The sequence below is a fragment of the Amphiura filiformis genome, chromosome 19 (assembly GCF_039555335.1).
Source record: "Amphiura filiformis chromosome 19, Afil_fr2py, whole genome shotgun sequence".
NCBI lineage: Eukaryota > Metazoa > Echinodermata > Ophiuroidea > Amphilepidida > Amphiuridae > Amphiura > Amphiura filiformis.
This window is the reverse complement of record NC_092646.1, coordinates 17,083,681-17,323,943: the sequence shown is the minus strand read 5'-3', so window position 1 is coordinate 17,323,943 and position 240,263 is coordinate 17,083,681. Positions and strand designations below refer to the sequence as shown.

At 36.8% G+C, this 240,263-nt stretch overlaps 4 protein-coding genes and 2 long non-coding RNA genes across 6 annotated transcripts; 3 read left to right on the top strand and 3 right to left on the bottom strand.

Annotated features, from left to right (window-relative positions):
* Positions 1 to 47,610: 47,610 nt before the first annotated feature.
* LOC140141006 (uncharacterized) lies at positions 47,611 to 163,973 on the bottom strand. The gene is made up of 3 exons (XR_011857339.1): positions 163,694 to 163,973; positions 107,213 to 107,257; positions 47,611 to 49,157 (listed from the first exon to the last, which is right to left on the bottom strand). It is a non-coding gene; the product is annotated as an uncharacterized lncRNA (long non-coding RNA).
* Positions 125,971 to 131,709, top strand: LOC140141005 (uncharacterized). Its single transcript, XM_072162780.1, has 2 exons — positions 125,971 to 126,095; positions 130,692 to 131,709. The coding sequence occupies exon 2, from the start codon at positions 130,696 to 130,698 to the stop codon at positions 131,608 to 131,610; it is 915 nt and encodes a 304-aa protein (XP_072018881.1). The 5' UTR covers positions 125,971 to 126,095; positions 130,692 to 130,695; the 3' UTR covers positions 131,611 to 131,709.
* Positions 163,974 to 183,597: 19,624 nt separating the features above from the next.
* Positions 183,598 to 184,662, top strand: LOC140140415 (uncharacterized). The gene has a single exon (XM_072162175.1). The coding sequence runs from the start codon at positions 183,598 to 183,600 to the stop codon at positions 184,660 to 184,662; it is 1,065 nt and encodes a 354-aa protein (XP_072018276.1).
* A 2,515-nt stretch (positions 184,663 to 187,177) lies between these two features.
* LOC140140414 (protein rolling stone-like) lies at positions 187,178 to 193,926 on the top strand. Its single transcript, XM_072162174.1, has 3 exons — positions 187,178 to 187,261; positions 189,273 to 189,522; positions 193,230 to 193,926. Exons 1-3 carry the CDS (start codon positions 187,178 to 187,180, stop codon positions 193,775 to 193,777), a joined length of 882 nt encoding a protein of 293 aa, XP_072018275.1. The 3' UTR covers positions 193,778 to 193,926.
* A 21,369-nt stretch (positions 193,927 to 215,295) lies between these two features.
* LOC140140276 (uncharacterized) lies at positions 215,296 to 219,581 on the bottom strand. The gene is made up of 3 exons (XR_011857234.1): positions 219,297 to 219,581; positions 216,946 to 217,045; positions 215,296 to 215,864 (listed from the first exon to the last, which is right to left on the bottom strand). It is a non-coding gene; the product is annotated as an uncharacterized lncRNA (long non-coding RNA).
* Positions 219,582 to 223,357: 3,776 nt separating this feature from the next.
* Positions 223,358 to 225,681, bottom strand: LOC140140413 (craniofacial development protein 2-like). Its single transcript, XM_072162173.1, has 2 exons — positions 225,640 to 225,681; positions 223,358 to 224,932 (listed from the first exon to the last, which is right to left on the bottom strand). Exons 1-2 carry the CDS (start codon positions 225,679 to 225,681, stop codon positions 223,358 to 223,360), a joined length of 1,617 nt encoding a protein of 538 aa, XP_072018274.1.
* Between the last annotated feature and the right edge of the window lie 14,582 nt (positions 225,682 to 240,263).

Below are 240,263 nucleotides of genomic sequence, written 5' to 3'. Positions count from 1 at the left end.
CTGGAGTGAAATAACAATACTCTCAAGTTTAAATAAAAATTGTCAAAAAGAACCCAACTTGTGGCTAAATGAAGAGTTTGGCAACACACTAAAGGAAAACATGCTGGCTGGTGAGTCACATGTCGTATGTTTGCTTTCTGGAAAAAGGCCTAGTTCATGGGCAGCCTGCTTTTGCGCGAAATGATAGCTTTATGACCTTTAAAATTGTTATAATGCTTGGTATTTGGAAGTACGCCATCTCGGCGGTGTATTTATAGTTTCTTCTGGCAAAATAGTGGCCGCATTGAATTAGTTGGTAGAAAGCTATTCTAGAAATTTCATTTATTAAGTTATGTATCGTGTGTGACGAGCAATCACTGCCATAAATAGAGAAATTGACATAATTTTTATTATTCAAAAAGCTGTGTTGAATTTAATAATTTTGATTGGTGGCCGAACATTGTCTTTCACCTGATTGATTTAAATGTTAAAAATCGACATTTGTCAATTTTCTTCAGAGATATGGACATATGTCGGTTTCATAAAAATCAGCTTACTTATGCCGATTACAAGCTCAGCAATTGGATAAAGTTTAACATAATGTCGATTTCGGTGTAAGAAACTGTATGGCAGTGACCGCATGTTATAACCATGTGTACAACCATCATCATGCATAATACTATTTATCTGGCAGAAAGTGCAGATCACTGAATTATCAGCTGAATTATGAGCTGACATGGTTAACAATTTGGAATTTGGAAAATTGGAATAATATACTTGGAATAGAAGAATTACGCATCGCGCACACTCGCACAATTAAAAGTGGATTTACAAATGGAAACATGACATGCTTACTTACTTGCTTATTTCGAGTGGTGTCCTCGAACTGTGATGACCCTCCATATCTTCCTGTCTTGCATTGCTGTTGTCATGTCAGTAGTTTCACTGAGTCCGGTGTCTTCGCAAATAAGTTCATCAGGATTGTCAATGAAATGTTAAGTTCAAAATTCTTAGAGCAAATCCAAGTTTGATGTTACATACCTCGATCAATGACAGTTTCGTGCTTACACTTAGCACTTTCTCAAATTTGCTGGGATACGATGTCGACTCCACCCAGCCTTCGCTTGAAATGCCCGATTAACACCAACAAGGCTTGCGATATTGTGTGCAAGGCTCAAAAGGAACCGTTACGTGAACGTTTGAGAGTTATTAACAACAAAATGAGCACTTTAGAATCGGATATTTCATCGCGAAATACAGTCAAGTTTCCCTGACAACGTTAGACGCAATGTCGACGACCATATCGCGAAATCTTGCGAGAGTGAATATACAAAAACAAAATGTCGCCAAACCCGAAAGATAGAATTTTCCCTCTGTGGATGGTATCGGAAGCCTTTCGAAAGTCAAGGAAGGTACATTATTGCTGGAAGGTTGTTAGCTTTGATCCCTTCGATGAGTCTCCGTAAGGCAAGAATATGGCCGACTGTGGTCTTACCAACTCTTAATCCATTTTGGTTGTTTCTCAGATGTATATCCAGTTCTAGTCTGATCCTGTTGAGGATCATCCTGTTGAAGGTTTTTGCCACTATCGAACTGAAGCTGATCTCCAGACTTGGGTATGGGTACTATGGTTAGGATAGACCACTGGTCTGGCATTTCCCCATCCTCAATGCACGGTTACAGAATCTAGGATGATATCGTCACATATCTTAAGAACTTTTGGTGGTATGCCATCTTCGCCAGTGCTTTTACCTTCCACCAACGCCATTATTGCCTTTTCGTACGCCTCTTGTTTAAAATGTCCTGTTTTGATGTTGAGTTCTGCCAAGACTACTGGAATATCTTCATCTTCGTCATCAATGTCAGGGGGAGGAGCTTCCTAGTAGGTTTTTAGTACCAGTTGGCAACTCTAACCTGTGTTGCTTTCCAATTGTCCCTTCCTGGATGTCAATCTGCCTCTGATGTCATTTATGAGTCTCCAACTCCGGCCATGCTTACTGATGCTGATGGTTCTTATATTGATGGTTGAACTACCTTAACTATTTGAATTATAACTGGGGCAAAGGTTGGAGTGTAACCAGGGCGTGAGCCTGCGTATCACACGTTTGGGGCCTTTTGCTGCTCCCAGATCCCCTGCATGTCTGCCTGGTATCGCAAGATACCAGTTACCGGTAGTGACCAGGGAGGAGGTCGTGCAGGAGTCTTGAGTAAGGAGAGGCTGTGTACTGGCAGGAGAAGACTTACGTACTTTGCTTCTTTATTCGCCTTACGGAAGCCAGTGGAAGGTTGAACTGATCTGCAGCATAGGGGTGTTTCAAGGAAGCAAGCAAGCAAGCAAGAAGCGAAGTTATGAGACGCAAGAGAGTAGAAAGTGTAGGAATGAAGGATAGGGACACAGCAGATACAACTACATCTACAACTACAACTGCATGCACAAGACGCATCGCTTAATCCTGTGACATCTTTGTCACCCACCATGACATGCATAGGCAGATAAATCAGAGTAAAAAAATACTTGCCTGTACGCAGTACCGTTAATTCGTCTTGAAACGTGTGGGTGTGTGTGTGTGGGGGGGGGGGGTGTGTGAGGGAGGGCAATCGACCGGAATTGTCAAAAATGTGTTTAAAGGGGGGGGGACACGTCCCCCTGTCACCCGGGATTGACGCCCATGCCTGTGTGGGGACTTGAACCTCAGACCTCTCGCTTGCGGGGCGAGCGCTCTAATCACTGATCTACAGACACGTACTGTCCCTGGATAAACAGGACTCAAGTCTGGTATTTATGGATATGAGCAGACAGGGTAAAAAGTACCATTGTACGAGATAAGTTAATATAACCATTTCAAAATAAAGAAAACTTTTGCCATTTTAAATGATTTGAGACATTGTTTAACCTTTTTGCTAATAACTCATGAACCGTACATCATAGGTACACTACACTATTTTTTTCTGAATCTTTCTGACCAGAGGAATACTTTGGTTGGGGGGTTGGGGTTACAACAAGATTCAGCCAGTTTTAAACTTCCACCCCATACAAGCTTTCACCCCATTCTGCGACCCGTCTTGAAGACTGCTTTAGTTGCCCGGCATATTGCCCAAGACCTATACAAAACACTTTTATAACGCGCAATGTCACTTCGAAGGGGCTCTCTAGGCAGTAACAAGGTATTTAGAAAGGTTTACAGCTAGTGATTTCATGTAAACATCTCGAAAAAAGTATTTACCCCCTTTAAATATTGGCCATTATTCAAACATGGGCTATTGTATTACAAATCTGTAAAATGCGTTGGAAGCAGAATTTATTTCTGCGCATTTTGAATAATGGCCAATATTTAAGGGGGGGGTGAGTAATTACTTTTTTTGAGATGTTTATTATTTCAACCAACTATAACTAGACATCCCAAAAAAAGGAACTAACCCCCTCTTAAATAATGACCATTATTCAAAAACGCGTGATTATATTACAAATCTGTAAAATGCGTTGGAAGCAGAATTTATTTCTGCACATTTTGACATCTCATTTGTAGCAATTGATAATAATAATAATAATAATGCATTTATAATGCGCCATCTATCTAGACAACCTATTCCGAGGCGCAAACATTGAACAATTAAAAATTAACACACAATTATAAAAACAGTCACATATAGAAGTCAATTGTCATAAGCAATCTTAAACAGATGAGTTTTTAAAGTCTTTTTGAAAATATCAAGTGAATCACAAATACGCAGATTTAAAGGAAGCAAGTTCCAAAGTGCAGGTGCACAAGCATAGAAGGCCCGGTCGCCAAATGATGAGGAAGTCCGTGGAACTGAAAGAAGATGTTTATACGATGATCTAAGGTTACGTGATGGAATATAAAAATTGATAAGTTCACTGATATAAGAAGGTGCCATGTCATGGAGCGCTTTCCAGGTGAGAAGAAGGAGTTTGAAATGAATGCGATACCGAATTGGTAACCAATGCAGACGTTGTATAAGACGGGTGAAATATAGTCAAATTTCCTAGTCCTTGTGAGCATGCGTGCAGCAGCATTTTGAGCCTGTTGAAGTTTATTGAGTTGTCGTTCAGTGATTCCATATAATAAAGCATTTCCATTGTCAAGGCGTGATGTGACTAAAGCGTGGACAAGTGTTGCAGCAGTATCATAATCGAGCACTTTGCGAATTTCATTAATGTTTCTAATCTGAAAATAAGTTGATTTGCACACATTTTTGATGTGGTCGTCCATTGAGAGAATGTTGTCAAATATAATTCCTAGATTGCGAGTATTAGTAGAAGCTTGAATGTTGGCAGAATCAATTTGAAGAGAGTTGGAGCGAAGTTTTGATTGATTATATTTGGAGGTGATAATAAGAAGTTCAGTTTTGTCATCATTTAATTTCAATTTATTTACAGTCATCCATGATTTAATGTCCTTGATACATAATTCAATTTGCGAACGTGAAGAAAATTCATCTGATGCACTATCTAAATCAAAAGATAAATAAAGCTGTGTATCGTCGGCGTACATGTGAACTTGTAATCCATGCTTGCGGGCGATGTTAGCTATTGGAGACGAGTAAATGGTGAAAAATTGAGGTCCTAAAACAGATCCTTGGGGGACACCGAAAAGGAGTGGAATGAATGATGACAAACAACCATTGATGTTGACAGCCTGCAATCTGTCGGTCAAATAAGAACGGGTCCATTCCAGTGCACTACCTCTAATACCAAAAGAGGAGAGACGCGACAGAAGGACACCATGGTCTATGGTGTCAAAGGTAGCAGATAGATCAAGTAATACCAAAAATACACCACGTTTTTTATCCAAATTACATAATATGTCATTTTGAACACGAAGTAATGCTGTTTCAGTTCCATGATGTTTTCTATACGCTGATTGGAATCGCTCATATAGGTTGTTCACAGTAAGATGATCAGCTATACGAGATGAAACAACTTTTTCAATTATTTTTGAGATGAAAGCCAAGTTTGATACCAATTGACTAAATATTGACGTCACAGCGTACATTTAAATCAATGTAACCCAAGATTTGAAAGTTGCGGTAAATTGTATTGATTTTGTATTCAGTGTAATGGAAGGAAATCTGTGTAATGATATCTGAGTGTTTTGTATTGTTAAAATTTGTATATAAGTGCAACTTTCAAATCTGGACCTCACTACATTAAATTGGCCGGTGTTTTATTGTTTTCTGGGCTATTGTATCAAATGAGGTGTCAAAATGCGCAGAAATAAATTCTGCTTCCAACGCATTTTACATATTTGTAATACAATAGCCTCTTTTTGAATAATGGCCATTATTTAAGGTGGGTTAGTTACTTTTTTTGAGATGGTTGTTATCAATGACTATCACAATAGCATAGTGTATACATCGTTCGTTAGTGAAGTATCATAGCACTATACCACAAAGTTGTAAACATGAGTATCTAAATGTCAGTAGTGTATATACATTGTTCTTTAATTGCTTCTTCATCGACATATAAATGATTATCGCAATATCAGTATAAAAATTATGCATTATTTAAATGAAATATAATCACATTATAAACATTTTTCTTATCGAATTGCATTCTGAATACGAGGAATGACCTTCTGATATCAAATGATTTAGATTTTTTTGAAATTCGTGATATAATACACATTTTATGGCAAATGATTAAAATTTTGATATTTAACAGTTCTCGAAGTAAACTTAACAAATCTGATGATATATACTTAAAGTGTATGAAGGTGGGATAAAAATCCGACGATCAATTGAAAATTTTGACCTTTCGTATTGAAGATATGGATGATTTTTCCCAAAACACCAAAAAAATTAGGTCTTTTTGGGAAAAAAAATCCATATCTTCAATATGGAAGGTCAACATTTTCAATTGATCGTCGGCTTTTCCTCTCAGCCACATAAACTTACAGAATATATCATTAGATTTATAAAATTTACTTCGAGGACTGTTATATAATTATCAAAAATGTGAAAAATATCAAATTTTAATAATTTGTCATAAAGTTTGTATTATATCGTGAATTTCAAAAAATGATAATTATTTGATATCAGAAAGACATTCTTCGTATTCATAATGCAATTCGATGTCTGATGTGCTCTCATGTCCCACAAAAATACTGTCGAAACGCTCAAAACGCTCATTCCAGATCCCTAAATACATTCCTGCTAATCTTTTCTTCAATTTAATTTTTATTAAGATTACTTTAGTTGCCCTCCCAGAACTTATTACCCATGACCGTATGACGCATGCAAAACACTATTATGCCAACCTTTTATAACGCGCAATGACACTTCAAAGGGTTTGCCTCCCTAAAGTAGTAACAATGTATTTGGAAAAGTGTTTTCAACTATTATTTGAATCAATATCAATGACTATCACAATATCATAGTGTATGCATCGTTCTTTAACAGTATCTTCAACACTATACCTCAAAGTTTTAAATAATAAGTATTCACATTATTAGTGTATATAATATATGCATTGTTCCTTACTTGCTTCTTCATCAAAATATCAATGAGTTTCGTTTACTTTGTAAACCTGTTTATAAGCTAAACATTACGTACACTCAAATAACAATGTGTACCCAATGATCAAATTATTGCCATTTAAACATGTTGGTAAACATTAGCCTACATATCAAATACCTACACATCATTGACTAAATGGCAAAACATTATCCATTATAAAAGTTACACGTTTTCATATTTACAGAGGTAGTTATGATGATTTTATCTAATATTAATAAACAACAAAAACTTACTGACTAACTAAACTACAATCCCAATTTGCAAACCTAAAATGGTCTAGATACACATTTTGTGCGGAGCGAGCAGGAAAATTTGCCTATTTAAGCGTTTTTAAGGCTTAAACTCAGGAGCTTCAGGGGCGCTGGACCACTCAAGCGGGCTCCTGCACCAGACATCGTTCGACGCTCCTTTCACTCCATTCTATAGGTCAGTTATTTCCAACCCTTCTCTTGCAGTTATGGGTTTGCCTCTGTTTACACGGTTGTTTGGTAAGATCATTTAATAATTTTTTTAACAAAACATTATTATATTGTTCAATTCTAGACCTGAATAAATACCAACAGCTATCACACTAATAAACTGTATATATATACACATATATTTTGTAGCAATTTCTAACTTAGATTTTCGTTTTTATATCACATTATTCATCTTTTTCTGCTTTCTGGTGGCAATTTTATTTCTATAAACTGTACATTTGTGTGCAAATTGATGGCGCTATTTACATAATATATTTTTTAATTTAAATTAGCTAAATAATATGAGTTATACCTTACATTTCATGATGAAATTTTTTTTTAAATTCCCTTGTCATTTGTTAGTGTGTTTGCTGATGTTCTAATGTCTACCCCTTGTAAAGATGCCAACAAAATTTTAGATAAATAGCGCCACCATTGTTCAACTTTTTTATTAAAAATGACGCAGCTTTACATGACATCAAACAAACGTTTATAGCATAGTCCTTTTTAAAATGTAGTGTAACTATAATGACATCTGTAGGAAATATGAGAATGATAAAGTTGCAGTTTCAATGCAATTTCAGATTTTCAGTGCAGTTTAATAATTGCACAAATTGCTATATAAAACAGGATTGATGAAGACACAAACAGAATGGCTGGGGGGGATGGGTCATGGTGTTCATCATGGAAGAAGGGGAATCATACTGTTTTCCCTCTGCTCCCGGCTCCCCTCCGGTAGAAATAATGAACGGTCCCTTAGCTTCGCCAAAGAGGCACCTAAAATACTCTTTATTGTTCTTGGGTTTGAAGTGTGCATCGAGTTTTGTTTTAGCACTGTCATGTTCATCACCTATTTCCGGTAACGTGTCAAAATATGTTATTCACTTTTTCTCCAATATAATGTAATAATAAAGGGTCTCTTACGCTTATTATCCTCTATTCTAGCAGCAAAGCCAATGAACATGCATCTAAACGTGTTAGAAATTTTCCCACCTGGTTCCCGCTTTGGCAGGGGAATCTAGCAAATTGAACTTGGGAACGGTGGTATGTACAGTCTGCTTCGGAAATTTGACTCACAAAACTTACACAGACGTAATTAAAAGCAAGATGTAAACTCATTCGGGGTCTTCAGACTCTAGTCTATCTTTGACCAACTCATCACGCCCTCTACGGTGCTTCCTGTTACCCATAAAAGGAAACAGTCAGATGTGATGAGTTGCCAGTCTGATGAAGCCACTAAGTGTAGTGGTGAAACGTCACTAAAACGCGAGTTAATCACCTTCGTTTTTTGTAGGAATTGTTCAAAATGAACACAATTTACAACTATATGTTTTAACCTATTGCTATAGTAATTAATCCTGTTACGTCACTGCTAAAGGCGAATAATAGCTGGTCAGACGGTCTTATTCTATCAAGCATCTAATACCTCAACAATCACCGTCATATTCCATCGATTTACTACAGAATATTACATGTTCAACTTGTAAACTAAAACTGTAAAGTACCAAAGTATTACGGCACGTAAATAACACCATGTTGGAAACAAAATGGCCGCTAATGCCGTCTATTGTCTACACATAGGATACAAATTCTTAACTCGTGACGTAATTCCAGTCGCCCTTCCCATAATTAAAAGTTTTCTGCTTGTACGCTAAATAACGGATAACGCCACGATATGTGACAAAAGTGTTACCAATTACTATAATTAAAGAAATAGATAAAAAGAATTTATCGCGTCTGACGTCATCTGTCAATCAAATTCGAGCACGGTTTGTTTACAAGTGTCGTGATGATGACTTGCTGAACGCGGATTTATAACCGGGCGCCTTATTGTTAATTTTGCACCTTTCGACATGCAAACCATCTCAAAAGTTAGGTCTTTATAGTAGGAAACTTTCTTTGGCGAAGGCACCATGTCCACAATGCCTAGAAAAGCTGCTTTTTGCCTTGTAATTTTTTCGCCATTTGCTGCTATTCCTTTTCTCCTATCAGCACCAGATAGATTGGTCTTCCTTTTACGCGCTGATTAACCTGTGTAAACCAATCAAGGATCGTAATTGACAGTGACATCAGACGCGATAAATTCTTTTTATCTCTGTCTTTAATTATAGTACTTTAAATTTTCTAAGAAGTCTCAGCGGGGAACTTAAAACTTGTGGACGCTTTATCATTGAATCAGATTGCCCCAAAGTCAGCCTCTCAGCCACGCGCAATTGGGAAATGGTGTTCACTTTGTGTTTCAAGTCGATTCTAGACCAAAATTTTCCGAGGAACACGATCCCGGTGGGCCTTTTTTGAAAAAATGTGCCCAAAGTGCCCTTTTCCGGGGGTGCTCCCATTTTAGGGGTCCAAATTTGTTTTTAAGTATTCTCTGGCCAAATATGGTATATTAGGTGTCTATTTATATGTTTTCGAGCATGGAAAATCTATTCTGATAGTTTTTAAAATCAAAAATAGCTGCTTTCTGCTCGAAAATCCAAAATGGCGCCCAAAATGCCTTTTTCCGGGAGTGCTCTCATTTTGGGGGTCAAAATTTGTTTTAAGCATACTCTGGTCAAATATGGTATATTCGGTGTCTATTTATATGTTTTCAAGCATGGAAAATCTATTCTGATAGTTTTTAAAATAGCTGCCTTATGCCCAAAAATCCAAAATGGCGCCCAAAATGCCTTTTTTCCCGGGGGTGCTCCCATTTGGGGGGGGGGGGGGTTAAAATTTGTTTTTAAGCATTCTCTGGCCAAATATGGTACATTTGGTGTCTCTTTATATGTTTTCGAGCATGACAAATCTGTTCTGATAGTTTTTAAAATCAAAAATAGCTGCCTTATGCTCAAAAATCCATAATGGCGCCTAAAATGCAATATTTTTCCAAATCGAAATATTTCCCTATGTAGGAACATTTCTAAAATGATTTTAGTACCTATTTGCATTGTGTGGGGTACAAAGATCACAATCAATCTATTTTCAAAATTCAAAATGGCTGCTGCATACCCAAAACTCAAATTGGCGGCCAAAACGATGTTAATGTAGTAATGTGGCCAAAAGAAAACAATGTTCCACAACTTAAGTGTCGAAAATTAAGTGTTAGTCCAAATATAGTCATGTAGAAATGTGTTGGCAGCAGTTTATGAAAGCTCAAAATGGTTGCTATTGGTTTGAAATCATACTAGTAATGTCCGTCACATAGCTCATAATGACTGTTTGTACTAGTATGTGATAATGTTCTTAGGTTCAATTTGCATTTTCTCCTCTTCCACCATCTGTCTCACCTCGTTTTCATTTGGAAGTGCCGAACCACGGTACCAAACGGGCTTAAGAACATCATCATCATCAAGTTCCCAGCCGTAGTATAGAGGATTCTGTTGTTTGAACATACCAACCAGGCAATTAACCATACAGTTTACTACCGAGTTTGCACGTTGGGTGTGGCATTTCATTGATTTACCGTCAGGGGGAAGCCTCTGAGACGGAGTTACCTTCCGCTTCTTTCCACTTCCACAAATTCTCATTGCATAGCGACTATCCCCTGCGGTCTCTTCCTCCTTGGCCTGTTGTAAACTATGTGAAGTATGAAGTCTGTAACTTCATTAACATTGGCTGCAGTTCCTTCAAGGCTAGATAGAAGTTCTAGGCTTTCTGGTTTCTGTTGCATCCTGGTAAAGGCTCTCATTTTAGACCGGCCATAGAAAGGTTGCGTGAAGTCACTGCCTGTTACTACATGAAAAGCAGGTAGGCAAATATCTCTTCCAATGTGATTTGCAAGAGACCTAATATCGTGCTACGTTATGCCTGCCCTTGACAGCCTGGTCCCTTGTCTGAAATACAGGTTCTTAGTAGCATTTTCTGCTACAAATAGCAACAGAATAAATACATCTGTGTCATCAGCTACCACACAAGTATTATGTGTTGCAGTAGAATACACTGCGTGGAAAGCCAGGAGAGGGTCAGCTTCTCTTTGATAGGAGAACAGCTCTGGGATTTCTCGTATTACTGACTCTGGTTCTGACGGAAGGCAAAAATACGCATGACCCTTTGTGACAAAAACATCTCTTCCTAGAGTAGATTCATCGGATAAGATGAAATCAGCTAGAAGTTGCGTTAGCTGCAGTTTGTTGTATTCCTTTGTAAGGATGTCATTCCATTCACCAAGCTCTGGTAACTGTTGGTCAATGTGAGTTAATCTTCTTTCTCTTCCTTTGTCTGGACGACCCTTGGACAGATACAGTGTTGAATTATCGGGTCGACGATTGTCGTCGAGCGCTATATGAAGAATTCTACCTGGAAGCAACCTGAGGTGGTCGATGACTCTTTTCACCCACGATCTAAAGGTAAATGGCTTGAGACCATTAATTGTCATCATACTGACGATACGCATGGTATCGACGACACAACACTCGATGTCAATTGGTGCTGAGCAATTCGGCGCTGCAGGTGACAGGAGTAGTAAGCTATTTCTGAACAATGACTTTGGATTTGATCTACTTTTCACCTGTCTTTACGGGCTCCTGGTAAGACTATAGTCTTATTTTTGCCCACCCACACTTATCACAAAAACCACACTGCATGGTCCTTAAAAATTTGCCGAGGCCCTATGGCCTTTTAAGATCACAAACACTCTTGGTGCCAAACTTCACTTCACTACAAAGTATCCCTTTCACTGTCAGATTGATGAAAGTATACTATTTTGTTGGTTGACTACCAACACTCACATCACCGCTATGCATGTATGTCGTCGACCCGATGATTCAACATTGTACCTGTCTAAGGGTCGTCCAGAAAAAGGAAGAGAAAGAAGATTAACTCACCTTGACCAACAGTTACCACAGCTTGGTGAATGGAATGACTTCAAATGAATCCAACAAACGCAACATCTAACGCAACTTCTAGCTGATTTCATCTTATCTGATGAATCCACTCTAGGAAGAGATGTTTTTGTCACAAAGGGTCATGTGTGTTTTTGCCTTCCGTCAGAACCAGAGTCAGTAATACGAGAAATCCCAGAGCTGTTTTCCTATCAAAGAGAAGCTGACCCTCGCCTGGCTTTCCACGTAGTGTATTTTACTGCAACACATAATACTTGTGTGGAAGCTGATGACACAGATGTATTTATTCTGCTGCTATTTGTAGCAGAAAATGCTGCTAAGAACCTGTATTTCAGACAAGGGACCAGGCTGCCAAGAGCAGGCATAACGTACCATGATATCAAGTCTCTTGCAAATCACATTGGAAGAGATATTTGCAAGAGCCTACCTGCTTTTCATGTAGTAACAGGCAGCGACTTCATGCAACCTTTCTATGGCCGGTCTAAAATGAGAGCCTTTACCAAGATACAACATAATCCAGAAAGCCTAGAACTTCTATCTAACCTTGAAGGAACTGCAGCCAATGTTAATGAAGTTAGAGTCTTCATACTTCACATAGTTTACAACAGGCCAAGGAGGGACGAGACGGCAGGGGATAGTCGCTATGCAATGAGAATGTGTGGAAATGGAAAGAAGCGGAAGGTAACCCCGTCTCAGAGGCTTCCCCCTGACGGTAAATAAATGAAATGCCACATCCAACCTGCAAACTTTGTAGTAAACTGTATGATTAATTGCCTGGTTGGTATGTTCAAACAACAGAATCCTCTATACTACGGCCGGGAACTTGATGACGATGATGTTCTTAAGCCCGTTTGGTACCGTGGTTCGGCACTTCCAAATGAAGATGAGGTGACGTGAGATAGATGGTGGAAGAGGAGGAAGGGGATGAACCTCCAGAGGCAGTCACGCCGACTTCAGAAATCCCAACAGAACTAAGGGGATATGATCTGATCAGCGACTCTGAAGATTAAGAGGACGAAGAAGTCTCGTTGAGTGAAGAGAGTTCTGAAGAGGACTCGTAAAAATGACAATTAATAACTATATGAAATAGGAAAATACGAAATAAACTTTATCGGCCATCTTGAATGTAACGGTAATTAAGGTAATTGGTGTTCAAAATGGCGATCAAAATGACCTGCGAACAGCAAGTCACTATTAGGTGGTGTTTTAGTTCTTGCAGCTATTTTGGATTTTGAAGGGAGCTGTAATATAAGTTTAAATCAAGAAAATGCAAATTGAACCAAAGATCATTATCACATACTAGTACAAACAGTCATTATGAGCTATGTGACGGACATTACTAGTATTATTTCAAACCAATAGCAACCATTTTGAGCTTTCATAAACTGCTACCAACACATTACTACATAATTATATTTAAACTAATACTTAATTTTCAACACTAAAGTTGTGGAACATTGTTTTCTTTTGGCCACATTACTACATCGTTTTGGAGGCCATTTTGAGTTTTGGGTATGCAGCAGCCATTTTGAATTTTGAAAATAGATTGATTGTGATCTTTGTACCCCACACAATGCAAATAGGTACTAAAATCATTTTAAAAATGTTCATACATGGGGAAATATTTCAATTTGGACAAATATTGCATTTTAGGCGCCATTTTGGATTTTGAGCATAAGGCAGCTATTTTTGATTTTAAAAACGATCAGAATAGATGTATCATGCTCGAAAAAATATAAAGAGACACCAAATATACCATTTTTGGCCAGAGAATGCTTAAAAACAAATTTTGACCCACAAAATGGGAGCACCCCCGGAAAAAGGCATTTTGGGCGCCATTTTGGATTTTTGAGCATAAGGCAGCTATTTTTAAAACTATCAGAATAGATTTTCCATGCTTGAAAACATATATATAGACACCAAATATACCATATTTGGCCAGAGTATGCTTAAAAACAAATTTTGACCCCCAAAATGGGAGCACTCCTGGAAAAAGGCATTTTGGGCGCCATTTTGGATTTTTGAGCAGAAGGCAGCTATTTTTGATTTTAAAAACTATCAGAATGATTTTCCATGCTCGAAAACATATAAAAAGACACCAAATATACCATATTTGGCCAGAAAATACTTAATAAACAAATTTGGACCCCTAAAATGGGAGCACCCCCGGAAAAGGGCACTTTGGGCACATTTTTTCAAAAAAGGCCCACCGGGATCGTGTTCCTCGGAAAATTTTGGTCTAGAATCGACTTCAAATACAAAGTGAACACCATTTCCCAATTGCGCGTGGCTGAGAGGCTAATGCAGCACATCAGACTATTCCATTTGAAATCGGTAACTTTAATTATAACTGGAATAGCCCATTTGCAAACACTTGTTTTTATTTGACTATTTCTTACATTGTTCACGTTGTCCTGCAGGAGCCTGCTGGCTAACTGGTTGATATCCAGACGGTGCATTGTAACCATCAACAGATACCAGTTGACAAGTTCCAGTTTCAGATGAGTGTTGAACCTTTGAAGATATAAAATAATATTAAAAATGGTACAATGGTAAAGCGTGTTATTATTAAACTGGAATTCTAGGTGCCAATATTACTGGAAAAAGCTTGGAAATGCAATTAAATGAATGAAAAATTACGGAATTGCACAGTACTTGTAGAGGGAATAGTACTTCCAATAGTACCCCATTCCCTCATCAATCGACTTTTTGATTGCTTTGCAAAATAGTTAAAAACTATTTTTGGTCACATGATACTCGTTTAACCAATTAATGAACGAGAATATATTAATGAAGGATATAATACATGGTCTTGCTTTTTACTTCACATGAATTTTGCTTTTTTTAGGTTGGACAAAAAACCATGTTTCATGGAGTTCAAAATCATTCTATGCCTACTATTAACCCCCGTACCCCTGGTTCTTATAAAACCAAGACCATGCACTAGATCTCCTGGGGGTGGCACTCAACTTTTGAAGTGACGGTATGCGCCTGTCAATAGGCCCCCTTTTTTGAAGTCGAATATTCCCAATGACCCCCCCCCCCCATTTGTTTTAAGTCATGCCCAATGACCCCTTTTTTCAAAAATTGTATCATCAAAATGCCACAAAATAATGCAGAAGCTTTCCAATTCTGTTATTTCAGCAAATTTGTACTGTAAATGTGGGAAATTTGGGAAAGGAAATATAATTTTGCCCCATTTTTTTTTAAATTGTCTACCCGACGACCCATTCTGTGACATTGTATTTGTATACCCAATGACCCCTTTTTCCATTATATTTTACCAAATGACCCCCTTTTATTTTGTTTGTACTCAATGACCCCCCCCCTTGTACCGATAGGCACCTACTTCGGAACGCTGGTAGGCACAAACACGTCACTTCTAAAATTGAGTCCCCCCCGGGACTAGATCTTTTCAAAAGCTTAAATTTGACACCGTATTCAACTTCATACGACATTTTATTGTTGAGATCCTTTTTTTTTCAAAGATTGACTACTTTACGCTAATTAAATATGCTAATTAGCTAATTAATATTCATACATGTTATTATTTGTCATTTTTTGTGTATGGTAAGACATACTGGATATAGATACCAAATATGGATTTACTGTGATATTTTCCCAAGGGAATACGAGAATATATTAATATTAATATTAATAACCCCCGTACCCCTGGTTCTTATAAAACCAAGACCATATACTAGATCTCCTGGGGGTGGCACTCAACTTTTGAAGTGACGGTATGCGCCTGTCAATAGGCCCCCTTTTTTGAAGTCGAATATTCCCAATGACCCCCCCCCCCCATTTGTTTTAAGTCATGCCTAATGACCCCTTTTTTCTAAAATTGTATTATCAAAATGCCACAAAATAATGCAGAAGCTTTCCAATTCTGTTATTTCAGCAAATTTGTACTGTAAATGTGGGAAATTTGGGAAAGGAAATATAATTTTGGCCCATTTAAAAAAAAAAATTGTTTACCCGACGACCCATTCTGTGACATTGTATTTGTATACCCAATGACCCATTTTCCCGTTATATTTTACCAAATGACCCCCTTTTTATTTTGTTTGTACTCAATGCCCCCCCCCCCCTCCCCCCTTGTACCGTTAGGCACCTACTTCGGAACGCTGGTAGGCACAAACACGTCACTTCTAAAATTGAGTCCCCCCCGGGACTAGATCTTTTCAAAAGCTTAAATTTGACACCGTATTCAACTTCATACGACATTTTATTGTTGAGATTCCTTTTTTTCAAAGATTGGCTACTTTACGCTAATTAAATATGCTAATTAGCTAATTGATATTCATAAATGTTATTATTTGTCATTTTTTGTGTATGGTAAGACATACTGGATATAGATACCAAATATGGATTTACTGTGATATTAAATAAGAAAAAAATTCCACCTTTTAAGTCTTACCAATGTAATAGGACTTATAGAGTTAAGATGACTAATTAATGAGTATTTCAATCCCACAGTCTTGAGTTATGGCCATCCACAGGATTCTTGTGTGGCACAGATGTTCTCGTATTATAATCACCCAATTACAGATATCATATTGTGTCATCCTGGCGTCAAATTCCACTTCTATATGAACGACACTCAGTTATTATGTCTGCAGATCCCAACGTTCCTGGTGAAACTAACCATGCAATCACAACATTATCAAATTATATATCTTATATCAAGACTTGTATATCTGAAAACATGCCTTTCTTAAATGACGACAAAACTGCGTTTTTCGTAACTACAAGCCCTAGAACACTGCATAAATAATCTAACATCTCCATAACCATCGGTAGCACAAAAATAAACATGATCAAACCATCCTCTAGTGTGTGAAGAATATGGATGTTTGATAGTGCAATGGCAATGTCTCATCAAGCGTCTGCCATTTGCAAAACTACTAAATTTCCATCTTTGGAAGCTTCCTCGCATCAACTTGTCACCATGCCGTTTTTCAGGTATTTTCTCAAAATATCCAAAGCTATCTTAAGAACCACTGAACCAATGGTAGGCTTGTTTGTACTCATTTTAATGCATTTTTCATGCCGATTCCAAATATGGTCATGAAAATTCACCTTTCTAAAATTTTGGACTTTAAAAAAAAAAATTTAAACTTGTCGTCTGTAGTCGACACCCGCGTGAAGAGAGTTAAGTTACTTCACCTTTGGACTATGTAAACGCTCTCCTACAACTTCTACAAGGGTCTTTTGTCAACGAAATCAACCGCCTTCAACAAATCCAAAACAAGGCTGCAAAATTAATTTTATGGTAAAGAAATCTGATTACGCCTCTCCTTTGTGTCGTCAACTGCACTGGCTTCCTGTTCGTCAACGAAAGTTTGAAACTCTCACCTTTGTTTTCAAATGTCTTTCTGATAGTGCACTTCCATATCTCACCGAACTTCTTATGCCATATGAACCTCTCCGCAGTGGTCAATGTTCCAGTTCAAAATGTGGCACACAAAAAAAGATTTCATTTGTCCCGTTCTCACAGTTACTGTCAAAAGCCATAAAGTCACATTTCGACATTTGCAGGAACGAGTCACATTTCTAAATATGTGATGCGATCAAGCAAAATCAGTCCGAACTCGGAAATATTGACTTTGAGATATAGCCAAACAAAGGAAATATTTCCTTTTGTTTCCTCTTGTTTTGGAAACTCTTTAATTGCTTATATCTTTGGAACTGGATGTTCAATTTCAATGGGATTTTCTGCAAAATCCAGATTTGTAAATGCTTTTTACTATCGTATAAGAAACTGAAAATTTAATATTTCTGAGTTCCGACTGATTTTGCTTGATCGCATCACGTGTACATAATAATTATTAAACCACTTACCACAGCTGGCGGTGGTTCGGGGCGACAGCATCTGTAACAACACATACATGTCCCATAGCATGTGAATCCCAAAGATATGATGGTAAGAACTAGGTGCGCAAAGGCTAACAGTACTATCATGATATCCACTGCTATTCGTCCACTCTGAAATCATAGACAGTAAAAGCCAGTAATAAGATAACAGTTAAAGCCATAACAAGTTATTGGCTCCACAGCGACCCCCTACATTTTTCTCGAATTTTATTTTCTGCACGATAATGATTGTATATGCCCAATTGGGGTACTGAGTGTACACCAGTAAATACAAGTCTCCTACACCCTGGGATGAAAAATTCAGTGTTTCAAACGAGGAAACGTACAATACGACTAAATTAAATACATTAGAAAAGGCTTAAAACCCAACTATTAGGCCCTGATTCATATTTAATCTCATTTAGGCCTGGGACATAGATTGTCTGTGAAAAATTAGCAGGATCTGACTTTTTATGACAATTTGGCTAAACTTTCAAAATGTGTTAAATTTCAGAAACACCAAGCTATTCGTTAGGTGGCGTAAGCTGTGTGGGCTATAGGGTGATCTAGTCGGCATTTTTCTGCGAAAAAATGCTGGACTCCGTATATAATTTCTACAATGGATGTCTTCGTCTGACCTTCGACTTGCAGAAAGGGTGAGTTTTGAAGAACTGAGTCGCTCTGGAGTCAAGAAAATGACGTTTTCTCAGACCCTGTTTGTACACAAAGTCAATGGGGGCTATTTACTGGTGTGCACCCTACTAAGATATCGTGTGAAAGACTAAAGTAGGAGCTACACACATTGGCGATAATTATAGGCCCTGGCATGAATTAGCGATTTTCTTTGTTTTATCTCATTGTTCGGTTCGAATAAAAATAGGCCTAATATGCGATAGTGAAAACTAACATTTTTTTCTTGGAAAACACAATAACAGTATTCTTTATAGAAATCGCACATTATTGCTTTAATATGCTACTTAAAGGGCAGGTCTTTGCAAAAACAACATCATATCATTGGCAAGTTAATATTATGAGGACAATGAAAATGACTCTTTTTTGCACAGAATGTAGCCTATACTGTTGTTCACAGAAAAAAACTCTAAATTAAGTATTACAAATTTAATGGTTTTTAAACATATGGATAAAATCAGCCGCTTCTTGTTTATATATTAGTAAATCGTGATATTACAATTCATAATGTATATCAATATCATGAGAAATATTAGGACTAAAAAATAAAAAAAATATTTGAGCTTAGAATTTCATCGTGATCAATCTGAGACTAGCATATAAACCGTGTTAAGTCCACTAACTCATGTATCTGATTTCAGTTTCAGTTGGATGAAATATTACAAAGCAAACGCATAGTAACAATACTGTGTGAGCTTTGTTTCCGAAATGAGAACAATAGTCTGCATATTGTTATGCAGCATTGTTATGATAAAAAATAGTACAGCTCATTGTTGCTAGTGTCAAACTTGTCACATAAGTAAATGAGAGCATGATATAGTGTCCGCTCCATTTACTTACGTCATAGCCCGCTGCCTTGAAAATTAATTTCGCTTCAAACGGGGGAAGAACACGTACGAGCCCGAAATTTACCCACACAATTTCTCTTTTGTCAGGAGAAATACGCATAAAAAAACCGAATGTCAACTTGTAATGTAATAATTATGCTCTTCGAATAGAGATAAACTTGTTTTTGCAATAGATCTGACCTTTAAATATTTGGGAAATTGTCTGGTTTATGAAAATGCGATTTAAAAAAGCAACATACCGGACTGTATTTGCACTCATCCAGGTTTAACGCATGATTTGGATCGTAGTCAATCCCAGGCCATGGGAAACACCTCATCGGATAGTAGTAGTAACTATACTGCTCACGGGTAGCGTTAAAAATTGCATAGAACACCAATTGTCCGCACACGACACACGTGACGATGCTTAGTACCATGTACGTCACATTCTGAGAATAAGGATCCACGTACGGAGAAAGAAGGAGAATTTTGTTTTATCATCAATGCAATTTAAACTGAGTATTCGGAGAGATATGCTACAACAATGAACTGCAAAACTCGACGATAATTTACTCAGTAATTCCTTTTTGCAGTGTCTATTGGTCTTGGGACAATTTGACCTTAAGTTTGATCAACTCGTAATCGGCGGGCCTTATCATGACATCGCGTATTAATATCAATATATTTTATTTGGGGAGTTGTTTTGTAATATCTCACCAAAAGTATGGCAAATTATTACTTGAAGTCCTATACTTTGTCTACTTTCTTTAAGATGCATAATATAGACCAGGCAGGTCAACTATATCACTCTTAACGTGGGTCTACTTTTCGGCGTAGTGGTAACAAATGATAGGGGCACTTGCATAAGGGAGAGGTGTATGGCGCCGATTCGAACAGGCGGTCTTAGGAACGGAAGAACGGACAGGCTCAAGCACTCTGAAATGGGGGGGGTCTACAGATCGGACACGGGCTCTTTAATGGGATTAGAGAATGATTAGAGATTTCAAGTTACCGTGGCATTTGCAAATCAAGAAACCTATGCGTGACGCGACTGAAAATCACAAATTATGACAAAGATCAATATAATCGCACGCGAACATGAATTAGCATGTCGGTCGAGATAACGCAGGGATGCACATTGCACAAACTTATACTTAATTGTGATTATATTGACGTGCATGCACTATAAGGCAAGATAAATTTAAAGTCCTTAAAAACCGAGATGTTTCCACCTTTAAAAACTCTGTATAATGCGAGTGTCCTGTTCAGTAAAGACAAGTGAGGAATGCGTTCGGAGTGCTGCGATTTTAGACGTACATTATCCCTTGAGCACTACCTGCCGATCTAACATTGCTTCTGATTGGTCAGTTACATTCATGGTTACATGATATTTTCACTTTAATTGCCAATCAGAATGGAGCTCTGCAAATAATTCACCCCATTTTTTGTGTGGTGAAATTATTCAAACAATGTTGTTGATTGGGCCAATTGATAATGAAAACTTCTTTTTGGCCAATCGGCAGGTAGTTCTCATGGGGTTTATAAGCACTTTAGGGACCAAAGCGATATTATAATCTAAAGCACGGAAATGCGTCTGACGTCAGGGCAAAGGCGCGACGTGATTGGCTGCTGACCTGCGCCGTACAGCATTTTTGGTCTGGTTGACGTGATGTCATACGCAAACTAGTCTTTTTTAATTCGGTTTTCCATTATAGCCCGTACGAAAAGAGTTAATGTTAGGGTTTAGGCATTTTAGGTTAGGATTAGGGTCAGGGATAAGGTTAGGGTTAGCATTATTTAGGGGTGGTGTTAGAGATAGGGTTAGGCTAGTGTTATGATCAGAGTTAGATTTAGAGACAGATTCAGGGTTATGTTTAGGGTTAGAACTAGAGCTTAGATTATAGGTTAGGTGAAGTTTAGGGATAACATTGTTAAGGATTGGGTTTTCAGACAAGGGCTATCGACCAGCCCGGGGGGGTCACTCACTACTTGACTTGCTACACACCCGTGTCCAAGAAAAGCGTCTAAAAGGGTATGTTTTTCACCACACAGCGGCGTCGACGTCTTTTTGAAAAAGGGGTACTTTTTTAGAAGGCATCGCCATTTAGGGGTACTTTTTCAGGCAAATCCTTAGACGTTTAGGGTTAGTAATATTATTGTTTGAGTGAGTTTGCACTAATTTGATCAAAATCACCACTTTTTAATTGATTCTTGTTACTTTTGTGCATGTTTGCTTCAGTATCTATATGTCTGCAACATCAAAAAGACACCTTGGGTATCAAATTAGCTCATTTCCCTGTTTACGCCACTTAGGGTATCAATATAGATATTTTCAAGTTGACGCCATTTAGGGTATGGGTTTTGCATGTGCTACGCCATTTAGGGTAGGATTTTGCATGTGTTTCGCCATTAAGGGGTGCAATTTGGTTATGTGAAAATTCGCCATTAAGGGTGCATTTCAGAGGTGTTCGGACGCGGGTGGGAGGCACTTTTGTGTGAGAGTGACCCCCCGGGTCGACCAGGAACCATATGAACAATGGTACTATAATTTGCATGCATTTTGATTTCATAACATCAAGGCAATAAATCTTTGCTCTGCCAACCCAGAACCGTAAACACTCCATGTTGTGGAATTCGATCACTACCGGGTATTAAAATACAAAGATTATACGAACAGAGAGGCATATATGGCCGAAACTTACCAAGCAAACGCTGTTTTGTTTCCGGTATGTAGCTAAGCCCAGAATCCCCGTTGGTAATACAAACTGAAACAACAGAAAACGGGACAATTGGCTTAAGTATTATATTTGATTGTGATCAATAACAGTGATGACCCCCTCCTACAACCACCACTACCACAAAAATCAACATGTCACAATATGCCAAAAATTCATGGAATGCGCAACTTAAGGTTATATACCACTAATCATGCTAATAGGCCTACCTGAGTGATGCATGGAAACTTGTCGATGAACTATTTGGTTGTGTGGCATTTATAAAGACTGCTTTAAAATCACTGAAATTGAACAAGTTATACAGCCAAAAACAGTACATTTTGGGTTCTAATGCTTCGAAATGGTATATTTTCAAGCAATTCCTAAAATAATCGCAGGTCCTACTTACGATGGACCCGGGTTTGAGGGTTTTTAGGCATGGGCAGTGATGGGCTTACTCAATTACATGCAATTTAACTTTTTCTCTTCTCTTTTTCCTCCCTTTTCGCTTCTCTTTTTCTCCCTTTCTCCTGTCTCCTTTCCCCGTAGAGGGGGGGTTGATGTCGTGTCCCCTTGTCCCTTTAGACAAGCAAAATACAGACAGACACACCTACCAATAACCCACTCCAAATCGGAACACCGACGTAAGAATCATTTGCTTCTATTACAATGGCGACCATCCCCAAGATGCACCATAAAAACGCGATCGCAATAGTCGCAATGGAGAAAAATTTCACAGCCGGAATGGGCCGAACTTCGGGTTTTGTGTTCTGGGGTACATTTTGTACTTGTTGTCCAGTTGCCATGTTGAATTGTTAGGTTGCTTCCAAATAAAGAGATAATCTGAAAGGTAATCATGGTAATGATGTCAAATTTTAGATAAGCAAAGTACATGCATCTGTAGCTATCTGTGTAGTGTATTTGTTAAACCACATTGTCAAAAGCAATAAGAACAGTATAAGATCTAACCCAAAGCTAAAAGTGCAGATTCATATTCATGACGTACGGTCAATGCAAATACTTCCCGCAATCGGAGGTCCCGGGTCCAACCATCTCTAAATGCCACCAACTGATTGCTCTTTCAAAATTCTTTTACTTCCATTACGTCTTTACCAATGAAGGCAAATCAGTCTTCATTTATTGTACCAAGAAATATCGACTTTTTACTGTTTAAGTTGGTCATGTTGGTAGTTAGACTAAAATTGTATTAAATTTACCTTCATATTTCCGAGGAAATGAAGTGAAAGCACATCCTTTGATGTGTGTATCGTCCCGCACGCCGTGTTCGTACTGTGGTATGAACATCGCATACGTGTGTTCCACAAAAATTTCAATCGTAATAATAAACCGTCTTAATAAGTAGTTATTTGACAGTGTTAGCTAATATTTTATGGAAAAGAAATACTAATCTATGTTTTTAAAGAAATGTTACAACATGGCTTTAATCAAAACCGCAGCGGTAAATCTGATGTACACAATACATATTTGAAAAGGAGAATAAACAGGCTTTCAAATAAGCTAAATTTTAAGACAATTGGACTCGTAATTGTTTTGTAGCTTTTTGTAGCAGCTTGCTAAACCGAAAAACATAATATAGACGAATCTAAATTCACGCATTCCTACACCTGACTAGCAGCCTTTAGTTGGGTAGCCGTCGGCTACAATGCACTCAAAATGTGAAATGAATCGGCCTTGGCGGAAATTTTAAACTGCATTCCATCACCCGTTTTACACCTTAATACATAATAATCGGATTAACTACACGCGGTATCTATGCTATGATGTACTTCTCGTCCTTGCATCTTCTCTAGGTGTTAGGCGGCTTTTATTTGCACAATTGGACGCTCAAAACACTAGGTTGGTGCTAGCGGCTACCCAAAGATGTCCGACCAAATCCTGACCATGACTTGGCTCGTTGGATTCGTCTATACACGACACATGACCTAATATTATTTCAGCATTTTAGGTAAATATAACAATTTTTTTCTTATTGGGCTATTGCAGTTGAAATCCATATTCTCCTACCATAGATGGAGGACATGACCTTAATCTTCCACTATGAATTTCAAATGGGCGACTCCATTTGAAAGCTACACCGCCAGTGTGGGATATTGAGGTTACATGTCTTCCATAGGCTAGGAGTATGTCATGGATTTTAACTGGAATAGCCCATTGTTTTGTTGCTACGGATTTAAGTACTAAAATTTAACTTTTTTTTTTTAAATCAAAGGTTGAATAATATTATACTTTTGGGGTAGAATTAAAATATGAGAGTTAGAATTGTTCCGTGCAGGGACAGTTCATGCATAATTTGCATAATCAACACGTACGTAAACCTTAGGGGACTTCTCGAAGCTTGGCTAGTGGTCAGGCTTCCTAAAGCCAGCAGACTAGCCCTATCAGAGTGTTTTTGTTATGATGTACCAAAAAATAATTGCCATTTTTTTCATAATTGTTGTTTTTACACCAAATCTGCATGTATTTATATTTAGATTCATTGATGTCTTGGCTTTATAAAAATGTATACTTTTATTATGCCTTGCGTGAATAATTACAAAAGTTATGGCACTTTTACTACATTCATGTCTGAGAGCTGATATTATGTCTACCTAGTATACTTCTAGTACTGTTTTGTCAAAAATGTCAATTTTTAATAATTTGCCATATTTTTCTTTTATTTTATCGCGAATTAAAACTATCTAAATGATTTGATATCAGAAGGTCATTCTTCGTATTCATGTCCCAATAAAAATACTGTGCAAAGGTGGGAGACCGAGCACTTAATCCTTCACTTTTGAAATGACGGCATAAAAGTTTGCTAATGTTTGCATGACGATGAAATGTCTTAATGTAGTCTTAGTTGAACCTGCCACTTTTGTCCAATTTGTGGGGTTAAAATTCACTTTTTACATCATGATATTCGTCGTTATACTGTATTGAAATAAAGATACTAAAAATAAATACAAAAAGAGAAGATATCGACACTATCATTTAGGCCTATATCATAGAGAGAGGCACGGGTCAGATGGAGATACAGCATATAAAGGTCGAGGTGAGCAGCATGCAGCAAGAGAGATATCACTATCAAATAGTGGCACTTCCCTGATTTTGAAGAAAGAGATATAGCCATTATGTACGATTTCCGTTAAATTTGCATTTTGTTATTCTTTACTCAAAATGCCGAAACAATATTAGTAATACCTGCCGGGAAGGGTTGCTGTCAATAAGCCGAAATAATAAGGTAAATTGAAAGAAGTTCTCCCAGCAAACACAAAAAGGTATAAACATAAAAAACACATAGGCCTAAAGCTATAAAATGTTTTAATAACATTCAGAAAACATTTCTAAAAACTTGCTATAAAACAGTGACATAATTATTAGGTGATGACAAAATATTGCCCCAAAACATGCAAAATGTTTGGCAAATATTTTACAATAACATCGTTGATCAACACGAAAACACGTAAATGGGACTTAATATATGACATTATGTCAAAATTGCTCTGTTGACCTAAATAACACAACAAATTTGACTGCAAGTTAATTGGGACATATGTGTAAACATAATGCCAAAAAATCAGGTTGAACCAATTTCTTATTACAAGATCATACATTATGCAATAGTAAATATTGTATAAACGATAATTTTACATAATATTATTCCATCAAATTTCTTTATACCGTTGCTTACCTAATTAATACGCTGTCCTCTTTACACAGTACGTACTTGCATATGGCCTGGGTCAGTTGTACACATCTAGGTCAATTCAGTATTTCCCGCGCTCCGTTGTTTATGTACATTTACAATAATGTCAACTATTTCTAATCCCGTGCTAAATCGGTAACTGAATTTAGCTGCGCCACTGAATCTACGCTTCTCTGGTATAATTATTATTTTCGATATTTACATGTATAAGACAACATCTTACTCTTTTCTTCACGGATACCTCATACAATCGAACCTGATGCTGGAAAGAACACGGGGTTACCAAAATATTTGTCCCAATTACACCTATTTCGAACAAGCCATCCAAAATGTTACCTTTTTATTTTATCATTATATTTGGCATATATTTTAATTAAATCTCATGAGGACCACACCATTAATTTCAGCAAACATAGTTATACACCTTTTCGCTTTTTATCCCAAGCTTAAATCTCAATTCTCAATAAGAACCCAATTTGTTGGAAATAGAGAGTGGCAACACGCTAAGGAAAACACAATTGCCAGTGAGTCATATTTCGCTTTCTGAATTAAGAATAAGGTCAAGTTTAAATGCTTAAGGCGACGAAAAAACACCTATTATACGGGCGATGGACTTATCAAGCAGGGTAGGTCGGTCAAGATTTTTTTCTCTGAAGACTAAAGATTTTTTTCTCTGAAGACTAAAATGACCCTAAAATATCGTCTTAAAGTTCACTTTCACAGAGACGATGAGGAGAACACTAACACCACTCCTACGACTGATGAAAGTCTTCTTAATCATCCACTCTTGAAGCGGGAAAGTCTTTTCACACCCAATGCTGGTCAAGATCCATTTCTTGATGCTTATATCACCGAGGTTAAGGCAGACATTATCCAAGGGATAAAGCCTAAAACATATCGGAACATCTCTCGTGATGAGAACAAGGCTCTGCATGATATCAAAAACAATCGTAGTATTGTTATCAAGGAGGCTGATAAAGGTTCTGCAGTTGTCATTCAAGACAGGGAAAGTTATGTTCACGAGTGTTTAAGACAACTCAACAACTCTGATCACTACCAACAACTTGACCATGATCCTACCCTGAATTTGAAAAGCGTGTGTAAAGGTCTTAACAAAGCCTTGGAGGTGGACCTTATAGATCATGATCACAAGGTTGCACTCACACCCAAACGTCCCAAACCAGGTAGATTTTATACTCTACCTAAGATCCACAAACATTTTGACACTATACCAGTTGGTCGTCCAATAGTTAGTGCCAATGGCAGCGTCACAGAGAAGGTTTCTCTTTCATTGACCACCATCTCAAACCACATGTCTCTACTTTGCCATCGTATGTTCAGGATGACATGGATTTCCTTCGCAAGCTAAAGGCTGTTAACGCACATGGGCCCCTTGCGCCTAACACCATACTTTGCACTATGGATGTTTCAGCCCTATACACTAATATCCCGGCAAACGAGGGTATAGATGCATGTCGTTCTTTTCTTGAACCCACTTACTCTCCTGACCAACTTGATGCTTTCTGTGACCTCATGGAAATTGTTCTTACTTGCAATAATTTCACATTTGACAGCACTAACTACAAGCAAATATTTGGGACCAGTATGGGAACGAAAATGGCGCCCTCTATGGCCTGTCTTTTCATGGGCTGTCTTGAAGAACGTCTGCTCTCTTCAATCTCCAAGAAACCCCTCATGTGGATGAGATATATCGATGATATTTTCTTTCTGTGGACACATGGACCTGATGAACTTCAGCACTTTGTCAACTTCTGCAATTCATTCCATCCAACTATCAAGTTTACCTCTGAATCCTCAACCAAGGAAATACCCTTCCTAGATGTACTGGTATCCATCAGAGATGATACTCTCCACACGGACCTGTACTCTAAACCCACTGATTCACATCAGTTTCTTCACTGGACTTCCTGTCATCCCAAGCATACCAAGTCAAGTCTCCCGTACAGCTTGGCTTTCCGGTTGAACCGCATCTGCTCCCCCCTGAGACACTTCAGAAGAGAAAAGTTGAACTTGAATGCTTTCTAAAGGCCAGAGGCTATCCTGGTTCTGTTATCAACAGACAAATCAACAAAGCTCTAGAGATTCCTAGATCTGATGCTCTCGAGCCTAAGACGCCAGACTCTGATAATCCAGAACGCATTCCACTGGTCATCACTTACCATCCTTCGCTTCCCAAACTTTCTCAGATACTTCACAAACACTTGCGTATCTTGCATTCTTCAGATAGATGTAAGAAGGCTATTCCCAACCTACCCATGGTAGCTTATCGGAGAAGTGCTAACATCAAGGACATGATTGTACGTTCATCCCTACCTCCAGCCCAACCTCCTCCCAGAGGCTCGATTGCATGTGGCTCATGTACTTTATGTAATCATGAGATCCACTCTAAACCTAAATGGGGTGGTGGCTCACCAGTCGCACACACCAAGAAAGGGTCGTCTTTCACTAGTTCTTCCACAGGTGAAAGTCATGTCATCCACAAACACCTCAGTTGTCAGAGTGAGAATGTGGTCTACCTTATCACATGTGCTAATTGTCAAGTGCAGTATGTGGGAGAGACTGGTCGTAGCCTGGAAACCAGACTGACTGAGCATTGTGCCGATGCTCGTCTTAACAGAAATACACCAGTAGCTAAACATTTCAACCTCCCAGGACATTCTGCAAATCACATTACTGTCATGTGTATTGACAAACCCCAAAGACTGACACTTTCATGCGAAAGAAACTTGAGAAAGACTGGATCTCTAAACTTCAGACAACCCAACCACTTGGCTTAAATGTTAAAGATTAACATGCCAGTGTATCTTTAGGCCTATGGATCTTGTTAGCATTTATTACTGGACCTACATGTAGGCCTATATGTTTGATGTGTCAATTCACATTTGGCTTTCTTATTGTAGGCCCTCGTTGCTTGCTAATATTTTTCCAGCTTTTAGCAGTCCCTGTATCACTACCTATATTTTGGCATATTTCATGTCAATTTGCAACGGTATTTCACTGTGCTTTGGTTTTAGTGATTTTTGGCTTTATCACTTTCATCCGCAGGCCTATATCTGTACATGCACTGAAATTAAATTTTATCATGCATGGACCACATGCTTTCTTACTTTCTCTGTTTTTCTACCTCCCCTTCTTTTCAGTATGCATATTACACTTTAATATTTGAGACCTTCATTAACTTGTGTTTTATCCAGCAATTTTGGCTTATTTTTCACTATACATGTTTTGTGTAGGTCTATAAACATTATTTGTTCTTTATTTAATATGCATTACTTTTCTCATAATATTGCAGTTTGAGTGACATTAGTCCACTTATCCTATCTATTCATTCTCTACAACCTCTATTGATTGCGACCCCACTTGACATTCACTTCCTGTCAATTAGGACAATACCCTATTGTCCTGTGGTGGTGCTTATTTACATATGTGTTTCCCAGTCTAACTTTGTAGTGAATTTGCTCTCAATGAGAGAAGACACAACTTATTTTGCTCTGAGTTTGCTGTCTTTTTTGCTACTTATTTCAATTTGAACTTGCCTTCAATTTTTGACTTGAATTTGTTTTTAAACTACAGCATGTAGTTTTTGTTGTTTGCTTTATATTTTGTTGTCTGTCCCTGAAGAAGAGCAGTTTATCTGCTCGAAACGTCGGTTGTTTTTTGTCTGTTCTGTGTTTGACTGCTATGTACACAGTGATTTTCATCACTTCCAGTGTACTGTTTTCCTGACACTTTTGTGGGCTCTGGAATTGGCAATTTTGGCCATCGAACTTTGCCTGTTTTGTGCCTACTCTGGATGTTTGGTTAAGCGTGTCTGTTTATATGCACAGTGATTTTCATCACTTGTTCTAGTGCAGTTTTGTATTACCATTGATCCTTGTTGTTTTTGCAGGTTCAGCACTTACTTCTGTGGGCCTTGGAACTGGTAAAATTTGGCTATCGAACTTTGCCTACTTCTTCTGCCTACATTTGCTGTTTTTTGTCCCCCTGCATACTGTCTAGTCTGCATTTTACTTGTTTCCCCACATCAAGTTGGTGTACCTTGCTTTTTTCTTTCCTAAAATATCATCAAAAGCTTGAATATTTGGCAAAAATTAAATGATGATATTTTTGCAAACATATTTTGAATATGTTCTGATTTTTGTTTTAAAAGAATGTTCAGTCAAAATCAATAATGTTTCTACATGAATTGAGCAAAAAGTACAAAATGAAGAAAGTATTCTCCCAAAACGGAAAATCTGTGTCGGTCGGGCCCGTAAGGGTGTTTTTTTGTCGTGACCTTAGCGCGTATAATAATAGCTTCATGACCTTTTAAATTGGTATAACGCTTGGTATTTGGAAGTACGCCATCTCGGTGGTGTATTATAGCTTATTATTTACTTCTGGTCAAATTGAGAGGTCCAGTACCGATAAACAGCTATTCTAAAAATTGCATTTGTGATGCAATCAAGCTATATAGATGAGTCTGATGTCGAATTGTCGATCAAAATTCAGTTTTCAATTTCAGTACATGAGACATTCTCAGAGCAATTGGTATATGTTGATTATTTAAGAGCAAATTTTGTCTACATTGACAAACTCTTGGACACGTCATCTCTTGGATTTTGCTCCAAGTCTGGGAGATAGAAGCTATTGGGCCCCAATGCAAAAAAAAGATATATTAAAATTCAGCATCCCTTTGTTGCCATGGTAACAGGCCTACCTTGTTTTTGTTGATTTTAGGTTAAAAAACACCATAATTTCTCTGATTTCACTCGTGAAAAAGTACGAACTTTGCAAAAACCGCACATAGAGGTGGTAGATTTTTTGCCCAAACGGACTTCACAGTTGAGTAACCCTAGCAATTGTCTTACAATTACCCACTTTTAATGAGTCAGTGTTGCCAGATTGATACCCTGTTGCCACGTTGAAATTTCACATTTTCATAAGTTGAAAAAACAAGTTCTTACACACGCCCTCGAGGTGAATTATTTTTCTTCATTCTTGGTAAATATAACAATGACATTATGCCCTTTCAGGAGATAGAAGAAAAACTTTGGGCATATACAGAATTTGGGCGTCACGTGACGTATAAATAATGCGATCCGATTCAATGGAAAAAACATAAGGTCACAGCTGAGGGCGCTTTTCAAAATGGCCGCCAAAATTTTATGAAAAGCAAATGTATGCACATGTATGGTCACTTATGATATATAATTTACCAGATTTTGATGAGTATTGCTGGCCATTTTGAAAAAAGCACCCTCACATTAAAAATCTCAGGTTACAGACTCTTTACCTCATACTTGTTCCCCATACAAAGTTGGTCCAGAAAAACCATATGAGAATCTCTCTTTTTCTTAGTGGGGTTTCCCTCATTTTTAACCGGTCTAATGCAACACCGTTAACATTTTCAGCGAAGTAGTGTAAGATGGGGAGTTTTTATGACCAGGAGTATATACCTTAAAGTCCTCCATTTTGTTTTGATAAACATGGGTGGGTTTTAAAAGTATCTCAGATGTAATTTGGGCAACAAAACTCTGCAATCAAACTCCAGCATTACTGCGATTGGATCAGGGAGATGTATTTAGCATGTTTTTTCTACTGAATCAGATCGCCTTATTTACACGTCACGTGATGCCGTAATTCTGTATATGCCCAAAGTTTTTCTTCTATCTCCTGAAAGGGCATAATATCATTGTTATATTTACCAATAATGAAGAAAAATAATTCACCTCGAGGGCGTGTGTAAGAACTTAAAGTTGACCATGAAAATTCTTGTTTTTTCAACTTATGAAAATGTGAAATTTCAACGTGGCAACAGGGTATCAATATGGCAACACTGACTCATTAAAATTGGGTAATTGTAAGACAATTGCTAGGGTTACCCAACTGTGAAATCTGTCTGGGCCAAAAATCTACCACCTTTATGTACGGTTTTTGCAAAATTTGTACTTTTTCACGAGTAAAATCAGAGAAATTATGGTGTTTTTTAACCTAAAATCAACAAAAACAAGGTAGGCCTGTTACCATGGCAACAAAGGGATGCTGAATTTTTAATATATCTTTTTTTGCATTGGGGCCCAATAGCTTCTACCTCCCAGACTTGGAGCAAAATCCAAGAGATGACGTGTCCAAGAGTTTGTCAATGTAGAAAAAATTTGCTCTTAAAAAGGTTTGTCTCATAGCTCCCTCGCGCATTAGTTTATTCATCCGCATTAGTAAAAAAAAAAAATTCTTCCTTTTTTTTTCAGAAAAAGTGTAAAAAATACAATCGAAATGCCGTTTAACAATTTCAGACCCCTGCTCTTAGATTACTTCACTTCAATACAATAGCAGCATCACTTTATTGTTCAATACAACACTTCATAGAGTAGAATAGGACTTTGAGGTTTTTTCACATTTGAAAACATCTTTGGGAAAAAAATAAAATAAAAACGCATTCCTATATAGGCAAGCAACTTTTTTAATCACAACATCAAAAAAAAACAAAAAAAAACAATCTGCTCAGCTGTTGTTCTTTGCCTTTTTGACTATTCATTTTCATTCTTCTGACTTTCAAAATCTTGGCATTTCAAATATACATAACAGAGCTGAGCAGCTTCGTTTAAATCATGTTTTTAATATCTTTTATAATACTTGTCCTGACTACATGAATGAGAATTTTACCAGACTCTCAAGGGTACATCAGTATAACCATGATAATACTAGGGAGCGGGACTACAATTTTCAAGTTTCCAGGATCAAGTCTTTTTAGTTCAAAAAACTGGAATTAGCTTGCCGGAAAATATTAAATCCGTTTCACTAAAACACAAGTTTAAAAAAGATGTCAAAGCTCACATTTTAAATCAAATGAATGTCTAGTTTGTTGTTTTCGTCTTAATGCTTTGTTTTTGCATATTCTATTTTGGTATTTTTACCAGTCTTAACTTTTCATTTTTATTTCTGTACTATAAGGACCCTTTGGAAATATATTTTTAAGCTTAAAGGGCTATCCATGGCATGGTGTTATGGATTATGTAATGTAAAAATTGTGTTTGTAATGTATATCCATTTTTAACATGGTGAATCAAATCAAATCAAATCAAATCAATCAAATCATTTCGCATTAGTTTTTCAGAGTTGGAGAATTTTGAGACAAACCGGTTTTTTTAAATTTGACCTAAGCTGTGTTGAATTTATGCATTTTGATTGGTGACTGAACATAGTCTTTCACCTGATTGGTTGAAATTCCATTCAATTCAGTTTTTACAGAAATAAATTGACACTAATTTATTAAATAAACATAATTATGTTGATTTCTAAATTAAGGGAATTTTAACCAATCCAATGAAAAACAATGTTTAGCTACCAATCAAAACTCTTAAATGCGACATACTAAATTTTATGGGCCCCCCCCCCCCCCATTTTTCTTTCCAAAATGTATGCCCCCACCTTCCGAAGAAAATGCCCGCCCCCCTAAGAGGTTAATGAAGTATCTAATCAGCTAATTAGCATTGATTACAGTTTTTGAATAAATAATTAGATTAAATAAAAAAATTAGCAAACTTCTCACCCTATATATTTTCTGGGTGTTCAAGCTCTGTTCAATTTTGTGGTCTCATATTTAAAATAATACACCTAAAAGAAATAAGCAATCTAAAACTAAACAACCTTCGTATACAAACTTAGGTGTTTCATCCTGTATTTTCTGGCATACTCTGAATGTTAAATTGTTGTGATTTGTACATGAAAAGATGCAGCCAATTTTAATTATCTGAAAACTGATATTTTCACCTATGAAAACAACATGTCACGAAAAGGAGTCCCAACTAAGTAATTTCCCCAACCGGGGTTGTTGACACTCCTATTAAGACATGGGTCATTATGGAAACGATTCTCTTATAGAGGCCTTGCATGTGACGTATCATCCCGTAAATATGGCGGACTACTCAAATGCATTCAACAAAAGCATGATTGCAATCTACCGTGACAGTTCACTCACACACATAACCCTGCACTACCATGACTACGATCAAATAGGTTGATGACAACATTTGATTGAATGGACTGCACTCCGCCATAACTACGGTGAAGGACACCGGCTCAAATCCTTTGTTTGGAGCCAATCGATAATTTCATGCAGGGCCTCTATAAACCATCTACGCACATTTTCCACCTCGATACACCTGAGCACAAATTGTCGTCCAAGAGCTCTCAAGCAAGCAGTCTCCACGCAGTCTTTGATTACACTACACGGTTGAGTGCATAGCATCGTAAGAGCTGTGGATATTCTAGCTGGAAATGGGTCCTCTGAGATTGGTGTTTGTCGAAACTTCAAAATGTTCCCTTCATCCAATCAAAATTTTTCTTATATCAAACGAAAGCTAACACTTCCCCTAAAAACTCTTTTCGTCATTAGGCCAACAGATAACGCAATTCAATGTTATGGCAAGGAGAATGTGGTAAATCTGTTGAAAACTACCTATCCAAGCACATTTTTTGACCAAAATGTAGGCTTTAAAAGTCAAAACCTCAAGTATTCCTTACAATATTTTTCAAATTTTATAATCATTAAATTAAAAAGCACACTTATATTGTCCATATACTAGCGTCATTAAAATGAGCAATGGCCAATTCTCTTTAAATTGCAAATCTTGTTCAAAAAGTTACTATTTTCGCCTGTTTTGTCATACGGTTGTAAATTCAATGAACTATGACTTTGCTAAAGAGCGCTTACAAATTGATATGATTATTTTTGAAGAGAAAGAAGTAAAGAACGTATTAAAGTTATTTTCCCACCGGGGGTGGCACTCTTCATATTAATACTCGGGTCAATATTACAATTTTGGGCCCTTTCATATCTGGAAATCCCAAGAAGGTATACCCCAGCCCTATACTGCCGAAGCCTCATGGTGCGATAATCGCTCTAGTTCATATGAGGAGATCTCCGGTTTTATTCCGGGTTCACTGATCAAGTGATGGCTGACACGTCTCGTGAATGTGTATCAATGGATCAGTGACGTATAAACTGTGTGTATATCGCTATTCGTCTTTCGTCTTATTTAAGCGTCCCAACTGCGTGAAGCTCTATAACGATCGGCGAGCTAATACATGCTTTGATGATAATTATAGACGCTGTGATGAAATAGCAATTTTCTTTGTTTTACCTTATTTGCTGGCTCGAAATTAAAGGGGGCATAATTTTTTATGGAAAAAATCTACTCTTTGTTAAAATCGTACATTATTGCTCTAATAATTTACAGCGCCCCATCATTTCTGGTTGTTGATAATCCGAACGTTATGTTTGACGATATTTTTGTCAAAGAACCGAATCTGCAAGAAATTAAGCCTCTTGTTGTAAGATGTATTATGAAGGGATGAGAGTTGTTGTTGCAACACCCTACTTCAGTGGCGTAGCGTAAGTCATCATGGGGGGGCGCCCCATGATTGTGGGGCACCGGGCTTGAGGGGGGCACAAATTGTCACACATGTGCCCCCTCCACGTAGGCTTACGACGCTATACCACTCTTCTACTTTTCTATCATATATGTCATTATACCAGTGATAAAAAATATTAAGCTGAGGGAGGTGAAGGGGGTGTATTAATAGGGATGGGTGGGTTGGCGTGAGTTTAAGTACATGCGGATGTGATGTGTTCATGCATAAATGTGCGCAGACAAGTTAATAATAAGATATAAATGAGAACGAGTATCAGTTATAATCAAAATTTATTACAAATTACTAGTGGGGAACGAAATAGTCCACATTTACAAAATATAGTATCGAAATATTTTTGCCACGTTAATTAAATGTTTTGATAATAATCATCATGGCACTAACAATACATGAAACAAATAAAACTATGCAAGAGTGAACGTCTTTTTCCTATTATTACTAGTAATAATAGGTTACTAATTAAAGTTACTAATTAAGTTAGTAATTAAAATTACTAATTTAATGATTATTAGAAACTACGATTTCTGCACACATGCAATAATACCATTATTTAAAAGGCCTCCTGTACAAGGTGTCCCATAAAAAGGTTACATGTAGAAAATGAACCGCATTTTGTGATGGCACAACAAAACAGGGTAATTTTTTCAGATATTATTTATTCATCCTTTTTGTAATTGTCTCAACTCCGTATCTTAAAACCATCTTAACTTATGAGCCCAAGATGCCAGGGATGTCACGAGTGGATAATAATCAAATCATCACTCAACGAAACTTGAATATAAGCACTCCTTTGTTTCCATATTATATTTTCTTCATTACTTTTTATTTTTCTCTTATTGTTTTCCTGAACTAATTAAATTAAATATTGTACACTGAAAATAAAGAGCTTCTTGACTCTTGGTGGTAATAAAAAAAACCGCATTTTTGGTGAAGGCGTTTCTGCACGATGTATCAGCTTGTATCTCCTGTCATCAACATCGTGAAATTAATAACAATCTTTACATTTAGGTTTTGTTTGGAGTTTTGTTAAGTTGAAATCGCTCCTGTGTTGTGTTATATACTGTAAGGTTATTATACATTTCTGACTGAACTCTTGAAAAGGCTTAATAAGTTTTTTTCTTTGTTCATCAGAATAAAATACTGCACCTGCCATGCTATGGCTGGGTCTACTCAAATGCTCCGCCGAATGCGTGGTAACTGTGACGGTGTTAATGAGCCCCGTGTTGCATTATGTCACGTAAACAGCTTGCTCAGGAATGCGTGGGTTGCGCGGGCTATGTACGCACGTTGTAAACCTGACATTCACAGGAGTACTAGTAGAGGGTACATTATGTCATGAAAAGGACATTTATGTTTGTTAACATTTATAACTTAGATTATTTAAATAAAATCTACACGTAACCTTATTTTTGGGACACCCGCTACGTTCGCGTCTTGTATATAATTAACATTGCAAAATTCAAAATGTCTTCACGTCATAAGGCACAACACAACGCTAAGGCATTGATTTGTTAATCATTAACATATAATACAACACTAACTATTAAACCTTTACTATTTTCGAGCATGAAACAAAATAAAAGTTACATGTGAAAATAAATCAAAATGTATTCTGAAGGGAAAATAATACAATGGCATTGTAATACGTTAAAAATATTGATTCCACATTTTCATTAATTACTTTCAGTAATTATTTAAACATTAGGGACCGTTCATAAACACTTGTTATAGGGGGCCTGATGTAAAAGAAAAAATCACATATTTTTCAGCCCCCCCCACTCTTCGGACCTAAAATTCGGGGTCACCCCTTTTGGCCATACGTCAGGGATAACAAATTATTTTTATAGCCCCATTTTTCATCAGTCCCCTGTTACAAGTATTTGTGAACGGACCCTTACAACTATCATGACTATAATTATATATACATATGTTCTGCATGAAAGTTCAAATTGCACCTTTTGATCAATTGCACCCTGTAAACGTGGAGAATAGCACATAATAAATATTCAATAAAATTGACATATTCAGAATAATATGGTAAAATTAAATAAACTTTCTCTTTTAACACTATTCAAAATATTCATGATCAACGGCCACATTATGATCATATGCTAAGCAAACCTTTATGAGAAACAAACAGGAAATTTTGAGGGAATTTCATTTGGAAAAATAATCCCCATCATTACTCGGTGGTCACTCGATAGTTGGCCCAACAATAACTTGGAAAATATTCTTGATTCTTCACACAGCTCAAAGAGTTTGCCATGATTTGCCATGGATAAGTTCTGTAGATTTAGTCCATTGACTAAGGTCAGTGACCATTGTTGAGGAGAAGGCCCATGGAGTACATTGTATAATCAATATTTTTGACAAATGGAGTTGTTCTTGTCTATTTACATAGCTTCTCCAAATCATTGTGTATACATGCATCCCAAAATATGATTGCTATTTACATTATATGGGTGAATGGTCAACAAAAAATAAAAGTCTTTATTGGGCGAATTATCGTGTGTCTACCAGTAATGATATTAGGCACATTTCTCATTAACTCTCCCAATTTCGTTCAGTATTAAAATTTCAGCAGTATTTGTTTTAAAAAGAAAATACCCCAAATTTAAAAGCTGCACTTACAGCGAACAATGGGTATTAAACGCAGGCATTATTCAGTGCCTATAATTATAAGGGAAATGTTATTAAACACAATTTGTGACATGTAAAACCAGCCATTATCTTCGCGCTCAATTTAAAATCAATACAATTTACTACAACTTTTAAATTCGGATTTTTTTTCTTTAAAATAAACCTGTGTTGATAACATTGAACAGACGCATTTGTAACGGATGAGTTACTATTTGTGACGTCTTTACATTGACTGATTTCGCTGAAAGTCGATTTCATATAAATATCTTTATACATATTTACATTTTCTGCAGCAATTGCATGGATGCACAACTCTCATAATATAGTTAACGATTGTTTTAACTTACGCTTAAAATACAACAAATTAACGTTTTGATATGGTTCTCAGATAATATACACACACTTGACATGCAAACTTATCATCCTTAGAAAGTCACTAACGACCCGCGATTGACCGCTGACCAATGGTGTGGATCGTTACTTCTTGCGCCAAATAAACGATCAACATGATTTGTTAAAAAATGATGGTGAACTATAAACTATAAACTCAAGATAATATCATAACATTTCATTACAAACTTAAGGTGGTACTACACCCCCTAATATATTTTGTGACTAATTTTGCATTTTTCTCAAAAGTTATGTATATTATAGGGGCAAGGAATCCAATTACTTCACTGAATTTGTCTTTGTGGTTCATTATAATGTAATGAATGTACCTCATTTCTTAACATAATGTTAAGAAATGAGGTACATTCTAGCGGTACCTCTTTTCTTATCATAAATAATGTACCTCTTAATGTCTTGAGTCACTGATATTCAAGTGTAGTAACTGGATTCCTTGCCCCTAATATACATAACTTTTGTTACCAGTGTGTTATTATTTTTTTGAGAAAAATGCAAAAATAGTCACAAATTTATCAAGGGGTGTAGTACCACCTTAAAGATACTAAATATAAAGTCATTTTAGTTCCCACAAAACCAGAAATAACATAGTTCATTGTTTTTGACAGGTCAATAGCTGCTAAGATAAGCAAATTAATGTCAGAATGACATCAAAATGGGTTTTGTACCATTTATACTTTCGAAGATGATGCGATTTGCACGGTTGTTGTGTATTGGTGAAAATGCAATATTCTAAGATAAGATTAAGGGATTAACACATGTCAAGAGGCAATAATTGATTAAATAATCCTCTTTTTCTTATGCTTTAATTAAAGGATACTATCACTGTGCCGCCCAGTGACTCTAAAGGTCAATGTCAGAAATTGTACAATTTTATATGGTGTGTATCTTTTAAAGGTCTTAATTTCAACATGGGCTATTACAGAAAATAGATGCACACCCCCTGTAGAGGAATTCGGATTTCCGAACTTTTTGTCCAGTCGTGACTGTTGAAAATCCAGACTTTTAAATTGTCCAAAGGCAAAAAAATCCGGTTCAAAATCAGAAATTCTAAAGTTGAGAATTCATTTTGGACATTTTCGTGATTTGTCCTTCATTTAATTCGATTTCCAAGCTTTTTCAAGTAACGTTGGCAACTCATTTTCAGGAAGCAGACTTGGAAATCCGGATATTTCTTTGATTGAAAAAATACTCCTCTATAGGGGGTGTGCACTTATTTTCTGGAAGAGCCCAATTGGTAAAAACGGTTCACCTTATATAAAGAGAAAAGTTTGACTTAATTACTTCAGCATCTTCACTTCACTACATTTATATAAGTTAAAAAATGCTTTGTCATTAAATACTTTCGTCGTTAATATATATTATGCAATAATGATGAATAACAGTAATCGAGTGTTTTCTATAGAAAATATTGTATTTTTTAACCATTACCCTGATATCACACACTGATAACGTATATTTACCAATACGTAAAAGTATTTGTTATCCATATACGGAGACCTGTGTTTATCAAATAACATGTATGTAGATTTGACTTAAAACACTAATCAAAATATTCATTTTACAAATTTCAGCTAGTATAAAACAACATCTTTGTGATGCGATCAAGCAAAATCAGTCGGAACTCGGAAATATTAAATTTTCAGTTTCTTATAGGATAGTAAAAAGCGTTTACAAAGCTGGATTTTGCAAAAAAAACCATTGAAATTAAACAACCAAAGATATCATAGAGCAATTAAAGAGTTTCAAAAACAACAGGAAAAAAAAGGAAACATTTCCTTTGTTTGGCTATATCTCAAAATCAGTATTTCCGAGTTCCGACTGACTTTGCTTGATCGCATCACATTTGTCTGTGCTTTCAGGAATATCCGTCATTTCAATGAGCATGATGAGAAGGCTATTTGCACACCTGTTTGTTAAAACATATTTTGGTATGAGTAGAGTTGAAACAGTTTGGGAAGTTCTAGGAAGATGCAAGAAGTGTGCGCAGAAGACATTCACAGTTTTAATTACCTATTACTTTCATTAATATTTGTATCAATATCTATATTTGTTGATAGCAATAGCCAGAGTTATGGACCATTTGAAGAAATGATTAAACCGAAGCACTCCCTGAAACAAGTAGAACTCAAAAGCTATTAAAAGCTGCTGACAGCAAAATAATTAAGGTACCAGATATTTTTACCCACCTCTGTTTACCCCCCCATAAAAAAAGACAGGTATGTCATCATTGGAACCAGCAGCCAATAGCTGCACCGTTTAGCTCGGATTTAAGCCATTTATTCGTTGTAATCGGTTGAAATCGGAAACGAAATAAGGACACGGGGATCCAAAATCCAAAGGATGCGTGATGCAAATCAAAAGTTGCAGCTTGTTTTAATTTTGACATAATTATTTAGGATATACTAAAAGTATACTATATAGTTACAGGGGTGAACATATCTGGTGCCTTAATTCTTTTGCTATCGATACACTCCACTTCACATGCTTAAAGTAATTAAAAAATGCTTCTGATTTTTACTAGATATTTATCAAATATATCGTCCAAAGTAAATATGCAGTCAAAAAATTAAAACAAATATCCAACCCGTAGTACAACTTTTGCCGATAGAAATTCAGTCGACCTCATGATACATCCGGGATAGCATGTGAAATAGTGCCACTCGTAAAGAGCAAGTTAAGTGAATCAGATTATATTATCAAATTCATACCCAGCAGTAGGTGAGGTCTTTCACCGGGCAGGCTATGTAATGCTACTGTATCCAACCATGGAAGTACGTTACCAACAAATAAAATTCAGCTGATAAGAAAAACAACATACCTTTTCTGTGCTTTCTGGAAGATCAGTAATTTTCATGGAAAGGCTATTTGCATATTCGTTCGTAAAATACATTTTATAATAGAGTCGTAACAATTTGGGAATCGAAATCTAGAAAGTGAAAATGATGGAATTCTTAGGTGACATTAACAAATTAACTGTTACACAAAACATCCCGTACAAAATTTACTTTATCTTCAATCAAAACCTCAGCATATTAACCACCAAGTTAACACCCAAAATCCCACCCACTCCCCGAAACAAGACTAGTCCCAAGAAGTGTGTTAAGTTCAACAATGTTCAACAAAACATTTCAGCTAAGAAGAAAGACAACATGTTTGTCTGTGCTTTTAGGAAGATCATTGATTTTCATGAGAAGACTATTTGTATACCCGTTTGAAAATACATTTTATATGGATAGAGTTGATGGCTGTAGATCTAGGAAGTGGCAAGAAGAAGTTACATTCGGCATTGCCCACAATTTTATGTGCAATAGTATGAGATGCAATAATTCCTTGTTATTATACTTTTGTCAGTTGTAGTTTGATCCAACAAAACAAATCTGAGTCGCTGATTTGTTCCCAACAAACAGTAGTATAGGAAAAGAGTATGTTCTTCAAGAATTGGTATAAACCAATTTTCTTAGCAATAATTCAAGTTACGGATCATATCTACAGGATAAATAAATAATTTGCCACTTCACCTCCAATCAAAGTTATCATTAGCCAAAATGTGAACACCAAAGTCGAGTCAATGCCCGAAACATACAACCCAAAGCACAATATCCCTGGACAATATTATTTCAACAGCTCTTGAAAACTGCGGATATAAACTATAAAAATCAACAAAAACACAATCCACTTGCTTTCATTTATGCAATTAGCTGCATTAACTGCCTCTGCTTCTTCTACCAGATTTTTCTCAAGCGATTTATCAAAGTAAAAACACTCCCCACTCTTTCGTGGTTTTACTTGGTACCTACGACCTTCACAAAATTCAGTTCCAGATTTGTAAATATTCTTAATCATAGAGCCTTTCAAAGTAGCGTTCCCACAGCTGTCAAGAAAAGCGTCACAAAATTCTTCGCATACAGAAAGTCGTCTCCAGATGTAGAAAGTAAATTGGTACGGATCACACACATAGCACATGAGATAATTCATGTATTTTTGACAAAGTCGTGAGGCCCCTACAAATGATTTCATCTGCGAAAAAGCGGCGTTTATTTCCTGTTGAGTACAGCAAGAGTTTTCTTTATACCATGTACAATTTCTCAAACTCGGTTGCGGATTTGGCGCGCGGTTATTAAAAAATGTACAAAATAGTTCCGTTGTGTTATCAGTTTCTGCGAGTACTGAGTTTATAACATCGTCTGTTAGATCTGCCTTAGTGGAAGTGGAAGCTGAGAGATAAAGACAGATGAACACCAGTGATGCAGATGTGTGTAGTGTATAGAGTAGTGCAGAGAGATGCCGTAGTTTGATGCCAGCAGCCATGTTGACTAGTCTGGATGTAAGATGAGGATGATATACTACGTGATGATATACGCTTGGTCAGTACGTTGATTGCATTAGTAACGGTCACAGCGCACACTCACTCATAGTCAAGTTCAACGCTCATCGGTTACAGCACCAGCAAAGATTTGATCATTAATATAATTTTGCAATCTGCATCATATATGTTCACGCCGTTCACGCGAACTAATACTTTTAAGAATTTCCTTTCTCTGTTTTGCTGTTTTCTTTTTTATTAGTCATGAATTAAATCGTTATGTTTTCAGATGTTTATCAAACTTGCAGTCTACCACTTTTGAAGTCAGCTTTATTTATCAATTTAAATTTCAACAACAAGACTATGTGCAATCCTATGAAACTAAAAAGGTGCAAATTCAAACATGTAATCATTACATTGTGGAAGTGAACTTTATTTTCGTCCATGCAGAGATTATGATAGGAAATGTGAGATAAATGGATTGATATGAACAATTCGTAAGAATCTAGAATTTGACATGGAAACTCAGCAAATACAAAATCTTATTAAAAAATTCGTAAAAGGTTTGAAACGGTTGCCAGGAAAGGTTTAGATATCGGGTTATATAAAGGATATTTTAATGGTATAAATTGTTTCATTCTTAAATAATTGTATTTATGTGTTGACAAAATATCTTGCAAAAATATTTTAAAGAGATATTTTACAACATTATTACAATGTTGTTTTAGTGCTTTTGCATACAAAACGTTTAGCATAAAAACAGAAGTGTATTGAGTTATATGTTCTATATATATGCAAGAATCGAACATTATTGACAACACTTGAAACAGTGTTGATAAGTAAACTGTTACATATCTAATTAAAGCCTTAATGTACGATCTTTTTAAATTTTTAGATTTTTCTTTTTTTCTTCTAAAATGATAATATGCAATCATTATGAAAGTTCCCAATACATTTGGACGCGAAAAACATTGGGAATTTGCAAAGAAACAACATCATAAACTTCACCTCTATCCGACTCGAAACATCTCGCACTATTTGGATTAGGACAGCGAGTACGGCCTCAGAGTTAGTCTCCTACGCGGCCAGTTTGGTTACGCTCCCTCCACATGTGGAGGGAGCGTAACCAAGCTAGTTTTGTAGGAGACTACGGTTTGCGATCGTGGCCGACATAAATTCATAATCTAAAAAATTATGACTTTATGTCGGACCAACAGAAAATCGTCCCGTTTTACTACAAATAGGACGAATTTGACAGTTTGCTCATAGATTTAAGTTAGAACATGTGTAAGTATTACAAATATGCCAAAAAATCGGTTTTGAAAAAAATAAAGGTAAATTCTGAAAAAAGATCGTACATTATGACTTTAAGTATAAGGAAAATTTGTGAAACGTTGAAGTTTTGGTCCACTAAAATTACTAAATTTATACATGACTTTTTAAGAATATGAAAATAAAATACTCATCGTGATTGCCTTTGCATATAATGCCACAAATATTTAAGAGTTTGACGAGTTTACGACGCGACAGTTTACAACTTAAGGAACTTTGGGTATATTTTTGATCAGCGTCAAATATAAAGTTTAACACAGGGTGTCCCAGAATGATTTACACCGGGAAAGTTGTATTTTTTTTAGCTATGAAGGGCAGTATTTTTTTAGATATGAAGGGCATTACTATTGGTAGTATTATTTTAAATTCCAGATTTTACATAATACTTAGCTTTCTTAGGAATTTTAGATTTTAGATATTGGACGTTTCTAATAGAAGTTACGGGATATTGCGTAAAAATGGCGAATTCCAAGTTTTGCCAAAACTACCTATTTTGAAAACCTGTAAAATCATTACTAACCGTAACTAAATTTTTTTTGGGGATTTCATTGGCGCACCGAGTTAACAGAGGTCAAAGGTCAAAATTTCCTATTTTCGCACATACTTGCATGCCTGTATTATTGCGCGCCAACGTCACCTGACTCTCCGAATAGCATTTCATCAAAGAAGAGGTAATTCTCTGCAAGAACTGAAAAAATTAGCTTGGGATCTCTTGATCTTCATATTTTTTTTTTTTTTTGAAAATGGACTTAGCCTCATTTTGGAGGTCAATTTGACCTCTTTTTCCCACTCGCTGCACAATGTGGGCTTTTTACTGCATCACAAAAAGATGCGCCAACAAGATCCCAATTTTATTTTTCATCGTCTAGCTTCTTTGGCGACCAGTAGACAAAAAAAAGCAACAGCTAATTGGGATCATGTGGGCGCGCTAATATAGAAGAGGTCAAAGGTCAAGCTTTGTGCCAAAGTGATGCATATTTGCCTATGTGCAGCACGAAAGTGGAACTTTGACCCGCAATAAAAATGTGGGCCAACAAGATCCCATCTTACTTTTTGGATGATTGGATAAAGGGGCTTATGTATAACTAATAACAAGTAAAAAAAGTGGGATCATGTGGGTGCACTAATTCAATAGAGGTCAAAGTTCATACTTTGTGCCGAATTGGCATTATTTTGCCTATGTGCAGCACAAAAGTGGAACTTTGACCCGCAATAAAAATGTGCGCAAACAAGATCCCATCTTACTTTTTGGATGATTGGATAAAGGGGCTTATGTATAACTAATAACAAGTAAAAAAAAAAGTGGGATCATGTGGGCGCACTAATTCAATAGAGGTCAAAGTTCATACTTTTTGGCGCATCTTTTTGTGGTGCAGTAAAAAGCCCACATTGTGCAGCGAGTGGGAAAAAGAGGTCAAATTGACCTCCAAAATGAGGCTAAGTCCATTTTCAAAAATCAGAAAATATGAAGATCAAGAGATCCCAAGCTAATTTTTTTCAGTTCTTGCAGAGAATTAACTCTTCTTTGATGAAATGCTATTTGGAGAGTCAGGTGACGTTGGCGCGCAATAATACAGGCGTGCAAATATGTGCGAAATTTTGACCTTTGACCTCTGTTAACTCGGTGCGCCAATGAAATCCCAAAAAATTTTGCTGAAAAATGAAACTTGCCATGGAGGTCTTTAATTTCAAACTTGTTCGGACTTGGGATCTTGATGGCGCAGCCCGTTATGATGCTTTGAAGTTTGCACGAGGGCGCTTTTCATCAAATCATTGGATTTGCTGATTTTGTGCGCCATCAAGATCCCAATTTTTTTCTTGGTTTTTGTAATGTAACCATTTGGTACTTTAAAAAAATGCAAAATGCAGGTTGGGATGATGATGGCGCACGATGTTATGCACCTCCAAAGTTTACCATTTGCAAGTAAGGCTCAGAGAGGCCGAAATTTCAAGAATTTTTCAAGCTGAACGAGGGCGCTGTGCACGCTCATATTTTACATGTGAGTTGTTGGTGCTAATATGTACCAAAATTATTTTTTAGAGACAATTCTATTTTTTTTGGTATCGCAAATCCGTACATAATAAGGGAGACTGCCTCTTAAGCAACATCTGTTTTATTTCGGTAATAAAGTTCGCGCAACCCTTATTTTAATCGAAAATTAATTAAAGAGTACAATAAAATGGTGAACGACATCGACAAGGTTTTGCGTGGTGGCTGTCGAGCAATGATTTCAAAAATTTGCCGAATATCTACTTCGATTTCCATCTACATTACACGTGTAGCCAGGAAGCCCAGGATAATTATAATGAATTACCATGACAGGCAATTATAGAGAGGTTTTGGAAGTTTTACAGATCAAACTTGATTGGAATCTGTCAGCTCCGTGCAGTGTAAATTCATTCACGATACACGGCATTAGATACGCTATTGATGCACCATGTATAGTGAATGTGTTGTAAAGGCATGTGCAACGAATACAGAGATATTTCCATGCACCGATAGACGTGGATACATGGGACGGTTTTTGTCTGTTTTTTGACTAATTTCGACTAATGTAGCATGCCGTTGGCGTTCCCTTATCACATTTCACGTAAATTTCGCAATCTCTCTAATAACTTAAGTTAGGTTGCCTGAAAAATTCATGAAATTTGGTAGCTGTATATGCCAAGTCGTGTTTCGAACATGTTGAAATATTGGCTTTCAGAGTACTATTGTCACTCACGCGATGTATTGTACGGCTGATTGTTTTCCCTATAAACAAACTTTCGTTGTAAATTGCCTGTTGTTGGTCATCTGCCTTGACTGCTGTCCTCAGTGTAAACCACTGGTTGAGGTAGTCTAAAGCAGATGACGTACCAGGCTCACTGATATCTACAGAGGTTAGTGACCAGGCTATTGTCAATAGCCTTAGTCGAAAGTCCCTCGGCCCATAGTCTCAAAAATATTAAACAGGTTGATACAAAATTGGCATGCGTGGCTGTTGAAATTGAGAACTAGTGGATTTAACCTATCATCATAGGGATTTCTGCCATGAAGATATCGGGGCAATGACATTGTGTATGGCAGAAGCAGTTTTCCTCCACATCATAATTATGTGCACAGGAGGATATGCCTGTTGACATTTAACGCCATAATGTGCAAGTTCTAATAAAATGTTTTTAATATTTGCCAAAAATTACCAATTAATGTCCACCTATCTCACCCTCACGCCCCCAACCCTCACCCCCTGTTTGACTCAAGTAATTATATTAAAAATGGAATTTTCATTTTGTTCGAAATCAGAGCTTGATCGCATCAGTATAGACTGAAGTCCACGTTAATGAGGATCTTGTCTCCTTTATTGAGTCGCCCTGTGAAATCAAAACAGTCTTTACCAAGTCAGGCCTTGTTCAGTGCACATACTAAACTAAAGTTACAGCAATCTGTGTTTTTTTTCGTTGTTTATATTCTGTTTTAAACAAATCGGGGTCTTAGGGCATTTACAGAGGATGATTTAAGGAAGCCCCATCATGCACTGCAAAAGTGTTATCACTAGAGTTTCAACTGCCACTTTACTTTTCAAATCCCATTGAACTCTGTGCAAAAGATGTTGTTTTAGAATTGCCCGTGTGTCATTATTACTTGGTCGATTTCAGATCTAAAGTGATGCATGCATGAAGGATAATTCACACCTTCTGTAGATAACATAAAATGTGAAATCGACAAACTTTTTGACGGTGTTTTTATTGTAAATATATCTGTCCAAATTCAAATTTAACCATGCACGTGTGTATGCAGTGGGCGGGCAGTGGTGTCATGTTCACTCACACAGCTGTGCTAACCGCAAGACTTGCTGGGAAGTGCTTAAATCATCCTCTGGGGCATTTAATAATACAAATGAAAAAATGATATTCAAACACAATTTGACCGCGCTTGACTTTGATGTTTTATTTTGTAGCTATTATCTACAGTAAATTCAAGAAAAATATACTATTAACCCAAAACGTGTAAGCCTTTACCCCATGCATTATTCTATGTCATGATTTTTAGATGTGTTTGTTGTATATGCCTTATTATTGAAATGCAGTACTGCAATCCGGCGGATTATAATCAGAGATAATGATTAATTGTAATAAATAACAATGATTTTAGGTTCTGACATGAAACTTATGGTAGTTTGTTTGATAATCTTTACGAAGGTTGAAAAAGTGACCCATTTTTCTTGGCTGATGAAAGCGGACCCCAGAGGAAGTACAAAATGTGCACGACAGAGTGGGTGGTAGTAATAATTACGAAGTTCGTCGTTAACTAAAGGTCGTTATTAAAGACTTTGCGAAATGAAGTTAGAAAATTTACTTTAACTGGAACGGCAACTTCAGAAATATCGATTTGATTTCTTGCACAAATTTACTCCAACGCGAACGTATGGTTGGTTACTGCAACAACAGCGTATTGTCGCTTAAACTCGGGACATGTGTATAATTGTGCGTTCAAAAGAAGGGCATGTGTAAGCGCTTGTAACCGACTACATCAAAATATCTCTCTTTTTTTTTAGTCAAGTGGTTATAGAGGCCTTGCATGTGACGTATCATCCCGTAAATATGGCGGACTACTCAAATGCATTCAACAAAAGCATGATTGCAATCTACCGTGACAGTTCGTCTCACACACATAACCCTGCACTACTAGACGTTAAAGTTTGTGGTTTCTAATTCTAACTTCATTTCGCAAAGTCTCTATTGTTTATTTTATGTATCATGTGTATAGGGCCTAGATGATGTGACGCCTGTTTATATTTCGAGCCCTCTCCAATGTTTTTGTAGTAAATTTGGCTCCCGGATTCGGCTAACAATACACGAATATACAGGATATTGCAGCAACATTTAACTTACCCTGTTGTTTGCCCTATAGACGAAAAGCTTTTAAAGTTTGAACTTTCTTTAAGGTAATCTTCATTTATCAAAAAAGGTTATTTTTGTACTAAAGATCGATGTTACTCCTTGCCTGTCCAGGACAAACATTATTATGACGCTATTGATTTGCAGCCTCGTTCAATTTGGCAGCAATCAATGTCGGCCGGATACGTATTTTAACCGTTGGTCACTCAAAAAATCCAATGTATTTAGACTAGTAAAATATTGCTTGATCCCATACTGCATTTTGGGAATTATTTGTAACATTTTCGTGTTACACCAATGACGACATCATTATTCAACTTCACCGCCCGCGTCACCTGCAAATGACATCATTATAAGAGTACATGAATGTCCTGTCAAAAATCGTTGTTGTTAAATGCCGGTGTTGAATGAAACGAAAAATTAACCGTTTGGTTGTATTTGTCTATCGTCTAAGAATGTCAAGAACGATACAGTAGAGATTTTCAACTATAAGTTTTAATACCAAGACATGTAAAACGTCCGTCCATGACTATCTACATTCGCTGTTTATAAGTCTAGTCGTCAATGTGATCTGCAACAACAAAAAATGAAAACAGCAACATGTTATTTTATTTGGAAGAATAAAATTCACCATTAAAAGTCATTATTCTGAATATGCATGTGTTACATCACGAATCAGGAATGAGGATATCAGAAAGATGGTGGGCACCACACCAATCACAGAATATGTTGCAAAACAACAAGTTAGATGGTTCGGTCACCTTATGCGAATGGCCCCTAGCCAACCTGCAGCAAGAACATATAACAGCAAAACAACAGGAACTAGGGCTAGATGAAGATCAAGGAAGAGGTGGGCAGATGGAGTAAAGGAAGTACTCTCAAGTCATGGGATTACCATGAGTGAGGCTACCCGACTTGCCCAGGAATGAAAGTTACATTTCCCCACGACGCTATGAAAGGCAAAAGTGGTGGATTAAAGTAAGTAAGTAAAGTAAGTACATCAAGATGCACATACATGTAGTGCACATAACATAATGCATATAGTACTACTAAAATATCTGTTTCAATATAATATTCGTTGAAGGAAAATGCAATTTTTTTGAAATTCCTGTTCAGCCAATTTCAAAACCCGGAAACACAATAGGTCCACAATGACTGATATGAACGTGTGACATGTACATGGGATTGAAAAGTTGCTAGTCTTTACAGCTGTTTAAAGTGATCTTATTTTAAAAAATGTCAGTAGAACATCCTTTACCATACATGCGTAACCGTACGATTAAAGTTATGCTAGTCATTTCTTTAAAATATCGCTAGCATTTTTTATGTCAGTTCCTGCAGAACTGACACCTTCTACTACAGATTTGACGATCACGTGACAATTCGAATCATATCGAAAGATCACATGATCTGTAAATATATCAATACCGATATCAATACTATTTGCAGCAACGAAACGGACCACAGCTGATCATGTACTAGACTGTCTATTTGAATACAAGTATCGGGAGCATAGCCGTGCGCGCGCAGAATCTAGTCTCAATTCTAATGTAAATCGGGACAAACCGTATCGTCAATTTAGTCCCAAACCAATTCGCCCACATGCCATTTCGAACCCTGTATAATTGATGTACAAAAAAAGTTGGCAAAATTTAACTTTTTCGTGATTTTCTCCATAACCGTTGTTTTTATACCAAATTTGTATTATTTAGATGCCTTGATGTCTTGCATTCGGTCACAAACCAATTCGTTGTACTTTGTGCACTTAACCCTCTATCTTTTTAACCAAATGTCCTAGAGAGTCGTGCCATATGTCGAACTTTTCCTGTGGTCATAAGGAACAAAAAAGTCAGTGGTCGCATACCTGTAGGATCATTGGTTAATGAGATATAGTCACTTTTTTAAAATTTTGTGCACTTAACCTCTATTTTTAACCAAATGTCCTAGAGAGTCGTGCCATATGTCGAACTTTTTCTCTCGTCATAAGGAACAAAAAAGTCAGTGGTCGCATATCTATAGGATCATTGGTTAATAAGATATAGTCACTTTTTTAATTTTGTGCACTTAACCTCTATCTTTTTAACCAAATGTCCTAGAGAGTCGTGCCATATATCGAACTTTTCCTCTGGTCATAAGGAACAAAAAAAGTCAGTGGTCGCATATCTGTAGGATCATTGGTTAATAAGATATAGTCACTTTTTTAATGTTGTGCACTTAAACCCTATATCTTTTTAACCAAATATCCCACAGAGTCGTGCCATATGTTACACTTTTCATCTGGACATAAGGAACAAAAAAAGTCAGTGGTCGCATATCTGTAGGATCATTGGTTAATGAGATATAGTCACTTTTTTATTTTGTGCACTTAACCCTCTATCTTTTTAACTAAATATCCTAGAGAGTCGTGCCATATGTCGAACTTTTCATCTGGTCATTAGGAACAAAAAGTCAGTGGTCGCATATCTGTAGGATCATTGGTTAATAAGATATAGTCACTTTTTAATTTTGTGCACTTAACCCTCTATCTTTTTAACCAAATATCCCACAGAGTCTAACAATTGGTTTCATGTACATGCTACTAAATCTTGGATCATGAAGGTAATCATAATATTTTTTGTCGGAATCTTGAATGCTGGATGCAAGTTCCGGGTCTACATTTACAAAAAAAATTATTAAATTGATTTGATATATCGTCAGAGTTTGTACATATGTTCCCATTACCATCCTCAAATTTATTCTGGGAAGATGTCTGCTTTCCTCGACCAAGAATATTATTTATTCCATGTTTGCTTCATATTATTCTTGCTATGTTCAAATTTCAAGAAATAATATTTTCTTATACTATAAGCATGTTTAATACCTTTTTAAATTTTTGAAGTCCATTTTGGCTTGGGGAGTGAAGATATTGTTTGTATAATTTATTTTTCTTATTGATACTTTTTAGTAGGCCTTTTGTGATCCAGGGAGACATTGGTTCCTTCTTTCTATTATTAGTGCATTTCTTAAGTGGTACGCATTCGTTATATAACTTATCAAAAGTTTTTAGGAACATATTGTAATCGTCATCTGCATTGTTGTTATCAAGAACTTCCTGCCACTTAACTTCTGATTACCTCTTTTTAAATTTTGCAATATTATCATCAGTGTGATTCCTTTTGTAAGAAAGTCTTTTAGGACTATTACGAGTTGTTAGCACAGTTGGTAAATGATTAGACTTCTCCGTAGTCCATTTGCCAATTGTGCTTCTAGCTATTACATTTAAGCTTAAAACTCTGATTCAATTATTTGTGCACAATTGATAGATTTTCACATCTGATCTTTTCAGTCACCGTACTCCCTCTGTTTGTTAGCTTCCCATGTGGACTACTGACTTTGGATTGCGGATAACATTTTTAACACGGGACTCTATGGAGGGTTAGGCCAATTTCTGGCCTAACTAAAATTGGTCATGATGTAATGCATCTTTAAATGAATCTGGCTTGTGATTGGTCCCCCAGATATCGTTATTGTTTAAATCCTCCCGACGCGTACCATTACCATTAACTATACATGGTACACAATTATCTATGGAATGCGGCGCTTTTGTGTTGGCGCGAAAGTTGGTGGATGAACATACGCATCTAGCGCGTATTGTACCACCATGCTTAGCGTCTTGTGGTTAGATTTGATAGATAAACAAGTATGATTGACAGTGTGTTTTAGAGAACGAAGTTCCGGGGTAAAGTTCTGCTTAAAAGTGAAAGTCCATAGTCGATTTTTAACTCAGATAATAAACTGGCAGATTCTAAAATTAGAATTGTTCAGTATTGAAGTGCCATTGTAGTTATGTCATTATGATATGTTGTATTCAATAATATAAGCCTACGTATACTTTACTTTTACTGTCACAAATATAATTATAAACTTTTTCATAACCATTTATACTAGTATTTTGATGTAATAAATATCAGTATAATTTCGAGTTCAACTGAATGCGTTCATCATGATTAATAACATAGTTTTATTTATCAAAAATCGACTATGGCATAGTCTAGTAAATGATCAGTTGTATCGGTAACTATTATGGAAGATTTAATAATATATTCATCATTGGTTAAAATATTGTCAATTATTGTTGCAGTAGTTTCAGTAATTCTTGTTGGTTTGTATATCGTAGGTAATAATGAATAGGAATAAATGAGTTCAAGATAATCATGAGTAGGTCTATGGGCATCTACTTTGAAAAGGTCAATGTTAAAATCTCCCATGATATAAATTGATTTTTTTCTCTGAATTCAGTTTCTTAAGGGAAGGGTATGAACGTTTGGACAGTATTTATTGTGGGACATTAGAGCACATCAGACATATCGAATTGCATTCTGAATACGAATAATGTCATTCTGATATCAAATAATTTTGATTTTTGAAATTCGCAATGTAATACACATTTTATGGCAAATCATTAAAATTGATATTTTGATATTTAACAGTACTCGAAGTAAACTTTATAAATCTGATGATTTATACTTAACGTGTATGTAGGTGGGATGAAAAGCCGACGATCAATTGAAATTTTGACCTTTCGTATTGAAGGTATGCATTTTTTTCCCAAAACACCTAAAAAAATTAGGTCTTTTGGGGGAAAAAATCCATATCTTTAATATGAAAGGTCAAAATTTTCAATTGGTCGTCGGCTTTTCCTCCCAGCTGCATACACTTTAAGAATATATCATTAGATTTATAAAATTTACTTCGAGGACTGTTAGATATCAAAAATTTGAAAAATATCAAATTTTTATAATTTGTCATAAAATTAGTATTATATCGTGATTTTCAAAAAATGAAAATTATTTGATATCAGAAAGACATGCTTCGTATTCAGAATGCAATTCGATACGTCTGAGTGCTCTCATGTTCCATAAAAAATACTGTCGAAACGCTCAAAACGCTCATTCCAGATCCCAGATTGTTTCAAATATCTCCGAAATGAGAGAAATTTGCCATGTTTGCTGTGAATATCAATGACCAAACTCTCTAGTTTTATATTTGAGCCTGATCACTTGTGTAAGGTCTTAGGAAATTATGTAAATAGGCGTGTATATTTGATGTTACATTATTGCTCACGCACTTTCTAGTGGCAACGAAGATTTCATGAATTTGCTTTGCGTCGATTTCGCCAGAAGTTCGCCTTAATATGTTGGACTCTCTATATAAATAATTACGGTACTTACTTTCAACTTGAGGGTAAGGCATGTGCCTTAATTGGTATCGTTTGTGCACACAATTCATGGTGATTTTGCACGCTTGGAAACGCCGATTTCTTATTGCAATTTTGTCCATCAAAATTTAAAAAATGTCCCACTTTTTTAACGAAAAAGACTTCTACACCCATTCCGTTAGCGAAGAAACCCAAATGTGTGTGTATTTAGTACATGCATCCTATTCAAAACGTCCACTTTAGTGGTGAGTTTTGCCTTTATATGTCATATCTACAGAATTGATGTTATGGAATTTTTTAGCATAAATTCATTGATTTTACTATTTTTTACTCACCGCCTTGCCTCGAAATTTCACACATAAGAAGGCCAAACACAAGCGTTGCACAGTGGTTACTATGTTTCTTCCGATTGGTGTCTTGAATTAGTATAAATCCACATTTTCCTGGTAAAAGTCCATTGCAATACTTCATAACTAAAACATGTGTCACTCTGAGCAGCTCTGGATTCAGTGTCGATATATTTATCATCATTTCAAGGGGTCTCAATGTAGGTTGTCAATATACGCTTAATGTATAAAACCGAACTTAGTCTCTGGCCGCGATACTGCCAAGATCATTTTTCTACTGCCAAAATATGCTCTAAAAGCCTTCTAAACATTGATCGCTTCGGCTAAAGACTAAAATTTACAGGGACCGGCTTATTCTATACACTGTTCAATAGCCTTATTGTGATCTGGAGCTAGCGTTTTTTCATAAATATCGCTTTCAGCATCTATTGGACTATAAACCATTCGATAAATTATGCTGGGCATAGATCGGAAAAAATGACAACCAATATTCTATATTCCAACATGTATAATCATTTTTAGAGTAATTTAGTGATGAGTTATTAGTAGAATTTAGTGTCGAGTTATTAGTAGAATTAGAGTTAGATCAGAATGGGGTATTTGGGTAGCCCGGGGGTAGGGGTGTGTTTGAAGTCGATGGAGTGTGGATTTATTGATGTGGGTGCTGTAGGGGGTGTGTGGGATGTACGTGTGTGAGTATTAAGTGTTGTGAGGTGGAATGTGTGCATACACTGTAGGTGAGGAGTTGGAAGTCAGAATTAGGATTCAGAGAGTCAGGGATTAGATAAGGTTTGGGGCTAGGTTTAGGTTTAGGATTAAAACTTAGGTTACAGGTTAAGGCGACGTTTAGGATTATGGTTGGGGTTAGGTTTAGGATATATTGTGTCTTATCATTAATTGTGAACAAAAAGAAAGAAAGAAAAACAATAAAAAGATACATTTCAGCATATACCTTCATATTACATAAATGTTTCATTCAGTCAAACAGTTTACCTCAATCACCCTAAGAAAATAATACCACAAGGCAAGGGCAAAAATTAGGAAAATGTACATTTTTCGGCAGGCATAATTGATGACGTTTTAACGTGAAATGTGTACAATATTTCAAAACCAAATTGTTTTTTGTATAGGACAACGGATCAATTTTAATATGCCACAAATGGCCATATTAAAAGATAAGCGCACCCTAAAACAAGCAACCCGCCCTACACACCATCACATGTTACGCCACACTATAGGCCTACATGCTACCACACAGAGAATGCTGCAGTAATTTAAAACGTAGTTTAAAAACTCTGCAAAGTAAATCACAACTCGCCAATACTATATTCCACAAAATGGACATTAATGTATTCGGATCACTGAGGTGTGTCCAATTTAGACATTGGAACTGATTTCTATAAAGCTTAACAATATCAATTGTTATACCTTTACGGTTAAGCTCGGTTGGTTTATTCAGGGATGATACATGGGACAGCTTTAAGGTGATAGAGGCACAGGTGTGTAGTTCGATTCCAAAACCACATTCATACCTATCACCTGTTTTTATCTGTATTATCATTCGAATTGCCCGTGGTACCTTATAGTCTTTTGACATGGTTAGAACAGTAAAATTAATTTTCAGAGAAAATTCATGTAGGCTGTATTATAGGCCTATGCCTAAATTACTAAGTTATAAGAGGTGTGCGACATATTATCATTATCATTATCAAGATATCATAGGCCTATTATTTTGTATTTAACATAGGCCCTACTTTACAGTTAACATGGTACTTTGTGAAGTAGTGTCAATGAATCATCAAAAATTCAAAATTAAATTCATGTAGGCCTATATACCAAAATTATTAGCTTCAAAATCTTCCAAACAAGACATAAAAGATATAATTTACAAGGACACTATTTTGGTGCCACACTCTACATGCATGTAATCTAAGACCAATTGTAGAATATTGAGTTTGGATCTATGATTTAGTCAGTTTCTTGTGAGTAACAATTGTTGGTCCTACATGTATGTAATCTAACAGTATGGAAAATGGTGCCAGGTGCAATGCTAGCCATTTACATGTAAACATTAAAGAAACCACCATGAGTTAATGTTAATATCAGCACATTTATATTTATTGCAAGCTGGATTTGACCAGGGATATGAGACAACACAACGGGGGGGGGGCATATAAAGCAATTGTTGAATAGGCCTATAATACAATTTGTATGCTTTCCCATATGTGACTAATTATAGAACCAAAGCCTTGGGCCAAGGCTACTATAATTGCTTTAAGCAATGCATTATGTAAAGCCACAAAATTTATTATTCAAGGTCTGACCGTCTGTTAATGACCTGGCAACAGACACGCCCACGGTACAAATAGTTGTAGCTTGTACCCAGCAAACACAAAACGTTTACAAAACGTTTTTAATAGGTTCTGGTTAGGTCTTTTACGTCTTCGTCTTCCCAAAACGTTTTTAAAACGTTTTTAAAACATCGTGATTTGGTTATAATGTTGAAGCTTTAATTTCGTATTATTAGGACGTGCACAGGACGTTTTATGAACTTAATAAATTATTCATGACGTTTATAAAACATTCGCCTGCAACGTTCTCCAAACATTTTGCGCCGACGTCTGTTAAACGTTTCTTAAGTTTTATCGATAGAATATTGGAAATGTACAATAATTTCATTGAATGTAGGCCTTAAAGAAGAATTTTAACTTCTACAAGTAGAAACTTGATTTTAATTTATTCATAAACGTGTACATGAAGATGCCGGGTTTATTTGCATTTTGCATAGGCCTATGGAGTCAATATAAATTATAAATAATAATTATTGCGATTCAGTTAGTTTTAATAGTCATATATTTATATACTCTTGCATAAAAAGTTCTATGCCTATATATGCCAAACATTTCAAATAGTGAAAGGGAAGTTAGCCTCGATCAAAGATTTAAAATGGTCCCAGGAAAAAGATGATGCCTATACGCACACACTTAAACTTAAATTGTTGATGTTGATAAGACTAAATAAATATGAAATGAAATGAAATGAAAACCTCAAGACTAATAGCGCCCACGCATTGGAATGGAATGTCACAGGTTGAACTTGACCTTAACCGTTACTCACCAAAGCACAGTACTGTGTACAGTACAACGTGTAGGCCTACATGTATGTATCATATAAACTGTGCTATTGTGTATGCTGGACTCTCACGGTGACACATGGCTCCGGGAATAATTCCTCTATGTATGCTATATTATCAAAACATCAACATTTTCCAAGGAGTGACATTTTCAGGTAGGCCTATAGTGAAGTTTTTTCCTTGATTTGTGTTACCGACTAACCACTCAATTCCCTGTGAAAACGGAAAGCGTGGTGTAGTCTTTGTGATGCGAGTGTCTTATTGGTACATGTATTGGCGGTAGATACATGTAATATCAAGGTACCAACATAATATTAATTATCCCAAACAGGTATAGGCATACAATGGTGTGTTTCTACTTATCGTGTATATTTTACCCGGGATCATGCGGATATTCCTGCCGGCAAAATACAGAAGCTGCTGCTGCTGCTGTCGAACATGGAACTGTTGAGGTCATACGTATTACCTTGGTGTGAAACATTACTATAATCATGGTAGACGTATCACTACACACGGTTCTCGTGTTTATATACTACAGAGTTTTCGTCCGGAGTTTTCGTCAATTGGTCACTGTAAAACTGCCATGGACCGCGTGTTTTTTTCCAGAAGCCGAACCTATTGTTTTGTATTATGTATAATATTTTTGGTACTTTTGTAAAGTGTACTAGTAAAAGTTGTCTATACGTCATTGAAATGTTCTAAAAATGTTGTAGAAACGTAACATACGTTTTCTGATGGTGACAAGTGCGTCCTGCAATAAAAAAAACAAAATATGCAATATGTTTTTACGTTCCTATAACGTTTTCAGGACGTTTTGGACGTTTCTACAACGTTTGTAGTACGTCCGTTGCGTACTACAACGTCCGATACGTTTTCTATGCGTCAAAGCGTTGTAGATTGCGTCAAAATGCGTAAATTGCGTCGTAAATTGCGTCGAATGCGCAACGAAATGCGTAACGCAAAAGGGAGGTAAGAGGTTTAAAATGTGGGTAATAATGAGTAAAAGAGCCGATTGTATTTTGTTTCTCTACTTTATTATCTGAGTATTAGCGGGTTAATCATCGCCGCCTTCGTCCGTGGCAGACTCCTCAACGTTATCATCTTTATTTACGCATTTTGACGCAATCTACAACGCTTTGACGCATTTCGTTGCGTAATCGACGCAATTAGTTACGCTTTGACGCAATTTACGACGCAATTTACGCATTTTGTGACGCGATTCGTTACGCTTTGACGCAATTTACGACGCAATGACGCATTTTTGACGCGATTCGTTACGCTTTGACGCATTTCACGACGCATTGACGCATTTTTGACGCGATTCGTTACGCTTTGACGCATTTTGTTACGCAATTGACGCATTTTGCCACATTTGTGCATTTTGTTGTATATTTGGTGGTGATGGGAGGGGAGAGGAGAACCGGTTCTAACCGGTTCTATATATAGTATTACCCCGCTTATTTCACAGCTCGTTGGCTCATTTCCTGATCATTTACTCATTTACACGCTAGTTTACTCAATGACATGCTCATCGACGCATTTCACTCCTCATTGACTCATTTCACCGCTCATTTACACGCTCATTTGCTCATTTCACCGCTCATTTACTCGTTTCACTGCTCATTGATTCATTTCACCGCTCATTTGCTCATTTTATTGCTCATTTGCTCATTTCCCCGCTCATTTGCTCATTTCACTGCTCATTTGCTCATTGTACTGCTCATTTCACTGCTCATTTACTCATTTCACCGAAATTGACGCGTTTGATGCAATTGGCGCATTTGAGGAGAGGTCATGTAGGGGTCAAAGATCGTGTAGGGGCACTCAGGGTCGACCGTGACTTCCGGGTCAAAGGTCACTTGTGCTTTGCATGGTCACACCTCTAAGTTTTACTTCGATACGGGGTATAAAACGAAAAATATGATATTTCCCTACACAAAATTATATTTTAAGCGCATCGACCTTTTGACCTCTCGACCCCCGCAGGTAGTTTGCAAATCGACCCTTAACGGGTATACCAAATTTGACGCCGATACATTCCGTAAAATGGTCGATACGACGTTTTAAATTAGGGAAAAAAGTCTTTTATTTTAAAAAAATTCGGTGTTTCTAGAAAAAACACCCCCTGAGGATCATTTTTGAAAATTGGTTTCATATTTTTTTTCAAAAATTTTTTTTTTTTTTTTTTTTGAAATTTTTTTTTTTGAAATGTTTTTTTCGAAAAAATTTTTGAAATTTTTTTTTTTTTGAAATTTTTTTTTTGAAATTTTTTTTTTTTTGGAATTTTTTTTTTTTTTTTTTTTTTTTTAATTTTCAAAATGGCGGTATTTTCGGTTGACCTTTCAAAATGGCGGCATTTCCGGTTGACCTTTTCAAAATGGCGGCCCTTCCGGTTGACCTTTTCAAAATGGCGGTATTTCCGGTTGACCTTTGACACCCGTTGACCTTTGACCTCGTGACCCGGAAGCGAACGTCTCTACATGCGATATTACTACTCATGTTCAAATGTGTGTGTGTGTGTGGGGGGGTATACCCCTCTCGCATGTTGGTGCTCGCAATTGCTGAGGACGGCTTTTTACCCCTAAAGAAGACATGGGAAAACTCAAACTTATTGGGAATCCCATGTCTTCTTTAGGGTAGGTGCCGTTAATTTCTGGAATAGCCCACGGTCTGCCCCCCCCCCCCCCACTTCATAATCAGAAGCTTTTCCCACCACGCTAGTAGATGCCATTGTTAAGTAGTGCTTGAGTTGGTGCGGGAGGAGATATAATTACAGATAGTCGATAACCGATCAATGATCAATCAGTTATAAACGTTCAGTTAAACCCAAACACGCAAATGATGATCAAGGAATCGCTAAGGATGATTTCCTTCTGGGTAGGGGGGTGGGTGAGGCGGAATCGATAGTCGATAATTGATTATCGGTGATTAATTATCCATAATCAATCATTAGTTTATCCATATTCATTGTTGAAAAATGTATAGGCCTCCGCAACCGATAAAACTAGGAATCGCTAAGGATGATCTCCTTCTGGGTAGGGGGGGGGGGGGGGGGATTGATAATCGATAATTGATTATTGATTATCAATGATCGATAATCAATTATCATTTATCGATAATCAATCATTATTTATCCATATTCAATGTTGAAAAATGTATAGACCTGCGCAACCAACTAAACTAGGAATCGCTAAGGATGATCTCCTTCTGGCTATTGGGGGGTGGGTGAGGGAATTGATAATCGATAATTGATTATTGATTATCAATGATCGATAATCAATTATCATTTATCGATAATCAATCATTATTTATCCATATTCAATGTTGAAAAATGTATAGGCCTGCGCAACCAACTAAACTAGGAATCGCTAAGGATGATCTCCTTCTGGCTATGGGGGGGTTGAGGGGATTGATAATCGATAACTGATTATTGATTATCGATTATCGATAATCAATTATCGATTATTGATAATCAATCATTAGTTTATCCATATTCAATGTTTGAAAATGTATAGGCCTACACAACCGCCAAAACGGGAAATCTGCATTAATTTGAAAAAATGATTTTCTCCAAAGTGCTAGAAAAGCACACTCTTTGATCATTTCTATGCACATCGTATCTCTTGCAACCCGAAGGAACGAAATTTGTTTCCGTTTTGAATTTCAACAGCTTAAAAATGATATTTTTCGTAAAATGAGGCTCAAATATATTGTTCTGAATTGGAAAATCTCTCTTGGTATAAAATGAAAAATATTACGGATTTTGATGGTAAATTTCAAACTTTTTTATATCAATCATCACATCCGTGGGCACGTGGTACGGATATTAACAGCAAAAATAGTTTTAACATTGTCATCTATGGAAGAAAAATCACAAAACTGTCTTTTTCTCAAGAAAAAAAATTAGGACTCGAAAATAAATTTTCTTCAAAATCGTTTTTTAAGATCTTTATATATGCTTAATAAAAAAAGGAAACAAATTCTAAGCTGATACTCCATGTAAATGATTTCCCCGAACCCAAACCCTAACCCTAATGCTACTCATAACCCTAATCCTAACCCTGACCCTAATTTCGTATACAAGTAGGGCTACCCATAGCAAAAGAAAAAGTTTCCCGGTGACCACCCGATGACCATTCGGTGGTTATCAGAAACCTTTCGGGTACCTTTTCCAGAGTTATCCGAAAGTGCCCGCTAGCGGATACCTTGCGGATACCTAATTAAGTTATCCAAAAGTTTTCGGGTAGACATCCGGAAGTCTCCCAAAAACTCAAATATTTCAAATGAGTTACCCAGAAGGTTCCCAGAAACTTGCAGGAGTTACCCGGTGGTTATCCGCTTTTAATTTGACCTTGAAAATAGCATTAAGCATCTTAAGAATGCGTGGGTGGGTATATGGTCAAATTAAGGTCACTGTATGAATTCAAAATGGAGTAGCTAGCTGTTGGCAGTTGGAATATATTTGTGCAGAATATTCAAGTTATTTGTGGTCCAAAATGTATGGATTTACATGTAGGACATTACAAGATGTTTACTAATTAATCTGGAACATGCTGTAGGAATTATAAAGCATTGAATGCTTGATTTCATATGACAATGCAGGTAGGAAAATTTGTATGAAATGATTTGTATTACTGCCGTTTTTTATACACAATGTACCTAATATATGACACATTTGAATGTTTAGTTTATATCTTTTCTAGTAAATCATACATGATTTTGACAGTCAATTAAATTACTAATCATCAGCTAATGTGTCAATTAACTGATATAAGCTTTATGTTAAACTATTTGTTGTAAATAAATTATAATATTTGATATAGAAATTATAGGCTGTGTCAGTGATGTGATCACACTTAGGTACTGTATATATGCTGATATCAATTTGGTTGTAAATTAATTTAAATTTAAATCAGAAGAATATTTTTGTACAATAACTACAATATTACACTGTACACTTTCAAGTTTCTTATAGCAAGATAGCACAAGCTCAACTGCCATGACTGCAAAGTTGTATTTCTCCAAAAACTATACAATTCAAATAATAAGCTAAATTGCCTAATAAATTTGTGCATACTCATGAATTTGTATTTCTGCATTCCCCAAAAGGTCAACAGGAAGTCTCCAAAGAGGTCACCAGGTATATCGTCACCAAAAGTTATCCGCTAGGTCCCCGAAAAGTTATCGGGTAGTTATCCGCTGGTTCCCCAAAAAGTCATCGGGTGGTTACCCGCTAGTTTCCCAAAACAGTCATCGGGTAGTCATCCGGTACCTATTACCTGAAAGGTATCCACTATTGTTTCCCAAAATTTATCGGGTAGTCACCCGGTACCTATCTAATTTGCATGTGAAATTTGCCGGTGTCTACCCGGTGACTATCGGGAAGTTATCCGAAAAGGTCTCATTTTTTGATATGGGTACATGATAAAGAAATAAACAAACTATATTGGAATATTGGAAACTTAGACAATAATAGCCTCATACACCTAACTCCGCCTGCTGCTTTCACTTCACTCTTTAATCCCTGTTATGGAACTGTGACAGAAGATTGATATGCAGCCTCTCGGAGCGTCCGAACTTTTGTGTCACGTGACCCTGCCTTATATGGGCGCATCCAGATATTTTTGGCTCTCCCCCTAAAGGAGACATGGGAAAATCTTAATCTTTTTTAAGATCTGACCTCGTAAATCATAAGACAAATGAAATAAGAAAAAACATAGGAAAGATCATAGCCAGCAGCAGTAGTACATAGAGTATCATGCATACGGATTTCATCACAGTCTTACCTTAGCACGCTGGTAAGCTGCGTTTGAGATGGTGTTAATCGATAGACGATAATCAATGATCAATCAGCTATGAATATTTAATTGGATTCTAAAAATAATGATGTCTTCTTTAGGGTAGGTGCCGTTAATTTCTGGAATAGCCCAATAAAGCGGACTTAGTCACCGGTCAGTTCTACAGAATAGATCCCCATGGCTAACTATGGCTAACTATGGAAACATGTTAAAGGACATCAAGAAAATTTTCCAAGTTATCTCTTTCGAGTATCGACGAGTAATGGATATACTAGATTTAGATTTTGTCTGTGACTGCTGATGTGAGGCAGTCGTAGGTCGTGTGGGGTTCTGTCCTGGCAAGAAGAAGTTTATGTTCGTTAAGTCATCCGACCCCGGGGCCCCCTCCCAGGGGTCATTTGAGGTCAAATGACTAAAAACTGTCATATGGGCATGAAACTAGGTCGTACGGGGCTCAAACTCGGTGGGTGGGTGTAGTTCTGTCCTGGCAAGAAGATGTTTATGTTCGTTAAGTCATCCGACCCCGGGGACCCCTCCCAGGGGTCATTTGAGGTCAAATGACTAAAAACTGTCATATGGGCATGAAACTAGGTCGTACGAGGCTCAAACTCGGTGGGTGGGTGTAGTTCTGTCCTGGCAAGAAGAAGTTTATGTTCGTTAAGTCATCTGACCCGGGGTCCCCTCCCAGGGGTCATCTGAGGTCAAATGAATAAAAAGTGTCGTATGGGCATGAAACTTGGTAGGTACAGTCAACATTTAAAGCAACATTTTTGAAGGTCATTTTGGGGTCATCCAAGGTCACCACGGGTCATCTGAGGTCAAATTAGTAAAACTCATATATGTGCATGAAACTTGGTGGGTACAGTCAACATTTAGAGTTATAAGTTTAGGTCATTTTAGGGTCATCCAAGCTTACCCAGGGTCATCTGAGGTCAAATTACTAAAAACTGTCGTGTGGGCATGAAACTTAGTGGGTACAGTCAACATTTAGAGCCAAATTTTTGGAAGGTCATTTTGGGGTCGCCAGGGGTCATCTGAGGTCAAATTAGTAAAAACTGTCATATGGGCATGTCACCATCAGCCTGGTAATCGCGCCCTGCCGAGAACCGCCAAATATGGTAACCGCCTAGTCTATTTTAAAATTGATGCATCAATGACTATGTTCATCATGTTATATTGTATCATTCTCACATACATTAGGAAATGAATTTGGAGAATACCTTCTGTTAATAAAATACTATGCTGACCTCACGCTCCAGTAATTTGGAAATGATTGAGCTCAGTAATACATCAAAGAATGACTTCCAATTCATGAAAACAAAATCAGCATATCGGATGAAAAGCTTGAGGTATTTCAATTGCAAGGCCTATTACTTATACACCAACAACAACATAGGCCTACAAGTGTATATCAGGGACCGTGTATAAAGGGACTGGAAACGGGATTATTGATAGCTATTGTCAAGCTATTGTTATCAGGTTATCTTTCACGACCTTCGATTGTATGCGAGTTGCGCCGAGGGGCGATGTTTGAATTTTATTATTTACTCATGTTGCTCTACAAAATATCAAAAACACATCAAAGTATTCCAATATCTTTTTAAGTTATGACAAATTGTGTAAAATGTCTACACTTTGTCGAAAATAATTTCTGTGTAGCATCGAGAATCATTTACATAGGATTTTGGAGACAAAATGTGATAATTTTGTGGAGATACAGAATGCTAGAACAAACAAAATTATTTTCTGGAATGTGTACACCGTACGCTTGGTATTCCTACTGATTTCGATACTGAAATAATTCTTAAGATGATGTTCTTTGTAGATTTATGTTGGCATTTCTAGAGTGTCATTATACTAGCAACATGGAAGAAAGAGATAAGAAGGTCCACTCCTTTACCGACCTTTACCGACATTTAATTGACATTGTTATTCATGAGGATTTACTTTGAGCAATACCCCGCGTTAAATAGGTGATTGGTATTGTACTGCATGTATTTGCATGTCTTCTGGAGCGTGTCTGAAGGATGATTTGAACTAATGACCTTCCGTGCAAGCACCCTATAGGATTTTCTCTGGTGACGTGATCATCGGTCATTGATGGCCTACATCTTTTTCTTCCATTTTGCCCAATTTTCCCGAACTTTGATGACTTTTTTCTCAGAGTTGGCAGTCTTTGGCACTGAAACGAGTTAGCTAGTTACGATTATACACATATAAACTATTAAATTAAACAGGTTTTATGTACCGGACTCAACCGGAACATTGTGCATTATTTAAGAACATTTTACATCTATTTTTCATCAAAAAAGTCACCAAAATCTTACCTTATTTGCTAAAGCTGAAACTCAGCAAAAAAAATTCCGATTTTGACGACCTTTTCGATGAGGACATTTTCTACACAATACGATCAAGAAAACAGTTTGACTGTAGATCCCAAAACAAAGCTACTATACATGTTCAGAGCATCAGTGAAATTCCAGAATCTTACTTCCGGGTAGCGTTTGTTTGTTCGTGGATGGGTTTGTTATAGTTTTTTCCAGTAATGATTTCGCCAAGCATCGATCGCGGTAAATGGATCATACATGAAAGGAGCTACCATTGATAGCTTTTCTTTTCATGCGTCAATAGATAAGCGGATTAAAACTTGGCCGATCGAAGTCGTTGTGGTTCCTTCTCATCTCTTTCTTCCATGCTAGCAATGTACAAGACAAATCAAGCGCAGTGTTGTAACTGTGCTTGGATTCGTACCAGGGTCTATTGATCAACGTATTATTCATGCTTGCTCAACTGAGGATAATTTGTAAACCAGCAACTCGCATGGTGCAATGGATGGAAGGCGTTTCCAGTCCCTCCATAAAAGGTCCCTGATATAATGTAGCATGTGCACACATTATCATGTTGTGGATGATGAATGCAGTGACCAGCCGGTGTTCACTTATGATGGACGTACTGATCAATATCATGGAATAATTGGTAGGAAAAGGCACTATCTCATTAGGTTAAAGACCACTAATAGGCCTGGGCGGTACATTGAAATACGACGAGGAACTATTTGATTTCATGGCATTCGAAAAGACTGCATTAAAATCGCTGAAATTGATCAAGTTATATAGCCAAAAAAGTACTTTTTAGAGTTTGATGCTTCATAATGGTACATTTTCTCTCATTATATGACATTTTTGATGTAATAGTACCAAAATTCATACGCACGGCTTCGGTTTTTAGTAAATAGTCGCCCTATCATATCGTCGGGTGCATCACATACTGGTCTATCTTGAATTTTTGACTTTTTGAGAAAATTGGTATATAGTTCATTTTACGGAGCTCTTCCAATACAACAAATTACAGACCTCAATTTTTCCTAGATAATTAGTTATAAAATGTTTATTTAAACTATCTATGATTTTTTCAAAATACGTATTTTCACATACTGATCTATCTCGAAAAAAAACACGCATTTCTAGAAAATCGAAATTGAAAATCTTCGTATTAAGTTGACCTTTCTACAATTTAATTAGACTATGGATTTTCATGAAAGTGGTTTTAGATTAAAGCATATACTTAGCAGATTTATCTAAGTGGAATCTTTAATTACATTTACGTATGTAATATTGCTTAAAATTACACTTAAGTTGTAGTTCTGTATGTGAAATCATTAATTTCCCGATATCGTATTGAAAGTGCATTACATACTGGTCTATCTCGAGATAGACCAGTATGTGATGCGTCTAAAGTCATATCATTGTTCGCGAAATCGAGATAGCCCCCAAGATAGACCAGTATGAAACGCACTTTAAATACGATATCGGGAAATAAACTATTTCACATACAGAACTACAACTTTAGTGTAGTTTTAAGCAATACTGCATACATAAATATAATTCAAGATTCCACTTAAATAAATTTGTTAAGTATATGCTTTAATTTAAAACCACTTTCATTAAAATCCATAGTCTAATTAAATTATAGAAAGGTTAACTTAATACGAAGATTTTCAATTGCGATTTTCTCGAAATGCGTGTTTTTCGAGATAGACCAGTATGTGATGCTTCCGACGATATTGTAACTTTCAGCTTCGAGGGCGCACTGTCATTTTAAGGTGTTTACGGTTTAGTGCGTTAAAACAAGAAAAGTCTCAGGTCAACCTATGTTGAATTTTTGATCATTTGGCATTTAAATCATATAGTTTCACCTGATATTGGTGACATTGAACTGTGAGAGTTCTGAATATGAGAAAAGTCCACCCGAAATTAGGCATTTTCCCATTGAAACACGTGTAATACATAATTAGTGGTATTTAACCTATATAGAAACACTGAATTCTATGGATCTGATATTCGTCATGGAGACTTTTCTAGCTTTTTTTTTTTTCTTACATTTCTCAATATTTAACTGTACTTGCCCTGGCAAGAAAACGTGCATCTTCTTCGACTACTAAGGTATGTTTTTAGAACCCGTTGAGGTAGTAACGGGTTAAGGGGGGGGGGGGACTTGTGGCATTAGTATTGGGTTTACGGCTGGTTTCTGTGATTTCAGGGCTTCTAAATTCAACAACCTTCGCTTGCCTGCGTATACATATAGAAAGCTTAATGATGATGAAAAATCAATGTTGATGATCATATAGATATGCCACTTTGTTAATTAGAACCACATGCACATTTTGTTGGTGATTTCCTTGCCCTAAATATTGTACATAGGCCTATACGTGTAAATACAGTATAGGCCTAGGCTAGGCATTTTGCTTAAGCTTTAAGGCGCATGTAAGGCCTATAGTCGCGTGTAAAATAAAACCTAGTATTTGTGTACACGTTGTCTATGGGCCTCTACAGCATCATGTATGGCCTCACTCTATCCTAACTCAAGCCGAAACCCTAACTTGATCTATAACTCTATTTTAAACCCATATCTAAGCCTCGGACCTTGCCGTATCTCTATCCCTATCCACGAGCCTAGCCCTATAAAACACCCTATTCCTAATGCGAATCTGACCCTAATCAACAGTTCTAACACTAATCAGCAAGCCTAAATCGGAACACTAACCCTAAATCAATCTTAATCTGATCTGATCGTGCTAGGACATGCTGCAGATACGAATCTCCAGATATAGTCCTAGGTTGAAGCAAAAACAGCGAAACAGTCATCATGCAGGGTGTCCGAAAACCATTGATATTTTACTCGTCATGCTGTTTTCCAGAAATTTTCTTGTTAAAACATGTATTGCAAATGTCAATGTTTACATTCATGGCATTTTATCCGAGATTGGAGCACTTTTGTGCTTATATAGGTTAAAGACCACTAATAGGCCTGGGCGGTACATTGAAATACGACGAGGAACTATTTGATTTCATGGCATTCGAAAAGACTGCATTAAAATCGCTGAAATTGATCAAGTTATATAGCCAAAAAAGTACTTTTTAGAGTTTGATGCTTCAAAATGGTGCATTTTCTCTCATTATATGACATTTTTGATGTAATAGTACCAAAATTCATACGCACGGCTTCGGTTTTTAGTAAATAGTCGCCCTATCATATTGTAACTTTCAGCTTCGAGGGCGCACTGTCATTTAAGGTGTTTACGGTTCAGTGCGTTAAAACAAGAAAAGTCTCAGGTCAACCTATGTTGAATTTTTGATCATTTGGCATTTAAATCATATAGTTTCACCTGATATTGGTGACATTGAACTGTGAGAGTTCTGAATATGAGAAAAGTCCACCCGAAATTAGGCATTTTCCCATTGAAACACGTGTAATACATAATTAGTGGTATTTAACCATTAGCATGAGCTGCACTGTTATTTAAATAGCGTATTGTTATTTAAATTTGGCCTCAGCTCGTATAGATGGCGCTAGTCATGGCATGCAGACGGCGCCTGTTCGAACCAGTGGAAGTGTACAGGCATGTTTAATTAATGCATAAATCACCGTTCGGTATATAGGTATAAGCTGGTATATTTTGTATACGATTTCTTTATACAACAATGGGGGTGATATTAAATGTATTAAGTTTATAAAATGTGACATTTACGTGCCTTTTTATTGTCTGTAGTACAAAGCTCCGCCGACTGAAGCAGCTTGAAGCTATAGATGGTGCCAGCGTGGCCGTCCATGGCTGCATGTAGAATTCAATTCTAATAATATTGAATTATATCATATTCATTTCAAGCAAACACCATTGGTCTGCTTTTGAAAAGAAATGTTAATTCCCAAAGATATATAATCGAGTATCACAATGTCATTATATTATGTCAAAACAGCCGTAGATCTTAAAATGTTCAAGGACATTGGTTACGTAATTTCCACAACGGCGTTTGGTGATAGACCTATGAATAAGGGATGAAGTGGTCTTCATTTCTGATCGGTCAGATGTGGTGTAAAAGATTTTGACTTGAAATACTACTTGTATTTCATACCTTCTCGAATTTCCATCGCATTATTGACAGCAAGTCCTAATTTCGACATTGCTATTGTAAAAAGTCATTCTCTCTCAAATTAGCAGACTTTCAATAAAAAACATATCTCTGGTTCCTAATGGAAATACCAGTCCGCCATTACGGGTGCAGAGGTCAGTGGTCTCAGCTCTCATAGCGGGCGCACTTTCAAGCTTGGTACTCGCAATGAACAGACAAAGTTCGCATACTGAATGGCGGCTTTATTTGTCAACCGTAATTAACATGATCAAGGGGTCGAACATGAATATTCATAACCGATCAATAACTGGACTCATTTTCTACCAAGCAAACCAGCGGGATTTGTCATTGCTTTGCGTGTTTAATAGAACAACCGTGAGTTTAGTGTCACCCCCTTGTCAATATGTATGATGCAAACTCATAGGTATTGTGCGTTTGGCAATTTGGGGGGGGGGGGTTCAAAATGACCCCATAGGATTATACGGGGGTCAAAATTTCAAATTGCTCAAATACCCCTTTCAAATATATCAAATTATTTACATAAATAAATAAATAAATAAATAAATAAATAAATAAATAAATAAATAAATAAATAAATAAACGAAAAAAAAATGAACAAATTGTAGCGTAGCATTAAAATCATAATAACCATTGCTGGCAGGCGGATTCGAACCAACGATATTGACAAAACCAGTCTGATGCTCTACCACTAAGCTATGACAGCATCTAGTGATGAGGGTCGAGTTTTTAGCGTATACAGTGTTTGTCTGTGATAATGCCGCCTCGTGAAATAAATAAATATAAAATCTCAATTTTTAATTTAAATTTATTTGATAATTTTCTAACCTATATTTTCTTTAGAGCAGGGACACATATTTTCCCTTTTATCCAATTTGACCGCTAAATAAGAATCAACTTCTTTTATTACTGATTTAATTCCGCGATTTGTTCCATTATAAAGCAATATCAAAGATTAATGTCACACATCTCATAACAGATATTTAGTTGGCTTAGTGGTCTTGCACAGTGCTTTTTAACCGGGAGGTACCGAGATCGATTCCCACCTCTGCCTGCAATTTTTTTTCAAGACTGGGAAATAATAACCTGACATTCGCCGCTTACATTCGTACTGCAGTTATAACTTGTTAAACTTTGCTCATTCCGTAAAAGGGTACATTATTTTGGCACTACATTATTTCTTTTTTTCCACATTGCTGGTATTAAATATCAAATGGTCATAATTGGCGGTCACTTCAAATCATCCCCAACTGAACGAGGTTCAGGAATGTCCTCTCATTGTTAATTGTTGGTTAACCCACCACTTGAACAGGATTTAGCAAAAGCAAACAAAGACTTAAGCTTTTTACTAATGCTATACATAAGTATAAGCTTATTATCCTCTTCAACAATAGGATTAATCAATTTTGACAAAAGGAGTTTGGACTTCGGATGCAGTTCGTAATACAACTACCGCCAAGAGCACGTGGCCGAAGATCAAAATAGATTTCATGTATTGTGTATGTATCATAGGACGCTCGTATTAATTGTCTCTATGCGCTTGAAAATTCAACAATATAAATAATGGTAGCTCTATTATAATACACATTAATGTTTTAAGCAGATAAAATTCCAAAATATAATACGTTTTCTGCCTTTGCTTGTCACGTGGTAAGCCTATGTTGAAGTTGCGATTATATTTTTAAATAAGTTTCAAATGAATAACAACAAGACAAGTGGCCGAGTGGTCTAAGGCGCTAGGCTCATAGAGTACTAAGCGGTGCGCCGTGAGTTCGAACCCCGCCTCTGCCAAACTTTAAAAGAAGTACATTAAAATTTTACTTTTTTTAAATTTCATATTTGGGAAATGTGACTGGGAGAATTTATGTATGGTGTGGAGTGGTGTGATAGGGCATGTACTTTAACTGGCCGTTTTATCGTAGGTCACCGAGTAATGTTTTAACGGGTTACTGGAGCTTATTCCACTATCGATTTTGCTTCACGAAGTTGTAGATCACTTTTATAGAAACAAGTGCAAAGCTTGTCAACAAATTATTAACGAATCGAACATGTATCGATATATAATCAACTTTACAATTACATTTGTGAGACATATTTAGTATACAGTTCTACATGCATGATGCTTGTATTGCTTTTCAAAGATGAAAACAAAATGGCGTGCTTGCCAGCTTACCAATCTGAAAATAATATGATGTACAGAGTTCATTGAAAAATGAAAATGAACTATGTGCAAATTTTCTACAACGATAATAAGTCACTGTCTCATTATAACTACATTAACATATCAGTTCGGGGGCACTGCTAATTCAAAGACGTCTCTGATATCAAAGACGGGTCAGTGATTTCACATACGGGGGTCTGTGATATCACATACGTGTTGCTTTTTTTACAGTTCGGCGCTAGATGCAGCACATCGGAACGAAGGTGACTGTATCGGAATATGCTTTACTATGTTTAGCAAATATCTGCCTGTGCAAACATCATATCTATCTGTGCAAATTCTAACAAATGGTCCCAGAAAACACTTAGATTGCAAAATCGAGCCATTTATGGCCCAAATCCAACGTTTTGAAGTAACAAAAAATCCCAAGTCATGAGGGGAGTGAATATTTTGGCAAGGCAAAAAAGGAGGGAACAATGAATTTTGGCCAGTCAACGAGGGGGAGGGGAGCGATTTTTGGCATGCATTGTGGCGTGCATGGGATGAATTCGGAGAAATATGGACACTTGTATTTTGTTGATAGGGGTAGGGTTATGTTATGATTAGGTGGCTCAAAATAGATCAACAAATTACGGTAAACCAGGCGCGTGCCCACTGCCCAGGGAGTGGGGCTTTGGGCCTGCAGCCCGGGTCTTAAAAAAATGAGGGAGAGAGAGAGAGAGAGAAGAGAGAAGGGAGAGGAAGGGAGTGACAGAGCAGTGGCATAGTCACGCCCATTTGGGGGGTGCTGATTTTGAAAAAGTGGTTCTTTTTTTTTTTTTTTTTTTTTTTTTTCTAGGTTGCGATTTTGTAAAAAGTGGACCTTCTTTACAAACTTTGGACCTTGTGTGACTAAAAAAGCATAAAAAACATATTTGTTTGCTCGGTACGGTTGCATAATAGGATTTTTTGGGGGGACTTTTGCCCCAACGCACGGCCCCACTCTGCGTACGGGCCTGGGCATAGACAGGCAGTATAATAGTGCCCCCTAAATAATTGAAGGGCGGAAAAGGGAGGGAAAAGGAAAAGGTCTACTTTTTCGGTCTGATTTCCAAAAAATTTAAAGAAATATCCCGATATATAAACATATATAAAATAACTGTCAATACCGGGACGAAAATGTTACAAAAACCAGGACAAAATATTAGCAAAACTGGGTTGAAAATTTTGTTTTGCCACAGCCACCCAGGCTCATTTCAATATCCGGGGATTTTAGGCAAACGAAAGGGGAAAAGTGGAAAGAAAACAAGGAAGAAAAACAAGAAGAAACGAGGAAGAGTACGTTCTGAGTCATTGCGCATCATAATTATGTTCATGCTTGAAATTTGTGACACGGAAGTCGCATCCACTGGAAATCCGTTCTAAAATACATATTATGCATTATCATGACATGGTTATATGGCCTATATATAGGCTATGCTTATAAGTCAATCTCATAACAAATTGGTTGTTCCAAGGTGGAAATTATCTTCTGGGCAGAGAACATTTCATTATAGAGCTGCCACTTCATGGAATAGACTTCCTTTTAATCTCTGTGCCAATTTGGATTCACTAAGCTTGAATGAGTTCAAGAATATCTTATAATTTTGTTTGTGTTTAAGACATCAAGTAACTTATTATAGCCTTCCTCATTAATTTGTTAATTTGAACCTGTTCTTTATTTCTATGTTTGTATATTAATTATTCATATTCTTATATAGTGTTATTTGTATATGAATGTTATGTATGTTATCAGGGCTTCCAGGGAGACCAGTACTTTTGTATTGATGGAATTTTCCTGAATAAATAACGAATAAATAAATAAATAAATAAATAAATATGCTTAATCATGATGGTCGGAAAAATAAGTTAATAATAGGGGCCTAATGCAAAATGATGCACCAATTGGCTTTTAGTTTGAGGATAATATCCCCCTCACAAGTCGGGTCCGTTGAAATCTGTTATGCCCAAAATAATACAAATAATAAGTGTAAACTTTTACACCAAATGACTTTATTGTGCCTTTCATAACTTTTTAAAATAATTCTCCAACTTCTGAGGGAGCACATCCCCTTCAGGCACCCTTCTCCGTCAAAAAAGAAAAGGCTAACTTGCAAGTATCCATATAGGCCTAATTGAGCACATCCCCCTCAAGCACCCCTTGCGTCAAAACAGAAAAGCCTAAACTGAGGCTGAATTGGAGGAATTATTGAGCACGAGTGTTCATATAGGCCTAAAACTAAATTTCGCGGCTCAGTTGGAAATCTGTAAAAAATATATACTCGAAAATAACCAATAAACATTCGGAGGGGAGGGCATATCGCCCTCAGACACCTAGCAGGGCTGCCGCGCCGATGTTCATCCTTTTGAAATTTTGTGTAGCTCAGCCCCCCAACGGTCCCGAATTCTGGAAACGCCTAGTAATTCTAGTAATAACGATGATAATAATTTTAAGAAATAAAAATGTTTTAATGAAACAGTGACAAAAAATGTTTCTAGTTTCTTCTTGGTATTGGTTGAAATTATTTCCATGAGTCGGGCCTGAACAATTAATTTTCTACTCCCCCTATAATGTTGTAGTTTAAGTATGAGTACTCTATGAAATATTATTGTAAAAGTTGGTGCATTCATCACCACGTGTTGAGTTTTGATGTGTCCGGAGAATTGAAAGTCTGCAAAATGTCGTCGAGGGAGCATTTAAGCTCAAAGTTATGAAAAAGAGCAACAATTTTTTTTAGCATTCTCCGATTTCTCACGTTCACTAGAAAGAGTGTATCCCGAGCCCGCGATTTAATTCATAAATTGGATAGTAAAATTTATAGCAGGAGCTAGCAGGCACTTGGGCTAGCTACAACCCTGATCATGCTGATTAGGCCTACTCGCAAAATTATTCCCGTTGCGCCAGTTCACGTTCAAAATAACGTTTGCGGCTGGGTTTTGAGACTAGGGAGTATGTGATTTATGAGACGTCTTTGAATTATGATACTGTCAGGTGACTCGGCACTGAAGAGTCTTTGATATCAGAGACGTCTTTGAATTAGCAGTGCCCCCGAACTGATATTAAAGCATAGTTTAAGTTTTTACTAGTCTACTGTAGTAGACCAGTTTCCCGGTGACCACCCGATGACCATTCGGTGGTTATCAGAAACCTTTCGGGTACCTTTTCCAGAGTTATCCGAAAGTGCCCGCTAGCGGATACCTTGCGGATACCTAATTAAGTTATCCAAAAGTTTTCGGGTAGACATCCGGAAGTCTCCCAAAAACTCAAATATTTCAAATGAGTTACCCAGAAGGTTCCCAGAAACTTGCAGGAGTTACCCGGTGGTTATCCGCTTTTAATTTGACCTTGAAAATAGCATTAAGCATCTTAAGAATGCGTGGGTGGGTATATGGTCAAATTAAGGTCACTGTATGAATTCAAAATGGAGTAGCTAGCTGTTGGCAGTTGGAATATATTTGTGCAGAATATTCAAGTTATTTGTGGTCCAAAATGTATGGATTTACATGTAGGACATTACAAGATGTTTACTAATTAATCTGGAACATGCTGTAGGAATTATAAAGCATTGAATGCTTGATTTCATATGACAATGCAGGTAGGAAAATTTGTATGAAATGATTTGTATTGATGCCGTTTTTTATACACAATGTACCTAATATATGACACATTTGAATGTTTAGTTTATATCTTTTCTAGTAAATCATACATGATTTTGACAGTCAATTAAATTACTAATCATCAGCTAATGTGTCAATTAACTGATATAAGCTTTATGTTAAACTATTTGTTGTAAATAAATTATAATATTTGATATAGAAATTATAGGCTGTGTCAGTGATGTGATCACACTTAGGTACTGTATATATGCTGATATCAATTTGGTTGTAAATTAATTTAAATTTAAATCAGAAGAATATTTTTGTACAATAACTACAATATTACACTGTACACTTTCAAGTTTCTTATAGCAAGATAGCACAAGCTCAACTGCCATGACTGCAAAGTTGTATTTCTCTAAAAACTATACAATTCAAATAATAAGCTAAATTGCCTAATAAATTTGTGCATACTCATGAATTTGTATTTCTGCATTCCCCAAAAGGTCAACAGGAAGTCTCCAAAGAGGTCACCAGGTATATCGTCACCAAAAGTTATCCGCTAGGTCCCCGAAAAGTTATCGGGTAGTTATCCGCTGGTTCCCCAAAAAAGTCATCGGGTGGTTACCCGCTAGTTTCCCAAAACAGTCATCGGGTAGTCATCCGGTACCTATTACCTGAAAGGTATCCACTATTGTTTCCCAAAAATTTATCGGGTAGTCACCCGGTACCTATCTAATTTGCATGTGAAATTTGCCGGTGTCTACCCGGTGACTATCGGGAAGTTATCCGAAAAGGTCTCATTTTTTGATATGGGTACATGATAAAGAAATAAACAAACTATATTGGAATATTGGAAACTTAGACAATAATAGCCTCATACACCTAACTCCGCCTGCTGCTTTCACTTCACTCTTTAATCCCTGTTATGGAACTGTGACAGAAGATTGATATGCAGCCTCTCGGAGCGTCCGAACTTTTGTGTCACGTGACCCTGCCTTATATGGGCGCATCCAGATATGTTTGGCTCTCCCCCTAAAGGAGACATGGGAAAATCTTAATCTTTTTTAAGATCTGACCTCGTAAATCATAAGACAAATGAAATAAGAAAAAACATAGGAAAGATCATAGCCAGCAGCAGTAGTACATAGAGTATCATGCATACGGATTTCATCACAGTCTTACCTTAGCACGCTGGTAAGCAGCGTTTGAGATGGTGTTAATCGATAGACGATAATCAATGATCAATCAGCTATGAATATTTAATTGGATTCTAAAAATAATGATGTCTTCTTTAGGGTAGGTGCCGTTAATTTCTGGAATAGCCCAATAAAGCGGACTTAGTCACCGGTCAGTTCTACAGAATAGATCCCCATGGCTAACTATGGCTAACTATGGAAACATGTTAAAGGACATCAAGAAAATTTTCCAAGTTATCTCTTTCGAGTATCGACGAGTAATGGATATACTAGATTTAGATTTTGTCTGTGACTGCTGATGTGAGGCAGTCGTAGGTCGTGTGGGGTTCTGTCCTGGCAAGAAGAAGTTTATGTTCGTTAAGTCATCCGACCCCGGGGCCCCCTCCCAGGGGTCATTTGAGGTCAAATGACTAAAAACTGTCATATGGGCATGAAACTAGGTCGTACGGGGCTCAAACTCGGTGGGTGGGTGTAGTTCTGTCCTGGCAAGAAGATGTTTATGTTCGTTAAGTCATCCGACCCCCGGCCCCGCATCCCAGGGGTCATTTGAGGTCAAATGACTAAAAACTGTCATATGGGCATGAAACTAGGTCGTACGAGGCTCAAACTCGGTGGGTGGGTGTAGTTCTGTCCTGGCAAGAAGATGTTTATGTTCGTTAAGTCATCTGACCCCGGGGTCCCCTCCCAGGGGTCATCTGAGGTCAAATGAATAAAAAGTGTCGTATGGGCATGAAACTTGGTAGGTACAGTCAACATTTAAAGCAACATTTTTTGAAGGTCATTTTGGGGTCATCCAAGGTCACCACGGGTCATCTGAGGTCAAATTAGTAAAAACTCATATATGTGCATGAAACTTGGTGGGTACAGTCAACATTTAGAGTTATAAGTTTAGGTCATTTTAGGGTCATCCAAGGTTACCCAGGGTCATCTGAGGTCAAATTACTAAAAACTGTCGTGTGGGCATGAAACTTAGTGGGTACAGTCAACATTTAGAGCCAAATTTTTGGAAGGTCATTTTGGGGTCGCCAGGGGTCATCTGAGGTCAAATTAGTAAAAACTGTCATATGGGCATGTCACCATCAGCCTGGTAATCGCGCCCTGCCGAGAACCGCCAAATATGGTAACCGCCTAGTCTATTTTAAAATTGATGCATCAATGACTATGTTCATCATGTTATATTGTATCATTCTCACATACATTAGGAAATGAATTTGGAGAATACCTTCTGTTAATAAAATACTATGCTGACCTCACGCTCCAGTAATTTGGAAATGATTGAGCTCAGTAATACATCAAAGAATGACTTCCAATTCATGAAAACAAAATCAGCATATCGGATGAAAAGCTTGAGGTATTTCAATTGCAAGGCCCATTACTTATACACCACCAACAACATAGGCCTACAAGTGTATATCAGGGACCGTGTATAAAGGGACTGGAAACGGGATTATTGATAGCTATTGTCAAGCTATTGTTATCAGGTTATCTTTCACGACCTTCGATTGTATGCGAGTTGCGCCGAGGGGCGATGTTTGAATTTTATTATTTACTCATGTTGCTCTACAAAATATCAAAAACACATCAAAGTATTCCAATATCTTTTTGGGTGGGTGCGGCGTGCCGCACCCACCCTGTATTCTCTGGTTATTGACCTACTTTTTCACATGCCGCAGTGTTGAGAAAATATTCGTGCCGGTTATATCCCAAACACCCACAGAGGTGATAGTTTACGGCGAGTTTTGTAATTATTACTTGATTTTGATATGTAAGTAATACGATAAAGTCGTCATAGGCAGTAATGTGTTTGTATTAAAAGAAATAACAAAAATAATTATTTAAGTAATAGAAATACTATTTGGAAATTGCAGCAAGATTTGCAGATGTTTTTATTTGAACAGTACCAGTTCACCAGTTTTGCTAGTTTTCCTAATCTTTGGGCTAAATTAATAGCATCGTGAAAACCAAACAGTCAATTAATTTATGTCAACATTTCCTTGTTTGACATCGCATGCAAACATTATCTTATTTACATAATGGTTTTGACCTCGAGTCATGAGTGGTGATTCATTGTTTAGGCCAAGTAAAATAAATAACGTGTATATCGTCCCCGCCCTCTCCGATTTTTGGAGATTTTCAAATATTTTAGTTATTTTTCCTATTTGCTTCCTTACTTTGTTTATAAAATTGTTGTGATGAAATGACATGTTTAGAAGTTCTTGGTTATCATTTATAAACACATTGCAAACACTTTCTTCAAGCTAGGGGTAGGGCTTTGGGGAAATAACAAAAATATTAGGGCCTCCCCGATTTTATGATGTGTTGACAAACATTTGCCATTGCAATTTTACACAGAAATGAATGGTAAAACAATAACACGATAACAAATATATAAGGACCTCCCTCACCAATTTTTGAAAAAGTCCGGACATATACATTTTTTTTTACTTGGCCTTAATTGGCATACTCCTCTAAATATTTTACCGTACAGTCCTATGGTGTGGGTTTTTATTTTTTTATTTTGTTGTCCTAATTCGATTGCTCTTAGTTCGTTATTTATATAACTTCAAACACAAACCTTCTGTGGGATGCACCATTAGATTCTCAGGGTGGGGTAGGAAGTTTTCAAAAAAAAAAAAAACTTCACCCACTTCATGAGCAAAAAAAAAAACTTTCCCCACCAACTATAAAAATAAAAAACTTTCCCCGACCCCAACTTCCTACCCCCTCTCAGTATCAAATGGTGCGTCCCTTAGTTTAATTCTTTCAATCAAAATTTCACTCCTCTGCCAATGATGACAAGTGATAATCGAAGTAATACTGCATTAGGCCAAATACAAAAATAAACATGTTTCACGTCCCCTCCCTCCTTTTTGGAGGTTTCTTCAATTATATTTTTATATTTTGCAATTCAGTTATAACTTTAAAAAAATTATGTCTAGGGAGTTGAGATGCTTTCTATAGCCTTCTCAATATACAAGAAACAATTTGGAAGGTTTCGAGATCATTAGAGGGGGCCTACCCCTCAGAACAACAAATAAAAAGAGGCCTCCTCCTTTTTGCAGGCATTATCGTGCACGCTAAAATAGCTCATATGGGTATTTACATCGATTCTGCGATACAAAATAAAAAGGCCCCTCCTACTCCTTTTTTTCAAAAACCTGGACGTGAAACATGTTTTTTATTTTACTTGGACTTATCAATATGGAACTAGCAACTACACCTTTATCTTGACAATTCATTTGCTCGCCCTATTCCTTTTAAAGGAATTTTTATTTATTGTGAACTTGACTTACTCATACTTTCATTTCTCTTGACAATTTTTCATTTGCCCACCCTATTCCTTTTAAAGGAATTTTTATTAAGTTATGACAAATTGTGTAAAATGTCTACACTTTGTCGAAAATAATTTCTGTGTAGCATCGAGAATCATTTACATTGGATTTTGGAGACAAAATGTGATAATTTTGTGGAGATACAGAATGCTAGAACAAACAAAATTATTTTCTGGAATGTGTACACCGTACGCTTGGTATTCCTACTGATTTCGATACTGAAATAATTCTTAAGATGATGTTCTTTGTAGATTTATGTTGGCATTTCTAGAGTGTCATTATACTAGCAACATGGAAGAAAGAGATAAGAAGGTCCACTCCCTTTACCGACCTTTACCGACATTTAATTGACATTGTTATTCATGAGGATTTACTTTGAGCAATACCCCGCGTTAAATAGGTGATTGGTATTGTACTGCATGTATTTGCATGTCTTCTGGAGCGTGTCTGAAGGATGATTTGAACTAATGACCTTCCGTGCAAGCACCCTATAGGATTTTCTCTGGTGACGTGATCATCGGTCATTGATGGCCTACATCTTTTTCTTCCATTTTGCCCAATTTTCCCGAACTTTGATGACTTTTTTCTCAGAGTTGGCAGTCTTTGGCACTGAAACGAGTTAGCTAGTTACGATTATACACATATAAACTATTAAATTAAACAGGTTTTATGTACCGGACTCAACCGGAACATTGTGCATTATTTAAGAACATTTTACATCTATTTTTCATCGAAAAAGTCACCAAAATCTTACCTTATTTGCTAAAGCTGAAACTCAGCAAAAAAAATTCCGATTTTGACGACCTTTTCGATGAGGACATTTTCTACACAATACGATCAAGAAAACAGTTTGACTGTAGATCCCAAAACAAAGCTACTATACATGTTCAGAGCATCAGTGAAATTCCAGAATCTTACTTCCGGGTAGCGTTTGTTTGTTCGTGGATGGGTTTGTTATAGTTTTTTTTCCTGTAATGATTTCGCCAAGCATCGATCGCGGTAAATGGATCATACATGAAAGGAGCTACCATTGATAGCTTTTCTTTTCATGCGTCAATAGATAAGCGGATTAAAACTTGGCCGATCGAAGTCGTTGTGGTTCCTTCTCATCTCTTTCTTCCATGCTAGCAATGTACAAGACAAATCAAGCGCAGTGTTGTAACTGTGCTTGGATTCGTACCAGGGTCTATTGATCAACGTATTATTCATGCTTGCTCAACTGAGGATAATTTGTAAACCAGCAACTCGCATGGTGCAATGGATGGAAGGCGTTTCCAGTCCCTCCATAAAAGGTCCCTGATATAATGTAGCATGTGCACACATTATCATGTTGTGGATGATGAATGCAGTGACCAGCCGGTGTTCACTTATGATGGACGTACTGATCAATATCATGGAATAATTGGTAGGAAAAGGCACTATCTCATTAGGTTAAAGACCACTAATAGGCCTGGGCGGTACATTGAAATACGACGAGGAACTATTTGATTTCATGGCATTCGAAAAGACTGCATTAAAATCGCTGAAATTGATCAAATATAAAGAAAAAAAAGTACTTTTTAGAGTTTGATGCTTCATAATGGTACATTTTCTCTCATTATATGACATTTTTGATGTAATAGTACCAAAATTCATACGCACGGCTTCGGTTTTTAGTAAATAGTCGCCCTATCATAATTGTAACTTTCAGCTTCGAGGGCGCACTGTCATTTTAAGGTGTTTACGGTTTAGTGCGTTAAAACAAGAAAAGTCTCAGGTCAACCTATGTTGAATTTTTGATCATTTGGCATTTAAATCATATAGTTTCACCTGATATTGGTGACATTGAACTGTGAGAGTTCTGAATATGAGAAAAGTCCACCCGAAATTAGGCATTTTCCCATTGAAACACGTGTAATACATAATTAGTGGTATTTAACCTATATAGAAACACTGAATTCTATGGATCTGATATTCGTCATGGAGACTTTTCTAGCTTTTTTTTTCTTACATTTCTCAATATTTAACTGTACTTGCCCTGGCAAGAAAACGTGCATCTTCTTCGACTACTAAGGTATGTTTTTAGAACCCGTTGAGGTAGTAACGGGTTAAGGGGGGGACTTGTGGCATTAGTATTGGGTTTACGGCTGGTTTCTGTGATTTCAGGGCTTCTAAATTCAACAACCTTCGCTTGCCTGCGTATACATATAGAAAGCTTAATGATGATGAAAAATCAATGTTGATGATCATATAGATATGCCACTTTGTTAATTAGAACCACATGCACATTTTGTTGGTGATTTCCTTGCCCTAAATATTGTACATAGGCCTATACGTGTAAATACAGTATAGGCCTAGGCTAGGCATTTTGCTTAAGCTTTAAGGCGCATGTAAGGCCTATAGTCGCGTGTAAAATAAAACCTAGTATTTGTGTACACGTTGTCTATGGGCCTCTACAGCATCATGTATGGCCTCACTCTATCCTAACTCAAGCCGAAACCCTAACTTGATCTATAACTCTATTTTAAACCCATATCTAAGCCTCGGACCTTGCCGTATCTCTATCCCTATCCACGAGCCTAGCCCTATAAAACACCCTATTCCTAATGCGAATCTGACCCTAATCAACAGTTCTAACACTAATCAGCAAGCCTAAATCGGAACACTAACCCTAAATCAATTTTAATCTGATCTGATCGTGCTAGGACATGCTGCAGATACGAATCTCCAGATATAGTCCTAGGTTGAAGCAAAAACAGCGAAACAGTCATCATGCAGGGTGTCCGAAAACCATTGATATTTTACTCGTCATGCTGTTTTCCAGAAATTTTCTTGTTAAAACATGTATTGCAAATGTCAATGTTTACATTCATGGCATTTTATCCGAGATTGGAGCACTTTTGTGCTTATATAGGTTAAAGACCACTAATAGGCCTGGGCGGTACATTGAAATACGACGAGGAACTATTTGATTTCATGGCATTCGAAAAGACTGCATTAAAATCGCTGAAATTGATCAAGTTATATAGCCAAAAAGTACTTTTTAGAGTTTGATGCTTCAAAATGGTACATTTTCTCTCATTATATGACATTTTGATGTAATAGTACCAAAATTCATACGCACGGCTTCGGTTTTTAGTAAATAGTCGCCCTATCATATTGTAACTTTCAGCTTCGAGGGCGCGCTGTCATTTTAAGGTGTTTACGGTTCAGTGCGTTAAAACAAGAAAAGTCTCAGGTCAACCTATGTTGAATTTTTGATCATTTGGCATTTAAATCATATAGTTTCACCTGATATTGGTGACATTGAACTGTGAGAGTTCTGAATATGAGAAAAGTCCACCCGAAATTAGGCATTTTCCCATTGAAACACGTGTAATACATAATTAGTGGTATTTAACCATTAGCATGAGCTGCACTGTTATTTAAATAGCGTATTGTTATTTAAATTTGGCCTCAGCTCGTATAGATGGCGCTAGTCATGGCATGCAGACGGCGCCTGTTCGAACCAGTGGAAGTGTACAGGCATGTTTAATTAATGCATAAATCACCGTTCGGTATATAGGTATAAGCTGGTATATTTTGTATACGATTTCTTTATACAACAATGGGGGTGATATTAAATGTATTAAGTTTATAAAATGTGACATTTACGTGCCTTTTTATTGTCTGTAGTACAAAGCTCCGCCGACTGAAGCAGCTTGAAGCTATAGATGGTGCCAGCGTGGCCGTCCATGGCTGCATGTAGAATTCAATTCTAATAATATTGAATTATATCATATTCATTTCAAGCAAACACCATTGGTCTGCTTTTGAAAAGAAATGTTAATTCCCAAAGATATATAATCGAGTATCACAATGTCATTATATTATGTCAAAACAGCCGTAGATCTTAAAATGTTCAAGGACATTGGTTACGTAATTTCCACAACGGCGTTTGGTGATAGACCTATGAATAAGGGATGAAGTGGTCTTCATTTCTGATCGGTCAGATGTGGTGTAAAGATTTTGACTTGAAATACTACTTGTATTTCATACCTTCTCAATTTCCATCGCATTATTGACAGCAAGTCCTAATTTCGACATTGCTATTGTAAAAAGTCATTCTCTCTCAAATTAGCAGACTTTCAATAAAAAACATATCTCTGGTTCCTAATGGAAATACCAGTCCGCCATTACGGGTGCAGAGGTCAGTGGTCTCAGCTCTCATAGCGGGCGCACTTTCAAGCTTGGTACTCGCAATGAACAGACAAAGTTCGCATACTGAATGGCGGCTTTATTTGTCAACCGTAATTAACATGATCAAGGGGTCGAACATGAATATTCATAACCGATCAATAACTGGACTCATTTTCTACCAAGCAAACCAGCGGGATTTGTCATTGCTTTGCGTGTTTAATAGAACAACCGTGAGTTTAGTGTCACCCCCTTGTCAATATGTATGATGCAAACTCATAGGTGTTGTGCGTTTGGCAATTTGGGGGGGGGTTCAAAATGACCCCATAGGATTATACGGGGGTCAAAATTTCAAATTGCTCAAATACCCCTTTCAAATATATCAAATTATTTACATAAATAAATAAATAAATAAATAAATAAATAAATAAATAAATAAACGAAAAAAAATGAACAAATTGTAGCGTAGCATTAAAATCATAATAACCATTGCTGGCAGGCGGATTCGAACCAACGATATTGACAAAACCAGTCTGATGCTCTACCACTAAGCTATGACAGCATCTAGTGATGAGGGTCGAGTTTTTAGCGTATACAGTGTTTGTCTGTGATAATGCCGCCTCGTGAAATAAATAAATATAAAATCTCAATTTTTAATTTAAATTTATTTGATAATTTTCTAACCTATATTTTCTTTAGAGCAGGGACACATATTTTCCCTTTTATCCAATTTGACCGCTAAATAAGAATCAACTTCTTTTATTACTGATTTAATTCCGCGATTTGTTCCATTATAAAGCAATATCAAAGATTAATGTCACACATCTCATAACAGATATTTAGTTGGCTTAGTGGTCTTGCACAGTCCTTTTTAAACGGGAGGTACCGAGATCGATTCCCACCTCTGCCTGCAATTTTTTTTTTCAAGACTGGGAAATAATAACCTGACATTCGCCGCTTACATTCGTACTGCAGTTATAACTTGTTAAACTTTGCTCATTCCGTAAAAGGGTACATTATTTTGGCACTACATTATTTCTTTTTTTCCACATTGCTGGTATTAAATATCAAATGGTCATAATTGGCGGTCACTTCAAATCATCCCCAACTGAACGAGGTTCAGGAATGTCCTCTCATTGTTAATTGTTGGTTAACCCACCACTTGAACAGGATTTAGCAAAAGCAAACAAAGACTTAAGCTTTTTACTAATGCTATACATAAGTATAAGCTTATTATCCTCTTCAACAATAGGATTAATCAATTTTGACAAAAGGAGTTTGGACTTCGGATGCAGTTCGTAATACAACTACCGCCAAGAGCACGTGGCCGAAGATCAAAATAGATTTCATGTATTGTGTATGTATCATAGGACGCTCGTATTAATTGTCTCTATGCGCTTGAAAATTCAACAATATAAATAATGGTAGCTCTATTATAATACACATTAATGTTTTAAGCAGATAAAATTCCAAAATATAATACGTTTTCTGCCTTTGCTTGTCACGTGGTAAGCCTATGTTGAAGTTGCGATTATATTTTTAAATAAGTTTCAAATGAATAACAACAAGACAAGTGGCCGAGTGGTCTAAGGCGCTAGGCTCATAGAGTACTAAGCGGTGCGCCGTGAGTTCGAACCCCGCCTCTGCCAAACTTTAAAAGAAGTACATTAAAATTTTACTTTTTTTAAATTTCATATTTGGGAAATGTGACTGGGAGAATTTATGTATGGTGTGGAGTGGTGTGATAGGGCATGTACTTTAACTGGCCGTTTTATCGTAGGTCACCGAGTAATGTTTTAACGGGTTACTTCCACTATCGATTTTGCTTCACGAAGTTGTAGATCACTTTTATAGAAACAAGTGCAAAGCTTGTCAACAAATTATTAACGAATCGAACATGTATCGATATATAATCAACTTTACAATTACATTTGTGAGACATATTTAGTATACAGTTCTACATGCATGATGCTTGTATTGCTTTTCAAAGATGAAAACAAAATGGCGTGCTTGCCAGCTTACCAATCTGAAAATAATATGATGTACAGAGTTCATTGAAAAAATGAAAATGAACTATGTGCAAATTTTCTACAACGATAATAAGTCACTGTCTCATTATAACTACATTAACATATCAGTTCGGGGGCACTGCTAATTCAAAGACGTCTCTGATATCAAAGACGGGTCAGTGATTTCACATACGGGGGTCTGTGATATCACATACGTGTTGCTTGTTTTACAGTTCGGCGCTAGATGCAGCACATCGGAACGAAGGTGACTGTATCGGAATATGCTTTACTATGTTTAGCAAATATCTGCCTGTGCAAACATCATATCTATCTGTGCAAATTCTAACAAATGGTCCCAGAAAACACTTAGATTGCAAAATCGAGCCATTTATGGCCCAAATCCAACGTTTTGAAGTAACAAAAAATCCCAAGTCATGAGGGGAGTGAATATTTTGGCAAGGCAAAAAAAGGAGGGAACAATGAATTTTTGGCCAGTCAACGAGGGGGAGGGGAGCGATTTTTGGCATGCATTGTGGCGTGCATGGGATGAATTCGGAGAAATATGGACACTTGTATTTTGTTGATAGGGGTAGGGTTATGTTATGATTAGGTGGCTCAAAATAGATCAACAAATTACGGTAAACCAGGCGCGTGCCCACTGCCCAGGGAGTGGGGCTTTGGGGCCTGCAGCCCGGGTCTTAAAAAAAATGAGGGAGAGAGAGAGAGAGAGAGAAAGAGAGAAGGGAGAGGAAGGGGAGTGACAGAGCAGTGGCATAGCCAGGCCCGGTTTTTTTTGGGGGGGGGGGGGGTGCTGATTTTGAAAAAGTGGTTTTTTTTTTTTTTTTCCAGGGGGCGATTTTGTAAAAAGTGGACCTTCTTTACAAACTTTGGACCTTTTTTGACTAAAAAAGCATAAAAAACATATTTTTTTGCTCGGTACGGTTGCATATTAGGATTTTTTTGGGGGACTTTTGCCCCAACGCACGGCCCCACTCTGCGTACGGGACTGGGCATAGACAGGCAGTATAATAGTGCCCCCTAAATAATTGAAGGGCGGAAAAGGGAGGGAAAAGGAAAAGGTCTACTTTTTCGGTCTGATTTCCAAAAATTTAAAGAAATATCCCGATATATAAACATATATAAAATAACTGTCAATACCGGGACGAAAATGTTACAAAAACCAGGACAAAATATTAGCAAAACTGGGTTGAAAATTTTGTTTTGCCACAGCCACCCAGGCTCATTTCAATATCCGGGGATTTTTAGGCAAACGAAAGGGGGAAAAGTGGAAAGAAAACAAGGAAGAAAACAAGAAGAAACGAGGAAGAGTACGTTCTGAGTCATTGCGCATCATAATTATGTTCATGCTTGAAATTTGTGACACGGAAGTCGCATCCACTGGAAATCCGTTCTAAAATACATATTATGCATTATCATGACATGGTTATATGGCCTATATATAGGCTATGCTTATAAGTCAATCTCATAACAAATTGGTTGTTCCAAGGTGGAAATTATCTTCTGGGCAGAGAACATTTCATTATAGAGCTGCCACTTCATGGAATAGACTTCCTTTTAATCTCTGTGCCAATTTGGATTCACTAAGCTTGAATGAGTTCAAGAATGTCTTATAATTTTGTTTGTGTTTAAGACATCAAGTAACTTATTATAGCCTTCCTCATTAATTTGTTAATTTGAACCTGTTCTTTATTTCTATGTTTGTATATTAATTATTCATATTCTTATATAGTGTTATTTGTATATGAATGTTATGTATGTTATCATCAGGGTACTTTTGTATTGATGGAATTTTCCTGAATAAATAACGAATAAATAAATAAATAAATAAATAAATATGCTTAATCATGATGGTCGGAAAAATAAGTTAATAATAGGGGCCTAATGCAAAATGATGCACCAATTGGCTTTTAGTTTGAGGATAATATCCCCCTCACAAGTCGGGTCCGTTGAAATCTGTTATGCCCAAAATAATACAAATAATAAGTGTAAACTTTTACACCAAATGACTTTATTGTGCCTTTCATAACTTTTTAAAATAATTCTCCAACTTCTGAGGGAGCACATCCCCTTCAGGCACCCTTCTACGAAAAAAAAGAAAAGGCTAACTTGCAAGTATCCATATAGGCCTAATTGAGCACATCCCCCTCAAGCACCCCTTGCGTCAAAACAGAAAAGCCTAAACTGAGGCTGAATTGGAGGAATTATTGAGCACGAGTGTTCATATAGGCCTAAAACTAAATTTCGCGGCTCAGTTGGAAATCTGTAAAAAAATATATACTCCGAAAATAACCAATAAACATTCGGAGGGGGAGGGGCATATCGCCCCTCAGACACCCCTAGCGGGGCTGCCGCGCCGATGTTCATCCTTTTGAAATTTTGTGTAGCTCAGCCCCCCAACGGTCCCGAATTCTGGAAACGCCTAGTAATTCTAGTAATAACGATGATAATAATTTTAAGAAATAAAAATGTTTTAATGAAACAGTGACAAAAAATGTTTCTAGTTTCTTCTTGGTATTGGTTGAAATTATTTCCATGAGTCGGGCCTGAACAATTAATTTTCTACTCCCCCTATAATGTTGTAGTTTAAGTATGAGTACTCTATGAAATATTATTGTAAAAGTTGGTGCATTCATCACCACGTGTTGAGTTTTGATGTGTCCGGAGAATTGAAAGTCTGCAAAATGTCGTCGAGGGAGCATTTAAGCTCAAAGTTATGAAAAAGAGCAACAATTTTTTTTAGCATTCTCCGATTTCTCACGTTCACTAGAAAGAGTGTATCCCGAGCCCGCGATTTAATTCATAAATTGGATAGTAAAATTTATAGCAGGAGCTAGCAGGCACTTGGGCTAGCTACAACCCTGATCATGCTGATTAGGCCTACTCGCAAAATTATTCCCGTTGCGCCAGTTCACGTTCAAAAAAACGTTTGCGGCTGGGTTTTGAGACTAGGGAGTATGTGATTTATGAGACGTCTTTGAATTATGATACTGTCAGGTGACTCGGCACTGAAGAGTCTTTGATATCAGAGACGTCTTTGAATTAGCAGTGCCCCGAACTGATATTAAAGCATAGTTTAAGTTTTTACTAGTCTACTGTAGTAGACCAGTTTAATTTATCATTCCCTAAATTAATCTCTCTAACCTGACCATGGACAACTCATCATTCCTGTTCTGATTCAACAGCTCAGATATGCATGACTTTTTTCTCTGGGCAGGGCAGTCACTGGAGATGTGATGTGTTTCGTCATAGATTTTAAATGGTTTCATGCATGGAAACGTACGAATTGTTTATCAAAAAAAAACCCTCTGTATACGTATACTATGAGTCAATTAAGACCTCATAAATCACTATCACACCTCTCTTCGCCATACATACATTCTCCCAGCCACATTTCCCTAACATAATATGAAATTAGAAAAAAAATTTTTTTGCAGAGGCGCCGGCGGTGTTCGAACCCACGCTGCACTGAGCAGTACTATACAGTATTGACATAACACCAGCGCCGTAAAGGCTTGATGGTGTCATGATGAAAATTTAAAAATATAATCGCAACTTCATTACTTCAACATACCACGTGACAAGCAAAGACAGAAAACGTATCATATTTTGGAATTTTATTTGTTTAAAAACATTAATGTGTATTAATAGCGCTCAATTGTTGATAACTGTGTGTTCTATATACAATAAATGAGCCTACGCGCAATAGTTTTTTCATACATTATATCGACTCGCACGTGCTCGCCGCCGTATACTAAAAGTATGTCGGTGTGGCGTGGCCCACCATTTTTCTTGTAGCTTCTTGTATACACGTCGATGTTTTAATAATTTATACAATAAATCCACATTCGACCCCTAATTTTATTTCAGGAAATAAAAGATTAGATCACCATAAAAACGAAACAGTATATTGCTGGGGTCTAATGTCATGTTTACATGGAATTGAGTCAAGATTTTTTCTATCGCCATTCTCGCTCAAATATTTTGGCGTGTATAAAATTGAAATAAAATTCTCTGCCTCATAAACGACATCAAATGTGCCACAATTGGGTATCACGAATCGTTATATATGATGTGCAGTTAATATTCATATTTTCTTTTATACAGAGGATGCTTTCATTTCATTTCATTTCATATTTATTCAAAATAACATCGTGGCAAGTAGCCAAATTGCGTTACTTTTTACAATATTAAAACATCAAAAATTATTTACTATTATTACACATAAAAGTTATTAAAATACAATATTACAAGAAATAAGCATAAGAAAAACATATATTATATTGCACATAATTATAAAAGCTTATCTCCACACTCACCCCATCACGCCACACTCTCACACACCCACTCAACTCCTAAGCACACCTCTTACTCCCAAACACCCCGACCCCAAATAATATGCGCCACACACCAAATCATATAAGCATCAAATAAGCATAAGAGAAACACAAATATTATATTGCACATAATTATGAAAGCAAACCCCTTAACTAATCTTATCTCCACACTTATCCTCACATACACACACCCCTCACTCGCTCTTGAGCACACCTCTTACTTCCAAACACAGTCACCCTAAATAGTATGCATACACACTAAATCACTCAATACACTCATATTCACACTCATACACGTACCATAAAAATTTCACATCAAAATAATTAAATTAAATTGCATCAAATTGTTAAACTGCATCATTGGGTGAAACAAAACATCAATTTTTAAGCATTAAGTAAGTTGATGAAGTGTGGAATTGGACTCTTTCTGAACCGCTCAGTTCTACAAGGTAAACGAGTGATGGAATTTGAATTGGGCAATTCTCTGCCATGCATAGAACGCCTTGTAGGGGGAATGAGATTGCTCGTACGATCACATTTTGGCAGAGACTGAGCAAATGTCACACTGTGATTTTTTCAACGGTCAGAAAGAGACTGAATTCCACATTCTTCAATTGCATCAGTATATGAGTTGTATTTCTTGCCAAGTATTATTTTGCAAGCCCTTTTTTGCACTTTTTCAAGAGAATTAACCTGTTCACATGTTACAGATGAATCCCATACAACATCACCATATTCTAACAATGGCCGTACATAGCATTTGTAAATAACTGCAAGTTCATCAGATGTAAAACCAAATCTTTTAAGAGTACGGAGCATATACATGCGGCTATTGGTTTTTTTAGCATTTCATTAATTTGTTTGTCCCACTTCAAATCATTCTGTATCCAAATGCCAAGAATTTTAGCAAATTTAACAAACTGAAGAGGCACATCGTCAATAGACACGGTAGGTGCAGGTGGGTCATTCATAAAACAAACCTGAAGCCCTTGACACTTGGATGGATTTAGTGTCAAATTATTATTTTTTGACCAATTAACAAAACTGTCCAGATCTTTTTGCAGCGTACTCTTAGTAGGATAAGATACATTTGATGCCAAAGATAGGTCATCTAATGAGTTGTTTCAATTGATTGCCAAACAATAATCTGTCAACACGTGGTTTATTAAAGTCTCCAGCAATTACGAATCCAATGTCAGGATAGGATGTACGTAGACTATCAGTAGCTCAAGTAGATGGTCAACGAGTAAATTCTGTAGTGCAACTGGTGCATCTGGAGGAATATACACGGCACAGACTGCAATTCAAAAATGAGTCACTTGTCGGTAAATCATGTATCGTATCCTTAAAGTTTCATTTCTAATTCAGACATAATTATAAGTGTCAGCAATCTTCTTGATCTCCTCGACAGTTGATACTTTGTATTTGATGATCTTGCCCCCGTCTTCCACCAGAATTGTGCATACCCCATTCCATGTCCACACTGATTTAGCCTTTTCAACGTGTTTTGCCATGTCTCTGGCCTCATTGTATATTGATTGGTTTGTTTTTGTGAGGATTTCATGTATTCCAATTCCTGTGCCCTTCAGTGATTTCCGTGATGAGATAACCTTTTGCCTTACGATATGTCTTGTGAACTTGACCTCAATTGGTCTCGGGGCTGCTGTATTTTGCTGTTGTTTAGGTTTTTGCAATCTCCTGGCATATTCTATATCTTCTTCGCTTATTTCTACTCCAGTTTTTTGGGCTATGTTTTTGACTACTGCCACCACGTCCTCTGGTATGATCTTGTCTGTCTATGGGTCTTTCTTGACAGGTGACTCGGGTACGCCCGTTATCCGAAGGGAATTAAGAAAGGACTGTTGTTCTAAATAATTCATACCTTGGTGGTTGAGTAGAGTGTTGTTTATAGATGTACTACAGTTCTTGTTGGAATTCTCTCGCAGTCCTTCATGTGATTTTGCAAGCTTCTCATGTTCTACACGCGCATCATGAAATTCTCCTTTCAACTCCTCAATCTTCTCATTGTAGTCTGCTTTCATCTCTTCCATCTTTTCATTGGTTTCAGCCTTTATTACATCCATTTTGTCACTTAAGATTTTGAGTTTTTCGTCTAAGGATTCTGATAACAGTGACTTCAACATTGTTCGAAATTGATCGCTTTTAACAAGTGCATCGACAACACTCTTGGCAAGTTCGTTATTAGTTTCCATTTTACTTCAAATTAGTAAGTACAGAGTACAATAATTGTTAATATAACTAGTCAAACGCAGTAGTACAGTAGTCGTAGTATGCAATGTTAATGATAAACAGCCGCAGTGGTAAGCCCCATCAGCTCATCGATTTGCTATTATCCGCTACATGTTTTGCAGAGTCGTGAAAACACGTCTTCTCTCATTGAAATCTACTACAATCTATGAAAAGTTCATTCTACAAATTATATACTTTGAAATTTGAAAGCTTGCTTGATTTATTGTTGTTAATGAGTTATGTACGTTTTACAAAAGTGTTGTTGCTTCTGCCCTCTTTATAACATAACTTAAGAACCACAGGACCTACAAAAGTATTTTGTGATATTTGAATTCTTCTACACATTCGCAAAGTTGCCAAAGCTCACTACCATTCGAAAGATGCTGTAAACTACCAAATCGCAACAGTTTAAAATAGTTGCTAACCTTAAGGCGAGTGGGATGACGGGAGCAATGATATTTTTCTCAGTTTTAGCCATTTAATTAAGAAACTTGCAGTTCTTGAGATAAGGTTAATAGTTACAGGCATTTCCCCCTCCCAAGATAAATGTTTCCTCTTGTACTATTAGGATCACAGGTAGACTAATTCCAATCAGCTGTATACACTGCACATGTACTGTGTTGCTTCGTGGTGACGACTGAATAACTTACAGTCCATATCGTGACGGTCTTCTGAAAATATTCAATGCGACTTTTGGTAGCTTTTGGTTTTGCGCCATAGCGCGACTGACTAGCGGCGCCCGTGTACCGCGTCGCTGTCGCGCCGTTGTGACAATATCGCGCTCTGAAGTTCTAAAAAACAACAAACTCGGTCAAAAGGTCAATTTGGACACAACTGCACAGGCTCAGTAGTTTTCTAGACTAATTCCAATCAGACATCTACACTTCGCATGTACTGTGTATGCTTCGTAGTGACGACTGATTATCTTACAGTCCATATCATGACGGACTTCTGAAAACTATTCAATGCGACTTTGGTTGTGCGCCGTAGCGCGACTGACTAGCGGCGCCCGTGTACCGCGTCGCTGTACCGCGCCGCTGTGACAAGATCGCACTCTGAACTTGCAGTAGTTGTAGTCCTTATCCCCTATAATATACATATCTTAGGATATCTTAGGAAAAGGATTTCATGATTTTTTTCTGGTAGTCAAACCGTATAGTAGTCATATCTTGGATCCTTGAAACCATTAAGAAAGACGCATAGTTTTCACCGAGACTTTCTTGCCATGTTTAATAGACAAAAACACACTTAGTGTTCCCTTTAAGCAATATGGCTAAGGAATAGTAGGCTAATAGGCCTATATAGCAATCATGCATACCCTTAGTTGTGGTGCAATTCAACATAGGCCTACATCACCCTAGCCATAATCATGTGAAAGACAGATGAATCATATTGCATGAAACTCATCTTATCTTCTCTGTAACGAATTTTCTCTTTTTGGCACCTATTCTTAATTGACCCAATTATGTTATACACAGCATGACTCGAATGTCGAAGCTACTGAACAGGCGTTTGCTCGAGGAAACAATCACATCATGATACAGACCACTCAACAGCACCCTTAAGTAATTAATAACAATGACTAAAGGGTGTCGCAAAAATGTTGTCACAGAGATTATATCAGTCGGTTTATGTCGTGCTGTTTCTAATAGTAGAGAGATTGCGAAGAGGCGTTCACTGGAAACGCCATACGGGTTACCTGTTACGGCATTGTGAGGGGCGGACCTCATAATGCCATTCGCCTCGAAACTTAACTACAATAAATTTATGGTGGCGCTATGCTGAAACAAATATATCTATATAGATGCCCTGCATGCTTTTATCGATTGGCTCCAAACAAAGGATTTTAACCGGTGTCCTTCACCGTAATCATGGCGCAGTCCAATCCATTCAATCAAATGTTGTCATCAACCTATATGATCGTAGTGCATTTGCTTTGTGTGTGAGACTAAATGTCGCGGTAGATTGGATCATGCTTTTGTTGAATGCATTTGAGTAGTCCGTCATATTCACGGTATGATACGATATGCACAACCTCAATAAAGAGATATGAATCACCATTTCACCCTTGGGTGTATCGAACCCACATTTGTATTGGTATGAAATACGATTGGCTGCATTCAGTCCAGTTTAGATCATAGCATCGATGTTTTGCGGGCTTTTTTATAAACGACTATTTTTTAACAGGTGTATGTCATTAGTTGTCTAAATAACCAAAACAAGAGTTTGGTGTCGGATGGCGAAGGGAGTATGATCAGTAAAAAACAGAGTTTATACAGTTTGTACGAATTTGTGCCAATTTAAATCCACTGGCTTTGTGTTGTGTTCGTTTTGATCGTGGTTCCGTGAGTAAACCAGTTAACTTGGCATCGATCGATTCTGACATCACACTACGACGGCAAACAGTTATACAATCTTATTTCATTCATGGTTTTATTTATAGATAAATAGTTATACAATCTTATTTCATTCATGGTTTTATTTATAGACCACTTGACATCGCCTCATTTCAAATATATAGTTTTAGTTTTGGTTTTGGTTTTGGTCACGTGGTTTCCTATTGTCCTGCCTAACCACTTGAATCATAAGATATCGAACTCATTGTTTCTACCTTTTGTTTAAAACCGAACATTTGTGTCAGTCAGTTTCGGTTTTGGTTTCAGTTTCTTATAAGTGGTGTGGATCGTAAAATTATTTGATTTGAAGTTACCTACTCTAACTATACAAAAGAAATGTTTAAATTTCGCAGTGCAATATTCACGAGCAGAGAAGTCGAACAAAGCAATCTACATTTGAAAGCATTGATTTAGTTTGAAAGCATTGACTTGAGACTACGAATTAGCCTAAGCTGATTTCACTGTGAAAATATATAGACCATCGAAATATTTCCACAGACATTACAATAGCCACTTGACAGATTATGACTTCATTGATATAAACACTATTATGCACAACTCTATTTATGTGCATGTCGCATGACGGAAGATCAATATCATAGAAAGCTGGTTTAAACTAACTTTTATTCAATTTATTTATTGGAGAATAGAGAGAGAGAGATAGAAGAGATCGCCAGGGAAAGAGGGTATGTGTGTGTGTGTGTGTGAGGGGGAGGAGGTAAAGGAAAAAGAAAAAGAGAAACAGAGGGGAGAGAGCATTGGAAGTGGGAAGGGAAGGAGGGGGGAGAGGGGGCTCAAGAGTGGAGTGGAATAATAGGGAAGAGTCGATATCGAGTGTGGGGGGGGGGAGGGAGGAGGTTATATATAGGTGGCGGAGGGAACATAGGTAAGAGGTATGGGTTGTGCTTTCCGGGGAATAATCTAATTCATAATCAAATCATCTACATCATCATGCATCGTTTATATTTCAGACAAATAAACAAAACACCCCCCCACCCCTCAATATATGCACATGGTTTCTACATGTAGGCCTAGGTCTCGTATATATCCATACTTTATGTCTCAACGATGTCTATGCATAACTTATCAAACGAATCTCGGAACTCGGGTGTAATTTTATGGTGTCATGGAAGTGTGCCACCTACGGCAAAAGTCGCCCGCGTTGATAGATATCGATAATGAAAATGTTAGCACAATAGGCTATTATATACGTATGGTTATAGGCCATTATACTTTTGATTATATATACCCTCTTGTGTCCTCCCAGCACAATAGTGTTATGATTGCATACCAGTTCATCTCCACATTTTAATCCCTTGATTTTTGGTTTCTGAACAATAGAGAAACCAAAACTATATATTTGAAATGAGGGATCGTCTATCGATATGCATGAACGAGCCGCTACACTGTTCAATGGCTTTCTTGTATATGAAATTGCGGTAGGCGATTTAAAATGCACGTGCCCTGAGCAAACTACGATGCGTACGCTGTAGGGCAAAGAACAATGTAAATGGCACCCCTTTTTGCTTGGTCTAACTGCCCTTTTCACCTGCTAGCTGTACCATCCATTCACTGATTTTTTTCAGAGCAAACTCTCTGTTTGTGAGACCATCTTCTTTATACCATGCTGATTATTACACTACTTATCCATGGATCAATTAATTTATTTGCACTTTGTTCAATTATATTTCTCTTCTATCTATAAATATCCTCCATTAAATACTTTTATTACTTTAATTTAATTTATTTATACTTCATATTTATTATTGATTTACTACTATTATTATTCTTATCATTTTCAACTCTAGACATGATATATTGCGTGCTCCAGTTCTATTTGTTCATGATTGAGTGAACGGTTGAATCTTTTTCTTCTGTTCATCATTGCTATTTTTCATGCTCGCTTACTGCTTCGTGCATCATGCATCGATTATGAGTTTATGACTCGTCGTCACAACGAATTCCCCCGGAACACTGATCTAAAAGAAAGACATAGAGATAGATATGTTGCGGTCTTGTAAGACCGCGAAGTCCAGTCGTGACCTTGAAATGACCTCTGATGACCTTGAAATGGCTTTGGTCAAAATTGTCTTAAAATAAAAAAATATAGGCACTAAGTTTAATGACAATCTAATAAAAACAATTTGATCTTGACTTGACCTCTGATGACCTTAAAATGACCTCCATCGTGTTTTGAATCATATCAACATCACATAATACTAATTTCATTCAAATTGGATACACCTTAAGAATTTCCCCCAAAACAGACCCCTCCCCATGTTTAAGCCAACTGTAATTATAACACTATGCACATGATGCCATTGTTCTGATGATCACAGCACTTAATATGCAGCAAAAGGGAATTTCAAAGTTGTTTTCAGTAATAAACTATGTTTGACCCCTACATGATCTTGAACTCAAAATCTGTTACAATATAGACACCAGCTAATGTCAATGCTTATGTGTCAGTCGCACCTCTGTATACCACGTAATCTGCAGGAAAAGAAGCATTTTGAAGCTCTTTGTTATGTACTGGAATTATACCCTTAATGACCTTTGACCTCAAATATGTGCTTACCCTATAGGCCCCGGCTATAGCCAAATCTCAATCCCAAAAATAAGCAAAACACTTTGACAGCTGTTTAACATGTTTAAAACAATGAAAAAGCAAGGCGGAAAATGGCGTTGCATGAACTTCTGTCCCCCGTCCATAAACAAAATTCAACGGCAAATTTGCCGTAACACGACTCGATCTTGCCTAAAACGCCTCTTCGCAAGATGATTTGTGGACGGCATTTTCCACACACAAATGAATAGGTAATCTTCCCGTTCGAATTCGCGTCGAAAAAAATCGAAATTTATTCACTTCTTCTGGTCTATACTAGGTCAAATTGTAACCCCCAAAATGGATTTTATTACATGTCGGACTCTACTTGCTCTATTAGGATACTTTGATTCGCTTCATAAAGACTTCATAACAAGACAAACATAACATTTTTCTGCATTTTATAATGCGTCTTTTTGTCATTTTGGAACGTCATTTTTTGCTACCAACCGCAACGTAATCGCCTTACGGTAATTCCACGATTGACCAATTCACAATAGATTTCACCCTCTAGAGGGCACACTAACCTATTTTTGACTAATGCAGTTTGCCGTTGGCGTTCCCGTATCACGTTTCACGTCAATTTCGCAATCTCTCTACTGGCAAATACAGAGCGGTTGATGAGACTACACTGCATTTTCGGTTCATTTTAAGCTCATTTATCGCGTGTTTGTTCAATGGTGTATCAAAAAAAGTCACGGAGAACCACCATTCATCTGTAGGTTGTTTTGGTGAAATTAAATAGGTAGCGCGCCTGGGGGCGCTGCTCCAATAAGCTGTTAAAGGCGTAGACCACCAAATAACGTCACGTCTCCATTGAAAAGCACGTAAAAATCAACTTTTTTAAGCGGCGTTTTCTACCAGGCGTGACAAGATTGTTCTCTTTTTAACGTCCATAGGGCCTGCACTTTGGCTCGACATTTGAAAGGGGCGTGAATTCATTTTTGGATACGCCCCTATTATAATTAGGTAATACTCGACATTCCCTATTATGTATATACATGTACCACATGTAGTAAATCTGTCTGCTTTATCTGTATTGTGCCGTTCTTAAGCAAACAGTTAAACACGATTTCATCAAACATTATAACAATAGCTCTTTTACAGTGTGCAATCATCCCGGGCAATAATTTGGCAATAATAGAGGATGTGCGTGAAATTATTGATTGGCTCCATACAAATGATTTGAACCGGTGTCCTTCACCGTAATCATGGCGCAATGCAGTGCATTCAATCAAACGTTGTCGTCAACCTATAGAGGGTATTCATTACTACGTCATTGATGTGATTGCTCATGCATAAAATTCCTCCACATAGGTTGTTTAGCTTAATCGGGAGAGTGACCTCTTGTAATGATGATCACAGTTATCTTTGAGTTATTACAGTGAGGCCCACGTACAATATTCAACACAAAGTGAACAATGCTATAACTTGGAGGACAAACAAACCAACACCGCCAAATTCGACTGACATGTGTACAACGTGGGAAGCTATGGGGAAATTGAACACTTGTTGTCTGATCATGCATGTGTTTATGGTTCGGGTAGCGGTTACTTAGCAACTCTCGTTCCGCTTGGGTTTATTGCATACACTCTATTTGATCGTATAGTGCATTTGTTATGTGTGTGAGACGAGCTGTCGCGGTAGATTGCAATAGCTTGTAATCATGCTTTTGTTGAATGAATTTGAGTACTCCGCCATATTTACGGTATGCTACGTCATAATCTAGGTGATTATTTGCATTGGATGTCTTGAATACGCTGGCGAAGTTGTGTAATAATCGGACTAATGCTATAACAGTAGGTGAATACAAGTATTGAATATAGGCCTATCGCGTTGCAAAGCCCAATTCAGTGATCCCAGCGAAAGTGAAAAAAAAAATCAAATTGTTACTTTTATAAAATATTTTAATGAAAAAAATTGGCAAAAAACCCAAGAAAACGGCAGTATCGACGAAGTTGAAGCCCCATTCAAATAGGCCTACATGTAGCTAATTTATATATTGTCTGTAATTACAGATTCACGTAAATGCATTATTTTTTGTCTTAAATAGGCCTACACGGCTTTTGGCTGAACCACTAGCAGAAGACACCAAATTGATGTTTTATGACCTTTGACATTCTTTTGTGGCGAGTGACATGGTCAGTTCAATTCACGCCGCGTGTCCTTGACAGGTTTGACTCTGCTTCAGTGGTCATGAAAGAATTCAAAAGATAACCTCTGCCCCAACAATCCCAAGCAATTGTCTGAAACTGCTTTTCGGATGATGTATCATAAGAACTCAGTCGTCAAATGATGATAGTCATATAATGACCAAAAGATTATTACTGACTACTATATCATTGAAGACTGAGTTCCGCAGGACAAAATCTGAATTTTGATGATTTTTACGATCGTCCGGATGAAAAAATCACTGAATGGGCCGTTAGTTCCCTCCTCTCCTTACCTTGGCAATATGAATCAAAGAAAAATAAAGAAAAAATAAATAAAACAAGAAAAAAAAAGACAAAGAAAAGAAACAATAAAAGAAAAACAAATATGAAAAGTTCGAACAATATTTGGTTTATAAAATTAATGTGACCGTGATGAGGCTCGAACTCACCACCTTCCGATTTAAAGTTCGAAGCGCTCGTGAACAAAATTCTGATGCCTTACCAAGTGAGCTGTGCTCCTGAGATACGAAATAAAAATAAAATAATGCACTGTATGTATACCTGCTTGTGTCGGTAATTGATTTGCTCATATTCCATAATGGTACAGTGCAACAGAGCAAAAATGCCCATAATTTAAAAGCTATATAATTTATGAACAATATACACTACACATAAAAATACTAATACAAGGGCATTTCAACATAAGAATCCAAACAATTAAGTACCAACATGCACAGCTTTGTCCTTATATCACATTTGGGTTTTAACAAAATGTTATCAAACCTCTACAGTGATTGGCAGCTGCACTGAGGCATCTCTTTGATAGCTGATAATGGCCATCCATTCAGCAAGTGGCTACTAACTGACCTTGACAGGCTTGAATGAGCACTGTCATCTGCTACAAAACCATCACACTCTAGGTTTGACAATGGAGTGAAAGACTATTATTATTGATTAGGCGCGGATTTTAAAAGTACAGCTCCTATGCGTGTATAGCAAAAAAATGGAATACAATGTTTGGAGTCATGTAACTAAAATCTACCAAAAAACGTTGACAACGTAAAGAAATCAGCAAGTTTAAAAAACCCACCTCGGCTCACTTTTTGAAACTTGGTCCCATTTGTAAAAGGTACTGATTTAAACTTTATCATATTTATATAAATTTAAAACATTTCCAGAAGTGTTATGTATCTTTAATGTGCAGATGCGATATTAATTTGTAAGCTTTCTGGAACGACCTGAAAGGTTATTATCTTGTTCTTGCACGGTAAGCCAATATCCTATTGTGTTTTGTTTTATAATAATCATGATTAATGATTGAATTAAACAAATAACACGTAGGCTTGTAATCTTGTTGGAAACGCTGTGTTCTGTTGAAATAAAATAAAAACACTGATTTGCTGTTGGTGTTTAAAATGGGACCAAGTTTCAAAAAGTGAGCCGAGGTGGGTTTTTTAAACTTGCTGATTTCTTTACGTTGTCAACGTTTTTTGGTAGATTTCTTTTCTTTTTATGAATGTAGCCAAGCAGCTCCAAGCTTGGAAAGTCATCAGGTTAGGATGTGCTCCATAAAACAAATAAAACGAAAAATAGATGTTTGAAGTTGCAATTCTGGATTCATGACAATAAATAATTAAACAAAACTTTATCAGTCGTGTATTTTTAAAACTTGCTTGTCACACGTGACTGTAATGTTAAGAGGCGTACACAATGATCAATATACATTTTAATATATTTTAATTATTCAAGGCAACGTAAATATGTAAAGAAAATGTAAATATGAACAACACACACCCAATGTTGACAATGCCAGAGAGACACAGAGAGTAAGTCCGATTTAGGCCTACTTCAAGTCGGAACTGGTAAATGCGCATTATATTTAAGCCTATACTACGGAAGCGTCTAAATGCCCCGAGTAGGCAATATAATCGTGTTTTAATGTTTGTGGTTCTTTGTAGCCCTGCGGGCAACCTAGTTCGATATTCCTATTAAGCGGCGGTTGTCGGCGATCTTTCGTGGTTTGTGGTTTTCATCAAACCTGCCCTCTATCGGGAGCTAATTTATAGTTTAAGCTTGTTGGATATCCATATTTCGTGGTTTCTGGTTCTTTGTAGCCATGTGGGGCAATCTAGTTGCATATCCAAATTTCGCTGTTTGTGGTTCTTTATAGCCCTACGGGGCAATCTAGTTGGATATCAATATTGAGCTGCAGTTGTTGTTGATCTTTTCGCGGTTTGTGGTCTTAATTTGTTGGATATCCATATTTCGCGGTTTGTGGTTCTTTATAATCTGGCTTGTTGGATATCCATATTTCGTGGCTTGTGGTTCTTTGAAGCCCTGTGGGGCAATAGCTGCATATCGAAATTCCGCGGTTTGTGGTTCTTTATAGCCCTGCGGGCAATCTAGTTGGATATCAATATTGAGCGGCAGTTGTTGTTGATCTTTCGCGGTTTGTGGTCTTAATTTGTTGGATATCCATATTTCGCGGTTTGTGGTTCTTTATAATCGATAGGCCTGTAAGAAATCTGGTTGGATATCCAAATTGCGCGGTTTGTGGTTCTTTGTAGCCCTGCGGGGCAATCTAGTTGGATATCCCTATTAAGCGGCGGTTGTCGGCGATCTTTCGCGGTTTGTGATTTTAATTTCCCTTATCAAGCCCTGCCCTCTATCGGGAGCTAATTTATAGTTTAAGCTTGTTGGATATCCATATTTCGTGGTGTGTGATTCTTTATAGCCCTGCAGGGCAATCTAGTATATATCCAAATTTCGCGGTTTGTGGTTCTTTATAGCCCTGCGGAGAAATCTAGTTGGATAACAATATTCAGCGGCAGTTGTTGGCGATCTTTCGCTGTTTGTGATTTTAATTTGTGACAATTTATAATATTTATTCCAATTATAATTTCAGTCTGAGCTGTGCACATAGCCACTGAAAGCATCTGGATGGTGAAAGTAGGCCCTAGGCCTAGGCCTAAATGTGAATAAAAAATCAAACATGTTTGTTTGATGAAAAAAATATAATAATCACAATAGCAATGGATGTTCGAAATGGTGTTATTCTTGATTTATGACAATAAATTGGTTAATAAAACATTAAAAAATAGGTGGTGGGAAGTTTCGAACTTGGGCAAAACTTCGTAAGTGGATTAGAAGTCCATGGCCTTATCCACTTCGCCACGGGGACGTCCCGATATAACGAGCTGTGAAAGTGGAGTATTTATTAATATGAATGTATGTCCGGAAAGAATAAAAGAATTGTGAAAAACTTGATTTTTTGGCGAATGGGATCCAGAATTTGTATGTAGGGTATCCAGGAAAATGCTAGGGTATATTTTGAAAGTGAATTTCAAAAAGTAGTGTGCCAGTGACAGCCATGTATGGCTGTAGCAGTGACGAAAGATTCTGGATATCAGTATGATTAGCTATGATTTTACACTAATTTTGGCTATGAAATACCGCGTGAAATAATACAAGAATGTTTGTTTATTATCAAACAATTGGATTGACTGTAAGATTGGTGTAACTTTTTGAATTAATAAGTTATTAAAATATTACACTTTGGACAGTAAATAAGATTTAGCATGGTTTTAGATATATTTTGTACCCAGCGAAAAATATCACAGAACAATAGCGTTTTGTTTCGTGTAAATATAGTCCGCGGTGCATCTGTTTATTCTTCTTTATCAGTCGTTTTTTTTAAAAACTTGCTGGTCATGCTACCGCTTGACTCTAATACTAAATGCATTCTGCAAAATGTGCTCTATCTGACCAATTTATAAAGCATTTCATTAGCTTTAATTTGACACATTGTTTGACATGTTTGGAATTATGGTAAATCATTAAATAAAATATTTATTAATTAATCAATTATGTCAATTAATTAAAAATTTAATGCAAATATGCATATTTTCTCTGACAGAATTGTAGGATTTGACAAGAGCCATTTTTCTTGTAAGTTTGATTCTTATAACATACCGGTATCGTATTGCGTCCCATTATAGTTACAGAAAAAAATACGCGTGCAGGACACACATACGCACCCCTACACACCCCCACCCAAAGGATCGTACCGTTTTACAATCGTATAACATTCTTTGGCGCGAGTAGTAGTAGTAGTAGTAGTAGTAAATTCCAATTTTCTTTGCTTTACCTCACTTGTTCTGCTCAAAATTAAAAGGGGACATATCTGACAGTAAAAGCTTACATTTTATGGAAATTATGTTTAACTATTTGTTTAAACAGCACAAAACAGATCAAGCAAAATTACTATACATATACATGTATGGCATACCAGGGACTGTTTAAGAATATATCATTAGATTTATGATATTTACTTCGAGGACTGTTATATATCAAAAAAGTGAAAAATATCAAATTTTAATAATTTGTCATAAAATTTGTATTATATATATTAAATTTCAATGAAATTTATTTGATATCAGAAAGACATTCTTCGTATTCAGAATGCAATTCGATATGTCTGATGTGCTCTCATGTCCCACAAAAAATACTATCGAAACGCTCAAAACGCTCGTTCCAGATCCCTTAAAGTCATAATGTACGATCTTATAATATGAATTTGGTTAATTTTTTTCAAACCTGATTTTTTAGCATATTTGTAATGTTTACAACTTGCACCTAAATGGAATCAGCCAAATTGCTTGTGTTTGTAGGTAAATAGAGCAAAGTTCGACATAAAGTCATAATGTCCTCCCATAGAACTGCGTGTTAAACGGCCAAAATAACAAGCAGTGTTTCTTTCACTTTACCTTATTATTTCAGCTCAAAATTAACAGAAGCCATTCCCGATAATTATTACTAGTATTATTTCAGCATTTTGAGTATATAATGATCGTACATTAAGTCTTTAATTTGGTTAATTTTCTTTTTCTTTTTTTTTCTTTTCTTGTTTTATTTATTTTTCTTTGATTTATATTGCCAGGGTAAGGAGAGGAGGGAACTAAAGGAATATTCAGTGATTTTTTTGATTTTTTTTTCATCCCGACGATCGTAAAAATCATCAAAATTCAGATTTTGGATACTAGACTGCGGAACTCGGTCTTCAATGATAGTCAGTAATTTTTATAGACCACTTGATATCACTGTTTATCAACAAAGGCGAGGGACTCGTCTATCGATATGCTCGAACGAGCCGCTACACTGTTCAATGGCTTTCCTGTACTATATGAAATGTGGCGGGCGATTTAAAATACACGTGCCCTTAGCAGACTACGATGCGTACTCGCACTGCAAGGCAAAAAACAATGGACATTGCCATAATGCGCGCGCATACTGCCGGGCAATGACGTCACATGCCAAGTGGTCTATACTATCATTTGAGGACTGAGTTCTTATGATCCGAGGAGCAGTTTCAGACAATTGCTTGGGATTATTGGGGCAGAGGTTATCTTTTGAATTCTTTCATGACCACTGAAGCATAGTCAAACCTGTCAAGGACACTCGGCGTGAATTGAAAGACCATGTCACTCGCCACAAAAGAATGTCAAAGGTCATAAAACACCAATTTGGTCATTTGGTGTCTTCTGCTATCTAAAGGCCTTATATGGCTGATTTTGTACCTTTCGTCATTGTTATAGATGTGCTAACAAAGCTTGCTAGTGCAGTGGTTCAGCCGAAAGCCGTGTGTCTAAGGCAAAACATAATGCATTTACGTGAGTCTGTAATTTATATACCGGTACTGACAGTATATAAATTAGCTACATGTATTTCAATGGGGCTTCAACTTCGTCAATACTGTCGTTTTCCTGTTTTGTTTTTTTGCCATTTGTTTTTCATTAAAAAAAATTATAAACGTAAGCCTAACAATTTGATTTTTTTTTCACTTTCGCTGGGATCACTGAATGGGACTTTGTAGCGCGGATTATTCAAAACTTGTTTTTACCTACTGCTATATAGTATTAATCCGATTATTACATAACTTTGGCAGCGTATTCAAGACATAGGTTATGTAAGGGATAAACTGTACATGGGTATAGAGGCCCTGCATGCTTTTATTGATTGGCTCCAAACAAAGGATTTGAAAAGTGTCCTTCACCGTAATCACGGCGCAGTAGCCTACAGTCCATTCAATCAAATGTTGTCAGTGTGCGAGACGAACGATGTATAAATCTGGAGGTCACATCATCACTAATCATGCTTATTGTAAAAAGTTTGTCCAATGCATATACTGTGTGTAGGCCTATTGTTCCCGGGTATTGTCGATGCAATCAAGCAAACAGGTATTTTTATATTTTGAAAAGGCCGCTATAGTATATTCACATGGGTGTCTTGAATGGCCAATCATATGGGACATAATCAAATTGCAGTGACTGCTTCCTTTGTTACCACATGTCAGTCATCTTGTGATTATTGGACCATGTAAACCTGCAAAAAACGAGCCAAAGTGCAGGCCCTATGCATCCCTGTATTAATTAAGGACCGAAATTTCATTTAAGCTCCAATTTTAGGAAACTTTATAGAATCAGTTTTTTTTATTAAAAGCGACATCGCTATTTCAACGCCAAAACTAGCATTAAAACTTGTTCCGTTAGCAGTAATTCGGACAGGGCCTACTTTTCTTGTGAAATCGATTTGTATTATTCCATATCTATTTTAGTCATTAATAGGTTAGCATCTTTCAATTAAATCAGAACATGCCAACCTCATGAAGAACATGGTCCCTAAGGACACCACATTCTCTCCAGTAGCCATATACTTTTAACCGGAACTCGTCACAATTGCACCTTTCGCGCATTGATTTGGTGTAATGCGCCCTTAACTCCTTTACTAACTGCAACAGAACCCATTTAATGACCATTCATTTCAGAAAAGTATATTTGATAACAAATCAATAGTTCCCGAAAGTCCAAGTAGTAAATAAATACAAAGTGTCCGCTTATACAGGGGTGAAATTTCAAATTTGGTTATATCTTTAAAAAAAAAACACCATACCAATGTATTGCTCTCATCATACGGATTCAGAAAAAGTACAGATTGACGTGTCTCCGACATACATTTTTCGAGTTATAGGCAAAATGTCAAATTTTCGGGTCCACAGGCGTCTACAATTGAAAACTGCTCTAATTTTTACTAGTCTGAAATTGTTCATTTGGCAAAAATGAATCAAAATGAGAAAAGTTGGATTGTTTTGGATGTTTTGTTACATAAGTAAAGTCACAAAATAGGTCAAGGTCAACAGAGCTCAATGGATTTTGATCTTTTTTGGTATGTTACCAAGGTAAAAATAACAATCTGAGATATGGCAAACACACAGCAAACTATTCTTTTTTTAATGTTCTCGCAAATGGAGTAACCTTTTTTTTAAAAACAAAATCGGATAAATTTTGTCCCCTGTGGAATCCAAGTTTTGATATTAGACCTTTTCCCCTATAACTCAAGAACAAGGCTCGAAGAACTTGTGATTGCGTTTTATGTGTTCGTTCGGTTATATAAAATCACCGTAAAAATATAAAGACTGTATGTTGCCATACACTTACTATTTAGCCCAATTTGATTTATACCACCATAACACTCGTGGACACCTGAAACAAATAATAATAACATTAACAGTAATAATAATAATAATAATAATAATAATAATAATAATAATAATAATAATAATAATACTACTACTACTACTACTACTACTACTACTAATAATAATAATAATAATAATAATAATAATGATGATGATGAGGATGCTGATGCACACTTAATCAAAATGATGTTTCTCTTCATCTATCTTCATCCTCAAAGAAACGCCCCATTGGATCAACTGAAAATGATCAGATATATAAAGTATAAAGAATAAAGTCTGTTCGTTGCATGTAAATCCAGCGGTGCGTTTGGAAAAGGCAGGCCGTTCAAATCACACAAACAAACAAAATCGGATGGAGGAAAACCATTTTGACACAGCCTGTAATATAATGATAATAAGAATAACAAATAAAATACATATGAACTACATATGAAGGTGCATCTGAAAAATATAAATATACAATATCAATTAAAAACAGGTTAAGGAAACAAATAAGTTTTCAGAGCTTTTTTGAACATATTTACAGGTAGCGTATTCCACTCTTTTGATGCAGAAACTGTGAAAGTTCTATCGCCATCTAGTACCCTAGTCATGGGATAGTCAAGACGAAGGTAAGTTCCCTCGTTAGAACATAATGATAAACAATTTAACAAGTATGATGGTCCTTGGTTGTCAAGACATTTATATACAAGCAAAAGTATTTTAAAAATAATCCTTTGGCGTATTGGAAGCATGAGTATCAAAACAACATTTTTCGGTGGTCACTCGATAGTTAGCCCAACAATATTCTTGATCCTTCACACAGCTCAAAGAGTTTGCCATGATTTGCCATGGATAAGTTCTGTAGATTTAGTCCATTGACTAAGGTCAGTAACCAATGTTGAGGAGAAGGCCATGAAGTGCATTGTATATTCAGCAATATTTTTGACAAAAGGAGTTGCCTTTGTCAATTTGTAGCCATGTACTTTTGATTATTTACATAGCTTCTCCAAATCACTGTGTATACATCCATCCCAAAATCTGGGTAGATGTATCATACAGAATTCACAAGTATGTAAATGAGTTAAAAGGTCAAATATATGCATAATACATAAGGTTAAAGGTTAATTATATACATAACTAAAGTTAGCTTGCCTGAAAATTTCGTGATTTTTGGTTGGGGTATATTTCTAGTCGCATATTGAACATGTTGAAATGTTTATATTTGTGCGTGACTACTGTCACGCCATATATTGTACGGCCGATGTTTTTCCTGCAAAGAAACTTTCATTGTCAATTGTCCATTGTTGGTTATTTAACTTGAAAATAATACTCCCAACGTTCAAACAATTTTAAAAGTCAGCATAAAGGTGTGTGTTACATTATTTGGACGGTGTTAATTCATTCCAGAAATAGAATCACGAGTGAGCCAATGAGTGGGTATAACATTGCTATTATTGTAACCGAATTAATCATATCTCTGGTATGGCTTAGTGGTAAATACATGTATTTGGAAGTTCGATCTTGGTTCGAACCCCGCAAGCACCTCTCTTTGATTTTTGATTTGATTTTAACTCATATTTTTAAATCCTAGTTTTCATATTTTTATTAAAGCCATAATATACGATTTCGGGCAAATTTGAAGTTTTGTTATTCCAAATATTATAACAATATTTATAATATTAGTAAATAACTGTTAGGAAGGTTTTCACGTTACATTTGAAGCAGAAGTAGCGAGATAAAAATGAAAGAAAACGCTTAATATCTTGACCGCTTAACTGTGGTGTTCCATGGGGATTAGTCTTAATACGACATCAAAGTTAGTTGCTCTATCTAGACAACGAACTTGGCTGATTCCAATTAGGTGTAATCCGAGGTGTAAGTTGGACATTGTGTAAAAATTACAAATATGCCAATATATTAGGTTTGAAATTCGTGCATCTCATGATTTGATATGTATGCATAAAAGCTCATAAAATATGTTGCCGATAGGGGAGGGGTCTATAGTCCAATTAAAAAATCGTGAAAATATGTGTTGACGTTCCTTTATTTGATAGGCCTATATATAGTCTTGAACTTTTAAAAATTACTTAAGTTTGACATGCTTTATTTGATTATTTCATATTGAAAGCTACTGAACGGAAATGCATTTTTTTTGAAAGATATGAACTCGAATTAAGGATTAGGCTTAAACATGAACAAGAAATAAATCATGAAAAAAGTGAGCCTTCAAGCTGACATTCATTTAGGCCTATATTATTAAAGACAAAGGGGAGAGGAAAAAAGAAAAGAAAAACGAACTGAAAAATTCCACATCATCGACCAGATAACATGGGAATCGAAATCTCAACCTTCCGCACTGCAAACCTTCGCTCTGTCCACTAGACCATCACAACTTGTTCGGGCAAAGGGTATTCTTTTGCTATCTTATTTCTCATTCAACATGTTCAAGGATCTCACTCAACAACAATCTTTTCAAAACTGCTTGTACTTCAGTTAAATGAGATGATACTACCTTCTTTGACGACTACAATATTTTGTTACACAATAGAGTATTTGCATTTATAAAATATATAACAATATACGTTTTTAATTGCTATATTAATCAATATAACATGCATAATATACAGCGCCGGCTGGGATCCATTTCGTGAAGCATCGTGACACTTGCAACCAGGGGCGTAAATCCATTTTTGAAAGTGGGGAGACACTAGTTCACCATGTAAACTTGTATGGCTCAAAATTCGGACCGCTCGCCATTAAGTTTACTGCTTTCTGTGTTTTGAAATTTGTTGACGTTTTAACGATCCCCGATTCCCGGTCGATTATTTTAGCTGTGTCACGTCACATGCATGACGCTGGTGGGTACCAACCAAACTTCAGAAAAAAACCTCGATCGCCGATAACGATGTGATATGGGGACTTACATAGGATTACACAAGAGATATTTCTTGCCAAAATTTGACCATTTCTGGGCAAGTTGGCCCTACTTTGTCTGCGTTGACAGTCTTGAGTAAGCCTGCAACGCTTTTGATGTTTCAGATATTTCGGGAGACTGGGAGGGATCATAATAAAAAAATGATGGAGCCTATTCTTGACTGTGTAATATTCCTTCACCACATTGCCGTACGGTAACACTCTTATACGATGGACAGATAGTATCAGTTTGTGAATGAGGACATCGTATAAGTTCCTTGTACTAGGGGGACACAATGAAAATTATTAGTCATTGATACTTCGGCGCGACAGCGCCGCACGACGCGCCGCACGACGCGCCCCGCGACGTAGGGGGGTGTCTGAGGGGGATGTGCCCCCCTCAGAAGTAAGAAACTTTTGCAAAATGAAGACCTAATTGAAGCCATTTGGTGGACCATTTTGGCACTATTATTGTGTAAAATTTTAGCTTGAAACAGCTGAAAAATTGTGAAATGATGGCCTAATACTCCATTCGTGGACGTACAAGTCTTCACTCAAACAGAAGCGAAAGCGACCACTTGTTTATGTATACGCAGGGGGTGTCTGAGGGGGATGTTCCGCGCTCAGACGTTGGAAAATTTTGCAAAATGAAGGTCCAATTGAAGTCATTTGGTGCATAATTTTTACACTTTTATCATAAAAACAAACAAAAAAGGGACCGAACTCAATTGGCAAAATTTTACTTGAGATTCGGAATTATTACTAAAGCATGCATGGATTGATGTTAAAGTCAGCATTGAGTTCGACTGACTTTGGTGATAAAATGTGACGGGCCCTGCATATCGACAGGCCCGCAGTAGGCCTACAGGCTTTTGGGCCGAGGACCCGCCTTCAAGCAATGCCCAAAATAATCACAGGCCTATAATATATTATACTTACGATCAACCCGGCTGTGCGGATTTTTAGGTATGGGCAGTGATGGACCTACTCAATTACGTGCAATTTAAAAAATTTTCTTCCTTTTTCTCCCTTTTCTCTTCTTTTTTCTCCTTTCTCTTCTCTTTTCCTTTTTTTTGGGGGTGGGGACCAAAATGTGGGGGACATGTGATATTGTGTCCCCCCACTTTGAAAAGTGAGGGGGACGTGTCCCCCTGTCCCCCACCCGATTTACGCCCTTGCTTGCAACGTGCGCCTACGACACGAGGACTCAAAGAACGCAACTTTTCAACCTACGACTAGGTTGTTCCACCGCTCATTTTCGCTGAAATTTTAATACAAGCTGTGGTTAATTAATGTTTATCATAACAGAAAAGTATTAGACCGGCGTTTCCTCAAAGCTGTAGATATAAGCATTTTAGTGATCGTGACATGCATTTTCTCTCATTTTTTAGGCTACTTCGCGCACCAAAAGCATTCATTTTTTCCACAATGATTCAACTTTTACACGTTATTCTTTGCCTTAAACGCATGTTTCATGTCTTATCTATGGGCTCAATATGGAAATGAAGGGAGAAACGACTCGTGTATTCCATTTTTTTGATGTTTTCTGAAAAACCGTATTTACCACCTGATTTTCAACATTGCGTTACGTAACAGCAGAGGTCACGCCGGTAACAATTACCGGAAGTGACCCTAAGTTGCTGTCGTACTGAACAAGGTGGTTAAACTTTGGCATCAAAATAGATTTAACAACAGTTATTCTTCCCAATACAGTTATATTTCTTTTAGACCAGTGTTTTATTAAACCTGTCACCGACTCCATAATTTTTTCGTAGTTAATCTCTGGCATGTCCATTAAATTTGTTGAAAAATCAACACCCAGAACAGAAAATTTACCATTTTTCACCCAATTCAATTTTTTGTTTGTTAGTTCGGGGTTTGGATTTTTACCTCGAAGTGAACCGATGTAAACAACATTGGTTTTGTCTTCATTTATTTTCAAACCAGATAATCTCTCAAACAAATCCAAAGTATTCAATGTTTGTACCAAACTCTCATCGCTTCCTTTTAAAATAACTGTGGAATCATCAGCATATTGAGAAAGTTTACAATGAACATTTGTAATCAGTAATATAATTATTTTTTCTAATAAGGCAGCCCAAAATCTCCGAACAGATTAAAAAGATGTACGGGGATAAAGGGTCACCCTGTCTACAGCCTCGACCCAAATTAAATTGTTTTGAAGCGTTGCCATTTACCAGAAGTGAAGATTGACTATTGTTGTAGAAGAGTTTAATCCATTTTTAAAAGAAGTTCCAAAATTGAGAAAATCTAATGTTTTAAATATAAATTTGTGAGAAACGGAATCAAAAGCCTTTTCAAAATCTATTAAGAGTAACATACCTGGCTTGTCGTGTAACTCGGTATACAGAATTAAATCATAAAGTAACCTTATATTTCCCCAATATACCGCCCCTTCATAAAGCCTTTTTGGTCATCATTTATTAAATTCGGTAGGATATGTTTCAATCTTTCAGCAATACATGAAGAAACTAATTTATAAGTCATATTTAAGAGACTTATTGGGCGCCAATTTTTTTAAAACCTTTTTGCTTTATTTCCTTTTGGGAGGAGTGTAATAATTCCCAATCTCTGTGTCACTGACAACTCCCCTGATTCATAAGCGTAATTGAGAGAACGTAATAGGAACTCACCTAGATCTTGAAAAAAGAACTTCCAAAATTCAGAAGTGAATCCATCGGAACCGGACTTTTGTTATTTGGCATTTTTTTTAAAAGCAAATAATAGCTCTTGACGCCCCTCAAGTTTTTGGAGCTAACCATCAGTTAACAGCGGAAAATATGATCTAGATAAATGTTGTTCAAATTCCTCCAAATTTAAATCATTATCTTTAGATGCATATAATGTTGAATAAAACTTCAGAATTTCTTTCATTATTTGTTTTTGATTATTTATATTATCACCGTTTGGGTTTTGTAATTGGGCAATTGCCTTATTAACATGATTTCTTTTTTCTAAGTTCAGAAAATACTTTGACGGTTTTTCTCCGTGTTCTACCCATCTTGCTTTTGATCTCATCATAACTCCCTCCATTTTTCCCTTCTCGTTTCTTCTAACTCCAACTTTTTGGTATCAATATTTTCAAGAACAACAGGATCATTTGATCTAGCGAGCTCTTCTTCTAACTTATTTATATCATTTTCTAGTAACTTTTCCTTGATTTTTTTTCCTTTTATTCCTTTCTGAAGCATATTTAATCGTTTCCCCCCTAATTTCCATAAGTAATACTTCCATAAATAATTGATCATTTATAGTCAGCTCAAGTTCACTTGGGGGAATTTGACTTATACTATTTAAGTTATACGGTGAAGCAGCATATTGAATTTTAACTTCCTTAATTTTTTTCTTTTACCCTAGCCGAAGACTCGAGATCTCTTAACAGTAAATTGTTAAATTTCCAAAATCCTTTTCCATATTTGATAGATGACGTGGATGACATGTCAAGCGAAAGACTAGTAAGAGAGTGATCTGTTCGATATCCAGGTTCAAACTCTGAATTTAACTTGAAATAATAAGTTGTAAGCTCTTCTGATATAAGAAAAAAGTCCAGTCTGGATTGTTTTAAAGGGGTTGGCTGACGCCAGGTGTATCTACGAATATTTTGATTGTGAAGTCTCCATGGATCTATCAGTCCAAAATGATCTTTCATATCCAAAACTACTTTTCTCGCTTTTGGGTTATTTATTCGAATATAATTTGAGGTATCCAGTTTTGGATCCTGAACCAAATTCCAATCTCCACACAAAATGCAGTGTGCATTATGTATTTCTTCTACATGTCTTTTAATTTCATTATAAAAATCCGGTTTATCTTCATTTGGACCATAAATCGAAAAGAGTGTCACACGAATATCATTAATAGATATATCTACAGCTAACCAATTTCCTTCTTCGTCTGCACGAGTGTTGTGAACTTTATAATCTAATTTATTGCTAAGAAAAATGGCTACTCCTCTTGCATTGGAGGTAAAAGAGCTAAAAAAAGCTTCACCACCCCATTCTGCTTTTACCATACATTCAATATTTTTATCAAAGTGAACGTCTTGCAAACAAACAATTGAAGCGGATTTACTACGTATATAATGTAAAACATCCCTCCTTTTTTTGTTTACCATTTAAACCGCGACAATTCATTGATATAATCTTAATATCATTAACCGTACCCATACTTACTAATTATCAATGGTATTAATATTGTTTGCAGACTACGAATATAATGTAAAACATCCTTAAAGGGCAGGTCTATAGCGAAAACAACATCATATCATTGGCAAGCTAATATTATGAGGACAATGAAAATGACTCTTTTTTGAGAAAATAAGACGTTTAAAATTGATATTCCGCAAAAACCAACTTAAGCGGTGAGTTCCTCCGAACGAGACAGATTTGGCCTAGAAAACCGGTGACGTCATGAAATGAGATGTGCCCGCTGTGAGAAAAGGGACTATAAACGCTTTCAATGGACAGAACGTATACTGTTGCTGTTCACAGAAAAAAATTCCAAGTACTACAAATTTCATGGTTTTTAAACATATGGATACAATCAGCCGCTTCTTTTTTTATATATTAGACAATTGTGATATTACAATTCATATGTATATCAATATCATGAGAAATATTAGGCCAAATAAATAAATACATAATTTGAGCTTAGAATTTTATCTGAGACTAGCATATAAACCGTGTTAGTCCACAAACTCATGTATATTGCAATGTTTCAGTTGGATGAAATATTACAAAGCAAACGAATAGTAACAATTGCTGTGTGGGCTTTGTTCCCGAAAGAGAACAATAACGTGCATTTTGTTATGCAGCATTGTTATGGTAAGTAATAGTACAACTCATTGTTGCTAATGTCAAACTTGTCAAAGTTATTGTGATTGTATGATGAGAGCACGATAAAGTGTCCGCTTCATTTACCTACGTCATCAGTCAAACGGGGGAGAACACGTACGCTTCAAACGGGAGAAGAAAACGTACGAGGCTGAACTTTACCCACACAATTTCTCCTTTTTCAGGAGAAATACGCACAAAAAAAATGCAAAAAGTGTCAACTTATAATGTAATAATTATTCTCTTCGAATAGAGATAAACTTCTTTTTGCTATAGACCTGACCTTTAACACATTAAGTTGGGAGCTGTACAACGTTGGTGGTATAGAGGTGAACATTGACTTGATTATATTTTAAGCCTACTTCATTGGGGTATCCTTGAAAGTTTGCCTGGTCAACTGGATCCCCCTTTAAAGGGCAGGTCTATTGCTCGGACAACATCATATCATTGGCAAGCTAATATTATAAGGACAATGAAAATGACTCCTTTTTTGAGAAAATAAGACGTTTAAAATTGATATTCCGCAAAAAACAACTTAAGCTGTGAGTTCCTTCGAACGAGACAGATTTGGCCTAGAAAAACGGTGACGTCATGAAATGAGATGTGGCCGCTGTGAGAAAAGGGACTATAAACGCTCTCAATGGACAGAACGTATACTGTTGTTGTTCACAGAAAAAAAACTCTAAAAAGTATGGCAAATTTAATGGTTTTTATATGATAAAATCAGCCGGTTCTTTTTTTATATATTAGTAAATTGTGATATTACAATTCAAGTGTATATCAATATCATGAGAAATAGTAGGCCTAAAAATTAATACATAATTTGAGCTTAGAATTTCATCTGAGACTAGCATATAAACCCGTGTTAAGACCACAAACTCATGTAGTTATTATAGTTTCAGTTGGATGAAATATTACAAAGCAAACGCATATAACAATACTGTGTTGGCTTTGTTCCCGAAATGAGAACAAAAGTGTGCATATTGTTATGCAGCATTGTTATGGTAAATGATAGTACAACTCATTGTTGCTAATGTCAAACTTGTCAAAGTGATTGTGATTGTATGATGGGAGCAGGGTATAGTGTCCGCTTCATTTACCTACGTCATCAGCCAAACGGGGGAGAACATGTACGCTTCAAACGGGGGAAGAACACGTACGAGGCTGAACTTTACCCACACAATTTGTCCTTTTTCAGGAGAAATACGCACAAAAAAATTGCAACAAGTATCAACTTATAATGTAATAATTATTCTCTTCGAATAGAGATAAACTTATTTTTGCAATAGACCTGCCCTTTAAACCCCGACAGTTCATTGACAAAATCTTAACATCATTAACCGCATACCCATAATTACAAATTATCATATTCAAACTCGTATTTAATACTATTTGTACAGTCTTATCTCTATCGGCGGGTGGCGCAACTATTAACATAACATAATGGTCACATTACGACGACTTTCTATAATCCAGCATGCGTTTGATGTTGGCTAACCAGTACATATTTATACAGCTTTAAATCAATTGTATTTCAGTGCTTTCCGAATATTATGGTTGCAAAAATATTTATGTAGATTAAGGTTATCAACTATTTTAAACTGTTGTGATTTGGTCGTTCACATCATCTTGCGAATGGTAGTGAGCTTTGGCAAAAATTGCATTGATCATTTCATAGCGAATGTGTAGAAGAATTCAAATATCACAAATTTACTTTTGTAGGTCATGTGGTTCTCGTGTTATGATGTAAAGAGGGCTGAAACAACAACACTTTTGTAAAACGTACATAACTCATTGACAATAATAAATTAAGCAAGTTTTCAAAGTATATGATTTGTAGAATGAATTTTTGCAAAACATTAAAGTGTTATTTCCATTTAGACAGTGGAAATCTATTTTTTGGTTGCTTCGACCAACAAAAGATCGCGTCGCCTTAAGGTATCACTGCGTGCATTCAATTTCAACGTCATTCGGGCGTTTAGTCAAGAAACTTTATGCCAAAGATGCAATCGCAACCTCAATTATCAATTATAAACAGCCCAACATGCTATACATATACATTGCTGGCTGGGGCAAAGAGGAGGGGAGACAAAATTCAGGGGATTCCCCTTTACCCCTCTGTCGCCGCCTCTTGACCCTGTTATTTTTGTACCGCAGCTGGCTGGTACTTATTAATTGGCTCAAGTTTGTTGTTGTTTCTAACTTTCTATTAGATAGTGTATGAACAAAACAGAAAATATTGTCAAAAATGTATCAAGTTGTCAAGGCAAATAGAAATACCAAAATTGGTGTGTGAAGACAACAGAAGTTTTGTGTTGATTTTGCATTACAAGGTAAAATCAGTATATATTTTAGGAACTTTCTTTCTAAATTGAAAATTTTGCAAATTCGCTGGTCCCCTTACCATGCACGTTGACCTTATTAGAGTATAAAGCACAGGGGACAATATAATACTCAGTACAAGTTCCAATATCTGTGTGTCAGTCTGTGGTTATAGTGCTTTTCAAGCAGGGTCAAGGTTATCTAGCAGCGATCTTGCTATAAGTTAATGTAACTGTTTTGATGTCATTACACATATATTCCAGAAAACTTACACATGAAAATTAATTGTTAATTGGTGGGAGAGAATATTTGGCAGGACAATTGGTTCTACATTTTAATGAGAGTTTCACAGGATAATAATTAGATGTTATGATAGAAGAGGGTGTAATGTTATGCCCTTAATCAAAAGTCTGCTATTTGCACACATGATAAACAATCACCTTCTTTTGGATAAGTTGATTAACTTCATATATTTTGGTCTATAATAATGATGATATAAATCAGAAAAATTGAACTTTAATGCAGATGTAACGAATTATGTTCCTATACGTATATCACTAGTCTTTAACCATGCTAACAAAATTAATACAATAGCTTTGGGTTTCAGTATGTGTAGGGCTATAATATATTTGTTGTTTATATATATTCCAAAAATAATTATTCTTGATTATAGTGTTTTTAAAATATTCTGTGTGTTTATATTTTCAAAACTAGATTGTTATGAATTAATCTATACTAAAAGATGCAAATGTTGTTTGCTTTGACAAGTTTCATTTGTGCAATCACAATTATACTATATAGACAGTTTTGACGTAAGTGAGAGAAGAATACATAGACTATTGGGCAAAATCGCTAATGAATTAGCTTCCGAAATTCTTAAGGATGTAGAAGGGATCACATCAAATGATCACATTTGGTATATACCAAATGATCACATTTGGTGCTAAATGTTATTAAATGTTTGGAATTAATTTCATCTTATTTCAAATTTATGTAACAACGTAAAGACTGGTTTTGAGAGAATAGCAACAAATGGAATTTGGCTCAAAATACAACCATAATCTTAACACTTATTAAAAATTATTTTTACTGAAAATTTATATTTTAAAAACGAAATATAATGTTACTCATTGTAATTCATCCTTTTGCCGGTACATCCCTTTTTAAAGGGATTTTTATTTAAACAATTATGTTAAATGAACGTTTTAATACAGCTGAATCACAGATATTTAATCAGGTATCCCGGGTGTACTACACATATCTAGCAGACAAAGCAAGCCTGGTGTGCGCATGCAGACTTTGACTTTGGACTTCGACCAACTCATCACTCGTAATACATGTTTAATTCATGTACCAGGTTCGGTCTACTTTTTAGCAAGTTACGACATCGGGTTTAGAAACAAGAAAATTGATTAGCAGCAATTCAACCTGTAAGTGTAAGCCTATTATTTACTTCGGTTTTCATCCTTAGCATAATATTTATCCGATTTGTGTAGCATTATTTCTATCCGGTGTACAGGCCTACAATAATACTACAATAATATAAATGTTATAAAAATGTAGAGAGCAAAATTACACACTTCTACGCTACTCAAATTTGGTATACTCGCCGGAGCGCTTTCACTGGGTGGCGTCTTCAGCGGATGTTATTGCTCTGAAGATTTGTTGTTAATGATGTTGTTGACACACCCCCACACACCGACATCGCCTGGCTAATAATTACTTGGTACTACAGAGATACTAACATCAATACCAGGGATCGATACACGCGAATGTGCTATGGACGATTTGATATTTAGACGAAAATCTTTGGATACCGGGGAAGAAAATGATGAATATCTCCCGTAGATTTGGTTCCTTGCACTTGAATATATATGTTCAACGGATATGATAGTCGTTAGCTAGCGTCTTGAACTCAAAAACTTGACAAAAATTCTGATTTTATATGTGCCGAATTATATAGCGCAATATATAGGCCAATCGTGGGTAGTCTAAAAGCATATGACTTATGGCGTACCATGCTCGACTCACACACAGCGGGGTCAGTCACCGGGCAATTGTCAGTAGCCTTCGGCCCATTATGCGTCTCAAAACTATTAAACAGGTCGGAATAACATGGCCATGCGAGGCGGTGGATTCAACCTACCATGGCGATTTCTGCCATGAAGATATCGGGGCGATGACACTGTGCTTCATTGATGTCAAATTTATTCATACTGCAGTTACTGTCCGTTTTCCTATACACAATACACAGTGCTCTCACCATTGACGCGCGACCTTTACAAATAGTGTATGTTAGAAGTATATTGCATTTGTCTAGTTAACATCACTGTGTGAAAAATAACCAGCCAATATTTAAACTATTCTCCAAACTTCTAGCAAATATATTTTTCTAACATGACCTAAAATTACAGCTAGGTTAGATGTTCAGAAATAGTCGCACTTTCGTAAAATATGAGTGAGGGCAAGGCATAGCTAGCTCATAGCTAGCCAACTCCCCCGTGTTAATTGAATGGAGATTTGACCGAAAATATTGAGCTATATTGGTAACGGACCGCTCAGTTCTGAAGGATGCCACAAAAAAACCGGTACAAGCTACATTTAAATTATTCTATGAAATTCTAGAAAATATAGTTTTGTAACATGTCCTACATTTTGAGCTAATTTGGGTGTTTGGAAATTGTCGCACTTTTGTGTTTTAGGAAGGATATGTAAACGACAGATAACACCAAAAATATGAAGAAATTATTTCCAAACCGTGTTACAGGCTGAGTCAAAAAGAAGTAAACTCATGTTTGAGGGCCTGTAACTCTAGATCTGCAAGAAATCTGCTAAAAATGAAAATACCACTGGAAAGAGCAAATTCTACCTGTCTAAATAAAAAAAAGAATTGTTGGAATTGCTCACAGCAAACTAAAGTTATACTCATTTGAATACAACCACCCATTTTTGTAGCTGCACACGGCTGATTGATTTTCATCCATTTCAATTTCGACGAATCAGCAAAGTGCTAACAGGATTTATTGTTGAAAAGACAACTTTTGCTTTTAATTAATATTCAACAAAGTCCGTGACGGTACTATAGTTTGTAGGGATACCAATTCAAGTCTTTACGAACGATCCGGCAGTAGCTTGATTGTGGAATGTTGGGTAAAGGCTTGAGGGGATCTTTGGTCTTGCTGTAACGCATGTTTAACTCTAGCAATGTTCACTTGTGATCTAGAAATTCGTGGTCTGCCTGAAGCTTCCGGCTGTTTGTTCCTTAGTGTTCCATGCACATTGAACTTGTTCACATTCTTATATACTGCTCGCTTACATGAAACCCGGTTAGCTGTAGGAAATTGGAGACGAAAAAGACGCTGAACTTCAGTGGGACTCTTAGTTTCATGATACTTCGTCGACAGAAACGTGCGCTCCCGTGCGGTAAATTGTGGTGCCATGTTGTCATTTGGCCCGTTTTATTATAATGTAGTGCAATGAGGTAAAATTCATATTGAAAAGAGCCCTTTAACATGTAGGAATTATTGATCGAAACCACACCTGCCACAGAACTTTATTTGCATTTGAATATCGCGCCTCCACCAATCAATATAATAGGTAGGCCCCTATTTGGGTAATGAAATCGTGTGCAGCTACAAAAATGGGTGGTTGTATTCAAATGAGTATAACTTGAGTTTGCTGTAAGCAATTGCAACAATTCTTTTTTTATTTAGACGTGTAAAATTTTTTCTTTCCAGTGGTATTTTCATTTGTAGCAGATTCCTTACAGATCTCGAGTTACAACTCCTCAAACATGAGTTTACTTCTTTTTGACTCAGCCTGTAAGTCAACAATCATTATGTTGCTCATTTTCAAGAATGCTGGTTAACAAAAATCAGGCCATTGTCTCATTTCGTGAACAAAGGTCCACATACCATTGTTTCCTTGCGTTTCCTTTATAATCGGTTACCCAACTGAAGCTGTATTATAGCAGCACATAATAAAACAGACACTTGTGCACAACCAGAGAAGATCCGATTTAATCAGTTGAGCTGTTTCAATGAGTGTTATCTTGGTTTAATAGCTTTTAATGGGGTTTAAGTCCTGCAAAGGTCGAAGTGAATTCTACTGTAGACATGACTGCATCATGTTTGCTTTCTACTTACATTTACACCGCTACGTATGAATAATTGAATATACATCATTAAAATAAATATGTATTGAAATCGACCCTTTGATCCAGCCAAGCGATAAGACACGGGTGCGAGGGTTGGCATGGTTGGGGTTTATTTCCCCTTACCATGAAGGTAGTAGAGAAGGAGTAAGCTCGCATTAAGGTTAGCAACTATTTTAAACTGTTGCGATTTGGTAGTTCACGGCATCTTGCGTATGGTAGTGAGCATTGGCAAAAATTCCATTGATCATTTCATAGCGAGTGTATAGAAGAATTCAAATATCACAGATATAATTGTGTAGGTCATGTGGGTCTTGAGTTATTATGTAAAATGGGCTGAAACAACAACACCAAGTATATGATTTGTAGAATGAACTTTTGCAAAACATCAAAGTGATATTTTTCAATAAAATATTGATTTTAATAATGAAAATCGAATTTTTGTCTGCTTTGACCAACAATACCTCATCTACCCTTAAGCTCATTACATAAGTCCTATTGCAATCACAATAGAGACAGATCCCGGGGGGCACTCCAACTTTGGAGGTGACGCGTATGTAGGGCTGTTAAGACCCCATTTTTCAGCATCGCTGTCACCCAAAGACCCCATATTTTTTACGAACACATGCTCTGTCACCCAAAGACCCCCTATTTTTTCCATTTGATCTGTCACCCAAAGACTCTTACAAGTTCAATTTGAACAGCAACTTTCATTTATCACTGAATTTGTTACTTATTTTGAAAAACAATGAAATTTTAAGCCATTTAGAACCAGAAATTCGATTTTCGAGGTTTTTGTGGCGCTGTTTCGGCTCTCACCCAAAGATTCCAAAAAAAAAAAAAAGGTCATGTTCTCACCAAATGACCCCATATTTTTTGCATTTTGCTCTCACCGAATGCCAAAAATCATGCTCTCACCCAATGACCCCATATTTTTACATTTTGCTCTCACCGAATGCCCCTTAGTGCGAAAGTGCCAGCCCTACACCTATATCCATTTCATATTGAAGTGCCCCCCCCCCCGGAGACAGATACCCATTTGATCTAATGATCATCGCCGACAATTTATACAATCACTCCATTTCATGAGGGGTCATTTTATAGTTACAGGTATTTATATTCCATTTAATATTTATGCTTTTTTCGGTTAATATGTTGAAACATGTTGTTCCAAAATGTTTCTAAATAGTTTATTATAGAATGGTGCGCGGTAATTATGATTGTACAATAGAATGTGTGCCAGCTTTCTCCTTCTCTACTACCTCCATGCCCTGACTCAATATTCGTCAGCGAAGTGTTACGCGTAATCCGATTATCACTATGCCAACTGGATCACCAGTTTATTTTAAATGTAGGCGCTAGACCACTAAAACCACCGGTCTTACTCACACTGTGGGTGTTCCATAATCTTATCTCATCCAGCCTTGATTAACAACAGGCATCTACCTCTATTGAAATAAGCTGATTGGTACTTCAAACTTAACAATGAATTCAATCAACTCACATAATCCCTTTCGTTTTCGTCTCTGAACAATAGAGCTCCCGAAACAAAAAAGATAAAACCATAGAACAATACCTGGAAGCGTCACCATATTTTTTGGTGTTATCTGTCGTTTACATATCCTTCCTAAAACACCAAAGTACGCATATTTCCAAACATCTGAATTAGCTACAAATTTAGGACATGTTACAAAACTATATTGTCTAGAATTTTAGAAACGTACTTTTAATATTGGCCGGTTATTTTTCACACAGCGACGTTAACTAGGCAATGTACTATTACCTATAACTTTAACTAAAACACCAAAGTACGCATATTTCCAAACATCTAAATTACAAAACTATATTTTCTAGAACTTTAGAAGAGTACTTTTAATATTGGCCGGTTATTTTTTGCACAGCGAGGTATGCCCAATGCGTAAGTAACACTCGCTGTTGACCGTCATGTACATATAGTAGTGATGTTTCAACATCTGTTATAGAGTCTGGTCTTTTTCTCATGCTTAGAAATCGTGATTCAGATTAGCAATAATTTGTGGTGTGTGACAGTGTGCTCAGACTTCACGTTGAGGCGGATAACAAGTCTCTACGCTGAATGCCGAAACAGTAACTATCGACTACTGCGATTGGTCGATTTGTCATGAGTTAATGAAATTATTTCTTCTTGAAACATAAATTTTCCATTAAAAGTTATAAGTTATTATGAATTTTGAATTACTATGCATAGTTGTCTGTTAATATGTCGAATTAAATGAATTTTCATGTTCGCATGGCCGGATTTTTCCTACTCATCATGCGCGTATTTTTTTGGGGGGGGGCTTTGGGGCGCCAGCCCCCGGGGTCAAAGCAGGGGGCGGCAAAATCGAAGGGGCGGCGGGAAGAAGAAGAAGGGGCGGCAAAAAGAGGGGCGGAGGAAGAAGAAGGGGCGGCAAAATGAATTAGTAAAGAAAAAGGGCGGAAAATGTTAAAAAATTGTACTATACATCAAAATGTGTTGCTTTTGGGGCTGTAGCGCCTATAAATGGGCTATTCCAGAAAATAGGTGCACACCCCCTATAGAGGAGTAAATTTTCAATCAGAGAAATGTCCGGATTTCCAAGTCTGCTTTTTGAAAACGACTGGATTTCCAGTTGCCAATGTTACTGGAAAAAGCGTGGAAATCCAATCAAATGGAGGACAAATCACGGAAATTTTGAAAATGAGCTCTTAAATTGAGGATTTCAGATTTTAAATATTTTTCTGCCGGATTTTTTTGCCTTTGGGCACTTTAAAAGTCTGGATTTGCAACAGTCTCGACTGGACAAAAAGTCCGGAAATCCGAACTCCTCTATCGGGGGTGTGCATCTATTTTCTGGTATAGCCCAATCTGTAAAGCCTTTCTTTTTTCTTTTTTTTTTTTGCTCTTCACTTTTTTTTTTTCAAACGACCGTAAAAAAAATTGGGGCAACCTTTTCGGGCTGTTGAGGAAGGGGCGGCAAAATTATCTTTTCTTCAGCCCCCGGGGAACGGGCGGCCACGGTACGCCACTGCTCATGTAGGCCGGGATGTAGGCCTACTGATTTTTTATAGTGAAGAATTTCGTTCATGCGTTTTTATTTTGGATTTTATTAAACGGCGCCGCAGTGCGTGTTTTTAGCGACAATATCACATGATTCAATGTGTATTTGAAATTCACTCTTGACTTTATGTTATCCGAGCAATTCATGATCTAATGATTTTGGTTTGTTTCAACTTGTGCACTATGATATTCGACGATATTTGTTTGTTTCAAGTCGTGCACTACATTAATTTCTACTATCGACTTGTGCACTTGTACTGTGAATTTGCGACATTTGTTTGTTTGTTTTTGTTTCCTGAAATCATAATATTACTTCTACGATGGTAAGCTTATTAATTACTAGCTAAATGAAATGTTGATTTTCTTACCATGATTGAGAGCTGATCGAAATCCCAACTTGCTGAAGCCGTCAAGAAAGAACAAAGGAATGAAAAGCGAAGCCACGCAAACTGCCTGTTCACATAGTTTATATTAATGTGCTACACGTAAAAGATGCCGCCAACAAAACCAATATATAAAAAATAAAAGCACCCCGGGGGGCCACTCACATAAATGGTCTGTACGCATGCGTGACCAAAAAAAAAAAACAAGGAAAAAGGGGTGTTTTTTAACAACATGTTACAAATATGTAAAATAATACAAAACATAAACATCTATTTACGTTGTTAGCACTCAATGATAATATCCTTGTTTATAACAAATTTTACAACATAATATTCCAACTTACAAACTTGTTCAAGCGACATTAACTAACTTATAGTCCACATCCGGGTAACTTATATTGCCGACCTCTGACCATCCATTAGAAAATGTGGCCGTGCGAACATGAAAATACATATTAAAAGGGCATTTCGTGATCCACAGCCTAGCTCATCCCCCACTTTTCTCCAAAAAAAATTAGATTTTTATATCACCGGAAACCTCTTGCTGCATAATGTTTATGTACAAAATGTTTCTTGCAGATTAATTCGTTTAGCAGAGATATCGTGAAATTTGAATTTCGTTCTGGTGCACCAGAACGAAATTACAACGCATTGTCTATGGAGCAGCAGAGGAGCAGTGTAATACATATAATCATGCATAACTCGCGAACGCACAATCGGAATAAACAGAAATTTTGGGAAAAAGTTTTTTCGTGGATATCTAATGAAAAATGACACAAATAGAGGATGCTAGGATCACGAAATTTTCTACTCATTCCAAATTGCAATTTCCACTCACTTGAACAATGCATTTGAATGACATTCCAATTTAGCCGAAAGGTGATTTTACTTAACCATCCCTTTTTAATTCCAACATCCTTTCTTGTATAAACCTATGTGACCTCCTACTCCACTTCACATTACAACTGCCTTAGCGATGTTTGTCTTTTTTAAAGACTATTCTTGTTTGGAAATGGTATAGATCACCAGTTTCACTTTGACCTTGAACTTGAAACATAACAAAATCTGTTGTACTGTTCATGTGTGTGTGGTATTCTTTTGCTATATATTCCGATATATGCATGACATTGGCAGCCATACGAGGAAAAAAGGACGAGTTATTGTGTGCCGTAAAGCAGGTATTAATTTATCTTTAATCTCCAAAATGAGTGCTATTTTAGCGAGAATTTTGAGCAAATTGAGTTATTATATGCTTATGATTATGTTTCAGGTGCGATATTAAAAGGGCATTTCGTGATCCACAGCCTCATCCCCCCACTTTTCTCAAAACAAGTTGAGATTTTTATATCACTGGAATACTCTGGCTACATAACGTTTATGTACAAAATATTTCTTGCAGATTAATTCGTCTAGCAGAGATACCGCAAAATTTGAATTTCGTTCTGGTGCACCAGAACGAAATTACAACGTATTGTCTATGGAGCAGTGTAATACACATAATCATGCATAACTCGCAAACGCAAAATCGGAATCAACTGAAATTTTGGGAATATGCTTTTTTCGTGGATATGTACTGAAAAATGCCATAAAAAGAGGATGCTAGGATCACGAAATACTCCTTTAAATGAATTCGGCAGAGAGACGAATCGTATACTTTAGCTGTACAAATCATGTTGATCTATAATATTGTATAGCGGGAAACCCCTATATTACATGTCCTATATTAATACATTTGATACCAACGTATAGCTGTAGGTATCTCCTATCCAGTGATAACAAAATAAGTACGAACATTCCCCCCATGATATTGCTGTGGTTTAATAATGTGAGTGCGCGCCCGTGAAATTGTAAAATCCCTGAAAATCATACGCAAAATATAGGCCAATATTGTTATTTTTGCTTTAAAATCCTCGAGTTTTTGCTAAATATTACAGGGATGACTATTTAAAACTTATAGAGCAAGTTAAGTCTACATAGCCTCAGGACAACCAGTAATTTCTACACAAAAGCCCCAAATCAAGAATGCGTGCTATGGTTTACACGAAGTTGAATGCGAATTCGACCTCTCTCTGCGCAGTGGTAGAGAAATTTTGGATACAGCATAAAGCCGAATAGCTGTTAAAACGCGTTTTGAGGGATATATTGATTATTTCAGAACATGCGAGTATCATGCGCGTATTTGGGGGGGCTTTGGGGGCACCAGCCCCCCGGAGTCAAAGTAGGGGGCGGCCAAAACGAAGGGGCGGCGGAAGAAGAAGGGCGGCAAAAAGAGGGGCGGCGGAAGAAGAAGGGGCGGCAAAAAGAGGGATGGCAGAAGAAGAAGGCGCGGCAAAAAGAATTAGTAAAGAAAAAGGGCGTAAAAATTTGGTAAAGTACAAAAATTTTGTAAATATCCCAACAAACACAAAAACGTTTTAAAACGTTTTAAATAAGTTATATTTTGGGTTTTGGTTTAGGTAAAACGTTTTAATAACATTAAAATGTCGGGTTATATAAAGGTCATGAAATCGTTTTAAAACGTTTTGTAGGAAAACACACTACAACAATATTTTTAAAATGTTTTCGAAATGTCATTGTAAACTATTTTTGCAAACATTTTTGGCCAAATATTTTGTCAACACTTAAATAACATTATGTTAAAATATTTGCACCAGCAAACACAGAAATGTTCTTAAAATGTTTTTTACAAAACGTTTTAATAACATTTAAATGTCGGGTTATATAAAGGTCGTAAAAACATTTTTAAAACTTTATTGTAAATATTTTGGGCAAACATTTTTTGCAAAATATTTTTTCAACCCCAAAATAACATTCTGTTTAGAATGATTTGTACCAAGTTTTCACAAATGTTTTTGGAATGTTATTAAAACGTTTTTATACCCTTTATATAACCCGACATTTAAATGTTTTCTGTAAAACATTTGTGTTTGCTGTGCAGTAAATTACCAACAAATGTTATTTAATGTTATGAAAACGTTTTATACCATTAATGTACCCTTTATATAACCCGACATTTGAACGTTTTCTGACAACCTTTTATAACCATTTGCGAATGATGTCGAAAACGTTTTGTGTTTGCTGGGATGGTACTTTAGGGAGCTAGCGGCTTTTTTCATTTTTCATTTTTTTTTTTGCTCTTCACTTTTTCAAAAGACCGAAAAAAAAATTGGGTCAACCTTTTCGGGCTGTTGAGGAAGGGGCGGCAAAATTAAATTTTCTTCAGCCCCCGGGGTAGGGGCGGCCACGGTACGCCACTGAGTATTGCCAATTATTCGTGTACATTCACTTATATAATATACATTTCAAATGAGTGGTCGCGAATGTTTTAAATTTTTAGAAGGACCAACGGAATAGTACCAAGATTTTCAAACGCCGTTTACTCAGAACAGCAATTTTGCGTATTCGGCACTCTGCCGTGTTCATATCGATATCAGATATGTTATGCGATCAAGCAAAATCAGTCGGAACTCGGAAATATTAAATTGTCAGTTTCTTTAAGGATAATGAAAATCATTTACAAAGCTGCATTTTGCAGAATACCCCATTGAAATTGAACAACTCGCTCGAAAGATATGAGCAAAAGAGTTTCCAAAACAAGAGGAAACAAAAGGAAATAATTATTTTTGTTTGGCTATCTCAAAATCAATATTTTCGAGTTCTGATTTTGCTTGATCGCATCACATTCATTACACTGCACCTATATAATGGCAGTCAGATGTATCGGTATCGATACGGATACACCTTTGCACAGTTATTTTCTGATGCGCAAGAGGCGCAAATGTTTGTAAAGTTAACCTCTGCATTTCGAGGCAAGGAACCAAATTCCCCCTTCCCCCAGTATGTATGCACAATTAGACCTATGCCACTGGCGCTGATGAATGGTATGGTGAGAGGGAGTGGAGGGACAGCTCACACATAATTATTGCCAATCTTGCATAATCATTTCATGCACCCATCATTGTCATCCATAACACCCCTTAGCCCAGTATGTATCCAATAATTGGACACTACTATACTGGGCCCAAGGATGTACTCCAATAGGCCCAATTTATCAATAACTAATAGGGTTCAATTGCATTTTTTACCATGTCTATCTCTCCCATTTTTGCTGAATCATGAAATGCTCTCAGCCTATATTAGTCTTTCTCACTTACTTCCTTACTCAGTAACTTTTTGGTCTTAAATGGATATATTTCCAAATGCCAAGAAGCTATGACCACCCGGGTGGTGTCCCGGGGGGTGGTGTCAAATGACAGAGAAAAAAAATCAAAAATATATTACAAAAACACATGGGGTTATACTACTAAGGGACGCACCATTAGATACCAAGGGGGGGCTGGGTAGTTTTTTGAAAAAAAAAAATTTGTCGTGCCATCTGAGCAAAAAAAAAAAATTTGCTCCACTTCAGACTAAAAAAAAAAAAAAAATTTGATCCACCTCGGACCAGAAAAAAAAAGATTTGATGTCAACGGTGAAAAAAAATTTGTCACAGAATAGTGAAGAAAAATTAACCTCATATAGCTTTTATATTGCCAAATTTTTTCGCGCTTCGCGCGAATTTGACTATTTTTTCATCAAGAATATATTTTAGCTTCAAACTGGTACGTATTTTGTCCACATTTGTTTATGAAAAGTTATTATGTGAGCCGGTCTGTGAGTGAAAACCATATTTCACCAGTTAAGCTTTAATATGCCAAAATATTTCGCGCCAGAAGAGGTTCATTATACTTCAAGAAAATTTTACACATAAAAATAATGTTTTTTTTGTGGCACTCGAAATTTAGTTGCTACAAAACGTAAAAATGATTAAAAATATGGACAAATTTTTACAACTCGACAAACAAATTGTTGAAAATTATAGGACTTTACGATTGCAAAAAAAAAAAAAAATTTGCCTCTCCGAGGTGTTAAAAAAAAAATTTTTGCTTCATCCAGGGGCTAAAAAAAAAAATTTGCTTCACCGAGGTGCTAAAAAAAAAAAATTTGTCACGACCCCAACTACCCAGCCCCCCCTTGATATCAAATGGTGCGTCCCTAATAGTTTTAAATTTGTGGTCCATTTTGATCTATAAATCATGAGAAGTCACCCAATTGGGCTACTAATCATGGGTTTTGCAATTTTTTAGTCAGGACAATAACTACCTGTTTGAGCTTGTCACTTTGTGTAGTGTATCAGATTTCCCATACAAACAGTATTATTTGACAGATATTGGATATCTTATTAACAGCACTGGGCAGCCATTCGATGATGTCAATGCCTTTATGCGTTACGCAATTGATACGCCCAGTCAGATGTAATTCACACCTGCCAAACGCAAGTCACCCAATTTTGAAAACTGGACGTTGAATGTACACTCTCATGAATATTGTTTCATAAATGACCTAAATATATAGGTCTTTTAGGTCTTTTGGGAAACTTCATGTCTATCTTCAATACGAAAAGTCGAAACTTTCATGGTCGGCTTTTCTTCTATGCTACATACGCTAAAAGCACATAGCAATGAATGCCAAAAATGTTTTACGTTCGGACGGTTTTTGTGAATCCTTTTATTTATATACACATTTTTTGACAAATTGGTATAATTGATGAGTCTACTTTCAAATTCTCAGTGGCACATCCGCATATCCAAACCAAACTTCAGTACCCCCGATCTATACAGCAGATTTGATTAAATGCTTTATAAAGATGTGAAAAAGAGAGCGCAATTAGAGTTTGTATAATCATGATTATCTCAGTTTTAAATATCAAAATTATCTGCGTCTTTCCATTTTAGGACTATGGCCTCTGAGGACACGATTGAACCCACGCGAGTGATGTTATGGTGTGTTCCTCGCACAATATCAACGGTACTTACTAAATGCATGAGTTTCGTAAAAAGTTCTCAAATCGTTGTTGAGCCTTTTAACTCGGCGTATCATTTTGGCCCCGAGAAAATCCAATCACCGGCAGCATTAGCGGCGAGGTGGGAAGCATTTGACAAGCTACAACAACAACGACTGCAGAATGTTAAAATAGAAGGACTGGCACATGTATTTGAAGATGATCAATGCACCTATGCGTGGGTCAAAGGTCAACTGGAAGCTGAATATCGCGGAAAGAGTTTGATATTTTGCAAAGATCATGCGTACGGTCTGCAAGGAAAATACGAGATGATCCCAAAAGGGTACAAGCATACCTTCTTGATTCGACATCCATACAAAGTGTTCATCTCCTGGAGGAAGTTGTTGTACGCGCACCCGATCTTTCCACAGTTCGGTTTATGTAATGCACCTGAATGTATGTTTCCGTCCAAGTACGGATTTATGGAACAGTTTGAACTGTACCAGTACATCAAAGCGAATGTTGATCCATCTCCAATTATTCTTGATGCTGATGATCTCTTGTCAAACCCGAAATCAGTGGTAGAGCAGTACTGTAGTGGAGTTGGTATCCCGTTTAGTGATAGTCTACTTGAATGGCCATCTAGTATAGACGTGATAAAGAAATGGAAAGCAGCCCGTAGCCTTTTACACATCAATATGCTGCAGCAGACAGGAGGGTTCTTAGACGCAGCGCTTCATAGCTCCAGGTTTAACCCACCAAAAGAAATGCCATCTGTTACAGAGCTACCTGAAGATGTGATCCCGTGTGTGGAAGCTAGTATGCCATGTTATCAACAGATGTATGAGATGCGTTTAAAACCAGAAGTTTAAAGCATATTTTGATTAGTTTGCTATAAAAACGACCTATAAATATAAAATCTGCGAGTGAGTACCCAGCAAACACAAAAATGCCATTAAAATGTTATAAGCATCTTACTATAAATAGGGAAATGTTGTATGTATCTATCTATGTATCTATGTATCATGGAAAGGCTCCGTCAGTTTCGATCCAAATGTCGCCAAATTCATACGGGAGATCGAGGAATATACGGGAACGTGTTTAAACTTTATTTGGTTGAAAACGGTCAAGAATTGGCCTCAAAATCAGTGAAAATGTTGTACGTTGCTATGCTGGGTAAACAAAAAAGTGAGTCAGTTGTCAAGCTAGCACGTGCGTGTCGTACGGGCGTATCTAATGCCAAGCCGCTCGCGTAGCGCAGCGATAGCGCGCGGGTAACGCAGCACTACGCCATGTCGCGCGTAAACGACGCAGAGTCTCGCAATGAATGATAATACAGGTGAACGACCGACCGTAGGCGTAATAAATACGGGGAAAAGATGTGTGTTAAAAAGTACAAACAACATGAAGAGGTAGGCCTACTGTAATTAAAAAAGAAAACAAAATGAGGACAAACAGGTAGGCCTACGAATATGTGGGTTAGCCTATAGTTAGTCACAGTAAGAAAATGAAAACGGGAATAAAATAGGCTAAAGAAGGAAAGAATAATAAAATCTAATAAAATTAGATGATTTAAATAAAAAAAAGCTATTAAACTGAGGACAGAACTAAGTAAATAACATGAAAACGGGAAATCACAAGCTAAAAGCAGCACATAAAAAATGAAGTCAACAGGGAAATGTAAGAAAGGACAGATTTAGAAAATAATGGGAACGGGATTGAGTAAATAAAAAACATGGTAACGGAAATTTGCAAGCTTAGCAGCAAAATGTTTTTAAAAATGGAACAAAATTGGCCCATGTAGAAGAAACTAAAAAGAAAGAAAGAAGCTAAAATGGAAACTTAGGCTTAACGAGGGTCAGACTCAGATAAATGAAATTTACCTTTTCAATGATTCTACCTGTTCAGTAATTCCTCCCGTTTTAGTGAACGCTCCCATTTACTCACCTAGCGGGGACCCGCGCGTAGCGCGGGTGTCCCGCTAGTCTTACTATAAATAGGGGAATGTTGTATGTATCTATCTATCTATCTATCTATCTATGTATCATGGAAAGGCTCCGTCAGTTTCGATCCAAATGTCGCCAAATTCATACGGGAGATCGATGAATATACGGGAACGTGTTTAAACTTTATTTGGTTGAAAACGGTCAAGAATTGGCCTCAAAATCAGTGAAAATGTGATACGTTGCTATGCTGGGTAAACAAAAAAGGAGTCAGTTGTCAAGCTAGCCCGTGCGCGTCGTACGGGCGTATCTAATGCCAAGCCGCTCGCGTAGCACAGCGATAGCGCGCGGGTAACGCAGCACTACGCCATGTCGCGCGTAAACGACGCAGAGTCGCGCAATGAATGATAATACGGGTGAACGACCGACCGTAGGCGTAATAAATACGGGGAAAAGATGTGTTAAAAAGTACAAACAACATGAAGAGGTAGGCCTACTGTAATTAAAAAAGAAAACAAAATGAGGACAAACAGGTAGGCCTACGAGTATGTGGGTTAGCCTATAGTTAGTCACAGTAAGAAAATGAAAACGGGAATAAAATAGGCTAAAGAAGGAAAGAATAATAAAATCTAACAAAATTAGATGATTTAAATAAAAAAAAGGCTATTAAACTGAGGACAGAACTAAATAAATAACATGAAAACGGGAAATCACAAGCTAAGCAGCAAATAAAAAATGAAGTCAACAGGGAAAAGTAAGAAAGGACAGATTTAGAAAATAATGGGAACGGGATTGAGTAAATAAAAAACATGGTAACGGAAATTTGCAAGCTTAGCAGCAAAATGTTCAAATTGGCCCATGTAGAAGAAACTAAAAAGAAAGAAAGAAACTAAAATGGAAACTTAGGCAAAACGAGGGTCAGACTCAGATAAATGAAATTTACCTTTTCAATGATTCTACCTGTTCAGTAATTCCTCCCGTTTTAGTGAACGCTCCCATTTACTCACCTAGCGGGGACCCGCGCGTAACGCGGGTGTCCCGCTAGTATTATAAAAACGATAATATGCTTATAACATTTTAACAATTCAAAATCTTATTGAAAATATTTTGGCAAACATTTTTGCAAAATATTTTTAAATATTGTGTTATATAAATGTCATGAAATCGTTTTATATCAAAAACATTACAACAACATTTTGACAATTCAAAATCAAATTGAAAATATTTTTAAATGTTGTGTTATATAAATGTCATGAAATCGTTTTATATCAAAAAAACCTTACAACAACATTTAAACAATTCAAAATATTATGGTAAAATTTTATCGGCACACATTTTTGCAAAATATTTTGTCAACTCCTAAATAACATATCTTTTGCATCAAGTTTTCACAAAATGTTTATATAATGTCTTTATATAACCCGAAAATAAAGCTCAATAAAACGTTTTCTGTAAAGTACACCCAGTTGGTAGACAAATTATGCATGGTGCTACCAATCATGCCAATTGCGAGTCGAAACTATTTGAGCAGTCGGAGAATCAAGAACCACCACCCCGCCCCTTTTGAAAACCTGCGTACGGCACTGGTAATGCGTCGATATCAAGAAAAACCTTACAAGCAGCGTGGTACCATGCCAGCCGATGTGCTCTGATGGGGGAATCCGCAGTCTTGGGCCCAAAATGCATGTGGCTCAATTCGACTAGACAGAAACGGGCTGTAAAGGAGACTAGTGCTGTCTATAGAGTTTGCGATGTTCCATACGCTATGAACCTGACGCCATTTATTTGTACGGACATTCATGACATTCGTACGTATTATGGTTTAAAGGGACTGTCTATATAACATAATTCCATGATAATATACTCGTAAAGAGTGAGACGTTTCTTTAATAATTCGCCGTAGAAGTGATGATGTAACCGGATTAACTGCCATAGCAGTAGGTTAAAAACAATTTTTGAATTTATCGCCATGCACGACAAGCAGGTTGCACTCACCACTTATGTCTGCAATTATAGACTGAATACAAACCCGCTTTTTTCAAAGATACAAATGTTACAGGTGCGAGTGATCATCATGATATCGTTCAATGCATAGGTACCGCGTGAACATACTATAGTGAAATGCGATATATTCAAAAATGTTTTAACCTATTGCTATGGTAGTTAATCCGATTATTACATAACTTCGCCAGCGTATTGCACTCAATCGCAGCTACCATGGCAACGCCATCAAACGCGGGCGTATAGCGAGCAGTGACCACCTCGACTCGCCAATTTAGAGGTGTGGGTGTTGCTTCTAAAATAAATCTAGTTTAGATTTTTTTTTTTTTTTTCTGGTGATTTATAAAATTAAGTGGAAAAATTTTATTTTTTATTTAATCATCTTTATTAACAAAAGAAGAAGAACATATAACCCCAAGATCAACTGAGATCCATACCGATCTCAAGCAAGGGTAAACACAATTACAAACAGCAAATATACACATAAACAATGAGGAAATACATCATGGCGGTGAGAAAAAAGTTATATGACTTCTTGGACATTCCACTTTGGCTCATGTCTTGAGTTGAAGATTGAGTAAGATGACATGAGAACAGATTTGGTAATTTGGTCTTTCAATACCTTGAATTTTTTTGGGGTGTTAAGTTGTTTTGACAAACGAGTCAGCCTATTCTTGTTGTCGGTGTCAATCAAGCCTCTAGAGTCGACTTCGATGGCAATTAACGAGCAATCATACCCGGCGTCGGTAATGTCGGAAACAAGGGAAGCGTACCGATCATGTTTGATAGAGTTGGCTTTACCAATGTTCGGCTCGAATGGCACCGACATGTGCAGTTCAAATAGAATGACTCGTTATATAAAACAAATATTGAATGTTTTTATTCGTTCAATGGAAAGAATATTTCACCTCATGTAAATATGCCGTTGTACTCATAAACATTCAATATTTACTTTGATCAGCTCGTAATCGGCGGGAATTGTTAGGTTTTTACCACTACGCCGGAAAGTAGACCCATGCTAAGAGTGATATAGTTGACCTGTCTGGTATTTATTGTGTGTGTTAAGGGGTACTACACCCATTGATTTTTTTTTTTTTTTTTTCATTTTTTTTGCATTTTGTGGCGAAATTACAAAAAAAAAGTAAGTGGTATGCAAAATGAAGGGGCAAATCTTCTCGTTTTATTGGTGGCATCGGTATCAATGTAGCTTACATGCTTTTGAAGATAGAAGCCAAAAGGAGGTACATCACTGATGATTTAAATTCACTTCATTTTGGAAAGCTTACTATCAACGGATTTCGTTAAAATTTTGGATATGTGTTGCTAACACATTAGGGAAATAATGTTGATATGTAAAATGGGAATAAGTGGTCCCTGATTCCTTTTATGACTTCATGAACTTCGTGCTCCACAACTATCAAAAAACGAACCGGTTAAAATGCTTCTATTTTCAATGTCGAGCTATATTTGGTATTTAGAACTTGCGACACTATGTCACTGAAACTTAATTAAGCCATAGGTAACAGGTTATCACAACCACACTACAGCAATGTTGAAAAAGATTGTATTTTTTGTCACTTATACCACCATATTAGGTAGTTTTCCGTAAGCTTCATTTTGTGATTTTGGTAACTATTTTATATTTATTTGCCCAATCCAACTCAACTAGGCAATCTAAATTGTACTCACCATTTACATCCCAAGGTATTTTAGTATATCCACCTCACACATTTCCATTATATATCCAGTAACAGACAAAACATCAAAATTGATGCCTCATTATGACATGTATGATATCACAGACTATCACATGATTCAAAATTGATGCATGAATTTGACCTGAACCAATTGATCTATAACCTGACCTTTGATGACCTTATAGCCTTTTTTAATCTCTTTTCCTAACAACACATTATAGAAGATACATACATGGTGTAGTATTAAATTGTCTATGTGGAAGAGATTAGGCCTATTTAATTTATTCAGTGTTATAATCAGTGAGTACATTTCTATAGATAGTATAACAAATTATTTAATGTATTCTATTCATGTATTCTACTTGAACATGTTCAATAGAATAAATTATGGTTTGTTATGAAATCACATCTCAGTTACCAGGATACAGTAAACAAAAAAATATATAGGGCTAAAATGATTTTCTAAAATGGTTTAAAACCACTTTGTATGTAAAGATATTTTATAAGTTCAGGACATGAGATGATGAACATATTTATATACTTCATAAATTTGCAACAAAAAAAAGAAGATGGGTACTGATGAAAATCAGGATATTATATCGCCTTAAATAAAGCAAACAAAGTATAGGACTTGAATTAATAATTTGTGATACTTCTGGCGGCATATCACAAGACAATAAAATATATTGATATTAATCCGCGATGCTATAAGGCCCGCCAGTTACGAGCTGATCAAACTATAATATCGTAGCATGAATATCACCATTGTCAGAGTTCTTCAAGTTCGGACTTTCTTGTCGATATAACGCATATACCACATAGGCCATAATGGTCTCGTGTACAGTAGTTACAGTTAATTAACCCCATTTAACCCCCATTCAAAGATCATTCTATGAATACATAAACACATTGGGGTTAGAAATATGTACCCTGGGAGATGAGCATGTTTGAGATTATTACGTAACCAGTGGATGAATTTGGGGAAACTTTTAATCAAACCTGTTAACATGGTCAAATAATTGTAGATGTCATTTCTGTATGTTACTCTGACATTTGAACATTTTTTGCTATACAGCTGAGTATTTTCACTGATTTTTAAGCACCTTTTTCAGATGCCATGCAATAATATAGTCCCTATTTGTTTTTCTATTCCCTCTCGCCAGCTCTAATTAGTGGTATTTAACCTATAGTTAGCCTTTTCACATGGTTTCATACAACATAGAGCAAAAAAATTTAATCAAACCTGTTAACACGGCCAAATAATTGTAGATGTAATTTCTGCATGTTCCTCTGACATTTGAATTTTTTTGGCTATTATATACAGCTGAGTATTTTCACTTATTTGAAGCACCTTTTTCAGATGCCATGCAATAATATAGTCCCTATTTGTTTTTATAGTCCCCAACCCCAAACAAGCCTGGCCCAAGCCTGATGTAATCACAAGTATTGCAGGCAGGGTTCGCATTCCCAACAATACTGGTGTGCCACTTGTCATCAGAAAGCATGAACATCTTGGCCAGATACACACTGTTTTTTCACCATCACTAACTTCTAAGCCATCACACACTGCTGCAGCAGCATCAGTCAATGTCCCAAAGCCCAGTTCACCGGTTAACTACTCAGCTGCTGTTGCCCTTGACCCAGATGGTATACTTGGCACTTGTGAGCAATCCAACTTCCGCAGTCTTCTCGATGAGTACGATGAGGTTTTTGACCCTAGTTTCCCAGGTTACAATGGTGCTGTCGGCCCTTTCAAATCTGTGGTTAATATGGGACAGGTCCAACCCCCCCCCCCCCAACGCAAAGGGCGTCTCCCATTGTATGCACAGGATAAACTCCAAGAGTTGCAATCAAAGTTTGATCAGCTTGAAAAAGCAGGCGTCTTTGCTAGACCTGAAGATGTCGGTGTGTGTGTCGAATACCTTAACCCGTCCTTTCTTGTCAAGAAACCTAATGGAGGCTTTCGTCTGGTTCTATAATACAGAAATAGAAATGTTATAAATATTGAAAGGTTTTATACTTTTTTCCCATATATCACTGCACGGGCTTGTCTATAGAGAAAGCGTGCACTACTTTGTCGCACGACACCGACTTTGTCGCACGACACCGAGCTCAGGAGAATGCCGTTCATCTCCATAATGGTTTTTAAGTACCGGGAAGGACATTCATTCATTCATTCATCCATTTATTTATTTATTTATTTATTTATTTATTTATTTATTTATTTATTTATTTATTTATTTATTTATTTATTTATTTATTTATTTATTTATTTATTTATTTATTTATTTATTTATTTATTTATTTATTTATTTATTTATTTATTTATTTATTTATTTATTTATTTATATTTTATTTTCATCAATCATCAACATTACAATTGACACTAGTAGGTCAACTAAGTAATAGTAGAGAGATTGCGAAATGTACGTGATACGGGAACGCCAACGGCAAGCTACATTAGTCGAAAATCGGTTAGTATGCCCCCTAGAGGGTGAAATCTATTGTGAATTGGTCAATCGTGGAATTACCGTAAGGCGATCACGTTGTGGTTGGTAGCAAAAAATGACCTTCAAAAATGACAAAAAAACGCATTATAAAATGCAGAAAATTGTTATGAAGCCAATCAAAGTATCCAACTAGAGCAAGAAGAGTCCGACATGTAATATAATCCATTTTGGGGGTTACAATTTGAACTAGTATAGACAAGAAGAAGTGACTAAATTTAGATTTTTTTTGGCGCGAATTCGAACGGGAAGATTGCCTATTCCTTTGTGTGTGGAAAATGCCGTCCAAAAAATCAGCTAGCGAAGAGGCGTTTTAGGCAAGATCGTGACGTCTTACGACATAATGCGGCAGAATTGTCTGTTTGGGACGGGTGACAGCAGTTCGTGCAACGTCATTTTTCGCAATTGCTATTTCGTTGCATTTAACAACTGTCAAAGTGTTTTGCTTATGGATATTATTCAGCAAACACCAAAATGTTTTTAAAACATGATAATGCATTATGTTTTTGGTTTTAGTTTCAACAGAACTTTTTGATAACATATCAATATCGGTTTATATAAAAATCATGAAAACTCTTTTTTAAAACGTGCTATACTGACAAAATAACACAACAACATTTTTACCCAAAATTCAAAATGTTATAGTAAAATATCGTTCGGCTAACATTTTGTGTACTTAAGTCTATTGTGTTAGAATGTTTTCCAACAAGTTTTGAACAAAAGTTTTTCGAATGTCAAAACCTTTTTTATACCCTTGACCCCCACATACTCTTTAACCCGACATTTAACGTGTTCTGGAATATATTTGTGTTTGCTGGGTAGTAATCGAAATAGGCACATTACATAATCTATTTTCATTTTGCTTTAAAAAGTAAACAGGGTACTATTTATATGATAATGGAGTTTGTTTCTTTTTATTCGAATATATACACCATAACGACTTCCTAGGCAACCAACACCAAAATCTGTTTAGGTTATTTAGGATAAGGATAATGAACTGAGTGCAATGCATTCGTCAAGATAATCGCACGCGCCGTGGAGTTATTGCATTTAGCTCGAGAGCCGATAGGCTCGAGAGCTAAATGCAATAACTCCATGGCAAGTGCAATTATCTTGACGAATGCATTTGCACGAGTTCATTATCCGTCATACACTTTGAGTGTATTAAAACAATAGGCAATATTAATTGCTGCATTCATATTATTAGTTTTAATATTAGGTAAAATATCTTACATTTAGATGAATGTAATAATATAATAATAGTCATTGGCTAAACAGCCTGAAAAAAGGGATGATGTTTCAGAAAAACACAATTTAGTGTTGCACTTAGCATACTTTACCCACGGCGACAAATTTCAAGATAAATGCCCATGCACACATCCATTTATATATCCCTTTTGCTAATAAGCATTTTATTTTACCATCTTTTAAAGCTTGTTAAAAGTGGACTTTTTCATTTCAGTCCATTTGACATTATTTCACGGATATTCTAACAATTATAGGAATGCTTATTATAACATTACGTATTTGGCTCTATATAAAGACACAAATGGTGCTACGGGTCGTTTAGTTGAATAAAACGACCAGGAATCACATTTTATATCGTTCGCAATTACCCGATGGGGTGTTGGGCAATGGCGAACGCGGCCATTTTGTTTCCCGGGCCATAAATCCATAGGGGAATGCTCTTTGTCCAACATTTGTACGATACTTTGTAGTACTTAACTTGTACTTTGTGCTTGTATGTTACATGTGCTTTAACGTGGTAGCTATTAAGCCTTAGAGTAAAGGTGTTCGCCATTACCCAACTTTCCCCTATGTCTGCAATGCATTCTTAAGTCATGATAATGAATCACATCCAGCTTACATCCCACTATGTGAAAAAGAAATACAAAATGCGCCCAATTGTGCGTAAAATGAATCAACACTCAATGAAATAATAAGTTATGCAAGTAACATCCCACTATCATGTGAAAGAACAAACATAAGAAAGGGGCGGCCAATTGTGCGTAAAATATCTCAAAAATGAAATCCATAGTCATGAGATTTAATTTGATAACCTATACATAACTCTACCATGTGAAATAAAAAATATATAGAAAAAGACGCCCAATTTTTCATTTCAAAAACACAAAATGAATATTTGAATGCCTTAACCTTCACTTTTAAGCAAATTATACACAATTTTAAGTTGTGTACACTTGCGCTGGGATCACTGAATATGCCTTTAATTTGATCTAGGGTAAATCCCCCTATCATGTGAAATAACGAAAAAAGAAAGAAGCGCCCAATGTGGGCGAAAAATATGTCAACAATGAATTTTTAAGTCATGAGATTTAATTTGATGCAGGTTACATCCCTCTATCATGTGAAATAACGAAAATAGGAAAAGCGCCCAATTGGGCGTAAAAGAAAAAAATGATCAAAATTGAACAACACGTTATGGAGATTTGGTCATTTTTATGATATTTATATGCCATCTTTCAGACAATCTTGTGCGAAAATCACTGGGACAGATGATGTTTTATAGATCAAATTCCTGTGAATTGAACATAAGGCTGAACATACATGATACGTTTCATAGCTCACGTTATGTAGGCCTACTTGCTTACTCCACGCCCCTCCCCTGGAAACAAAGTTGGAGCAGACATTGAGCGCAACCACTTTTTACTATTGTCCATCATTCAACATTGAATAAGGGGAGCGGGGATGCGTAAAATAAAGAAACAAGCTTTTCGCGCGGGATTGCAAGTTGTACATCCTTCAATTATGTTAAACACCCAAAATAAAGAAATATTTCAACAATGATTTTTTTAAGCCTGAGATTTAATTTGCTCTAGATTACATCCCTCTCTATCATGTTAAATAACGAAAATAGAAAAAAGCGTCCGATTGGGCGCAAAATATGTCTACAATGAATTTTTAAGTGAAGAGATTGAATTTAATCTATAGACCACCAACATCAGGAAATAGTATTTAGCTTTTTAACTCTGAGTTTGATTATGTTCTAAACAAACTCAGCTCAGCTGAGAACAAAATCAGCTATCTCTTGGGTGATTATAATATTGATTTGCTTAAAGAAAAGAGCAATAAACATATTAGTGATTACTTGAGTACAATCTATTCTTATGGTTTTTACCCAACAATTGATAAACCGACTCGTATTACCAGAACATCTGCAACTATTATTGACAATATCATTACGAATAATTGTTGTGCCAATCACCAATCTGGAATCTTTGTAGTAGATATCAGTGATCATTTTCCCATTTTTACTAACACTAATATAAAAATAGATGGAAATAATGCTACACCTAGTAAAACTCAAACTGAATATAAAAGACAAGTTACGGATGATAATATAAATTTGTTATTAAAAAGACTCTCATTAGTTAATTGGAATGACGTTCTAACTGAAGAGGTGGATACAATGTATACTAATTTCATATCTAAATTCAATGACTTGTATGATGAATGCGTACCTAATAAAAAATAATCAAGAACCACATTCTCCATGGATAACAAAAGGACTCTTAAAATCAATTAACCATAAAAATAAATTGTATAAATCTTTTTTGAAACATCGTACGACTGCCAAGCAAGATCGGTATAAAATATACAGAAATAAATTAAACTCACTCCTCAGGAAAGCCAAAAATAGTTACTTTACAAATAAACTAAATAAATACAGAAACAATATGAGGAACACCTGGAAAATACTTAAAAATATACTGAATAAAAACAAAAGTTCAAACTTCACCACCAAATTTCGTGATAATAATAAAGTATACACAGATCCAAATGACATTGCAAATGGCTTCAATAATTCAGTACTTTGTTAAGGTTACACGAAGAAACGTATAAAAAACGTATAAAAGACGTATAAAGTTGTTCTCAAAAACAGAGTTTTCTCAGTAATCAAAAATCGCAGCGAGTGAAATGTTGGTGCATTGGATGTAGCTTAACATTTTTGTGTGTGTTATATACAAATTTTTAGAATAAGTTTGAAAATCCTTCGTTTAAAGCATTTTTACGCACCATGTTCACAAGATCAAAAACACGTTCCATGACGTTTTTTTCAAATGTGCGCCCGTATAAATCCACGGCGAGTGATTGTTTTCTTCTTTTTCGTATTGTACTACAAATCGATCAAAGAAATAATGTTGCCATGGGGAAGAACCAAATACAGTACCGATTAAATTTTAAAAGCCCGTTTTGGGGGAAAATTTTGGAGAATTTGCTTGAGAAAAAGCTGGTTTGTGAAATTATCGATATCTTGATTACGGGACGTTAATTTAGACATCTGAATACCTACATTATTTCTCAACATTCTGCCAATTGCTATTCCATTTGATTTTCACTCCAAATTGAAGCTAGTTTTGCACAAAACGAGGTTTTTCCTCCATCGGGTTCGTCCAAAATTTCAGCGCCGACATGCGTGTTTATTTTAAGAGCCATTATGCGGACACAATTGTAATCACGTCATTGCGTCAAATTATAATTATTATATCCCTTTCGAGGACAATCAATTGCGTAAGCTGATGTGTGGCCGAGCGGATATAGCGTTGGACTTTGAATCTATTATGATAAATTTTTGTGTCCCCGTGTGGCTGAAATTTCGGTTTTTTTTTCCTCTTTTCTCATTTTTACTTCTGTTCTTCCCTCTTTTATTTCTTCTTATCCTTTTCTTTTTTCATTTCTTTTTTTTTTTTTCTTTCTTTCTTTCTTTCTTTCTTTTTTATTCACTATTTCTTTATTCTTTCTTGCTCCTTTCTTAAATAGTTTTTGTATAGGCCTATTTGATTGATTCGCTGACTATGCAGTGATTGATTGTTTTTCACTTTATATAATTCAGAAATTTGTAGGCCTGCTAAGTCTGTCTTTTGAATATTCCCAAATTCGATTTACAAATAATTGCTTTGTGATGTTGTTGTTGATTTATTTCATCAAAAATAGGCCTATAAAGGCTATATAAATTTAATATCAACACATTTTCTAGACGGTGGCGTATCTTCATGGGGAGAGCATAGGGGCCAGAGGAAGTGCCCCCAATCGATTTTAAAATTTATAAAATCCTCATGAAAATGGCCGAAAACGGCTTGTGCCCCCGCCGCATCACGAGCTCCGGGCACCGCTGAGCTGAGCCAAGTTTCATGTCTTGACCGTGGATCGATATTCTATTATAATTATTAAAGTAGGCTTACCTACCGGTACGCTTGTTCATTTTCAGCATGTCTGTTTCTGTTATGAACTTACCCCCCTCTGAAATCAAGCGCATGAAAAACCTTTCGGCTAACCTTAAGGGGGTACTACACCCATTGATTTTTTTTTGCATTTTTTTGTATTTTGTGAAGAAATTACAAAAAAAAATTGGACAAAGAGGTATGCAATATGTAGGGGCAAATCTTCTCGTTTTATTGGTGGCATCGGTATCAACGTAGCTTACATGCTTTTAAAAGTAGAAGCCAAAAGGTGGTACATCACTGACGATTTAAATTCACTTCATTTTGGAAAGCTTACTATCAACGGATTTCGTTAAAATTTTGGATATGTGTTGCTAACACGTTAGGGAAATAAAGTTGATATGTAAAATGGGAATATGTGGTTCCTGATTTCTTTTATGACTTCATGAACTTGGTGCTCCACAACTATCAAAAAAGGAACTGGTTAAAATGCTTCTATTTTCAATGTTGAGCTATATTTTGTATTTTTAACTTGCGACATTATTGCACTGAAATATAATTAAGCCCCAGGTAACAGGTTACCACAACCATACTGCAGCAATGTTGAAAAAAATTGTATTCTTGTCACCTATACCACCATATTGGGTAGTTTTCCGTAAGCTTAACTTTTGTGATTTTGGTAACTATTTTATATTTATTTGTGAAATCCATCTCAACTAGGCATTCTAAATTGTACTCACCATTTACATCCCAAGGTATATTAGTATATCCACCTTGCACTTCTCGATATATATCCAGTTAAAGACAGAATATCAAAATTATTCCTCATTATGATATCACAGACTCTTACATGTGTATTAAAAATTGATGCTTAAATTTGACCTGAAGTCCTGAACCAATTGACCTATAACCTGACATACGGTGACCTAATAGCCTTTTCTTCTCCTAACATCACATTATATAATTAAATTGACTAATGACTATTCATCCATTGTGTAAGTGTTTATTTAATTTATTCAGTGTTATATATTTTGCAAGCACCACTATAGATTTTCTATAGAGAGTATAACAAAGGATTTAATGTATTCTATTCATGTACCCTACTTGAACATGTTGAAAAGAATAAATTATAGTTTGTTATGAAACACAGATCTGAGTTACTAGGATACACAGTAAACAAAAAATATATAGGGCTAAAATGACTTACTACAATGTGTAAAAGCATTTTTTTCTTTTTTTTTTTTTTTTCATTTTTTTAAATTTCACATGATCCGTGCATATATCGCCTAGCTATAAATGAAAAAATATTTTTTTAGACCAATCAAACCAATATATGGGTGTAGTATGCCCTTAACATAGGTCCAAATTTGGCTTCATCAATTGAATGTATTCCTGGTATTGATTATTCGCATTATCTGTCAAAGAGTAAGTTAATGTTATTGAGGAGGTCTTCAACAAAGAGCTTATTAATGTGAATAGATGGTTCCAGGTAAATAAATTATCTGTCAATGCTAGAAAAACGAATTATATGTTACTCGGTACCAAGAAGAACACAAAACCTGAGTACAATTTGCAATTGTTTCTTGACTCTGACAGGCACTCAAGAACACCGCTTGAAAAAGTGCCAAGCACTAAGTTTCTAGGTCTACAAATTGACCAGAATATCACTTGGAAAGAACATATTGATAATATTGTAAAAACATGTTCAAGAAATATCGATATCATTAATAAATTAAAAAACTTCCTCCCACATGAGGCGTTATATACATTGTATTGCTCTTTGATATTACCGTATATCAATTATGGTATCTTAGCTTGGGGATGTGCATGTTCATCATACATAAATGATCTTTTTAAAATTCAAAAGAGGGCACTTCGTATTATAAGTGCAAGTGATTATAGAAGTAGCACAAATCCCTTACTGATTAGGTATAATACTTTAAGTGTCAAGGATATGTATACATTTGAACTTGGTTTATTTATGTACAAACATGATAATGGACTTTTACCGAGTGTTTTTGATGATTTATTTGTAAAACAGTCTAAGATCCATGACTTGAATACCAGATATAAAGATCGTCTGAGGCTTCTATTAAATATGCAGCTACTAAGTTATGGAATAATGTTGACAACAGTATTAAAAGTTCATCATCGATTAATCAATTCCGCCATGTATTTAAAAATATCTCATGCAAAGTTACTGTTAATTCCTATTGTATCTGATTTATGTGACCACATTGGATATTTATATTTCATATTACTTATTGTTGTGCATTTTCTTATTTACTATTGTTTACTGTTATTTTTCATGTATTTAGGTTAATTCATATCAAGATATGACAGCTTACTGTTGCTTCTTCATTGAAATGACAATCTGCTGCCATGTCTAATGATGAATTAACCAATAAAGGGATCACAGACTTTCAGGCCTCTTCTTGGCCTTTCCTGTGATTCCTTCACTCTCACTTGTATGATGATTATGTATGTATCCTATGTATATTTGCTATTTGATGAGTGAAAAAATAAATGAATGAATGAATGATCCAGGTTACATCCCTCAATCTTGTGAAATAATGAAACAAGAAAAAAGTGAGGAGCCTGCATCAAAATGGTTCATTGGATACCCAAGCACAGGAGGCTTGTCAACAATTAATTTTAAGTCATGAGATTTAATTTGATCCAGGTTTCATATACCACTATCATGTGAAATAACGAAAATATAAAAAAGCGCCCAATTGGGCGTAAAATATGTCAACAATTAATTTTTAAGTTGTGAGATTTAATTTGATCCAGGCTACATCCCTCATACTTGTGAAATAACGAAAATAGAAAAAGCTCCCATTTGGACGTAAAGTATGTCAACAATTAATTTTTAAGTTATGAGATTTCCAGGTTACATCACTCTATCATGTGAAATAACGAAAATTGAGAAAAGCGCCTAATTGGGCGTAAATAATGTCAATAATTATTTTAAAGTTATGAGATTTAATTTGATCCAGGTTGCATCCCTCTATAATATTAAATAACGGAAATAGAAAAAAGCGCCCAATTGGGCGTAAAATATGTCAACAATGAAATTTTAAGTCATGAGATTTAATTTGATCCATGTAACATCCCTCTATAACGGAAGAAAGCGCGTAATTGGGCGTAAAATATGTCAACAATTAATTTCTAAGGTATGAGATTTGGTTTGATGCAGGTTACATTCCTCATACTTGTGAAATAACGAAAATAGAAAAAAAGCGCCCAATTGGGCGTAAAGTACGTCAACAATTACGCAGGTTACATTCCTCATACTTGTGAAATAACTAAAATTTTAAAAAGCGCACAATTGGGCGTAAAATATATCAAGAATTAATTTCTAAGTTATGGGATTTAATTTGATCCAGGTTACATCCCTCTATTATGTGAAATAACGAAAATTAAGAAAAGCGCCCAATTGGGCGTAAATATGTCAAGAATTAATTTTTAAGTTATGAGATTTAATTTTATCCAGGTTACATCCCTCAATCTTGTGAAATAACGAAAAAAGAAAAAAGGCGCCCAATTGGGCGTAAAATATGTCAACAATTAATTTTTAAGCCATGTAATTTCATTTGATCCAGGTTACATCCCTCAATCTTGTGAAATAACGAAAATAGAAAAAAAGGCGCCCGATTGGGCGTAAAAACAATTAATTTTTAAGTCATGAGATTTAATTTGATCCAGGTTACATATCTGTATCATGTGAAATAACGAAAATTTTAAAAAGCGCACAATTGGGCGTAAAATATGTGAACAATAAATTTTTAAGTTATGGGATTTAATTTGATCCAGGTTACATCCCTCTATCTTGTGAAATAACGAAAATTAAGAAAAGCGCCCAATTAGGCGTAAATATGTCAACAATTAATTTTTAAGTTATGAGATTTAATTTGATCCAGGCTACATATCTGTATCATGTGAAATAACGAAAATTGAAAAAGCGCCCAATTGGGCGTAAAATATGTCAACAATGAAATTTAAAGTCATGTGATTCAATTTGATCAAGGTGACACCCATGGAGCTATTAAGAATGGAGAGGCAATAGATTATGTAACGCATTGTACACTTGTGCCGATTTGAAACCTGAGAAGCTATTCATCGAAAGGTACCTTTTGTTTGGGACAAAGGGCTTCCACCATTAAATCGGTAAGCTGACCAGACAGTGTATTAACGCTTTACCTAGCAGACTACTGTCAATAAGTGATCAAACGAAAGTCGCGTGAAAGCGCTTACTATAACGAAAAGTACCTTTTGTTGTTATACCACTCAAGGGTGTAATTGAGTAGCCGTAAGCTCAAAAGGCACACATTAGCCGCTGATGCAGTTCGTTGTCACCCCACTGACTGTAGGTGCTTCATTTAAATAAATTGAATGCGCTTGCTGAATGATTACATATCAAGGCTGCCATGTCTGCATGTCTATTACTGTACAGTGTGGGCCAAAAACAACTTTACCCAATTTCAGAGGGTGGTTGCTCGAATTGTAGAAGAGCTATCCATGGTATTTTTACATATTCTAAATGTATATCTTTCTAAAAGTATATGATGAAAAAATGAAAGCAAACAAAGCTAAATTAACAAAATGGTGCTAGTTTTAAGAAAAAAAAAAAAAAATCACTTTGTCCACACGCAATTCAATGGGATGTGTCCGATTGCTAAGAGTAAGTTAGAGTATAAAGGCATACATTATGCGTTATGCATACATGTAATTGGAAAACACGTTTGGCTTGTCTTTGAAAAGTGATAATTGTTTTTACATGAATGAACGAAATACAATCGATTTAAATCCCCATTCACTGTCATTGACCAACAATTAGTATAACAATTACGCAATTACCATTTTCACCTGGCGCGATTTGTGAATTTTAAATGGGCCTTCGTGCATTTTGTGACTGCGTGGCTTATTTATAAATAGGTTTGCAAGGTGTCAAGATGATATGAGATGATAGGATTTTCACAGGAAAAGAGAGGACTTTTATGGCAGAAAGCTTTTTGGAAGTGTAGCGTCAATTTCGGATTCGTTTCCCGAACGTAAGAGTCCCGCCGAAACCTACCATAACTCTAAATACGATAACTTTCATAACTTCGGAAGTGTGATGAATAGATGCAAAGCACGAAGCGGACGTCCAAGACCGGGGTCCAAGAACTGGCCGTTCAGCTGCAAATACTGCAACGGTTCAAAGCGAACTTGAAGCAAACCCCAGAGTCAGTTCTCGACGCAACACTTTGCCAAACATAGGCCTACCACGTACGCAATAAGTGCAATAACTTTACACTTTCTTGTAGATAACATTTCGTAATGACAAAAAATGAGGTCTGAGGTTACAATTGCTTTGCGCATATTTGAAGAGAATTGTTTTTATATCTTTGCAGTATGAAAGCTGCATATCATGACGAAATATCGTAGCTTGACATTTTAATTCTTTATGTTTAATTTATTTGATTGTGTTATATAAAATTGCTTCACAAATGTGTGCGTATACTGAGTGGTTCTCATTCTCTAGTCTCATTGCAAGTGATGCGACGCGACAGCTAGTAGGCCTTCACGTGGACAAAGTTGATTTTGACCCTTTGATTTAAAACTAGCGTCACGTTTTTAATTTAATACATTTTTGAATAGTTTTTTCACCAAATACTCTTAAGAAGATGTTCTTTACGAATGTGTAAAAACAATTTGAAGCAGACTTTTTAATTTTGAGATATGTACCTTTTAAATTGGGTAAAGTTGTTTTTGGCCCACACTGTATAATGGTAATAGCTACGTATAGGCCTACATGTAACATATAATAAGTATACCGGTATAGGCCTATATTAAAGTTGTTTCACAAATTGACATTTTATTTTATCTTAAGAAGGAGAATGTCATAAACAGTGGCGTACTGAAGGGGGGCAGCTCTTTTGTGAGAGGTCTTGGGAGGGGATGAGGGAGGAAGAGGTGGAGGAGGGGACATGAAGAATGAGAGGGGGCTGGAGGAAGAGAGAAAGAGGGACAAAAAGTATGAGGGGATGGAGAAGGGAAGGGAGATAAGAAGAGGGAGTGATACTTTAGCAAGGAAAGAATAAATACAGAGAAAGGAAAAGAAAGGAATAACAAATAAATGTAGGCCTTATAATAATTATTATAGAAACTAAACACAGCCCCCCACCCCCCCCACAAAGGCCTAACACTAACAGCACTATAGGCAGCCATTCGATGATGTCAATGCCTTTATGCGTTACGTATTTAAAACGCCCAGTCAGATGTATTTTACACCTGCCAAGCACAAGTCACCCAATTTCGAAAATTGGACGTTGAATGTACACTCTCATGAATATTGATTGGCAACTTTTTACAATATGTCAGCGCTCAAATCGGACACAATAGAACAATAGACCATTCAGTGCGCTGGTGACACCCCTCTATCATGTTAATGGCGTATTACACTAAATCAGTGTGCGAAAGGTGCAATGGTGATGAGTTCCGGTTAAACGTATATGGCTACATGAGACAATGTGGTGTCCTTAGGGACCATGTTCTTCGTGAGGTTGGCATGCTTTGATTTAAATGAAAGATGACTAAAATAGATATGAAAACTGCACCTGTAAAGTTCCCCAAAATTGAAGCTTAAATGAAATTTCAGTCCTTAATTAATACAGGGATGACGTTAAAAAGTGAAAAATATTGTCACGACTGGTAGAAAACGCCGTTTTAAAAAGGTGATTTTTACGTGCTTTTCAATGGAGAAGTTATTTGGTGGTTTACGCCCTTAAATAACGAAAATAGAAGAAAGCGCCTAATTGGGCGTAACATATGTCAACAATTTATTTTTAAGTTATGAGATATAATTTGATGCAGGTTACATTCCTCATACTTGTAAAATAACGAAAATTTTAAAAAGCGCCCAATTGGGCGTAAAATATGTGAACAATTAATTTTTAAGTTATGAGATATAATTTGATGCAGGTTACATTCCTCATACTTGTAAAATAACGAAAATTTTAAAAAGCGCCCAATTGGGCGTAAAATATGTGAACAATTAATTTTTAAGTTATGAGATATAATTTGATCCATGTTACATTCCTCTATCATGTGAAATAACGAAAATTTTAAAAAGCGCCCAATTGGGCGTAAATATGTCAAGAAATAATTTTTAAGTTATGAGATTTAATTTGATCCAGGTTACATATCTGTATCATGTGAAATAACTAAAATTGAAAAAAGCGCCCAATTGGGCGTAAAATATGTCAACAATGATTTCACCCATGATTAGGTTTAACTAGAACCAGGTAGGTTCCTGCTATCAAGTGTTAAAATGAAACTATGTATAAATGCTTAAATAATAATATGTACATGATGGCATTCCATACTTGGAGTGTAATGACTGTGACCTGCGATTCTGCATTCGGAACATCGGTGTTTCGGAACATAGGTGGTTCGGAACATCGGTGTACCCGCTCTAATAGTGGTATTTAACCTATAGTTAGCCTTTTTACATGGTTTCGAATAACATAGAGCAACATAAAAAGAAAAGCAAAAATGATCAAATACAGTAAACAAAGGCAACAAAATATGTTTTGAAAATAAGACTAGCGTAGGTTTTAATGACACAAGAGTAACATCACTCCTGATACGAGCTGTACAAGGAACGCCATGTCGCATGACCCCGGGGCATGACTCTGGCGTGAGCTAAATTGACCTTTTCGGTAAATCACCTAAGCCTACACCACATTTCGCCATACTGCATTCTAGAGACGCTTGCTGTTAGAATAAGAAAAAATTTAATGCTAATTTATTGCACATTCTAGGGAAGCGTGGTAACCTTTTTAAAATAACCGAGTGAGAGGGTTTTCAAGAAAATATTTTTCCTGTCAAAACTGAAGCATCCTCTGTATAAAAGAAAATATGAATATTAACTGCACATCATATATAACGATTCGTGATACCCAATTGTAGCACATTTAATGTCGTTTAAGAGGCAGAGAATTTTATTTCAATTTTATATACGCCAAAATATTTTTTTAATTTAGCAAGAATAGGGATAGAAAAAAAAACGTTGAAAATTCTATGTAAATATTACATTGGACCCAAGCAAAGATTACTGTTTCGTTTTTATGGTAATCTAATCTTTTATTTCCTGAAAAAACATTAAGGGTATAATGTCGATTATTCACATACTTGATCAAAACATTGAACGTTTATACAAGAAAAATGGCAGGTTCCTCTGTAGTATTTTACTGACCATGGAAATGTACTGACACACGAGCACGTGTCAAAATCGATATAATGTATTGTCCATATAGACGCCCATTTATCATGTTTATTGCTGGATTTTTTTTGTATAGGCCTATAGAACACGCATCAGTTAACAACAATTGAGCGCTAATAATACACATAAATGTTTTTAGGTAAATAAAATTCCAAAATATGGTACGTTTTATGCCTTTGCTTGTCACGTGGTAGGCCTATGTTGAAGTTGCGATTATATCTTCAAATAAGTTTCATATGGATTGCAACAAGACAAGTGGCCGAGTGGTCTAAGGCGCTGGGTTCATAGTGTGTCCAAAGTAGTGCGCCGTGAGTTCGAAACCCGCCTCCGCCAAACTTTAATGAAGTAAAATTAAAATTTTTTTACTTTAAAAAAATTTCGTAAGCCGTTGCTCTTATCAGTCCAATTTTTGACCTCCATAGCCGGTTTAGCCAACATCGGATTTTCACGCGAGTGTGATAATAAATAATGATATTGAAAACAGCTCCATGAATGATTTCGTGTAATCAATACATAGAAAATGGATCTACTAATAATGTAATTGCTATTTTAATGTGCTTTCACTTGTAACATCATTTAAACACACAGTCGACGTAATGTTCCTGTTGTATTCATATTACGCGGGCTTTGGAGTCGACGTTTCCCCATTGCACTGCGTATTTGGCTTTTCCCAGCAGCCGCAGGAGGCTCATCGTATTGTGAATCGACCGAATTAGGGCTTGTGCGTCGGAAGGTATAAAATGGTTCTATCATGATCTTTTTTACAGGAAATTCCCACTATATCGAATGCACCAACATAATATATTTGTCTTTAATTCACCAACATTCAGGCAAAGTAAAAACGCCACCATCTTTGTGATGCATTAAAAAATGTTTAGGGGTATGAACGTTTGGACAGTATTTATTGTGGTACATTAGAGCCCATCAGACATATCGAATTGCATTCTGAATACTAAGAATGTCCTTCTGATATCAAATAATTTAGATTTTTGAAAAGCCGACGATCAACTGAAAATTTTGACCTTTCGTATCGAAGATGTGGATTTTTTCCCAAAACACCAACAAATATTAGGTCTTTTTGGAAAAAAATCCATATCTTCAATATGAAAGGTCAACATTTTCAAGCTACATACACTTTAAGAATATATCATTAGATTTATAAAATTTATTTCGAGGACTGTTATATCAAAAATGTGAAAAATATCAAATTTTAATAATTTGTCATAAAATTTGTATCATATCATGAATTTCAAAAAATGAAATATTTGATATCAGAAAGACATTCTTCGTATTCAGAATGCAATTCGATATGTCTGATGTGCTCTCATGTCCCACAAAAAATACTGTCAAAACGCTCATTCCAGATCCCTTAATTCACCAACATTCAGGCAGAGTAAAAACGCCAGCTTTCATACAAAGTCCAACGTGTATCTTGAAAACATACGCGTTCAAACATTTCATGATTTGATGTAGAAATACCCGATATTTTCATCTGGGGATAATGGTCTTTACGTAACATCTGTCTCCATGTAAGCATTGAATCATTTGAATGTCGCCAGAAGTTTACCCTTATTATTGCTCGCGCCGGGAGGCGCGAGTATTAGTGTTTACTTCTGAGCGGAATGTGGAAAAGTGAAGAAAAGCCTGTTTTACTTAAATTGTATTTACCTTCATTTAAATATTTATGACACTTTCATCAAAACAAATATTCAAGCGATAATAATGTGTAATATAATAAACGTGAAATTTTAGTATTTTAAGAGTTTTTGTATATTTTAGACGTTCTATGACTTGTTTGCTGTGTAGAGGCTGAATTGCACATGCGTACTCTGACCATCGAGGCCAGTGACCCGTCAGTGATAGTCATGGGCAAATTGATATCGACATTTTTCTTTCTGCTGATTGGTTATACACACTCTTCGATTAATTTATATAGGTAATAGGGGTGTTTGAGGTTAATACGGTGTACCATTAGGGACATGCATACTTAAACATTAACCAATGATCCTATAGAGCCGTTGTGTAGTCGTGCGATATGTCAAACTTTTCCTCTGGTCATAAGGAACAAAAAATTCAGTGGTCGCGCATCTGTACGATCATTGGTTAATGAGATATAGTTACTTTTTGGTACTTTGTGCACTTAACCCTCTATCTTTTTAACCAAATATCCCAGAGTCGTGCGATATGTCAAACTTTACTTCTGGTACGTAAAGACGGCCCGATTGGCGCGAGGTTCACATTGGTGCGTATGCACCAAATATGTATTAAAAACATCGGTCGATGTTTTGCCACAAGTTTAAAAAATAACGGTTAGTTCATGAAAAAGAAGAAGTGAAATTTAGCAAAACGCGACGAGGTTTATTTGCCCGTGAGAGAGCTCTATTGTTCCGCTATTGTATCCACTATTGTATCCACTATTGTATTCTATTCATAAAAGCTACTGCAAGAATCGCGGCAATCCCTGATGTTGCTGGTGTCTACCGCCGGCGTTTCGCATTTATTAACATTTAAAATGATCCGATACTCTTACATTTATAGACTTATTACCGCTTTTTATATAATATTCAGAAATTGCAATTATGAAAACTACAAACTTTGAAAGTGAAATATATTTACCATCGAAAATATATCAATCTTAAATTCTATAGAATCTATAGATACCTAACCCAGAAATGCCCCGTTTCTAAATTTTTGAGTGAACACGATAATGCGATTGCTTTTCTTACACGTAAAATACGGCCAATTCAGAGAAAAAATCTTGTTTCTCGTATAGGGCCTACTATAGACATTTTCTTTTTGTTTTTTGTTGGCTGGCCGCTGAGCTACTTCTTTTTACTAATTATAGATACGTCAAAACGTGTTCCCATGTTGAAAGTGTACAAGCTATTTCTACTTGCTTTAGAGAGAGCACAATTGAATGAAGACGATTTATTTGTGCCAGGATTTCATTTAATATATCTATTTTTTATTTTAATAATACCCCATACCTAACAAGAACATAAGAAAATATTGTAAATGCCATAAATATACGCACTCATGCATAGGGAGACAAACATGATAAAGTTAATCTGTTCTTTTCATTCTCGTTCATTAACCTTTGGAACATTTCACATGCATGATGTTTGCATCAATCCTTCTCGGCAATCTAGGGCCATAGGCATATAGTAATTTAAATCGTGAAACCGTAGAACGATCTGTTGGTTGGCATAGATATTGAATAAAATTTAATCCCATCACATCAATTCAAAGCTACACCCTTTTTTGAAATACTGGTTACCACCGGCTTAAAATGAATTAACAATAACTTGAAATTTGGAAATTTTAAGATAAATCCATATCATGGGTAATGTAAGGGCGCTCTTTTCATTGGTGACAGCCTCAAATCACCAAATAATGAAAGTAATTGAACAAAGTGGTGTTGTTCAACGATATTTTAATATAAAATTATACACTGACGTTTCGTACAAAAGTACTTTATCAAAGTAAGCAAAATAGAGAATGTCTGCGAGCGCGGAAAACAAAAATGAGAAATGGCGCAACACGCAAATTAAAGCAGCGCGAGTGAAAGTGGTCGCAGACAAACTCTAGATATTAAATGAAATGCAAAGAAAGAGGAAGAGAGACTGAAGAAAATAAAGGAAGAAAGTAAAGAATGAACAAGATAGAGAAAAGTGAAAGAAAGAAAGAAAGAAAGGAGGAAAGAAAGAAAGGAAGGAAAAAGAAATGAGAAGAAAGAAATAAAGAAAGGAAAAAAGGAAAGGAAAGGAAAGAATGAAAGTAGGCCTATGAAAGAAAGAAAGAAAATAAGAAAGAAAGAAAGAAAGAAAGAAAGAAAAAAGAAAGAAAGAAAGAAAGAAAGAAAGAAAGAAAGAAAGAAAGAAAGAGAGAAAGAAAGGAAGGAAGAAAGAAAGAATGAAAGAAAGAAAAAAAAGCAAGGAAGGAAAATGAAAAGAGAAGAAGTAATTCATTGGTAGAGCACCAGCGCAGTCACCTTCGGAGCCTTATTTCACCCTTATACAGATGAGCACTCCATTATAATGCCTCTTTGAAGGTGTCTTGGGAAGTATTTTCATGAACTGCATATCTCCTTGTCTTGGGTAGGCATCAATTGATTCTCTGAGGTCTCTGGACTTAGGACCAGACTCTGGTGTGTTAAATTGATTTTAAGTGCGCACAACCGTCACGCTTCCCTCAGAGATAGATTTAATTAAACCATCATCAGCGATCACCAGCGCGGTCATCTTTGGAGTCTAATTTCACCCTTCTTAAGAAGAGCACTCCTGGTGTATTTCTCTCTTGGAAAATGACAAAATTGGAAAAATCACCTTGTTGCGGTCTAACTAACACACAAACAAAATCAGCTTGTTACACTAGCAAGTGCCACACCGTTGCAACGGTCCACCCGGGGTGATGTAAGGCAGCAGGCAGGACTAGTGTACAGCTATGAAAAGTGTCGTTGAGGAATATTTATAAGTGTCACTTGGCATATTTAGGTCTGAGTGTCTTGTGCTGGTTCGTCTTCTTTATCTTCACATGGAGATGGTTTCCAGCTTTGAATCAGGTCTATCTTTCGGAATGCTTTGCTTTGACGGCATAACCATATCACATAGCTGGTTCTGACTGAGTGCGGTTTTAGAAGCCACATCCGTGATGCTACGTCTCTTTCCACTTGTACTCCGAGAGCAGCGATGCATTTTGTCAGCGATGTGTTGTAAATACCTCTGCTTCAAATTTCAATTGGGAAGTAGTGCGTACACCATCCCCTATTTTCGCAGTCGGCTACAAGATCTTGGTATTTGCTTTTCTTTCTTGCATTGGCATTTGACAGGTTTTCTTCCATTGGGACTGTAAGCTCAATGATGATAACTGTTTTGGTCCTTTCAGAATAGATTGTAATATCAGGACGTGTTGCAGTCTCTGTGATTATGGGAGGAAATACTACTTGCTTATGTTCCTCATCCATCAGAAATTACCAGTCATTGGCCTTCTGTAACAGGTTTGTTGAGTCCCTTGTTGGAAGAGGCAGTGCTGGATTCCGGTAGGTTACACCATCTGCAGGGCTGAATTTGATAGTAGTCATATAGTGGGTATCTTCTGGAGGGGTGCTCGACTTCTGATTTGCCTCTTCAATGAAGGGCATTATGCCATTTGCTACAGCTTTCAGTGTCTGATCCTGTCTCCAGTTGTATCTACCACTCACCTTTGTTTCCAATGGACATTTTATTGTGAAATGTCATTGTACAAGGAATACATAAAAAAAATTCCACATAGCCCCGAATGAAAAGTATTTAATTATCTTTGTAATCACTCAAAAAGCATTTTGTGTGAATTTTACATCCGAACTAGAGGCTATTAAATTTTTACGAGCCTTTTTATTTTACATGTAAAGCCTATGGGGGTGACGATTAGAAACGGACGGCAATATTGAAAAACCCTCATTTTGGGCCATTTTAGACACTAAAATGCTCATAAAAAAAGAATAGCCTCTAGTCCGGATGTAAAATTCACACACAATGCTACCTGAGTGAGTACAAACATAATTAAATAAATTTCATTCGGGGGCTATAGCAAAAACAAAAAATGTCCTATACCTTCATGGTTATGAAACAAAGGTGCACTCTGCAGAGAATAGTTACATCCATTTAAGATATGGAATAGAGTGCAGTTATTATGATGACATAAATGGCAGGATCCGAGGTTGGTCTTTCCCCAGAGTCTCAAATTAGCTGGTGATGGAAGTTGGTCGTGGATGGCATTGACATGGAAAGATAGGAGCTCTGGTGTCCATATATAAAGGAGCTTCTTCCAAGATGTATCTACTTGCATGGCAGAGTCCCATCTGAGCCATTGTCCTTGTTTGGCGCAGCCATAGAGGTACACAAGCATGTCATCTTCATCTACGTCTTTTACCAGACTAGTGAGGCATTTCCTGTGTTCTTGGGGTTTCATGCCTCTTTACAGTTTCTGGTTCTTTTTGAAACCAAGGCCTGCTCTGTCTGTTTGACCTCTGCACATCTCATTCAGTATCAGATGTCGCTCTCTTTGTTCATGTTCTCTGACTCCGTTCCACCTTGATTGATTTGCTTTTCTTTGTAGGCAGTATTTGTAGAGAGTCTGTGTTTTCCATCTATAGAATACTTGTTGAGATGGTGCTTGGTGACTTGCATGCATTTTACAGAAGTGGTGAGTCTTTTAAGGAATAAAGAAATAATGAATTTAAAGAAAAAAAGAAAAAAAACGAACTAAAAAGGAAAGGAATAATGAAAGTAGGCCTATGATAGAAAGAAAGAAAAACGAAAGAAAGGAGGTAAGAAAGAAAGAGAGAAAGAAAGAGGGAGAGAAAGAAAGAAAGAGAGAAAGGAATAAGGAAAAAAGAAAATGAGAAAACACAGGAAATTAATACAAAAAACTGCTATAATGGAGAGAATGAAGATCTACCAAGTGGTCAGGGCGTGACCAAAAGGAAATTAAAGTTTGAATGCAGAAAATTGGACATTAAGTCCGATGCTATCAGGGCCAGCAAGGGTGCCGTAATGGCATATAGTATGTATATGAATGGATGAAATAAATTAATTGATTGATTGTATGTTGTTCCTTCAACCAACGCTAGTGATCTGAACCTGAGGTTTGGAGAAGGCCACTGACTTTAAGATCAGACGGAATATGGGGAATCTCGTTGTAGTGGCGCGTGATGGGAGTGTCACGGTTGTTTTTGCTCACTTTGATAAAGTACTTTTGTACGAAACGTCAGTGTATAATTTTATATTAAAATATCGTTGAACAACACCATTTTGTTCAATTACTTTTCACTTTTTACCATGCGATGTTACGTGGGACTCTTAACTTTTTTCTGCGCCAAATAATGAGGTTTATATATTTTCTAAGACATTAGATCTGTTTAATAATTTATTTTATTCAAAAAGAAAAACGTCAAGTGTTCAAACTTTAAAGCTCTTTTTCTAGAAACACCGATTTTAATTTCAAGTTAGATCATTTTACCAAATCAGGGCCAAATTAGGCTGTTTAGCTTAATCATGTGAAGTGACCTCTTAAAATGATATCACACTGATCAGACTGATCTTTATGTTATTACAGTGAGGCCCACATACAAAGTTCAACACAAAGTGAACGATGTTATAGCTTGGAGGGTTAACAAACCAACACCGCCAAATTCGACTGACGTGTGTACAACGTGGGAAGCTATGAGGAAATTGAACACTCGTTGTCTGATCATGCATGTGTTTATGGTTCGGATAACGGTTACTTAGCAGCTCTCGTTCTGCTTGGGTTTATTGAATAAACTCTATATGTAGTCATCAATATGTCGTTTCCAGTCCCTCGCTGAACTATTGGGTTCAGCTATTAATTTTTTTTAAATAATTCTTACCCCATCTTCCAAAAGCGAGGAAGAAAGAAAGAAAGAAAGAAAGAAAGAAGGAGAGAAATAAAGGAAGGAAGAAAGAAAGAATGAAAGAAAGGAAAAAAGCAAGGAAGGAAAATCAATCAATCAATCAATCTTTATTTTCATCAATCTCATACAAACATTATAGCATTATTATATACAATTATTGTGTATTAACAAGATTTGATGAAGGAAGGTACATCACAAAGCCGAGGCCTGATAACGATGTACCTCCTTTTAACTAACAAATAATTATAATTTAATCAAAACAACGAATATACTCATAAACATAAATAAATAAAACAAAGAACATAAATAAATAAACAAAGAACCCATCTTAATTTACCATAATACAATTTTAAGCAAACAAATATTTTAGCAGTAGTATAGTATCAAGTAGTATAATGAATAACATCGAGTCAGCACAATATGAATTATAAGAACCCATCTTTAATTTACCATAATACAATTTTAAGTAGGCAAATATTAAGCAGTAGTGTAGTATCAAATAGTATAGTGAATAACATAGATTCAGCACAATATGAATTGTGACATTATTTGTTATCTTTTAGATACCTTAACATACTATTTTTGAATTCATTTACCAGTTTAGCTTCTTTAATTTCACTTGGCAAACTATTCCACAGCCTAGGACCAAGTGTTAAAACATCAGTGACTTTATGGATGTCACTTCGATAATTCTCTTTCTTTCTGGTATTATAATTGTGAATAGACTTCATGTTTATGAACAAGTTGTCAAATGAACTTGGTAATAGACCCTTATGATATTTGTACATAAATATACCCAGTTCTTTATTATACAGATGGCATATATTAAGTAAATTGTACTTTTCGAACAATGGTTTGGTGTGGCAAAGATACGAACTATTATTTATAATATTCTAACTGCTCTTTTCTGGAGCTTCACAAGTTTAAATTATACTTATTAGCAGAACCCCACAATATTATACCGTAGCTTAAATATGGTAAGATTAGCGTACAATACAACTGATACAGGCTTGTTTTTGGTAAAAAAAGATTAAGTTTGTTTAGGACACCAATATTTCTAGAACATGTTTTACTAATGTTGTTAATATGTGACCTCCAAGTTAGGTTGTCATCAAGTGTAATGCCCAGAAATTTAGGTAGATGTGATGTATCATACAGAATTCACAAGTATGTAAATGAGTTAAAAGGTCAAATATATGCATAATACATAAGGTTAAAGGTTAATTATATACATTTATTCATATTTTATTATATTATATACATTTATTCATATATTATACATAACAATACTGTCCTTTTGTGTCTTTATTATGCTAATATAATTTTCTATGTCATTTAGTATCCTTCAGTGTCTTTTAGCGTCTTTATATGGTTTTCCTTGGCTTTCCTTGGCTTTATTTGGCTTTCCTTGAGCTTTCTTTGGCTTTCCTTAGCTTTCCTTGGCTTTCTCTGAAAGCTTTCCAAGGAAAGCTTTCAGAGAAAGCCAAGGAAGCCAAAGAAAGCTCAAGGAAAAACAAAAGCTCAAGGAAAGCTTCAGGGAAAGCCAAGGAAAGCTCAAGGAAAGCCAAGGAAAGCCATAGAAAGCCAAGAAAAGCCAAGGAAAGCCAGAGAAAGCCAGAGAAAGCCAAGGAAAGCCAGAGAAAGCCAAGGAAAGCCGGAGAAAGCCAAGGAAAGCCGGAGAAAGCCAGAGAAAGCCAAGGAAAGCCAGAGAAAGCCAGAGAAAGCCAAGAAAAGCCGGAGAAAGCCAAGGAAAGCCAGAGAAAGCCAAGGAAAGCCAGAGAAAGCCAAGGAAAGCCAGAGAAAGCCAAGGAAAGCCAAAGAAAGCCAAGGAAAGCCATAGAAACCCAAGGAAAGCCGGAGAAAGCCAAGGAAAGCCGGAGAAAGCCAGAGAAAGCCGGAGAAAGTCAAGAAAAGCCAGAGAAAGCCAAGGAAAGCCGGAGAAAGCCAAGGAAGGCCAAAGAAAGCCAGAGAAAGCCACGGAAAGCCGGAGAAAGCCAAGAAAAGCCAGAGAAAGCCAAGAAAAGCCGTAGAAAGCCAAGGAAAGCCAAAGAAAGCCAAGGAAAGCCAGAGAAAGCCAAGAAAAGCCAAAGAAAGCCAAGGAAAGCCAGAGAAAGCCAAGGAAAGCCAAGGAAAGCCAGAGAAAGCCCAGAAAAGCCAAAGAAAGCCGTAGAAAGCCGGAGAAAGCCCAGAAAAGCCAGAGAAAGCCAAGGAAAGCCAAGGAAAGCCAAAGAAAGCCAAGGAAAGCCAAAGAAAGCCAAGGAAAGCCAAGGAAAGCCAAGGAAAGCCAAAGAAAGCCAAGGAAAGCCAAAGAAAGCCAAGGAAAGCCAAAGAAAGCCAAGGAAAGCCAGGGAAAGCCAAAGAAAGCCAGGGAAAGCCAAAGAAAACCTTATAAAGACGCTAAAAGACACTGAAGGATACTAAATGACATACAAAGACATATTAGCATAATAAAGACACAAAAGGACGTAATTGTTATGTATATTATATGAATAAAATATGAATAAATGTATACAATTAACCTTTAACCTCATTTAAATAAGAGTGAATTCTGTATGATACACTAACCAAAATCTGATTGCTATTACTATATGGGTGAATGGACAACAACAACATTGGTTTTCCCATAGGGCCTGTACTTAAGCAATTTTTGGAACTGGCCTGTGACTAAGTCTTTATTGAACGAATTATTGAGTGTCCACTAATTATGAGGCACCCAAATTCCGAATGTTCTTTGCAGATTCAATGTGTTCATTTCCAATAGAAAGAGTTATATTAGGTAGCAGATGTTTGTGATAATAATATGATGATGCAGCAATGAAGACTTCTGTTTTACTATCATTTAACGACAGTTTGTTTGCGGTCATCCAGTTTAACAATAAATAAACCTAAGCCCATTACGTAAGCTCATGCTCTTTACAAAAAAAGTACAAAAATAGATGAGCAGACAAACTTTAATAATCTTGATAAAAATACAAAGATTAGGACGATAAGAAACTGATACTGTAAGGCAGGCTACTGTCAATAAGTGATCAAAAAAACGTCATGTGATAGCGCCCAGTTGAACCAGTGGTACCTTTTGTTCTCATACAAGCCACGGGTGTGATTGAGTCGTCGCAAGCACAAAAAAACACGCTTGTTATTTACCGCCCCTATCTACTTGACGCAGAACATCAAGAAAACCTCAATATCACTAATCTATATTATCATTAATTAGAACCAGCTTCATTATTATGGAGTCGTCTCTCGTTCTTCTTGCAGGATATTCTCTATTATATTCTGTTATCTGGTATACATTGATGCTGCATTCTTTTCTCCCTATCTTTGTCATCAATAGAAATGTCCAATTCATCCTATAATCTCATGGTTTTTAGAAGTATTGCATTTAGAAATTCGTTTTAAATGGGCAGCAATATCAATAAGTTACGTTTAAGGACTATATTGTTGAAGTTTTTGTATTTTCTTGTAGGCTTCTTCATGGTCATTTGAGTCAATATCATGACACCAACCATGGCATAAGGCATTAAAGTTGCAAATATAATTCCATTCAATGGATCAGAAGGCACGCGTTTCCTATACTGTATATTGTACTAGGAGTGATATATTTTAAAATGTCTTTTAAAACTGTTTTTAATTGGAAATATCTGGAGCTAGCTGGCTGGACAGAATTATAGTGTCACTAATATCACGCAACCGTATGTATATTATGCCGTGCTCAAAGGGGGGGGGGGGCAGTTGGTCACGCCCTCCCCCCACTTTTGTTGGTCATTCGGGGGAAATCAGTCATTTCCCCCGAAATGACTGATGTCGCCCGCACCTTACACTCCTAATCAGACTCCATTTGGGGGAACCGAACAACCTATCCCCCCACCCCCAATGTGCTGCGCACGCCACTGGATAAACACAGAGCACATAAAGCACATTAATCGGCAATCAGTAATACTTACATTGCTCTGTCAAGTTCCCAGGTATACACAAACAATCGCTCCTTTTTTCTCGCACCAACTCTTTGGCCGGTGCTGCTTCTGATTCAAGCATCCATGAACGGAGTCTCAGAGAAACTAAAATCACAAACACGATGAACACCTGGGTTTTCATGGTTGATACCAAATCTGTTTTCAACTTTGTCTAAAGAAAAACTGTTGCTGACTTCAGCCACGAATTAATACTCAACGAACTAAAAAAGTCTGATGAATACTGTTATTGATATTATGAATATGAGTATACGTAGTAATTTTCCATACCTATAAATAGCTGTCACCCAAACTAAAGAGAGCAGTATCCTGAAGTATTTAACAGGTGGTTAATGGCGTGCATTCTCTAAATTCAGTAAATTTCCATCGTCAACCGTGTAATTGAATGGGATTATTTTGAAATTTTAAAACGCTTGAAATATCACAAACAAATACCCAGTAAACACCGATACGTCGGGCCTACGTTGGCAATGGGTTGGACATGGCGGGAACACGTCGGAGTCGCCCTTGCTTCATCGGAACGGCGTCGGGCCTACGGCAGTGTAACGACGTCTTCTTCAGATAGTTGGAAGGACGTCGGGCCAACAACAGTCAGCCAGCGTCTTTCATGCATAGTCGAAAAAAAGTCGGGCCTACGGCCAAGTAACGACGTCTTTTATGGGTAGTCGGTAAAACGTTGGTCAAACGACAGTGAACCGTATATACGTATAGGACGATCTTTATTTGCATAACTTATAAGCTGCAAAATTGGCGGTTTAAATGTTCTTTACCTGGAATGGGGGTAGGTCTATTAATTAATTCATATAGCCCCCCCCCCTCTCCCGGCAATGGCTCATCTTATACCTGTTCTGCATATTACCTGGTCGAAAGTGCTATACTAATAATGTGTTGAACAATGTTAAAACTCACGTCACTCTTAATAATAAACATGAAAACTAAAAGATTTTCCCAAAAATAAATAGGCATATGGCTACTAGCATTATTATAATCTCGATTTTAGAGTTGAAATGATGACCCAGCCATAGGCTAGCTATTATCATGACGGTGTTTGTTTTGAAATGAGTAGGCAGCTCACGGGTGATGAGACTATACAAGACCGTTATAACATATGAACTGATCTTAACCCCTGTTGGAAGTGAACTTTTGGCCTCCGTTGCCGTCCACACGTACAGCACGCTACGTAGAATTATGTACATCAGTGCGTGGCAGTTGAAATTCAAATGGCACTAAGAGATAAGCGCTGTAGGCCTATCGTTAATATTTTGTGGAAGTTTATGGATAATATTATATCTTTTTAGCTGCACTTATTGTTTATATGATTGCTGCTCGTATTCATTGAAGAGTGATGAGTGTTGTCTAGTTGCCGAGCGGGCTTTGACAAGCATTTGCGTAAAAGTAGAAGGATCTAGCTTAGCTCTAGGCCTATGCAGGTTCAAGTAAGTATTTACTAAATATTTTTCTTCCAATTTGAATTTGTAACGTGTAAACGTATTAAACTGCATAAAATTTACTCATGTTTAATCAGTTAGGGCCTAATGTATTGCTATATTAGATCTTTTTTAAATCTCGAAACAGGTAGGCACAGATGTTTACTGATGTTTGTGAAAGAAAACGGTCAACAGAAACATGTTTAACCACGGGGTCATACATTTACTACATGATGTAGTTTACTTTATCATGGTCGGTGTATGACTACGTCATGGTTTTATGTGTTTACAACTAGGATTCTCTTCTCTACGATGCCGTTGCCGTACTTTACGAAGTCGGACCATCATGTTGGTATTCCATCAGCAGGACCGTTGGCAAAAAGTGTAAGTAAAACCAATGTACTTTTTATGTTGGTATACCATCGGCACTAGCGTAGGAAAAGAGTTGGCCCTAAAACAATCCAACGTACTTTTCTCGTCGGCATAAGTAAGGCATGTTCGTAGCCGGCAAAACATTGGCCCTAAGTCGGAACGACGTCGCAAAATATCTTCGTGAAAAAGTTGGTCCCACGTCGGGACAACCCTTTTTAAACATCGGAATACAATCGGCATGACAGTAGGCAAAACGACGGCCCAGCGTTGGAACAACGTCTTTTACGTGTCGACGGCAGGATGCACCCCCGATGAGCACCCGACACGAATCCCGACGTCCGGTCGACTTTGCTAGCTCCTTATATCCGACGTCGGACCGACGTCCGTGTGTTATCTGGGTAGGCCTATGTTAATAAATAATATAAATACAAGCTAAAACCGTTGGGGTTCGATAATGAACCCCACAAAACTAACCAAGTATATGGAAAATGCCATACGGCCGGGCGGTTTCTATCATGCCACTCGCCGCCTGGTATTTAACATGGCAGATACTGCATGCCAGGGGCTATTTTAGGAGAAAAAAGTCACCTCACGTTAGCCAGTGGAGGCGTGGTTGTGGGGAAGCGGTTGCTGGGGGGTATCCCTTGAGTTCTGTACATTTTAAACATATTTTTGTACATATTATTATTGTACATTTTTTTGTACATATTATTGACTCATTTGTGACGTTAAGGGCTCGGATAGCGACGCGGCGTGACCTTTGCAAAGTATTTTCATGGGACCTGAGAGCACATCAGACATACCAAATTGCATTGCATACGAGGAAAATTTCACACGAGGAATATCCTTCTCAAATAAGTATGATGCTGACTCAAATTAATGCAGCGTGTGCTGAGCCTTAGTTTAAAATAATAATAATATTTGAAACTAGTGATATAATACAAATTTTATGACAAATTATCAAAAGATATTATTTTTGACATTTAACAGTCCTCGAAATAAACTTTATAAAATTAATGATATGCACTTTTAAAAGTGAATGTAGCTTTCCTCAAAAGACTTCTGGGTGAAAAATGTATATCTTTAATACGAAAGATTATATTTGATGGACGACTTTTCATCCCAGCTAGATACAATTTAAGGGTCAAAACCGATAAATCGGCATTACTTAGAAAAATCGTGTCGCACACATTGAATTATAATTTTCATGAATGCTTTAACTTCCATTGTTAATTTCTTTTGTATAATTAAACAACCAGACTACACTCAGAAAAATGGTAATGTTTTTTAATCGTTCAGATACAATATAAGTAACAGGGGTCCACGAATTTACCCTTGTGGTACACCTCAACTTATATTGTAAAACCTAAAATGTCCATTTCCAATTTTTCCAAATTTTGATGTAGGCCTACTAGAAGTTGAATTCAATCCAGTCCATTCAATCGAATGTTGTCATCAAGGGACTGAACCTAAACGGTTCCAAAAAAATAAGCCCCCCCCCCTAATAAATTTTGGTATAATCCAAAAACGGCTTGATCGATTCTCTTGTTTTAAAGTTTGGAACATAGGCTGATTAGTTATGCATTATGCATCAAGTGCACGGGGTTTTGTTGTTATCTTTTATCATCTTCACTGAGAAACACAGCAATTTATAAAACTAGCGATCACCCGTCTTTCGCGGTCAGAGTCTTTCGCGGTTTGTAAATTTTGTATATTTTGTGTACTGTACATGTAAATGTTTTATTTAATGTGATTAATGGTATGAGAGGAGATTATCATTTAAAATATAATATTTAGTATCCTTTCCATATAAATCAATGGCTTGAAATTGCAATTAGATCGTGAACCGTCTTCTTACCACCATATCATATCCACCGTGAGAAGTCTTGCCCCTGTTTGATGCTAGCCGCCCTGATATTTAAGATTTTTATGCATTTACAGTACTTTTTAGCCCATTTTGGACAATTTTGTTGTACATTTAACCCATTTTTTAACCATTATCGTCCAAGCTTGCCCCCTCCGCACCTTGAAATGTACCTTGCTGCCCCCCTGCAAAAAGTCCTGGCTACATCACTGAGCAGATGAACACAATTTTATTCACTTCCCTCTTGGCCCCCTGTGGTATGCTGGCTGACCTGATATTTAAGATTTGTATGCACATACTTGGTACCTTTTATTTGTTAGCCCATTTTGGATAAATTTGTTGTACTTTTTACTTTTTAGCCCATTTTAGCCCCCCCATGAAATTTGCCTTGCCCCCCCCCTCTCTCTCTCTCTCTGAAAAAGTCCTGGCTACACCACTGTGCAGATGAAACAATTTTATTCACATTTCCTTACACTCTGTTTATCATACAATGCTGATAACATAGCATTATCACAAAGAGCAGAGTAGGCCTATTTTATGGTAAATAATACAATTCAGTGGGTTGAGAGGCAAATAGGCAATTGCACCATATTATAATTAGCACAATTAAGCTATATACCCTCCTCACTTTGCTTCACCAACAGCCCTTATACGCCGTAGAAGTGACGTCATAATCGGATTAATATATATTAATATAATAATATTAATAGCCCTATCTAATCCCACCCCATCGCGAGACATGAGTGAAAGCAACAAATCTACTAAGGCTAGCAAGCAAAGTGTGCTAAAACTAACTGCTGGCAAGATTGCAATCACCAGGGATCCGAACTGTGATAGAAACTCATCTGTGGGAAGGAGTGGGTACAAATCTGACCAGAATGAGACAGAATATTATAGTAATAATAGTTCAGATCTATCAAGCGATCAAGATCATTATCAATATTCCAGCTTAAGTGCCAAGTCTCCATCACCTGATCAACAAGGTGCCAAGAGAAAGCAGAAAGATAGCAAACAGAAGAAGAGGAGAAGCAGAGGATCAAGTAGAAAAAGTGAACAATATAAACAATAGTTGAATGAATTTCCCACCTACTTTCAGAAGCATATGTATAATGTGCATTTTCTTTTGTTCTCTTTTAGAGCTTAAAAACAAAAACAAAAAAAACAAAAAAAAAACAAGCAGAAAAGCAACAAAAAAACCCAAAACAAAGTATGTATATAGTATATAATATGTATAAGGTATATATCTGTAGATATTTATGAATTCGTGTAATGTGCATTTTATTTCCCTCAATGTTAGAGGGCTTAGAAATCAAGATAAAAGAAGAATTGTATGTAACTGGTTAAAAAGCCAAAAAGTTGATATATTTCTTTTGCAAGAAACTTATCTTGATCAAAGGTTGGAAAATGCTTTGAGGAAAGAGTGGGCGATAGAATCTTTTAGTTCGTTTGGAACATTTCACAGTAGAGGGGTATCAATCGTCTATAGAAAAGACTGAGATGTAAAAATCGAAAATAGTCATATTGCTGACGATGGTAGAAAAATTTTGTTGAATATGCTAATCCGTAAAAAACCTTGCACTTTAATCAATCTATATGCACCAACGAAACAAAAATACAAAGATATTTTCTTCAAGAAAACATTTCATTGGATTAAAAGAAATGCTAAGTACAATGTTATTATTGGTGGTGATTTAAATTGTACTCAAAACCATAATAAAGATACTAAAAACATGAAAAGGAAAAATGTACCATGTAAATATCTGCAAAAATTATTAAACATTGTAATTTAATTGATATCTGGAGGCATAGATGGCCAGAAAAACGTCAATTCACATGGAGACAAATATCACTTGGTTTATTTTCTAGGCTAGATTATTGGCTGATTCACAAAGAGTTCATCGATGTTGTTAAAACTACTGATATTAGACCCTCTGTAAAATCAGATCATAATGCTATTTCATTAAAGTTACAAATGGGAAAAACAAATACTGGACCAGGTTTTTGGAAATTTAATTCTTCACTCACAAATGATAATAACTACAAAAAGAGATTCGTGAAGTTATTTGTTCTTGCCAAAAGGATTGTACCCGGCAAAATTATCCAATCAACTTACTTGGGAATTATGTAAAAGAAATATAAAAGATTTCACTGTAAAATACTGTAAAAAAAGGCCCGATGTAAAAAAAGCTTTTGGAGAAATTAGAAAATGATGTTAAAGAATTAGAAGAGAAAATGGATAATGTTGGAAATGTATTTAAGAACAGATATATTGAAGCAAAGTCAAAACTAGAAAAGCTGTATAAAGAAACTACTAAAGGAGCTATAATAAGGTCAAGAGTCAAGTGGTTTGAGGAGGGTGAAACCAATTCTAAATATTTCATGGGGCTCGAAAAACACAAAGCAACTAGAAATTCAATTACAGAACTTAAGTTAAAAAACGGTAAAAATATCACAGACACAGATGACATTCTAAATGAATCTGTAGATTATTATACTAATCTGTATAAATCAAAAGAAATAGAAGATAAAGATATTGATGCCTACATTAACAAAACTCGTGTAGAAACATTATCAAATGAAGAAACAATCGAATGTGAAGGGCTACTAACAATTGAAGAATGTACAAAAGCAGTACAAACACTTAAACTTAATCGATCACCCGGAATTGACGGATTAACTCCCGAATTTTATAAATGTTTTTGGTCTGATATAAAGGAAATGGTTACGAACTCCCTAAATGAAGGTTTTGAAAGAGGTACATTGTCTTTCTCTCAGAGACGAGGGATTATCAACCTACTTTACAAAAAAAGGTGATAAAACAATTTGGATAATTTTCGACCTATAACTTTGTTAAATTATGATTATAAAATATGTACTGCTGTGCTCTCAAATCGTGTCCAAAATATTCTTAAAAAGATTATTAGTGAAGAACAATGTGGATATGTTAAGGGTCGTTTCATTGGACAAAACATAAGAATTATTGAGGATGTTATTGAATATTGTAATGGTAAGAATAATGAATGCGCTATATTATTTATTGATTTCCAAAAGGCTTTCGATTCGTTGGAAATAAATTTTCTGTTGAAGTGTCTAAAAAGATTTGGTTTTGGCTCGCAATTTTTAAAATGGATAAAAACCATTTATGCTAATATAAATAGCTGCATTTCAATGAATGGATGGTTATCAAGATCATTTGAATTAAAAAGAGGTATTCGTCAAGGCTGTCCATTATCGGCCTTATTATTTATTATGGCGGCGGAATTTATGTCAATAAATATTAAAGATAATGTAGATATTAAGGGTGTCTCTTTCAAAGAGGAACCAGACCTACAAATTAAAATTGTTCAACTAGCAGATGACACCACTGTATTTGTAAATGATATGGATTCTGTTAAAAATGTTATGGAAGAAATTGAGAAGTTCAGTTTTCTTTCAGGAATAAGTATTAACAAACAAAAAACTGAGGGAATGTGGCTGGGAATAAATAAACCCTCGAATTTAATTCCAGATTTTAAATGGACCGAAGGTCCAGTGAAATGTCTTGGTTTATATTTTGGGAAGGATAAGAAGATTACTGAGGACCTTAACTGGAAACCGAAATTGACCAAATTGCAAAAACCTTAATTAGCTGGAAAGCGAGAAAACTAACATATTATGGTAAAATAACGATTATCAAAACGTTGGGTATCTCACAAATACTTTATAATGCCAGTAATCTAAATGTACCAGAGTATGTTGTTAAGAACGTAAACAAACAAATTTTTAATTTCCTTTGGGGTTCAGAAAGAGAAAAGGTTAAAAGAAAAACAATAACAGGTTATATGGAATATGGTGGTTTGAAGATGATACACTTAGTGCATCAAATAGCTGCTTTAAAAATAAAATGGATTGCTAGAATTTTAGATGGAAATAACAATAACGCTATATGGAAGAAAATATCACAACATTGGTTCAAACAGCTTGGTGGCTTGTCTTTAATACTCGAGTTTAATTGTAATGCGAAAGACATAAAAGAAATCGTGTATGACAAAATGCCTCTGTTCTATAAAGAGGTTTTAAAAGCTTGGTATACACTGCAAAACAGACAAAGGAAAAACATTTCTGTAAACAATAATACTGTATTATGGGGCAATACAAATATAAGACATAAAAATAAAGTTCTTTTCTTTAAGGAATGGATTGATGCAGGTGTAATACGCATGAAAGACATTGTTATAAATAATAGGTTTTTAAATTTAAATGAACTATCTCAAGTTATCAAAAATCCACTGAACATGTTCTTATTTCACAAATTAATTCATGCGATTCCGAAAAACTGGAAAAAAGAGGTCAGGAGTAATTCTATGCCCTCCTGTAAAGAAAAATCGTTCACTATTTTTGAATTTCGGAATAAGCAATTTAAACATATATCCATTCTTGAAACGAAAGAAATTTATAGTATGTTAAATACTGATCTGGAGAAGCCTTGGTGTATTCAGTATTGGGAAAAACATGGTGTGTATGCAAGAGTTTGGGAAAAGGTATTTCAATTTAAAATTCGAAACAGAATTGAAAATAGATTGGGGCAATTCCAATTTAATGTGTTATACAATCTTATTCCATGTAAAAGGAATTTGTATTTATGGAAACTTAGTAATTCAGATACATGTGACTTTTGTAATAGTACAGATAATTTGGAACATTTCTTTATGTGTTCAAATAACAACGTATTATGGATTAAATTTTCTAACTTTATTTGTCAAATGGAAAATTGCAACTTGTTTAAAATAAACCTGGAAAACATTTTATGTGGGTGGGATATTGAAAATAATGAAAAACATTTAGCTAATATTTTAATTGTTTTGGGGTGTTTTGCTATTTACAAATCTAGAATAATATACAATGATACTGGAAAATCTGTACCTATATTGATGTTATTTATTCAGGAAATAAAAAGAATTGATCAAATAATGTTGAATACAAAACGAAAACTGAGGATAAATATAGATAAAGAAAAATGGAATTATAGTAAAATATATTGGAATATTAAGTAATGATACTACATTTATAATAATGGTAAGAAGAAAGAAAAAGAGAAAGAAAGAATATAGAAAATTTCATAAATAAAGGCGTAAGCTAGACAATTTATTTGTCAAAGATAAAAAAAAATAATCGGATTAACTACCATAGCAATACAATTTTTGAATAGACCGCCCTGCACTACAAGCAGATTGCACTAATCACCTGCGTATATCAGCAAACATAGATTGAGTACAAATTTCGATTTGGATTTGGAAGATACCTTCTCTTAAATAACAGTATTGCGAACCACCAGCATCCATAGTTCGATGTAGAGAGTCTTTCCTATTCAGAGGAAATATTGCAATTACACACCTTATTGCCTTTTAACAATAACCAATGACACTAGCACATATCAGAGAAGATGTAAGAAAGGAGGGAGAACAAAATTATATCCTTGAGCATGTTGAGATAATCCCATAGGTAATCCTGTTGCACCTATTCATAGTCCTTTATTCTCAAGTGGTGGGTTAACCAACAATTAACAATGAGAGGACATTCCTGAACCTCGTTCAGTTGGGGATGATTTGAAGTGACCGCCAATTATGACCATTTGATATTTAATACCAGCAATGTGAAAAAAAAAAGAAATAATGTAGTGCCAAAATAATGTACCCTTTTACGGAAGGAGCAAAATTTAACAAGTTATAACTCCGCTTCTGCAGTACGAATGTCAGCGGCGAATGTCAGGTTATTATTTCCCAGTCTTTAAAAAACTGCAGGCAGAGGTGGGAATCGATCTCGGTACCTCCCGGTTAAACAGCACTGTGCAAGACCACTAAGCCAACTAAATATCTCTTGTGAGATGTGTGACATTAATCTTTGATATTGCTTAATGGAACAAATCGCGGAATTAAATCAGTAATAAAAGAAGTAGATTCTTATTATATAGCGGTCAAATTGTATAAGAGGGGAGATATTTGTCCCTGCTCTAAAGAAAATATAGGTTAGAAAATTATCAAATAAATTTAAATTAAAAATTGAGATTTTATATTTATTTCTTTCACGAGGCGGCATTATCACAGACAAACACTGTATAAGCTAAAAACTCGACCCTCATCACTAGATGCTGTCATAACTCAATGGTAGAACATCAGACTGCCAGCAATGGTTATATTTATGATTTTAATGCTACGCTAAAATTTGTTCAATTTTTTTCGTTTATTTATTTATTTATTTATTTATTTTTATTTATTTATTTATTTATTTATTTATTTATTTTTTTATTTATTTATTTATTTATTTATTCATTTATTCATTTATTCATTTATTCATTTATTTATTTATTTATTTATTTATTTATTTATTTGTTTTAGTTTATTTATGTAAATAATTTGATATATTTGAAAGAGGTATTTGAGCAATATGAAATTTTGATTTTATAATCCTATGGGGTCATTTTGAACCCCACCCCTCCCAAATTGCCAAACGCACAACACCTATGAGTTTGCATCATACATAACGCTGGCGAAGTTACGTAATTAATAGGATTAACTACCATAGCAATAGGTACAAACAATTTTGAATATACCGCGCTGCACTACAAGCAGGTTGCACTCATCACCTGTCGTCAATCATATAATAGATTGAATACAATACCGCTCTTTTCAAAGAGACTAATCTTACAGGTGCAAGAGATTAGCATTTCTTTGACATCTATGATTCAATGCAGAGGTACTGCATGAACGTAGTAGTGCAGCGCGATATAATCAAAAATTGTTTGTACCTATTGCTATGGTAGTTAATCCGATTATTACGTAACTTCGCCAGCGTATAAAAAATAGTATCACATCTTTCCTGCTCAATCGAAATAATACTTGCAAATCATCTTGCAAATAGTAATCTAATCTTGTAATATAGACCTGTAATATCACCTGTAATATAGGTGGTCATTGTTTACATGGTTTGTTATGGTTGGGATTAGTGTCCGATCTCTGTAATGTAATGTAAATTAAGCATATTGATATGCAGGAAGAATCGATCAGGGCGCTAGCTTTATTGTCCTATGAGATGTAGGGCCTAGTGCGACCTGCCCAAGCTGATTGTTCATTTAGTATCATAATCTATTAGGGAAAGATAAACACTATTTAAAATATCAATAGATAAGAAGAGAGGGATTTAGAGATTTGTAATTGAGTCATGCATGATTTAACAGAAGGTTCTTTCCAAAACTAAATCGTAATGCGTTCTCTTCAAAGATACTTATCTTACAGGTGCGGGAGATCAGCCTTTCTTTTACATCTATGGTTCAATGCAACGCTCTGCAGGGTCTATTGTTCTATTGTTTCCGATTAGAGCGCTGACATATTGGAAAATGTTGCCAATCAATATTCATGAGAGTGTACATTCAACGTCCAGTTTTCGAAATTGGGTGACTTGTGTTTGGCAGGTGTGAAATACATCTGACTGGGCGTTTTAATTACGTAACGAATAAAGGCATTGACGTCATCGAATGGCTGCCCAGTGCTGTTATGTGTTTAGTTATTATATAGGCTTATAATAATTATTATTAAATGTATTCATCATTCCTTTCTTTTCCCTTCTCTGTACTTATTCTTTCCTTGGCCTACACTTTATCACTCCCTCGCTCTCCTTGTCCCCTCTCATCCTCCCTCTCTCATTCCCATCATTTACCTTATATTTCTATTTATCTACTTGTCTTTATTATATCTTTTCATTTCTCCCTTCCTCCAGCCCTTTCTCATTCTCCATATCCCCTCCCCCTCTTTCTCCCACCTCCCCTTCCAAGACTTCTCACAGGCGTGAATCTGCCCCTTTCCAACCCCCTCCCCTCTTTGGGTACGCCACTATTTCTATACCAATCTCCTTCTTAAAATAAAATTAAATGGAAATTTCTTTAAAACAACCTTTATAGGCCTATACTTATACTTACATATATACGTATAGCGATTACCATTATAGTGTAATATATGTGGAAATGGCAGCCTTCATACATTCTAATGTGTAATCGATCAGCAAGAGCATTCAATTTATTTAAATGAAGCGCCTAAAGCCAGGTGGGTGGTAAAGATGATTGCATCGACAGCTAAAACCTCCTTTAAAGACTTCAGACCCACACAAGCACACATTGGGATACATGGATACAATGGTACCACTTTACACATGACTGCCCTTACACATGACTGTATTGTGGTCACTTATTGATACTCGCCTGTTGTGTAGAGCGTTAATATGATGCCGGATCAGTGACCAATTTAATGGCGGAACCCCTTTGTTCGAAACAATGGTACCACTTTTATGAATAGCCTGTCGCATCTTCTAATCGGCATCAAAGGAACAAAGCATTATATAATCTATTGCGACTCTATTTCTATTTAAAAACTCTTTGGTTCAATGCATCGGTACCGCATGAACGTTGTAGTGCGGGGCGATATAGCCAAAATTGTATTCATATATTGCTATGGTAGTTAATCCGATTAACTACGTCACTTCTACGGCGTATAGATATGAGATGTTCATGATGGCAATCTTGACCTACAAAAAGGACATTATGAGATGTATTGACAATCTTCCAAAAAGGACATTTCATCCTTTTGAGTAAATGTTGACTTTATTGATGTGTGACTAATTAGGTGTTCATACACAGTCCCTGGTACTATATAATACTGTGTGATTGTATAATAGGTAATTCAATAACCATCCAGACTACAGGCATAGTATCTTCACAAAAATGGCAGGACAGAAGGCCAATTTCAGGCTATTTTGGGCTATGTCAACATTAGTGTATTGTGTTGGCGTGAACAGTTTTAGCATGCAGGTGCGCTGCTAGTGCCTTTGAAACTAATTAACATAATTTGACACCCTTAACGTAAACAAAAACAAAATTGAACGTTTTATTGGGGTGCGGACAACTTTACTCTACGCAGCGCAAAAATCTGTTTTCCGAAAAAATGTAAAACGTAGAAGTTTTTAGCCTTAGGCTACTATCATCGTAAGGACAACTTGTTGGTGTTTCTTGCTAGGTTTCATATAAAATGTCAATCCCTTTATTGAAAGTACACGTACACGCCTGGTTCACTAATGTTAGGTTAACGGTATTATGTTTAAAAAAATGTTAATCAGAGAACAATTTGATTTGAGTTATTTAGAAGGGTAAATGTATAATTCATTTAATTGACTTGTCATTATTTTAATAACCTACAGCTCCATGAAAGTACACACCAGGTTCACTGATGTCATTAAGCTTATAGTTTTATGTTTAAAAAATGTTAATCAGAATGCAAAAATGATTATAAATCTGCAAAAATGCATGAAATGCACACAGGTGCGTAAAATTGCACGAAATTAATTTCTGTAAAATGTAATGATAATAAAATACAACGTTCGAACAACTCGATGAAAGTTTTCTAATATCAAGTGAAACGGTAAATGTTTAAACAAAATATTCATGAAAATGAAAAACGCATACAAAACTCTGTATTAAAATGTCGCACAGTGACGTAAAATTCTCAAAATGTGATAAGATTTCTGCAACTTAAGCATGTTAAGTGAGGCAAAGATGCATAAGTCATTTGCCGGCAAATTGTACAAAATTCGGCAAAGTTGCATACCAATTTCATTACAAAAGATTAAACACACTGTTTATGAACTAAATGTCTATATGGTGCTTAACTTTACAAACTAAGGTGTTTAGTCCTTAAGCAGGGTGTTTATTTTCTTCAAGCAATAATACGTTCAATACTCAAATGATTTGATGTGTTCACCATTAAGGGTAGACTAGGTATTGTTGGTCGAAGCAGCCAAAAAATAGATTTTCATTATCTAAATCAATATATTATTGAATAACACTTTGATGTTTTGCAAAAGTTCATTCCACAAATCATATACTTTTGAAAACTTGCTCGGTTTATTGCTGTTAATGAGTTATATGAGTTTTACAAAAGTGATGTTGTTTCAGCCCTCTTCACTACATAACTCAAGAACAACGGGACCTACACTCGCTACGAATTGATCAATGTAATTTTTGCCAAACTTCACTACAATTCGTAAGATACTATGAACTACCAAATCGCAACAGTTTAAAATAATTGCTAACCTTGTGTGTTTAGGAGCATTTAAGAGTTTAAACCGGCTGATTTCAGGTGCATTTTTTATACTAATTATCATGATCATGCTATTATTCACTGATCTGGACTCCTCTCCGCTAATATGGCGCAAATAAATAAATTATATGATCATAAAAGGTGAGCAGAAAAGCGGCGTGTTTAAAAACACTAATTCGCACTAATTTGCCCATAAGTATTGCAAATTTTGATCATAAATTAGTCTAAAAGAAGAGGTCCAGATCACCTGATCAACGAATTTGTTGCCGAACTAGTGCCGATATTTAGTCAGAAGGATTATCAAGATATCAATTAGATTCCCCCATTGCCAGGTCTACATGCCATTACAGAATGCGTCGTTGCTTTTTTTTACTGTTATCCGCAATGACATATCAGTGGTGAAGAGCGATGAAAATGTTCCTGGTGGCCATAGTTTTTGGCCTATTTTACTGGGACAATTGCGCAGTTTTCCATATTACATTATTTTAGCCCCAAACAAAGGTGATATGTTGTGGTAATTTGCAGTATTGCATTATTTTGCCACAGATTAAGGTGTTTAACGGTCTAAAAAAAGAAGATGCACAGGGCAGTTGGCTAGTCCGGTAAAGCTGGTTAGTCCAGGTCCACTGCCCCTTACGCCTGCTGCGGGTTTTCTCATTCTTGTGCGCCCGCAATGCAATCATACACGATCTGGTTCGGTTCATGGCGGCAAAAGGCGGCAAATTTGAAAATGAGATAATGAGACCTTTGGTGTTTTCAGTATATATTGTCAATATAATGATAACCTAATGTTTGCAGTATATGGTAGTAACTCAAGTTTTAAAAATGCCTCCTCCGTGGACCAGATCATGTGATGATAATGTAAAAGTTTTCACTAAATAATTGGAAGGGGAACATGAATGTTTTATTTGATAATCAGGCGGGCATGATTTTTGTTTGTACGTCATGAAGGGGGACATTTAATTAATTATATTTTCTTGTTGAAAATAATGGGAAATTCCTCCATTCCCCTCCCCGGCGTAAATAATGACTGCTCCCCTATAAACAAAGAGCCAAACAGACAGACTGCTGCGGAATGCTGCCCTCTTGTAAATTGTTGTTTGTCTATGTTTTAATCTTTGTTTGGAAATAAATACTATCAGAAAATAATTTAGGTCTTTCTGCCAAACAGAGAGGGAACATTTATACGGTTTCCTCATTTATACATGTTTTTGTGGCGATATATTTTATATCCCGTGCCCTGCTATTTACATTTATTTATTTAATCAAAATTATGGTGTCATTCACCCCGAGTGAGAAATCACTCTCCCGTATCATTTCGAGTAGACCATCGGAAAACGTCACAATGGTCTTTTGTTAACAGAGGTCTTGTGCAAGATGCAAGCTGAGATTTTGTTGTAGCTTGTAGCAGTCACTCAGAGAGATAACACCTCTCTATAAGATTTGGAAACAACCTCTTAGTCTAGAGCGAGAACAATTCTCGCTAATTATTACTTTGATGGAGTTTGTTCTACTCCCAGTTCACTTGTTAGTTTTATAAAAAGTTACGAACGGAATGACGAAGATGTAGTAAGGTAATAAATAACTTAATTATCAGTAAATTGTGGTTTAGATTGTCTTGTTGCTTGAGTGATAATATTCGTGCTTGGCTGAGTCCGAAAGCCTAAATAAGACCCTGGTCGAACCTCTAGTTCTCTGGAGACCTTTTAGTTAGCCTCTCAGCCACGCGCAATTGGGAAATGGTGTTCACTTTATATTTGAAGTCGATTCCAGACCAAAATTTTCCGAGGAACACGATCCCGGTGGGCCTTTTTTGAAAAAATGTGCCCAAAGTGCTCTTTTCCGGGGGTGCTCCCATTTTGGGGGTCAAAATTTGTTTTTAAGTATTCTCTGGCCAAATATGGTATATTTGGTGTCTTTTTATATGTTTGCGAGCATGGAAAGTCTATTCTGATAGTTTTTAAAATCAAAAATAGCTGCCTTATGCTCAAAAATCCAAAATGGCGCCTAAAATACCTTTTTCCGGGAGTGCTCCCATTTTGGTGGTCAAAATTTGTTTTTAAGCATACTCTGGCTAAATATGGTATATTTGGTGTATATTTATATGTTTTCGAGCATGGAAAATCTATTCTGATAGTTTTAAAATAGCTGCCTTATGCTCAAAAATCCAAAATGGCGCCCAAAATGCTTTTTTTTCCGGGGGTGCTCCCATTTTGGGGGTGAAAATTTGTTTTTAAGCATTCTCTGGCCAAATATGGTATATTTGGTGTCTCTTTATATGTTTTCGAGCATGACAAATCTATTCTGATAGTTTTAAAATAGCTGCCTTATGCTCAAAAATCCAAAATGGCGCCTAAAATGCAATATTTGTCCAAATTGAAATATTTCCCCATGTAGGAACATTTTAAAAATGATTTTAGTACTTATTTGCATTGTGTGGGGTACAAAGATCACAATCAATCTATTTTCAAAATTCAAAATGGCTGCTGCATACCCAAAACTCAAATTAGCGGCCAAAACGATGTAGTAATGTGGCCAAAAGAAAACAATGTTCCATAACTTTAGTGTCGAAAATTAGTGTCTAAATATAATCATGTAGAAATGTGTTGGCAGCAGTTTATGAAAGCTCAAAATGGTTGCTATTGGCTTGAAATCATACTAGTAATGTCCGTCACATAGCTCATAATGACTTTTTGTACTAGTATATGATAATGTTCTAAGGTTCAATTTGCATTTTATCCTCTTCCACCATCTGTCTCACCTCATCTTCATTTGGAAGTGCCGAACCACGGTACCAAACGGGCTTAAGAACATCATCATCATCATCAAGTTCCCAGCCGTAGTATAGAGGATTCTGTTGTTTGAACATACCAACCAGGCAATTAACCATACAGTTTACTACAAAGTTTGCACGTTGGATGTGGCATTTCATTGATTTACCGTCAGGGGGAAGCCTCTGAGACGGGGTTACCTTCCGCTTCTTTCCCTTTTCACACATTCGCATTGCATAGCGACTATCCCCTGCCGTCCTTTCCTTCCTTGGCCTGTCGTAAACTATGTGAAGTATGAAGTCTGTAACTTCATTAACATTGGCTGCAGTTCCTTCAAGGCTAGATAGAAGTTCTAGGCTTTCTGGATTATGTTGCATCTTGGTAAAGACTCTCATTTTAGACTCTGGTTCTGACGGAAGGCAAAAATACACATGACCCTTTGTGACAAAAACATCTCTTCCTAGAGTAGATTCATCGGATAAGATGAAATCAGCTAGAAGTTGCGTTAGCTGCAGTTTGTTGTATGGTCAAGGTGAGTTAATCTTCTTTCTCTTCCTTTGTCTGGACGACCCTTAGACAGATACAGTGTTGAATTATCGGGTCGACGATTGTCGTCGAACACTATATGACTATTCTACCTGGAAGCAACTTGAGGTGGTCGACGACTCTTTTCACCCATGATCTAAAGGTAAATGGCTTGCGACCTTTTATTGTCATCATACGGACGATACGCATGGCATCCACGACACAACACTCGATGTCAATTGGTGCTGAGCAATTCGCCGCTGCAGGTGACAGGAGTTGTAAGCTATTTCTGAACAATGACTTTGGACCTGTATTCACCTGTCTTCCCAGGCTCCTGGTAAGACTATAGTCTTATTTTTGCCACCCACACTTATCACAAAAACCACACTGCATGGTCCTTAAAAATTTGCCGAGGCCCTATAGCCTTTTAAGATCACAAACACTCTTGGTGCCAAACTTCACTTCACTACAAAGTATCCCTTGCACTGTCAGATTGATGAAAGTATACTATTTTGCAATACAAACTTCATGGATGGCCATCATTCCCATTACTGCGTACACAACTGTTGGTTGACTACCACCACTCACATCACCGCTATGCCTGCATGTCGTCGACCCGATGATTCAACACTGTACCTGTCTAAGGGTCGTCCAGAAAAAGGAAGAGAAAGAAGATTAACTCACCTTGACCAACAGTTACCACAGCTTGGTGAATGGAATGACTTCCTTACAAATGAATCAACAAACTGCATCTAACGCAACTTCTAGCTGATTTCATCTTATCTGATGTATCTACTCTAGGAAGAGATGTTTTTGTCACAAAGGGTCATGTGTGTTTTTGGCTTCCGTCAGAACCAGAGTCAGTAATACGATAAATCCCAGAGCTGTTTTCCTATCAAAGAGAAGCTGACCCTCGCCTGGCTTTCCACGTAGTGTATTCTACTGCAACATATAATACTTGTGTGGTAGCTGATGACACAGATGTATTTATTCTGTTGCTATTTGTAGCAGAAAATGCTATACTAAGAACTTGTATTTCATACAAGGGACCAGGCTGCCAAGAGCAGACATAACGTACCATGATATCAAGTTTCTTGCAAATCACCTTGGAAGAGATATTTGCAAGAGCCTACCTGCTTTTAATGTAGTAACAGGCAGCGACTTCACGCAACCTTTCTATGGCCGGTCTAAAATGAGAGCCTTTACCAAGATACAACAGAATCCAGAAAGCCTAGAACTTCTACCTAGCCTTGAAGGAACTGCAGCCAATGTTAATGAAGTTACAGTCTTCATACTTCACATAGTTTACAACAGGCCAAGGAAGGAAAAAACGGCAGGGGATAGTCGCTATGCAATGAGAATGTGCATGTGGAAAGGGAAAGAAGCGGAAGGTAACCCCGTCTCAGAGGCTTTCCCCTGATGGTAAATCAATGAAATGCCACATCCAACGTGCAAACTTTGTAGTAAACTGTATGGTTAATTGCCTGGTTGGTATGTTCAAACAACAGAATCCTCTATACTACGACTGGGAACTTGATGATGATGATGTTCTTAAGCCCGTTTGGTACCGTGGTTCGGCACTTCCAAATGAAGATGAGGTGACGTGAGATAGATGGTGGAAGAGGAGGAAGGGGATGAACCTCCAGAAGCAGTCATGCCGACTCCAGAAATCCCAACAGAACTAAGGGATATGATCTGATCAGCGACTCTGAAGATTCAAAGGACGACGAAGTCCCGTTGAGTGAAGAGAGTTCAGAAGAGGACTCGTAAAAATGACAATTAATAACTATATGAAATAGGAAAATACGAAATAAACTTTATCGGCCATCTTGAATGTAACGGTAATTAAGGTAATTGGTGTTCAAAATGGCGATCAAAATGACCTGCGAACAGCAAATCACTATTAGGTGGTGTTTTAGTTCTTGCAGCTATTTTGGATTTTGAAGGGAGCTGTAATATAAGTTTAAATCAAGAAAATGCAAATTGAACCTAAGATCATTATCATATACTAGTACAAACAGTCATTATGAGCTATGTGACGGACATTACTAGTATGATTTCAAGCCAATAGCAACCATTTTGAGCTTTCATAAACTGCTACCAACACATTTCTACATAATTATATTTAAACTAACACTTAATTTTCAACACTAAAGTTGTGGAACATTGTTTTCTTTTGGCCACATTACTACATCGTTTTGGAGGCCATTTTGAGTTTTTGGTATGCAGCAGCCATTTTGAATTTTAAAAATAGATTGATTGTGATCTTTGTACTCCACACAATGCAAATATGTACTAAAATCTATCATGAAAGTTCATCTGTGTTGGTAATCAAATAAATGAAGAATTGAACTTTTGTTCACAACACATAAAGTTGCTCACCTGAAATTTTCGGTTGTTAAGACTACAACCTTCTTCAGCAGACTGATCCAGTTCGTTGGTCGATTTGACGACTCTTGACTACAACAGTGCCAAATTTATCGCTGACATTCTTTCACCATTGGTTGGTAAAACTACCCATCATATTGCCAACTCGCAAGATTTTTCCGATCGCATAAAGGACGAAAGGGTAGAGGAAGACGAAGAACTTAGATCCTATGACGTCACTGCCCTTTTCACTTCAGTGCCTATAGATAAAGCCCTCGATATTATTCGTGATGATCTGATCAGTGACACTACGCTAGTTGAAAGAACAAATCTGTCAGCGGGCCAAGTGGTAAAACTTCTTGAAGTTTGTTTACGGTGTACATATTTTGTTTACAATGGAGTGTTTTATTTACAAATACATGGAGCGGCAATGGGGAGCCCAGTCAGTCCAATTGTCTGCAATCTGTATTTGGAACATTTGGAACAATTAGCCATCTCTACTGCTCCTCATCCTCCATTGTGGTGGTTCAGATATGTTGACGACACTCACACCAAATTAAAGAAACGCTACGCCCAGGAATTCACTGATCACTTAAATTCGCTCGATCCGGATATCAAATTCACCACAGAGGGTGAAGATAACAGGACTCTGGCCTTCTTGGACACTCTAACAGTCATAAAACCGGACGGCTCACTCAATATCAAGATCTATCGCAAACCCACACATACAGACCAGTATCTGAACTTTTCTTCGAATCACCCTCTACAACACAAACTGGGAGTGATACATACGCTTTTTCATCGCGCAGAGTCAGTTATTACCGATCCGGTAGACTGTGACGAAGAGAAGTCGCACATGACTGAAGCATTATCTAAGTGTGGTTACCCCAAGTGGGCTTTTGACAGGCTCAACAAACCTAAGGACAAAAGTAAACCGACAAAGGACAGTACCAACACCAACAAAGGACAAGTTGTTATCCCTTATGTCAAAGGCATCTCTGATGCCTTAAAACGTATTTACAGCTCATACGGCATAAGAGTGTGTTTTAAGCCAACGCGCACACTACGTCAACTGTTAGTTGCGCCTAAAGACAAAAAGGACAAAAAGGACGTCACGGGTCCCGTATATCTGATTCCTTGCCAGGGTCAGACCACCCGGGGCCCCTGCTCGGAATCATACATAGGAGAGACAGGCAGGTCTCTAAAAACACGTTTCCTTGAGCATAGGCGGCCTAGCTCCACCTCGTCCGAAGTATCTCAGCACATACACATAGAGTCCCCAGGACATCACGTGGACCTAGAGAAAGTGCAGATCCTCGACAGAGAACCACGGTACTTCGAAAGAGGAGTCAAAGAGGCCATTCACATCCGGGCCAACCAACCTTCTTTGAATAAGGACGGGGGGCGCTACAACTTAGCAAGAGTCTACGATCCAGTTCTGACGTCACAAGTCAAGAGTCGTCAAATCGACCAACGAACTGGATCAGTCTGCTGAAGAAGGTTGTAGTCTTAACAACCGAAAATTTCAGGTGAGCAACTTTATGTGTTGTGAACAAAAGTTCAATTCTTCATTTATGTACTAAAATCATTTTAAAAATGTTCCTAGGCCTACATGGGGATATATTTCAATTTGGACAAATATTGCATTTTAGGCGCCATTTTGGATTTTTGAGCAGAAGGCAGCTATTTTTGATTTTAAAAACTATCAGAATAGATTTTCCATGCTCGAAAACATATAAATAGACACCAAATATACCATATTTGGCCAGAGAATACTTATAAACAAATTTTGACCCCCAAAATGGCAGCACCCCCGGAAAAGTGCACTTTGGGCACATTTTTTCAAAAAAGGCCCACCGGCATCGTGTTCCTCGGAAAATTTTGGTCTGGGATCGACTTCAAACATAAAGTGAACACCATTTCCCAATTGCGCGTGGCCTAAGAGGCTAACTATTTTTATTAACGCCCATACCAATGCCAAATCTATGATGAAGAGCCGATGAACAGTGCTACCAATCTGAAGGACTAGCCGAGACGAGCGGACCAAGACGCATCTACCAAGCCGTCTGATTTATCCTGGTACCTACCTCGCCGCCTAAAATATTTAGAGAGTCCAAATCCCAAACCTCTTTACTAGAATATAGTCAGAAAATGTTGAACCATTTATTATGTTTACATTGTGAACAATAGCTTATGTTATAGGAAAATAAAGAAATAGTGTTTATTTGCAATTTGTATAATATTATTTTTAGTTTATCGTTTTTGAAGTTATTGTCTATCTCTGTTTCAATCTCTCTTTGAAAAAAAACGTGCATTATTAGCAATTTCTTTTTGAAAGAATATTGTTTGTTTATGTTTCAATTATATTTGCAAACAATTTAGGTCTTTGTTTCCAAACAGATAATACTGAGGATAAGAAAAATATGCCTATTCTCATTCTGATTATTTTTTTGCATTTCCTTTAAAACGTATTGTTCCTATCTATTTGATTTGAATAAAGACCTAAATGATTGACAATTTCTTTTGTCTCTTATTGTCTCTGTTTGGAAGTTAGCACTTTATCTCACCTCTTTTACATGATGTCAGTCAGTAGCTAATGAAAGTCGATCTGTGACCCCATGTATGGATTATTTTCATCGCATTTCGTTATGATCACATAAACGTTGTTCCTTTGTTTTTTTAAACAAAACATGTATAAATAATATCACACACTTGAACAGCATTAGCATACATCAAAAATTAGGCGATTGCTGCAGGGTTATAACGAATATTAAAATGAGGTATTGTTAGATATTTTTTATTTTCTCGGGTGTTGCCGTTCGGAACAGTAAGTACTACATACGTGTTTTAAACATGCTTCAACCAACCCAGCTTTTAACTTCCAATTGGTGGCTGCATTAGCCTGCAATGCACTCTGGGATTGCATTGTATCCACTTCTAATCACTTGTCTTTATTTATATTTAATTTGATGCCGAAAAGGACTAAAATCGCCCAAAGAAAAAACGCATTTTCACGTGTGTGTCAATGGGGCGCACTATTGGTGGTATGCACCCTGCATTAGCTTGCAATGCACTCTGGGATTGGATTGGATCAACTTCTGATCATCAGTCTTTATCTATAAAGGCAACCTTTGGTCTCATAACTACCCGCATAACTACTATCAGTCAAAAGCAAGCATATAGGAATTAGCTTTGATAGTTGCGATCTCATTTCAATAAAAGAAATATAATTACGGAAATAAAGCTTTGCATGTGTTCTTGTCTCCAATAACTTCATTTCCACCTCTCGAGAAAGATCGTCCACATGAGGAAACGACACCTCAAATCTCGTTTATGGAAGGTTAATCATACCATCCCTCTTGGGTGTCAACTTTATTTATCTCAATATTTGAATGCTAGCACTGCTAGGTTATGCTCCCCTCCGACCCGCCTATTATACTTGTTATTTTGCATCTATTTAATCTGTCTGTATCTCCCTGGCTCTCCATATTTCAGTCGTGTCTCTCACTGTCTGATACTACCTCACGTGCGCTCTCTGTTCTCTGTGTCAATCTAGGCCTATGGGATATTCCGGTTGCTGTAATGGGCTATTCCATACACCCCTATGGAAGACATGACCTTAATTTCCCACACAGTTAGTGTGAATTTCAAATGGGGTTACCTGATTGGGTGGCTCATTTAAAATTCGCACTCCCTGTGCGGGAAATTAAGATAATGTCTTCCATAGGGGGTGTATGGATTCCAACTAGAAGAGCCAAGCCCAATCTGGTCTTCCCGTCACGTATCTTTCTTAGCTGTCATATCAGTTGTGTATATAAGAGGTCGTGCAAACATAGCAAAGCGAATTGACTGACATTATAAAGGTGTATGTGCAATGCTGTACAGGTGTTAATATGTATAATGGCGCCCAATATTGTGAGTTTCTGTGATCACTGGTTAAAAGATATCTGATTTATTTAGACCAGACAATTTTGGAAAAACATTTAATTTGGCAAACATACATCTGCAGTATGGGTTTGCGAGATCGATTTAAGTCAGCATTTCATGGCGTTGGTTTGAAGACGGATGATGCCGGAGTTTTTTCTCGTACACAGGTAAGTGCTATGGTTGTTGATACCATTATACTAATACTGTCTAATAAAACTCCAATAAAATACAAGGGGCAGTCATCAGTGAACGGCTCTTTTCAGAGCCATCAGTAGGCAATGGGCGGCCTTGTCTCATTCTTAGGTACTTTGTCCTGAAGAAGTCAGAGATACTCCTATCGAAAGCTTGACAGTTCTAAACCTGTCTAAAAACCCACTAAAATACAACCCAATATTTTAAACTCGATCTTTTGTGCGTAATTATAGAGGGCCGGGAGATTCACTCTATCATTAAAAAAATTATTTGAAGAATTGTAGGAATAAAAACTGTAGTGTAATTCACGCCGGATACAATTTCTTTATACGACAAAAATTTTTGTAATCGATCAAAAAACAAACGTTTTATATCAATTTTAAATTTAGCCTGAATCCGTAAATATGGTACCTCTCGCCCTTTTTTAGGTCAAGGCTATTTTTACCATTATGCAGCGAACCATTGTTGAAGCTATTTCACATACATGTACAAAACATTCTAGAGAAAGAATGAGGATATACACTGTAGTGTTGAAATATCTTTTGTTGATTTCGAATGATAATGTCATGAAGTCGTAAATTTTAAGGTCAAATTCCTAAAACCAAAACAAAACATTGCGACGCAGATAATTCCCGACTTACGCAATTTCATCATCACATCAGTGTCTTTATTATTTGTTTGAAACCTTTCCCAAACGTTCGTGCTATTTATGCATAAAACGGCTAATCTATCTTTACAAAACACGTCTTTTTATAGTAAACAAAAGACTAAAGATGGCATTATGAGATTTATTATTTATCATTATACTCATCCACTCAACTGCCACGGTGGCCTAGCGGTAAAGCGCTAGACGCGTAATCTAAGGATGTTCGGAATCGCTGTTTCGAGTCCCAACGAAGCCTGTGGAAACTTTTTTTCCTTCAAAATTCATGATCGCATTCCGAAATGAGTCACTTGTCGGTAAATCATGTATCGTATTCTTAAAATTAAACTTCAGCACTACTTGTTTGTTTATTTCGCTCAGCGGGAGCGCTTTCGTGGAACTTCCTCGTAGTCAGCCGATGTTGTTAGCTCAAACGTTTTCTTGGAAACGTATAGAGACCAACCTGATCAGATGAAAACACCAGAGCTAGCTATATTATGCTGACGACGAGGAAGTTCCTCGAAAGCGCTCCCGGTAAGCGAAATAAATAAACAAGTTGTGTTGAAGTCTAATTTACTCTCATTCTATTACCATTTAGGTATGAATCTGCAATATAAAAAATGATTAATAATTCAAGAGACTATAGACTTCTACGTCGTCCACTTGCCCATTGTGCATACTCTTAAAACTCTGATTTAATTAATTTGTGCAAAATTGATAGATTTTCACATCTGATCTTTTTAGTCACCGTAAATACTCCCTCTGTTTGTTGGCTTTTTTTTAACTCGAGCTTTCGCGATTATTAAACTGGTAGATTCTAAAATTAGAACTGTTCAGTATTGAAGTGCCATTATAGGCCCCTATGTATAGCATTTAATAAGCCTATGTATATACTTACTGTTAATATAATTATATAAATTTTCTCATAACCATTTACTAGTATTTTGATGTAATAAAATAATATCAGTATAATATCAAGTTCAACTGAATGTGTTCATAATGATTGTATAACATATTTTTATTTATCAAAAATCGACTATGACATAGTCTAAAGAGACTACGGATACGGTACAATAAGGGACCGTTCACAAACACTTGTAAGGGGGGCTGATGCAAAAGAATTTCGCCCCTCTTTATAAAATTATGGGTCAACTCCATAGAAAAGCATATTAACTCAATTTTCCCAGGAAAGTTGTGGTCATTCTTTTTCAATGCCCCCTCAGGAGGGTCAAAACTTTAAGCCCCCCTTTTTTTGCATCAACACCCAACAAGTGTTTGTGAACGGTCCCTAACATCTTGGCTTTTTCTGAACTTCAAAGTAACATTCTTTCTTTCGCACACAGTGGCGTTTACCGTGGATGTTCTGGTGCATATATCGCCTTCTATTCGCTCTCTACTACGCGTCCTTCATAGCATTTGACTTCATCTTTAACTTTAAACATCACCCTCTATCGGCAGCTTATTTCTTCATTTATCTCACCGACTGGACAGTTTTAGTCGTCACAATTTACATGGTTGTTTCTTGTATTAATGTCATCATAGATAGAAAGCATGGGTGTTATTATCATACTTCTAATAGAAAGGCGCCACCAGGTATGTCATAATTAAAGACCCATTCAGTGATCCCAGCGAAAGTGTAAAAAAAAATGTTTATAAATTGCTTAAAAGTGAAGGATTATTCATCAATTTGTCATTTGGTATTTTTGAAATGAAAACTTTGGTAGAAAACGAAGAAAACAGTAGCATTGGCGAAGTTTAAGCCCCTAATCACATACAACATATAGCTAATTTATATAATACTGTCAGTATATAAATTACAGATCCATGTAAATGCGCCTGAACCACTAGCAGGCTACTCTCTAAATGTACACCGAGTGGAAAGAGTGGAATCAAGGAGTGAGAGAGTGAAACGGAGGACAACCCTGAGTGGAAAAATTTCACTCTAAAAGGATTGAAAAAGAGTAGTCTGTATACTCTCAAAAAGAGTGAATATTGCCTAAAGAAAATGTACTTTCTTTCATTTTAGAGTGTTTTCCACTCAAAAACAGGTATCCTTCTCTCTAAATGTGAAAGAGTGAAAAATCACTCAAAAAGAGTGAAATCTCACTCTTTCAAAGAGCCATCTGAGTGACAACTCTTTTAGAGTGAAGCTCACTCTCAAGAAAGAGTGAAAAAATTCACTCCGGAAAAGAGTGAATCAGAAAAGAGCATATATTTATTTATTTATTTATTTATTCATCTAGGCCTATTTTATATACAAGAATATCACAGCAGTTCATAACAGCTACTATGTGCTTTAAATTGTTGTGATGCTAGGCCCCAGGTTATGGTAGGGCCCGGTCTAGGAATATTGAACTGGTCTAAAGATTAAGCACATACACAATCCCTCATTTCAAATATATAGTTTTGGTTTCTCTTTTGTTCAGAAACCAAAAATCAAGGGATTAAAAAGTAGAGCTGATCTGATCTGCAATCATAACACTATTATGCTGGGAGGACACAGTATAGGGCATATAACCAGAAGTATACAATAGCCTATTGTGCTAACATAATTATTATCATGATTGATATCGGAAATCTATCCCGCGGACGATAGTTGATGCTCTCTGTCGAAGGTAGGTGGCATATTACACTCACGAGTTGTAGGCCTAGAAATCATAATATACATGCGCGTATACTGAAGGATGGGGTGGGGTGGGGAATTTGTTTGTTTGTATGAAACATAAACGATGCATGGAGATGATTTGATTATGAATTAGTTTATTATCCCAGGAAGCACAACCCATACCTCTTTAAGAGGGGGCTCCCTCCCTATATAACCACCTCTTTCCTAAATTACCCCTTTCCCCTCCTCCTCCCCTACATTCGATATCTTCATCTCGAGCTCTCCTCCCCTTCTCTTTCACTTCCAGTGCTCTCTCTCATATGTTTCTCTCTCTCCCGGCCCATATCCCCCTTGCCCTCCAACCACCCCCCCCCCCACACACACACACCCCAATCTTCTCCCCTGTATCTTCTACTTTTTGCAGTAAAAATTGCTTCAGTAAAAGCCATTAGGTTATTATAGGTCATATAATGGCCTTCGATCGATTCTGGTACATGGGATTAAGGACATGAATCGATTTTGTTTATAGCACCTATACAATTACAGTAGTGGCCCCTTTTGTAATGACGAATGCAAATATTTCGATGGTCTATATATTTTCACAGTGAAATCAGCTTAGGCTATTTCGTAGTCTCAAGCCAATGCTTTCAAACTAAATCAATGCTTTCAAATGTAGACTGTTTTGTTCGACTTCTCTGCTCGTGAATATTGCACTGCGAAATTTAAACATTTCTTTTGTATACTTAGATCAGGTAACTCGAAAATCCTGTAATTTTATTCGTCACACCACTTATAAGAAACTGAAACCAAAACCGAAACTACCTGTCACAAATGTTTAGTTTTAAACAAAAGGTAGAAACAAAGAGTTCGATATCTTGTGATTCAAGTGGTTAGGCAGGACAATAGGAAACCACGTGACCAAAACCAAAACCAAAACTAAAACTATATATTTGAAATGAGGCAATGTGTCGAACTTCAGTGTGGGATGAATGATGAAAAACTATGGATTTAGTGAAGCTAGTCAAACTGTTCAATGGTGAGTACACTTAGGTGTAGAACATAACACTTGGCAAATACCATGTTTACGGTCACAGTCTGGAGAAGCGTGATGCGGCGTAACCTACATAAGCTTACATATGCGTACATGTAAACTGGCACTGGTTCGGTAACAAACTGCTCACATATGATTTAAGCTTACTGCCGCCGTTGTCTCCAGACCAAGTGTATACTTGCTACGAGTTATGACCTACACATAAATGTAATCACTATTGAGTATGCTGTCTATTTCTTCATCAAATCCGCTTTCTTTTCGCCATTCATTCACACACTGTTCGCCATTTTGTTACACAAGTTCAACAAACATCGGCCGATTTTCGGCGCTTCTGATTGGCTGACAGTTCACTCCAAGAAAGAGTGAGATTTTGCGCCACTTTTGAGCGAGTGAGGCTCACTCGAAATCGCGAGTGAAATTATGTGTACTGTTTTCACTCTTTTAGAGCTAAAACCCACTCTTTTAGAGCTAACTTAAATTCACTCTGAAATTCAGAGTAGTTTTTCACTCTTTTACATTTAGAGAGTTCGTTCAACTCATTGAAAAAGTGGAAATTCACTCTTTTACATTTAAAGAGTATGTGGAAACATTTATGATAATGGCAAAGGTACCAAAACCTGAATTTTGATCACCGAACGGGCCTTTAAACTATTTCCGGCACTATATGATTTTTCTGAACCAACAGTAACAATGTGGCCGTACACCACGAATGAGCCGTAAAGTTGGCAAATTGTATTCTGAGTTACAGTGTAATATGGGCATGAAGGTCGTATAATTTGGTGCGACATGTATCTCATCTTGATAGCGCCAGTCAAACACCTTTTAAACCAATCAATAATAATATTGCTGAAGAGGATGATAAGCTTCTACTTATGTCTATAGAATTCTTTAATAGCTCTAGTATTTGTTTGCTAAATCCTGTTCAAGTGGTGGGTTACAAAGCATTGTATTTTGTCTAGGTATGTATAACCAACAATTAACAATGAGAGGATATTCCGGAACCTCGTTGACTTGGGGATGATTTGGAATGACAGCCAATTATGACTGTTTGATATTTATTACTAACAATGTGGAAAAAGAGACACATGTAGAACCGAAAAAAGGTCCAATTTTCTTGAAGGAGCAGAGTTCAACAAACCATAACCCCACTTTTGGATATCGTTTGAAGTCAAATGATATACCATTTTAAAGCTTATGATATATATTTACTAAACACGAAATAAAAAAAAAATGACCGGGGTCGACTTTATGGCTCATTCGTGGTGTACGGTCACAAATTATGTACAGAAAAAATATAGTTTATAGATCACTGGAAGATACACATATAGACTCTAGTTGAATCTTAATCGTCCATGGAGCGGACATTAAATCGACTAGATCGTTTTAAAGAGTGTAGGAGTTTGATTGTCATTTTACATACTTTTTGTAGCATTTGGTATATTGGTACTAAATGGAATCTGTCGATACAGAAAGTCATGCTTTTATTATACATTTATTAATTTTAAAGGAGGTCATGGGAAGAACATATATTCCAATCTGTCGAAATATTAAGTGACCGCAGGTGAAATTTGTCAAAATTCATTCAAAATGCAGTCACATGTTATGAAATGTATGATTATCACTTCATTGTTTGCTTTATTACAGCCTTATCATGGAGACATAAGCTTCACTGGCTCCTCCTCAACATCTACATGAACATCTCAATCCTCGTCACTATTGTCTACTGGTCGTTCCTACACAGTCCTTACAGCTCTCTGTACTACGATCTTACAGAACACACATTCCCATCAATACTAGGATTACTCGATGTTATACTAACGCCGATACCTGTACGATTAATTCATTTCGTGTATCCGTTTACTTACGGTATGAGTTATATGCTTTTCACGGTAATATATTGGGCCGCTGGAGGTACAGACCCGAATGGTAACAGTGGAATTTACCCAGGATTTTTAGATTGGGACGAACCGGGTACGACAACTTTGCACGTTGTTTTGTGCGGCGTAGCGATTTGTCTCACCCAAGTGTTTCTTTGGGGACTTTTTAAGATAAAGATGGCAGTATTTAGGCGTACAGTGTCTTCTTCGCATCATGAAAGAATGGATGATGCGCATGATGATGATAATGGAAATAGTGAAACCAATCAGGAAAACAATAAATCGAATTCTTTTGAAACATATATTGAATACTAATATTTAATATAACAAAATAGGGCAACAATAATTATTTAATACTATTATAAATTATATAATATTATTTAATTATTTAATGATATGATAACAACAAGTGCCAGTATCCAATTATAAAAAGATCTACGATCACTATGAATTTGCAGCTCACGATTGTTTTACACGACGAAAAATAAAATTAGAAAAACAAATAATTTAGTCTAACTTAATATATATGATATGTCTATATGATATGTATATATTATATAAAATATAATTTGAAATGGGCCTCCTGATTCGATTGATACCAAAACATGTACATGTACAGACCAAAACCTTTTAAATCGCCCAGATGTAGTCAAAATTTGTTAAAAGTTGGATTTCAGCCGAAATTCGTAGAAACTTCTGTTGCAGTATTTATAGTAGACCACTATAGTGGTAAAAATAGTGCTTAAAAATTAACAAAATAAATGTACTTGGGCCCCAACAATCCCTATCTTTGAAGTTGGCCGGCCTACCCTACCCTGGGTGAGGTGGTGTGGTAAAACAATTGATAAATAGAGTTTGTTTGAGCGTTTTACGGAGGGGTGGTGCAATAATAATATATATCCCCGGGATGGTCAATTATAAGGGGTGCAAAGATTATTTGGCAGGCCAAAAACAAACAAAAAAAGGGGGCAGCATTTTTTGGCAGATTGAAATTGGGACAAGCGATTTTTGTCATAGATGTTTTGAGCACCGTTTCTATATTACGTCCTAAAAATGTGTAGGAAATCGTTAGGAATATGTTAAAATATGCAAAATTCCCTGCTCTCACTGTATGACAATTTAAGGTTTCTAACTTTGGTTCCCCGAAATCGTGCATATGTAAGGGGTGCACAGATATTTTGGCACGTCAAGGGGAGGGGGGGGGGGAGATTTTTGGCACAGTCAAAGGTGGACGCGATTTTTGGCAAACCATTTTTAAAATTGACCACCCGTGGTATTGCACAGCTCCTAAACCTCCCCATTCGTTAGACTAGTTTTGTTAATGCATATACAACTTGTTGGTGCTGAGTGTCACAAATTAGATGATCTTGACATGTATTATGTCAGCCACTTTGTTTTTCATTTAGAACGTTGTTACATACAAAAATATGTTATAGAATGTTATGCTCTTGATAACCAAGGTCATATTACTTGGGTTTCTTAAATCAAAAACTTTAGTTTGGTATTCTATGGATTACTCAAAATATTGGCTCTGTTGACAATTTTTTGATATGCTTTTACACTATGTTGTCACGTGCCCTGAGTAATTCAATTTATCATCTATCAATTTAAGCTATTTCATGAAAGTTGTGATTCCCCTTTGTCACAGTAAACAAATGGTTCAACCGTTTTTGCACTGTCTTGATGCTACGTATTTTGAATAAACCTGTGTACATACAGTGCCTATATGACAATATAAATCCAATAAAACAGGTGTCATTGTCTTTTAGAAAACGGCTCGTAATTGGTAAAAATATATTCTTGGCTATTTATACTGCACTAACACATAATTCTCACGAAAATACAAACCCATATACTTTCGGGACAACCATATGTTAGTGCACTAACACAAATTTGTCTTGAAAATACATGGTTTAATTTGTATAAAGAGCTAAGGAAATATTTCTAACAATTAGAAGATAATTTTGACACATATGATTATTTAATGGTAATTATATCATAAGCACTGCACGTACACTGGTTAACCGTTTATTCAAAGAACGTAGCATCAAGAGAGTGCAACAAACGGTTCAACCGTTTGTTCACAACTACGTGAACCGTTCAAAATTTAGAGTGTCACCCTGTCTGACATGAGAACAAAAAGTTATCTTATGCAGTATGATGTGCTTAAGGTCTTGGGCCAATAATTTTGAGGGTTAAAGCATATTGCTGGTGTTGTTTGTAGCTCCATCTGTCTTAATGCTTGTGACGTCCTGCATACATGAAAAGGAAGTTAACAATAAAAATAACATACAACAAAACAGTTTTGTTGCAACGTCCTCTTAATAACTTGAAAAAGCAGGATGTCTATCTCAAAATTGTTGATATAAACATCACTCCATCTTCTACAAAAAGAAATGAGTGTAGTGTTTGACAAAACTATGTCAGTGAAGGACCATGTGAAATCTGTTGTAAAAACAGTTAACTTTCATCTGAGGAACATCTATGGAATCAGGAGATATATCACCTTTCGTTCACTTATTATATTCCGCCTGGATCATGCGAACTCGCTGTTGTTTGGAATTTCCGCAAAGGACAGAAAAAAACTGTAAATATTGCAAAATAGATGCATTTAGACTTCAGTCCTCATCATCAGATATTATATTGGTTTCCTGTTAATTAAAGGATTGTCTTCAAGGTGCTGCTTTTGACTTTCAAAGGTATTAAATACCTCAAGCCTGTTTACCTGTCTGAGTCCCCATTCAGTAATAAACCATCAGAGAAAATTTGCGCTCTAGAAGTAATTTTCTTCTTCAAGTTTCTCGTACTCGAGAGGTGACCACGCTGTCACGGCTTTGAAACTTGCTCCCTCTCCATAACAGCCTTTCACCCTCAGTCAATATGTTCAGGAAATTGCTCAAGGATTACATTTGTCCATCTCAATGTTTTATTCCAAGTAAGTGATACTTAATTATGTTGTTTAATTTTATATGTTCGATTTTATATCCATGTTTATTGCTTTTGTACAGCGCTTTGGTAAGATTTTGAAATAGCGCTCAATAAATGCTGTGATAATATAGAAATATAATTTTGATATTAATACTCGTGATGTAGAAAACACCATTAGAAACATCAGAAAATATGCACAAATATTTCTTTTGAGTTTTAATATTTATTGTAAAATTACGACTTACTCAATGTTACAAAATGAAGAGTTAATATTACTTTAGCAAAGTCGGTTCAAGGTCAACTAAAATATTTTGACCAAACACTTCATACTTTTTTAATCTAGTGGCAATTTTCAAACTTTATACTTTATTTTGATACACCCTGTATACTAAGTATTTGAATTAAACTATCAAACCGATCCAATTCCAGAGCACCTCTATATTACTTATTGATAATTAATGCACTTTAACTTTAATATCACAGCTAATTACTCTACTCTGTATTACATGTTTTACATTTCGTAATTGGAGAGGTTCATTATTCCAAAACGTACAATTTAACAAATAAATCGTAAGAAATACATACTGTCCTAATTCTATTATCATCGTTTTACGAAATTTTCCGATTTAATGGGTGCACATTTATTGAAATCAGTACACTTATTGTATCATCTTAAAATATGCTTAGTAAACAGTTTAATATTACAGTACCGTATCACAGCAGCTGAAAGAAGTATCCCATCATGCATTGCTGTATATCTGCATACCCCATAGCAAATGTGTACAAAATATAAACAAGAGCCGCTTAGCTATTGGGAGCTATGGATAGTTTCACAATACTTTAGGGGTCATATTTTTGCAAACAAAAGTCCAAGCTTCCCTGATTTAAGCAAGTTATTTAAAGTTGAAGTGAGGGATTTTGTGATTTTCTATGGCACATTCAGTTCTATTATGGTACCGCAAAGCATAATGGGATACTCCCTTCAGCTGCTGTGGTACCGTATTATACGTGGCATTTAGATCACCATCGGTTAAGTTACGGGAATTGCCCGTTTAAGATAAGAAGTAAATTCTGGGGGTCAATATGATTCACTATAAATGGGCCCAAAAATATAAACCTTTGGAACCCATTTAAAACAGTGGTACATTCCTCGGGTAATAAGGATTCGGGGAAAGCTTAGTTTGACCTATCAGTGATAAACCGTTTTTGAAATATAAGCAAAAAGGTCAAAGGTCAAATTGTGGGCTCCACTCGGGATAAATTTGACGAATTGGTCCGATTTCAATCAAAATGCTCTTAAAATGTTCCTAACAATTGAAATAAAGATAGGTTTCACATACGATGCTTGTTTCCCAAGGTCACACGGGAAATTAGGTCAAAGACCAATATCTCCTATCGATGCCTATTGTCAATATGAATCCTTATGTAAAGAGGAACACTATTTGAGACAATATTTATTACAAACGGTGCATTTTTTTTTCAATTTTTACCCCTGTAGAGCCCCAAAACAATACGTCACAGATAGGTCAAACTATAATTTTCTTAAATCCTTATGAGCTGTGGAATACATTGTTTGTGCGTAAATGACATTTGTCCCATTTGTTCTATGGTTTCCACAAGTTGGAAATATTTTAGTCTATTCAAAAATTGATCACTACGATACATGCCTAATTTGGTCAACTAATTTTGATGAAATCGGATGTTACCCTGCCATGGACCCTATAACGTTGTGTAATATCAACCAAATACAGAGTGTTTTTACATTTTAACATGTACGTTGATGATGTACCACTCGTAACCCTATGGAAGAAACAGGGATCACCTCTTAAAAATAATACATAGTTAAAGCAATATTGTACGATTTGCATAAAGAATAGATTCTTATTTGTTTTCCACAAAATATTAGTTTTCACTGATCGCATTGTTCCTTTTTTAATTTCGATGCAAACAATAAGGCAAGTAAACAATAAGGCAAGTAAAACAAATGAATACCAGATTGGACTATATCAATTGAAATCAATACAACCCCGGCCCATGCAGTGGAATAGTCAGGGGCAGGGGGGTGGTATGCAATTTGCCCACAGAAAATTTTCAGGAATAAAATAGGGACAGCTAAGAGTAAAGAAAGTGTCATTAAAATTACTGAAATGGGACGAGAAATTGGCTTTGCCATCCACAATGGTACACAAATTTGACAAATGGAGACGAAAATTTTGCTTTGCCCATGTACGCTAAAAAGCTGACTACACCCCTGCCTCCGTGGAAGACATTACCTTAATCTTCCTCACAGAGAGTACGAATTTCAAATTGGGGCTGAATGGGTCACTCCATTTTAAATCTACAACCCCTGAAGGAGATACTAAGGTCGTGTATTCCATAGGGTAGTATGGATTTCAACTGTCACACACCAATAAAAACCGACCCAAGTCTATGTCTTTGAAAAACAAAATCAAAATTCTTATATTTTTTTTCTTTAATGAGTATTTTGTTTGGAGGACAAGTTATAATAGTATTTCAGATGATCACCGGGGTTTGCGTTACTTCACAGGGTTTTTAAAGAGGCTGGACTGGATATCAATTTCTTTTGCCCCCAAACTGAACCATTTATTGTTCTCATTACACCTGATTCCACACCAGGTCTTTATTAGGGACATTGGGCTGTTCCAGATAATAATCAACCCCCCCTATAGAGGCACTGGAATTCCATACTCTTTTGTATGTACTTTGGTCTGGAATTCCAGACTTTTTTCCCCCAAACTCTTTACAGTCACATACTTCCAACCTATAGAGGGCATCGGAATTCCAGACTTTTTCCCCCAAATGCGTTAGGAATTCCAGACCTTTTCCCCCAATGCGTTAGGAATTCCAGAATGTTTTACTCTTAATTTCTGAAAATCCAGATTTGATTCCCCGAAAGTCATATTCTCCAAACCATAGAGGGCGTCGGAATTCCAGACTTTTTCCCAAAATCATTTTGGAATTACAGGCTATTTTCCCCAATGCGTTGGAATTCCAGATGTTTTACTGTTTTGACCAAAACACCTATAGAGGGCATTGGAATTCCAGAGTTTTTCCCTCATAATTTTCAGTTCCAGAAAAACTTAAAAGCCATATGTACAATTTCGTTCAAATTTTAATTATGTTATTCTTTTATTCTTTTATACCCGAAATGCAGAAATAATATTAGTAATAACTGCCGGGAAGGGTTTCTGTCCATCCATCATAAGCTTAATATAACAATTAGGTAAAGTGAAAGAAACCCCACTGGCTATTTTGGCCTTGGGTAAAAATGACAATTCAATGGAAATTTCAGACAGTGGCATAGGGGGGGCACATTAACTTGTATTAAAATGTATGTACCGACGAAAACATTTTTGCCGACGGAAGTTGTGAATTGTTGCCCCAAATTTTTTTTTCGACGGTTTGAAAAAGTGAAGAGCCCAAAAAATAAAGCTAGCAACCGAAAAACAACAAATTTTATGTATAATTCAATTTGTGTCACAATTTCTATACATTTTTTATATAATTTTATCTTTCTTCTTTCACCACCATGCATGCATCAGGAGTAGCTCTGAAGTGTCAAAACTAAATCCCTGGATGAACATGATACCTCCCCACATTTGACCTTTTGTAAATATAAGTGGTTACAAATTCAAACTCACTGTCAATACTCTGTTATTTTCGAGTGTTTTGCCATGTACACTGTATAGGGTATGTAAGGCTATGTACACAATTACACAATGATATATTTAAAATGGGAATTTTCATGTTGTTTAACATTTATTTGGGGCTAAAATGCTATACTGTAAAATTGAAAATGGCCCGGCAAACACACAATTTTACCTTTTAGTTTTCCCGGTAGTTCTCTGTCATTGTTCACACAGGTTTATTTTTTTTTTAATATCTACACTATTGTAGCCTCACTAGCCTGCATAGAAAATAGCTGTACATGTATAAACATTTGCAATCGACAGTAATAACTACATGTACATTAATATTGCATGTGTGCAACTATTACTGCTTTTTCGGAGTTTGAGTTTTGAATTACCCGGTATGTGGAATAGCCCTGTGATTGAACCTGGCACGGGGTCAGAGGCTAATGACATTTCCTGAGTTTTGACACTAGTGTAGCCATATTACCATGGTAACACATAAATGAAATGTATAAAGTTCCCTACTTGCGTTAACTACATGTATGTATATATAAATGAAAGTAGTTTTGTGAAAAACATTGGGAGAAAAGAAAATATACATGTAGGCCTATTACATGTAGAAAAAAAATTTAGTCAGTTCCAACTTGCATATAAAAATTAATTTTGCTGTATTTTTCGGGGGTATTTGGGAGTAAGTGTTTTTACTATTGAGGATAAATCAATGTCATGGGCACTCTGTCTGAGTCTGAAGAAATTAATTTATATTTTAATATTAGCTTGCCTGGACCTGATATCAAAATTATTCAGTAGGCCTACTATAGTGTATGTGTGAATTTCATGTCTTTTATCCAATTATCTTGTTATTAAGCAGGCCCGTAGCCACGATTTTTTAGGGGGGTGCTGAATTTGGAAAAAGTGGGCTTTTTTCCAAGAGGTGGTGCAATTTTGTGAAAAGTGGACTTTCTTCGCAAATTTGGACTTTTTTTTGACCAAAAAAGCTTTAAAAATCAATTGTTTTGGCTCGCTATACGCTCGCGAATGCTTAAATTTTGGGACTTTTTGTATACTTTTGCAAGTTCGGGGGAGTGGGGGGTTGCACTCGTGGCTACGGCTCTGTTATTAAGGAACTGCAATCTTGTACATTTTTCTGTAACCTTTTGTAAATAGGCCTATATAGCTTGTAAATCCACTTAGGCCAAAAAAAATATTGTTGTGTTGCCCTCAAGTGGGAAAATGGGAAAGTTGGGTCACACGGGCGGATTTCTTTTTTTTTTTTCTTCTTTTTTTTCAAATATTAAATAATGCTTCTTCAATTAGGAAACATTTGTCAATTTTGACTTCTAAAAACCTGTTAGACATCAATTTAAGACTAGTCTTTCAATAAAATATTAATTTTAAGTGAAAAACATTGATTTTTTGAACAAATCTGTAATAATCATCATTCAAAAAAAATGCCGACCCTGATTTTTCAGGTTTTAGGGTCGGGCGGTTGAGGGCAACACAACAAAAAAATGTTGGCCTTATTGGCACAATATATGCCAAAAGAAAATAAAAATCATCTTTCTTGCTCTGCTTGGCCAAGTTTTCAACTTGTTGGTCATTGAGGAAATAGTCTACTGCAGTTCCCAGACCCACAGCTGAGATACAAAGTTCTTTGTAAAGTAACCCCTATTTTTGATAATCTCTCACAGAATGATTTTTTTTGGTCTAAATTCACTAACTTCTTATCCAGCTGACCTGACAATAGGCTCAATTTTAAAACAGTAGGCCTATAAATTTCATTACTTCAGTAAATGAAAGGATTGACAGGTTTCACTTTTTTCGTTAATATAGGCCTAAACAGTTTGGAAGATAAGCTAAGATATATATAGCCTTGATCAAGGCTTCCTCCTTACTTTTCTCTATTCATGCTCTTCATTGGATCCATGTATAATCAGTGGTAGAAGTAGGCCTATCATATACTGGACTCTCTAAAATTTTTAGTCAGGTCAGATTTTTGTGTAGGACGAAATGAGCTAGGGAGGAAGTGTGCCTTGTGGGGTGGGCGTGGTGGGCATTTTGCTCAAACACTACCCCTGCAGTGCACAGTATGCCTGGAGTAAAGTAAGATAAGAAAGTCAACTATCTGGCCTCAACAATTCAAATGTCAAATAAATTTTTACAAAGTTATGATGCTAAATAATTATTTCTAAAGAATAACTTTTGAAACAGAAATTTTGTGGCAAAGCTTCCATGAATTTTACATTCACTAACTATGGACGCCAAAGGACTTGAAACAAGTCTAAGATATATAGTCCAAAATTTCATAATAACATTTATTTAATGAATGCAAAAACGAAGCCCTATTTCCAGACGGGAAGGGGCACTCGAATCTGGAAATGACAGGGATGTGCAGACACCAGTTTGAAACTAGGTGTCTTTCAGTGTGATAATTGACACCAAACATAAAAGGGAGTCATTTGATGAAATCCCCCCGGTCATTCTTTGAGACTGCATGGGGAATATTTTACCCCAAAAGAGGGCATGATAAAGTAGCCCCATTCCCTTTTTGGAAGACCTAATATGCAGCAAAAAGACTTGTTTGGACAACCCCACCCTGGGTTTTACCCTAAACCTAATCTATGAGGGTGTGAAAAACCAAACACCTGTATGATGATTCAGATTTCACAGTGATAATTGCTTGTGCATGAGAAACATGTATTTTTATAGGGCACACGAGGACGCACACGACTAGTCCCAATGGGACAGTTACTCCAGGTCACTATAGTTACACTTGTAGCTGATACTGGCTGCTTCAAAGTTCATGGTAGTATTTATTCCACAACTCATTTTTCAAGCAAACTACACACAAACTGAATTCCCGGGACTGAATTCTCTGACTGGAAACTTTAAAATCCCATTTGCTTCATAATTGTTCATTTATAAACAGCTATAAAGAAATGTAAATTACTTCTTTACACTGTGCACATTGGCTATTTAGACAACATGTTCCAACTATATTGATGATATTTTAATACAAATCTTCAAAAATACAAAAATCAAATCAAGTTGAAGTTTACTGGCATTTCAATTAATATTATGGATTCACTATTTAAACAGGGAAGTGCCATTTAAAGCTATAGGATTAAGGAACACTTATAAATATTATTGTTCGATTACAAAATGGTGTCATATTTTAAAAAAAATATATAAGTCAAAATAACTTCCCATACACTGCATTTTGAATTTAACCACTTGGACCTGCAAAATTGCTGTATCCATGGTAGATGGCAAATAATACTTTCCATGTAGGCAATGAAGAGATCTGACTTGGAGTGACAGGGGTTTCTCTTTGGTGAGGCTTTTTGCGCCACGGTTGAGCACCGGACCGGGCCGAGAAGGCAACCAACGAGAGCACTCTGAAGAAGTCAGAGGCTGCCCTGACCAAGCTTCAGCAGGTCGTGCACCACCGACTATACCGGAGCCCGAAGCTACCTCTGCAGCACCCAAAAGTCTGGGAAGCGCAAAGAGTAGCGCAGGATCATCAGACAAGCCCCAAGAAGAGCAAGCGTTCTTCCAAGGGGAGCAAGTCAGATCGTTCCTGAGGGCACGGCGGTCGACAGTCCATGCCGGCGGCAAGCCGTCTCTTCGGGCACCTGGGTATTGTCGGTAGTGAGCGGGGGTTACAGACTGGAGTTCACCAGTCCCCCCTCGTGCGCCTGTACGTTTCAGAGGTCCACAGTAGTGCCGTCAGACGGCCCCCAGCGTCGGGCACTACTATCGGAGGTCACTCAGCTTCTCACGAAGCGGGCGATTGTCCCGGCTACCCTCCTTTCCCCAAGGGGTTTTGGAGCACATTCTTCTTGGCTCCAAAGAAGACCGGCGACTGGAGGCCCATATTGAACCTCAAGCCGTTGAACGAGTTCATCAGGCCCAAGAGGTTCAGAATGGAGACTCTCGCTTCGGTGCTAGATCTTGGCATGGATGAAGGTTCTGGGCCATATGGCCAGTATGCATGGTATACCTCGTACCGTACTGCCGTTTTCACATGAGGCCTATCCAACTGCACCTTCTCGCCTTTTACAGGCCCAGTCATCACCCGATATCCCTCGCGGTTCCGATGTCGGAGATCACGCGAGAGGAACTCTGGTGGTGGACCCATCAGCCCAATTTGACCCAGGGTGCATGTCAGGTTCCCTGCACCTGCAGTACGTCATGTAGTGACGACCGACGCGTCAAAGCTGGGCTTGGGGCCACATCCACGGGGACTCAGTCTCGGGCCTATGGTCGGCCACGGAGACAGAGTCCCACATCAACATTCTCGACCTATGGGCAGTGGGGACTGGAGAGAACTCTCCAGCACTTCGAGGAGGTGATCGTGCGTGGGATCTCATATCGTTGTCCAGATGGACAACACAACCGTGGTGGCCTACCTCAACAGGCAAGCGGGCACCAGGTCACCTCGGTTGTGCCTGCACGCACTGCGCCTGATAGGGTGGTGCAAGTCCAGGCATATTACGTTGAGAGCGATGCACATAGCAGGCGTCACCAACATCCTCGCGGACGATCTGTCACGAGGGAAGGTGTCGGGACCAACAGAATGGTCCCTTGCCCGCTGGTCGTCCAGATGATCTTCGAGGTGATGTACCACCCCTCGATAGATCTGTTCGCATCTCAGCGCAATCATCAACTGCTGGTGTACTGCTCGAGGGTCGCGGACCCACAAGCGTCCGCCGTGGACGCTCTGTCCATAGACTGGGGAGGATGACTACATACGCTTTCCCCGATCTCACTACACACGAGGATGGTGGCCAAGATCGGGAGGAGGACTGCAACGTCATTCTGATCGCGCCGTTCTGGCCGAAACACCTGTGGTTTCGTCCGATGTTACCAGATCTACTCCGGATGCCCAGATGAGAGCCTATGCGAAAAAGGCATGGTTGAACTATGGTTAACCATGGTCAACCATGGTTCAACCATGGGTTTTGACCATGGTCAAACCATGGTCAACCATGCTTTTGAAAAATGGCACCACGGCCAGAGACCATGGTCAACCATGGTTAACCTTTGACCATGGTCTATCTAAAGTGACCATGGTCAACCATGGTTAAAACTTAGCATGTTTGACCATGGTTGAACATTGTCAACCATAGTTCAACAACCAGGGTTTTGACCATGGTCAACCATGTTTTTGACCATGGTCAACCATGTTTTTGACCATGGTCAACCATGTTTTTGACCATGGTCAACCAGTTGTCGACCATGGTCAACCATGTTTTTGAAAAATGGCACCACGGCCAGAGACCATGGTCAACCATGGTCTATCTAAAGTGACCATGGTCAACCATGGTCAAAAATTTGCATGTTTGACCATGGTTAAGAAACAATAGCAATCAAGGAAGAAACAATAGAAAGAAACAATAGCAATCAAGCTTAAACTTTAAATTAGCACCCGATAGAGGGCAGGGCCTGAAGAATGAGGAAATTATGGGGTAAATATTTAACGGAATAAACTGCATAATTATATTATTTAGATTTATTCCATTAAAAATCTTATTTTAACTTATCAAATTACTAGTTTTTATATTCTATGGTGTCAAATATTTATTCACAACGTTGTAAATACGCATCAAATACGATTAATAACAACAGAGGGCGCTTTTTCTCATTCACTACCCAGAGTCAACCATGGTCAGGTGAGGTGATGACCATGGCTGACAATGCTCAGCCATGCTAAAGCATGGTCGACCATGGTATACTTAAAAGTGACCATGGTCAACCATGGTCAGGTGAGGTGATGACCATGGCTGACCATGCTCTCAGCCATGCTAAAGCATGGTTGACCATGGTATACTTGAAGTAACCATGGTCAACCATGGTCAGGTGAGGTGATGACCATGGCTGACCATGCTCACACATGCTAAAGCATGGTTGACCATGGTATACTTGAAGTGACCATGGTCAGGTGAGGTGATGACCATGGCTGACCATGCTCATCCATGCTAAAGCATGATTGACCATGGTATACTTGAAGTGACCATGGTCAACCATGGTCAAGTGAGGTGATGAACATGGCTGACCATGCTCACCCATGATAAAGCATGGTTGACCATGGTATACTTAAAAGTGACCATGGTCAACCATGGTCAAGTGAGGTGAAGACCATGGCTGACCATGCTCGGCCATGCTAAAGCATGGTCGACTATGGTATACCATGGTGACCATGGCAACCATGGTTGACCATGGTCAAGCCACCATGGCTGATCATCGCTGACCATAGTTAACCATGGTCAACCATGTTTTGACCATGGTTGACCATGGTTGACCATGCTAGCACGGTTGACATTTCGCCTAGGAGGTACCCAGTCCACCACTAGAGCACCTGCAGTTAGCTGCATGGCCCTTATCAGGGAACGCGCAGCGGAGGGAGGCTTTTCATCAGAAGCTGCTTCAGCTCTCATCGCAGGGGTAGACGAAAGTCTACCCTCCATACGTATAGCCAGCGGCTGGCTCCCTACTACGCATGGTGCGGTGAGAGAGATATCTCTCCCACTAGAGCGTCTGTGCCTCTAGTGGCAGAGTTTCTGACAGAAAAGTTCCAGTCAGGACTTCAGCAGGCCACGGTGGCCAACTACAAGTCGGCGATTCTCTCCGTTCATTGAGGATTCGAAGACGGGTCGACCATCAACACCGATGGGTCCCTCAGTCTTCTCCTCGACGGTATGTTCAACGATAGGAAGGTGATCCCCCGTGGGATCTCAACACAGTCTTAGATTACCTTAAGGGTCATCATTTTGAGCCCCTGTCAAAAGCGACGCTTAAGTACGTAACTCTCAAGATGGCTTTCCTATTGGCGTTGGCTTCGGGACGGCGGTGCTCAGAATTGCATGCGGTCTCGAAGTCAGCTTCCGTGACATTTCACAAACAACGGAGCGACGCTCTTTCTGTGCCCCGATTTCTTGGCCAAGAACGAGCGCAGTACATTCCGACACTCATCCCTCTCCATACCCAGAATTGGGCAAGGTTCGTCAGTAGCCGAAGACAGGCTGTGGTGCCCGGTGAGGGCGCTTCAGCAGTACCTCTTCCGAACACAAACCTTAAGAGGGACTCATGACCGCATATTCACCACCCATGCAGAAACTCATGGTCCAGCCGCTAAGCAAACCCTAGCACGGTGGCTGGTCCGGGGCGGTCGCAAAAGATGCGCGCCCCAAGGCCCACTCAACAAGATCGATCTCATCATCCTGGGCCTATCGTAGGGGGTCCCCAATGAAGAGATCTGTCAGCCAGTGTCCTGGAAGACCCCGTCATCATTCTCTTCGATATACTACAAAAACGTCAGTAATCAGAGAGCAGGCGACAGGTTTGCCAGGGCCGTTCTGGGGCGTTGATATGGTGGTGGTGGGGTACAGGTGCAGACAATTCAGAATACTCAGCATGGTATGAACCAGTGTTTCTATTCTTAACCACCATACTATAATAAGTGCGGAGGTTTTTGTCTGTATTCATGCTCATTTTTGTTTCCCGGCCGATGTGGGGGAAAATTCTTTGACCACAGGAAAACCGTGCTACCTGCTCCCGATCCCGTTCCTGATCAGATGCTGGCCAATCTTGTACCTCCATCCGTCGGTTACTTGCTAGATCGATCTTTCAGATGTTGATGCAAGCCTATCTTAATCAACATCGGAAGGGAAGATCGTCCGGTGTCGAGTCTAGTCCAAAACAGAAATGTTTTGTAGACTCTAACCGGAACGATCTTACCTTTCCGATGTTGATTATTCCCAGACCCGGCCGCCCCTACAAGTTTGGCCGAGTAGGGGTGCCCAAGTCGGATAAGGGATGATTACCGGATGTGACGTCACCAAATGGGTGAGTCCATTCGGGGATCGTTTTTTTTGTTATTTATTCTTTTATGTGGGACAAAATGAATATTGGTTTTTCCACATCTCGGGATCGATGCAAGAAGTATCTTAATCAACATCGGAAAGGTAAGATCGCTCCGGTTAGGAGTCTACAAAACATTCCTGTTTTGGACTATTTTTGACTCAAAGTTTCATTTTAAGATGCTAGCCGAAGTTGTCAATTTGAATATTTGTGTATTCTCAATCTGTCAAAAGTATCGTATCGGAGAATGGCCGATACCAAATGGTATCGACTACCGATACCACTGGTATCAACAGTATCGAGTATCGCCCAACGCTAGTACACCGCGAGTTTGTCTTTGTCTTAAGTTCCCCACATCAAGTTGGCTAGAATTTTTATGCCCATTCAATGGTTACTAATCCTATATCTCTGTTCACTAGTGAATCTGATCAGAGAAGATGTATGAAGCATCCTCTATGATCTGATTGAATCAAATTTTGTTTTTTGTTGTTATTGACAAAATACAGCAATTTTCACATGAAATTGACATTGCTAGCAGTTTTCAACATCTGACAGGAAAACAATGTGGCTCTTTTTTATTTATGATTATCAGGGGTTAGACCCACAAACACTTGCAAGTGATTAATGCTGACTAATAAACTAAAAATAACAGCATTAACATTTCACTATGAAATTTTAATATGAAAATTAAACAAATTTATAAATCGGCCAGCCAAAAATTGACTTGCCACCCTCAACCTCCTCCCCCAGGGCTCATTATTACCATGCATATGTACCATATCTGGAAGTTAAAATCTGGTCCATTGAAATTCAAAGATTTTTTAACAATTTTCATTGATGTCCTCTATCCCACCATTGGAATTCCAGACTTTTTATTGAAAAATGACCATGGCTGACCATGCTCAGCCATGCTAAAGCATCAGTTGACCATGGTATACTTGAAGTAACCATGGTCAACCATGGTCAGGTGAGGTGATGACCATGGCTGACCATGCTCACACATGCTAAAGCATGGTTGACCATGGTATACTTGAAGTGACCATGGTCAGGTGAGGTGATGACCATGGCTGACCATGCTCATCCATGCTAAAGCATGATTGACCATGGTATACTTGAAGTGACCATGGTCAACCATGGTCAAGTGAGGTGATGAACATGGCTGACCATGCTCACCCATGATAAAGCATGGTTGACCATGGTATACTTAAAAGTGACCATGGTCAACCATGGTCAAGTGAGGTGAAGACCATGGCTGACCATGCTCGGCCATGCTAAAGCATGGTCGACCATGGTATACCATGGTGACCATAGCAACCATGGTTGACCATGGTCAAGCCACCATGGCTGATCATCGCTGACCATAGTTAACCATGGTCAACCATGTTTTGACCATGGTTGACCATGGTTGACCATGCTAGCACGGTTGACATTTCGCCTAGGAGGTACCCAGTCCACCACTAGAGCACCTGCAGTTAGCTGCATGGCCCTTATCAGGAACGCGCAGCGGGGGAGGCTTTTCATCAGAAGCTGCTTCAGCTCTCATCGCAGGGGGTAGACGAAAGTCTACCCTCCATACGTATAGCCAGCGGCTGGCTCCCTACTACGCATGGTGCGGTGAGAGAGATATCTCTCCCACTAGAGCGTCTGTGCCTCTAGTGGCAGAGTTTCTGACAGAAAAGTTCCAGTCAGGACTTCAGCAGGCCACGGTGGCCAACTACAAGTCGGCGATTCTCTCCGTTCATTGAGGATTCGAAGACGGGTCGACCATCAACACCGATGGGTCCTCAGTCTTCTCCTCGACGGTATGTTCAACGATAGGAAGGTGATCCCCCCGTGGGATCTCAACACAGTCTTAGATTACCTTAAGGGTCATCCTTTTGAGCCCCTGTCAAAAGCGACGCTTAAGTACGTAACTCTCAAGATGGCTTTCCTATTGGCGTTGGCTTCGGGACGGCGGTGCTCAGAATTGCATGCGGTCTCGAAGTCAGCTTCCGTGACATTTCACAAACAACGGAGCGACGCTCTTTCTGTGCCCCGATTTCTTGGCCAAGAACGAGCGCAGTACATTCCGACACTCATCCCTCTCCATACCCAGAATTGGGCAAGGTTCGTCAGTAGCCGAAGACAGGCTGTGGTGCCCGGTGAGGGCGCTTCAGCAGTACCTCTTCCGAACACAAACCTTAAGAGGGACTCATGACCGCATATTCACCACCCATGCAGAAACTCATGGTCCAGCCGCTAAGCAAACCCTAGCACGGTGGCTGGTCCGGGGCGGTCGCAAAGATGCGCGCCCCAAGGCCCACTCAACAAGATCGATCTCATCATCCTGGGCCTATCGTAGGGGGTCCCCAATGAAGAGATCTGTCAGCCAGTGTCCTGGAAGACCCCGTCATCATTCTCTTCGATATACTACAAAAACGTCAGTAATCAGAGAGCAGGCGACAGGTTTGCCAGGGCCGTTCTGGGGCGTTGATATGGTGGTGGTGGGGTACAGGTGCAGACAATTCAGAATACTCAGCATGGTATGAACCAGTGTTTCTATTCTTAACCACCATACTATAATAAGTGCGGAGGTTTTTGTCTGTATTCATGCTCATTTTTGTTTCCCGGCCGATGTGGGGGAAAATTCTTTGACCACAGGAAAACCGTGCTACCTGCTCCCGATCCCGTTCCTGATCAGATGCTGGCCAATCTTGTACCTCCATCCGTCGGTTACTTGCTAGATCGATCTTTCAGATGTTGATGCAAGCCTATCTTAATCAACATCGGAAAGGGAAGATCGTCCGGTGTCGAGTCTAGTCCAAAACAGAAATGTTTTGTAGACTCCTAACCGGAACGATCTTACCTTTCCGATGTTGATGATCCCGGCCCCCGGCCGCCCCCTACAAGTTTGGCCGAGTAGGGGTGCCCAAGTCGGATAAGGGATGATTACCGGATGTGACGTCACCAAATGGGTGAGTCCATTCGGGGATCGTTTTTTTTTGTTATTTATTCTTTTATGTGGGACAAAATGACTATTGGGTTTTTCCACATCTCGGGATCGATGCAAGAAGTATCTTAATCAACATCGGAAAGGTAAGATCGCTCCGGTTAGGAGTCTACAAAACATTCCTGTTTTGGACTATTTTTGACTCAAAGTTTCATTTTAAGATGCTAGCCGAAGTTGTCAATTTGAATATTTGTGTATTCTCAATCTGTCAAAAGTATCGTATCGGAGAATGGCCGATACCAAATGGTATCGACTACCGATACCACTGGTATCGGCAGTATCGAGTATCGCCCAACGCTAGTACACCGCGAGTTTGTCTTTGTCTTAAGTTCCCCACATCAAGTTGGCTAGAATTTTTATGCCCATTCAATGGTTACTAATCCTATATCTCTGTTCACTAGTGAATCTGATCAGAGAAGATGTATGAAGCATCCTCTATGATCTGATTGAATCAAATTTTGTTTTTTGTTGTTATTGACAAAATACAGCAATTTTCACATGAAATTGACATTGCTAGCAGTTTTCAACATCTGACAGGAAAACAATGTGGCTCTTTTTTTTATTTATGATTATCAGGGTTAGACCCACAAACACTTGCAAGTGATTAATGCTGACTAATAAACTAAAAATAACAGCATTAACATTTCACTATGAAATTTTAATATGAAAATTAAACAAATTTATAAATCAGCCAGCCAAAATTGACTTGCCACCTCAACCTCCTCCCCAGGGCTCATTATTACCATGCATATGTACCATATCTGGAAGTTAAAATCTGGTCCATTGAAATTCAAAGATTTTTTAACAATTTTCATTGATGTCCTCTATCCCACCATTGGAATTCCAGACTTTTTATGGAAAAATGACCATGGCTGACCATGCTCAGCCATGCTAAAGCATGGTTGACCATGGTATACTTGAAGTAACCATGGTCAACCATGGTCAGGTGAGGTGATGACCATGGCTGACCATGCTCACACATGCTAAAGCATGGTTGACCATGGTATACTTGAAGTGACCATGGTCAGGTGAGGTGATGACCATGGCTGACCATGCTCATCCATGCTAAAGCATGATTGACCATGGTATACTTGAAGTGACCATGGTCAACCATGGTCAAGTGAGGTGATGAACATGGCTGACCATGCTCACCCATGATAAAGCATGGTTGACCATGGTATACTTAAAAGTGACCATGGTCAACCATGGTCAAGTGAGGTGAAGACCATGGCTAACCATGCTCGGCCATGCTAAAGCATGGTCGACTATGGTATACCATGGTGACCATGGCAACCATGGTTGACCATGGTCAAGCCACCATGGCTGATCATCGCTGACCATAGTTAACCATGGTCAACCATGTTTTGACCATGGTTGACCATGGTTGACCATGCTAGCACGGTTGACATTTCGCCTAGGAGGTACCCAGTCCACCACTAGAGCACCTGCAGTTAGCTGCATGGCCCTTATCAGGGAACGCGCAGCGGGGGAGGCTTTTCATCAGAAGCTGCTTCAGCTCTCATCGCAGGGGGTAGACGAAAGTCTACCCTCCATACGTATAGCCAGCGGCTGGCTCCCTACTACGCATGGTGCGGTGAGAGAGATATCTCTCCCACTAGAGCGTCTGTGCCTCTAGTGGCAGAGTTTCTGACAGAAAAGTTCCAGTCAGGACTTCAGCAGGCCACGGTGGCCAACTACAAGTCGGCGATTCTCTCCGTTCATTGAGGATTCGAAGACGGGTCGACCATCAACACCGATGGGTCCCTCAGTCTTCTCCTCGACGGTATGTTCAACGATAGGAAGGTGATCCCCGTGGGATCTCAACACAGTCTTAGATTACCTTAAGGGTCATCCTTTTGAGCCCCTGTAAAAAGCGACGCTTAAGTACGTAACTCTCAAGATGGCTTTCCTATTGGCGTTGGCTTCAGGACGGCGGTGCTCAGAATTGCATGCGGTCTCGAAGTCAGCTTCCGTGACATTTCACAAACAACGGAGCGACGCTCTTTCTGTGCCCCGATTTCTTGGCCAAGAACGAGCGCAGTACATTCCGACACTCATCCCTCTCCATACCCAGAATTGGGCAAGGTTCGTCAGTAGCCGAAGACAGGCTGTGGTGCCCGGTGAGGGCGCTTCAGCAGTACCTCTTCCGAACACAAACCTTAAGAGGGACTCATGACCGCATATTCACCACCCATGCAGAAACTCATGGTCCAGCCGCTAAGCAAACCCTAGCACGGTGGCTGGTCCGGGGCGGTCGCAATGATGCGCGCCCCAAGGCCCACTCAACAAGATCGATCTCATCATCCTGGGCCTATCGTGGGGGTCCCCAATGAAGAGATCTGTCAGCCAGTGTCCTGGAAGACCCCGTCATCATTCTCTTCGATATACTACAAAAACGTCAGTAATCAGAGAGCAGGCGACAGGTTTGCCAGGGCCGTTCTGGGGCGTTGATATGGTGGTGGTGGGGTACAGGTGCAGACAATTCAGAATACTCAGCATGGTATGAACCAGTGTTTCTATTCTTAACCACCATACTATAATAAGTGCGGAGGTTTTGTCTGTATTCATGCTCATTTTGTTTCCCGGCCGATGTGGGGAAAATTCTTTGACCACAGGAAAACCGTGCTACCTGCTCCCGATCCCGTTCCTGATCAGATGCTGGCCAATCTTGTACCTCCATCCGTCGGTTACTTGCTAGATCGATCTTTCAGATGTTGATGCAAGCCTATCTTAATCAACATCGGAAAGGGAAGATCGTCCGGTGTCGAGTCTAGTCCAAAACAGAAATGTTTTGTAGACTCCTAACCGGAACGATCTTACCTTTCCGATGTTGATTATTCAGACCCCGGCCGCCCCCTACAAGTTTGGCCGAGTAGGGGTGCCCAAGTCGGATAAGGGATGATTACCGGATGTGACGTCACCAAATGGGTGAGTCCATTCGGGGATCGTTTTTTTTTGTTATTTATTCTTTTATGTGGGACAAAATGACTATTGGTTTTTTCCGCATCTCGGGATCGATGCAAGAAGTATCTTAATCAACATCGGAAAGGTAAGATCGCTCCGGTTAGGAGTCTACAAAACATTCCTGTTTTGGACTATTTTTGACTCAAAGTTTCATTTTAAGATGCTAGCCGAAGTTGTCAATTTGAATATTTGTGTATTCTCAATCTGTCAAAAGTATCGTATCGGAGAATGGCCGATACCAAATGGTATCGACTACCGATACCACTGGTATCGGCAGTATCGAGTATCGCCCAACGCTAGTACACCGCGAGTTTGTCTTTGTCTTAAGTTCCCCACATCAAGTTGGCTAGAATTTTTATGCCCATTCAATGGTTACTAATCCTATATCTCTGTTCACTAGTGAATCTGATCAGAGAAGATGTATGAAGCATCCTCTATGATCTGATTGAATCAAATTTTGTTTTTTGTTGTTATTGACAAAATACAGCAATTTTCACATGAAATTGACATTGCTAGCAGTTTTCAACATCTGACAGGAAAACAATGTGGCTCTTTTTTATTTATGATTATCAGGGGTTAGACCCACAAACACTTGCAAGTGATTAATGCTGACTAATAAACTAAAAATAACAGCATTAACATTTCACTATGAAATTTTAATATGAAAATTAAACAAATTTATAAATCAGCCAGCCAAAAATTGACTTGCCACCCTCAACCTCCTCCCCCAGGGCTCATTATTACCATGCATATGTACCATATCTGGAAGTTAAAATCTGGTCCATTGAAATTCAAAGATTTTTTAACAATTTTCATTGATGTCCTCTATCCCACCATTGGAATTCCAGACTTTTTATGGAAATACAAGTAAAAATTCCAGGATTTTTTAAACATTTCCATGGATGCCCTCTATAGGCCCCTCACTATACATGGAATTCCTGTTATTTTTTCACATATCGGGAAAAAATTCCATGATTATTCTGATTATTTCATGCATGCCCTCTATAGGGGTTTGATTGAATGCGCCTGGAATTCCATACTTTTTGCGGAGATTGGGTCTGGAATTCCAGATATTTTTTCAAAAAAAAGTTTGCCCTCTATAGGGGTCTGATAGAATGCGCCTGGAATTCCATTCTTTTTGCGGAGATTGGGTCTGGAATTCCAGATATTTTTTCCAAAAAAAAGTTTGCCCTCTATAGGGGTCTGATGGATTGCGCCTGGAATTCCATTCTTTTTGCGGAGATTGGGTCTGGAATTCCAGATATTTTTCAAAAAAAAAGTTTGCCCTCTATAGGGGTTTGATGGAGTGTGCCTGGAATTCCATACTTTTTTGCGGAGATTTTGTCTGGAATTCCAGATACTTTTTCCAAAACAAACTTGGAATTCCAGATTTTTTTCCAAAAATAACATTTGCCCTCTATAGGGGGGGGGGTCTTTTATTATCTGGAATAGCCCATTAAGTGTACCATGTGGTTATTGGACATAATGGACTTGGGTCGTTCATTATTAATTAAGATATTCAAATACTAAGATATTACATATCCGACGCTAAAACTGCTTTCATGTCTTAATCCTCAAATTTAATCGCAGCCCCGGGAACTCCAGTCAATTTTTTCACCGTAGCGTTGCCAACCACAGTTACTGTTTTTGCCGTAGCTTTGCCAACATCAACCACTGCTTCCACCGTAGCTTTGCCAGTGTTTTCAGTTGACTTGGCTGTGTGTTCAGCTAAGTCCCCGACGGTTTCATTCAACTTATCAATTTGAAATAAAGTGGCCGCAGAGGTAAGAGCTACTGCACCAGTTGCAGCACCTGTAGCAACTGTTTCCATAGCGTGTCGAACAACGGTTTTAGAGGCACGATCTGCTGTAAATTCTGCACTTTCTTTAACCGCCTCGTTCAGTCCTTTGACCTGCCCAAAGGTAGCTGCTGCCAAAGTGGCAGTCGTGGCTGTCACAACTGCGCCAGCAACGGTTGACACTTCGTTTCCCATTTTGTCAGTTTCCTGAAGAGAAAAGACAAATTGGAGAACCACGCCTTTACTGGGATATTACTAAAACTGTGGAATCTGAATGTACTGTTTAAAAAGTATGGTACAGTGTATCCACCCCACACCACTCCACCCCAGCAAGTTATAGCTCAATCATGGCCACCTTACTGTCGAATTTAAACAAATTCGGCATTAAAAATATCCGATTGATCTAATCGGTTACATTTCGTAATTTGCAACATTTCGTAATACGATTTTCATTTTTGCATGGTTCGCACTGTAACAAAAATATATGCAAGAAGAATAAAATCTTTTTTTATCTGCAATTCTATATAACATCTTTATTTCTCTCTTTTTAAGTGTGATGAAAGAAGAGCACTGCAAACTTTATTCAAATAAAAAAAATCGGTATTCAGTAGCTTTAACTAGTGGCATAGCACTATTTTTTCTTATAAAGTCCTGAAATTTTTGTCTTATTTCTATGACATTTTAGACCGTGAAAAATTAATGTTTTGGTTCTCGCCCCCCCCCCTCCTTAATTTCTGGGATTTGTAAGATTTGTTTAAAGATTTTGGAATACTTTAGGAAAACTTTATAGCTTATTCAAAGACATGAATCACTTCCAAGACTTTTTGTGGTACTAGGGGGTTTTAAAACAGGCCTGCTCCTTTCATCGAGCACTGTTGGAAAAGACCAAAAACTACTAACAATGCTAGTTTTACATAAAAAAACCTCTCTCTCTCTCTCTCTCTCTCCCTCCATCATCAATTCATTAAAATCCTCTGGACGAGAACCAAAACATTTATTTTATACAGCCTTGTAGTAGCAAGTCTTGAAATGATATTATCCAGAGAAGATAGAGATTGCAAAGCAATTAGCCTTAGTGGTATGGCGGACACAATAGGATGGAGCTGCACGAAATGGTTAAAGGCTTTTGAATTTGGCGGGTTTTACCCATATTGAATACTGCCCTTCTATTGTGTACGCCATGCTTCGAAAAGGCTTATGTTCTTATGCATGTTCTTTGCGCCATTTTCAAATGAGGATTGGACGGATATCATACCAAAGCAAGGTGTCAAGGCGATTGAATGCTTACCTTCGGTATTGAGTGAGCCTTTTTGATACTATTTCCCTCAAGTCCTTCCAGCTAAACTGCCAACTATATCACTTGAATTCGGATAACTTTAACGTCGGGACTGTAGGGGACAGAATAAAATATTTTAAACTGTTAAACCCCTGGGTAATAATTACTTAATATGCTCGATATGCGGTAAATCAACTATAAATAATACAAATGTAAAAACTAACTAACTAACTAACTAACTAACTAACTAACTAACTAACTAACTAACTAACTAACTAACTAACTAACTAACTAACTAACTAACTTACTAACTAACTAACTAACTAACTAACTAACTAACTAACTAACTAACTAACTAACTAACTAACTAACTGGAGTGAAGTTACCAGTCTCTAAATTTCTTTGACCATTGCATCATTTTCCAAAGTGGGAGAAAAGTTAATTCCCCTGAAACCTATAGACTATAGAAGGGGAATTTCCAGAAAGCTATTATAGTTATCATGTACATTGGCTAACAAGGGGATTTCCTATATCATGCAATATCAGAAGAGGATTGTACAGGGTGTCCCAAAACAAAAGAGGCCCCTCATTGCGCCCTCTTTTTCTCCTATTTCTGAAAAGTTGATTAAATATATTTTGGTATGTAAAGAACCCTTTAGTCGTTAGCTAACTAACTAACTAACTAACTAACTAACTAACTAACTAACTAACTAACTAACTAACTAACTAACTAACTAACTAACTGGAGTGAAGTTACCAGTCTCTAAATTTCTTTGACCATTGCATCATTTTCCAAAGTGGGAGAAAAGTTAATTCCCCTGAAACCTATAGACACGCACATTAGCTAAGAAGGGGAATTTCCAGAAAGCTATTATAGTTATCATGTACATTGGCTAACAAGGGGATTTCCTATATCATGCAATATCAGAAGAGGATTGTACAGGGTGTCCCAAAACAAAAGAGGCCCCTCATTGCGCCCTCTTTTTCTCCTATTTCTGAAAAGTTGATTAAATATATTTTGGTATGTAAAGAACCCTTTAGTCGTTAGCTTTTATAAACCAAAACAATTATTTCAATCGGCTCACAACTGTTGAAGATATGCCCTTTTGAATAAAAGTACCCGTTTTTCACTCTGTCCACGGATAGCAAACGGAGTGGTTGGGATGGCTCATGCTGTGGAATGGCCTGCACGATCACCAGACCTCACACCACTTGATTTTTTTCCTTTGTGGCAAAATCCAAGATCTTCGCAAACGTATTACTGAATGCAGTTCAAGTATCCGGCGCACAAGGATGGTACGCAACGCAATTGATGCAATGAGGACCAGGGCTGAAACCCGTATTCGCCAAGGAGGCAACCAGGTAGAGGGCAGAGCTGCACAGTAAACTCACTTCAGAAGAACCAAAGACAAACCAAACAGCCTTATAGGGCTACCTTTTATCCTAAAAAGAGAAATGACTTATGTTGTAAATAAAAATAAAAAAAGCAAGAAACAACAAAGTAAGAAAGTAAGAAACATAATAAAACAAAAAGGCATAAATAACCAAGAAAAATAAGTACGGTAATTGCAAGTAAAGCAAAAGAAGACCCATTCGGCATCCATTTTACCCATAAATTAATGACACTATTAACAAAACTCATTGCCTATAAACCTACAGGTAAAGCCCATTCCATAAATAAAGTTATTTTATAAAGTTCTCATTGAGGAATGTTTGATATTCATGCATGGTATGTGTACTAATTTTCAATCTTTGAAGTAGCCAAACCTTCTCCGTGGACAGAGTGAAGAGCAGGTACATTTCTTTAAAAGAGCATATCTTCCAAAGTTGTGAGCCAATTGATATAATTGTTTTGGTTTATTAAAGCTAACGACTCAAGGTTTCTTTACATACCAAAATATATTAGATCAACTCTTCCAAAATAGGAGAAAAGGAGGGCGCTATGTGGGGCCTCTGTTTATTGGGACACCCTGTACTAGGTCTAAATACTTTCTGCTCATTGATGTTGTACTGATTAGATTTGGTGAGGGGTAACAAGATAAACTGGTCATGATAAACACCCCCAACATACTTTGTCTCTGTCTACCTAACAAACACAAAAAAGTTCTTCAAAATAATTAATTAATGTTTATAATATTTAAATGTTGGGTTATATAAAAAGCATGAATACATTATAAAAAGGTTATTGGAAAAAAAAATTCGGCAAACATTTTGCAAAATGTATTTTCAATAGTTACATCTTGCTAAAATGTCTTGCATCACGTTTTCAATCTTTTTTTTTATGAATGTGGTTAAAACGTTTTTATACCCGACATTTATTTAAACCTTTTTCCTTTTCTTTTGTGTGTTTGCTAGGTACTTACCTTAATTTGAAGCGCAAGACAATTCTGCTCCTTTCTTCACTTATATTAGCAACCGACAAACAGCATGAATAGTAGCGTAGCGTTTCTAGCCTCTCTGGTATTCTCAATATCCTGACTAGTGCTAGGGTCTACAAGTCAACTTGTGTTTTGATCAAACCCTCTGTCTTACATGTTATAATAGCATATACTGCAATCTGAATGAGCGTGTTGGCATTCTGTTGGCCTAACTTCGCCTAACTACTCGTCACCCAATAACATTACTCCTTCCAGGCAGGGCTGGGGGAATTTGTAACATACGATGTTCGCAGAAATTTGGCCAAGAAAGGGGTAAAATTTATTTCACGCAATCCAAATAACGCAATATCAGCTGAATGATTGTATGTTAATGCCTCTAATATATCATGTATATTATACCCATCCATCAATACATAGTTCAGCCTATTTGTTTACGTTCAAGCCCTTATTAAAGGGGATCGTACACTCTCAGAAATGCATTGATCAGACGTGCTGTAACTTCTAAATTCACATGTATATTTTTGTAAAAGACGAAGTTGAATTATTTTCACAGTTTCTGTTGGAGTGAATCTGCTTTTGTTCTTCATTTTACATACATTTCAATATTTTTCTTTACGCCAACCTCAATTTAAGCCATCTGAAGCGACCAAACGGCATTTTATGGTCACTTTTGTTTGGTCTACTAATGTCTTCTTTGCAGATAATGTATATACAGATTTCTACCAATTCCCGTTCATTTTTCTTTGCCGACAACAAAATGTAAATATAATTTCCTCACAAGCTAGATAAGACTCTAGGTTATCATGGATAAAAGGTCTACTCAGGCCCGTACGCAGGGGGGTGCGGGGGGTGCGTTCGCACCCCCCCAAATTGGCAAAAGTGTACAAAAAGTCCCAAAAATTATAATTTGCGAGTGTAGCGAGCCAAAAAAATGAGTTTTTTTACGCTTTTTTGGTCAAAAAAGGTCCAAATTTTGAGAAGAGAGTCCACTTTTCACAAAATCGCCCCCCCCCTTGGAAAAAAGTCCACTTTTTCAAAATCAGCACCCCCCCAAAAAAAATCCTGCGTACGGGCCTGGGTCTACTCTTTGCAGAAGCTGATATATGAAGCTTGAGGCAGAACTGTATGAATGACGCTCGTTCATGTCGTATGTATAGACGACTTTTTTCATATACAGTATAAATGTTGAACCAACGTTGGATAAAAGTTTAACAGCGTTTTCATGGTTTTAGCAATGTCCCTTATGTCAAAAAAGTTGTATTGCCCTCAGAGCTCTAAAGCCAGGTCGGTCGGTCGGTTTACGTTTTTGTGCCACATACTTCAAAATGCACCAACAATGTAGCCAGCCTTTTAGTGTGAGGGGGCAAGGCCATATATTTGTCCCCATTGTCAATTTTTCGACCTATTTTTAGTCATTTTAATGGCACTTTACTTTTTGCCGTCCCATTTTCATCACTGAAAATGTCTGTGGGCTGTGGGGAAGCAACTTGCATCCCCTCACACGCTCCCCCTGGCTACGCCATTGTAGTTCACCACACCATGATAAACAATGACTATAGGGTTTCTTAGGCTTGGTTTTTAATATATCAGAGTTCTACAGTACGAATTACAAATAGGCAAAACATTTTCACAACACTTTTGTGTATTTTATAAAATTCAAATATAAAAAGCGACCCTTTCGGATCTGGCGAAAAGGGTAAACTTTTTAGGCCTTATACAGGGTGTATCAAAGGTCTATTGCCATTTGGTCTAATACCATTTCGTCTAATTCCTGTTTAGTCTATATTCAATTGGTCTATTACCAGAAAGACTAATTGCCACTTAGTCTAATAATCATATAGTCTAATATCTATTTAGTCTAACATTGTTTGCTCTAATAACCGGTATGTCTACTAACCATATAGTCTAATAACCAATTGGTCTAATATTTCTTCGATAACCGTTTGGTCTAATAACCGTTTGGTCTAATAACCGTTTGGTCTAATAACCGTATGGTCTAATAATAATTAGTCTAATACGATGTCGTCTATTTATTAATAAAATAAATGCTTGTAAGACTAAAATGGTTTGTAGACCAAATGGGTATTAGACCTATTGGTTATTAGACCTATTGGTTATAGACCAAATGAGTATGAGACTAACTGATTGTTAGACTAAATGGTTTTAGACTTAATGGTTATTAGACTAAATGGTTGTCGGACCAAATAGTTATCGGAAATGATTGGTACCGACGACTTCTCATTTTGCCGAATTTGTTTGTACCAGTGTGGGGTTAACTGTTTAACTATTTAAAATTATCGTAGTTTTATCTTCTCTAAGAATTTTAGATCATAAAGATATCACATTGTGTTCAGAAGTTACATGATTCTAAAGGAAAGTAGGTGTTTTTACACTTTTCATAGTAACGCTGGATCAGTAGCGCGCCATGTTCAAAGCTCTATTTTACTATAAATACCTTGTGATAATGACATGTTGAAAATCTTGGAAATGTTTCATTTTTTCCTTGCCTTGACTTACTTGACTTAAAGCCGTCCTCCTGAGGTAGGTCTCGGAGATGGCTTCCCAACTAGTTTGAGTCTCCACAGCTGTCTGTTGGTGGCCAGATGTCCTGCCGCTGCAATTGATGGTATTCCTGTCTCTGAACAGAAGTGCTTGATATCCTCGAGCCACTTTTTTCCCGGTCTTCCTCTGGGTCTGTTGCCTTCTATGTGACCTTCAAGCAGGATTTTTGGATATCGGGTGTTGTTCATTCTTTTCACATGACCAAAATATTTGAGTTTTTTGGTCATGATAGTTGTAGTCAGTTCTTTGTAGTAATGTAGTCGCTCCCTGATGCTAGTATTTCGGATTCTGTCTCTACGTGTGACTCCTAATATTTTCCTCAAGCACGCCATTTCAAATACTTGCAGTCTCTGTTCATCTGATTTCTTGAGTGTCCAGGTTTCGGCACTATATGTGATGATGGATAGGACCAGTACTCGGTATAATTCAAGTTTGGTTGAATATTTGATGTCTCTCGACTTCCAAATGGGGTTCAGCTTCTGCATGGATCCCATAGCAAGACCAATCCTACGTTTGATATCGTTTTCATTGCTGGGGGTTTCTGATATTACCCCTCCCAGGTATACGAAATCCTCCACCTGCTTGAGGGGTTCCCCGCCAATCAGAATATCAAGTTTCACTTTTTCTCTGTTGATGACCTGGACTTCAGTTTTGCTGAATATTAATAGTAAGTCCAAACTTCTTGCTGAGAGTATCAACTCTTGTAACCAGAAACTGTAGGTCTTCTTTTGTTTCAGCCAGGAGGACAATATCGTCTGCGAAGCGGAGGTTGTTGATGTACTGCCCTTGCACTTTTGCACCTATCTGTTCGTCTTGGATAGCCAACCTTAACACTAGTTCCAGCAGAATGTTGAAAAGTTGTGGAGACAGTATGCATCCTTGACGAACTCCTGTCCTAGTGGTAAACCAAGGTGTAAGCTCTCCATTGACTCTTACAGTGCTTTGAGATGTTCCATAGAGTGCTCTTAGAAGATTGACGGTCTTTGACGGGTAGCCCAGGTGTCGCATGGCTTGCCACAGACCCTCTTGCCATACAGTGTCGAAGGCCTTCTGGTAGTCTATATAGCAGCAGTACAATGGTTTCCGTTTTTCGTTGTACTTTTCAGCCAGTTGTCTTAGGGTGAAGAGTTGGTCTATGGTGCTCCTTCCCGGTCGGAAGCCTGCTTGGGATTCAGCAAGTATTTCCTCTGTTCGGGTTTGCATTCTTTTATGGAGTATGCTACAGAATACTTTTCCTGCAAGGCTAAGGAGGCTGATCCCTCTGTAATTGGAGCAGTCTAACTTGTCCTTTTCTTATAAATTGGAACAATAACAGCTCTTCCCCAGTCTTCTGGAATTTCACCGTGTCCCATATTCTGTTGCACAGTTTGTGTATAATCCTGACACCTGGTTCTCCTGTAGCTTTCAGTTCCTCTGTTGAGATCCCATCAAAACCAGGGATTTGCCTGTTTTGAGATGACTGATGGCTGCTCGAACTTCGTCTATCAGGATGTTTGCTTCCTCCCTTCTTCAGGAATGGTTGGAATTGTTTGGAGGATGGAGGTGTCATCAGGACTGTCTTTGTTGAATAATTCTTCAAAACTTTCTTTCCATCTATCCTTGACTTCCTTATCTTCAGTTAGCACGTTGCCATTTTTGTCTTTGACACTTGACATTGATGTTGAGCGAGTCCCTGTGATTGTTTTTATGGTGGCATAAATCTGCTTGGTTTTCTTTGCTTCATGCGCATCATCCACATCTTTGCACAGTTCACGCAGCCAGTTGTCTTTACACTCTTTCGACTTCCGTTTTATTTCCCTATTTAGAAAGTTGTACTTGGGTTTCAGAGTAGGGTCCTCCAAGCGCTGCAGTTTCACTTTACTTCTCTGTCTGCTTAACTCTAGGACCTCAGTACTTATCCATGGCTTCTGTTGTTGTGGTTTTTTCTTTCCAAGAAGTTTATCAGAAGTTTCATTGATTGTATTTCTGATGTCATTCCATAGGTCTTCAATCTCGACATCAGTATCTGGGATGTTTAATAGGGGTTTGAATCTACCACCTATTGTCACTTCATATGACTCTCTAATGTCTTCCGATTTGAGTTTTGTAACCTCGTAGCGAGGAAGTCTGTTTGCCTTTGGTTTCACTTTCAGCTTGAGTTTTAGATCAGCAAGGACCATCTGATGGTCTGATCCAATATCGGCGCTAGGGTAGCTCCGTGAGTTTGATATGCTGCTATTCCATTTTTGTTGAATAAGAATGAAGTCAATTTTGTTCCTTGTTGTACCATCTGGGGATTCCCAGGTCCACTCACGGCTAAACTTTGATTGTTTGAATTTGGTGTTTGATATGCAGAGGTTGTTGGTGGCGCAAAAGTTTAGGAGTTTTTCTCCTCTTTGATTTCTTTCACCACAGCCAAATTTTCCAAGTATACCATTCCATGGTTCCCAATCCTTGCCTACTTTGGAATTGAAGTCTCCCATCACTATCAACATGTCTTGGGATGGGGCTTCATTTATAGTTCGTTGTAGATCTTCATAGAACTCATCCATTTCTTCTTCAGTGTTGCTGGTATTTGGAGCATAGACCTGGATAATTGTTGCTGCTCCTACTTGGGTGCGCAGCCTTGCTGAGATTATTCTCTGAGATATTGGATTATATCCTAAAAGTGACTTCTGTGCATTTTTGTTTAGCACTATAGCCACTCCTTTTCTGTGAAAATCTTCATTGCTTGAGCAAAGAAATTGGAGTCTATCTTGTTTGAATTCTCCTTGTATTGTGAAATGGGTTTCGGCGATACCCATCACTTCCCAGTCATAATTATCAAGTTCACTTATAAGCAATTCTAGATTGCCAGTTTGATGCAGTGTGCGCACATTCCATGTGCCAATCCCAATTGATTGCTTTGCGTTTAAAAAGGCCCTCTTTCCGTCAGGGTTATCAGCAGCAGCCCGTCGAATTGGGGATCGGTATGGTGTTCCCCCTGATGAAGGAAGATCATCATCCCTTCCAATACGCTTTGAGGTTGATGCGTCATCATGCTCTTGGCTTTCCAGGCCCTCGTACTGGTTGATACGACGCTATGGAGAAGTGCAGAGAAGATTTAGAAGACAGTTTCCAAGAGCAAAAAGGATCCATGCAAACATGCTATACGGGCGTTTACAAAATGGATCCATCCCAGGTGTTAAGTTCATTAAAGATAGGGCTTCACCTCACACTGCCAGAGTCGTAAGGCAGAGACTTCCGGAACTATCTTTCTAAACGTGTAAAGCAATTTTATGCTATGTAGAAAGAAGTGAGATATTGATTAAGAGCATGTATGCAATAAATTGTTCAAGCAGTAAACCTATTCATCCTGTGTTGTGATAAGTAAAACCATGATTACGTTGATCTTCGTTTAAATGACAATAGCTCCCAGATGCATCAACCTATTATCTTCAGATTACTAGATCAATAAGTTAACATATGCCCCTTTCTATTTATGGTACAAAAACTATATTAGTTAGCAATTTTATAGTTTTTATATATTTTTGAAAATGTCGCATAGCCCGGTACCAATCATTTTGATACACCCTATATAGAAGCTCGCTGTTTTACGAAGAGAGCTGATGTGATGAGACATATTGAGAGAACCGGTAACACCAAGGGTTTTAATTGCCTCGAAATGATTGGACAGATAACTGACCAATCTTTAGATTTCTGATAAGGTTCATCTGGCTTATGGTGTCCCCTAGGGATCGGTCACTGGCCCGATATTGTCCATCGTGGTCATGTCCACCAATATCACCTCTACGCCGATGATGTCCAGCTGATTATCACCTTCAATCATGCCATCCTGGGTGAAGCAGCTTGTGCCTTGTTCAAACTTTCCAACTGCATCTGTGAGCTACAAGCTTGGCTCACCAGTAACAAGCGTAAGCTATTAATATGACCAAGACTGAGGTTTTGGCTGCCTCATCTGATTATCACTATATTAATCTCAAACATATCACCCTTATGATGGGCTGGAGATCCCTGTATCTTCATCCATAAATAATTCAGTTATGTTGCGCATTTGTCTAAAACTTTGACTTGGCAGATTGGATTAGGCGGTTCCTCAGTTTTGATGCGTGTCGGTGTACCAATGCTGTTAGAACTCTCGTCATATCCAAGATTGATTACTGCTCCTCCTTGCTTAATGGTGTCTCCCAGAAAAACCTCACCCGCCTGCAGCTTCTCCAGAACAAGTGCGCCAGACTCATCTTCAGAGAGCCCAAATATACTCATGCATCTTATTTGCTTCAACGTCTGCACTGGCTTTCAGTTGCTAAACGTGTTCAGTTCTACACTCTCGTCCATATTCGTGACTAATGTCCAATCCTTTAAGAAGACCCTTTAAGAAGAACATGAAAAAAAGATCATTTAAAAAGGGCTCTCAAAGTCTGTATTATTATTATTATTAGCAGTAGTAGTAGTAGTAGTAGTAGTAGTAGTAGTAGTAGTAGTAGTAGTAGTAGTAGTAGTAGTAGTAGTAGTAGTAGTAGTAGTAGTAGTAATGTTATTATTATTATTGTTATTATTATTATTAGTGTTATTATTATTATTATTATTATATTATTATTATTATATTATTATTATTATTATTATTATTATTATTATTATTATTATTATTATTATTATTATTATTATTATTATTATTATTATTATTATTATTATTAGTGTTATTATTATTATTATTATTTAATATGATCATTTCATCATTTTACAAAGTCCCCTGAAACTTAGACATGTGCATTGGCTAAGAAGGGAAATTTCCTGAAAGTTATTATAATTATTATATGCATTGGCTAAGAAGGGGGATTCCTATTTCACGCAATATCAGAAGAGGAGTAAACTAGGTCTAAATACTTTTGCTCATTTATGTTTTACTGATTTATAGATTTTGTGCGGGGTAGCAAGAAAATTGGCTAAGAAAGGGAAAGTTTTACTTCATGCAATACACATAACACGATCTCAGCTGAATAATTAGCTAAATCGGCTAAGAAAGGGGAGGTTTTATTTCATGCAATCCAAATAACGCAATCTCAATCGAACGAATGTAAATTATATAAGGGACGCACCATTTGATTCTCAGGGTGGGGGTAGGGAGTTTTTGAAAAGAAAAACTTCACCCACTACATGAGCAAAAAAAACTTTCCCCACCAACACTAAAAAAAAAACTTTCCTGACCTAACTGTATAAATGCATGAAATTAAAAAAAAATCTTTCCCTGACCCCAACTTCCAACCCCCCCTCCTGAGTATCTAATGGTGCGTCCCTAATTATGTTAAAAGTGCTGTAACTTCTTAACTATTCATGTAATAGTTTAAAAGTATACTTGTTTGTAAAGGAAATTAGTCACGGAATCTAAATATAAACACAAATTTGGAGCAACACTAAGAATTTTGGAGAAATTCACAAAAAATGAATAGCATTTTGTTGCCTCAAATTTTTGTAACAAACAAACAAAGTAAAAAGCCAAACTGTGGCTTGTGGGTGTGTATATTTTGGAAACTAGACATCCGATTCCCAGAAACGTTTTTTTTTTCATGTTTTGGATATTGGCTTTATTTTGCACTGGAAGTATTTAAGGATGCTCATAAATTAAATATTATTTGAGATGAACGACAAAGGACATAAAACAGATTTACCTATTATTGTTAACTTTCCACCCATACCGTCGGTCGACAACCGTGAAATGACGATCACTGGTTGGTTAACGAGTTTCCAAATAAAACTGTTTTCAAATTGGCTATATGACGTGACTTGTGTAGGTGAGACTAAACATCATTTATAATATATTAATTATATATTAATATAATAATTTGTAAAATTGCTGACAACTCAACTTCATGGCTTCAGGGTATACTAGGTATTGTTGGTCAAAGCAGCAACAATTTTTTCATTATCTTAATGAATATTTTACTGAAAAATAACACTTTGATGTTTTGCAAAAGTTCATTCTACAAATCATATATTTTGAAAACTTGCTTAATTTATTGTTGTTAAAGAGTTACGTTTTACAAAATTGTTGTTGTTTCAGCCCTAGATACAACATAAGTCAAGAACCACAGGACTTACAAAAGTATATCTGTTATATTTAAATTCTTCTACACACTAGCTATGAAAGGATCAATGCAATTTTTGCCAAAGTACACTACCATTCGCAAGATGTTGTGAAGTACCAAAACGCAACAATTTTAAATAAAGTTAAATGACAAATGAAATTTTTGCATTTAATCACAGATTAAGATTGGCAAGGCGATAAAACTTTCTTGGTCATATAGTCTATTGGCTGGTTTCAAGTGGTTGTTATTTTCCACTGGCATTATTGATTTATGGATTGAATTGGTTTCAACATGTTCAATGGGTTTTCAAATCATTCTTATGTTTGCTGTCGAGGAATGAAGTCATACATGTATCTACCTTGTGTTCCAAATTTTTAAAACTACTGTAGGCCTACACTGCCTGATTAATTTTCTTTGTGGGAAGTTGATGGAAACTAACTTATTATTGGAGTGACCATATTCTACCATGGAATAGAATTTTAAAGGAGATCAAATAGTAGAAGTACAGGTAAATAATCTGTTGGGTAAATCATGAACTTATATAAATCATTTGTTTCATATTTGGATTTATTAGTCGCTTTGAAGATTCTCAGAGAATTATGAAAGATGCTGGGCCTATTTAGCATCTACAAATCTATAATTTGGCAGAGAAGATTGAGATCCTGCAAGTATAAATAGACCGGTCTAGAAACATAGATTATTGTGAACATTCATTAAATTTGTTGTTTTAATATTTATTATAAGAATTTATCTTTTTAGTATGATATTGGAAAGAGCTAAGTGTGAAGCAATAAGCATCAGTATTCGAGACTACATGTAATAGCCACAGCAGTTGAGATTTATTAACGCTACATGTAACAGGTCCAGAGTCAGTAATAAAGAAACACCAAAACATTGGTAAGTTTGAAATGACAATATGTTATATGTTGTCATAATTTATTTGTCCTAGTATTTAGTTTAACATCAGGCAGTGTACGGCAGGTTTTCGAGTAAAGGTGATATATTATTACAGCACATTTGATTTTAATTTTCATTCTCTAAAAACACAATTTTAATAAGAATAGATGATGGCTTAAGGACCCATTGGTTATAAAAAAATGGGAGCTAGTGTTAATTTCATTTTGTCAGGAAGTCAGAGATTTAAAAGGAAGAAGGGCAAAACGAGATGGTGCAGGAGCATCGATTTATTTTAGACTATCACATGAAAGTATTGCATTAAATGAAACTAAATATACGCCTATTTATAGTATTAAGATGTAAATTTTACCTGTATGAGGGGATGTGATGTTAAGAGGGGGTTTAATGATTTAATTACCTGGTTGATGATGCTGGTCATAGTAGATACCAATATAGCGACATCACAGATAGAAATGATACAATAATCACATCAGGTTAGCTTCTTGCAGCGAAGCACAGATTTGTGCATTGCATTAGACACATTTTTCTTAATTCATATTAACACGTAATCATGGTGTATTATTGAAGTTATGTGAAACCCCTCCATTAAATATATTAATATTACAATAATTAGACATGATCATCTGTCCTTATAATAGGTCATGACAAGTGTCAGTATAAGAGAGATGTAGAGAATATGTATCAATAATTTTTTTTTTATTTATTATGGATTTCATTTTGATAATCGCAGTTGATGTGTTCAGACCAGTGACTATTTGGGGCAACACCAAACAAGCCAATATAGAAAAAGTGTGGTAAAACACAGTTGTATAAACTTGAAATTATATAGGTAAATGGTTCAATTATATAAAAAACATGATTAATATAGTAAGGCCCTAAAATCAGTCAAACGGAGGTACACAGGTTGAAATCTAAAGTTGATTATTGGGGATAGGTAGATAGATAGATAGCTATTAGGGAATTGGTATCAGTCTATATAAGCCTACAGCTTGAATAACAAAGGAAGTTTCTTGCAGCTTGTAATTTATTGCAAGAATATACAGTTACACAATAGACTACTCCATAGGATTTGCAATTATATAGGTAAATGGTTTAATTATATAAAAACATGATTAATACAGTAAGGCCCTAAACGGAGGTACACATGTTGAAATCTAAAAACAAGTCGATTATTGGGGATAGGTGGATAGATAGCTATTAATTGGTATCAGTCTATATATATAGCATGAATAACAAAGGAAGTTTCTTGCAGCTTGTAATTTATTGCAAGAAGGTGCAGTTAACTTTTTATAACTGTCAAACTGTTTGAGTGGAATGGTATGTAGAAAACTGTGAAAACTTGACATGAACAGCGCAGATTATGGTCATCACAAATATTCAATTTTGCTGTTAGTATAGAATAATCAATATATTGGTTTAAGTTAAGTGTTATCATCAGATGGAAAGGACATAAACTTGTCAGAAAGCATTATTCTATGGCATGGATATGATATGTTCAATAAAAGCTAAAAAGAATTACTAATAAGATTTTAAGACATCAATTTATAGTACTATTTTAAGTGAGCTACATAATTGTTGTTATCAAGGGGCAAGTTAGTTGTTATTTAGTAATCACTGCCTCCCTGCTACACATTCCAAAGGTTTAAAAACAATAATTATCAATGTGTAATTAAATAGGATATACACGACTAGGTGAAGAAATACTTGGCACACAATATTATTAAAATAATTAAGCGGAAATCATCAATAGTTAATAAATCGATCTTCATTGAACTAAGCAAGCTGTCAGATAGGCCTATCTCAAATGGGTATATATTAATGCTTGAAACCTTGATGGAGACCAAGCTTTAGAGTTGTTGCTAATTAATGCTGATCAATAACTCAATATGATTTAAGATGATGATGATTGGGCATTTATCAAGGAAAATTATAAAGCTTATAGGCCTTTATTTAATTATAACAGGCTTACATTAAGGTTACAAATTATCTAATAACTTTGCTTGGGAAAACATGCATAGAGTTTCAGTTTCAGTTTTATTTACCAATTGAGTCAAATAAATCACAACAAACGGTATTACAATGGAGGGATGACCAAAAAAGAGCACAAGGCTCGTACAAGTTTGGTCACCCTGAAAGAAATTTAATACTTAAATACTATACGTGCAAAGACGAGAGACATTATGAAACGACAAAGCTACAACGTGCAAAGTGAGACAGAAAAAAATGTTGGCAATGACGATATAATCATGATAATAAAAAGATGATTACGAGACTCAAAGTCACGAGAGTATTGATAGAAATCAACATGAGCTATAAGTAAAACCCCAAGCAATCTAATTACAACTCATATTATGACACAAGATAATCTTTATACAGGTTTAATTTTAAAACATTTAACAGTGTTACAGTTACGAATATTGAGATCAATAACATTCCAACTTAATGGTCCCTGTCTTAGTGTTATTTACAAGGTCTATACAATTCAGCTGACCTGGTTCCATAAGAATGGAAGGTATTACTCTTCTTAAAATAATCAGTGAAAATATTTGGGAGTAAACCACTTTTGAACTTATACATAAAGAGGGAAATTTGATGTTTGTGAATATCATAAACTGTATGTGTATTTAATCTCTTAAACAAAGGTTGTGTGTGTGCAAGGTAATGTGAGTTGGTGCATAAACGGACAATTTTCTTTTGTTTGAGGTGAATAGATGATGCTAAAGGAGAGTGTATAACATAGTATTACCCAATGCAGTTAGATCAACATAAAAGTTAAAACATTAGCATATTTTATTGGTGTGAGATACGCGTGTGGAGCTTCAGATTTCGGAGCTTCAGAGTTGCTTTTTGAGGGATCACTATATAGGAAAGAGTTAATATAGATCTTCCATCTTTGGATTGCATAATAAATAAAGGATTAGCACACATGTTGGTATGGGCATGCCTCCACATTGTGGAATTAACTGTAGGGAACATAGTTAATCATAAATGATCATTATTTTCAAAGCATGTACCATTTTCCTTCATGAAATATATCAGCCTCAGGAAATGAATTTTAGGATACCAGTAAGCTATAAAGAAGAGTTAAATTTAGCCCAAAATGATGGGATTTGATTTTGAAATAATCAGCATGTAGCTGTGATCATGAACTTAGGCTATCAGAATATGTAATTTATAGCTTTACAAATAGATTTGGCTAAAGAAATTTATCAGCCTTGAGAAGGTTTATGGCTGTTGGGAAGGTACAAATTATACATGGTATATGATGTAGGAAGGTTTAGTAATTCCCTTAACTTAGCACCACTATTCGTCTGTATACACAAATCAAACTGGAAAGTTATTAAGATCACCTTAAATATGGAGAGCTCGTATAAAAAATGGATATAAAGCTACTGGTAAGCTATAACTTCTCTCTCTTTAAGGGTAGACGAGGTATTGTTGGTCGAAGCAACCAAAAAATCAAATTTTATTGTCTGGATCAATGTATTGTTGAAAATTGACACCTTGATGTTTTGCAAAGGTTCAGTCTACAAATCGTATACTTTGCAAACTTGCTTAATTTATTGTTGTTAATGAGTTATGTACGTTTTACAAAAGTGTTGTTGTTTCTGCCCTCTTCACAACGTGACTCAAGAACCGCAGCATCTATAAAAGTATATCAGTGATATTTTAATTATCCTACACACTCACTATGAATTGAGCAATGCAGTTTTTGCCAAAGCTCACAACCATTCGTAAGATACTGTGAACTACCAAATCACAACAGTTTAATAATTAAGAACCTTAACTCGCTCTTCCTTTCTCTATGTGGTATTGTAATTTGAAATGGTAACATCGATTGCATTTTAATAATGTTATTTTCTTCCATGTACAGGTTAAGACTGAAATATGTTATTGTTCAGCAAACAGGATGGAAAGAATGTTATCAGAGTGAAAGATTTCCAAGGCAACACCAGTAACAAAATAGAGTATATGCGCTTAAGTTGGCAATGATGATAATTCAACAACATTACAGGTCGGTCTGGTGCATAGGCCTTTCTGAGGTGGAATATATGGAAGATTTAATAATAAGAAGGATCAAATATAAAAGGATTTCAATATTCAGAACATGTGATTTATAGTGATATAGTAATGGGAATTATCACGGTAAATTGCTTTAAAAAATGTTGAAGGATAACAGGAAAGACGTAAAATTAATGAAAAGTATCAACCTTATGCGGATATTTGGATGTTATGAATAGTTATGAAAAGAACATCTATGATGTTGGAAATATTGGTTTTCAATTTATTATTGGAATTAACAATTATCAGATAGCCGTAAAAAATGTTGAACACAATAAAAGGTAAATATTGATATTGTTTAATTTATAGCATATATTATATAGCTATAAATGAAAGATTCACCCTCATGAAGGGATTGGGCAGAATATATACTGCATTTCATGTTAAAATGTCCATATTATGCTGATTTACGTGCTAAACTATTCTCAAATGTTTCAGAGATTTATGATATTAATAACATGTCTGATAATAAAATATTTGTGCTGCTAATGGGATTTCAGGATTATGATGCTATTTCTTTAGTTATAAAGTTTGTTAAAAGTGCATTTGAATCCCGAGTTACAGTAGACATGTGATGTACATGTTTCTCAATGTTATACAGTATGTAAAGTGAATGTTGTAATGTTTTATACTACCATTATTATATCCTTGTATTGATGTATATGTGTTTTGACTATACCTATATGTGTGGTGCATGTCAATAAAGAACTGATCTGAACTGAACTGTAGGCCTAATTCATATAGGCTTTTTGATGAAACAAAATAACAGTTAGAAGTCCTATTAGTTTATCCCTTAGAAATTATAAGATTATGTGATACAGTTGGAGCATGGAATATCTACTTTATCAATAGTTGGAAGCAGTAATAGCTCGAAAAAGGTTCTGGGATGTTGAAAGTCTAGTCTAGTTTAGTATTTAACTGTATCGATGAATAAGAGGGAACTTGCAGTTATTATGTCTCGGGTAGGCTATCAGGATTAAAACATGTTTGAGGTATGTCAAATGGTGCGTCAGTAGGAATAGGAAGAATTGGGAATATTATTGTTTGGTTTTATTGAAGTTGTTGTTGTTAATTTATTATACTGTATGTGTATGTATTCGGTAGTGAAGATCATTGGGATTGTCTTGTTTGGTGTTGTTGGGCCAAAACTATTGCATAGTCTTGGTTGGGTGTGAAAGTTGAAAGTGGGGAAGTTAAAGTCAAATTTTGGCTGGATCAATACTCCCCTAAAAAATTGGCTTATAATTTTTGAGCCAAAAGTTGATAAATAAAATAACATTGTAATTCAATTCACTCAGCAATTGAAATTCTACTTATGATGAGATGATTAGAAATTAAACAGCATACATAAGTGGCAAACTATATAGTTTGAGTTTTATTTGTTTTCTGTGTCCGAGTACAATCTTAAATAAAGTTAAATGACAAATGAAATTTTGCATTTAATCACAGATTAAGATTGGCAAGGCGATAAAACTTTCTTGGTCATATAGTCTATTGGCTGGTTTCAAGTGGTTGTTATTTTCCACTGGCATTATTGATTTATGGATTGAATTGGTTTCAACATGTTCAATGGGTTTTCAAATCATTCTTATGTTTGCTGTCGAGGAATGAAGTCATACATGTATCTACCTTGTGTTCCAAATTTTTAACTCACCCTTCCCTCCCATAGGATATGTATAAGCAGAGAAGATGTAATTAATCCATTACATTTTCTTTGGTATAAGTTTATTAGTAGGAGATTATATAGTAGATTTTGTTATAAAAAGGCAATCAACAGTAATGAAAGTGAAGTTAGGTATAACAAGTCATGGTATTTCGCTTAAGAAATTAAAGTCCGTTTAATGAGATTGCCTCTTTTAATTTACTTTCACTTAATAAAGATTTGAATATAGAATATATATAGAATATGGCTGTTGTAAATACATCTTATACTTGAAAGCCATTAAGTATTGGCCCAAGAAATATGCCTGCCTTATTTGGTATTTGGCTGTAAAATTATTATTATTATTATTATTATTATTATTATTATTCAGTTAAAACATTTTGAGAGTATTGGGCTAAAGAAAGATATCAGTCATACAAATGTTATTGATTGTTATACAAATGTTATTGATCGTTGCGAATATATAAGGGATAAGCATATAATGGAGAGATTTAACTAAAGAATATTATCAGCATTAAGAAACTAAGTGGTAGCTGAGAGTGAGAAATATTGTAAACATACTTTTGATTTCTCAATATACCTACCATTATATTTTGAAGGTATTTAACTGATGAGGAGATATTCAATTGTAGCCGGACAATTGAAGATTTAAGATCATACTTACCTTATGAAGGTATTTGAAGACTTGGCTATTTAGAAATATACGAAAGTATGATGGTATTTATGGTTTGTATTGATTGATAGCCGCCTTAGGCAGGTATTTGGCGGCTAAAGTATAATAGCCTTATGCAGGTATTTGACTATTTAAAGATATACCAAAGTATGATGGTATTATTGTTTGTATTGTTTGATAGCAGCCTTAAGCAGGTATTTGGCTGCTAAAGTATTATAGCCTTAGGCAGGTATTTGGCTATTTAGAGATATACCAAAGTATGATGGTATTAAATGTTTGTATTGTTTGATAGCAGCCTTAAGCAGATATTTGGCTGCTAAAGGATAATAGCATTATGAAGATATTTGGCTATGCAGAAATATACCAAAGTATGATGGTATTTTTTGATATGGTTGTTTGTGTAATTGTTTGTTTGTTTTATAGCAGCCTTATTTGGCTGCTTAAGCATAATAGTCTTATGAAGGGATTTAGCTATTTAGAAATGTAACAAAGTATGTTGGTATTTTTTAGTTGTGGTTGTTTGTTTGCTTTATAGCAGCCTTATGTGGGAATTTGGCTGCTAAAAATATCATAGCCTTATGTAGGTATTTGGCTGATTAGAAATATCCCAGAGTATGAGGGTATTTTGTTTGCTCGTTTTATAGCAGCTTTTGTAGATATCATCGGGTTGTTGAAAGTAGTTGGCTCTTGAGATATATACTAGAGTATGATGGAAAATTATTAGCTTGATCCAGGATTTGGCTGTGGCTGTGGTAAAGATATCTTATCGGTTTGTTTAATTGTTTAGAATTTGGCTGTTAAATTACATATCTGCTTAGGATGGTATTTAGCTTTCAAGTGGATTTAGCTAAGGAAAATCATCAGCCTTATGTTCGTATTTGCCTGATGAGAAAATATCATGTAGTGGATTTGAAACGAGGAAAATATTTTCCTGGTTGGGTGTGGAATAAATACATCAGCCTTATGATCGTATTTGGTTGAGAGGGTGTGAAAGTTGAAAGTGGGAAGTTAAAGTCAAATTTTGGCTGGATCAATACTCCCCTAAAAAATTGGCTTATAATTTTTGAGCCAAAAGTTGATAAATAAAATAACATTGTAATTCAATTCACTCAGCAATTGAAATTCTACTTATGATGAGATGATTAGAAATTAAACAGCATACATAAGTGGCAAACTATATAGTTTGAGTTTTATTTGTTTTCTGTGTCCGAGTACAATCTTAAATAGCTGCTAACCTTAAAGTGCACGAATTGAGCACTATTATAGTAGATACCTTAGCTCCATCAGCTTGGTGGCATATTGCACAAAAATGCAAATATCTATGCAATTTACGCAATTTGTAAAACTTGCTTATAACTGAATTGTAAAAATTGAACAAAATTAATAGTAGGTGCCTTTGCTCCATCAAATTGCACGAATTGCAACTATCTGTGACTATCTAGAGTCTCTCTCATCTTAGTTTTTAAATCAAGTTTCTATTTTTAACCTATTATATGTTTTTATATCTGTTTTAAATTGTTTCATAATGTGTATATTATATTGCTTGTATTTTTCTTGCCAATTCAGTTCGTTATATTTTATTGTATTCTGGCGCTTAGAGGCCGCATTTGCGTGTATTAGTGCGCCTTTTAGAAATCTCGTTTTATTATTATTATTATTATTTGTACAGATTTGCACACTTTCTTAAATTGTAGGGTATTCGTGCAATTGACTGGTCACTGATAAGTTGTACGAAATGCAACCATCTGTGGCTATTTATACAATTAGTAAATATTGCTCATTCATGTGGCTATTTGCTGTTTTTACAAATTGCACACTTTCTTACAAATGTAGGCTATTTGTGCAATAACCAATCAATACACAGCAAGAACGAATAACACTCGCCGTCATACAATTGAAACTAGGAAATGTATAAGGGGCTATTCAATAATTATGAACTTCCCCGGGCTCCGGGCTAAAATTCCGGCGTGTCCAAACTGCCCCCCCCCTATTCGGTGTCAACAAATCCTTGCCTCTCCCCCACCTTTGCACAAGCCAACCGTGGAATCCCCTTTCAATCATGTAATCGACATCAAATAAAGTCTGCACAAAAAGTAACTCAGCTGTTATAAATAGATTCAGAACTAATAATTGTTTTCACAATATTTCAACATAAAAAGAAGGATGACTTATTTACGCGCATTTTGATACCCCATTTGTCCAATTTTGTTCAATATTGACAATACAGCAGTGTTTTGAAAGAAAAATACCCGAATTTAAAAGTTGCAGTTATTTGTATTGATTTGAAGTAAGCGCGAAGATAATGGCTGGCTTTACCTGTTTACAGTGCTGGCATTATAACCATTGATCGCTGTAAACTGCAACTTTTAAATTCGGGTATTTTTCTGTAAAAGCACTACTGTGTTGTTAATATTGAACGACATTTGACGAATGGGGTATCAAAATGCGTGTAAATAAATCATGCTTCTCTCTATGTTGAAATATTGTGAAAACAGTTATTAGTTCTGAATCTATAGGCGTATTTATAACAGCTGAGTTACTTTTTTTGCAGACTTTAGTTTTGACCATGTTGACCATTCGTCAACAAATGACAGATTGATTAACAAATACTTCATGCATCGAATGAGTCAGGTCTAACTTTTTCTTAATATGAACTTTGGTCATCCACTTTTCGAATATTTATTTAGGAAAGCTAATCTATTTAGGTTTCAGCTTTAGGGTGTATAGTTATATTTATTCCCATTATGTTTTTTCTGTACAAATCTAAACTGCTCGCGTGATGGTTTTTATAGTTTGATTCTGTTTTCGTACCCGTGAGTGCTGTAAATGAAATATCCGAGTTTGAGTACGTGTATGGGTACAAAATATCACGTCACTCAAGAAGTTTATATAACTTGGTATGAAATAAAACATACGACAGCTATATAATTCATTACATAAGTCATTCATTCGGGCCATGTCGTCCAAGACAACTTACTTTAAAAGATAAACACTGTAACGCAAATACAATAAAATTGCTTATCTATATGGTCACATCAAGGATCAAAGTAATAAACTGAATCATGACTTGCATCATGTTATTAAATTACCATTAATGTGTTACGATTTCAAGGAACATCGATTGAAAGTTTGCAAGTGACCTAATTAATATCAAATATGTGTCAAAGAAAGACATTTCGCGACTTTGGTTTACACACTGACGATGCAGGTGTCTTCTGTCGAACACAGGTACGTTGATTAAGACTTGATTTTCATTAGTTAGATTCATGTTTTATAAGGAGGTTCCAGCTGTCTTGAAATAATAGAAGAAACTTGCATTAATCACGATCATGACCAATATGATTAACTATGCTTATTTATTTTACATTTAATTTGAAATGGATACCGAGATACCTAATTAAGTTGTAACATACAGCACATTTTTGCATTTTACCTGACTTTCTTCAAAAGAGAATTAAAAACCGTTGAAATACCGTTGTATTTATAAACAGCTAATCAGCCTATTCACCGTCGAAGTGATGTAATAATCGTATTAACTGCCATAGCAATTATAGATGAATACAATATTTGAATAGATCGCCCTGCACTACAACGTTCACGCGGTACCATGGGGTCATTGGGTGGTAGATTTGGAGAAAAAAAGCGGTCATTGGGTGTAAGCTGATGAAAAAAAGGGGGTCATTGGGTGGCAGATTTGCCTAAAAAAAGGGGTCTATTGACTAGTCCACGGCAGCCAGTTTGGTTCCGCTCCCCCCACACAAACAGTCTGCCAATGGTAACGAACTGGTCCTTTTTGATTGGCTAACGGTTTTCGGACGACGTCATCCAGCTTGACGTCAAACAAGGCTTTCAATTGGTCGATCGGCTAGACGGCTACTTCATATTCATGAGCAGTTTTAACCCGAAAGTAAGCACTTGCGAGATTGCGTCGCTCGCCAGCTGACTGATGTCAATCAAGTTCCCGGATGCACAGCTCTGTGTAGCCAATCAGAAACGGTGTTATAAGTGGCAATTGGCAGGCTGTTTGTGTGGAGGGAGCGTAACCAAACTGGCTGTGGAGGAGACTATCTATTGACAGGCACATGACGCGTACCAATATATGGGAGTGCCCCCGGGAGCGAAATAACAACATTTATTCATAGTTAGACTACTTTTTCAATAAGAGTGCTCACTCTCCCTTCTTGGGAATGAGCACTCTTATTCAAAAGGTAGTCTAACTGTAATACACACCTATGACGTCGCGCTATTGTTTTACCGCTCCATTATTTTCCACGAATGGAGCGATGATCACAATAACACGCCATTCGTAAATGCCTTTCTCTTTTCTCTGAAAAGCAAATACTTTTCAGGGAAAAAGTACATTTGCACAGTATTGTCATGGGACCTGAGAGCACATCAGACATATCGAATTGCATGCTGAATACGAGGATTGTCCCTATATCTAATAATAATAATAATTTTGATTTTGTGAAATTCGCGATATAATACAAATTATTAAAATTTCATATTTTTTATATTTTTCCAAATTTAACAGTCCTCGAAGTAAACTTTATAAATCTAATGATATGTAATTAAACTATGGGCCTATGTAGCTGGGATGAAAAGCCGACTCAATTGAAAATTTGACCTTTCATATAGAACTTAAACATTTGTTTCCAAAAAGACCTACATTTTTAGTGTTTTGAGGAAAAATCTATATCTTTAATAATGAAGGTCACAATTTTCATATGATTGACGGCTGTTCAACCCAACTTCCTACTATTTACTGCATATCGTTAGATTTATACAATTTACTTTGAGGACTGTTAAATTTCAAAAATATCAATTTTTAATAATTTGCCTTAAAATGTGTATTGTATCGCGAATTTAATAAAATCTAAATTATTTGATATCAGAAGGATGTGTCTGATTTGCTCTTAGGTGCCACAAACAAAATACGTAAAAACGTCGCTATCCGAGCCCTTACAATGCAATCTGTGAAAAGTAAGTCAAGATCAAAACGGGCAGGT

What these genes read in the sequence shown, in the direction of transcription:
- LOC140141005 (XM_072162780.1), top strand. Translation starts at nt 130,696, where the DNA reads ATGGCCTCTGAGGACACGATTGAACCCACGCGAGTGATGTTATGGTGT.
- LOC140140415 (XM_072162175.1), top strand. Translation starts at nt 183,598, where the DNA reads ATGGGGAGCCCAGTCAGTCCAATTGTCTGCAATCTGTATTTGGAACAT.
- LOC140140414 (XM_072162174.1), top strand. Translation starts at nt 187,178, where the DNA reads ATGGGTTTGCGAGATCGATTTAAGTCAGCATTTCATGGCGTTGGTTTG. An exon ending in GAGTTTTTTCTCGTACACAG is followed by an intron (nt 187,262 to 189,272) that starts GTAAGTGCTATG and finishes TTTCGCACACAG; the next exon opens with TGGCGTTTACCGTGGATGTT. An exon ending in TAATAGAAAGGCGCCACCAG is followed by an intron (nt 189,523 to 193,229) that starts GTATGTCATAAT and finishes GCTTTATTACAG; the next exon opens with CCTTATCATGGAGACATAAG.
- LOC140140413 (XM_072162173.1), bottom strand. Translation starts at nt 225,681, where the DNA reads ATGATTGAAGGTGATAATCAGCTGGACATCATCGGCGTAGAG. An exon ending in TGGACATCATCGGCGTAGAG is followed by an intron (nt 224,933 to 225,639) that starts GTGATATTGGTG and finishes ACTTCTCCATAG; the next exon opens with CGTCGTATCAACCAGTACGA.